This window comes from Mobula birostris, chromosome 3 (genome assembly GCF_030028105.1).
Source record: "Mobula birostris isolate sMobBir1 chromosome 3, sMobBir1.hap1, whole genome shotgun sequence".
NCBI classification, from domain to species: Eukaryota; Metazoa; Chordata; class Chondrichthyes; order Myliobatiformes; family Myliobatidae; genus Mobula; species Mobula birostris.
In genome coordinates this window covers 185,005,736-185,294,093 of record NC_092372.1, presented here as the reverse complement: position 1 = coordinate 185,294,093, position 288,358 = coordinate 185,005,736, and the positions used below count along the sequence as shown (strand labels likewise).

The window sequence follows — 288,358 nt, the reverse complement described above, 5'->3', positions numbered from 1 at the left end:
ATCGAGGCCACAGGAATGGGAATGGGAATGGGAATTAAAATGTTTCACCACTGTGAAGTTCCACTTTTGGCGGATGGAGTGAAGGCGCTCAATGAAGTGGTCCCCTGATTTTTAATGGGTCTCATCAATGTAGAGGAGGCTGATTGGGAGCACTGGCTACAATAGACAATGCCAGCAGATTCACAGGTGAAGTTATCCCTTACCTGGAATGACTGTTTTGGGCCCTGAATGGAGGTGAGGAAGGAGGTGAATGGGCAGGTGTAGCACTTTGGCTGCTTGTAAGTGCCAGGAGGGAAATTGGTGAGGAGGGACAAATGGATAAGGGAATCACGGAGGGAAAGATAACATTTCTTATATAGTCTGCTCTGCCTGGCTCCAGAATATGTTGATAAATAGATAGATAGATACTTTATTGATCCCAAAGGAAATTACAGAGTCACAGTAGCTATACAAGTGCATGGATACACAAATATTAGAAGAGAAGTAAGAAAGAATGAAAAAAATAAGTTACCTTAAATATAAAATGTACAAGATTACAAGTCAAAGATTAAAAGAATACAAGAAAGGAATCTGATGCAATTTGATGTAAGAATCTACAGTGAAAACACACTGTGAACTCCTCATATAGGCTACCTTTGCTTACCTGATTTTTCCAGTCCTTATGTTGAATTAAAATCTCCCATGGTTATAAATTAAAAGAGTTTGGCAATTCTTTATGACAATTTTATAAAATAAGAACATAGAGACTTAAACCAGCTTTTTGGCCATTTTTGAATCACAAACGAGAAAATCCTTAGAAGATGGGAATCAGAGTAATACACACAAAATGCTGGAGGAACTCAGTAGGTTAGGTGGCGTATATGGAAAACAGTAAGCAGCCCAAGATGTAGACTATTGACTCTATTTCATAGATGCTGCCGGCCTGCTGAGTTCCTTCAGCATTTTCCGTATATTACTATGTCCATTTTTGACTCTGGTTCATCACAATGCTTGCATGTTTACCAATTCTGATATGTTAGGTTAGCTTTTGTTTTCTTTTTCTTTTTTCTTTGTATTTTCCTGTTTACTATCATTTGTTTGCCGGGGTTCCTCCATAACCTTATAGTCTTTTTGATCAAGTTTAAAATTGGTTCTGTTCTGCTAACATGTGGGAACCCAGAAGTGTTTGTTTAGGCATATAATTATTAAAAGGATAGTGCATGAGGAAGTGAGGCCTATTAAGGACAATTATGGGAATTTGTACATGCATGCTGTGGGCAGTGTGAAGGTATAAAACGATTATTTTGTATGTTTCACTCAGGAAGAGAGTGCTTCCAAAGTAATTGCAAAGAAGGATTTACTGACTATGTCAATATTGTTGGTATGGAGGTATTTTTAAAAATGGCTGAATTTGAAGTACGTATGTTACCTCTGCTGTTTGGGATGCATCTGGGATATAGGAGAACATGAGGAGGAGCTTCTTCACTCGGAGGGTGCTGAGAGTGTGGAGTGAGCTGCCAGTGTAAATGGTGAGTACGGGTTTGATTTCAACAAGCTTAGGTAAGTATGCGATGGGAGGCATATGAAGGGCTATGGTCTAGGTGCAGGTCGATGGGAATAGGCAGCATAATAGTTTGGCATGGACCAGATGGGCCAAAGGGCCTGTTTCTGGGCTGTAGTGCTCTATGACTTTATGACTCTATTCTAGGATTTTGAGCGAAGTGCAGGAGAAGATCATGGGGGCACTGACCATAATGTTTTTATGCTCTTTGGATACAGATGGTTCTCCAAGACTAGACAGCAGCATATATTAGTCCAGTGTCAAAACCTGGCAAGTACAGTGTGGTCAGTTTAACCTCTGGTCTGAAGACTTGTAGAAACATTGATCCAACACAGAATTAATAGTCATCCAGAGAAAATGGATTTATTAAGGCAAATTAACTTAGATTTATAGAGGACAAATTTTGTTGAAACATCTTGATAGAATATTTGCTGAGATAATTGACAGAGTTTTTGAGAGTAATACAGTTGATGTGGCGTACTGCAGATTATAAAAGGCTCTCAATAAGGTGCTGGATAACAGGCTCATCAGCAAAGTTGAAGAACAAGGCACAGAAGTGACATTGATAGCATACATATGACAACGGGGACCTCAGTGAATGGTTATTTTTTGGATTCAAGAAGGAGAATAGTTGTGGACTGCAGGATTAATGTAGGACCCATTGCTTTTTTTGGTCCACGTTAATGACCTAAGCTTAGGTGTGCCAGCTGCAATTTCCAAAACTGCAGATGACAAAAGATTTGTCAGCACTGTGAACTATGAATAGGATAGTGATAGATTGCAACAGGATATAAACAGGTCAGTAGGATGGCCAGACATATGGCAGAAGATATTTTGTGCAGAGGACTGAAAAGACCCAACACAGAATAAAGGAAACTTTTCTAAAAGGGGTACAGGATTACAAAGATCTATGGGTATGTTTGCAGAAATAATTATAACTGAAAGGATAAGCTGAGAAAACAATTAAAATACATTCACAGTTCTGGGTTATATCAATAGAGGCCTAAAGTATAAAAGCAGGGATGTTATGTTGGTCCATTATAAAACATCGAACTGGTCTCAAGAAGATAGTTATGTCATTTTTGGTCTGATAGGGAGGATATTGTTGAGGATCCAGAAAAGATTTACAAGAATGCTTCCTGGGATGAGGGATAGATTAGAGAGACAGGGACTGCTTTTCATTTTCTGAGAAAATAAAAGCTGAAGTGAGAATGGGTATTGTGAGGCTGATCCTGATGGTAGTGTGGTTGAGGACTGGAGGACACAGGTAAAGGGGAAGAGAATTAAGAAACATGAGGAAAGTCTTTTGTAAACAGCAAATGGCTGAAATCTGGAATTTATAGCCAGAGATGTGGCGGAGGCATGTCCCACTGCAGCTTTCAAGAGGGAAATGTATACAGGGGAGAAACATTTGCATTTCTACAGAGAAAGGGCCAGTAGCTGCAACTAGGGAATTGCCCTGGGAGAGAGCCAGGGCTCCTTTTGTGCTGTGCCAATTCTCTGAACTTGATGCGGGGAGATCTTCATTAATTTTAAGGATCTAATGTGAGGGTTCACTGTCAATATTGCTTACAGCTAAGCAAAATATCGGATTGGCGATGAACCTTCTCAAGTCATAGAATATAGAGGAAAAGTTTCACTGCAGTAGGTGTTAGCACCATAGTCAAATAAAACAGAATAGCATGCGGGCATCTTTGAACTCACACAAAACAATGCAATCTCATGCAAACTGAATGGACTAGTTAGTAGATAAGCAAGTTCATATTTACTGTTGTACATGAGATCTAATTATCCCTAGGTACTTTAAGTTTCAAAAGTTCAGATGAAATGACAAATGTGGATCTATGTTTGCTCTTGATAATAAAGATGTCAACAGAGAGGAACAACCTTGGCTCAGGAGATTAGGCAACAGAATCTAACTGTGGGACTAGTTTTTAGTACCTCTGCTATCAGCTTCACTCTTGGGCAGAGAATTAAATAAGAATAAGAAGTTCCATTAAAGGCCACTCTTATTTCTAATGCTCTAATAACTTGAGGGGCTTTAATATTTATATAAATAGAACAAATCAAATTGGCAAAAGTAGGTTTTGGGGCCATTCTTGGAAAGTATTCAAGGTGGTTTCCTAGAGCAATTATTCATGTAATTATGAAAGGTAGGTTTATTGGCTTGAGGTGATTCAACACAGGTTCAGAAAATTCCCATAATGAGGGGAACATCTTATTAGAAGAGATTGATTCAGTCTTCTGAATTTAGAATATAAGAGGTTAGAAATGACAGAGATTACAGATATAAATTGTGAGAAGATTTGACAAAATAGATGTTGAAATGTTGCTATTTTTGTCTGATGAACCTAGAACAGTATTTCAGACCAAATAATGGGCTATTTCAGACTGAGTCAGAGAAACATCTTCACTCAAGGTATCATGAAGCTTCAGAACTACTTATTCCAGAGGACTGGATTTCTTGGCCATTGATTAAATTCAATGTTGAGGCTAATTTTTGTACACTAAGTGAATCAAGGAAAATTGAGATTGAGTACATACAGTAGGCTCAAAGGGCTGTGGGGCCTTCTCCTACTCTAATTCTTATTTTCTTATACTAAGTAGATATTAACTAAACTAGAAATCTTTGCATGTGTACAATGCATGTGGGGCTTCTTTCATTGGTAGCATATAATTAGGAATGAAATTTTCATGCATACTTAAGAATTTTGTTCTATTAATAGACATTTGAAATGTTAACTTTAAATATGCACAGTATTGCCATTACATTACAATTTTTTAAGCTTAAAAGTGCATGATGGATGCCAAAATAAGGTTTTCATCCCAACCATTACATAGTAGTTCACAAGATCTATAAACCTTTAATGAAAATTAAAATGCAAGGAGTCATCTCGGCCTGAAATGTCAACTGTACCTCTTCCTAGAGATGCTGCCTGGCCTACTGCGTTCACCAGCAACTTTTATGTATGTTGCTTGAAATTCCAGCATCTGCAGATTTCCTCGTGTTTGAGGAGTTAAATTTTATGTGCTTTCATAATGGTTGGGACATTACATGGAGCTTAACAGCACCTGTTTGTTAAGAGCATGAAAGCAAAAGCAAAGTAACCCTAGTGGAAAAAAAGGCAGATATAACCCCAAAAGTAGGGATTGTGTGCTTCGAGAGAGTTTATTTGGTTTCTTCTGATTTTTTTATCTTTTTTTCCCCTCTCTCAAGTGAAGCAATGGAAAGCTGCTAAAGTCAAACAATTTTATGTTCAGTGCAGGCCTATCTGAAAATGGAGCATGTCAGGCAGCATCCGTGGAAACGATCAGGACTGAAGAGGGAAGGGGCAGAGGCCCTATAAAGAAGGTGGGGGGAGGGTGGGAAGGAGAAGGCTGGTAGGTTCCAGGTGAAAAACCAGTAAGGGGAAAGATAAAGGGGTGGGGAAGGGGAAGCAGGGAGGTGATAGGCAGGAAAGGTGAAGAAGGCATAGGGGAAAACACGATGGGTAGTAAAAGGAGGCGGAACCATGAGGGAGGTAATAGGCAGCTGGGGAGGGGGCAGAGTGAAATAGGGATAGAGGGAGGGAATTACCGAAAGTTGGAGAATTCAATGTTCATACCGAGGTCCTGACCCTTTCCAGACCAGGACCGCTCTTACTGCCGCTGGGTCCTACTGCCCATCTTATTCCCCCACTACCCTCTTCCCTCCCCGCGACTCCCAACCTTCCCTCTACCCCTCATTGCCCCTCCATTCCTCTGATCCCTCATCCACCCCAACCCTACTCTCCCTGAATATCCCAACCCCCTCTCCCTCCTGAGACCTCCCACTCTTTACCCTCCTCTGACCCCAGGCCCAACCCTTGCCGTGTCTTCACCATCCCCTCTGACCTTCCCCTCTCTGAGGCAAAACTATCCCTATTTCACTCTGCCACCTCCCCCAGCTGCCTATCACCTCCCTCATGGTTCCGCCTCCTTCTACTACCCATTGTGCTTTCCCCTATTCCTTCTTCACCTTTCCTGCCTATCCCCTCCCTGCTTCCCGTCCCCCACCCCTTTATCTTTCCCCTTACTGGTTTTTCACCTGGAACCTACCAGCCTTCTCTTTCCCACCCTCCCCCCACCTTCCTTATAGGGCCTCTGCCCCTTCCCTCTTCAGTCCTGACAAAGGGTTCCGGCCCGAAACGTTGACTGATCATTTCCATGGATGCTGCCTGACCTGCTGAGTTCCTCCAGCGTGTTGTGAGTGTTGCTTTGACCCCAGCATCTGCAGAGTATTTTGTGAAAATGGAGCATGTCATAAATTCTTAAATAAAGGGGGCTATCAAAACGTTTTATTTTGAAGAGGTAGATTATAAATTGTCTCATTCAATTCATCATAGGAACAGCATACTGGGAGCAATAGTTTGCCTCAAAACGTCAGAGCTTGGGAGGGAGAAATTCACCCAGGCTGGACATTTTGCTGCCTCTGGATTCTACCGTCCCAGACTCACTTTTTCTGGAAGGTGAGAGATGGATGAGATATTCTCTCATCCAGGTAGAGATTTAGTGAGAGACATTTAGAAAATTTGAAGAACAATTCAAACTTTAAAATGAACAAATTAAAATAATTTCATTGCACTTACAAATAGTTAAAAACTTCATAGTAAGATATTGTTCTTCTAGATATCCACATCTTTTCTCTCCACTCTCTGTCCTGATGCAGGGTTTTGATCTGAAATGTAAGCAATCCCACCCCTGCCCCCACCCCCTCAATGCACTCAATCCATTGAGATCCTCCAGCAGATTGCTTTATTTTTAACCCTGATTGCAGTATCTGCAATCTCTTGTGTCTTCAAGAAAAATACCTTGCATTTGCTTTTTGCTTTTCCACTGTCCACTCCATTCAAAAAATTCAATATACCATTCATGGGTCATTCCTCCCTGACTTCAAGCTGAAAGCATTGCATCTGGATCTTCTCCTCCACTTGTTTCCGCTGAGTCCAGCATCCCTATGCACAGGATGGCAGAGAGTTAAAGGCACAAGGCAAGGCCCATCACAAAACGAATTGACTACAAAAAGAAAGACTTCACTGGCATTTCAGCTGCTATTCATTCTAGTTTTAAAATGTAAATGTAAGGGTGAGCATCTTTTAGTTTCATGGTGTCAACATCTCAGACTATTTTTCTGGGCTCAATCCATTGAAGCAATTGTGAAGAAGGCACACCAGTGGTTCTATTTCATTAGGAACTTGAGAAGATTCATTATGTCACCAAATACTCTTACAGATTTCTGTAGCTGTGTGGGTGGGCGCATTCTGACTGGTTGCATCATAACCTGGTGTGGAGGCTCCAATGCAAGAGACGGCAGACAGCTGTAGACTCTGCCAGCGCCATCAAACGTACAATGCTCTCCAGCATCGAGGACATCTACAAGAGGTGGTACCTCAAGAAGGGGGCATCCATCACTCAGGATCAACACCATCCAGGACATGCTCTTTTCTCATTAGTGTCAGCGGGGATGAGATGTAGGAGCCTGAAGACTCACACTCAACGACTCACTCAGAAGCAGCATTTCCCCCTCTGCCATCAGATTTCTGAATGGTCCATGAACTCATGAAAACTACTTCATTTTTCATTTTTGCACTATTTCTTCCCTTTTGTAATTTATGCTAATTTTATGATTTGATATTGTATTGTTTCTGTAAAGCAACACATTTATTATCACATAGGTCAGCGATAATAAATCTGATTCTGATTCTGATCCCCCAACTAGTCTTTGAGTTTCATGTTTATCCAAGCCTACAGGGTAGCCCAAAGCTTGGAGAGGTCTGAATGATTGACAGAACCCTTGGGTATCAATCATTCTGATCCAGCCCAATTGCTGTACTGCACTGCTTACAATGGTGAAGCATGCTTTGAAATGTTTTTTGAGTTCTGAAAGAACCAATCATGGCATCACATTTGGAAGGAGATTCAACAAAAATGATGGTGACCTTTTGCCTCATTGGTTAGCCAGTTGGTCACAGTCATTGAATAATATAGCACTGAAACTGGCTGTTTAGTCCAACTTGTCCATGTTGACCAAGATGCCCACTTAAGGTGGTCCACATTGCTCACATATGAAGCATGTTCCTCTAAACTAGCGGTTCCCTACCTGGGGCTCGCAGACCCCTCGCTTAATGGTGTTGGTCCATGGCATTAAAAAAGTTGCGAACCACAGCTCTAATCCTTTCCTATACTGTACAAATGTCTTTTAGATGTTGTTATTGTACCTGCCCCATCCCTTTCTCTGGCAGCTTGTTCTATATATGTACAGCACTCCGTGTTGAAAAAGTTGCTCCAGAAGTTTTTATAAAATCTTTTCCCACTCACATTAAACTTATGTCCTGTAGTTCTTGTTTTCCCAGCGCTGGGGGACAATTATCTGTATATATTCACCCAATCTATGCCCCTCATGATTTTATTCCTCTGTAAGATCACCTCTCAGTCTCCTATGCTCCATGGAATAAAGTTCTAGCCTGCCCATCTCTCCCTATAACACCATACTTTTAGTCCTGACAACATCCATAAATCTTTTCTACTTCCTTTCCAGCTAATGGCAACTTTCCCACAACCAGTTGAGAAATAACAACTTATAAAGATTCTCAATTTTGATCACTAGCCTGTACTTCTGGAATTGATTTTGATGGATTAGGAAACAGCAGTTTCCCTAAGAGAGGGTAGGAGCTGGGAACAGGTAATTGCCAATCAACAGTCACATTTATTGTTACTTGGCTAAAGTGTGAGAAGAGTTACCAAGCTTAAGGAACTGTATCATAAAAAAAATATATTTTGGAAAGAGAAATAAGGCACAAGTAAAAAGAAAAGGAAATTGTTAAATAGAATCATGCATGAGCTGGTGCAGAGAATATCACCTTGGTTTCATAAGAACAAGAAATAAAAGGCTGTTTGGTCCTTATAGCCATCTTTGGTTCAGTGAAATCAAGAATGCGTTACACAATTACCATCTTCCTTGGTTCTTTTAATATTCAAATAGTTCAAAACTCTTGTTGAATACAAAGACTGAACAGGCCACAGCCCTCTGTCTGTCTAGGTACCATATCTGACGTGGACTTTGGTGACCATGGTTTTCCATATAGTGCCCTCTAGCATCAGAAAATTCCAAAGAGTAACAGCCATTTCAGTGAAAATGTTATTTGCATCTCGGTTTGAAATGGTGATCTTTTATTCCAAAACTGTAGGCCCAAGTTCTAGCTATAGACAATATCCTTATAACATATACCATGACAAACTCCTTAAAATCTATATGTTTTTAATTAGATCACTGTTCATAATTTTATATGGTGGGGAATATAGATAAAGTCTACTCACTGATGAATATCCTCATCATTATTATGCTCCCTCTTTAAGTATGGTAACCAAATCTGATGTAAGGATATTCACCTGAAATGCTGACTCAGTTTCTCACTCCATCCACATTCATTGCTTGCTGAAACTAAATTTTAGTGTTTCAATATTCATGTTCAAGGCCATTGAGGCCCCTCAGCAAACATTTTCCAATGTACCTTGTCTTTAAAAAGATACTTTCACTGGCCACTTTATTAGGTCTGGAGGTAGCTAATGAAGTGGCCATTGAGTGCATTTCTGTGTGTTTATGGTCTTCTGCTGGTGTAGCCCATCCACTTAAATATTCAATAGGTTGTGTGTTCAGAGATGTCTTTCTGCACACCTCTGTTGTAATACATGTGTATTTGAATTAATATGACCTCGTCAGCTTAAACTAGTCTGGCCATTCTCCTCTAACCTCTCCCACTAACAAGGTATTTTTGCCTACAGAGCTGCTGCTGCTCGCTGGATTTTTTTTTGTTTTTTGTTTTTTTTTGCACCATTCTCTGTAAACACTAGGGACTGTGGTGTGTGAAATTCCCAGGAGATCAGCAGTTTCTGAGATGCACAAACCAACCCATTGGGCACCAGCAATCATTCCATGATCAAAGTCACTTTGATCACATGTCTAAGTTTTCAGTCTGAACAGCAACTCAACCTCATAATCACATCTACATGCTTTTACGTATTGAGTTGCTGCCACATGATTGGTTGATTAGATAATTGCATTAATGAGCAGGTGTACAGGTGTACCTAATAAAGTGGCCACTGAATGTACGTTTCCATTTGTCTTATCAATGATCTTATTTTGCAAGATTCTCTAATTGATACCTTACTTAATATACATTTATCTTATTGCCTCACATCCCACAAATTTTGTATAATCAGCAAACTTGGATGCTTTAGTCTTAGCCACTTCATCCAAGTTATTGACATATATTTCAATTGCATGGATAGTTGAGGCCTAATTGTTCATCCATTTTCTACCCTTAATCAATCTGAAAGCAACCTATTTTTCTATTCATTAACCAGCTAAAATATTATACCCAATCGCATAAATACTAATGTAATAGATTAACTTAATTCTTATGTGAGACTTTATCAAATAAATTTTTAAAATCACAATAAACTACTTTCACTGGTTTTCCTTATTGTTTTTATTAGTTACTGTGTATCTTCTGAGTGTTCTAATAGTTTTGCTAAACACAAATTTTCTTGCATAAATCAGTCCAAAATCTTCTAATCATATTATAATTTTCTAAATACCCTGTAACCATGTCCTTATTAGTGGATACAATATTTCTACAACCGTAATTGATTTCAGCATTTCTGTACCAGAATTTCACATCACCCTAAGTATGTACAGAATTCAAGTAACTAGTGGCAGGGTAACAGCACCATTAATAATTACCAGAAAATAGCGATCAGCAAATAAACTACCTTTAAATAAATTGCAATTTTAAAAAATTATACGTTTAAAATGTAATAACCCTTAGCTTTATAAACAGAAATACTTCTCAAAGACCAGAATACACAGTGCTATCTTCTGATTTTATCAATCGAAGTCATTGTATCAAATTGGCGACCCTTTCAAAGCCTTCCCAGTAGCCCGTTCTTCTGAACTATCAGAATTAGTTTTTGGCCATCAATTATTATTTGGACCCTGATCAAAGTTTTCCAAGTTCAAATCAATCTTCAGGAACAATACACTTTGGACCCAAAGACTCGTGCTTGAATCTATTGGAATTGTGTAGAACATTCTTTAAAATGTTGGCCAAATTACCTTCAAAGAGTGTTTGTTCAATTGAAGCATTTATCGACAGGTATAAATCAAAACCGCTATTCACAGATTTCTATAGTTCTTCCACTTCAGGAAATCCCAAGGATCACTACAGTTAATTGAAGTATGATTAATATTGTAATTTAGGAAATGCAGTGAAAATTTGTACAAATATTGTCACACTGATGGCAATATGATCATGATTACATCATCTGCAGCTAGTTATATGGACACTTTGGATAAGTCTTTTGCTAAACATTTGATCCAGTTTCCCTAACATTTTGCAATATCTTATATTTGTGTGCCATTATATTTTACACTGTCTTCATAAATGTCTTAAATTGTCAGAGATAAAAACAGCAGGGACCCATAGCTTATAATATTAGGAGAATAATATTTTAATATTAAACTGATATTAAGAGTTTGTGAAAATTGATGCCATAATTTCCAATTTGTTGATATTAATTTCTTCAACACATAAGCATATTATTCTCTAACAATTCATTATTTCAAAACATCAAACCCTGGAATAACTTATCTGCATTGTAAAAAGTTTTATTAGTTGTAGTTCTGACATTGAAAAAATATGTGACCTGAATTAACAATTTCTCAGCTAAATGTCTAAATAGAAAAATATTGATGCAAAGAAATCTAGATAAATGCAGTACATACTTTAAGATGTATACTACTGCTCAAGTTCCTGAAAACACAAAAGTTTCTGTGACAAAAATAATATGATTTTTATAAGGTGGCCAGAGATTGAAATATACAATTGACTTGATGATGTAAATTGGAAGGCTTTCTGGGTTATTTGCAGTTTGTCAGTCATTTATGTAATTTTCACCTTGCCTTTAGTGTTTTGCTCTGGTTTTGAATAAGACAGCCTTTTTTGTTCCATATCTATTACTCACATATATATTTTTTTAAGAAAGCGCAACAAAATTATTAACTTTATCAGCAAAATGTAAGTTAATTTGGAAAAAAGTAATTAGGTATATTTTGCAAAGTATGTATTTATCAAAGGTCAGGTAAGCCGAGTGAGAAAGGATGATAAATGCATTTTATGAACCCTTTAAAGAGACTACAAGAATCTTGTGATCTTTTAATTATTTCACAAAATTTACTTGACAGTATATAATAAATCTTTGCTATGTTAGATCAAATTTAACTTAGCCTTCTTTACTACATTAAGTAAAAATTATATACTCCATTTACATGATGAGTGAAGAATTAATACTCTGCCAAATCAAATTCCTTTCTGCTGAATGTTGCCAAGTACTTACATATGGTAACTTAGAACTTGAAAAATGCTGCTAAAATGATCTTGGATAATCCAAATCTTACCCGCATAGAAGCAGGTGACACACACAAAATGCTGGTGGAATGCAGCAGGCCAGGCAGCATCTATAGGAAGAAGTACAGTCGATGTTTCAGGCCGCGATCCTTCGTCAGGTGATACACTTTTCCTTGACATGTTCTACTTCTTCTTGTTCTTAAGCCCATCACCCCTTCTGGGCCATAGGTTGCCGACAGCAGATCACCAGGGTCCTCAATCCTGGGCTGAAGGTTCATTAGTCCTGTGGCTTCCGCTTTCACCACATGACTTCATATGTCTTTGAGCTGAAGATCTTTCCCCTCCCAGGGATGAGGTCTTAGGAGCTTCTTTTGGCATTTCTGTAGCTCTGGGTTTTTGTTGGATGGGGTTTCTAGCCCCATGCCCAACCCTCCTCCTTTTGCACCTGGGTTTAGGACCATGCAAGGCGGAGTTTTAAAATGTTCTGAAGAAAACTAAATAGCTTGTACGCTGTTCCTTTCTGCAGCAAAAATGCACCATAAAAAGCAATTAACAATGCAAACAAATTCAATAGATGTTTACTAAAGACTCATGGCAGGAAGATAGTATAATTCAAATATTCTCATGCAGCTGGGACAAATAGTTTGACTCTTCAGCATCTATTGGCTGTGAAGAGAAACTTTAATTGAACCATGTATCCTTTAACATGTCAAGTAACCACCTTAGCATTACCTATAAGACAATGGTCAAGTTAATAGTGTTGTGAAGTCATAATAAGTAATTGCTGCTGTATAAATTGTTATTGATCAAAATTTATTCCTAAACAGAGATAAACATTAGACAACGTCAACTTACAACCACACATTTTATTTGCTTTATCATGGGAGTTGAAGGTATGAATTTGAAACAGTTTATTTTTGAGAAGTTAATTTGATTATTTAATTATTTGATTCGCAGTTGAAGTATCAAATACGTTTGTATATCAGATTTTATTTGAATATGACACAAAATTGAATTTTCTCTTGTAAAAAATGTTCATAATATCATATGTTTTGTAATTAATTTATTTAGTGAATAAAGTCTATTCAGACCTCAGATTCCAATTGGATTTGAAGCTTCTTCTCTTTCTTATTTTATAAGAACATACAACATAAATTGTTCACATTCCATACTGAAAGAGGCCTAATATGCAACTTGGCTTGATGTTACAAGAAGTTTTGTTGTTAATGTAAAAAAAAGACTTTGTTGAAAAGAAAAACAAGGTGTAAAATACAAATAAAAATGAAACATTTAATTTTTTAAATATTTGAATTAATTGCTTCCTTCAAGATGTACTAGATCAATGTACTTTGTAAAATTTTCCAGCTTTAATGACTGATTTGCACATTGTTATAAATTATGGTTGTACGACTATAATAGTAAAATTATACATAATCGATGTAATACATTACATATTTTACAATTTATCATTCAATAACCAAGTAGTGGCTACAAATTATATTGAGTATATTTTGTATTTTTGGAAGAAAACTTGAAATTTCATATACTGTTCTGAAAAGCCTAAGAATGCTTGTACCTTCTGAGTTATATACATTCTGAAATTTAAATGCTGTGATAATTCTTAGTATTAATAGCAGATTTTGGTCAACATTGTTAAATTCTAACAAGAGTGAAGTTCTGTTCGGCCTGATAGTAGATTACTGAACCAATGTAAGTAAAATACATCAGATATACACCTCAAATATGATAAACAATAAAACTGAATGCGTCTTTCAAATTGCTCAAGTTTTGCAAGTAATTGCTAAGCTATTTCATAAAGATAATGTGCCTGTAGGTTTCAAAATATGACTTTAATTGTACAGGACACAGTGAAATCTCACTAGATTAAAGTCCTTGGAGAGACTATACAAAAGAATACTGACTCAAATGAGCTTCATTTTCAATGTTGAGAGATTTTAAAATAGACACAAGATTAATGAGAATTCATTATACAAAATTCCCTTTTATCTCTTTATTTAGTTAACATTATGCTGTACTTTGTAGAAACATGTTTAGTTTAAACTCTTCTTTCATAGATTAATTTTCTTATGTTACAATATGTTTTAAAAATCTATTTTCATTAGTTAAATGTAGGCAAAACATTAAATTAGAAACTGACTTTAAGATGCCAAATTGACTGCAAAACACTAAGCTTAATTTCCTTTGAGTATTATTTATATAAATGGAATTGCTAATAAATGCATTTAATCAATGTCATTAGTTTCTTTATGTACATTTGAAATGTTACATGTGTCTCTCTACCATTACTAAACTATTACTGTATTATTTCTTGTTTACTCAAATATATTACAAAAAAATAGAAATGCTTAATACACTTATAGCCTTTATACATTTTGTAAGCATTGCCCCTCAACATTAACATGTGAGAGGTTTGTATCAGCCACATGTGGTTAATTCGAAGGAGTTCTGTGCAGTATGAAAGCAGGCCAGCTGTAATTCAACTGATTTGCATTGATTCTAATGGTTGGACAAGCTTCCCAGATACTCAGCCATGTCTAAAAACTATTGTGTTGTAGGAGAAATAATAATTGTATAAACAATAGAGAAAGACTAAATATGTTACAGAGGAAATGTACCTTTATATGGCTTTATAGACTTCCTCAACTTAGCTGTTCTCATGTAATGTTTTGTTATTTTCAACATGTTTTTATACAAGGCCTTTATTCTAAAATGCTTGATTTATTCATTTAATTGTATACATAAGATGATAAGCTTATTTTTCCCTGAATGAGACACAATTCTACCAACTTTTTAAACATCTTTTAATCAGTTTTTGTTGCAGTCAGCCAGCATTGCTTTTGCAGAGCTGGTAGATGTTTCAAAATAGATTTAAAAACTGCAGGTACCTAAGTGCTACCTATGCTCATATACTACTAAATTTAATTTTTCATTTGTCATGTTGCTTTCGAATATATGTAATGCACTCAATCATGCAGCATTCGATGATTATTCTATTTTGAATTATCCTGCTTACCATGATTATGAGGTCCAGAAAATTGTATTGTGTTGTTGATTTGTCATCTGGTCTGTAGCTCAGATAAGACTACAAGACATCAGAGCAAGGGCGAAAAAGACAAAATTAAATGTATTGCAGAGATACCTTGGTGTATATTGAATCCAAAAAAAAACGCTGCAAAGTGTTGAAACATGAGTCAATAATACATGAACGATATATTATTGATAAGACCTTGATAAGATTATTTTTGAAAAGGGTAGAGGCGATTGTATTTATTTTCCTCTGTCACAAATAATACGAGTTATCAAAATAGAGCATCTCTGTTGGTGCATGAGTCGTCACCGCAGAATAATAATGTACCCATACAAATCGTAGGTTTAAGGTAGAATCATAAAATCTGTCACTTTTTATTGATGGAGTTGATTAGAATTTGATGGTTTAGTTTATAAGCACAACTGGTGAATATTTTAAACCTCTACCGTCTCCCGCACCAGCAACAAAACGCGAATTTCAACGTACCAACTGACAGTACTGGCTCTTGAAATTTCAGGTGCTGGTGCCGTCAATGGTTATTTTGGATATCGTTTTCCGATCTCACTCTCTGTCCTACTGAGCAGCGCACACAAAATGCTGGAGGAACTCAGTAAATCAGACAACTATAGAGGGGAATAAACATCGACTGTTCTGGGCCGAGACCTTTCTGATCATAAACATAACATTCTGCAGATGCTTGAAATCCAGAGCAGAGCAACACACAAAAGAAAATGCCGGAGGAACTCAGTAGGTCAGACAACATCTATGGAAACGAATAAATTGTCTCGACACAAAACGTCGACTGTTTATTCATTCAGATGCTGCCTGACCTGCCGAGTTATTCCAGCATTTTGTGTTATCCCTCTTATACTGATTTTCGGTGCGAAGTCTGTGTTTTGTTAGCAGCTTACACATCAGTCCTTAGCTTCTTTCTGAATTTAAAACTCCCTATTTGTCTGCGAACACACACACTATTAAAGTTATTTAAATTTCTATAGCTTTGAAAAAATATTTGATGCCGTGAAAGAACGGAAGCGTCCGTTTATGTGAAAATTGTATTCACGACCGTGACGATTAATCAACACAATGCAAAAGAGAAGTGCGGACTAAAACCATCTCGGAACTTTTCTAATTTCGGTAATCACGTTTAAAATATTTTACTGATGAATCAGAGTCCCCTTTTTAACCTTTGATTAGCCTAATACAAAAATTGTTCTGTATTAATACCAGCGAATGTGGTTTTATTTCAAAGCGGCCCTTAATAAACTGTCAAATAGATTGGTTAAGCGTATTATTTAAATTGGTTAATTTCAACGTCTTCAAAAATCCTGGTGAGAACAGCGATTGATTGTGAATCTATCGGTGCACAATCACTCCGTGATTTACCAGCCCGAACGTAATATTTACAGTGTTAATTGTCAATTTGCCATCCGTACCGTCTTCGATTCTAAATAATTAAATGCGATTGTGTTTTTTTTTTGCACGGAGTAAAACTGATGAATCAATGGTGATAGGAGAATTCCCGAGGGAATCAGTCGGAGGATGCCAGTGATCGATGGTGCGGGAGCTTTGGCGCAGCTCCAGCGTGACGGGACAGCGCGGCCGGACGAGGCGCTGCCGACCAGATCACTCAGCGCTCAACGCGTGGCGGCTGATTCCGCCCCGGGACCCACTCGGTCAGCAGGTGCCGCTCTATCACCTACGGCACCCAGCAAATCAAATCAACCAGAATGGAGGCCGATGTTTCCGATTAGCGTCACTTCGAAAAGCAAACTCGCATTTCCGATACGTGACTGAACAACACCCCTCCTCGATACACACACTTCCCCCTCCCTTTCCCGTGACTCTGCCAGCAAAGCTAACCTTTGCCCAGATGTAATTAACTGCAGACACGCTGGAGATTTAGTCTTCTGTATCAATAGTCCGGTGACATTGTAAAAGCCGACCCGTTTCGAACGTACATAAATCGTTGTAGGAGGAATGCTTTTAGGAGATCAACAAAAGGAAAAAGAATGGACGTGGTATCTCATTTCTATGTATTATGTTATATAGTTTCCTTTCAACAGCAACGTAACATGTCTCTGTGGCGCAATCGGTTAGCGCGTTCGGCTGTTAACCGAAAGGTTGGTGGTTCGAGCCCACCCAGGGACGACACTTTTGTTATCAGCGATATCACCTTATGCAATGTTGTTCAAGAGTAATTAAAACAATAATTAATGACCCGTTACTAATGTTCTACATAATCGCTGATAAGGCAGGGTTAAATTCTGTTTTTGTGAAGTATCCGATATAAAACAGTTGACCACTCCACTTCTTACGTAAAAATAATATAAAAACACGTTGAAATAACTAATAGCTGAAATAAGACTTAATTTTGGTTATTTCAATAATGATGAACAAGATCAATTAATGAAATTAAAATCACAATAAAATCAACTCGTGTCTATGACGACACAAGCAGTATAAAGACTAGCTGCCTCCATATAAATGTTGCGTTGTTGCCTGAGAGAGGAAAAAGCTAATTGCCCTTCCTTGCAGCTTGTCATACGTGACAAAGTACTGTACTGCCAATTATTCCCCCCATTGGTTCACTGTTGCATAAAGAGACGTAAAATCTTGCGGTGAAAATAATGAGTCTCTCGCTAATATAGAGCTTTGGAATTCTGTGTCTATTATCGGTACAACCTTGGAGTCGCAATTGCTCTTCTGTAACAAGTAGAGTATACGAAAGTGTAACATATGTCAAGCAAGCTGGGTATATTTTGATTTTCTCACGATATAAACAAAAACAAGAAATAAAAATTGCTAAGAAATATTCTTCAAGTATTTTCATCTCTGCTGAAAATGCATAAAGATATCATGATTGTGCGATGTTTAGAGCTATTTGTTTTAGAATCGTTCATTTTAAAATCTATTGGTTTTATTATGTTGTTAAGTTTTCAGGCAGCCATAATGAGCTCAAGATATAATAAACTAAATTAAGATTACATTAAAAAGAAGGTATATGTGAAAAGAGCCAATTACGATTTCTTAGCACCGTTCATTATAGAATTAGAAGGAAAGGTATTTATTTCCCCCAATCCTTCCTCTGCCGAATTTAGAGAATATGCAAAAAGGACATCAAACTCGTACATTTTCAATAAACAGAAATCCTACTAAATCCTTGTAGGTTTCACTAGCTGCAATCTCTTTCTTTCTCACTGTTTATTTGTTTACTGTCAAAATAACAAATCTACTTTAAATATATGCTTGGAAAATCCTTGCAAAAGTTAATCTTCTCCCCTTAGCACTTGAGTTTGTTATACTTTCTCACAAATGTCAGAATTTTTTATCGTTTCATTTTTGAGTTTTACTTAAATATCATTTCATTTTACAAGCCACATTGCCACAATCTTAACCAAACAATATTTATGATAAGCAGTATAATTAACCAATTACGGTAAGTACATTATACTTCCTGAACTGCAATACATCCAGAGCTTGTGATAGACGCTAAGTACAGGTCGTATTGCTAAGCGCTTGTCTTTGTGGCGTATTTAATGGCACTTGAATTTTATCAGTAAACTTCAAAATCTGAAATAATGTAATCCTCATTGAAAGTGGCAGTTATGACATGAAAGTTCATAGTTCAGCCCTAAATTTAGGAGCAGAAAAGTTTACATTTGTATCTGCATTGCCATTCTGTACGCTTCATTTACAAAAGGCATTGCTGTATTTCCTGACCTGTAGGTTTTTATATACAAAGTTTATATGGGAGAAATAAAAAAAATACCGAAGTAGTTGTTGCTTATTTAAATAACATTATATCCCTGTAAGTGTAGAAGCATTTATTAATGGAAAATAAATCTAAAGTACCTTATTAATAATGAACAGAAGAGATTCCGCAGACTCCGGAAATCCAGTTTATTTGTCTCATTAGCCTTCATGGACGACAATACCTTTCATTTAAAGGGTAATTTTTTTTTAAAATCTGACCTTTAAAAGTATGTAACAAATAGAAGCAAGACCAAGCCTTATCCCTGCTTGAACCTCCTCTGCCATCTAGTTGGATTATCGCTGATCTGTTGTCTCAAACCTTTTCGCATGATAGCTTATGTATTGATAACTAGGGTTTTCCAGGTGGAGCAGAACCTTTGCAATACCGGTGTTAGAAACAAGGGGCGCACACGTTAGTATTTATTACACCCAAAACCAGTCACTCCAATTCAAACAGGTTCTTGATTTTCAAACAAGGAAGCGGCATAAAGCATCTCATATGAAGTACCACAACACAGCAAACTTTCCAGATATCTTTTCTCTGGCTACAATTGATAGTCTTTAGTGATCTATTTAATAACTCTATAGTCTAAAGCACTAAACCCTAGATTAAACCAAAATGAAATATACACTTTAAAACGAATTGGTGGTAGAAGGAATCCTTTTCTGCTGTACCAGCATTTATCAAAAACAAGAATTTATGCGAGTTACCTTCTTTATCAATATCATTCCTGCTGTAGAATTTTACTCGCAGATAATTGAAAAAAACAAGTCAGATATACTTACTTTACCAGAGAGGATGGATTAAAATTGCAGCATTTATTTAGGTTAGCTATAAAATGCAGTAATAATTCTAATAAATTCTAGGAAACTAATCCATTCTAGGTAAGTTTCATTTTAATTCTGTATTGCATTTGAGGCATATAACAAGCCTCTGCGCGCCGAAATGGAACCATTTAAATCCCTAAATCTAGTCCAAAAAATATTTATTAGTTCTGGTGAGTACAGCTGAGCCCTAAGTGTGCAGTTTCGAGAGGAGGAGTTCGCATAATTAGCATAAGAATTGAAATGAAACCTTCACAATATAATCACTGTGAAATAAGTTGATCCCTTTCAACTAACTAATGCTGCAGAGAACGAGAGATTCTGGTTATGTCGTCCAATTTAGAGAACATTGCGATGTCATAAATTACACGCTGACATGTCCATGAAATATTTGTGTAAATTGATAAAGGTAAAATCGGATGACTATCAGCAACACACGCACAATGCTGAAGGAACTCAGCAGGTCAGGCAGCATCTATAGAAGTGAATAGATCGTCGACGTTCCGGGCCAGACCCTTTACCCAATCCAGATCTCAGTCCTGGTGAACGACCTCGGCCCAAAACGTCAACTAATATTTTCATTTCCATAGATGCTGCCTACCCTGCTGAGTTTCTCCAGCATTTTGTGTGTGGTGCTCTGGATTTCCAGCATCTTCCGATTATTTCCAGATTGTCTTATGTTTAATACTATCAACCAACCTGCTCATCTGATAACACTGGAGTAAGTAAATGTGGAAAAGAAAGAATATATCTTCTTTAAACTGCAGTTGTTTTGAGAAAACAGCATCAACCTCACGATATTAAATTAAGTGTTTATGAGAAAGTTTCTTGAAGTACTTCAATGTGCCTGTTCTTTGGACTAGTTAATGCTTGATTGATCTTAGAATTCCTTTCAAAGTTTGAGGCACAACATTAATCAAAACTGGAACTTGCCGGCCGTAATTTTATCAGCCTCTACCACATCAGATACGCAAAACTGTGACAAAGTCCTGGAAGAATTATCATTTATATTCTACACTTGAATACGTTTCCGACGCAATTTAAAAAAAAACGATACTGGCATAGAATGGAAAATGTTGGGGGGGGGGCTTATTTTTTTGCATTTAAATAAAAACACAATCGAACTCATTGCGTAAGTTATAACCAACGTTAAAATATTGTGACAGATTTAATGCTGCGTTCTGATCAAGGACCGTACTCCAAACAGTCATCTGTATTTTTGCTTCAGGCCCCGAGACCCCTGCGATGGATTTCCAAGATCTACTGGATACTTAAAAAAAGATTCCAGCATTATTGTTCTTTGAGAACATGTTCTCAAACAATGCCATTTCGTGTTTTCCTGCCGTTTACGATACACATTGATACATCTAACAATAAACCAGTAGGAATTGGCAATAGTTAGGGTTTCAGAGATAACTTTCAATCAAGTAATTGGAGGAGACGTTAAGTGGGACTTGAGTTATTGTTGGAATGTAACGTCATTGTTTCTTGTTTATTCATTGGATAGATACTTCGTTTTTCAATTAGTTTTAGCGAATACCATCTGGTATTTCAGTTAGAGACAAACATAAATGAATAATAGAATTTCACATTCTAATGTAAATAAATACTTCTAAAATATTTTCTACAATTAAGACCGCAAGTTTTGAAGTTGACTTTTTTCAATCTATAAATCCATGAGATTATAAGACATAGGAGCAGAATTGTTGCTTCAATCTATTTATTTGTACATTAGCTGAACTTCTCAATTCAATATTTAAGATGAGCCAGTGGGATATTTAGAAACGTCCCAAGTATTCAAAAGAACAAAAGATGAAAGCTAAATTAACTTTTTTTACTCTCCCAGAATTTCTGTAGAATGCTTGTTTCTGCAGAATACGTTTGTTCTCTAAGCATTCAATTTATTTCAAATCCCCTTTTAATCAACATAAACTATCAAAGAGATGTTTCTCGTCCGTGAACAAATCTTGCGTTCCCACCTTTTCCCTGAAATCTGATTTCGCATTGCTTGATTCCAAATTGCAAGTGTCCCCAGTGGCCAAAAGTATTTTATTTCGGATTGGGATAAGAAATAAAAACAATTATTGGCGTAAATGATGCAATCTATAACTTTGAGTGAAGCTATGCTTTCATTACAAAGCAGGAATCCGGAAAAGTCAGTTAATCTCTGTTCACATATAATAAATCCGAGGATTTCCAGTTCACTGCGTGTGTGTGTGTGTGTGTGTGTGTGTGTGTGAGAGAGAGAGAGAGAGAGAGAGAGAGAGAGAGTGAGAGAGAGGAGAGAGGAGAAAGAGAGGAGAGAGAGAGAGAGAGGAGAGAGGGGGAGGGGGAGAGAGAGAGAAGGAGGGAGGGAAAGAGAGCGAGCGAGCGAGAAAGCGAGATTAGAGATAGAGGGGCAGGGAAACAAAGTTGCATATGTGTGAATGAATCAATCACGACTTTGTCTGTCCAATCATCATCAGCCTAACTGTAGATTATAATATGTTACCTTTAAAGAGAAAACTGTGTTAGGGCTGTCTCGCGACATGGATAGCAAAGAGAAAAAGTGAAATGCAACATGAACCGAGGTTGAGCATGCCGTACTTTTCACCTCCCAGACAGTATTTCCGGTAATGAACTGCCCTGAGACGCGGCGTTCCAGATGCGTATTTTATCATTCTGATAGGCGAGGAAATGATTTGGCGAAAACTCTCAGGTACAACTAAAGGGGCCGTACATAATGATTACAGAACAGTTAAATCGTTCGACGTTTTAACGATTATGATTACGAACCTAACGTAGAGGCAAGGAAAGAAATTAAAAAAAGCTTCCATTCCTTACAACGTAAATACTTAACTATTTGAGAGGAAAGGCATCTTCAATGATTTAAATATGTTGAACCTACAGGGAATTAAAACACTTGAGCAGATAGTTATCAAATAAAGTAGAAGTATAATATCCGATAATGATTTTTAAACTATAAATATAATTTACAATGAGAACTAATTTGATCAATCAGATGATTTGTGTGGCCGTATTTTACTTGAAACACAAAGTCACCAGTCAGACGCATTTCCGAGATTTATTGGCAACAACTGTTTGACACTGTCAGATCACAGTATCGCACAAATAGAGCCTCTAGGGCTAGCCTGAATTAGATCACGCTGAGAAATTCTATCTTTAAAGCTAACTTTATAGCAAGAACGCTCTTATTTTGGGGGAGTGATGGATGCGAACAAAGGACAGAGAACTTTCACATAGTATAACGCCCTTTCCCCATCAGCTTCGCAGTCAATGAATTCGGAAGTAAATCTAGTTATCAATCAGCGAACCTCATGATTCAGTTGAAAGGTATTTCATTATCACCGACAATTGTAACTAAGGCATTTAACATTCTTGTTTCATATGTTATTGGTAAACAATACAGATCTGGCCACGCAGATTTTACACTGAGGGGCATAACACTTAAAGGACAGAAAGAATCTGTGGGTAGAGGGAAAAAAGTAGTATTAGTATTCCAAAATGTGTATTCTTAAGATGATCTTCCACCTTTGTTAATCGTCTACGTGAATTTGGCAGAAGATTCGTTTTCTTTTCAGGATCGTTTTCTCCCCAACAATTGGGACTGGTGGATTTTCATTACATTTCGCTCTTTGTTGTGTGCATTCTTTGAAGCATCCATTTGAAAGGGACGAGGAAATCAAAGCAGTTCCTAGGAATTTCAAATGAAGGTTTTAACACGTCTGCTGTATTTCTATTTAAATATTCATATTAATGTATATTTGATCATTAAACAGCCCGAACCTTATGCACGATTTTCAAGGCTGATGTAGTTTGATGCCGAATCCACATAGTATTTTAAGATAACACGAGAGTTCTCCTGCTTGTAAACTTCATCGATCGGCCGCGCCTGAGCTTGCTTGGTAAATAATTTTACAATACGTACTTAATCTATACAGAGTATATAGTCACCGCTTCTCCGGATCATTCTGTTTTAATGGAACAAGTTGTTGTTGCTCCAAAGGCGTTAAGTTGTTCATAGCCATTACTTATAATTCTACCTGCAATTATCAATACTCGAAGGAAGTTAACAGCATTAAGACTATTTAATGCCAATTTGTCTTAGTCTCGGCATTTCAATCCACACGGTATCTATAATTCTATTCGCTTTAACAAGTAGCGTTTCATCGCACTTCGTATTCCAGCAATTGAAATTAGACTCTGTCCATTTCCAAAGTCATTTTATCTGTCGTTATTACCTTAGCAGCATCCCGCATTTATATCATTCATGCCTAAAAGACTATTTAGTTCTGACCCATATGCCGCTTTGTAGATTAGTAGTTAGGATCAAGAAGGCATCCATGTGATTCCACTGACAGACTGTCAGTATTTTTTCGGTGTAAGTAACATATCTGAGAGCTGTTAATTTCAGCAGAGAACACAGTGCACAGAACAGGAGGCTGCCGATGCAGTGACTGAATTACTTAATTTCATTTCTGATCTATTCTTAGCACTGAAAATATACATATGAACAGATGTAGCATAAATGTGCTTAGACATATTGCCCTTGAGCAACTACTTAAGCCGTCTGCATAAAATATGGATTTTAAGGGTTTTGAAAGAAAATTCTATAGTATATTTAGAATCAGTTTGATACAAACCCCCTTTGCAGTTCTATCTGTTCAGCTATCATTTAAAAAAAACATTTTTAAGTCAGCCAACATGAAAATGTAACAATTCTGTGTATCACTGAGTTCCACCATAGACACTATAACTACCAAAAACTAATTATTGTTAACTTTCCTATATCTTACTGATAAAGGTATTTTTTAATATTTAAATTGGGTTTAATTAGAACAGGAGGAAGTTATTTTGGGGAAATAACTTTTAATGACTATATGGTAGGACTGAATAAATGTCATCCAAATGTGTCAAGGATTGTTATTTTAACTTTGGATTAACTCATTTTAACTCATGCTATTTTTTTCATACTTGTAACACATTACTGAGGTCATCAGCGTTCACAGTCTAAACAAAAATTCTTTTGTCCATCATCCCAAAGTAGCATTTCACAGCAGTGAGAATTTAATTTGTGCAAGTACATGAAATATACCTATTTCCAGTGGAATTATAGAGAGCATTTAATTGCAATAAACAGTTTTCAAAAAGATTCTGATGTTACAGTAGACTTCCTCCATTTGGAAATATCCAAATCCAATGGAATTTTATAAGTATATTAAGGGAAAAAAGAATAACGAGAGGGAATAGGGCCCCTCAGAGCCAAAGAGGAGACCTTTGTGTGGAGCTGCAGGAGATGGGCAAGGTTGTTAATGAATTTTTCTCCTCTGGTTTTACCATGGAATAAGGCATGAATACTTTGGCACTAAAAGAAAATAAATGGGGAGGTTCTTAGCAATAGTCTGCATTACTGTAGAGGAGGTGCTGGATGTGTTAAAAGGTGTGAAGGGAAAGAAATCTCAAGGGCTTGACCAGGTTTATCCAAGAACAGGATGGAAGGCTAAAGAAGAAATTATGGGAACCCTGGCTGAGACTTCTGCATCATCATTAGCCAGAGACCGGAGCGGACAAACGTTACTTAAGAGGCAGCAAAGAAAAGCCTGGGACCAATAGCCCACTCAGCCTAACATACATGGTATGTAAGTTACTGGAGAGGATGCTGAGGGGTAAGGTATATGTACATCTGGAAAGACAAGTGTTGATCAGTGATAGTCAGCATGGCTTTGTGTATGGGAGATCGGGTCTTACCAGCTTGTCTGAGTTTTTTGATGAAGGTTGATGAAGCCAGGGAGGGCGACATGGCTCATATGAACTTTAGTCAGGCCTTTGAAGATGCTCCACAAGAAAGTTCTGAAAGGTGAGACCGCATGGGATCTAGGGAGAACAGGTTAATTGGATACACAGTTGGCTTGATGCAGAAAGCAGGAGGTGAAGGTAGAAGATCTTTTCTCGGACTGGAGGGCTGTGGCTAGTGGTGTTCCTCAAGAGTCGTTGCTAGGCCCATTGTTGTTTGCCACCTATACTAGCCATTTGAGTAAGAATGTACAAGGCATCTATGTTTGCAGATGATACTAAAATAGATGGTATAGTGGTCAGTAAAGAAGGTTATCAAAAGTTACAGGGAATCTTGATCATCTGAATAAGTGGGCAAATGGAGTTTAATTCAGATGAGTGTAAGGTGTTGCATTTTGTAAAGTCAAATCCAGGTATGAATTTCGCAGTAAATGGCGGGGCCCTAGGGTGTGTGATAGGACAGAGGGCCCATGGAGTACAAGCACATGGTTCCCTGAAAGTGGAATCACAGGTTGACAGGGTGGTGAAGACAGCTTTTGGTCCATTGGCTCTCATCAGTCAGGACACTGAGTATAAAAGTTGTGAGGTCAAAGTGTGATTGTACAGGACACTGGTGAGGCTGCACTTGCAATATTGTATTCAGGTTTGGTCGACAAACTGAAAGGAGTGCAGAAAAGGTTTACAAGGGTATTGCCAGGACTTGAGGGACTGACTTAAGGGGAGAGTTTGGACAAGCTAAAAGTAATTTATTATAGTACAGGAGGCAGAGAGATGATCTTATAGCAGTGTTAAAAAATCATGGGGAGTAAGAGTGAATGCACTGAGCTTTTTCCCCAGAGTTGTAGTATCAAGAACAAGAGGGCATAGGTTTAAGGTGAAATTGAAAAGATTTAAGAGGAATTTGAGAGACAACTTGTTTTCACAAAGTGTGGTATATGTGGAATGAGCTGCCAGAGGAAGTGATCAAGGCAGATACAATAATGAATTTCAAAGGACAGTTGGACAGGTAGATGGATTGGAAAGGTTTAGAAGGTTATTGATCAAATATTGGCAAAGGCTTGGTCTGGGCTTTCTGGTCAGCATGGACCAGTTGGGCTAAATGGCTTGTTCCATGCTACATGACTCTATGACTCTATAACTATAAATATCTTTCAGCAGAAAGCAGCTATTAAAGCTTCTTATATTCAAAATATGAATTTTTTGCAGCAACAGTAATTTGGATTTCACATAGCTAAGAATTCACACAAATATTAATAGAAAAAGACAATGATGTGTGGAAAACAACACGAGGTTTTTAAGATTTTACTTGATCTTACAATCTACTTTGTTATGATCTTGCATTTTATTGTTTACTGTACTACACTTTCTGAAGCTGTTACACTTTATTCTGCATTGTTGCTGTTTGCCTCAATGCACTGTGTAATTTGACGTATGAACAGTATGCAACTCAGGCTTTTCACTGTATCTTGATACATGTGAACTAATACCGATACTATATGTGTACATACAGACTTTGTATAATACTTTTGCTCAAAGAATTAATTGCTCCCTTGTATCAGAGAAGAATTTAAAAAGTAAATTGTAGAACTTAAACTCTGCAAAAGGTATGAGTTCAGGCAGTGAAGAACTTTCTTACAGACTGCCAGTGATTTCATTTTTATAGAGATCCTTGTGCCACATAGTTGAAATGCTGCCCTGATGGCAAGCATATTCATTCCCAGTTCACCACTGGAATTTTTGTGTTCATATTTGGCTCAGAACCTTAATGAATTCAGGAGCCAAGTGCTCTCGAAGAACCTAATCTGTGCATCTGTGTGAATGCTACTGTTACTTGTCATTTAATGAAGCTCTTCATGATTCCTGACATCATTTTGTGATGGTTGAGAATAGTTTCAGATGAGCAATTAGACAGATTTGATTTGGCCTTTCTTATTACCATGAGCATGGATGATTGTACACATTGCTGGGTTGATGCCATTGATGCATGGGATTAGAAGGTTGGAGGTGTGATTAGTTATGGAGCACACAAATGAATAAGTTAGGGTCTCTTTATTCCTTTCCATAGATGCTGCCTAACCTGCTGAGCTCCTCCAGTATTTAACCACAACCATATAACCATATAACAATTACAGCACGGAAACAGGCCATCTTGGCCCTTCTAGTCTGTGCCGAACTCTTACTCTCACCTGGTCCCATCTACCTGGACTCAGCCCATAACCCTCCATTCCTTTAGGATGTTCTACAAGTCTGTGGTGGCCAGTGCTATCACGTTTGCTGTTGTGTGCAGGGGCAGCAGGCTGAGGGTAGCAGACACCAACAGAATCAACAAACTCATTCATAAGGCCAGTGATGTTGTGGGGATGGAACCTGGACTCTCTGACAGTGGTGTCTGAAAAGAGGATGCATGCAAAGTTGCATGCCATCTTGGACAATGTCTCCCATCCACTACATAATGTACATTCAGCCAGAGACTCATTCCACCGAGATGCAACACAGAGCGTCATAGGAAGTCTTTCCTGCCTGTGGCCATCAAACTTTACAACTCCTCCCTTGGAGGGTCAGACACCCTGAGCCTATAGGCTGGCCCTGAACTTATTTCCTGGCATAATTTACATATTACTATTTAATTATTTATGGTTTTATTACTATTTAATTATTTATGGTGCAACTGTAATGAAAACCAATTTCCCCCGGGATCAATAATGACTATGACTATGACTACTACCTTTCGCAGCACCTGTAGAATCTCGTGTTTATTGGTTAGTGTCTATTGACTTTATCGTTTCCATTACAATTAGCCATTTCCTGGTATCATGTGGAATCAATCCAATTGTTTGAAGACTGTACCATGTGAATGGACCTCAAGGAGAGGCCCAGAAGAATAATTATATGCCAGGCTCTGTCATCACTGTAGATCAGAGGCATTCATAGTGAAATGGGGTAGGAATAGGTGGGAGGGGACAAACAAGGACACAGGTTCATCACCCCTACTTCCCCAGTAATTATTACAAAATTCTTGAAGATACAGTTGGGCACATTCCTTCAAATCAAGGATGCACAGGTATGTCCCTGATAAACTTAAATACCCGTGCCTGCCACTGGTGAAGGTAATACCATGAGCCAAGCCTTTCTTCTCTCATTGTTTTCTAAATTGTTCACCAGCATCCAAAAACTGATATGGTAAGATGAAGAACTTACCATAAGCACCCGGAGGAAACCCATGCGGTCACGGGGAGAACGTACAAACTCCTTACAGAGAGCAGCAGTGAATGAACAGGGGTCGCTGGTACTGTAAAGCATTGTGCAAAGAACAGTAGAAAGAAACGATCAGTGAAATGGCATGGCTTTAAGGTGTAAAAACAGACAATAAAGGTGAAGATTAGCTGAGAAAGATCAGCTTTATTTATTCACATAGACAACAAAACACCAATCCTATGAGAAGTAATGGATACGGCCCAGTCCATCATGGGTAAAGCCGTGACAATTTTTATCAATGTATGAAAGAAAGCATTATGTCTGGATGCATAACAATTTGGTATGGCAACTGCTCTGCACACGATAGCAACAAGATGCAGTGAGTTGTGGACGCAGCTCAGCATATCACAGTAACCAGCCTGCTCTCTACAGACTCTGCCTATACATCTCACTGCCTCTGTAACCCAACTGCCTCAGCCAGCATAATCAAAGACCCCACTCACTCTGGGCATTCTCTCTTCTCCCTTCTCCCATCGGGCAGAAGATACAAAAGCCTGAAAGCATGGACAGCTTCTATCCCACTGTTATCAGAATCTTGAACCAATCTCTTGTATGATAAGATGGACTTTTTGCCTCTAAGTCTATCTCATTATGGCCCTGAACTTCATCGTTTACCTGCACTGCACTATTTTTGGTAGCTTTTTCACTTTATTCTGTATTCTTATTGTTTTACCTTATTCTATCTCAGTACACTGTGTAATGGTTTGATTAGTATAAACAGTATGCAAAGGCAAGCTTTTCCTTGTATCTTAGTATATGTGACAACAATAAGCCAATACCAATACGCCGCTGATCACAATCTTCCTATCACAAAAAAAACTACACTGGACCAATACCAAAATACCAGTTCAATAATCTGTTTGAAGTTGGGTTACTTGGCTGTGTTTGTCATATGCTGCTTCCATTGTTTAGCAGGTACATAGCACCATGGTGCAGCTTCAACAATTTGTCAGTTCATGCTCAAATAGACAGTTTGTTTTACAGGTACATAGATTACAGAGAACATTATTGCAGAGAACTGGCCCTTTGGCCCACAATGTTGTGCCAACCTCTTAACCTACTTTAAGATCAATCTAACTCTTCTCTCCTTCATAGCCCTCCATTTTTCAACCATCCATGTGCTTACCTAAGAGGTTCTTAAATATCCCTAATGTATTTTTCCCTACCACCACTCCTGGTAGGGTGTTCCTTGCACCCACAATTTTCTGTGTAAAGAACTTACCTCTGACGTTTCCCTATACTTACGTCCAATTACCTTAAAATTATGCCCCTTGATTTCTCCATTTCTGTACTGGGAAAAAGTCTCTGGGTATCCACTCGATCTACGCCTATTGTTATCTTGTACAACTCTGTCAAGTCACCTTTTATCCTCCTTCACCCCAGCGAGAAAAGCCCTAGCTTGCTCAACCTATCTTCATAAGACATGCCCTATAGACAAGTCAGCGTTCTGGTAAATCTCTTCTGCACCTGTTCTAAAGCTTGCACATCCCTTCCTATAACGAGGTGACCAGAAGTGAACACAATATTCCAAGTGTGATCTAATCAGGATTTTATAGAGGTGCAACATTACCTTGTGGCTCTTAAACTCATGTTGTTTCCCAAGCCTGGCTTTTCTCATCAAACCAAGTTCAATTGGCTCAAACAACAGGAATTCTGCAGATGCTGGAAATTCAAGCAACACACATCAAAGTTGCTGGTGAACGCAGCAGGCCAGGCAGGATCTGTAGGAAGAGGTGCAGTCGACGTTTCAGGCCGAGACCCTTCGTCAGGACTAACTGAAGGAAGAGTGAGTAAGGGATTTGAAAGTTGGAATAGGGTTCCCCTTATTTACCCCTCGATCGTGACCCCACTAAGGAGCACCAGGCCATTGTCTCCCACACCATCACCGACTTTATCCGCTCAGGGGATCTCCCATCCACTGCTACCAACCTTATAGTTCCCACACCCCGCACTTCCCGTTTCTACCTCCTACCCAAAATCCACAAACCTGCCTGTCCTGGCCGACCTATTGTCTCAGCTTGCTCCTGCCCCACCGAACTCATTTCTGCATACCTCAACACTGTTCTATCACCCCTTGTTCAATCCCTTCCGACCTAGGTTCGTGACACTTCTCACGCTCTTAAACTTTTCGATGATTTTAAGTTCCCTGGCCCTCACCGCTTTATTTTCACATGGATGTCCAGTCCTTATATACTTCCATCCCCCATCAGGAAGGTCTCAAAGCTCTACGCTTCTTTTTGGACTCCAGACCTAATCAGTTCCCCTCTACCACCACTCTGCTCCGTCTAGCGGAATTAGTCCTTACTCTTAATAATTTCTCCTTTGGCTCCTCCCACTTCCTCCAAACTAAAGGTGTAGCTATGGGCACCCGTATGGGTCCTAGCTATGCCTGCCTTTTTGTTGGGTTTGTGGAACAATCTATGTTCCGTGCCTATTCTGGTAGCTGTCCCCCACTTTTCCTTCGCTACATCGATGACTGCATTGGCGCTGCTTCCTGCACGCATGCAGAACTCGTTGACTTTATTAACTTTGCCTCCAACTTTCACCCTGCCCTCAAGTTTACCTGGTCCATTTCCGACACTTCCCTCCCCTTTCTAGATCTTTCTGTCTCTGTCTCTGGAGACAGCTTATCCACTGATGTCTACTATAAGCCTACTGACTCTCACAGCTATCTGGACTATTCCTCTTCTCACCCTGTCTCTTGCAAAAACGCCATCCCCTTCTCGCAATTCCTCCGTCTCCGCCGCATCTGCTCTCAGGATGAGGCTTTTCATTCTAGGACGAGGGAGATGTCTTCATTTTTTAAAGAAAGGGGCTTCCCTTCCTCCAGTATCAACTCTGCTCTTAAACGCATCTCCCCCATTTCACGTACATCTGCTTTCACTCCATCCTCCCGCCACCCCACTAGGAATAGGGTTCCCCTGGTCCTCACCTACCACCCCACCAGCCTCCGGGTCCAACATATTATTCTCTGTAACTTCCGCCACCTCCAACGGGATCCCACCACTAAGCACATCTTTCCCTCCCCCCCTCTCTCTGCATTCCGCAGGGATCACTCCCTACACAACTCCCTTGTCCATTCGTCCCCCCCATCCCTCCCCACTTATCCCCCTCCTGACACTTATCCGTGTAAGCGGAACAAGTGCTACACATGCCCTTACACTTCCTCCCTTACCACCATTCAGGGCCCCAAACAGTCCTTCCAGGTGAGGCAACACTTCACCTATGAGTCGACTGGGGTGATATACTGCGTCCGGTGCTCCCGATGTGGCCTTTTATATATTGGCGAGACCCGACGCAGACTGGGAGACCGCTTTGCTGAACATCTACGCTCTGTCCGCCAGAGAAAGCAGGATCTCCCAGTGGCCACACATTTTAATTCCACATCCCATTCCCGTTCTGACATGTCTATCCACGGCCTCCTCTACTGTAAAGATGAAGCCACACTCAGGTTGGAGGAACAACACCTTATATTCCGTCTGGGTAGCCTCCAACCTGATGGCATGAACATCAACTTCTCTAACTTCCGCTAGGCCCCACCTCCCCCTCGTACCCCATCTGTTACTTATTTTTGTGCACACATTCTTTCTCTCACTCTCCTTTTTCTCCCTCTGTCCCTCTGAATATACCACTTGCCCATCCTCTGGGTCCCCCCCCCCCATCTTTCTTCTCGGACCTCCTGCCCCATGATCCTCTCGTATCCCCTTTTGCCAATCACCTGTCCAGCTCTTGGCTCCATCCCTCCCCCTCCTGTCTTCTCCTATCATTTTGGATCTCCCCCTCCCCCTCCAACTTTCAAATCCCTTACTCACTCTTCCTTCAGTTAGTCCTGACGAAGGGTCTCGGCCTGAAACGTCGACTGCATCTCTTGCTACAGATGCTGCCTGGCCTGCTGCATTCACCAGCAACTTTGATGTAAGTTAAATTGGCTTGTCAATTTAGGTATAGCCATACCTAAATTGTGGGGCAGTCATCGAGGAATTGGAGCTCAGTTGCAGACAACACAGACAAAATTGTGGTTAAGTAATACTGAAGTTTTACTGACAGTACTCACTTACATAGATCAGTTGGCATGTTTTTTTGTTGTGGGAAAAACACCATAAATACTTTTTAAGACTTTCTTTATTCCTGCCAGTAATGGCATTGTCTTATGTCTCTGGAACAGCTTCTTCCACCAGGCCTTCAGACTGCTTAATTCATGCTGACACAACTGTATTTCTATGTTATATTGATTATCCTGTTGCTGTCCTTCCCTAGTCATCATTCTTCAGGATGGTGCTTGGAATGATTGTCTTGGAGTGGATGGAGGCTGCTGAGGCATGTCATCTGCCATTGTGTCCAGCCTGATCCAGCCACGGGAGCAAATCTCACTGGCCTGCTAGCTCCCTCAAACCAGCAGGATGGACTGTCCCATGAAGACCTGTGTTGGCTGTCTATCACTCCCATCATTCTTCCTTCTCTCTAATTGTCACTGACCCCAGAGATAGGCTTGTCCATGATGTCCCATTCCCCCCCACCACCCCAAACTGTCTCTGTGCCACTTCTTTACTTCCAATTCCAACTGGACAGAGTTAGTGTGTGCAAGGAAGCCAGTGAGTGTTGAGGGAAGGAGCAGACCAGGTAAAGATGCCAGATGTCCTTCCCTGAAGAAAATCAATAAACCAAATATAATTTTTTGAAAATCTGATGTGTTTTTTTTTCAATCATCATTGTTATTAAGGCCAATTGTCATGGTCCCGACCGTTAATTCCCCATTTTCTCCTAATTCCCTTTGATAGCGACACACCTGGTTCTCATCAAGACCTGCAGCATAAAAACCCCGGCTTTGCATCCACTTGTTGCCAGATCGTTGTTTAGCCAGTGTGTTAATTAACGTTCCCGGTCGCTTAGGATTGTGTATTCCAAGTTTTACTTCAGTACCGAGGTTTACATGGGTAACTCTGTCCCTCCATGTCAAGATAAGGATTCTAAGTTTTACTTCAGTGCCGAGGATTACCTGTGTAACTCTGTCTGTCCGTGTCAAGAAAAGTATTGTCTACCACTTGCCTTTCTACGCTTCATGTCAAGATAAGGGTTGCCTGCCGCCTACCTTTCCATTTGCCGTTCAACTCCAGCAATGCTTCATGTCAGGTTCCAGCTATGCTCTCGCCCTGGTCTGCATCCTAACCCTTCCTCCGTGCCAGTGCTCTGCACTTGGGTTCGCCCCGTTCCTTGCAACACCAGTTACTTTAGTCCACATCATGAACTGAATTTAACAGCTGAATGGGAGGATTTGAACTCACTCTTTGGATTAGTTTTGGCCTCTGGATGACTCAGTTAACTCATGCACTATCACTGTGCCCATGTGGGCCATTTCCTCATGATGAACATCACCTTCCCTGAACACATTGAAGAACCAGATGGAAATTTACCGCAGTTCAATGATTTAATGAATATCATTGCTGATACATTTTGCTCTTTATCCCAAATCTGTTGGTTCAGTTTAAACAAAGAGAGCACACTGAGGAAAATGTAACAAATTCTTATTACTTCTCTGAAAGCTCTTTAATCCGTAAGCATTCACTGAAGCAGTTCTTTGTCCTGACATTATGAAGCTAAATTATTTGTACCTTGAAGCATGCCCCTAATGTAAACTTGCAGAGAGCACAATAGAGGGAATCGAGATTAGGTGGAACTCCATGAGACTGATCATCTCCCAGGTGGAAATTCCATCGACCCAACCATGTCCCCTGGCTTCAGAAGTGAAAGTGGCTTTGGAGGATAGAAGGTGAGATAGAGTAGAGATCCCTCATCAGAATTGCCTTGCCTCCTCTTATTAACTGTCCTGGAATTTAACAGTTGTGATGAAACCAATGATTGCTATGGGAGAGGAGATTATATGAAGTTATTTTGCTTGTTTGGGGAGTTTAGGTGGGTATAGATGTTCGATATTGATCTTTAAATTAAACAAAGCATAGAATAAGCTGGGAAAGTTATCACAAGGGTCCTTCCCAACTGCCTGTGGCAGAGGAGCTCCTCCCAATTTTCTTGACCTTACAAAAGTCTTTGTTTCCTTTAGTCCAGCGGGAGTATGGAGAACCCTTGCCAATTTGTATTACTGATCAGAGCCTCGTTGCTAGGAATGTTGACCTGGGAGAGGACATTGATTAGTACCTTGGAGGCCCACAACTAAAGCATACAGGAGGTTTGCCTGTGTCCAGTACCATTATAAATCTGTTACACAATAACCGGCAGGCAGTGACTTTGACAAGGAATCTGCTAATGGAGAATTCAGTCAAACAAGGCTGCATCTTCACACTCACATTTGCTTTTGAAATACAAAATGGTGGATAATTCCTTGGAGACTGATCAAGAATGTGCTGGGAAGCAAGTGAGAAGTTTGCTGTGGCCCTGGCAGTGATCTTTGTCTTCATTAGCCACATGCAAGGAACCAGAAGACTCTGGAGGATAGCTAATGTCATGCCATTATTTAAGAAGGGCATTGAGGATAAGCCAGTGAACTATGGGCCTCTGAGCCTTTCATCAGCAGTGAGGAAATTACTGGAAAAGATTCTAAGAGATTAGATTTATATGCATTTTGAAAGCCCAGCACTGACTAGGAATAGTCAGCATGATTTTGTGTGTGGGAAATCATGTCTCACAAATTCAATTCAGTTTTTTTTAAAATGTGTTTAAGAGGATTGACAAGGGCAGGGGAGTAGACGTTGTCTCTAAGACTTTAGAAAGGCTTTTGACTAAGTCTCATATGGTAGGCTGGTCCGGAGATTAGATTACATAGAATGTCAGGTGAGCCAGCCAATTGGATTAAAAATTGGCTTAGTGGAAGGTGTCAGAGAGTGGTAATGGGAGGTCGTTTTTCAGATCGGAGGTCTGTGACCAGTGGTGTACCACAGGGGTCAATGCTGGGTCCTCTGTTGTTTGTCGTCTATATCAATGATTTGGATGAGAATGTAGGTAGCATGGTTAATAAATTGCAGATTACATCAAAATAGGGTTGCAAAGGACAGTGAAGAAGTTGTCTAAGATTACAACTGGATTTAGACATCTGGTAAAGTGGAAAGGGGAATGGTAAATGGAATTTAATTCCAACAAGAGCAAAGTGATGCACTTTGGGAAGTTAAACTAGAGGAGGAAATACACAAGCGAAGGGTTGGGGTGCTGGGCTATGCTGGTGAAGAAGGCATGTGGTGTTCTTGGGTTTATTCACCAAGGCGCTGAGTACAAGAGTTAGGACATCTTATCACAGTTGTACAAAATGTTGGTTGGACTGCTTGGAGCACTGTATGCAGGCCTGGTTACCAAGCTATAGGACAGATATGATTAAACTAGAGAGAGAGAGAGAGAGAGAGAGCAGGAAAAAGATTCACAAGGATATTGCCTGGATGGAAGGGCTTAAGTTATAAGGACAGTCTGGCTCTGTTTTTCCTGGAGCAAAGGGGGCTGAGAGGTGACGTGACAGAGATATATAAAATTATGGGAGACATTGATTGATCTGTTTCCCATGGCACAGGGTGGGGGGGCAGGAAGTGGGGGTAAAGCTAGAAACCATAAATATAAAATGAGAGGAAGGAGTTTGAAAAGAGACGTAGGAGACTGCAGATGCTAGATGCTAGATAGGAATTCTAAAGGGGTAGGGTGAGCAGCCAGAAGTCTTGGCACGTACTGGCACCAATGACATAGTTAGGAAAGGTGAGGAGGTTCTGAAGAGATATTCTAGAGAGCTAGATAGAAAGCTGAAAAGCAGGGCCTCCAGGGAAGTAATCTCTGGTTTGCTGTCTGTGCCATGAGCCAGTGAGGGTAAGAGTAGGATGATTTGGCAGATGAATACATCTGAGGAACTGGTGCAGGTGGCGGGGTTCAGATTTCTGGATCATTGGGATCTCTTCTGGGGAAGGTGTGACCCGTACAAAAGGGAGTTGGGTACACCTGAGGTGAACCCATATCCTTGCGGGCAGGTTCGCTAGAACTGTTCAGGAGGGTTTAAACTAATTTGGCAGGTGAATGGGAGCTGGTTTACAAATAGAGGCAATGTGTAATGAGATTGCTAGCAAGGGCAGGCTGATGATAGGGCAACATTTCATGTCAATGGAATGAGTTGCAATGTAAAAAGAGGATAAAATCGAAAAGGGTGAAATCAGAACTGTAGGTGTATATCTGAATACATGCAGTATATGGTATAAGGCAGATGAACTTGTAGTACATTAACAGATTGGCGTATATGATGTTGTGGGCATCCTGGAATTGTGGCTGAAGGATTATAGTTGGGAGCTTAACATCTAAAGATGGACATTGTATCAAAAGGATAGGCAGGTAGGCTGAGGCGCTGGGGTGGCTCTGTTGGTAAAAAATAAAATCAAATCATTAGAAAGAGATGACATAGGATCAGAAAGTGTTGAGTTGTTGTGGGTAGAGCTAAGAAACTGCAAGGGTAAAATGACCCTGATGTGAGTTATATACAGACCTCCAAACAGTAGCAAAGATATGGTCTACAAATTACAACAGGAGAAAAATGCATGTCAAGAAGGCAATGTTATGATAGTCATGGGGGAATTCTATATGGGAAAATCAGGTTGGTACTGGATCCCAAGAGGGGGAATTTCTAGAATGCCTATGAGATAGCTTTTTAAAGTAGCTCATGGTTGAGCACACTAGGGAACAAGGTATTCCAGACTGGGTGTTGTGCAATGAACTGGAATTGATAGAAGGCTTAAGGTAAAAGAACCCTTAGGGGAAAAGTGATCATAATATGATTAAGTTCACCCTGAAATTTGAGGAGAAGCTAAAGTCAGATGAATGAGTATTACAGTGGAGTAAAGGGGATTACAGAGGCATGAGAGAGGAGATGGCCAGGAAGGGACGACAGCAGAACAGCAATGGCTGGAGTTTCTGGGAGCAATTTGGAAGGCACAGGATAGATACATCTCAAAGAAGAAGAGGTATTCTAAAGCCAGGATGATGCAACTATGGCTAACAAGAGAAGTCAAAGCCAACTTAAAAGCCAGAGAGGGCATATAACAGAGCAAAAATTAGTAGAAAATTAGAGGATTGGGAAGCTTTTAAAAAACAACAGAGGCAACTAAAAAATCAAAAAGAAGGTAAAGATTGTATATGAAGATAATATTAAAGAAGAGACCAAAAGTTTCTTCAGATATATAAAGTGTAAAAGAGAGTCAAGAGTAGATATCGGACGATTGGAAAATGATGCTGGAGAGGAAGCGATGGGGGTCAAGGAAATGGCAGACAAACTGAATAAGTATTTTGCATCAGTCTTCACTGTGGAAGACACTGCCGGTATGCCGGAAGATTGGGATTGTCAGGGGACAGAAGTAAGTGAAATTGTCATTATGTGGGAGAAGGTGCTTATGAAAGTGAAAGATCTGAAGGTAGATAAGTCACCTGGACCTGATAGGCTACACCCCAAGGTTCTGAGAGAGGTGGCTGACAAGATTGTGAGGCATTTATAATGATCTTTTAGGGATCAATAGATTCAGGCATGGTTCCGGAGGACTAGAAGATTGCAAATGTTATTCCACTTTGCAAGAAGGGAGAAAGGCAGAAGAAAAGAAATTATAGACCAATCGGTCTGACCTCAGTGGTTGGGAAAATGTTGGAGTCGATTTGTTGAGGAACTGGTTTTGGGGTACTTGGAGGCACATGATAAAGTAGGCTGAAGTCAGCATGATTTCCTTAGCGGAAAATCTTGCTTGTCAAATCTGTTGGAATTCTTTGCAGAAATAACAAGCAGGATAGACAAAGGAGAATCAGTTGATGTTGTGTACTTGGGTTTTCAGAAGGCTCTTCATGACGTGCCACACATGAGGCTGCTTAAGAAGTTAAGAGCCCATGATATTACAGGACAGATATTAGCGTGGATAGAGCATTGGCTGATTGGCAAGAGGCAATGAATGGGAATAAAGAGAGCCTTTTCTGATTCGCTGCCAGTGTCTAGAGGTGTTCCTCAGGTGTCTGTGTTGTGATTGCTTCTTTTTACATTTTATGTCATTGATTTGGATGACGGAATTGATGGCTCAGTGGCCAAGTTTGTGGACGATATGAAGATAGGCCGAGGGGCAGGTGGTTTTGAAGAACCAGGAGAGGCTACAGAAGGACTTAGACAGAGTAGGAGAATGGGAAAAGAAATGACAGATGGAATATAGTGTTGGGAAGTGTATGGTCATGCACTTTGGTAGAAGAAATAAAAGCTTAGACTATTTTTTGAATGGAGAGAAATTTCAAAAATCTGAGTTGCAAAGGGACTCTGGAGCCCTCATGAAGAATTCTTTAAAGGTTACTTTGCAGGTTGAGTCAGTGGTGAGGAAGACAAGTGCAATGTTAGCATTCATTTTGAGAGGACAAGAATATAAAAGCAAGGGTGTAATGTTGAGGCTTTATAAGATACTGGTGAGGGCTCACGAGGAGTATTGGGAGCAGTTTTGTGACCCTTATCTAAGATAGGATGTGTTGACTTTAGAAAGGGTTCAAAGGAGTTTCACGAAAATGATTCCAGGATTGAGAGGCTTGTCATATGAGGAGCGTTTGATGGCTTTTGGCCTGTACTCACTGGAATTCAGAAAAATGGGTTGGGGATCTAACTGAAACCTATTGAATGTTGAAAGGCCTTGATAGAATGGACATGAAGAGAATGTTTCCAATGGTGGGGAAGTCTGAGACTAGAGAAATGTCCATTTAGAATGGAGATGGGGAGGAATTTCTTTAGCCAGAGAGTGGTGAATCTGTTGTCTGAGGTGGTTGTGGAAGCCAAGTTATTGGATGTGGAGGCCAAGGCAGAGGTTGATAGATTGTTGATTAGTCAGGGCATGAAGGGATACAGGGAGAAGGCAGGAAATTGGGGCTGAGAGGGAAATTGATCAGCAATGATGAAATGGCAAAGCAGACTCAATGGGCCAAATGGCCTAATTCTGCTCCTATGTTTTATGGTCTTAAGTTCTTATATCTGGAGTAAAACACAAAGGAGCTGGAAGAGTTCAACAGGTCAGGCAACATCTATCTTGGGAAATGAACTGCTGAAATTTAGGGTCAAGACCCTTTTTATGTTGCTTGAGGCAAAAAAGAGAATTGAAAGGTAAAATTTTCATTTGAGAATTAGTTGGTTTTTAGAATGAGCTGCCAGAGGAGATCATGGAAGTAGGAACAGTAATTGAAGTTAAGGGGCATCAGGACAGTACCCTACTGTTAATTCTCAACACAAAATGCTAAAATGTAACATTTCATTATTCTTGGAACTACAACACTTTTACAAAGGCAATCTCACTGTGCATTAACACCCCATACAAACCAAAATCTACTTTAAACAATAGGTTCTGCAGATGCTGGAAATCCAGAGCAACACACACCCTGAGAGTGGCCTCATCATTCAATACTTCACCTGCAAATCTGTTGGTGGTTGTCTATTGTATCCCATACTCCCGATGAGGCCTCCTCTACATTGGTGAGATTGGACATAAATTGGTGGACTGCTTTGTCCAGCACCACCACTCTATTGACTGAAAGCAGAATTTCTCGGGAGCCAAACATTATAATTCCTATTCTCATTCCTGTTCTGACATGTCAGTCCATGGCCTCCTCTTTTGCCACGATGAGGCCACTCTCAGGGTTCAGGAGCAACAGCACATATTCCATCTGGTTAGCCTCTAACCCGGTGACATGAACGTCGATTTCACCTTTTGGTAATCTTCTTTTCCCCTCCCCCTCCACTGTTCTTCTATTTCCCACTCAGGCCTCTTACCACTTCTCATCTGGCTGTCACTTCCCTGGTGCACCTCCTTCTTCCTCCTTCTTCCTTTTCTCCTCTCCAATAGATCCCTTCACCTCCAGCACTTCACCTTTCCCAACCACCTGGCTTCACCTATCGTGTTCTAGCTTGTCCACCCTTCCCCTCCCCCACCTTTGTATTCTGGCATCTTCTCCTTTCCTTTACAGTCCTGAGGAAGGGTCTTGGCCCAAAATGTCGATGTTTTATTCACTTCCACGGACACTGCCTGACATGCTGATCTCCTCGAGCAGCTTGTGTGTGGAAATCTATTTTATATGTTTTAGGATGACTCAGTGGGATGTACTGCTGAGCATGGTTACCAAGGAACGTTGCCACTGAATCTCATCTGTCAACTAGATACTCCAGTGGTAATCATTCCAAAAGATATCTCAATCTGATTCACTGCAGAGGAATATTATCTTGTGAATGATTCACAGATATTAACTGCCCCTTCTGCCAACTAATACAATGTCCAAAGTTCAGTAAATGCAATGCAGAAGTAACATTAGGGGAAGTGTAAGATAAAAAGCACAGTCTACATCCAACAGCACAGCTAAAACCAGAATTTCATGTGCAGAAGTGGAAGAGCAATACTAAATCTACCCTTTATCCCACCTCCTGTTTAGTAAAGAATATTAGAACACTATAGATTCTATCCTCCATCAATAAAAGTATTCAACTTCCAACTGTTTCTTGCAAAAAACAAATTATAATACTATATATAAACAAACAGATATATTTAATGCCTGAACATTTTTTTCTGCTTCTCCAAGCCCTTTGCAATGCCCAACTTGAAAAGTTTCTTTCTATCTGCAGCATAGTTGGGGTTAATTTGAAAATGAAACATTCAAGCATCGTCACATCACCTGCTTCAATGCTCATTTCCAATATCTTGACCATTTACTGATGGTTGAATCTCTGTCTTCTACTTTCCATTTGTTTGGTACATTTGCCTTCAGTGGCTGAGGCAGTGCGTATAGGAGTTGGTGCAATTCTACAAATCATGGAGGAGTCTAAAATTAGAGGGCTTAGGCTTAAAGTGAGAATAGAACTATTTAAAGGAGATCAGAGGGGCAAGTTTTTCATGAATAGTCATCGTCATACTTTATTGATCCCAGGGGGAAATTGGTTTTCGTTACAGTTGCACTATAAATAATAAATAGTCATAGAACCATAAATAGTTAAATAGTAATATGTAAATTATCCCAGTAAATTATGAAATAAGTCCAGGACCAGCCTATTGGCTCAGGGTGTCTGAGCCTCCAAGGGAGGAGTTGTAAAGTTTGATGGCCACAGGCAGGAATGACTTCCTATGACGCTCTGTGCTGCATCTCGGTGGAATGAGCCTCTGGCTGAATGTACTCCTGTGCCCACCCAGTACATTATGTAGTGGATGGGAGACACTGACCAAGATGGCATGCAGCTTAGACAGCAACCTCTTTTCAGACACCATCCTCTTTTCAGACACCACCGTGAGAGAGTCCAGTTCCATCCCCACAACATCACTGGCCTTATGAATAAGTTTGTTGATTCTGTTGGTGTCTGCTACCCTCAGCCTGCTGCCCCCAGCACACAACAGCAAACATGATAGCACTGGCCACCACAGACTCATAGAACATCCTCAGCATTGTCCGGCAGATGTTAAAGGACCTCAGTCTCCTCAGGAAGTAGAGATGGCTCTGACCCTTCTTGTAGACAGCCTCAGTGTTCTTTGACCAGTCCAGTTTATTGTCAGTTCGTATCCCCAGGTATTTGTAATCCTCCACCATGTCCACACTGACCCCCTGGATGGAAACAGGGGTCACCAGTACCTTAGCTCTCCTCAGGTCTACCACCAGCTCCTTAGCCTCTTTCACATTAAGCTGCAGATAATTCTGCTCACACTATGTGACAAAGGTTCCTACAGTAGCCCTGTACTCAACCTCATCTCCCTTGCTGATGCATCCACCTATGGCTGAGTCATCCGAAAACTTCTGAAGATGACAAGACTCTGTTCAGTAGTTGAAGTTCGAGGTGTAAATGGTGAAGAGAAAGGGAGACAAGACAATCCCCTGTGGAGCCCAAGTGCTGCTGATCACTCTGTCGGACACACAGTGTTGCAAGCACACATACTGTGGTCTGCCATGAAGAGGACAGTGGGTATAAGCTACAGGAGGAAGTACAATTACAACAGTTAAAAGACATTTGAAAAGGTACATGGATAGGAAATGTTCAGAGGGATATTGGCCAAATGCAAGCAAAGACATCAGATATTTGGAAAGGAGGGTGGAAGAAAGAAAGCAAAAGAAAAGTTTTAAAAATGAATGAAAGATTCATTCAGCCACGATAGCAAAGGAATCTGAAAGAAGTTTAGAAAATGTTGGAAACATTCAATAGGTCAAGCAATATCTGGGAGAAGAGACCAAAATGCAGAGCAGTGGAGATATTTACCACTGAGTGATCACTTCAATAATAAACTGCAAAATAACAAGCCACAAGGGGCCACAAAACAAGGGAGAATGGATACTGAACATGGTAAGACAACAAGATAACTGAAGGCTAGGAGCAACTGATTGATGCTGGCTGGTTCGATGAGTGAACAAAGGCTGGGTTGAAATAGGCTGCAGATGATGAATCGGAAACAAGTGGCAAATGATTCCTGGCAAATGACTGAGAGGTGCCTGCCTGTGCATGCCAGACAGGACCCCCCTCCCCAACTTTACACGGGCGCAACCTGATTGGCCAGGACAAAAGGACAATCTAGACTGGTTCAGTGGAGCTCCTTGATATGTGGTAGATCCAAGATGAAACTGGATAGCACCCAAGACCTCTTCCCAGTACCCTTCCCAGTCGATCAGGTACTGCAAATCTCATCCATGAGGATGTGATTCTATTGTCCAGTGAACCGTGTACACTGGACCACATTTCACCATCCGAGGTTCTGGAGGCTCAGGCTCAGGTGGGTTCAATGATCCATGGACAACAGACTTGAGGTAGGTTATGTGCAAGGTAGGTGTGATTCTGAGGGACAGTGGCAGCTGGAAACTGTAAGTGATGGGGCTGATGCAATGGGTGAACTGGGATGAAAGCTTGCGGGAGATAGTGCGCAGGGATAGATCTCTAGTGAATAGCCAGACACTGTCTCCAGGCTGGAGTGGTTTGGTTGGACGACGACAGCAGTCAGCCTGGTGGCAGGAGACATGGTTGGTAACTAGGATGTGCCTTATTCCAAGAATTCTGACATTGGCAAACCAGGGCCCTTGTGGACGGGACCTCTACCATTGGCTCCTCCGTGGGGAGCAATTAGGGTTGATAACCATGAAGTACTTCAAATGGTGACATACCTGTGGCAGGGGAGGTGTGTAGATTGTGGGGTAGTTCAGCCTAGAACAGACACTTCTTGAATGTGGAAGGGTAAAGGCATGAAGCATCACAGAAACTTCTCCACTGGGTGATTGGCTCTTTCTGATTGACCATTGGTCTACGGATGATTGCCAGAGGAGACACTCACTGAGGTGCAGAAGAGTCATAGAGTCATAGAAAAGTAGAGCACAGAAACAAGCCCTTTGTCCCATGTAGTCCATGAAAAAACCATTTGAACTGCCTACTCCCATTGACCTGCTCTGGGACCATAGCCCTCCATAACCCTATTGTCCACGTACATATCCAAACCTCAATTAAACTTTGAGATCACGCTCGCATGTACCACTTGTGCTGTCAGCTCATTCTACACTATCACAACCTTCTGAGTGAAGAAGCTTCCCTTCAAGTTCCCCTTAAACTTTTCACCTTTCACCTTTAGCCCATGACCTCTGGCTGTAGTCCTACCCAGCATCAGCGGAAAAGCCTGCTTGCATTTACTCTATCTATACCCCTCTATCAAATCTCCTCTCAATCTTCCACTTTGCAAAGAATAATGTTCTAACCTATTCAGTCTTTCCTTATAACTCTGGTCCTCCAAACCCAGAAACATCCTTGTAAATTTTCTCTGTACTCTTTCAGCCTTATTTGCATCTTTCCTGTAGATCAGTGACCAAAATTGCACTCATTTTTCCAAACTAGGCCTCACCAATGTCTCATACAACTTCAATATAACTTCCCGTCTGCTGTACTCAATACTTTGATTTATGAAGGCAATGTGCTAAAAGCTTTCTTTCTGACCCTATCTACCTGTGATGCCACTCCCAGATCCCTTTGTTCTACCACACTCCTCAGTGCCCCACTATTCACTGTGTAAGACCTACTATGGTTGGTCCTATTGAAGTGAAACACTTCTCACTTGTCTCTATTAAATTCAATTTGCCATCTTTCAGCCCATTTTTCCAGCTGATACAGATCCCTCTGCAAGCCATGATAGCCTTCCTTGCTGTCCACTACACCACCAATCCTCACGTCATCTGAAAATTTGCAGACCCAGTTAACCACATTATCATCCAGATTATTGATAGAGATGACAAACAACAAAGGACCCAGCACCTTGCAGCACACCATTATTCAAAGAACTTCAGTCAGAGAGGCAGCCATCTACTACCATGCTCTGGCTTCTCCCACAAAGCCAATATCTAATCCAATTTACTACTTCATCTTGAATGCTGGGCGACTGAACCTTCTTGACCAACCTCCCACGCAGGACTTTGTTGAATGCCTTGCTAAGGTCCATGTAGACAACATCTACTGCCTTGTTTTCATTTACTTTCCTGGTAACTACCTCAAAAACTCTATAGGATTGGTTAGACATGATCTACCATGCATGAAACCATGCTGACTGTCATTAATCAGTCTGTGTCTATCCAAATAGTTATATATCCTGTCCCTTAGAATACCTTCCTATAACTTTCCCACAACTGATGTCAGACTCACTGGCCTATAATTTCCTGGTTTATGGTTAGAGCCTTTTTTAAACAGCAGACAGCATTGTCTGTCCTCCAATCCTCTGCTAGCTCTTGCTGTCACTAAGAATGTTTTAAATATCTCTGTAAGCCCCCAGCATTTCCTGCACTTCCCTCCTGTTAGATCCAAAGGAACACCTTGTCAGGCCCTGGGGTTTATTTATCTTGATATGCCTCAGGGCAGCAAGTGTAATCTGTAATCTGTATAGAGTCCATGAAGATGATGCTGCTTACCTCATTCCTTTAAATTCTGTGTCTGTTTCCTGAGTAGGTACAGAAGCAAAAGAATTGTTTAGGATCTCCCCCATCTGTTTTGGCTCCATTCTGATCTTCCAGAGGACCAATTGTGTCCTTTGCAATCCTTTTGTTCTTAACATATCTGTAGAATCCCTTAAGATTCTCCTTCACCTTGTATGCTAGGGCAACTTCATGCCTTCTTTAAGCCCTCCAGATTTCTTTCTTAAGTGTTCTCTGGCATTTTTATACTCCATAAGCACCTCATTTGTTCCCTTCTCTATACCTGCTATGCACCTCTTTTTTCTCTTAACCAGAGCCTCAATATCTCTTGAAAACCAAGGTTCCCTAGTATTGTTACCTTTACCCTTTAATCAGATAGGCACATACAAGCTGTGTACTCTCACATTTTCACTTTTGCAGGCCTCCCACTTACCGAGTACACCTTTGCCAGAAAACACCCTGTCCCAATCCACAATTATCAGATCATTTTTGATAACGTCACTATTGGCCTTTCTCCAATTTAGAATCTCAACCCGCAGATCAGACCTATCTTTTCTCATTTTTACTTTGAAATTAACAGCATTGTGATCACTAGATGCACAGTGTTCCTCTACACAAACTTCTGTCACTTGCCCTGTCTCATTTCCTATAGCAGATCAAATATTGCACACTCTCTCATTGGGACTCATATGTACTGATTAAGAAAACTTTGCAGAGTACATTTGACAAACACTATCCCATCTAGTCCTCTTACAGTACAGTACCCGGTTCCCAGTCAATGTGTAGAAAGTTAAAATCACCTACTGCAACAACTTTATGTGTCTTGTAACGGTCTGTGATCTCTCCACAAATTTGACACTCTAAATCCTTGGACTGCTGGGTGGTCTATTATATAGGCCCGTTAAGGTGGTCATACATTTCTTATTTCTCAGTTCCACCCATTGCCCCTCACTAGACAAGTTCTCCAGTCTGTCCTGAAGGGGCATTGCCGTGACATTTTCCCTGACTGGTTATGTCACTCTTCCTCCTTAATCCCTCCAGCTCAGTCATGTCTAAAACAATGAAATCTGGAATACTGAGCTGCCAGTCCTGCTCCTCCTGCAATCAAGTCTCACTAACAGCTACAATGTCATAATTCCATGCCCTGAGCTCATGCACCTTTCCTATGATACTTCATGCATTGAAATATACGCAGGTCAGGACACAAGTCGCACCATGCTCAACCTTTTGATTCCTTACTTTGTCTAAGGCCTTACCAACATCTGTCTCCACAATCTCTCCACTAACTGTTCTGGTAATCTGGTTTCCATCCACCTGCAATTCTAGTTTAAACCCTACCATGCAGCACTTGCAAATCTTCCTGCAGTTCTGGTGCATGCTGTCTCTTCTGTACAAGTCCCACCTTCTCTGGAAGAGAGCCCAATGATCCAAAAATCTTATGCCCTCCCTCCTACCCCAACTTTTTAGCCACGTATAATTTCTAACCTCATTAGCATGTGGCATGGGTAGCGATCCTGAGATAACAACCCTGGAGTTGCTGTCCTTTAACTTAGCACCTAACTTCCTGAACCACCTTTGCAGGAATTCAAGGGACCAGAAGTGGGAGAGAAGTTGTTGGCCCCTGTCTGACACAAGGTCCTGAGGGAATGCATGGAAGCAAACCATATGTTAAAGAAACAAGTCCATCCACTGTCTCAGTAGCTGACGGAAGGGCAATGAACTGGCCCTGTTGGAAGGTGGCCTGCCTGTGATCCAATCCATGCTGATGTGGGACTACCAAGAGCCGCAAGAGCCGCAAGAGCCCAGGGCAGCTGGGTGGAGGAATTGGATTGTGCACTTTGAGGGCAGGCCGGTAATGAACTAACATACATCTGCGATCATGGAGGGCCACCAGAACCGGTGTCACAGAAAATCCAGTGTCTGGCATGTGCCTGGATGGCCAGAGAAGGGTGAGGAATGAGCCCACTGGAGTGCTTCAGAGCGTACGGTCGCTGGTATCTATGCATGGTTGTCAGGTACATCGGCTGGAGGAGTCTCATGCTGTAGGGCCTGGTGTATCTAGATTTCAAGATCCTAGATGATCGGGGCGAGGATTAACAGTGATGGAATGATGGGCTGAGGGGTGATCTCCATTTCAGCCGGGTCAAGTGTCCACCTTTGTGTTCTCGGAGCAAGGTCAGTAGGAAATGGTGACGCTGAATTGCACGAAGAGGAGAACCCAATGAGCCTGACATGGGTTGAGTTGGTGAGTCTGTTGAATGGATATGAGTTTCAGTCCAGATCAGGAATGGCTTGGTGTTTTCCTATCAGCCAATGCCTCCATTCCTCCAAGACTCATTTAACGGTGAGAAGCTCCTGTCTCCTATTCCATAACAGTGCTGTGTAGAGTTGAACTTGCAGGACAAGAAGTCCTCACTGGGAGAGGATGGCCCTCGTGCATCCACCTCTACCACAAAACATCCGGAGAGGTTTGGATGGCAGAGAATGGGAGCGGTAGTGGAGCATCTCTTGACCTCCTCAGGAGTGTGGTCTGTGACAGCAGAACAGGTTATTCATGAGACAGGTGATTTGGTGAGGGAGGTGAGAGGAGCAGTGATTTGGCTGTAGTTCTTGATGAAATAGCAGTAGACACTGGAGAACCCAAGAAGCACTGTGGCTGTTTGAGCGAGCAGTCAAGGTCCATTCAATGACAGCGTGCTCCTTCTCTGGGGCCATGGTTATGCCTTGGGGTGAAAGGGTGTAACCCAGGAAGGAAATGACTGGGGTGTGGAACTGGCATTTTTCTAACTTGCAGTACGAGCAGATGCTGAACAGACATGACAGAGAGGGGGTCCTTGGAGAAAATGAGGATGTCGTTGAGGTAGACCAACCCATACCTGCGGCATGTTTTGAAGGATCTCGTTGATGAAAGCTTGGGAAATGGCTGGGCTGTTGGAAAGTCTGAAAGGCATCAGCAAGTACTCATAATGGCCAGAAAGTATTATTACACCATCTTTCACTCAACCTCCAATGGATGCCGACCAGGTTGTACACGCTCCGGCGATCCAGTTTGACGAAGATCTGGGACCCTTAGATTTTTTCAAATGCACTATCCATCAAGGGGAGCAGGCGGTGGTACTTAATGGAGATTTTGTTATGTCCATGGTAGTCGATGCAGGGTCAAAGAACCCCATCTTTCTTTTAGACAAAGAAGATTCCTGCACCAGCAGTGACTGTGATGGTTGAATGAGGCTGTGCTGTTGCGCTTTGGGGATGCAATCATTTGCGGCTTCAGTCTCGGAGGGGACAAGGAGAACAGGTGACCTCAGTGATGGGTGGTGCCCGGGAGGATGTTGGTCGCACAGTCATGTGGTGTGTGAGACAGCAGGGTGCCGGCTTCCATTTTACTGAAGGCAATGGCATTCCTGTGGGAGTTTGGTGAGGCGAAGAGTTCTCCTCCGTCTCCACAGATTTACGGGGTGAAGTCAGCTGAGGTTGCAGGCAGGTTGTTTGGCAGGTCAGTCCCCGGCTCAGCAGTGAATCAGATGACCAGGAAAAGTGAGGGTCATGAGTAGAAAACCAGGAGCACCTCAAGATAAGAGGAGTGTTGGGTGAGTCAATAAGAAGGAATTGAATGGACCTGTGGTGCTCTCCGATGCTCACACGCCCTGGCTGTTTGCACACTCTGACCATCCCCGACCCCAAAGGGCATCCGTCAGTGGCCAATATGCAGAAGAGGTGACAGATAGGCTTGGTAGGGAGTCCAAGCGTTCACATAGTGTTCGGTCCACAAAGTTGCCTACTACGCCGGAATACTCAGACAGCCCTATATGCATAGAGCCACTGGAGTGTGGAGGAGAACACCAGAATCCGTGGCTTTGAGGCAGGAGGTTGATTGGTGCGGTGTTGCTGCATCATGACAAAGAGCTGGTCAAGAGTGGTGAGCAGATAGTCAATGGCGTCCTGCTGCCTCTGAAATGTGTGCTCCTGTCGACGGATGACTTTCTTTGGCTGAGCATACTCTGGGTCAATTGTTGGTTAATTCGTCCTCTCAGGAAATGCAGATCATCTAGCAGTGAGCAATCTTTTTAATAATAAACTGCAAAATAACAAGCAACTAGGGGCCACAAAACAAGAGGGAATGGATAATTAACATAAGACTAGGAGTGACTGATTGAGGCTGGCTGGTTTGATGAGCAAACAAGGGCTGTAGATCAGAGCTGAGTTTAAATAGGTTGCTGGTGATGAGTTGGAATAAAGTGGCAGGTGACTCTTGTTGGCTGGGTGGAGTCTGGGAGGTGCCTGCCTGTGTAGGCCTGACAGAAATAGAGAAGAACAAGCTGGATCACTGTTTTGTAGAACCAGTATGTATTTAAATGAACCAATGGTCTCCTTCAAAATCTCTGATTCTCGAAGCAAGTGTGGTTTAAATGGAGGTCATAGTTCCCTAAAGGTCCCTGGTTCAATCCGGGGTTTCGGCACTGGGGCTTATTTATTTCCATCTGGCATAGTTTGCATTTTGTTGTTTGATTGTTTTTGGTTTTTGTATTGCTATATTTATGCTCTGTTCTTGGTTGGTGCAGCTATAACGAAACCCAATTTCCCTCGGGATCTTTTAGGAAGCACAAAGACAGCATAGCAAGCAGCTAAAGTAATTGGACAGGAAATTTACTGAGCATCACAACAAAATATTTTGGAGTCTTCCCCAACCAGAAGCTTTGGATGAATCATGAGATCTGTAATCTGCTGAGGGCAAAATCAGAGGCAATCAAGTCTGGCAACTAATAAGGTCACAAGAGGTCTAGGTACGATCTCCAGAAAGCCACCTCACGGGCAAAATGGCAATTCCAGACTAAACCTGAATCAATGAAGGATGTTCAACAGGGCTTGAATGCTATCAGCTCTTACACAGTACAATCAAGGGTAACGGCAACAACAGGGCTTTGCCCCCAGATGAGCTCAATGCATTACTTGCTGGCTTTGACTGTCAAATCATGGAGGAACCATCTCAAGCTCCTACAGCCCCGATGAGCCTGAAATTTCAGTCTCTGAGGCCGACATGCAACTATCCTTAAGGAGAGTGAACCCACAAAAAGCACCCGGCCCAGATGGGGTACCTGGCCAAATAATAAAGATATTGCTGATCAGCTGGCTGGAGTGTTCACTGAGATCTGTAACCTCCCACTTCGGCAGTCTGAGGTACCCAGCTGCTTCAAGCAGCCCACACTTGTACCGGTACCTAAGAAGAATGTGGTAACTTGCCTCAATGTCTGTCATCCAGAAGCACTTACATCCACAGTGGTGAAGTGTTTTAAGAAGTTGGTGATGTAACACATCAACATCTGCCTGAGAAATGACTTGGAGCCACTCCAATTTGCCTATCAATGTGACAGGTCCACAGAAGATGCCATTTCATTGGCTCTTCATTCAATTCTGGACCATATGGTTAGCAAAGAAGTATATGTAAGGATGCTCTTTATTGACTACAGCTTGGCATTCAATACTAGCATACCCTCAAAACTAATCAATAAGCTTTAAGGCCTTGGCCTGAAAACAAACTTGTGCAATTCGCTCTTCAATTTTCTCACTTGCAGACCCCAGTCAGTTCAGACTGGCAACAACATCTCCTCCACAATCACCATCAGCACAGATACACCACAAGGCTGTGTACTTAGCCCCTTGGACTACTCATTTTACACTTATGACTGTGTGGTTAAGTGCAGATCCAATGCCATTTTCAGGTTTGCTGATGACACCACTGTCATAGGCCGAGTCAAAGGTGGTGAAGAATCAGCATATAGGAGGGAGATTGAAAATCTGGCTGCATGCGGTCATAACAACAACCTCTTACTCAATGTCAGCAAGACCAAGGAGCTGATTATTGACTTCAGGAGAAGGAGACCAGAGGTGCACGAGCCAGTCCTCATCAGAAGATCAGAGATGGAGCAGATCAGCAACCTTAACTTCCTTGGTGTTATCATTTCAGAGGACCGGTCCTTGGCCTAGTACATGTGCCATTACAAGAAAGCATGGCAGTGCCTCTACTTGAGGAGTTTGTGAAGATTGAGCATAACATCTAAAACTTTGATAAATTCCTATAGATGTGTGCTGGAGAGTATATTAACTGGCTGCATCACAGGTTGGTATGGAAGGACCAAAGCCCTTGAGCAGAAATTCCTACAACAGGTTGTGGATACAGTCCAGTCTATCACCACCAAAGCCTTAAATATAGGAGCAGAATTAGGCCATTTGGCCTATAATGTTTGCTCTGCCATTTCATCATGCTGCCATCTCACATAACCCTTCATGCCCTGACTAATCAAGAATCAATCAATCTCTGTCTTAAATATACTCTATGACTTGGCCCCCACAGCTGTCTGTGGCAAAGAATTTCACAGATTCACCACTCTCTGGCTAAAGAAATTCTCTTCATCTCCATTCTAAGTGAACAACCCTCTATTCAGAGGTTGTGTTCTCTAGTCCTAGACTCTCCCACCAGAGGAAACATCGTCTCTAAATCTACTCTGTTGAAGCTTTCAACGTTCAACAGGTTTCAATGACATTACCCCTCATTCCTCTGATTTCCAGCAAGTACAGTCCCACAGCCATCAAACGCTCTTCATATGACAAGCCTTTCAATGCTGGAATCGTTTTTGTGAACCTCCTTTGAGCCCTCTCTAATGTCAGCACATTATTTTCCTATAATGGGCCCAAAACTGCTCATAGTACTCCAAGTGAGGCCTCAGCAGTGCCCTGTAAAGCTTCAACAATACATCCTTTCTTTTATATTCTAGTCCTCTCAAGATGAATGCTAACATTGCATTCCTCATCACTGGCATAACCTGCAAATTAACCTTCAGGGAATCCTGCACAAGTTCTTTGTGTCTCGGATTTTTGAACTTTCTCTCTCTTAGAAAATAGTCAACCCTTTTATTTCTTCTACCAAAGCGCATGACCATACATTTCCTGACACTGTATTTCATATGCCATTTCTTTGCCCATTCTCCTAATCTGTCTAATTCCTTCTGTAGCCTCTCTACTTCCTCAAAACAACCTGCCCTTCTGCCTATCTTTTTATCATCTGCAGACTTCGCAACAAAGCCATCAATTCCTTCAGCCAAATCATTGACATATAACGTAAAAAGAATTGCTTCCAGCATAGATCTCTGTAGAACACCATTCGTTACTGGCAGCCAACCAGAAAAGGTTCCTTTTATTCCTGCTCTTTGCCTCCTGCCAGTCAGCCACTGCTCTATCCATGCTAGAATCTTTCCTGTAATACCATGAGCTCATAGCCTGTTAAGCAGCCTCTTGTCAAAGGCCTCTGAAAACCTAAGTACACAACATCAACTGATTCTCCTTTGTCTATCCTGCTTGTTATTTCCTCATGTGATTCCAGAAGATTTGTCAGGCAAGCTTTTTCCCTGAGGAAACCATACTGACTCTGCTCTATTTTTTCATGTGCCTCCAAGTACCTCCAAAGCACATAATTAACAATCAACTCCAACATTTTCCCAACCACTGAGTTCAGACTAACTGGCGTAAAATTTCCTTTCTTTTGCCTCTCTTCCTTCTTGAAGAGTGAAGTGACATTTGCAATTTTTCCATTCTTCCTGAACCATTCCATAATCTAGTGATTCTTGAAAAATCATTACTATTGCCTCCACAGTCTCTTCAGACACCTGTTTCAGAACCCTCAGGGAGAACACCATCTAGTCCAAGTGACTTAGCTACCTTCAGACCTTTCAGTTTCCCAAGAACCTTCTCTCTAGTAATGGTAACTTTGCTTACTTCATGCCCCTGACACCTGGAACTTTCACCATACTGTTAGTGTCTTTCACAGTGAAGGTTGATGCAAAATACTGAATCAGTTCATCCACTATCTCCTTATCCCCCATTACTACCTGTCCAGCATTGTTTTGCAGTAGTCTGATATTCACCTTTACCTCTCTTTCACACTTTATGTACTGCATATGGAGAAAGTTTTTGGTATGTTCTATAATATTATTGGCTAGCTTACTTTTGTATTCTATCTTTACCTTCATAATGGCTTTTTTATTTGTCTTCAGTTGGTATTTATAACCTTCCTAACCCCCTAACTTCCCACTAATTTTTTCTCTATTATATGCCCTCTTTTTGGCTTTTATGTTGTCTTTGACTTCCCTTGTTAGCTATGCTTCTGTCATCTTGCCTTTAGAATACTTCTTCCTCTTTGGGTTGTATATATCCTGTGCCTTCTGAATTTCTTCCAAAAATTCCAGCCATTGCTGCTCTGCAGTCATCCCTGCTAGTATCCCCTTCCAATCAATTTTGGCCAGCCCCTGTCTCATGCCTCTGTAATTCCCTTTACTCCACTGTAATGTTGATACATCTGACTTAAGCTTCTCCCTCTCAAATTGCACAGTGATCATACTATGATCACTGTGTCCGAAGGGTTCTTTTATCTTAAGCTCTCTTATCAATTCCAGTTCATAGCTCAGCAGACAGTCCAGAATAGCTGATCCCCTAGTAGGCTCAACCACAAGCAACTGTAGAAAGTCATCTTGTAAGCATTCTGCAAATTGCCCCCTAGGGATCCAGCACCAACCCTGATTTTCCCAATCTAACTGAACATTGAAATCTCCCATGTCTATTGTAACATTGCCGTTTTGACATGCATTTTCTATCTCCCCTTGTAATTTGTAGCCTAAATCTTTGCTACTGTTTAGAGGTCTGTATATAACTCCCATCTGGATCTTCTTACCCTTGCAGTTTCTTAACTCCACCCACAACAATTCTGCACCTTCCGATCCTACGTCACCGCTTTCTAATGATTTCATTTTATTTTTTTACCAACAGAGCCACCCCATCCCCTCTGCAACTTGACTGTCCTTTCGATACAATGTTTATCAAAACAAAAACCTCGAATTTACCAGTCAGAGGAATGGAATTCATGCAAGCATTTAAAGCTGTGATTATGATGTGCACTAATGAGACCTATGCCCTGTTTTAATGACTTGTGGAGAGAGAAGCAGAGGCAGACTCTGCAGTTGTCTGTCTCATTTGGGTAATTTCAAACTTCAATTATTCTGCTAAGTTTTATTATTAATAAAAAGATAGAAGCAAGCTGAACTTTGCAATAAGCTAATGAGCTATTTAGTTCTCCATAGTATGAAGCCAACTTTAACATGGGTAGGATATATGTAGCATATAATTATTGTCATTGTACTTGTGCAATAAGATGTTACAAGAATAGCTGAATAGTTTTGTGTAGCACAATTTGCATTAAATAGAAATGTGAAGAAATTACACAGAAGCTTTCTAGACTGAGGTGAACATTAAATGACGGCTTTGCCAGTGACACGCAATTCCAAACAGAAATGCTAAAAGCATGTTAGGATGCATTATCTCCTCTTACATCTTTCAGAAAAAAAACACTACATTTACTTCTACAACGAGGGGTTGTGGATTAAGGAGAGATTAAGCGGAATGAGTCTTCACCCTTTGGAGTTCAAAAGAATGGGAGTTCATCACAATGAAGCTTGAAATATTCTGAGGGACTTTGACAGGGTAGGTGCCTAATATATTTCCTCAGTCAGGGGAGTTGAGAACCAGGAGTATAGGCACAGGATAAGGTGTTCTCACTTCAGAATGAGTTGAGCAAAAATTTCTTTTATGATGTTACTGAATCTTATGTAGCATATACAGCTTAGGTTACAGAGTCATTACGTATTTTCAAGGGCTGAGATAGATGCCTGGGCAACAGCCCTTTCAAGGGAAGGCATTAAAACTGAACTAAGGTTAGCAAACTGATTAGCCATGAGCGTACTGAGTGGCAGAATATTCAAGGAAACAAATTGCTTGATTCCTTTTTTCTTATTTATTATGTATTAGACTAATTATTACATAAATATATAAACAATCAATTAATTCAAGTTTGGTGATAATGGTTGGCGCAAAATTGTTACCTGCATAGGTCTCTTCCTGTTTTTTAAACAGTCCAATGCAATTCTTCAGGTCCATCTGCATTACAGTTAGGATTTTGGCAATGAACATATACTCCAAGGATCATGCTATTTAAAATTCAATGTTTGCATAATACTGCTATATTGGGTAACTTTCACAAGCTCAAGTCTTGGCCATTTTACTTATTCATCAATTTAGATACAATGGCAGGCCCATCAGTAATGCCTTGAAGATGGTGGTGAGCCTCAATTTTTCAACCATTGCAGTGCTTCTGATGAAGGTGCTCCAGAAAGCTGTTGCAGGGGAGTTTCAGGATTTAGACCCAGTAGCGATGATGGATTAATAACATATTTCTAACTCAGGATGGTGTGTGACTTGAAGAGGAATCTGGAGTCGTGTTGGCATTCTTGGGTGTTTGAGATCCTCAGGCTTGGGAGATTCTGTCAGAGTAGCCCAGCTAAGCAACTGGACTGCATTCCCTAGTTGACCACTGCAAACATGCACAAAGCAGAGGAAGAAGTGAATGTTTGGAGTGGACAAGCGTCATCAAGAGTCATAAAGCAATAGAGTTATACAGTATGGAAACAGGCCCCTTTGGTCACACAACAACCATGATGACCAAGATGTTTCTCTGAGCTAATCCCATTCCTCAACCTAATATCTCTAAAACTTTTCTATTCATGTCAAATATGCAAGAAAAAGCTTGGTGTCAAACATCAAGCATTGCAGGTTCTGTACTAATCCAGGTACATAACAAGTACTCTATTGCACCCTTGAGCTGCCATGTAGACATTCGAAAAGCTTTGGTGTGTCAGGAGGAGTGCTATTTATTTCAGAATGCACTGCCTCTGAATTGTTCTTGTAGTCACAGCATAGCTGGTCACTGGTGATCCCCAAGATATTGGTGACAGTTATGTTATCAAATATAAGTGGTTAATATTGAAGCTTCATCCTCATCCCCTTGCTTTATTCCCTATACAATCAACTGTGTAGCCAGATTTTGCTCTAACTCCATCTATAAATTGACCCAGGAGTCCTGTGTCACTCTCATGATAATCAGATTTTTCATTAACAGCATGCAAATCAGTGCTCTTTTTGGAACTGCAACTTGACTTTTTATCTTTTTCTCTTCCCTGTGCAGTCCACTTATTTTTGTCTGCCCAATGTGCTCTTTGTGCAATATGTGTCCTACTTTGTGACATTTTCTGTAAGTTTTACCTTTAAACTTGCATTGGATTGGTATGTGAGCTCCTCCCACAACAGTAACACAATTTGTTTGGGCAACCAAGCAGGTTTCTGTTTAGATGTTGTAATTTTGTTCACATTCACCTTCATTCCTGACTGCAATGTAATTGTGTCTCTGGCTGCTGTTTCCATTGATACTGCAATTTTAAATGCTCCTTTAAATGTGAGTTTTACTTCAGTTAGAAGTCATTTTTGAATGTGTTCTTGTAAGATTTCACAAACTAAGCAAACTCTGGCAGGGTCTGCAAGACATCACTTCCTACAAAGCGAAACCCAACAGTATGAATGGCAGCAATATTTCATTACCAGATGAACTCAGCACCTTCTAAGCCCGCTTTGAAAGGGAGAACACAACTACAGCTGTGAAGATCCCTGCTGCACCTGGTGACCCTGTGATCCCCGTCACAGAGGCCAATGTTAGGCTATCTTTAAAGAGAGTGAACCCTTGCAAGGCGGAATGTCCCGATGGAGTACCTGGTAAGGCTCTGAAAACCTGTGCCAACCAACTAGCGGGAGTATTCAAGAAGATTTTCAACCTCTCACTGCTACGGGCAGAAGTTCCCATTTGCTTCAAAAAGGCAACAATTATACCAGTGCCTAAGAAGAATAATCTGGGCTGCCTTAATGACTATCACCCGGTAGCACTCATATTGACAGTGATGAAATGCTTTGAGAGGTTGTTCATGACTAGACTGAACTCCTGCCTCAGCAAGGTCCTGGACCCATTGCAATTTTCCTATCGCCACAATAGGTCAAGGGCAGACGCAATCTCACATGGCTCTAGACCACCTGGACAACATAAACACCTACGTCAGAATGCTGTTCATCGACTATAGCTCAGCATTTAATACCATCATTCCCACAATCCTGATTGAGAAGTTGCAGAACCCAGGCCTCTGTACCTCCCTCTGCAATTGGATCCTCAGCTTCCTAACCGGAAGACCACAATCCGTGTGGATTGGTGATAACATATCCTCCTCACTGATGATCAACACTGGCACACCTCAGGGGTGTGTGCTTAGCCCACTGCTCTACTTTCTATATACACATGACTGTGTGGCTAGGCATAGCTCAAATACCATCTATAAATTTGCTGACAATACAGCCATTGTTGGTAGAATCTCAGGTGGTGACGAGAGGGCGTCCAGGAGTGAGATATGCCAACTAGTGGATTGATGCTGCAGCAACAACTTGGCATTCAATGTCAGTAAGACGAAAGAGCTGATTGTGGACTGCAGGGAGGGAAAGACAAAGGAACACATACCAATCCTCATAGAGGGATCAGAAGTGGAGAGAGTGAGCAGCTTCAAGTTCCTGGGTGTCAAGATCTCTGAGGATCTAACCAGGTCCCAACACATTGATGTAGTCATAAAGAAGGCCAGACAGCGACTATACTTTGTTAGGAGTTTGAAGAAATTTGGCATGTCAACAAATACACTCTAAAGCCTCTATAGATGTACTGTAGAGAGCATTCTGACAGGCTGCATCACTGTCTGGTATGGAGGGGCTACTGCACAGGACCGAAAGAAGCTGCAGAAGATTGTAAATCTAGTCAGCTCCATCGTGGACACTAGCCTACAAAGTACCCAGGACATCTTTAGGGAGCAATGTCTCAGAAAGGCAGCGTCCATTATTAAGGACCTCCAGCACCCAGGGCATGCCCTTTTCGCACTGTTACCATCAGGTAGGAGGTACAGAAGCCTGAAGGCAAACACTCAGCGATTTAGGAACAGCTTCTTCCCCTCTGCCATCTGATTCCTAACTAGACATTGAATCTTTGTACACTACCTCACTTTTTTTTAAATATACAGTTTTTCTGTTTTTTGCACGTTTTTTAATCTATTCAATATATGCAATTGATTTACTTGTTTATTTATTATTATTTTTTAAAAAATAATTTATTATTTTTTTCTCTCTGTTGAATTTGCCCAATTTCCCTCGGGATCAATAAAGTATGTCTATCTATCTATCTATTATGTATTGCATTGAACTGCTGCTGCTAAGTTAACAAATTTCATGTCACATGCCAGTGACAATAAACCTGATTCTGATTCTGAAAAAAAAAACTCCCAGTGCATCATTAAGCCCATCACTGAACTGACAATGCTTGGACAATTTATTCAATTCAGCCACGTGAGCTGAAATAGAATCCCTTTCCTTTGGATTCTGCTTATGAAACCTAAAGCATTCTGTAATCAACAATTGTTTCATTTCAAAATTTCCCTGTGTTACTTTCATGATATCAACAAAGTTCATTTCATCTAGTTTGTTTGGAGCTATTAAACTTCTAAGCAAACTATGCCCTTAGATCTAATATACTCAACAAAACTGGTACTTGTTTCTCATTGGTTATTCCATTTGCTTTAAAATATTATTCTATCTATTCAGTATACAAAATCTAGTTACCTCTTGTGCAATCAAATATGTCAATCTTTCCAATGTAGTCAGACATTTCTTCTTTTTTTAAATTTTTTATTGTTTCACCCAGTACTCACTGTTTATGAACCCATGAATTTGCCTGTTTCCTGTATATTTTTAAACTCAATCATGTTCTCTCTCTCCCTTCCAAAGAAACACATACATTGCTTTTTTTTATTTGACCCTTACTTGCTGCGCTTTTTTTAAAAGTCAAAAATCTTGCTGCACTTCAACAGTTAGGTAGTCATCTTGGGTTTCTTTTAAAAAATACCTTTATGCGAAGCGCGCACGTATGACGTGGTAGCACCATGAAATGTGCAATTCACTTAATTTCATGTATAATCCATAATAAATTATTTAAATGAACAAGAATGCTTAATCAAGCAACATATTTACAATATTACTCAAATACTACTGAAATATTAAATACACAACACTGGACATTGCACACACTCCAGTTTACATCAATGGTGCTGACATTGAGTGGTTTGAGAGCCTCAGGTTCCTAGGAGTGAACATCACCAAGGGCCTATGCTGGTTCAAGCAGCCAAAAAGTGCACCATTACCTCTTCTTCCTCAAGAAGATGAAGAAATTTGGCCTGCCTTCTTTAACCCTCACCAGTTTTTATATTTGTGCCATAGAAAGCATCCTATCCAGAGGCATCGCAGTTTGATGTGGCAACTGCTCTGCCTGTAATCATAAGAATCTGCAGAGACAGCACAGTCTTCTTTCCTTGGACTCTGTCTATATTTCTCGCTGCTTAAGTACAGAAGTCAAAATAATCAAGGACCTTATCCATCTATGATATTCTTTCTTTTACCTCTTCCATTGGGCAGAAGATATAGAAGATATAGATGTATCACTAGGCTTGAGGACAGCTTTGATCCCACTGCTATGAGACTATTGAACAATAAGATAGAGGCAGAGTCATAGAGCAATACTGCACAGATGTGGTTCCTTAAGCCCAATGAGTCCACACTGACCAGAGTGCCTGCCAAGCTAATCCCAATTTCCTGTGCTCGGCCCACATCTCTCCGAGCCCCGCCCCTCCATGTACAGTACCTAAGCAACACTACTTAAATGACACTATTGTACCAGACTTAACTAATTCCTCTGGCACTTTGATCTATATACTCATCACTGTCTGCATGAAAAAGTTGCTTAACTCTTTTCCCTCTCACATTAAATGAGACCTGGGTGTCATTATACACCAGTCATTGAAAGTGGGCATGCAGGCACAGCAGGCAGTGAAAAAGGCGAATGGTATGCTGGCATTCATAGCAAGAGGATTCAAGTACAGGAGCAGGGAGGTACTACTGCAGTTGTACAAGGCCTTGGTGAGACCACACCTGGAGTATTGTGTGCAGTTTTGGTCCTCTAATCTGAGGAAAGACATTCTTGCCATAGAGGGAATACAAAGAAGGTTCACCAGATTGATTCCAGGGATGGCAGGACTTTCATATGAGGAAAGACTGGATCGACTAGGCTTGTACTCGTTGGAATTTAGAAGATTGAGAGGGGATCTTATTGAAACGTATAACATCCTAAAGGGATTGGATAGGCTAGATGCAGGAAGATTGTTCCCGAAGTTGGGGAAGTCCAGAACGAGGGGTCACAGTTTGAGGATAAAGGGGAAGCCTTTTAGGAACGAGATGAGGAAAAACTTCTTCACACAGAGAGTGGTGAATCTGTGGAATTCTCTGCCACAGGAAACAGTTCAGGCCAGTTCATTGGCTATATCTAAGAGGGAGTTAGATATGGCCCTTGTGGCTAAAGGGATCAGGGGGTATGGAGGGAAGGCTGGTACAGGGTTCTGAGTTGGGTGATCAGCCATGATCATACTGAATGGCAGTGCAGGCTCGAAGGGCCGAATGGCCTACTCCTGCACCTATTTTCTATGTTTCTATTAAATCTATGCCCCCCCCCTATTTTGCACTCCCCTTCCTTTGGGAAAAAACTGTTACATCCAACTTATCTACGCCTCTCTTAGTTTTAAACATTTCTACAAGGTTGCCCCATATTTTTGTATGTTCTAAAGAATAAAGACCTATCTTGGCCAATCTCTCCCTATAATTCAGGCTCTCTAGTCCTGGCAACATCCTTGTAAATCTTTTCAGTACTCTATAGTTAAATTACATCTTTCCTGTAACAGGTGTCCAAAACAGTACACAGTACTCCAAGTGCAGACTTATCAATGAGTTATACAACTGCAGCATAACGTGCCAACTTCCATACTCAATGACCTGACTGATAAAGGTCAGTTGATTTCAATGAAATATGCAGTTGTACTCCAAAGTCCCTCTGTTCCAATACACTCCGAGTACCTTGCCGTTAACAGTATAAGCCCTATACTGGTTTGACTTTTCAAAATGCATCACCTCACACTTCTCCGTATGACAAACTACTTGCCACTCCTCTGTCTACTTCTCTAGTTGATTAAGATCCTCTTGAAATCTATGATAACCTTCCTCACTATTAACACCTCCTAATTTAGACCATAAGACATTGGAGAAGAATTAGGCCGTTCAAAAACAGCTGATCCTTTTCTCCCCTCCTCAGCCCCATTCCCTGGCCTTCTCCCCATAACCTTTGATGTTGTATCAATCTCTGCCTTAATTACACCCAACGGCCTAGCTTTCACGGTTGCCTGTGGTAACAAATTCCACAAATTCACCACCCTTTGGCTAAAGAAATTTCTCCACATCTCTGTTTTAAATCATCACCCCTCTGCCCTGAGGCTGAGACCTCTTGTCCTAGACTCCCCCACCATGGGAAGCATCCTTTCCATGTCTACTCAGCCTTCCAACATTCAAAAGGTTTCAATAAGATCCCCCCTCATCCTTCTGAATTCTAGCGAGTACAGACCCAGAGCCATTAAGCGTGCGTGGAGTGGGCTGCCAGTGACGGTGGTGGAGGCGGATTGGATAGGGTCTTTTAAGAGATTCCTGGATAGGTACATGGAGCTTAGAAAAATAGAAGGTTATGGGTAACCCTAGGTAATTTCTAAAGTAGGGACATGTTTGGCACAGCTTTGTGGGCCGAAGGGCCTGTATTGTGCTGTAGGTTTTCTATGTTTCTATATTTCTTGAAATGAATGCTAACATTGCATTTGCCTTCCTCACCACCGACTCAAACTGTAATTTAACCTTCTGGGTGTTCTGTACAAGGACTTCCAAGTCCCTTTACATCTCAGATTCTTGGATTTTCCCCCCATTTAGAAAATAATCTGCACATTTATTTCTACTATCAAAGTGCATGAACATGCATTTTACAACATTGTATTTCATTTGCCACTTTTTTGCCCATTCTCCTAATCTGTCTAAGGTCTTCTGCAGCCTATCTGTTTCCTCAATACTATCTGTCCCTCCAACAATCTTCATATCATCTGAAAACTTAGCAACAAAGCCATCTGTTCCATCATGTATATCATTAATAGCCGGCTGGTGGCGCAGTGACATCAGCGCCGGACTCTGGTGTGAAGGTTCTCAAGTTCAAATTCAGTCGGGTCGCACCTGAGCATGCTTTCCATCCGTTCTGGGTTGAGTGTCGAGCTTGCAACTTGACCTCGTCAAAAAAAACTGCGCTGTGAGAAGGACGTGGGGGACCACTCACAGAATCTTTCCTCCAAGACAACCACTTGAAAAAAGTGGTCACCGATGCTCTGGCAGAGTGTGGCACACAAAAAAAAAAAATCATTGATATACAGCATAAAAAGAAGTGGTCTCAACACCGACCCCTGCAGAACACCAATAGTCACTGGCAGCCAACCAGAAAAGGAACTTTATATTCACACTCGCTACCTCCTACCAATCAGCCAATGTTCTAACCACGTCAATATCTTCCCTGTAACACCATGCAACTTGGTAAGCAGCCTCATGAGCGGTACCTTGTCAAAGGCCTTCTGAAAGTCCAAATGTTCAACATCCACTGCATCCCCTTTGTCTATTCTACTTGTAATCTCCTCAAAGAATTCCAACAGGTTCATCAGGCAAGATTTTCCTTTGAGGAAACCATGCTGACTGTGTCCTACCTTGTCCTGTGTCACCAAGTGCTGCATAACCTCATCCTTAACAATTTATGCCAACATCTTCCCAACCACTGAGGTCAGGCTAACTATAATTTCTTTTCTGCTGCCTTCCTCCTTTCCTAAAGAGTGGAGTGACTTTTGCAGTTCTACAGTCCTCTGGCACCATGCCAGAGTCCAATGAATTTTGAATACTCATGCCTCCACAATCTCTACCGCTACCTCTTTCTGAACCCTAGAGTCTGGATGTCTTATGTACTTTTAGGTCTTTCCACTTTTTGAACACCTTCTCCCTTGTAGCAGTAACTGCACTCACTTCTCTTTGCTCGCACCCTTCAAAATCTGGCACAATGAAGACTGATGCAAAATACTTATTTAGTTCATCTGCCATCTCCTTGTCCCCCGATATTATTTCTCCGGCCTCATTTTCTAGCAGTCCTATACCTATATCTCATCTCTCTTTTATTTTTTACATACTTGAAAGAACTTTTACTATCCACTTTGATATTGTTTGCTAGCTTGCTTTCATATTTCATCTTTTCCCTCCTAATGATTCCTTTATTTGCTCTCTGTAGGTTTTTAAATACATCCCAATCCTCTATCTTCCCGCTAATTTTTGCTTTGTTGTATGCTGCCTCTTTTGCTTTTACATTAGCTTTGACTTCCCTTGTCAGCCATGGTTGTACTATTTTGTCACTTGAGTATTTCTTTATTTTTGGAATGCATCTATCCTACACCTTCCTTATTTTTCCCAGAAACTCAAGCCATTGCTGCTCTGCTGACATCCCTGCCAGCATCTCCTTCCAATTTACTTTGTCCAACTCCTCTCTCATACCTCTGTACTTTCCTTTATTCTACTGAAACACGGCTACATCAGACTTTACTTTCTCCCTATCAAAATTCAAGTTGAACTCAATCATATTGTGATCACTGCCTCCTCAAGGTTCTTTTACTTTAAGCTCCTTAATCACCCCAGTTCATTACATAACACCCAATTCAGTACTGCGGATCCCCTAGTAGGCTCAACAACAAATTGCTCTAAAAAGCCATCTCAACAAACTCACCCTCTTGAGATCCATTACCAACTTGATTTTCCCAATTGAATTGCATGTTGAAATCTCTCATGACTATTGTGTCATGGATGAATTTCATGTCATCCACAAATTTACTGATCAAACTTTATGTATTTGTATCAAAATCATTTATATAAATAATAAATAACACAGGTCCCAACATCGACCCTTGTGCCACACCACTAGTCACTGATCTCCATTCTGAGAAACAACCTTTAACCACCAACCAATAAATTGATCTGTATGGATGGCAAGAAAATCAAAGTCTTCCACTGTATCATGGTATGTCATACAGGAGAAAGATAGATCAGCTGCTTGAGTGGTGTTGCAGCAACAACCTTAAACTTAACATCAGCGAGAAGTCAGGAGTGCACTACCAGTATTCATTGCGGGGTCAGCTGTGTAAAGGGTGAGCAATTTTAAGTTACTGGGTACCCACATCTTAGAGGATCTGTCCTGAGCCCAACACATTGATGTTGTTCCTCTCTGTGTCTTGTGGTGCATTGGCTGGCAACCTTACCATTTCATTTGTCTTATTTTTATGAGGACGAGTTGCTAGTTCGATGCTTAACCCTGCACAGATGGAAAGCATGCAAGGAGTCAGCCAGATTCAAACTCAGGACCATTCTCCTTGAAGTCCGGTGCAGATGCAACTACACTACCAGCTGACTAACATTTTGATGTCATCATAAAGAATGTATGTTAGTTGCTCTATGTTATTCGATGTTTGAGGAGATGTGGTGTGTCACCAAAAGCTCTTTCAAGTGTTCCGTAGATGTATGGTGGAGGGCATTCTGATTGATTGCATCACATCCTTGCGCGGAGGCTCATAGGCTGATTACGATGATCAAGTAGTGGTGTCTTAAGAAGGCAGCATCCATCATTAACAAAACACATTGATGAAGGTAGAGCAGTGGATGTAGTGTATATGGATTTCAGTAAGGCATTTGATAAGGTTCCCCATGCAAGGCTCATTCAGAAAGTATTGAGGCATAGGATCCAAGGAGACCTTGCTTTGTGGATCCAGAATTGGCTTGCCCACGGAAGGTGAAAGGTGGTTGTAGATGGTTTGTATTCTGCATGGAAGTCAGTGACTAATGTTGTTCCACGGGGATCTGTTCTGGGACCCCTCCTCTTTGTGATTTTTATAAATGACCTGGATGAAGAAGTAGAAGGGTGGGTTAGTAAGTTTGCTGATGATACAAAAATTGGAGGTGTTGTGGATAGTCTGAAGGATTGCCAGAGGTTACAACAGGACATCGATATGATGCAGAACTGGGCTGAGAACTGGCAGATTGAGTTCAACCCAGATAAATGTGAAATGATTCATTTTGGTAGGACAAATTTGAAGACAGAATATAATATAAATGGTAAGACTCTTGGCAGTGTGGAGGATCAGTGAGTACTTGGGGTCTGTGTCCATAGGACATGCAAAGCTGCTGCTAAGGTTGGCAGTGTTGTTATGAAGGCGTATGATGTTTTGGCATTTATCAACTGTGGGACTGAGTTCAAGGGCCATGAGGTAATGTTACAGCTATATAAGACTTTGGTCAGACCCCACTAGGAGTACTGTGTTCAGTTCTGGTCACCTCACTACAAGAATGATATGGATATCATGGAAAGAGTACAGAGGAGATTTACAAGGATGTTGCTTGGATTGGAGTGCATGCCTTATGAGAATAGGTAGAGTAAACTTGGCCTTTTCTCCATGGAGTGACAGAGAATGAGAGGTGACCTGGTAGAGGTATATGAGATGATGAGAGGCATTGATCATGTGGATAACCAGTGGCTTTTCCACAGGGCTGAAATGGTTAACATGAGGGGGCATGGTTTTAAGGTGCTTGGAAGTAAGTACAGAGGGGTAAGTTTTTCACACAGAGAGTGGTGGGTGCGCAGAATGCCCTGCTGGCAAGAGTGGTGGAGGCAGATACAATAGGGTCTTTTAAGAGACTGTTAGGTACATGGAACTTAGATATATAGAGGGCTATGCAGTAGGGAAATTCTAGGCAGTTTCTAGAGTAGGTTACAGGGTCAGCACAACATTGTGGGCCAAAGGGCCTGTAATGTGCTACATTCTATTAAGGACTCTTACCATCTAGGGCATGCCCTCTTCTTGCTACTGTCATCAGGGAGGAGGCACAGGAGTTTTAAGATCCACACTCAATGATTCAAAAACAGTTTCTGGCTCTCTTCTATCAGAATTCTTTATGAACACTATCTCATTATTCCTTTATTTGCACTGTATTTACTTCTTAATTTACAGTAACTTTGTGTCTTTGATATTTCACATCATAATAGACAGTGTTAATTAACCTGATTCTGATTCTGAGGTGGCAGTAATAAACCAATTAACCCACTTTTACCGATTTAATCTCTTGTTTGAGGTGGTCACTGTCCGGCCATCATGCATTTTGAATTTTGTTGTGTCTGCCTGTGCTTGAATATGGTTCAGATCTTTCTGCTGGTAGGCATCAACTGCTTCTTTTTCTGAGGAGGATTGTGTTGGAGGAACCTGGCATTTTGAAATACAAGATATTTCAGGTTGACTAGTCCAAGTGACAGCTCTCCCAATTTAGTCACTAGTTGATGGAAATTTGTGAGGAGGACTTGGCAAAATGGAATGACTGGGAAGTTATTTTGTCTTGACTGAATTTGATCCCCAAGTTGATGCTGGTTGTCTGTCTGGTTGTGATTTTATACGACTGAATGGCTTGCTCTGTCATTTCAGAGGGCATTAAATCAACTACATTGTTATCTGTCTGGAGTCACAAACAGAAAGGCAGACTTCCTGGCCCGAAGGATATTGCTGAACAAGAATGTTATTTATGATAGTCCTGTTATTTCAGTGTCACCATTACTGAAACTAGTTTTTTGAAACATATGTATTATTTTATATGAATTCAAATTCCAAAGCTGCATTATACAAGGAGCTGAATAAAGGACCCTTCTTCCTACGTTCCTCCCTGTAATCTTCTGATAGCAATATCCTGGCACACATATGAGTTATGGCATCAGATATCTAACAATGCTGTGAACTTTTACACTAACAAAGGTTAACACATTCATAGCAAGATGGGGAAAACCTCAGGAAAAAGATTGCTGCAGACTTAACCCAACAAATTAAGCAATTCAATTGAAGATTTAGATTCTAAGATGTGAGCAAGCTCAAATTTTATGAAAAAATGTAACTGAAGTTTAACATTCTTCAATTTTCATCTTGGTGGTAATTGTACACATTAATTCATTGAACATTCACCTGTTTAATTAATATTTACAATAATTGGAGGTGCATGTTTGCGTGCCATTTGTTGGAATGATTCTGGGGAGGAAACATCAGCTTTAATAAATAAATATTGTTATATCCAACACAGATTAGGATACCAGAAATAGGGAAGATTATTATACAGTACCTTGCAAAAATCTTAGGCCCCCTAGATCTTTTTATATGGTTTCAGATGGTATGGACTCCACAGAGCCCTGATCTCAACATCACTGAAGCTGTCTGGGATTACCTGAAGAGACAGAAATAAGTGAGACAGCCAATATATGCAGGTACGCTGTGGCAAGTTATCCAAGATGCTTGGAACAAACCACCAGCTGATTTCTTATCAAACTACATGACAGTGTACCTAAGAGAATTGATGCAGTTCTAAAAGCAAAGGATGGCCACATCAAATACTGATTTGATTTAGTTTTTTACTGTTTACTGCTCTTTATAGTAGTTTTTTGATATTTAGAAACTTTACATTTCATTATTTTTGAAAGCAGCGTCATTTTGCAGAAATTTTATACATGTGCCTACGACTTTTGCACAGTGCTATGTTTCAATTCTGAGATTGATATCTATTTTACAAAATAATAAATGGATAGGAGGGTCTGACAAGCCAGTGATAGACCACTTTGAAATTAGTTGACCCCTGCTGCACCATGCCCCACTTTTTTAAACTTGAAGGGCAAATAGAGGTAAATTTACTAAGGGCTGAATGGAAAAGCCACATTATAAATATGGTTACGATTTTATAATTAATCGAACGGTTAAAAGAAATCTTGGTTTCAGGCTTCCTTTTAATTCACTATACAGAACTATCCAATGTATATTATTATCATGTCTCCTTCCCCTTCAAAAATATCAACAGGATTATCCTGTTATATGAAATTTCTTATGATTCTTATTCTTTGTGACTTGTTCGATACTAAACTTCATGGAATGTAAAATTGACATGAAGCCATTAGTCACATTGAGAAATAAATGCTAGGTAGTGTGGGAATAATTTAAAATTGGATACATTGCCATCAAAAAAATTATAGTGTTCCATTATTTTTTATAGATTGTAAGGAAATGGTTTAAAACTGGTATCAGGAAACTCCAAATTAGTTCATCATACATTTTACTCTAATCTCCTGAAAATGTAGTGAATTTTTGCAATGAGTAATAATCATAATCAAATAAAATCTTTACTATAATATTCGAATAATTACACAAATAGCATATAAATAAATAATTATGAAATATCTTGGATACTTTATAATTTATATTTAACTCATCACCAGAATTCAAAAATAGTTCCTAATTAATGTATTATTAATAGTGAGGTAAATATCAACACAGCTGAATACCATCCCTGGAAACAAATTGAAAATCAATACCTGAGTTTTACCAATACAATGATAGCAAAAATATTTGCGCTTGGTATCATTATACCATGAAAATGACAGCAACTGTGGAAATTCATAACATTATAAGTTAATTTGTATTGGAATAGAAAATTTGAAAATGTTTATTAGTAAAATTAGAAACTGCTCAGATGTTATTGACTAATCCATGAACAACTCTAGTCAATGTAAGTAATATAAGATCCTCGATTATTTAGAATTTCTGCATCTTTTTCTGATCTCATTTCAGTAAACATAATTCAAAGTAGAAATCATGAAGTTGTGATTAGAGATTTACTCCTATTCAATATTGTGGTATTTTGCAGCCTTCTTTTCCATTTTCAGGTGAAATCAATGACCTTATAAACATATTCGGCATTTAAAAGCTATTTGTCTTATAATTTGTCTCATAACATCAGAGTTTTTCGTTGTGTACAGGGATAAAACAACTGCCTCACAAAGCAGTGAGATATTAAAAGTTTATGTAAGTATTATAATTCCATTGGATAAATATTTCAAAATGTAATGAATTTTAAAATAACCTTTGTCTTATAGTTAGTGCTGCTGCTACACAGCTCCAGGATCCCTGGTTTCACAGCAAAGTTTTCATGTTCTCTCTGTGACTGTATGGGTTTCCTTTGGGTGCTCTGGTTTACTCCCACATCCAAGAGAAGTGCTCATAGGTTAAATGGCCACTGGAAATTACTCCTTACTGTAGTTTAATGACAAGAAGAATCAATAGATGCAAGGAGTGGGAATAAAGAGGGCCTTTTCTGGTTGGCTGCTGGTGGTTACTGACGTTTCACATGGGCTGGTGTGGGCACCATTTCTTTTACATTATATGTCAATGATTTGAATGATGGAATTGATGGCTTTGTGGCCAATTCTGCAAACGATATGAAGACAGGTGGAGAGGTAGGTAATGTTGAGGAAGCAGGGAAACTGCAGAAGGATTTAGACAGATTAGGAGAGTGGACAAAGAAGTGGCAGATTGAATGTAATGTAAGGAAGTGTATGGTCATGCACTTTGGGAGAAAATTCAAAAACCAGGGTACAAATGGAGTCCTCATCCATGATTCACCTAAAGACTAACTTGCAGTTTGAGTCGGTGGTAAGAAAGGCAAATGCATTGTTAGCATTCATTTTGAGAGGACTGGAGTATAAAAACAAGGATGTAATGCTAAGGCTTTTTAAGACATTGGATAGACTGCACATGTGGTATTATGAGTATTTTGAGCCCGTTATCTAAGAAAAAATGTGCTGACATTGGAGAGGGTCCAAGGAGGTTCACAAGAATGATTCCAGGGATGTAAGGGTTAATGTCTGAGAAGCATTTAATGACCTTGGACTTGTACCCACTGGAGTTTAGAAAAATTGGGGAAATCTCATTGAAACCTATTCAAATACTGAAAGGCTAAGATGGAGTGGATGTGAAGAGGATGTTTTCAATAGCGGGGAAGTCTAAGACCAGAGGGCACAGCCTCAGAATAGAGGGACATCCCTTTAAAACAGAAATGAGGAGTAATTTCTTTAAACAGAGGGTGATGAATCTGGAATTCGTTGCCACAGATGACAGTTGAGGCCAAGTTATTGGGTATACTTAAAGCGGAGATTAATACGTTCTTGATTAGTAAGGACATCAAAGGTTACAGGTAGAAGGCAGGAGAATGGAGTTGAGAGGGATATTTCCTGATGGAATGGCGGAGAAGACTAGATGGGCTGAATGGTCTGTCTTATGGTCCTATGGTCTATGGAAGCTGCTGGACACTTGTGAAGAGAGAATTTTGCTGGGATAGAGGGAGATATGGAGAGGGAAGTTATTCATCTGGAAGCTGGCATGAACAGATGGGCTAAAAGCCCTCCATCAGTATCATATCCAAATACATATTTAGATAGATAGATAGATAGATAAGTAGATAGATATACTTTATTGATCCGGAGGGAAATTGGTTTCGTTACAGCCACACCAACCAAGAACAGAGCATAAATATAGCAATACAAAAACCACGAACAATCAAACAACAAAATGCAAACTATGCCAGATGGAAAAAAGTCCAGGACCACTCTATTAGCTCATGGTGTCTGACCCTCCACAGGAGGAGCTGCAAGTTCGATGGCCACAGGCAGGAACGACCTCCCGTGCCACCCAGTGTTGTATCTCGGTGGAATGTGGCAGAAGTCCAACAGTAAGAAGTTCAATATCCGGTCTACAAACACGTTCCTCGATCGTAATATGACCCTGCTTGCACCATCTGTTGTTAACCAGAACAGTAAGCACCCAACTCCTTTACGCTTACCACTCTCAGTGCACTTCCGGTCAGCCGGAATGGTCTGGAGGCCGTCCATGGAGAAGTTTTGATCGGATATGTCCTCGTGCAACCCCGTTCCAGTGAAACACATAACACTGCACTCCCGAAATGTTCTCTGACGCCTGGCAAGCGCCGTCAACTCAACCATTTTATTACCCACCGAACTCCTCTTCTCCATAAGTCTCTGTTGTCTCGACCCAGTCCTCTTTCCTCGACTTTGTGATCCGCGTCTGCATCCTCTGTGTGTTTTCCTCCAGATTTCAGCAGGGGTGTCCGCCGCTCTGCTCGCTAAACTGGCCGGCATTAGCGCAAGCTGGTCCCTGGAATGAACAATGTGACCATGCTTCTGTCCCGCATGTCGGGATGTAACTATTTCCAGCGCTAATGCGCTTGAAATTTAATTGAAATAGTTCAGATAACATTATGTTATATATGTTCTATTTTCATTTAGAGGTCGGTAAAATGTTTAAAATACCAACTGAAAATTATACCTCTCCTCCCTAGATTGAAACTTTTGCTATTCATATACAAACGTTTGTAATAAATAGGAGCAGGATAGACCATTTGGTCTTAGAGCCAGATCTGGCATTCTCTCTGATTGTCCATCTGCAGTCAACACTTCCTCTCTCTCCCCATACCCCTTGATACCCTTTGTATCTAGAAATCTCTCTATTGCTAGCATCAGAGATTCTTTCTAACTGATGCCTGACAGCAAGCTCTACTGGAAATGGCACAAAGTGTACCTTAGGTCAGTAGAGAGCATCTTTGTTTTGCTGCTGTTGTTAATTTTTATCATAGTATTTTAAGTTAGTTTGTAGTGGAATAATACATGAAGTGCATGTGAGCAATAAATACTTTCATTAGTTAACATCTGAAGGGCACTCTTTGATGTTAAATCAGAAACTGTACACCCTGTATATATTGCTGTTTTGGTATTTGAAATGTAAACACAGAGACGGAGGATTTTTCTTTAGTATGTTTATGTTCTGGATTGTTCAGTACATGGAAGATATTGTTGGAGCCCTTTCCAGAATGACGATGGCCATAATTTAACATGAGCATCAAATTGCCACTTCATTCCTCAGTGTTGCTGCCATCTCAGAAGCACTCAAGAACGAATGGAAATTTGGAGGGAACCATGATGTTTCTAAAGTAAATTGTGGCCAACTATCACCGCAAACAATGAAGAAGCAAGTGGAGGCGAAGCTGATTTGAGGGATGATCCAGAGTGGTGTATCACAAAGCTGGAACGTAATGTATTCAAGACATGGCCACAGACGGAGTTTGTGTCACTGTCACTGTTGGAGTGAACAATTTGGAGAGGAATCGATGTGGCAGAGTTTCAATGCCTGTCCGCCTAACCCAGTGTGATGTTAGATCGCTCCAAGTGTGGAGCTGATTTGGTGAGATTGAGAATGGCTTCGGGTTGTGCAGCCTCGGTGTGTTGCTACACTAGGGTCTGGGCAGTAGAGCGAGGTGCTATGTGGTGAGTAGATAATTCAAATGCCAGCCCAGATAGACTGGAAAGCCCGAGTCTGGAGGCAAGGGTCGGACTGAGTTTGCTTGCTCTCCCACGATGTTCATTCCTCTCTCTGCTGGCTGTCATCTCTGCCATGTTTTGCCATTTTTTGTCCCACTAATTGATGAACTGAGATTGAGGCTTGGGCCTACTACTCTGGCTGATCCAGAGAACAGATCTAAGGATTCAATCTCGTTCAGAATTCTGCCGTTCACATCTATTGTTTGCATGATGTGTGTTCTTTTTCCTCTTTCTCTGCACAGTGGTTATGGTCTTACTTTTATTAAATTAGGTTCTTTGGGCTTCTTGCATTGTGGCTGCCTGTAGGCAAACAGATCTCAAGGTGTATAATTTATACATTCTTTGATAATAAATGTACTTTGATGACTTTGATATTTGAATGGCAACTAAACTATGTGTGGTATCCTTTGAACAATGCAGATAAAGTTTGATCTGCAATTTTAACACTTGCAGCAGTTAAAATTGAAATAGATGCAATTAAGCTAACATGTTCTAATGAAATTGAAGGTTTTAAGGAGAAATATTCTGTCATATATGTATACTAATGCTGTACAAAAAAAATAATTTAGCATTGGATGTGCTCTGTAGCATGGGCTTTGCAAGGATTTCTATTTGTGTGACTTGTACACCAAAAAAGTCACATTCAGTAATGCTTACTGTAGTCTTGGAAATTGCTTTCTAACGAAGGCTGATGACCTTCATTGACATGGAGAGAGTAGAAAGTACATGCTTTGACAAGAGTAGGGTGAAGATGAGTTTATCTTCACAACAGGCTTTACCAAGAGTTTCTATGCTATACTTCATTACTTTTATAGGTAATAATGTTTTGAAGGATCATCCTAATTCACTAATTAATGAACATGCCAATAATTAATCATCATAAGATTAGTGGGGAGAATGATAATCCACGTTGTGAACAAGAGCAACAGAGTATAAACAATCACCATTCATCATTAAACTAAATGTCAAATCAGGAAATCTCATTAAATGGTTCAGGAAACATAGGGTCAAATAACAAGAATAGGTATCAAACAAGTAAGCAAAGGTGCAATCTTTTTACCTTTTTTTACATATTATAATAGATGGACAACTAAACACTCTGCCACAGAGGAGTAGAAGGAGAGAGGGTAAGGTGGTAAAGGCAAAGCAACCCAGAGACTTTCTTAGCAACACACACAAAATGCTGGAGGAACTCAGAAGGTCAGGCAGAATCTATGGCAACGTTTCAACAATCAATATTTCAGACCAAGACCCTTCTTCAAGACTGGGAAGGTCCTGAAACATTCCCTGTTTTTCATTTCCATAGATGCTGCCTGACCTGCTGAGTTCCTTCAGTGTTTATGTGTGTTGCTCTGGATTTCCAGCAGTTGCAAAATCTCTTGTGTTTATGGTGTCCAGAGAGTTCCTTGGTGTCTGGGCTCTCCATGAACAATTTTATTAATAGAAATATAGTGCAAGCTCTGATTATCATTTTTCATCTTCCTTAGCTACAAACATAGTGCATGAAGACAGCAAAATTGCTGAAGTGAGACTATTACAAACTGGTAAGACCATGAGACCATAAGACACATGAGCAGAATTAGGCCATTCAGCCCATCAAGTCTGCTCTGCCATTCCAACATGATTGATTTATTATCCCTCTCAATCTCATTCTCGTGCCTTCTCCCCATAACCTTTGACACCCTTACTAAGCAAGAACCTATCCACTGTGACTTTAAATATACCCAATGACTCAACTTCCACAACCATCTGTGGCAATGAGTTCCACAGAGCCATGCTCCCTGGCTTAAGACATTCCTCCTCATCTTTGATCTAAAGGGATGCCTTTGTATTCTGAAGCTGTGCCCTTGGTCCTAGATTCCCCCACTATAGGCAACATCCCCTCCACATCCACTTTATCTAGGATTTTCAATATTTGATGTTTTCATGAGATCTTCCCTCATTCTTCTGAACTCCAGTGAGTACAGGCCCAGAGCCACCAAACAAACTTCATACATTAACCCTTTCATCTTCAAGATCATTCTAGTGAACTCCGCTGGACCCTCTCCAGTGCTAGCACACCTTTAGATAAGGGGCCCAAAACTGCTCACAATACTCCAAGTGTAGTCTGAGCAATGCCATAGAAAGCCTTAGCATTAAAACCTTGAACTTGTGTTCTAGTTATCTCGAAATGAAGGCTAACATCGCATTTGCATTCCTGAAATGGAATGCTGGAAATACTCAGCGGTTCAGGCAGCATCTGTGGAGAAAAAGAGTTAACATCAGCTGAAAGTCTCTGACTTGAAGCTTGACTTTTGGATACAGAAAAGTAATGAGACAACAAAACAGAGAAATGGAATTCACTCTAACAAAGTGTAGGATAATGTCTTTGGGGAGGACGAAAAGGTTAGTGAATAATGATCAAAGGTTGGATTCTGGGAGGTGCAGGGGAACAGAAAGACTTTGAAGTGCATGTCCACAGATCTCTAGAGGCAGTAAGACAAGCACATAAAAAATTAAGAAATCAGACGAGATATTTGTCTTTATAATTTTATAAGTTCAGCCCCTCAGCCTCCTTGTCTCCAGGAAATGAGTCGCAACCTATCCAGTCTCACTTACACCACTAGTCATGCTCCATCCTTGTGAATCTTTACTGCTCCCTCTCTGGCTTAATCATAACCTTCCTACAGCATGGTGACCACAACTGCAAACAATACTACAAGTGTGGTAATATAACATCCCACTTCTTGTACTCAGTGCCCTGTCCAATGAAGGCATATATGCCGCACTGCTGCCTCCATTTTCAGGGAATTCTGTACTTTTACTCCAAGTTCTCTTGGTTCTAAACACTCCTTGCTTGTGTTTGTCCCATCCTGGCTTGAGTTCCTAAAAAGCATTATTTGGTGCTAGTCTGTGTTAAATTCCACCAGCCATTCCTTTGCCTAATTTCCCAGTTGAACTTGATCCTTTTGTGACTTTAGGCAACCTTCTTTACTGAATGCTACACCATCAATTTTGGTGTCATCCATAGACCTAACAACCATCCCATCTGAATTCTCATCCAAATTGTTTACATCATACACGTTCAAGCTTATTGCTTTCGGCATCCAGGGTATACATGTCATTAAAATTCATATTTTGCAGAACAACAGAGTATACATGTCATTAAAATTCATATTTTACAGAACAACAGAGTACATTTAAAATATGACAAGCATAAATTAGAGTCACGGAGTCATAGAGAAGAATAACAGTGAAGCAAGCCATTCATCCCTTCTAGTCCATGCTGAGCCATTTAAACTGCCTATCCTATCAACCCAGACCATGGCCTCCATACCGTTCCCATCCGGGTAGCTATCCAAACTTCTCTTAACGTTGAAATCGAGTTCACATTCACTACTTGCGCTGGCAGCGTTTCTTATTCTCACCACCCTCTGAATGAAGAAGTTTCCCCTCATGTTCTCCTTAAACATTTCGCCTTTCACCCTTAACCCTTGACCTCTGCTTGTAGTCCCACCCAACCTCAGTGAAAAAAAGCCTACTTGCATTTATCTTATCTATAGCCCTCATAATTTTGTACACCTCTATCAAATCTCCACTCAGTCTTCTATATTCCAAGGAATAAATTCCTAACCTATCCAATTTTCCATATAACTCAGGTCCTTCAGACCCAGCAACATCCTTGTAAATTTGCTCTGTACTTTTTCAACCTTACTTACACACTTCCTGTAGGTAGGTGACCAAAACTACACACAATACTCCGAAAAAACTTAAGTTAGCATAAATTATATATAATTTACATGACAAACTAGCATCATGACAGGAGTGCAATTTGAGAGAGAGAAAGCGGGAGAATGAAATATAGTACAAGCGAGTGTTTACAGCTCAGTTTAAGACCCAAATGGCAATGGCAAATAAGCTATTGTTGAACTTGAGCTGAGTGTCTTCAGGATCCTGTACCTTCTGCATGATGGTAGCATCGGGAAGAGGGCATGGCATGGATGGTGGAGGACCCTAAGGATGGATGTCGCCCTCGCCCCCTGCGGTATCATCTTCGGTAGCTGTCCTCAACGGCAGGGCAAGTTGTACCGACGACGGAGCCAGCTGGGTCCACCACTCTCAGTAGCCTTTTGTATTCCTGTGCTTTGGAATTTCCATCCCAGGCTACGACACAACCAGTCAGAATTCTTTCCACTATCCATCTGTAGAAGTTGGCCAGAGTCTTCAATGATATGCCAAATCTCCTTAGACAACATATATGATGAACAATAGGGCACCCATCACTGATTCCTGTAGCACACTGATCACAGGACTCTATTCTGAACTACAACACTCTAAGTCCAATCATCAAACCTATTTTGCATCTGATTAGCTAGCTCATCCGTGTAATATAACCTTCCAGATGGGTCTAACCTACTGGATTTGTTAACAGTCTTAGTATGCAAATGATATTTGAGTTTATGTTTCAAGAAATGGTATTTGAAGATCAAAACCTCATATCTGGAGAAGAATTGATGGTGCACTGAGCATCAGTGTGTTTCTGAGACACGGACTTACACTGGGAGAGCTTCAAGGGGTCTGTGGTGTCGTTTCATTTATTCCTCAGCACATCCTTGAAGCTTTTTCACTGACCACCTTGTAATCTTTTCTCATGAAAGAGCTCAGAATTATGTGTCCATTTTGGGAGTCTGGCATTAGACATCCTGCCCAATATAACACATTGAGTGTAACTTCGGTCTCAATGCAGAGATTGCTGGTCTGAGAGAGGTCACTGATATCGGTTGGCATCCTTTCTGTGAACAAAGGGTTTTGTAGAGATGACAATAGTGGCATTAAACTGTGGAGGAACATAGCAGGTCAGGGAGTACCTGTGGAGGCAAAGGAGTGGGCGATGTTTGGAGTTGAGACCCTGCATTAGGAGTGAGAATGGAGAAGGAGTATAGCCAATATAAAAAAGCAAGAGGGAGGAGTAAAGCAGGGGCTGGTAGGTGATTGGTAGACCTAGGTGGAGTGAGGGGTGATGGGCAGACAGAACCTGGTGGGGAGAGGAAGGGTTGAAGTTGGGAGAGAGCGAGAGACCATTTGGGCAGGGTATTATTTTAAAAGAAAGAACCACCAACTTAGGGTGGAATTGAGGCAAAATCTTTTCTTATGGGACACTTGAGCCTTGGAAACTTTATCCTTCAAAGGGTAGTGGGAGTGAAGTCCTTGAATGTTTGTTTAAGAGGTAGTAAATGGAATCTGAATAGGCAAGGAGGTAGATGGCACTGGAGAGATGTAATTACAAGCAAATCTGCTGAATTTATTAGATGAGAGATCAAGCACAAGGGACTGAGTAACCTGCTTCTCTTATTTTGTATGGATATTGGTATACAATATTTCCTTTTCTGTTGATATCACATCATCCTGTTCCGCCCTCCAAAGATGTCCGATTTGCTGAGTATCTCCAGAATTCAAGGCATTTTGCTTAGTACATTATTTTGAGAAAGTGTCAGAACAAGTTTAGTATGGCACTGGAATGGTTATTGCACAACTAAGCTGTGGCATAGATGAATTTCTGGATCTTGTCATCTGTATTTTTTAATGTATTGGTCTTGGAATTTCTCTCTAATAGATATCCAAAGACTTAAACTAATAAGATAAAGGTACTTTATTTATAAAATAATGTAAATTATTCAAAGCAATGTTTTTGTCTATTAAGACAAATAGTATCTGTCAGCTTTTACAGAGGTAGACCAACATTCTGGTAGCCTCTATGCTGAAACAATGTTTTAACAATATGAGGAAGAGTCGGTCATATTTTACAATTCTTAAAGAAGAACCTGCTATTATAATGTATGTTACAATCAATATCCCAATGTCAGTAAAATCCATATCTATATCACATGTCATAATACCAAATCTGTCATATTTTATCAAGATCTTCTTTGTACCTTTGGTGACATCCTGCAATTCCAAAATCTGGCCAGCAGGTGCCTCTGAAGAGCAGTACTTTCCTCAAAGAGCCCATATTTGTTTTTACAATCCTGTGCTAATAGGTTGGTTTTTAGGCGCCCAGGGCAATAAATAGTAGGTGTCAAGCTTCTGTAACCAATAACCATCTGTGACTATCATTGTTACAGACTCAACATAGCATGCTGCAGATGACTAGATCCTGATGCAGGGTTTCAAGGAATAATTCTTTTCCTCTTGCAGATGCTGCTGAAGCCACTGGGTTCCTCCAGCAAATTGCTTGTTGCTCCAGGTTCTAGCTTCTGCAGTCTGCCCTGTGTCCACAGCTATAGGGGAACTGCATGACAATGACAGAGGGTGGTCAGCCCCTTTACCTGAGCAAAAGACTCAGGCAAGGAGGTGAAGAAAAAGAATAGAACTTAAAAAGGTGAAGGAAGAGAATAGTACTTAAAAAAAAACTGGTTAGATGTAGAAAAGGCAAAGATGTGCGACCAAAACGGCCTCTGGATGCTGAGAGCCATTTTGTATCATTGGAACATAAGATAATTTCATGCTAACTCTTTTTTTCCTTCAGACCCTAAAGTCCTCCAACGTCCCAGCATTCCTTGATTTCTAGCCCTGTGTTCATTTGATCACTTGGTTTATTGTAGCTCGGTGTCAAATTCTGTTGATAATGTACTTGTGACTCACTTTAGGTACTTAAATATGCCATATATATATATAATCTATAGCTGCCTTTTTTGTTATTCAAAACAAAACTTGAAGATATTGGTAATACTTGGGAAAGTATCCAACAGTAAACATTTTGGCAAAGGGGAAACCTGTTTGAAAAAATGCAACGTTCAATTATTATTTTACACTGAATCTCACGTTGCAAAAACTAATTGCCCTTGTACTTATATCATCTATCAACTTAGAAAAGCTCTATTTAGTTCCAAGTCTTCATCAGGACAAAATTAATGCACTAGCAGAAGTGTTTTCAATTTCGGCTGTTGCCTTTTTATTCTGCAGAATATCATTGCTAACAAGTGACCTAGGGCTATTTGTAGCGAACTGATCTTGTCGCAACTTGCCTTGAGAGTTTAAGATGCAGGAACAAATAAATGGACACATTTAATTCTTCCTAAATTATTTCAGTTTATCTACTTCTTAAAATAAATAGTGTACTTCTACGTAAAACATACTAAAGGTAAACACAGCTGACAATTAAAATATCTTTAATTACAGTCCATGGTAATAAAATGAATTCATGCCATGGTAATAAAATTAACTTACTTAGATTAAGGAAGAGATTATATTGACTTTCACCTATGTTGCAAGTATTGTTATATTAAATAGTATTGCTATTTTCCTATGTTACTGGATCCATCTAATATCCACAGACAGCTCTGTGGACCAGAACAAGAAAGCAATACCCAATTAATAATATCATAAGTGACAATTTTAGCAGTTGTTTAGGGCTTCTGTTTCTTTTAAAGGGAGCCAACAGACTCTCGAGGAATTCACTTCATGTTAAGTTGGTGAATTGTTGCCAGGACCTCAGCTCCATAAAGGAATAAAATTGGAACAGCCAGGCAGCATCTGTGGGAAAAAAAGTCCACAGAAAAGCAAGGGCTGGTTAGGGATTGTCACCTTTGATTTGTGCATGGGAAATCATGTCTCACAAATTTGATAGGGTATTTTGAAGAGTTGCAAAGAGGATTGATGAAGATAGGATGGTGGACAATGTCTGCATGGATTTTGGCAAGGACTTTGATGAGGTCCCACCTGGTAGGCTAGTCTGGAAGATTAGATCATATGGGATCCTATGTGAAATAGCCAAACCACTTAAAATTGATTTGGCAGAGGCAGTCAGAGGGTGATAGTGGAGGGTTGTTTTTCAGATCGCTCGTAGGTGGTAAGAGTGGGCTCCCTCACCTCTGCCCCTCAACACAGGTGCCCCGCAAGGCTGTGTACTAGGCCCCCTCCTTTACTCTCTGTATATCCATGTCTGTGACCCCACCTACAGCTCCAATCTGCTAATTAAATTTTCTGATGAGACTAATCTCAGATAATAGTGAGGCAGCCTACAGAGAGGAAGTCATCAGCCTGACACAGTGATGTCAAGAAAACAATCTCTCCCTCAATGTCGCAAAAACAAAGGAGCTGGTTGTGGACTACAGGAGGATTGGAGACAGGCTAACCCCTATTGACATCAATAGATCTGGGGTTGAGAGGGTGAACAGCTTTAAGTTCCTCAGCACTGAGGATCTCATGTGGTCTGTGTACACCAGCTGTGTGGTGAAAAAGGCACAACAGCTCCTCTTTCACCTCAGACGGTTGAAGAAATTTGGTATGACCCCTCAACTTCTAAGAACTTTCTACAGGCATGATTGAGAGCATCCTGACTGGCTGCATCACTGCCTGGTATGGGAATGTACTTCCCTCAATCGCAGGACTCTGCATAGAGTGGTGTGGACAGCCTAGCGCATCTGTAGATGTGAACTTCCCACTACTCAGGACATTTACAAAGACAGGTGTGTAAAAAGGGCCCCAAAAGTCATTGGAGACCCGAGCCACCCCAACCACAAATTGTTCCATGCGGGAAACGGTACTGCAGCATAAATGCCAGGACCAGCAGGCTCTGAGACAGCTTCTTCCACCAGGCCATCAGACTGATAATTCATGCTGACACAACTATATTTCTATGTTATATTGACTACCCTGTTGTACCTAATATTTATTATAAATTGCTATAATTGCACATTTGAATGGAAACATAACGTAAAGATTTTTACTCTTCATGTATATGAAAGATGTAAGTAATAAAGTCAATTCAGACTAGAGTTCTGTGAACAGTGTGCTGCACAGATCAGTACCAGGTGCATTCATATTAATGATCTGGATGAGAATTTAGATAGCATAGCTAATAAGTTTGCAAATGGCACCAAGATCAGTGTACTGTGTACAGTGAAAAATGTTAAGGTTACAACAGGATCTAGATCAAATAGGAAAGCAGGCAAAGGAATGGCCTACTATGAAGTGATGTATTTAGGGAAGTTAAGCCAGGGCAGGACATAAACAATGAACGGCAGGGCTTTGAGACGGAGGTTGCACAGAAAGATCTAAAGATACAAGTACTGTGTTTGCCGAAAGTGATAACACAGGTAAACAGGCAGTGAAGAAGGCTTAGGTTTAAGGTGAGAGGGGAAAGATTTTAAAGGGATATGACAAGTAATTCTTTTCACACAAAGAGTAGTTTGTGTCTGGAAGGAGTTGCCAAAAGAGGTGATAGAGGGTGGAACAGTATCATTTAAGAGACATTTGAACAGGTACCTGGACGAGTGAGGCAAAGAGGGATATGGAACTAATGCATGCCAGTGTGATTAGTATAGATAGGCATGATGGCCAACATTGACATAGTGATCAGAAGGGCCTACTATGCCATTCCATTCTATGACTTGAAGGTAGTTCTACACAATATTGGGAAAGTTAAAATCTCTCACTGCTACAAGTCTACACAATCAACCAGAAGTGTGGACTTCCAGTCAGAATGGTGCAGGTGTACAATGCTCCTTTAGTTGACATCTCCTGGATAGACCATGAAACCATATATTTCACTTCTTTTATGTCTTTTACATTTGTTTTTCATCTTCAAAGGTTTCAAAGGTACATTTAGTGTCAGAGAAATGTATACAATATATATCCTGAAATTCTCTTTCCTTGCAACCATCTACAAAAACAGAAGAGTGCCCCAAAGAATGAATGACAGTTAAATGTTAGAACCCCAAGGTCCCCCCAGCTCCCCCCTCCCACATGTAAGCAGCAGCAAAGCAATGATCTCTCTCCCCCACCAGCAATAAAAAGCATCGGCACCCCTCATCGAGCACTCAAGCGTGCATCAATAAAAATACAGACTTGCAGTACCCCAAAGACCACTTGTTACTTGGTATTCAACATACCACAGGCTCTCTCTCTCCCCCTAATAAGGGAAAAAGAGGTCTCCCCATTTCACGGCGAGAAGGGAGACATAACAAACAACTTGCTGATTTCTGATGTTAAAAGTCTGTTGTTTACTTTTTCTGAGCTCTGTACCCGAAGAACTCGGGTCTCTGGGCACACAGCCAGAGATCTTCTGTCGCCCATAACACACTGATCTCCTGCAGAGGCACCGACCTCGAGTCTGCCCGCTTCCAGAGCCACAAAATCCCAAAATTCTGAAGGTGAGCTAATCTTCTGGGACGTGTCCTCGGTATATCGGATAACGGCCAATCGTGAGACCCTGACTGCAGGTCCCATTCCCGCCAAGAACCAAAGTCAGCATGTAACTCCAGGTCAGGGTCTTTAAAAGAACCCTGAAAGGGAAAAATAGAGATATTAAAAATGGAAATAGAGCTGTTTCCGAAGATGCTGGCAAAGGAGTCGCCATTAGGATGTGATCCTGGAACTGTTGGAGTCTGTGGTTTGCTGTTTGGAGGTAGTTTGGGTGTTCCAGCACTCTACAGTCTCCAAGAGGATTCTGGAAGGCAGAGGTAGCGTGCGGGAACATCATGGCTGCGAGCCGGTGTTCGTCTCCATTTTGCTGATTAAAGCTTCCATTGTTTGCCGATTAAAGTGAGGAGGGAGATTGAAACATTGAGGTGAATGCGGAAGCATGGAGATTGTTTGAGTGCTTCAATGCTCTGCAGTCTCCAAGAGGATTTCGGGAGACAGAGACAGTGTGCAAACTTCATGGCGAGAAAGCTGCAGGACAGGGCTTAAACAGTTGTTCGACTGCATTTCGTTGATCAAAGTGTCCATTATTTACCATTAAAGGCAACAAGAGAGATTGAAGCACTGAGGGTGAGTGCTGGCTGCTTGTCTTTTGATGGCTCTGCTACGGAGAGGGAAAGGGCTGCGGCTGGGCCTGGAGGATGCTGCCCAGATTTTCTGCATTTTGGATATGGACTTGGACTGCAGACTCTTTTCAGTCTTATAGTTATTTATATTCTGTGTATCCCGCAGGATCTTTCTTGTTTTTTTGTGCAGGGAGGTGGATTTGGGGGTTGATGTGCCTGTTCCATTTTTTGTGTGGGAGGAAGGATTGGGGGCTGATGTGCTTGTCCTGTTTTGTTAAGATTTTTGTGCAGGCGGATGGATTTTGGGGGTTGATGTGTCTGTTCCGTTTCTGTTTGCTTTTTGTGCAGGGAGGGGGTTTAGGAGGTTGTTGATCGTGCTGCCTTTCCTTTCTTTCTTGGTTTCACAGCTACCCAGAGAAGAAGAATTTCAAGTTGTACACTTTGATAACAAAATGAAACTTTGAGACTTTGAACCCAATGTTTTACACTATACTGTGCTTAGTCTTCCTATCTGCTCTTCTGGTTCTGGGCAACTCTTGAGGCCGAAAATATAACCCCATCAAAGTGATCACCTTTTCTCATTTCTAAGTTATATCCATATGCTCATCAGTTGATCCTTCCAGGATATCCTCCCTGGGTACTACAGAAATACACCTCCTGATCAGCAGTGCAACATCCTCTCACATCTTGCAATGCCCACCCCATCATGTCTGAAGCGTCTGTAACCCCCTAGCTCCGGGGTTAGATTGAACCTAAGTACCCATGTAGCACGGAGGTTAGATTGAACCCGGGTACCCCAGTACACTGGGGTTAGATTGAACCCAGGTACCCCCGTACACTGGGGTTAGATTCAACCTGGGTACCCTGTACACTGGGGTCAGATTGAACCCGAGTGCCCCTGTACACTGGGGTTAGATTGAACCTCGGTACCCCTGTACAGTGGGGTTAGATTGAACCCAGGTACCCCTGTACACTGGGGTTAGATTGAACCCGGGTACCCCAGTACAGTGGGGTTAGATTGAACCTGGGTACCCCAGTACAGTGGGGTTAGATTGAACCCGGGTACCCTGTACACTGGAGTTAGATTGCACTCAGGTTGCTGGCAGTCTGAGGCAGAAGCTCTGCTCATTTCCCAATGTGCTACAAGCTGGAGGAAATTTCTGTGGACTTAGAATGAGAGGTCATTTCACCCTTTGCCTAAAATAATGTACTTTCTATGTGATAGAAAAGAGCAGCAGAGGGGAATACAGAGACACTTCGGGGTTCATTATATGTAAATCATTGCAACATCTTGGGCTTGCGCAGAAAATAATGAAAATAACTTTTATGGTGCCAGTCAATATATCTGGAGAACCAGGCCACTCATAGAGTCATAGAATTCTACATCACAAAAGCAGAACTTTCGACTCATCTAGTCTTAACCAAACTGTGATTCAGCTACTTCCAATGACCCTTACCTGGACGTAGCCCTCCATACACATATTATCCAAATTTATCATCAATGGTGAAATCAAACCAACATTCACCACTTCCACTGGCAGCTCATTCCACACTTGTACCACCCTCTGAGTGAAGAAATTCCTCCTCAAGTTCCCTTTAAATATTTCACCTTTGACCCTTAACCTATGACTGGATTGATATGATCCAGCTCTGTTGAGGCTAAGATAGACAACTCTTCTTTCAAGACTGCAGTGTGTGACAGAATTAATGGCTTTGTGGCTAAGTTTGCAAATGATACAAATAAAGGTGAAGGGATGGGGAGTCTGTAGAAGGACTTAGATTGGAAAAATAGACAAAGAAATAGCAGATGGAAAATGGTGTAAGGAAGTATATGGTCATCCACATTGGTACAAGGAATAAGGTGTATACTATTTTCTAAACAGAGAGAAAATTCAGAAATCAGAGGTGCAAAGGGATTTGGGAGTCATGTAGGATTCCCTAAAGGTTAACTTACAGAAGGAGTCAGTGGTAAGGAAGGCAAATGCAATATTAGCATTCATTTTGAGAGTACTAAAATATGAAAGTAAGGATGTAATGCTGAGACTTGAAAAGGTATTGGCCAGATTCCACTTGCAGTATTGTGAGCAGTTTTGTGCTCCCTTTTCTAAGAAAATATGTACTGGCATTGGACAGGGTCAAGAGGAGGTTCACGAGAACGATTCCGCAATTGAAAGGGTTAATATATGTGGAGCGCTTGATACTTTTGGGCCTGTATTCGCTGGAGTTTAGAAGAATGAGGTGTGGATCTCATTGAAACCTTCTGAATATTGAAACGCCTTGATAGGGTGGATGTAGAGAGGATGTTTCCTATAGTGGGGGAGTCTAGGGCCAAAGGGCACAGCCCCAGAATAGAGGTTCGTCCATTTAGAACTGAGATGAGGGGAAATTCCTTTAGTCAGACGGAAGTGAATCTGTAGAATTCGTTGCTACAGATGGCTGTAGAGGCCAAGTCATTGGATATATTTAAAGCATATGGTTGATAGGCTCTTGATTAGTCAGCGTATCAAAGGTTACAGGGAGAAGGCAGGAGAATGGGTTGAGAGGGACAATAAACCAGCCATGATGAAATTGTGGAGTGGACTTGAGGGGCCAAATGGCCTAATTCTGCTCCCCTGTCTATGATCTTAACCCTTGGGGTACTGTGAGGTCTATGCTTTGAGGAAGATACTTTGGTCTTCTTAGAAGTGCAAAACATTTTTGCCAAAATTAGTATCTGAGCTCTAAGGGTTAAACTATAAACCAGGGATGTTTCCCATAGAATTTAGAAACTGATTTGATTGAAGTATAACAATGGGAAATGATACAGTGACTAAAGTAGCTTTGCTGGTTGGAGTGTCCAGAAGCTGGTGGATAATGGTTGGGCCATTCAGAAGTGAAGTTAGGAAACATTCCTTTATCAAAAAAATGATGTAAGTTTGAACTCTTTTCCACAAAAAGGAACTGACATTAGTCAGTTCCTCAATTTATGTCTGTAACTGATCAATTGCTGTTGAGATATAGGGCAGGTGTGGATAGGTGAAGTTTTGTCACAGTTTGCAGATGAAGTTATTGAATACCATAACAGGTTCAAATGGCCAGCTCTAATTTATATCTTTATATCTTCATAAGTGGACAGATGTGGAATTTGCACTCACCTGCTCAGTCTGGTATATGCAGTACTGTATTTCTTGGGCCAGTGTCATTTAAACAATGCAGACATACTGTACTTCCCATGTGAAAAAAGCCTGTGATTCTCGGGCTGACCTCAGTGAACAGGAAATTGCTTTCTACTGCAGAATATGAAGCATTGCAGCAGCTTAAGGTATCAGTTTGGTCAATTTAAGACAAAGTAAAGATGTTCAAAAATCGTTGTCTGTAGAGAGTACAGGAAACCACAGGGTACCCTGCTTCCTTACTCAGAGCAACAGAAGCTTATGGAGAGGAAATAAGACAGAGCTGAAAAAGCGCAGTTGAGATGGGAGGGACTCCAAGGAAGAGATCTATCAGAGAAAAATAATCTTTCAACATTCTGTATTCTTGGAAGCAAATAGTATAAAGAATTATATCGGCAATGGATAACAAGATCCTCAACAAACCTCCAAATTTGATTATTATATAAATGAGTTCCTGAATGATTATGCAAATCAGCAGATGCACTTTGCCTCATGTCCCTTTATCTTTTTCTCTTTCAACAAAATGACCCACAAATACGTAGCTCACGTTGTCAAAGTACTTCAAGCCTTACTATGAACATCCATCATGCAGCATAATGCATTTTTCACTTACATCCACCTGGTACTGTACTTTCAATCACATCATTCCAACCAAAGTCATATGTTCATGTCACGGGATGCACGGAGGACTTGGTTTTAATTCATCTTTTCTTGACACAACCACTTATCACTTTCTCTTCTGCAAACAATTCTGTTTGCAAGGAAAGAACATCTGAGAGAGAGAGAAAGAGACTAAAAGGTACTTTATTCTCTCAGAGGTACAATATTGCAATCATAATATTAGGTTATTAAATTGAAAGGTATAACTGCTCAAAAAGTGCAACACTGTAGCTTGTCTTCCTCTTTGAATGTCAAGTACAACTGCATTGCCAATTATTTCAATGATATTCAAGAGATTCCAATATAGTCACTTGAGGTTTACTTATTATACAGAGCAATAAATTAATTCTTTCCCAATTTATAACTGGTTCCAGTTTATTTATTTCTGCCAGTTCTAGGAAGGAATACATCTACGTGCGAAACAAAGCTACTCTGTTGCTAAATATATGAATTAATTCTTCCTCTGCCTATTTTGTCAAGTTCATCCCATATTTGTAATGGGTGAAGTGCTAACACTATTGCATTTCAGAGCCGAAGCTGTCAAAAAAGAAATTGCCGAAAATTTATGGCAACTTGGATGGAAAATTTCAAAGATATTGCATGCTGCGTATTTGGCTTGTACTGTCTTGCTGAAATTTGAAGAAAAATTGGCAACTTACACGCTATACTCTGCCCTCACTATCTCCATTATCATAAGACTTACTTCATTCAAAATCCCATTTTATAGGTGATACTTTGAAGTCTGTAAGGATGATATGCAGAAGAACTGATAGAGGCTCAGGAAGTAAAATATCTGAACGTGCAGAAGGCTTATTTTTTATGTTACTGTTCCCATAAAAGGCAGTAACCTAAGAAAAATCATCAGTAGCTGAGATAAGAGAACAGTTACGGGAAATTCAGATTCATCATGGAGATTCTGACAGTGCTGTGACTCCACGGAGCTTCAGTAGGACAAAATGTGCCTTTGCAATGACTGCTGCCCTCATCATTTTTATTCAACTCCACTTAATGGGTTTGTTGGAGAAATTAGCAATAACAATGTGAGCAAGTAGTTTTATGGTTTCTATCGACATCAATGAGCAACAGATTTACAGATTGCAGGTTCCCAGAAATCAGTAGTAGCTTTCATTTGGCATACATATATTTCATACTGGCTCTCCCTCAGCATTGGACCACCTGGACAAGAGCAATGCCTACACCAGGCTGCTGTGTATAGATACCAACTCAGCATTCAACATCATCATCCCCTCAGTACTAATCAACAAGCTTCAAAACCTAGGCCTTTGTACCTCGCTCTGCAACTGGATCCTTGACTTCCTCATTGGGAGACCTTAGTCAGTGCGCATTGGAAATATGATCCCTCTTTGCTGACAATCAATATTAACACACCTTGAGGATGCGTGCTTAGCCCACTGCTCAACTCCCTCTACATCCATGACTGTGTGGCTAGGCACAGCATAAATACCATCTGTAAATTTGCCAATGACACAACTGCTGTCAGCAGGATCTCAGATGGTGATGAAGAGGTGTACAAGACTGAGATAAATCAGCTGGTTATGCAGTGTTGCAACACCTTGCACTCAACATCAGTAAACCCAAGGAATTGGTTATGGACTTCAGGAAGGGGAGGGCAAGGGGACACACACTAGTCCTCATCAAGGGATCCTGGGCCCAACATACTGATAAAGACATATCACCAAAGACAGTCAAATTTTGACTGATGTACTGTGGAGACCATTCTAACTGGTTGCATCACTGGTATGGGGGGAGCACTGCACATGATCTGATTCTGATATATCTACACACACACACACACACACACACACACACATACCATACAGACATCCACAGCACAATAAATTTTAAATCGTCCCATTCAGGCCTAAAGATTTAATCACTGTGGAGGATTTCTTACTCTTGTGGGCTAATGTCTTTCCTGACCAGGAGCTGGTGGTGGCGTGGGTTGGGGGGGTGGGGTCACTCTGCTTCACAGTTGAGACCTGTGGCTGTGAAACAATCTCAGGTTCTGGGGCGTCCTCCACGATGATTGCAGGAGTTGACTCTGGGACAGCAGAAATTAATTCTGACAGCTCTGGACACTTTTATTCTCTAACAATTGAGTCTGCTCTCCTCAAATGATTGATGTGTTGTTTCAGATGACATCAGATGCGATCTCCACTGTGTAGGAGAGTGGTCTAGTTCTGCCCTTAATCATTCCAAGTGCGCACTTTTGATCATGTCTATAGTCCCTTGCCCAGACTGTTTGTCCAAGAGTAAAACATCAAACCTCCTTGTTTGAGGAGCCCTCAATTCAGTCTGAGGAGATCCAAACGTGAGTGCAAAGGACCACATGGCTGGTGAGTTGATGGCTGTGAAGTATGCTGCATTGCAATTTATTTCCTTTTCCAAGGGTAAACTGGACAACTCATCAGCATTTCCATGATTAGTTGTGCTCTTGAATTTGAACTTGTAATTGTGTCCTCCGAGAAACAGAGCCCTTGTGCTGCTGCTCTTAGTGGAACCTCCTTCTGAGGATTGAAAACAGACACTAGTGAGTGATGATCAGTACCGATGGTAAACTCTCTCCCATACAAGTACCAGTTCAAATGTTTTACATCACACACCAGACTCAAGGCCTCTTTGTCAACCTGTGCGCAATTTTTCTGGGCAGCGGTAAGGGAATGTGATGCAAAGGCCATGAGGCATTCAGTTCCATCAGTCAGGACATGTGACATGACTGTTCCTATATCATAAGGTGAGGTGTTACAGGAAAGCTTCACTCAATGATGTGGATTATAACGTGCGAGTACGTGTCTGACATTACCACTTCCTTTGCTTTTTGGAAAATCACCCCACGCTGCTTTGTCCATTGCCTCTTCTTCCTGGTCTGTCATAATGAATTTGAGGGGTGAAGTACAGTAGCCAGGTTTAGCAGGAACCTGGTATAGTAATTGGCAAATCCTAAAATCGGCTGCAACTGTGACATGTCCTTTGGCCTTGGGGCATCCACCACTGCTTGAATTTTCTCAGCACACTTGTGTAAAACCTTTTGCGTCAATCATGTGACCACGGTAAGTAATGCTTGGTTCAAAGAATTCACACTTACTGCAACATGCTCTGAGCCCATTATCTTCTAATCTTTTTAACATCGTCTTGAGATTTTGGAGATGTTCCTTGTCATCCTCACCAGTAACAATGATGTTATCCAAGTAGAGTGCCTGGGCAGCCTTGCAGAATCTGGTCTACAGCTTTGAGTGCAGGTGCAGATGCTACTCCAAAAATAAGCCTAATATAGCAGTAAATCCCTTTGTGAGTGTTTATGGTGAGAAAAACTTTGGACTCTTCTTCCATCTTCATCTGCAGGTAGGCCTCATCTAAGTGTTTCCCTCCAGAAAGATTTACAAAGATATCCTCTATCCAGCCAGAATATATTGATCTACTTTCAGTACTGGATTGATGGTGATCTTAAAATCACCATCCTGACAGACCCATTCTTCTTGAGGTTGTCCATGGGCTCCACTCAATCTTGGAAAGGATTCCTTCTGTCTCCATATGGTCTAGCTCACTGACTATTTTATCATGGATGGTATAAGGAACTGGACGGGCTTTGTAGAACTTGGGTATGGCTTTTTCATTTAACATTAGTTTACCTTTGATATGTTTGAGTTTTCCAATGTCATCCTTGAGTACTGCTGTGGCATCATCCAGTACCTTTCTTAATTCACTTTCAGTTGACACATCCTCTTCATTCAGGGGATGTGGCATGCAATTAGTGGATAGATCTTTAATAAAGTTATATTTGTCTCAGCCTCTCATGGCCCCACAATGCTGGCCTTCCTATTTTTACTACATACAAGGCCAATGTGGCGTGTTGGCTATTGTATTTCACTGTTACAAATGTCATTCCCACAGCTTTTAGCTTTTCTCTAGTATGAGTTCTTAATGGTATATCAGCAGGCTTCAGTTTTTGAAATGCCATTCAAACTCATTTTGTGTAATGCCTGAAACAGCCGAGTCAGTGTAAAATTCTACTTTAATGAATTTGCCGTTCACTTCTGCTGTAAGCCATATTGCTTGTCTCATTAGTTTTCACATTGTAAAGCTTAAATCTATCCAGTCCCGTGTCACTCTCATCATTATCAGATTTTTGATCAACGGCATCCAGATTAGTGCTCTTTTTGAATCTGCAACTTGACTTTTTAGCTTCTTCCCTTCCCTGTGCAGTCCATTTATTTTTGTCTGCATGACATGCTCTTTGTATGTTGTGGCATTTTCCGTAAGTTTCATCTTTAGATCTGCATTGGTCTGGAGTGTGAGTCCCTGCCACAATAGTAAACACAATTTGTTCAGCCAAGCCGTTTTCTGTTTAGAGATTGCAATTTTGTGTATGTACACTTTCATTCCTGACTGCAATTTAATGTCATCTCTGGATGCTATTTTCATTGCTACAGCAATTTCAACTGCTCTTTTAAATGTGAGTTGTGCTTCAGTTAGGAGCCATTTTTGAATGCTTTTTTGTAAGATTCCACAAACTAAACAATCCCTCAGTGCATCATTATGCCCATCACTGAACTGACAATTTCTTCAATTCAGCCATGTTAACTGAATTGGGCTCCCTTTCCTTTTGATTCTGCTTATGAAACCTAAAGTGTTCTGCAATCAACAATGGTTTTGGCTCTAAATGTTCCTAGTTTACATTCACAAGATCAGCAAAGCTCATTTTATGCTTTTCCACCTAATACACTCAGCAAAGCTGGTACTTGCTTTTCATTGGCTATTTCATTTGCTTCAAAATACTGTTCAATTCATTCAGTGTACATCATCCAGTTATCCATTGTGTAATTGAATGCATCTATATTTCTGATGTAGCCAGCCATTTCTGCCTTTTAAAAATTATTATTATTATTATTATCACCTGGTACTCACTGTTTATGAATCAGTGAGTTTCTTTTGTTTACTGTCTTTTTTTAAAGTTGAGTTTCTCTCTCAATTTCCAAAGTAAAAAAAAGTGAAGCCCTTCAACAGTTAGGTAGTCATCTTAGATTTGTTTTAAGTCTTCTTCATCCCAATGGTTATGTTTTGTAACTCCATAAACAAATTGAAAGAAAAACACAGGAGTCAGTGATACAGGTCTACATAATTATCATTTGGTGATGCACTCTCATATGATGTGGTGGCATAATAACATATGCCATTCATGTGCTTTTTACATATAACCCAAAATGAATTAATTAAACAAACAAAGAATGCTTAATCAAACAATAGTACTCAAAAATTCCCTAAATATTCAATCCTTGGTTCTCTTAATATTCAAAAATCAATCATTCAATCTCTGTTTTGAAAATACACGGTGATTAAACCCCCTGAATTCTTGTGGAAAAAAATGTCAAAGATTCATTATGTCGTGGATTTAAAGTTTCACCTCATCTCAATTTTGAGACTGTGACCTCTGGTGCTTGAAATACCAGTGAAGGGAGACTTCACCCTTGCATCTTGCCTGAAGAATTGACCTCTCATTCTTCTAAATTTAATAGAGTATGGATGGCTATTGGAATTAGTTCATTCCTGCTTTTTTTTGTCTTCCCTATAAATTTTCACTCTTCTGGGCATTTCCTCATTTGCAAATTAACATCCATTAAAAAGCTTCATAGTATCAGTTACAGAGCAGAATGGAAACACTATGGAATACACATAGCCATTGCACCCAGGTTTTCAATCTAACTTTACTAATGTAGTGACAACATGGACAGATTTCATACTTTTTTTTCATTTTGATGCACCATGGATCAACCTACAAGTGCTAAACTACATGAATGTAACCAGTTTACTGAGTGTTAAACCTTTTATCAGTTAATCTCCACCATTTCATCAAAATAGCCACTGGCAGAGATTTAAATTCAGCCATATTCCTGAACTATATTTTTGACTGCATATACTTGTGTGTTTGCAGAAGACTAGTCATTTCTGAATCCCTCTAAGTTAACTGTTTTGGACTGTTGTGAAAATGGAAACTTGTTTCTTTAGTTGAAGCATTGCACAGACAGTATGAGATATCCATGATATCAGTTCAGCAAAGGATAATGACAGAAAGATGAGTGCAAAGTTTACATCAATTGGGAGGAATCCATTTCAGATCATTCTGATCAAATTGGTGCATTTTTGTAAACATTTTGGCCAGGTTAGCTTTTTCTAAAAAAGATGAATAGGGATATAGATAGAGAGAATACACTCTGTATTTTTCCCCTGTCAAGAGAAGTAAAAGCTAGGGGAAATAGATTTAAGGTAAGAAGTGAAAAATTTTAAAGGGACCCAAGGGGCAACTTCCTTATGCAGAAAGTGGCATGTATATTGAAAGAGCTGCCAGAGAAAGTGATTAAGGTAGGTACAATAACAAAACTTAGAAGTTATTTAGACAAGCACATGGATAGTAATGGTTCAGAGGGATATAGAGAAAATGGGTGTAAGTTGGAGGGAACTACAGTCAGCATGGATTCAATGATCTAGCGGGTCTGCCTCCATTCTGCATTACCCTATGACTCTATGCTTGCTCATAGTTCACAGAATTGTATTGAAGTCAAATGAAGTATAAAATATTTATATTCAAGTTAATACTTCAGGCTGATGATTTATTTTACCAAAACTTTTCATCTCTCAATGATGCATATCATACCTGAGCTCCTACCCCTGTTTGCCCTGCTAAATTTCATGGCCCCAAAAGAGTCAAATAGTGCTGCAGCTAATAGAGATTCAGCCCCACAGCTTCAGTGATCCGGATGCAATCCTGAGCTTGGTGCAGTCTGTGTGGAATCTGTATGTTTTTCCTGTGACTTGTGTGGGCTTTCCTGCTTGCTTAATTTTCCTCCCATCTCTCAAAGGCATGAGTGTAGGAAAACCGATGGCACTATAAATTACCTTTAACGTGTAGTTGAATGGTAGAATCTGGGGGTAGTTGATGGGAATATGGGGAGAAGAAAATGGGAACGATGTAGGATTAAGCTGAACAAGCACTTAATTTATCAGCTAGACTCTGGGCCACAGGCTGTTTCCATGGTGTACGAATCTCTTTAATAGATCATTAACCTGAAATGCTAACTCTTTTTCTGATAGAGGCAAATGAGCTGAGAAGTTGATCCAGTCCCCTGGCAGTTTCAGTTCTCCATAGTGATAGTGAGGAATTATCCAGTAAAGATAACAACTCATATTTGCATGGGAGTATTCGCACATCTAGGGCTGTGTCATTTAATTTTCCTATTCTCTTACTCCTATTTATGCTTCTCATAAATCCATTTTTATTTCTTTACATTTTACTAAAATTCCCTTTCTCCCTGAGGAAAATTTCTTCAATGTAATTTTGGAGACTAGGATTTGTCTATATACCAAATGCAGGAAAGAATCTGGTATGAAGCATAAGATGCCCTTTTGTGTTGCTATACAATGTTGATGTGAACAAAACCCCATCCCTGTGCTGTATTGTCACTGAAGGCATTTACCATTTCATTTGGGATCCAGAGTGGAACATTTCCTCAAGGATCTGATGTACAAATTTTGATTAAAACAGGGGAAATATGTACCTAGCTTGGCCTTCAGTGATGTTTAGGGGCGAAAAGTAATGTTACTTTGACATAATGTAAATGCTGGCATGGCATTTTGGGCCAGCTAGTAGATCTGCTGCCTCGCAGCATCAGGTCCCTGGAATAAATGCTGAACTTGCACAATGTCTGTGGCGAGTTTGCACATTCTTGTTATGACTACTTGGGTTTCTTCCAAGCATCCATGTTTCCTCCCACATACCAAAGACACTGAACGTAGAACAGCACAGATGGGACAAGCCATTCAGTCCTTGATATATTGTGCCAATCTTCAGGCCAATTTGTACTAAATGTCTCCTATGTATCACCCATATCCCACCAACACTTCATTTTCATATGTCTATCTAAAAGCCTCTTAAACTCCACCAAACTGCTGGCTTCCCCTACTTCCCCTGATAACCTATTTCAGGTACCAGCCATTCTCTGTGTCAAAAAAATACTTGCCCCTCACATCAACTTTAAATTTCTCCCCACTAGCATTAAAAGCATGTCCTTTGGTGTTCGACATTTCTGTACAGGGGAAAGGATTCTGGTCAAGATAGTGCTTGCTTTCAATGCTCCCTCGGTCGACATCTTCTGGATAGACCAGAAAATTGTTTATTTCACTTCTTTAAAAATTTTTTTTCATCTTAAGTGTGTTCCTGGAACTGTTGGAGCCTGTGATTTACAGATTGGAGATCAATTGAGTGATCCAGCACTTTGCTGTCTCCGAGAAGATTCAGAAAGCATGGAAGGCAAGCCATGAGATGAAGAAAATACGAGACGTGGCATGAGCCGACGTTCAACTCCATTTCACCAATTAATGCTTCCATTATTCACCAATTAAAGTGACGAGGAAGATGGAAATATCGAGGTGATTGCGGAAGGCAAGTACCGACTACCTGCCTTTTATTCACTCATGGGATCTGGAGAGAGAGACTGTGTAGCCTGTCACTGCCCTGAGGGTAGGCCTCAGCATTTGGGCAGTATCTCTTTCTTTCGATGATGTTGGAGGATGTTACCGAGGTTCTGCGTTTATAGATTTCGACTGTGGACTACGGACTTTTTCAGTCTTAAAAGTTTTTATATTCTGTGTTGTTGCCTGTTCTTTCTCATTGTCTTTTTTGTGTGAGGAGGGGGTGTCTGGGGGTTGATGACCTTGTTGCGTTTCATGTGGGGGGAGAGGGATTTGGGGGAATTGATGATTGTGTTGTCATCCCATTCATATTTTGTGCGGGTGGGGGTGTGGATTTGCTGTTTCTCTTTGAAATGACTTCCATGGTATTTCTTTGTTTCATGGCTATCTGGAATTGTGAGTCTCAGAGTTGCATACTACATACATACCTTGATAATAAATAAACCTTGGAACTGTAGATTCTGACTGTCTACCATATCTATGACCCTCACAATTTTAAAAATCAATGTCAGGTTTCCTTCAGCCTCCAACACCCTAGGTAGAACAATCCAATTTTTTCCTATCTATCCTTATAGCTAATACCCTCTAATTCAGGCAGTATCTTGTAAACAATTCTGCACCCTTTCCACTGTCTCTACACCCTTCCAATAATGAGGAGATCAAATAGCAGGCAATACTCCACCTTTGATTTGCCTGAAGTTTTATGTCTTTCTTAGTCCTATACTCAGTAGCTTATTTACCAACTTATCCGCATGTGTAGCCACTCCTGGTGAACTATGGACCTAGACTTCAAATATATCAGTACCTCAATGCTCTTGAGTGACCTACCATTAACAGTATGTTTTCTCCTTTCATTTGACCCGCCAAAGACAACATCTCACACTTAACAAGAGAAAATCTGCAGATGCTGGAAATCCAAGCAACATACACAAAATGAAGGAGGAACTCAGCAGGCCAGGCAGTGCCTATGGAAATGAGTACAGCTCACTCTTTCCTAGATTAAACTCCATCTGGCACGTCTCTGCCTATATCTATATTCCTCTGTATTCTTTTATAGTTCTTTATTTAGACTGTCCACAACTCCACCAATCTTGGTGTCATCTGCAAATCTGCTAATCCACCCATATACATTTGCACCCAAATATTTGATAAATATCTCAGAGGTGCCAGCACTGATGCTTACAGAACACCTCTGATCACGGACCTCCAGCCAGAATAACTGCCTTCCACCCTTACTCTTTGTCTTCTATGGGAACTTAGAATAGTACAGCACAGTACAGGCCCTTCGGCCCACAATGTTGTGCCGACCCTCAAACCCTGCCTCCCATATAACCCCCACCTTAAATTCCTCCATATAACTGTCTAGTAGTCTCTTAAACTTCACTAGTGTATCTGCCTCCACCACTGACTCAGGCAGTGTATTCCATGCACCAACCACTCTCGCAGTAAAAAATCTTCCTCTACTATCCCCCTTGAACTTCCCACCCCTTACCTTAAAGCCATGTCCTCTTGTATTGAGCAGTGGTGCCCTGGGGAAGAGGCGCTGGCTATCCACTCTATCTATTCCTCTTATTATCTTGTACACCTCTATCACATCTCCTCTCATCCTCTTTCTCTCTGAAGAGTAAAGCCCTAGCTCCCTTAATCTCTGATCATAATGCATACTCTCTAAACCAGGCAGCATCCTGGTAAATCTCCTCTGTACCCTTTCCAATACTTCCACATCCTTCCTATAGTGAGGCGACCAGAACTGGACACAGTACTCCAAGTGTGGCCCAACCAGAGTTTTATAGAGCTGCATCAATACATCGCGACTCTTAAACTCTATCCCTCGACTTATGAAAGCTAACGCCCCATAAGTTTTCTTAACTACCCTATCCACCTGTGAGGCAACTTTCAGGGATCTGTGAACATGTACCCCCAGATCCCTCTGCTCCTCCACACTACCAAGTATCCTGCCATTTACTTTGTACTCTGCCTTGGAGTTTGTCCTTCCAAAGTGTACCACCTCACACTTCTCCGGGTTGGACTCCATCTGCCACTTCTCAGCCCACTTCTGCATCCTATCAATGTCTCTCTGCAATCTTTGACAAACCTCTACACTATGTACAACACCACCAACCTTCGTGTCTTCTGCAAACTTGCTAACCCACTCTTCTACCCCAACATCCAGGTCGTTAATAAAAATCACGAAAAGTAGAGGTCCCAGAACAGATCCTTGTGGGACACCACTAGTCACAATCCTCCAATCTGAATGTACTCCCTCCACCACGACCCTCTGCTTCCTGCAGGCAAGCCAATTCTGAATCCACCTGGCCAAACTTCCCTGGATCCCATGCCTTCTGACTTTCTGAATAAGCCTACCATGTGGAACCTTGTCAATTGCCTTACTAAAATCCATATAGATCACATCCACTGCACTACCCTCATCTATATGCCTGGCACCTCCTCAAAGAACTCTATCAGGCTTGTTAGACACAATCTGCCCTTCACAAAGCCATGCTGACTGTCCCTGATCAGACCATGATTCTCTAAATGACCATAGATCCTATCTCTAAGAATCTTTTCCAACAGCTTTCCCACCACAGACGTAAGGCTCACTGGTCTATAATTACCCGGACTATCTCTACTACCTTTTTTGAACAAGGGGACAACATTCGCCTCCTTCCAATCCTCCGGTACCATTCCCGTGGACAACGAGGACATAAGGATCCTAGCCAGAGGCTCAGCAATCTCTTCCCTCGCCTCATGGAGCAGCCTGGGGAATATTCCGTCAGGCCCCGGGGACTTGTCCATCCTAATGTATCTTAACAACTCCAACACCTCCTCTCCCTTAATATCAACATGCTCCAGAACATCAGCTTCACTCATATCGTCCTCACCATCATCAAGTTCCCTCTCATTGGTGAATACCGAAGAGAAGTATTCATTGAGGACCTCGCTCACTTCCACAGCCTCCAGGCACATCCTCCCACCTTCATCTCTAATCAGTCCTACCTTCACTCCTGTCATCCTTTTTTTCTTCACATAATTGAAGAATGCCTTGGGGTTTTCCTTTACCCTACTCGCCAAGGCCTTCTCATGCCCCCTTCTTGCTCTTCTCAGCCCCTTCTTAAGCTCCTTTCTTGCTTCCCTATATTCCTCAATAGACCCATCTGATCCTTGCTTCCTAAACCTCATGTATGCTGGTTCTGAATCTAAACTTGTATTTTACTCTGGATACCACGCACTTTTATCTTCTGAATCAACCTACTGTGAGGCACTTTATCAAATGTCTTGCTAAGTTCCAGGTAGATAAATGTTCACCACCTTATCCTCATCAAACCTGATTGTCACCTCCTCAAAAGATACAAACATACTTGTAAGGCATAACCTACCCTGCACAAAGCCATGCTGACTGTTCCTATTTGGGCCATGCCTTTTCAAATGTGCAAAAATCCTATCCCTCAGCAGATGAGCTGAGGGATGGATCAACACATGGAATTATGATATTGTAGCCATTAGAGAGACTTGGTTGCAGGAGGGGCAGAAATTGCAGTTCTGTATTCTGGGGTTCCATTGCTTTAGACACAACAGAGCAAGAGGAATGAAAGGGTAACATTACAAGTCAGGGAAAATGTCACAGCAGAGCTCAGTCAGGACAGACAGGAGAACTCATCTAGTGAGGCTATATGGGTGGAACTGAAAAATAAGAAAGGTATGTTCATGTTAATGGGTCTATATTATAGACCACCCAACAGGATTTAGAGGAACCAATTTCTAGAGGGATCACTGACTGTTGCCAGGAACCTCAGGTTGTTATAGTAGGTGATTTTAACTTTACACATATGGACTGGGACTCCCATACTGTCAAAGGACTAGATGGGATGGAGTTGGCCAGTCATGTTCAGGAAAGTTTCCTTAATCAGTACATAGATGTCCCAACGAGACAGAGTGCAATACTTGATATGTTATTAGGGAATGAGACAGGGCAGGTGGCAGAAGATTGTGTAGGGAACACTTTGCATATTTTGACATTAGTTTCAAAATAAATATGAAAAAAGATAGGCCTGGTCCTTGAGTTGAGATTCTAAATTGGAGACAGGCCAATATTGATGTTATCAAAAACGATCTGGCAAATGTGAACTGAGACAGGCTGTTTTCTAGCAAAGGCGTACATGTCGAGTGGGAAGCCTTCTAAAGTGAAATTTTGAGAAGACAACGCTTGTATGTACCTGTCAGAATAAAAGGTAGAGATAGCACATTTAAGGAACCTTAGTTTTCAAGAGATATTTGAGGCCCATATCTCCTTAAAAAAAAGGAGGTTTATATCAGGTATAGGCAGGTAGGGACAAATCAGGTGTATATGGAGTATCAGAAATGCAAGAGAACAGTGAAGAAAGAAATCAGAAGGGATAAAAGAAGGCGTGAAGTTGCCCTAGCAGACAAAGTGAAGGAGAGTCCCCAGTGATTGTACAGATATGTTAAGAGCAAAAGGATTTCAATGGACAAAATTAGTTCACTGGAAGATCAGAATGGTAATCTATCCTTGGGGACAAAGGAAATAGGGGATATCTTTAAAGGATTCTTTGCATCTGTATTTACTCAGGAGACAGTCACAGAGTCGATAGAAGTAAGGCAAAGCAGCAGTGAGGTCATGGACCATATGCAGATTTCAGAGGAGGAGATGTTTGCCATCTTGAGGAAAATTAGGGTGGATAAATCCCAAGGCCTGACAAGGTCTTCCCTTGGATCTTGTGGGAGGCAATTGCAGAAATTGTAGGGGCCCTAGCGGAGATTGGAGGATAGCTAATGTTATTCTGCTGTTTAAGAAAGGCTCTAAAAATGAATCAGGAAATTGTAGGCCAGTGATCCTGACACCAGTAGTGGGAAAGTTATTGGAAGGTATTCTAAGGGGCTGGATCTATACGTATTTGGATAGACGTGGACTGATAATGGATTGTGAGCATGACTTTGTGCATAGTAGGTCATGTCTCACCAATCTTATGGATTTTATTGAGGAAGTTACCAGGCTGTTGTCTACATGGACTTTAGCAAGGCATTTGATAAAGTCCCATGTGGGAGGTTAATCAAGAAGGTTCAGTCACTCGGCGTTCAAGATCAGGTAGTAAATTGGATTAGACATTGGCTTTGTCAGAGAAGCCAGAGAGGGTTAGTAGATGGTTGCCTCTCTGACTGGAGGCCTGTGACTAGTGGAGTGCCACAGGGACTGGTGTTGGGTCCGTTGCTGTCATCATCTATATCAATGATTTTGATGATAATGTGGTTAACTGGATCAGCAAATTTGCAGGTGACAGCAAGGTTGGAGGATGTAATGGACAAGAAGGAAGACCATTAGAGCTTTCAGCAGGATCTGGTCCAGATGGAATAATGGAACTTAATGCAGACAAGTGCGAGGCTTAACACTTCAATAAGGACAACCAGAGTAGGTCTTACACAGTGAATGGTAGAGTACTGAGAAGTGTGGTAAAACAAAGGGATCCTGGAACACAGGTCCATAATTCATTGAGAGTGGCATCATATGTAGAAAAGGTCATAAAGAAAGCTTTTGGCACATTGGCCTTATAAATCTAAGTATTGAGTGTGGGAGGTGGGATGTTATGTTGATGTTGTGTAAGATGCTAGTGAGACCAAACGGAGTGTTTTTTGCAGTTTTGGTGACGTACCTATAGGAAAGATGAAAATAGGATTGAAAAAGTACTGAGAAAATTTACAAGGATGTTGCCAGGATTGGGGGACCTGAGTTATAAGGAAAGATTGAATAGGTTAGGACTTTATTCCTTGAAACATAGAAGACTGAGGGGAGATTTGATAGAGGTATACAAAATTATGAGGAGTATCGGTATGGTAAGTGCAAGCAAGCGTTTTCCACTGAGTTTGGGTGGGACCATAACTAGAGTTACAACTAGGTTAAGGTGAAAGGTGTAATGTTTAAGGGGAACATGAGGGGAAACTTCTTACTCAGGAATGAGCTGCCAGTGCAAGTGGATGTGCAAGCTTAATTTCAATGTTTAAGAGAAGTTTGGATAGGCATGTGGATGGTCAGGGTACGGAGGGCTATGGCAGGGTGCAGGTTGATGGAAATAGACAGTTTACATGGTTTGGCACTCACTAGATGGGCTGAAGGGCCTGTTTATACATTTTTCTATAACCTTATGTCTTTATAACACAGTATCTTCTTGTTAGCACTGGCGTGAGGCTCATTGGCCTACAATTTTCCTCCTTGAACAAGGCACCACATTGGCTACTCACAGTCCTCTGGGGCTTCGCCTGTTGTTAGTGAGGACACAAAGATCTTTGTCAAAGCTTCAGCAATCTCCTGGAATCATGCCCAACTTAAAGCTTTTCAGAAGATTGAGCACTAACTTCTCCTTAATTCCAGAACATCCCAGCATTGTGGCATGTTCCACTCTGTTTTCACTATCTTCCAAATCCTTTTGTTCAGTAAATACCAATGCAAAGTACTGTTTTAGTTCCCCTAGTCTCATACTCCGTCTCTACGCACAAATTTCTTCCTTTATCCTTGAGTGGACCTATCCTCTCCTGAGTTATCTTCTTTCTATTTAATAGAAGTATAAAACGCCTTGGGACTTTCCTTGATCCAGCTCACCAAGGGTATTTAGTGGCTCCTTTTTGCCTTCCTAATCACTTACTTCAGCACTTTGCTGCCCAGACTAATTTTGGCTTCCAAAATATTATGTATGCTTCCTTTTTCTCCCTGACTAAATTAGGACCTCTCGGGTCATCCAAAGTTCTCATACGTTATCATCCTTGTCCGTACTCTTTACCTGAACTTGCCAATCCTGCACTCTGATCAGCAAAAACAATTCCCATGTGTCAGGCATGGACGAGTCCAGCAGCAGCTGCTCCCAATCAATGCCCCTTAGCTGCTGTCTCATCCTGCTATAATTTACTCTCCCCCAGTTTTGTCCCTTTGTGCGAGATACATTTATATCCTTTTCTCAAAACATAATTGTTATGCTTTATAACTTAAAAACATTAAACTAATTCAAAGGAAGACACAGGAGTCTGGGAATGTGGATCAAACTTCGTGTTTACTTTAAGCGAAGCACACTTGTATCATGTGGCAGTGTGATGACGTATGCAGTTCACGTATTTTCACATATAACCCGTAATTAATTATTTAAACAAACAGGAATGTGTAATCAAACAATATATATACAAGATTACTTAAATATTACTGAAATATTAAATACACAACAATAATGAGTTGTGGTCACTGTTCTCATTCCTAGAATGTTCACCCTCTATCACCTGGCCCGGCTCAGTTTTCAAAACTAAGTCCAGTATGTTCTCTCCTCTAACTGGACTCTACACATACTGTTTCCAGAACATCTGGTGAATGCACTGAAGAAATCTCACTCCATCTAAGCCTCTTCCATTAAGGAAGTTCCAATCAATAATGGAAATGTTAAAGTCGCAACCACTATGACAACCCTGTTGCTTCCGCAGCTTTCCATAATTTGTCTACATATCTGTTCCTCCATTTCTTAGAGGCTATTGGGGAGGGGGGACCTACAGTATAATTCCATCAGTGTAGCTGCACCTTTCTTATTTCTGAGGTCCACCCCAAATTGCCTCTGTAGATGAGCTTTCCAGTATGTCCGCTCTGAGAACGACTGTGACATTTTTTTTCCTTATTAGTAACACAACCCCTTCACCTCCTTTACTATACTCATTATCCTGATAAAAGTTCTTTGACTCTGCTTGTTTCTGAGGGTGGTGTCTGACCCAATGAACATTTCCTACATTTCCTGTTTTATTAAACACCGACAGCATAGTTTTGTGAGAAGTGTCAAAAAATTAGCAAGGTCCAATGAAATTGTGTGAGTGGGCCAGTGTTAGAGTGCAGGGCTCAGGCTTTGGCTCAAAGCCTAAAGATTTTTATTGTCCCTTTTTTTTCTGCGAGTGGGGAGTTGGGGATTGCTATTGTCACTGTTTTTTTTCTATGGGGGAGTTGTTGTTACTGTCGCTGTCTTTTTCTATGTGAGTGAGGGGGTCAGGGAATGTTATTGTTGCTGTTTTTTTCTGTGGGGGAAGAGGCAGAAATGTAATGTTACTGTCACTGCTTTTTCTGCAAGTTGGGGAGCTGGAGATTGCTATTGTCACTGTTTTTTTCTGTGAGGGATGTGTTGCTTTCGTTGCCGTCTTTTCTTCTGCAAATGAGAGTGTCAGGGATTGTATTGTTGGTGTTTTTTTCTGCAAGTGAGGGGGTCGGGATAGTTATTGTCACTGTTTCTTTCTATAAGTGAGAGGGTCAGTGAATGTACTGTCACTGTTTTATTTCTGTGAGTGAGGGGGTAGGGGATTGTTATTGGTGCTGCATTTTTTCTGCAGGGAGGGGGTGGAGATTTGTTGCTATTGTCACTTTTTTCTGCGGGGAGAGGTGGGGGATTTTGGGGTCTGCAAGTTTTGTTCGGCTTTCTTTTTTGTGCAGGAGTAGTTGATGTATGGTCTTTCTGTACTTCATGGCTATCTGGAGAAGACAATATCAGATTGGTATTGTACATGCATACTTTGACAATAAAATTAACTTTTGAACCTTTGATAGAGGCTTTGGCGAGCAGAGGTGGAAGCAGTAGGTAGATTTTTTTGTTTAAGTTTTCTTTTTTCTTTCGGATTGTACAGTTAAAACAGCCAGTGCAGGGTATCCCTGTGGCCATTCCTCTCAACAACAGGTATACCATTTTGGATACCATTGTGGGGGATGACCTAGCAGAGGAAAGTCACAGCAGTCAGATCTTTGCACAAGGTCTGGCTCTGTGGCTCAGAAGGGGAGGGGAGAAAAGATGAGTACAGTAGTGATAGGGGATTCCAGAGTTAGAGGAGCAGACAGCAGATTCTGTGGACGTGAAAGAGACACCCAGAGGTATGTTTCCTCCCAGGGCCCAGGGTTAGGGATGCCTCAGATTGGATTCACTGCATCCTAAGGAGGGAGAGTGAGCATCTGGAAGTCGTGGTATATGTTGGTACCATCGAGGAAGGGATAGGGAGGAGGTCCTAAAGAGAGAATATAGGGAGTTTGGTAGAAAGTTGAAAAGTAGAACCTCTAGGGTAGTAATCTCTGCCTGTGGCACGTGCCAGTGAGTGTAAGAATAAGATGATATGGGATATGAATGTGTGGCTGAGGAACTGGTGCAGGGATCTGGATTTCAGATTCTGGATCATTGGGATCTCTTCAGGGGAATGTATGACCTGTACAAAAAGGGTGGGCTACATCTGAATCTGAAGGGGTGCAATATCCTTGTGGGCAGTGTTGCTACATCTGTTGGAGAGGATTTAAACTAATTTGGCAGGGGGGTGGAAACCAGAATGAGGGGACTTAGCGTGGGACTTAGAGTAGCAACATTCGTACCAACATCAATGTGTAGTGAGGCTGTGAGGAAGGACAAGCAGATGTACAAAGTAAATGGCAGGATACTTGGTAGTGTGGAGGAGCAGAGGGATCTGGGGGTGCACATCCACAGGTCTCTGAAAGATGCCTCACGGGTAGATAGGGTAGTTAAGAAAGCTTATGGAGTGTTAGCTTTCATAAGTCGAGAGATAGAGTTTAAGAGTCGCAGGGTAATGATGCAGCTCTATAAAACTCTGGTTAGGCCACACTTGGAGTATTGTGTCCAGTTCTGGTTGCCTCACTATAGGAAGGATATGGAAGCGTTGGAAAGGGTACAGAGGAGATTTACCAGGATGCTGCCTGGTTTAGAGGGTATGCATTATAATCAGAGATTAAGGGAGCTAGGGCTTTACTCTCTGGAGAGAAGGAGGATGAGAGGAGACATTATAGAGGTGTAGATTAAGAGGAATAGATAGTGGACAGCCAGCACCTCTTCCCCAGGGCACCACTGCTCAATACAAGAGGACATGGCTTTAAGGTAAGGGGTGGAAAGTTCAAGGGGGATATTAGAGGAAGGTTTTTTACTCAGAGAGTGGCTGGTGCGTGGAATGCACTGCCTGAGTCAGTGGTGGAGGCAGGTACACTAGTGAAGTTTAAGAGACAGCTAGACAGGTACATGGAGGAATTTAAGGTGGGGGGTTAAATGAGAGGCAGGGTTTGAGGATTGGCACAACATTGTGGGCCGAAGGGCCTGTACTGTGCTGTGCTATTCTATGTTCTATTCTATGTCCTATGTTCTGTAGAGCAAAATTGCAGTCAGTGGGATGAGTTGAAGTACAACATGGGAGCAAAATTGAAAAGGGTGATGAATACAGGACCGAAGGTGTTATATTTGAATGCATATAGTATACAGAATGAAGTAGATCATCTTGTAGCACAGTTAGTGACTGGCAGGAATGACGTTGTGGCCATCTCTGAGTTATGGTTGAAAGAAGAACATTGGTTGGTTGTCTGTCTTATCCAAAAATGATAGGAGACCTGTGCGGGAGAGTTTTAAAATAGAAAGGGCATTGCACTGGAGCAGTTCACTCTCTCGACCTCGGAAGTCGAGGTCAAGTGGTACGCATTGTTGTTACAAACTGGGTGGGGTCTTCCTTGATTGCAGTAGAAGACCATGACTTTTGCTGTGACTGGTTGTGCCCTGTGCTCTTCATAAGGCACTGCAGAACCACCTTCCTGGCCACTGGATCTCATGGCTGATCTCATCTTTCCAGCCAACTGGAGCTGACTTTACGTATTAGGACAGACATGTGCCTATCTCACTGAGGTCTGAGGCCCGCCGGCTACCCTCACCAGCTTTAGACTGCTCGTCGTAATGGTGTACAGGGGTGTGGCCAATGTCACCTGCAAACAGCTACTTGGAGTCCTGAGTTGTGGAGCCCAACAATGATTGAGCTGCCCAGTATGGAGTTGACAAGCCCCTTCTCCAGAGGTATTACCCTCCCTGGACACCCCATACACCCTAAAGATCATAGTTGGGAACGTAACATCCTAGGAAGCACATTGTATTGAAAAGACAGGCAGAAAGGCAGAGGGAGTAGGGTGGCTCTGTTGGAAAGAAATGAAATCAAAGAGATGACATAGGATTGGAAGGTGTGGGTAGAGTTTAGAAACCGCAATGGCAAAAAGGCCTCGGTGGGAGTTATATACAGGCCTCTGAACAGCAGCTAGGATGTGAGTACAAATTTACAATGGGTGATAGAAAAGTCATGTAAAAAGAGGAATGTTAGGATAGTCATGGAGGACTTCAATATGCAGGTAGATCAGGAAAAATCAGATTTGTGCTGGATAACATGAGATGGAATTTGTAGAATGCCTACAAGATGGTTTTTTTAGAGCAGCTTGTGGTTGAACCCACTAGGACAGAGGCAACTTTGGAATGGCTGTTGTGTAATGAACCAGATCTGATAAGGGAGTTTAAGGTAGAGGAACCCTTTGGACGCAGTGATCATATGATAGAATTTATCGTGAAGTTCAAGAGGGTGAAGCTGGCAGGAGGGAAGGAATGGGAATAAGAGGGCCCTTTCTGGTTGTCTGTCAGTGACTAGTGGTGATCTGTTGGGGTCTGCGTTGGGACCACTTCTTTTCACATTATATGTCAATTACTTGGATGAGAGAATTGATGGCTTTGCAGCCAAGTCTGCGGACAAAATGAAGATAGGTGAGGGGCAGGTAGAGTCAGGAAGCAGGGATTCTGAAGAAGGACTTAGACAGATTAGAAGAGTGGGAAAAGAAATAGCAGATGGAATATAATGTAGGGAAGTGTATGGTCATGCACTTTTAGAGAAGGAATAAAAGCGCTGACCATTTTTTAAATGGGGAGAAAATTCAAAAATCTGAGGTGTAAAGGGATTTGGGAGTTCTCGTGCAGGATTCCCTAAAGATTAACTTACAGTTTGAGTTGGGGTAAGGCAGGCTAAAGCAATGTCAGCATTCATTTTGAGAGGACTGGAATATAAATGCAAATATGTAATGCTGAAGCTTTATAAATCATTACTCAGACCACACTTGGAGTATTATGAGCAGTTTCCAGCCCCTTATCTAAGAAAAGAAATGCTGACATTGGATAGGGTCCAGAGGATGTTCATGAGAATGATTCTTTGAATGAAAAGGTTAATGTACGAGTGTTCGATGGCTGTGGGCCTGTACTCGCTGGAGTTTAGAAGAACAAAGGCGGGAGGGGGATCTCATTAAAACCTATCAAATATTGAAATGCCAAGATAGGGTGGATGGAGAGGATGTTTCCTATAGTGGGGGTGTCTAAGACAGAGGCTACAAACTCAGAATAGAGGGATGTCCAGTTAGAACAGAGATGAAGAGGAATTTCTTTCGGCAGAGGGTAGTGAATCTATGCAGTTCATGGGCACAGACTGCTTTAGAAGCCAAGTTAATGGGTATATTTAAAGCAGAGGTTGTTAGGTTCTTGATTTGTCAGGGTGTCAAACGTTATGAGAGAAAGAGGGAGAATGATGTTGAGAGGGATAATAATTCAGCCATAATGAAATGGTTAAGTAGACTCGATGGACTGAATGGCCATTTCTGCTCCGGAGTCTTATGTTTTTATGGTCTTGTAGAATTTCTGTACTGAAAATATATTGCTAGTGCTCTTGTCACCCCTTTCCAGTAGACAATCAAGTGTCCTCCTCACTATAACATGACCTTGCTCTTCTTTTGCTGCCTTTACTGCCTCAAGGTTCAATTTTGCTAATCACTTCAGGCTAACAACTTCATCTTCACTCCTTGTAAATTATTACTCAACTTGTCAGCCTTGTCCCAATGGTAACAATATCACATCTGAGCCAGAAGTTTGTCCGTTCAAATCCTGTTCTGCAACACACAATCTAATGCTGATATTTTAGTGTAGAATTGAAGGGGGATCTGCAATGTTGGAGGTGCCACCTTTCAGATAAGACGTTAAAAATGAGGTTTCATGTGATGAGACATCTGTTCCCATTCAAGGTAGAGCAAGGGGGAGTTTTCCTGGTGTTCTGGTCAGTATCTGTCAACATCACAAAACAGATTATCAAATCATCATCCCATTTCTGTCTGTGGATTTTTGTTTGCAAATTAGTATCTATGTTTCCCAGCATCACAAAAGTGACTGCCCTTCAGAGGCAGTTAATTAGCTTGTGTGTTTTAGGATGCCCTGAGGTGGTAAAGATATAGTATGAATGATGTAATCCTTTGTACACACCAGTGGTTTCAATCTGCATTGTAACCTGCTCAATAGCATGCTTCCTACGTCACCTACTTCTCTCCAAATACCTACTGCAATATTAATATGAATTATGCTTCCTCAGACTAATTTCAAAGTAAATCTATGTCTCAATATCAAATCTACTCGTGTTCCCATAGTACCCCACTGTGTTCCACCACAATAATTTTCCCATACCCCATCCTGACTTCAATTCTGCATCAAAATCCCAGGGAAGTACTCTGAAATTACAACACAAAGGCAGGCTGTCAGCATTGGTATCTACCCTCCGTATGCATTGTTATCATAGCTCCACAAATCTGTCCTGCTCCTTTTGCACTGCTCCCTTTCCTTTAATTATCCATTTAACCTATCCTCAATGGCCCCAGTAGAGGTCAGCACCATCAGGAAAGTCAGAAATTTGGGAAATGAAGAGTAAGGTATTTCAGTTTCTGTATCCACTCCTTCAGCCACTAAAGCCTGGCATATTAACATGACTTTCTCAAATTCCTTTCCATTTCCACATTCTTTTCTGTAAATCTTAGGATTCAACTTGCAATTTTCTCAACTACCTTTGAACTCCAAACTCAAGAGCCTTCCCCTGTTCCTTCCATTCTCCACCACACTAGACTATTCAATTCCCTTTCATGCCACGCCTCTCATCACTGACATCATCAAAACTATCATTATCATTTTCTTCTTCAAAATCTCTGCCCTCAGATTCCAAAGTTCTTATAAGTATTCCACCTCCAATGTCCTGATCTACTTCTGTTTCTAACCTTACTGAACATCTATGGAAATTCATCCTTACTTGGTTTGCTGTGTTGACAACATCATTAAGCATAATATAGGAAGAAAGCGGGATGAGGTCCTACAAACTGAATTTAGGGAGCTAGGAGATAAATTAAAGAGCAGGACCTCAAAGGTAATAATCTCAGGATTATTACCGGTACCACAAACTAGCCAGAGTTGGAATAGCAGGATAGCTAGAATGAATATGTGGCTTGAGCAGTGGTGCAGGAGGGAAGGTTTCAGATTCTCGGGGCATTGGAACCGCTTCTGGGGGAGATGGGACCAGTACCATCCGGACGGTCTACATCTGGGCAGGGCCGGGATGAATGTCCTAGGGAGAGTGTTTGCTAGTGCTGTTGGGGAGGTTTTAAACTAATATGGCAGGGGGATGGGAACTCACACAGAAAAGAAGAGGGAAGTGATGCAGAGACCAAAGCCAGAGTTAGTGAAGAAAAAAGTAAGAGTAGTGTGCATAAAAGTAAAAAAGCAAAAATCGCATAGGTCACTAGATTCTAAAAGGACAATGAGTATAAGGGCACTTTATCTAAATGCCCGTAGTATCAGAAACAAGGTTAGTGAACTTGTGGCACAGAGCAGTACCAAGGCATATGATTTAGTGGCCATTACAGAAACCTGGTTGCAAGGTGGAGATGACTGGAAATTAAGTATCCAAGGGTATCAGGTAATACGGAAAGATAGGCAGGAAGGCAAAGGAGGTGGGGTGGCACTCTTAATTAAGGATGAAATCAGGGCGATTGTGAGGAATGATATAAGAATGTTGAGTCCATCTGGGTAGAGATTAAGAATAGTAAAGGGAAAAAAATCACTGGTGGGAGTTGTCTGCCTACCACCTACTAAAAATATTGCACTGGCAGAGGCGATTAACCAAGAAGGCCTGTAAGAATGGAACGGCAGTTGTTAACCATAACCATATAACCATATAACAAGTACAGCATGGAAACAGACCATCTCGGCCCTTCTAGTCCGTGCTGAACTCTTACTCTATCCTATTCCCACCGACCTGCACTCAGCCCATTAACCTCCATACCTTTCCTGTCCATATATCTCTCCAATTTAACTTTAAATGACAACATAGAACCTGCCTCAACCACTTCTGCTGGAAGCTCGTTCCACACAGCTACCACTCTCTGAGTAAAGAAGTTCCCCCTCATCTTACCCCTAAACTTTTGTCCTCTAATTCTCAACCCATGCCCTCTTGTTTGAATCTCCCCCACTCTCAATGGAAAAAGTCTAACCACGTCAACTCTATCAAACCCCTCATAATTTTAAACACCTCTATCAAGTCTCCTCTCAACCTTCTAAGCTCCAAAGAATAAAGACCTAACTTGTTCAACCTTTCTCTGTAACTTAGAAGATGAAACCCAGGCAACATTTTAGTAAATCTTCTCTGTACTCTCTCAATTTTATTGACATCTTTTCTATAACTCGGGGACCAGAACTGTACACAATACTCCAGATTGGCCTTACCAATGCCTTATACAAATTCAACATTACATCCCAACTCCTATACTCAATGTTCTGAATAATAAAGGCCAGCAAACCAAAAGCTTTCTTCACCACCCTATCCACATGAGATTCCATCTTCAGGGAACTTTGCACCATTATTCCTAGATCCCTCTGTTCTAAAGCATTCTTTAATGCCCTACCATTTACCATGTATGTCCTATTTTGACTAGTTCTACCAAAATGTAGCACCTCACATTTTTCAGCATTAAACTCTATCTGCCAGCTTTCAGCCCACTTTTCTAACTGTCCTAAATCTCTGCATGTTTTGAAAACCTACTTCACCATCCACAACACCACCTATCTTAGTATCATCTGCATACTTACTAACCCAATTTACCACCCCATCATCCAGATCATTAATATATATTACAAACAACATTGGACCCAGTACAGATCCTTGAGACACACCGCTACACACAGTCCTCCAATCTGACACACAGTTTTCTACCACTACTCTCTGGTGTCTCCCATCTAGCTACTGCTGAATCCATTTTACTACTTCCATATTAATGCCTAACAATTGAACCTTCCTAACTAACCTTCTGTGTGGAACCTTGTCAAAGACCTTACTGAAGTCCACATTGACAACATCCACTATTTTACCCTCGTCAACTTTCTTTACTTTGCTTTACTTTCTTAGTAACCCTAGTAACCTCATCAAAAAATTGTTATGGGGGATTTTAACTTCCACATAGATTGGGTAGGCTATTTGGTAGGACAGTTGAGAAACAGTGGAATACTTTCAAAGAGATTTTTCACAGTGCTCAACAAAAGTATATTTCAGTCAAAAGTAAGGACAGTAAGTGTGGGGAGAGCCAGCCTTGGATAACTAAGGAAATAAAAGATAGTATCAAATTAAAAGCTCATGTGCACAAAGTCGTAAAGAGTAGTGGGAGACTGGAGGTTTGGGAAAACTTTAAAAAGCAACAAAGGAAAACTAAACAAGAAATAAGGGAAGATAGAGTATGAAAGTAAATCAGCACAAAATATAAAAACGGGTAGCAAAAGTTTTTATAAATATATAAGGCGGAAGAGGGTGGCTAAAGTCAATGTAGGTCCCTTGGAAGATGAGAAGGGGATATTGATATTGGGTGATAAAGAAATGGCTGAGGTATTGAACGACTATTTTGTGTCTGTCTTCACAGTGGAGGACACGTCTAATATGCCAAAGAATGATGTTATGAATGAAATGAGAGGTGAGGACCTCAATAAAATCACAGTCACTAAAGAGATAGTGAGGAGCAAACTAGAGGGCCTGAAGGTAGATAAGTCCCCTGGTCCTGATGGGATGCATCTCAGGGTGCTGAGGGAATTGTAGTAGATGTGTTGGTAATCATTTATCAAAACTCTCTAGAATGTGGGCAGGTTCCAGCAGATTGGAAGACAGCAAATGCCACACCACATTTCAAAAAAGGATGTAGGCAGAATACAGGCAACTATAGGCCAGTTAGCTTAACATCTGTAGTCAGGAAAATGCTTGAAGCTGTCATTAAGGAAGAAATAGCGAAACATTTAGAAAGGAGTGGTTCCATTAGACAGATGCAGCATGGATTCAGAAAGAGCAGGTCCTGTTTGACAAACTTACTGGAGTTCTCTGAGGACATAATGAATGCAGTGGATAGAGGGGAACAGGTGGATGTCGTATACTTGGATTTCCAGAAGGCATTCAATAAGGTGCCGCACAAGAGACTTATAAATAAGATACGGATGCATGGAGTCTGAGGAAGTGTATTGGCATGGATAGTGGGTTGGTTAACCAATTGCAGCATAGTTGCAGATTAGCTGGTATGATGTTATAGGCATTACTGAGTCAAGGCTTAAGGATTATAGCTGGGAGCTCAATGTCCAAGGATACACATTGTATCAAAAGGACAGACGAGAAGGCAGAGGGGGCGGTATTGCTCTGTTGGTAAAAAAATGACATCAAATCATTAGAAAGTGGTGACATAGGGTCGGAAGGTGTTGAATCATTGTGGATAGAGCTAAGGAACTGAAAGAGTAAACAGACCCTGATGGGAGTTGTATACAGACCCCCAAACAGTAGTAAGAATGTGGTCTACAAACCACAATGGGAAATAGCAAATGCATGCCAAAAAGGCAAAGTTATAATAGTCATGGGGAATTTCAATATGCAGGTAGATTGGGAAAATCAGGTTCGTGCTGGATTACAGAAGGGGGAATTTCTAGAATGCCTATGAGATGGCTTTTTAGAGGAGCTCGTGGTTGAGCCTACTAGGTGACCAGCTATTCTGGACTAGGTGTTGTGCAATGAACCAGAATTGATTAGAGAGCTTAAAGTAAGAGAACCCTTAGGGGCAAGTGATCATAATACAGTCAAATTCACCCTGAAATTTGAGAAGGAGAAGCCAGATGTATCAGTATTATAGTGGAGTGAAGGGAATTTTGGAGCCATGAGAGAGGAATTGGCCAGAATTGATTGGAAAAGAACACTGGCAGGAATGTCAGCAGAGCAGCAATGCCTGGAGTTTCTGGAAGCAATCCAAAGAGCAAAGGATATATCCATCCCAAAGAGGAAGAAGTACTCTAAAGGAAAGATGACACAACCATGGCTAACAAGAGAAGTCAAAGCTAACATAAAAGCCAAAGGAAGGGCATATAACGGAGCAAAAACTAATGGGAAGTTAAAGGGTCAGGACGCTTTTTTAAAAACCAACAGAAGGCAACCCAAAAAAAGTCATTAAGAAATTAAAGATGGAAAACGAAAGTAAGCTAGCCAATCATATTAAAGAGGATACCAAAAGTTTCTTCAGGTACATAAAGTGTAAAAGAGAGGTGAGGGCATTCCTTATGTTGAAAAAGAGGTCTCCTACCTTTACTGTTTTATCTGTACTACATGTTCCTCTAATTTTCTGATTTGTACCTATTATTTGGAGACAAAAGGGAATACAGATGCTGGAATTTGGTTCATCAAACAAAATGCTTGGGGAAGTCAGCAGGTCAGGCAGCACCTGTGAAGGGAAATGGACAGTTAATGTTTTGGGTTGTCCCTTCATCTGGACAAATGGATTTCCAAGAGATTTTTCTCAACAGATGCAGCCTGGTTCACTGAGTTCCACCAGCATCTTGATTCTTGTATACCAATTATTTAATAGCGGTACAAATCTCTCTAACCAGTATTTTCTGCCCGTTATTCTTAGTTCAACTCCTACATCATGATCTGCCAAGCCAACCTGTTTGTACTGTTTAACGGCTTTGCCCTTTTTTTCCTTTTTTAAACCTACGTTTAAGCTCGTTTATCAAATTCAACCCCAGCACAGAACACTACAAACAAAGCTTACATGAACTTAGACAAGCATAAATTATACGGTTGTTCAAACTCTTGGGCGAGTTTGACTAAATGTGTGCGGCGCCTTTAAGGAGCGGTTGAGTGAAGGAGCCACGTCTTCCCGGCTGCTGCCTGGTGAATGAGTTAGGCGGCGGTTGGCTGTCGGTGGTTCAGTTAGGTAGGCAGCCGGCCCGGCGATGCTGACGCCGGTTGTTGGGGCATGGCTGGCGGCCTGGGTTCTTCTGTTCGGCTGCGTGCCCTGCTGCTTGAGCTGGGACACGGCCGAGATGGAGCTCTTCGACCTGGTGGAGGAAGTGCAGGAGAACTTTTACCGCTTCCTTGGAGTGGAGCAGGTGAGGGCCGGCTCTTGACTCTCGTTTTTCCCATGGCCGCGCTCTCCGTGTCCGGCTTACTCAGACCCAATGGCGGTGCAGAACGCCAGGCTACCGAGGCCTAGCGCGGGGCTGCGGCTCCCATTTCCTTCAAAGTTGTGAGGATGAGCTGATGAGCCCCGTTTCTAAGCCCCTTTCCCCATCCGAGAAAACTATCCTCCGCCATTGCCAATGTTTAGTGTTCAGTAAAATGAACTTTTAAAATATCTCTATTAAACTAGGCGGAGAATGTCCGGTGAATGAACCATTGTTACTTTAAATATACATTTCTCACGGTCTGTTCTTTAAATGAGTTTTAAGAGGCTGTTTTGCATTCTCGTTTCCGTGCCGGCTGATGGATTTTCGCGACTGTATACAAGTTGTCAGAATAGGCGCGGCCTGTTGATGTGTTACTTTTAGCCTTAATTTTGAAAGATACTTGCGTACAGATTGAAGAGCTATTTGTAAGACTTAAGACCTTTCTTTAAAGTGAATAATTCTGCATTTAACTGTATTTTTATATTGATATTTTTCCTCTTTAACTAGCAATTTTCAGTTGGGAAATGTTTAAAAATGAGTTGTGTTCAGGATCTTGACCGAAGCTTGTCTTATTGAAATGACAGGAAACCTACAGAAAATTTGCAAGTGAATGATTCTATATTATTTCCCCCCTTCTCTGTAGAAAAGTGTCCAATTCTGTTTTGCAGCTTTTTAAGATGGCATACTAATGTTTGATGTTCACCTCAAACTTTGTTACACTTCAAAAGTAAATACACCCTTCATTGAGGTCTTGTAAGCATTTATCTTGAACTGGATTTGATGATATTTTCCTCTTGTAAATTTAAATGCTGACATAACATGACACATTGTTATCATTGCCTTTGTGCATACAGAACAGTAAATACCAAGCGCATCCCATGATATTCAAAACTGAAAGGTACGGATACATGTCGGCTGTATGGTTCGTTATGTGTTCTCCACTATGCAATCAGATTGCTTATCTGAACTTGGGTTAAGTTCTACTCACCTTTTCCTCATAAATCCTGACTGTCATATTAACATGTCAGCCATGAATATATTCAAGGTAAATTGGCATTCTGTGAATCTTTGCACTTCTCTGTCCCAGTCTTCTTATTGAATAAATTTACTAAGGACTAAACCAACCCAAAAATACCATTGCAAGAAAAAGTCAATATTACGCTTGATTACCTTTTGTACTTGCATGCTAATTTTGTATTTCATGAATGATGACACACATCTCTATGGCATTTTTTTTACTCCCTCTTGATTTAAAGAATGTTGTTTTTCTCTTGTTCCTATCAAAGTGGATAACCTCATTTCCCTGTGTTAAACTATTTGCCAACTTGCTACCTGTACAATTTTGTTGATTGTATGTATCCTTCCTACAATTTGCTTTCTCACTGATCTTTATATGGTAGCAAATTTATCTGCGATACATCTGGTCATTAGATTGTGTGTAGTTGTGGCTGCAGCCCTGATATCTGTGATAGCCCACAGTTATAGCTTGCTGTACTGAAAATTACTTGTCTTAACTCTGCATTGATAGGAAACAATCTATGCTAATATATTATTCCCCAGTGCTATGGGTTCTTGCCATGTGCAGCAATTTTGTGTGTGTTGCTTGAATTTCCAGCATCTGCAGATTTTCTCGTGGTTGCGCATTTCTTCCTATAGATGCTGCCTGGCCTGCTGCGTTTCACCAGCATTTTGTGTGTGTTTTTTTTGTTACGTGCTTGAATGGCATTCGGAAATCCAGATATGGCATGTCTTTCGGTTACCATTTATCTATCCGACTACTTATAACCTCCCAAGAACTCAAATCTTGCTTTCCAAACTTTTTCCTTTTAAGATTGTACCTTATTAACATGGTTTGAGTTGAGGGAGAATACCGTAGGCTGTTTATTTGTTTGAATTTAAAATGAAAATGACAGGATTTCTATACATTCTGTAATTCAATGCTATCCTTTGCCTTTGAACTGTAAAATAAGAACCCATTGGATTGAATGCTTTACATTCTTAACCCAATCAGTAGTTTGATGTTGCAATAAATTGCGAAGTAATCATTAATGTAGCATGTGACAAACTTTCACTTTGTTACTTGCTCTTATTGCTGTTGGAGTCAGTAGTAGTAGAAGTATTGGAGTGGGTAACCTGATCAGGTGAGATGGAATGTTGTGCATGTATAAGCTCATGTCTGGAGCTTTAGTGTTGGCCACTAATTCCCAATAATATGGCTGTGATCATGAACTTGCGCTACTGGATCTGTGGTCGTGATTATATAGAATGTAGAACATTGAACAGTCCAGCAAAGGAACAGGTCCTTTGGCCCCCTGTATCTTTCACTTCAAAACTTGGTTCCAGTTTGTCAAGACATAAACAATTTTTTTTAAACAGACAGACAGCACTGAATTACTCAGACCTCCTGCTGCTTCTCTGCCTGGTAAGATTAAGCTGCTGAGTTGATCAGTAGCATCTTGGTTTGTTTTTGATCCCTGTACAACAGTAGCTGACTTGCAAGTCTAAATTTGCCCGAAGTTCCTATTCTTTGGAGGTGTGGTAAATTGTGCCCTATTTAGATAACACAAGATTGGACTCTTGTTATACCTTGCACAGGGAACTAGCTTGAATATATTTGCTAGTTTGGGCAAGAAATCTTTCTTGTGTGTCTGGCGATTCCATTTATTACTGAATCTGCCTTTTGAAATACGGATCTTATTTAGTATCTTAAGGTCTTAATTCTTAGTGGGGATTATATTTATCCTCAATTGAACTTTATTAAGTGGGCCAATGACTTATTAAAATTCATTTTTATAATGAAAGTATTGGTAGATTGTTTTTCTTCTCCCTGAAAATCATGAAGCTGCTGTTTATTGAATACCCAAAGTGGTGGGATTCTAATTTTTATTAACCAAGTATTTTGTGTCCAATTAAATTGTTTTAACTTGTTAGTGTGTGCTTTTTAATGAATATTAAGTAATTTAGTGTTTAATAATAATGGTGAGCTTGGAGATGTGTCTCACCAAAGGAGGTGTAAAGCATTCCTTCCCTCTGCTAGCCTGTAGGTCACCCCAAGGCAAGGTGAGGCACTCATTTATCCCCCCTAATCGAGGTCCCATGGAGCCATGGGAGCAGGTGCTGGATGGTCATATGAGCAGCTGGTGTATATCACAAGTTCTGGTTTTGCGACCACTGACACCGGGCAGACAACCTCTGAAGGGTGTTGATAATGGCTGGGTCACCTGCCTTGTAAAGACACTGCCCAGAAGAAGACAATAGCAAACCACTTCTGAAGGAAAATTTGTCAAGAACAATCATGGTCGTGAGACCATAATCAACTATGTCATACAACGCGGCACATGATGATGGATAATACTTGAATGCACAAGAAAAGGTTTAGTAAATGATCTAGTGCAGTCATATTAACTTATTTTAGAACAAAGTTGAATTAGAATAAACCTGCAGAATCTCTCGTTTAAAAACAAGCCATTAATACCTTTATCACGTGGAGTGCAAACAAATGATCTTTTACCTTTGCATTATTTAAGAAGTGGTTATTGTATTTTTCACTGGAAAATCTTATGTTGTAAAATAATTACAAAATATCACAAGTTGTTACAACGAGAGCATAGTGTTATCTATTTGTCTGTTGTTAACAGTAATACATTATGCCCGTGGACCTTAAATGATCACTAATGAACCCAGAAAGGGAATCAAAGTGGTGAGAATGTAGGGTAATCATCCGCATTGGGAAAGATGAATATTGTGTATTTAAATGGAAGTCACATAAGTCAATATGGGAGAAAGAAATAGAATGAAATGAAGTAGGCAGCAGCTTGTGTAGTACATAAACCCCATGTAAGGTTAGATTATCTCATGTGCTGCGATATCTTTTGCCTTTCCAGACTTCTTTGTAAAGCTGATTTGTTTAGGTGCAGTTGAATTGTATTAAGGTAGAGGATTTCTGAAGAAATCTGCACTAATATCAAGGATGTTTGACTGTGTTTTCTCTGAATAATCTACCCAAGTGCTATCAAGGAGTGACTCCTTGAATGATGTTGGGGATGGCTGCCAGCTGTTATGTAACAGAGATACCAGCCCCACTACTTGTGGAGATGTCATCATATGACCAACTGTCACAGCCCATCTCTTTGATCCCTGATGCTTCAGTCCACAAGTCAGCTGATTTGTTCAAATTCTTTCTCTCCAGAAGTTATTCTCTGCAGAGCATGGTTTTACTCTATGCAATTCTAGTAACAGTGAAATGGGCGTATAACATTCCCTTAGTTCTTCCAGATTTGCTGTCTGGATATTGAAAAATTGAATATTTTATTCTGAGAGACTTCAGGACAACTGGGAAAGCTAACAATACAACCTTGATTTTGCTGCAGGAACCAAAGGTAGAATAAAGTAGAAACTGAGGGAAGGAATATTGTTAAGATGGGAACTTTTTATGTCGAACGTCAGCAGTAGTGCATTATCCCCAGGGTACAAAATGTAAACTGTCACTAATAGAAACATCACTTTGGGGTAGGAGTTAGCCACTTGGCTCTTAAGCATGCTGTGCTGTTTAATCAGATGACCTCAGCTCTGCCTTCCTGTCTACTCACGGTAACTTTTCAGCCCCCTTTGTTTTTAAACAGCGACTTCTGGTTTTGGATCCTACCAGAAAAGAAAGTATACTCCATTTGTTAGATTAGTTCAATATACTTAAGCGTCTAACAGTTTTGTGCATTTTAAGTACCTTTAAATTGTGGAAGTTTTATTTTGTTACTATTTGTGGGAATTGCCATGCTCTGTTTCATGCATTATAGGGAACTGCATTTTAAAAGGTATCTTGATGAAAGCACATCTTTCTTGTTCAGCTTTAATGTAAAATATTCTGAAGATTGTCATAGTGCCAAATAATGTGCAAACACCGTAAGCTGATGCATTCTGTTAGGTGAAAATACTATCAATGCAAATTAGTTGGGAGTTCCGGGATTTTGATTCAATAATGATGAAAATGTGCCAATTACAGTTCCAAAGTTGACACGTGGAGAGGGGTATCATGCAATATTCAGTATGCCTATTTCCATACTGAAATGATGTGTACCAATTTTAACAAATTAATTGCAGATGTTTCATTGAAAAACAAAGTAAGGTAGATGCTTGAAGTTTAATATAAACAAAAATGTTGCTGTGTACATGCATCTGTTGATGCTTCTGGACACATCTTCAGTGATGTTCCTGGAATCATCGGGTGTTTCGGGTCTTTCAACATCATACAACCTCCTCCAGGTGACCCAGCCGGGGCTGATCAGACCCCAGCTTGTGTCCAGATGGCTAGCTACTTATGACTCCATGGCTCCCCTCTTTTGAGCCGCAGCCATCTTGAGGCCCTCTCTGCCGCATCGGTGGTACTGCGGATCGCTCTCCTCTTCTTCTCTCCTTCATCAAACTGCTTCCACAGTGAAGTCATGTTAGCTGCAGGCCATTTGATCCGCCTGCTGTTAGACTTCATGTTAGAGGGATTAGTTTGCAACACTTGGAGGTTCTGGGCACTATGGGGTGACTCCGGGCCTGGCCCCTCCTTAGTCTCACCAGGTTGGACGCCTGTACGTTGTGCTGCTCCTGCTCCCGCCAAACACTTCATCCTCGCTTGGTGGATCTTCAAGCCGCGATCGTTCTTGCAGATTTTGCCACATGCACACTGCTTCCTCATCGTTGTTTGTTCATTGCCTGGGTCTGATGTCGTTGTGTCCATCCGACTGGGGTGAAGATATTCAATAGGCCAGTTAGAATTTGTGTAGATAGTGTAAATAGATTGCAATTAGTAACTTCTGATGAAAGGTAATCAACTTAAAAATTAGCTGTTTTTCACTTTCAACAGATTTGTCTAACTGCTGGTTGGTTCCAGAATTTTCTGCTTTTATTGCTGGAGTTGGATGATTATCCTGAGAAGTAGTGAATTCACTGCACTTGATAGGCATGCTTGCTGTGAAAGGTTTCTTGTACTGGAAAGTATGCTTGCATTGGCATTATGGGATGGAGGCATTAGCTCTGTGTAATTTCCAATTTTGGGCTTGCATTTCTAACTGAAGACTCATTTAACAATATTAATGTGGAAACTAGCTAATTCAAGTTCAGTTTTAATGTCTTGGTGACTAATTATTTTACATTTTTATTATATCGAGTGTCTTTTCTGCCCTTGCAAAAATAAAAAAAACCTTGATCACAATATAATTAAGAGAAAATGACCTAGGCTTTGTAATCAATAGTGAAAGCAAAGTGCTAATTTCTAATATTGAAAGAAGCCAGCTAAACAGACTCAGGGACATCTTTTGCTGGATTGCTTTTAATGCATTTTTGTTCTTTGGATCATCAAATGAGCCAGACAGAAGAATTCTCATAACAAACTTAGTAAATCCACTGTCAACACAGCCACAAATTCTAGACAATTATGATAAATTCTTATTTTAGCAAGCAAGATTTTTTTGTTAATATAGCAGACATTTATTTCAAACATTTCGACTTGAGTAATTTGGGAAACGATGAGTAAGAGGTAATTTATACTAATATCAGCCAGAGGTAATATGCCTTACTGAGATGAATGAAATGGCAGAGCAAAAGAAATAATTGGACAGCAGAGCAAAAATAGAAGATAAAGTTAGAATATGTTTATGATTAATTCTACTCTTGATTTTAAATCTGTTGATTTTTCTAAAAATTTTGTTTATATATAGTTCTGTTTTTAAAACCAACAATCCCAATGAAACAAAATCCTTTTAGAAAGAATCTTGAGTAACAAACATCAAATTTAAGAAGGAATGCAAGAGATCTTCACAAGAATTGTATGTATGAATTATTCAATTATTGAAGTGACAATTAAAACCAGCATGCCTAAACTGAGAGCAAATGGCAACTTTGTGTAGATTGCCCAAACCTTGTAGTAAACTAATAGACACGAGATTTAATAACCAAGCTCTGAATTTTTGGAAAGTACAAACATCACAAAATTGATGCTGCGCCTGAGGGAAGAGGTCACCAGTGAGAAAGTCCACTTTTCATTCTGATTAAGGGCTCATGGAGAATGCTGTTTAAGTCTTCAAAGGCTACTTTGGTGACATTTTTTCTTCTTTGAGGGCTCCAATCGAATCTCCATGTTTCTGCCATTGTCATTTATCCTGTCAATGCTAATGCTTTTGATATACTTTTTACCCCTCCGCTGCGGTTGATGGAGTTCTTAAATGTGCAAATTTATTTCCTGCATTTCTCTTGTCTCCTCCACAAGGATGAGATTCTCATTGTCCTCACCTTCCACCTTACTGATCTGTACATTTAACAGATCAACCGCTATATTTTGGTAACTGACATAATATTACCACGCGATGCATCTTCACCTCTCCATTCCGATGGGATTAGTCTTTGAGAAGTATTTTGTTTATTTTTCTATCTCCATCAATATCTTTCTGTTCTTCCTACTGTTCAGGGTTCCAAGCACATTTTCTGGAAAAAGTCCTGATTTACTTAGAATTCACAAAGGAGAAGAAACAATACAGGATATGGATAGGAATAGGCCACACAGTCAGTGAAGTCTGTTTTTCTTAACTGGATACTAGCTAATCTTCATGTGAATGATACTCATCTGCATAAGATGATACCCTTGATATCCTTGAGTAACAAAATACAGTTGATACAAGGTGATGTCAGTTGACTGACCTAGCATTCATAGTTAATGTTAAAAGTTGATAATCAGTTTTCAGAACGATTTAGTTTTCGTACAAATGGAAAATGGTGATTTGAAGCTTGAACTCAGTCTTGTCCTGAGGGCTGAAACGGGAAAACAACACACTTTTTTAGTTTCTTTTCAAAGTTCAAAGTAAATTTATTGTCAAAGTACATATACTTGTATACCATATACAACCCTGAGATTGATTTCTTGCAGGCAATCACAGTAAATTAAAAGTAGATTAACAATATGGGTGACCAGTGAAGGGGAAAGTACAGTAAACATAGCTGTGGAAGTCTGTGGACTTAAAAAGGATATCGCCAGATCTCACCAACAGGCACCAAGACCTCGCCTGGCTGGCGGTGAGAGGGGCCCTCCCAGTCAGAGCCCTCCTGTACGCCCGGAACGTCGTCTACGCACCCCACTGCCCACGGGAGGACTGCAGTGAGGAGGAGTCTGTGACCCACTTCTTTGTACACTGTCAGTTCGCAAAGAGGGTGTGGAGGAGGATGGACGGGCTAGTGTCACATTTCATCCCCAGCAGCTGCGTAACAGATCTATGGGCAGTTCCCAGGGACGCACACGGAGACCAACATCCGGTGCTGCTGGCAGATCATCAACTCGGTGAAAGACGCTCTTTGGTCGGCCTGAAACTTCATGATCTACCAGCACATGGAGATGTCCGTGGGAGAATGCTGCCGACTGGCACATTCTCGGAGTATACCCCTCAACAATGATGTGGTAAGGTGAACAACTGGAGTGCCACGTGGGTGGCCATAAGTATGGATATGTACCGAGTATAATGGGAACGTATGTAAAGGATGGAAAGTTATTGAATGGTTTATTGTATATAATTTTATTTTTGAATAAAGTATATTTTGAAATTTAAAAAAAATTGGGCCTATTCAAGTTCTTATCCCTGGCCCCAGCTTCCCTTCCGTCTCTTGCTGAGGGCTATGGCCCATATTCCAGATTCAGGTTCCGGCAGCATATCTGACCCTTGATTTTCCCAACCATGGCTCTGGATGCACACTGTATATTTTTTTATCTGTCAATGTGAAGCATCAAATGAGCATATTTAATGGCAAACAGGATTCACTAGATAACATAAGAGAGGCATCTGTAGAGGCACACTTTATTTTCCCTGTAACATGAGGATCTGTGGATAATGAGTCAGTTTGATAATGAGGATGTAGCTAACAAATTGGGTCCTGTCCCCACGATGTCTTGTTATTTTCAGAGTCTGTTCATAAAAGCTTTTGAGCTGTTCTTCACTCTCTCTAATAGACACTTCAAAACTATCCCAAGGCACTTAAATAATTAAACAAATGAAATTACTAAAATTAAAAGCCATTTAAAATCTTAAATAAATAAAGTAGAATAGTTTAAACACTTGGGACAATGACCGTTTTCCACGTTGACTCCATTCAGATGAATGAGTTTTATTTTAAAACTAACTTTCTTGGTGTGAAGCTGAAGAGGAATGTAGTGCCTTCAGCCCTCTGCTTAAGCATTTCCGTGTTCTGTTGCTGGGATAAACTGATGCTAGCTGTAGTTTCCAGATTATTTAATTTACTGATTTTTTTTAAATGCCCCAGCTACCACAGCACAAGAAAATGTATGAAAATTAGGATCAGGAGTAGGCCCTTTTGCCCTTTAAATCTGGCCTGCTATTCAGTTGGATCATGGCTGATCTATGTTGACTTCCAACCCCTCCAGGATTCAAATTTATATTCCTTAGATTAGTTAGTCCAGGTCTCACCAGTTACCAGTACAGTGACTTGATCACCAGTTTATCTTTTTCTCCTGCTCCCAATAATCACAACCATTTGCTTTTGTTTTGTTGTGAATGGAACTATTTTGTTTGAACATGAGGTGAGCAATGGTGGTGAGCTGGTGTCATTGGTAGTTTTGGTAGTAATTTCCATTGCTCAAGTGATTTGATTCATCATGAAGTTAATAGTTTTATTATTGTATTTATCTTAAAGCATAATTTGACAAAGTTTTCTCATTGGGTGCCTTGCATGTAAAGTGAATGCTGCTTAAATCTTAGTTTTCCGAGCAGACCCCATTACCTGCAGCCGAAGCACTGAATCAATCTTGTTTATGTAGAATAAGTGCAATTTTGTGGACAAGAAACCTGAAGGATTGGTGATGTCAGGAGGCCAAATAGGATTGTCCAGTTTGCCCTTCTGGCTGATAAAGTGATGTGGATTAAATGCTTCCAGAATGCTTGGGAAATTTCCTCATCCTTTGGCCTGGTGGACCATCCCCATTGTGTTGAGGCTTTCAAAGGGTAGTATGTTCATTGTGGTACCATTTTGGTTCGGTTTTGATCAGATATGAACAGTTCATCTGACTTGGATATCTCTATATGAAAAGCAATTTGCAGGATTGTGTTGGCTGAGTTTACTACATGCTTCCTCAGTTCCTGATTGATTCTCTTTTGCTTCTTTTAAAGCCTTTAAAGTTTTTTCTTAACTTCAGGATTCGAGTCTTACTGAAAAACTTATTTTGGATTTGATACTTCAACTGGAACTGAGATTCTTTTATTTGATTGAACATTGCTCATTTTAGTACATGGTGCACAGAACTGGTTGATGCAGTTCAGATAATTTAATGACATATTTTGTTTTAGCTTTTAGTTGTTTATGTTTGGCATGTTTGAAAATTATTTGAAGAAAAATGTACCCTTTTAAAATTCTTCTTTAAATTAATCTCTATCTTGGGGATGTACCTGTGGGAGTGGTTGGGTTGAGAGAACTCATTTAAGCACTTACAAGATATTTAATGAGTTAAGTTATTAAATCTGTATTTGCTCATACAAATATTGTGAATAAAAGGAAATACTGGTTGAATTGTAATTGCACACAAAATGCTGAGGAACTCAGCAGATTAGGCAGCATCTATGGAAATGAATAAAAAGTTGACATTTCAGGCTGAGGCATTTTATCAGGACTGGCAAGGAAGGGGAAAGATGCCAAATAACAAGATGGGGGGAGAGGAAGAAGGGCAAGTTAGAAGGTGATAGGTGAAGCCAGATTGTGAGAGGGAGGGGTATGAAGTAAGAATCTGGGAGATGATGGGTGGAAAAGGTAAAGTGCTAGAGAAGAAGGAATCTGATCAGAGAGGAGAGTGGACCATGGAAGAAAGAGAAGGAGGGGCACCAGAGAGAGGTGGTAGGCAGGTAAACCGAAGAGGTAAGAGGCCAGAGTAGGGAATAGAAGAAGAGGAAAGGGAGAAAGGACAATTTCTGGAAATTAGAGCTCCCTCGCTTCCATTCAGTGCCCCAAATGGTCCTTTCAGGTGTGGCAACACTTCACCGGTGAATCTGTTGGGGTTGTCTACTGTATCCAGTGCTCTAGATGTGGTTTCCTTTACATTGATTAGACCCGATGTAGGTTGGGGAACCATTTTGTCAAGCATCTCCATTCCTTCCACAAAAAGCAGAATTTCATGGTGATCAGCCATTTTAATTCCTATACCCAATTCCATTCTGACATCGGTCCATGACCACCTCTTCTGCCACGATGTAGCCACTCTTGCGTTGGAGGAGCAATGCCTCACATTTCGTCTAAGTAGCTTCCAAGCTGATGCTATGAACATCAATTTCTCCAACTTCTGGTAATTTTTCCCCTCCCCTTCTCTCCAATTCCCCATTCTAGCCTCTTGCCTCTTCTCACCTGCTTGTCACCTCTCCCTGGTGCCCCTCCTTCCCTTTCTCCCATAGTCCACTCTCCTGTCCTATCAGATCCCTCCTTCTCCAGCCCTTAAGTTTTTAGTAAGTTATTCACAAGTTTTGAAATTATTCTTTTGAATAATTCTTTTTCCACCTATCACCTCCCAGCTTCTTTCATTCTCCCTCCCCTACTCACCTGGTTTTACGTATAGCCTTCTAGCTTGTTGTCCTTCCCCTCTCCCCACCACCTTATTGTGGCCTCTTTCCCCTTTCTTTCTGTTCCTGATGTAAGGTCTCGGCCAGAAACATTGACTGTTTATTCATTTCCATAGATGCTGCCTGACCTGCTGAGCTGCTCCAGCATTTTGCATGTGTTGCTCTTGATTTCTAACATCTGTAGAATCTAAACGCAAACAACAGGAATTCTGCAGATGCTGGAAATTCAAGCAACACACATCAAAGTTGCTGGTGAACGCAGCAGGCCAGGCAGCATCTGTAGGAAGAGGTGCAGTCGACGTTTCAGGCCGAGACCCTTCGTCAGGATCTGTAGAATCTCCTGTGTTTATGAATGGAATTCTTTTTTTAAAGTTTGGATGTGATATAGAGTGATAGCTTTGATCCAAATATTGGGGTTCTGGGCATCCAGCATTGTATCCTTTTGATTTTCTTTCCTCTGCCCTTCAGTTGAAAAGCTCAGCCAAGTTGCTGAAAGTACAAGCTGATAATGATGAAGGCAACAGGGTGGCTGGAACTCTGCTGTATGACTGAACCAATAATTGTCCCCTTTACTAAATTTAGTATTTTAAGAAAGAGAATTGAAGGAGAATGAAATGATGAATTAAAAGTCAAATAAGTTGCAAAAAGAACCGGTGGAAAGAAACAAAAATAAACTTGAAACAGTTTGGTATTTGGAAGGAGATTCCGTGGTTTAAGTTTTTTGGGGGGATTACAAGGATGAATGGCATGGGAGGGATTTAAATTTCCTCATTAAAATTTACAGTGCCTTGAAAAAAGTATTCAGCCCCCACAACTATTTTCACATTTTACTGTCTCATTTTCTAAATTTAAAATATATTGAAGTAGTATTTTTGAGCTAATTGACTAAACATTGTGCAGCATGTCAAATCAAAAGAATAATTTCAAAACCTGTCAACAATTTACTAAAAACTTAAAAAAAACAAAATTGAAAAAGTATTCATCGCCTTTGTAATTATTATGCTAATTATCCTCTGGTGCAATAGACTATTACTTTATCAACTCACCTAATTTGTTGATGTGGAAAATTGGAGGATCACCTGTTTACAATGAATTCATAAGAATGAATACCTCCCTCACTGTAAGATCCAACAGTATGGTAGATATTCAACAGACCAAACCAAAATGAAGACACAAGAGCATTCAAGACAAGTCCGGGAAATTATAATAGAGGGGCACAAATCTGGGGAAGGGTACAAGACCATCTCATAGGCTCTAAACATACGTCAGAGCTTAGTGCAGTCCACTGTGAAATAGTGGAAAAAATATGAAACCACAGCCACACTGCCTCTATCAGGTTGCCTCTCTAAACTTACTTGCCAGAGAAAAATGGTACTTGTAAGAGGGACTCGTGTGATGCCAACAGTTATTCTGAGTAAGCTGCAGGAGTCAGTGGCTGCGGATGGAGATGAAGTTCATGGCTCCACAATCTCTAAGGCCTTGCACAAACGGGTATTTATGGAAGAGTGGCAAGGAAGAAGCCTTGGCTTTAAAAAAAAAAGCATATCCTTGCCTGTAAAGATTTTGCAAAATGCCACTTAAAATTCAAAATTTATTTATTATCAAAGTATGTATACATTACACAAACTTGAGGTTCATCTCTTTATAGGCAGCTACAAATCAAAGACTCAAAAGAACCCATTAAAAAAAAAAGACCACCAAACATCCAATGTGCAGAGAGAAAAAAAAATCATGCAAACAGTAAAAGTAAACAGCTAGCATTCAGAATGAAAGATTTTGAGTCCACATATTCAAAGCCCAGAGCAGCTGGAGCAGGCCGTAGCCTCAGTTCAGAGCAGAGCCAAGTGAATGTCATGGAGCGGTGAGCAGAACCGGCCTGAGTCTTAGAAGATACTGTAAAGATGTTTCAAAGGTACATTTAATGTCAGAGAAATGTATACAATATACATCCTGAAATGCCTTTTCTTCGCAACCACCCACGAAAACAGAGGAGTGCCCCAAAGAATGAATGACAGTTAACTGTTAGAGCCCCCAAAGCCCTCCCCACACTTAAGCAGCAGCAAAGCAACGATCCCCCTCCCCCACCAGCACAAAATCATTGGTGCCCTCATCGAGCACTTAAGCGTGCAGCAAAGCATCAATTAAGACACAGACTTGCAGTACCCCAAAGTCTACTCATTCACCCGTAATTCAACATACCACGGGCTGTCTCTCTCTCCCTAATAAGGGAAAAGGAGGTGTCTCCATTTCACAGCAAGAGGGGAAACATAACAAACAACTCGCTGATTTATGATGTTAAAAGTCCGTTGTGATGCTTTTTCTGAGCTCTGTGTCCAAAGAGCTTGGTTCTTGGGCACACAATCGGAGGCCAGCTGGCTGTTTTCGACTTTCTGACTCCCACGACACACCGATTCCCTGCAGAGGCAATGACCACGTGTACGTCCACCTCCAGAGCCGCAATATCCCAGAACTCCGAAGGTGAGCTAATCTTCTAGGCCGCGACCTTGGTACTGTATATTGAATAATGGCCAGTCGTGAGACCTCGAGAGCAGGTCCCATTCCGGCAAAGAACCAAAGTCAGCGTGTAACTCTGGCTCAGGGTCTTCAAAAGAACCCTGAAAGGGAAAAATAGAGATATTAAAGATAGAAATAGAGCTGTTTCTGAAGATGCAAGCAAAGGAGTTGCCGTTAGGTGCCATTGTCTCCTTAGCTCCACCCACAGATGTGGAAAAAAAGGTCTCGTGGTTAGATGAGATGAAAGTGGAACATGGCCTCAGCACTGACTGGTATGTATGGTATAGATCTAGTACTGAGCATCAGCCGTGAAACACTCAACCTACTATAAAGTATGGTGGAGGTAGCATCATGCTATGGGGCGGGGCTGTTTTTCTGCAGCAGGGACTGGAAATCTGGTTATGATTGAAGGGAAGATGAATGCTGCTAAATACAGAGAGATCCTGGATAATAACCTGCAAGCCTCTGCCAGAAAGCTTAAACTGGGGAGGAAGTTCATCTTTCAGTAGGACAACGACCCAAAGCACACAGCCAGAGCAACCATGGAGTGGCTTCAAATGAAGAAAATTGATGTCCTTGAGTGGCCCATTCAGAGTCCTGACCTTAATCTGATCGAACATCTATGGCAAGACCTCAAGATTGCTGTCCATTGCTGCTCCCCAACTCACCTGGCAGTTTTGCAAGAAGGAATTGGCATATCTTGCTCAATCACGTTGTACAAAGCTAATAGGGGCATATCCAAAGAGACCTCTGGAGGTCATTTAAGTACTGAGCAAAGGGGGATGAATACTTTTGAATTGCGGACATTTCAGGTTTGGAACTTTTACTTTTTCACGCTTTATAATTTTCCCCATTTTTTTAGGGTCTACTGTTGAAAAGGAGTGTGATTCCCAAAAAAGTCTCTTAAATTGATCAAAATCCCTGGTTTTAATACCATTAATGTGATCAAAGGGTTGGGGCTGAATACTTTTACAAGACACTGTACCTGCATATTTAAATGTCCTGCAGTGAGCTTAATTACGCAGCAACTTCATGAAGCTTGTGGGAAAGTTTAAGGAAGGTAGCTGCTTATACACGGTGTAGTTGAGCAGCACAAATTGTCTAGAAGTGTGGAGATTTGCAGTTCCCAAACTGTCCCCTCCAGTTACTGGATGGTGAGCTCTGTTGAACATTAATCTATCAGCACAGTTTTGGCCATTGTGTGGTGTGGAAATGATTGCCATTTTACTTGCCCGGTAACCAAGATTACATGAACGTCTATCATAAGCTAATGTGTTCATCATCCTTCGTCACAGCCCTTTGCTGTTTGTCATATTGCAGCTTTATATAGAAAATTATATCTGCCTTTGTGCAATGGAGAGTGGGAGAGGAAAGTGGTTTTTATTATAACTGGGACTAATTGAATCCACATTTTGTAACAGACAATTTTAGAAAGATTTAAGGCTTTTTTTGTTTTGCAGTGGGTAGGATGCCTAACAATAACTTTGAAAGGTTATCCTCAATTATTTCTAGTCCTTATTCAGCAAAGACCTTCACTGCAGGATTCTAGGATTTAGAAACATAGAAAACCTCCAGTACAATACAGACCCTTTGACCCACAGAGTTGTGCCGAACATGTCCCTACCTTAGAAATTATTAAGCTTACCTGTAACCCTCTATTTTACTAAGCTCCATGTATCTATCTAAAAGTCTCTTAAAAGACCCTATCGTATCCACCTCCACCACCGTTGCCGGCAGCCCATTCCATGCACTCACCACTCTCTGAGTAATAAAACTTACCCCTGACATCTCCTCCGTACCTACTGCCCAGCACCTTAAACCTGTGTCCTCTTGTGGCAACCATTTCAGCCCTGAGAAAAAGCCTCTGACTATCCACACGATCAATACCTCTCATCATCTTATAAACTTCTATCAGGTCACCTCCCATCCTCCGTCGCTCCAAGGAGAAAAGACCGAGTTCACTCAACCTATTCTCATAAGGCATGCTCCCCAATCCAGGCAATATCCTTGTAAATCTCCTCCGCGTCCTTCCTGTGGCTTCCCTGTCCTTTCTATGGCTTCCGCGTCAATGCACCGTGCGCCTTCTTAACCACAGAGTCAACCTGCGCAGCTCCTTTGAGTGTCCTATGGACTCAGACCCCAAGATCTCTCTGATCCTCCACACTGCAAAGAGTCTTACCATTAATACTATATTCTGCATATTTGACCTACCAAAATGAACCACTTCACACTTATCTGGGTTGAACTGCATCTGCCACTTCTCAGCTCAGTTTTGCATCCTATCAATGTCCTGCTGTAACCTCTTGACAGCCCTCCACACTATCTACAACACCTCCAACCTTTGTGACATCAGCAAACTAACTAACCCATCCCTCCACTTCCTCATCTAGGTCATTTATAAAAGTCACGAAGAGTAAGAGTCCCAGAACAGATCCCTGAGGCACTCCACTGGTCACTGATCTCCATGCAGAATGTGACCTGTCTACAAAACATTCTTTGCCTTCTCGGGGCAAGCCAGTTCTGGATCCACAAAGCAATGTCCCCTTGGATCCCATGCCTCCTTACTTTCTCAATAAGCCTTGCATGGGGTACCTTATCAAATGCCTTGCTGAAATCCATATACACTACATCTGCTCTTCCTTCATCAATATGTTTAGCCACATCCTCAAAATATTCAATCAGGCTCTTAAGGCATGACCTACTCTTGACAAAGCCATGCTGGCTCCTCCTAATCATATTATACCTCTCCAAATGTTCATAAATCCTGCATCTCTGGATCTTCTCCATCAAATTACCAACCACTGAGGTAAGACTCACTGGTATATAATTTCCTGGGCTATCTCTACTCCCTTTCTCGAATAAAGGAACAACATCCACAACCCTCCAATCCTCCGGAACCTCTCCTGTCCCCATTGATGATGCAAAGATCATTGCCAAAGGCTCAGCAATCTCCTCCCTCGCCTCCCACAGTAGCCTGGGGTGCATCTCATCCAATTCCGACGACTTGCTTTTCACCAACTTGATGCTTTCCAAAAGCTCCAGCACATCCTCTTTCTTAATATCTACATGCTCAAGCTTTTCAGTCTGCTGCAAGTCATCACTACAATCACCAAGGTCCTTTTCCATAGTGAACACTGAAATAAAGTATTCATTATGTACCTCTGCTATTTCCTGTGGTTCCATACACACTTTCCCACTGTCACACTTGATAGGTCCTATTCTCTCATGTCTTTTCCTCTTGCTTTTCACATACTTGTAGAATGCCTTGGGGTTTAACTTAATCCTGCCCGCCAAGGCCTTCTCATGGCCCCTTCTGGCTCTCCTAATTTCCTTCTTAAACTCCTTGTTAGCCTTATAATCTTCTTGATCTCTAACATTACCTAGCTCTTTGAACCTTTTGTAAGCTTTTCTTCTTGACTTTGTTTGTTTGTATTCGCTGACAACGAGGCTTTGGTTCAAGATGAGTTCGTTGTCTTATGTGCTTGCTTTGACTGTTATGGAGGAACTATCACAAACTCCCGCAGCCCCTGATAATCCTTTGATTATCAGCCTCTGAGCCTGACGTGCGAGCAGCCTTCAGAGGGTCAACCCACAAAAAGCATCTGGCACAGATAGGGTATCTGGCTAGTCAAGACTTGTGCTGATCAACTGGCTGGAGTGTTTACTGAGATCTTTAACCTCTCGCTTCAGTAGTCTGAGGTACCCATCTGCCTCAAGCACGCTTCAGTTATAGTGTGTTGAGAAGTTGGTGATGAAACATATCAACTCCTGCCTGAGAGGTGACTTAGATCTGCTCCAATTTGCCTACCAGAGCAACACGTCCACAGCAGATGCCATCTCATTGGCTCTTTATTCAACCTGGGAACATCTGGACAGCAAATATACAGACATCAGGATGTTCTTTATCGACTACAGTCCAGCATTCAATACTAATCAATAAGCTCAAGATCTCCTTGTGCAATTGAATCCACGATTTCCTGACTTGAAGATCCCAGTAAGTTCGGATGGGCAACAAGATATCCTTCACAATCTCCATCAGCTTGGGTACACCACAAGGCTGTGTGCTTAGCCCCTGATCTAATCACTTATGACTGTGTGGCTAAGCACAGCTCCAATGCCATATTCAAGTTTACTGACGACACCACTGTTGATGGCTGAGTCAAAAGTGACTAATCAGCATTCAGGAGGGAGATTGAAAATCTGACTGAGTGATGCCACACCACAACTTCTTGCACAATGTCAGCAGGACCAAAGAGCTGATTATTGACTTCAAGGGGAGGAAACCAGAGATCCATAAGCCAGTCCTCATCAGTGATTCAGAAGTGGAGAGGGACAGCAATTTTAAATTCCTTGATGTTATCATTTCAAAGGACCTGTCCTCGACCCAATACACAAGTGCAATTAGGAAGAAAGCACGACAGTACCTCTACTTCCTTAGGAGTTTGCGAAGATTTGTCATGACATCTAAAACTTTGACAAACTTCTATAGATGTGTGGTGGTGAATATATTGAAAGTCCTACAAAGAGTAGCGGATATGGCCCAGTTCATCACATGTAAAGCCCTCCCCACCTTTGAACATACCTACATGAAGCAGGAAATCAGCACCCATCATCAGCGATCCCCACTACCCAGGTCAAATTCTCTTTTTGTTGTTGCTATAAGGAAGAAGGTACAGGATCCTCAGGACTCACCATCTGGCTCAGGCCAAGATATTGCCTCTGAACCATTAGTCTCTTGAATGAAAGGGGATTTAATTGCCCATCATTGAGATGTTCCCATAACCTATAAACTCACTTTCAAAGACTCTTCATCTCATGTTCTAAATATTTATTGCTTATTTATTATTATTTCTTTATTTTTGTTTAAAGAAATATTTTCAATTTGTTTTCTTTTGCACGCTGGCTGAACACCCAAGTTGGCACGGTGTTTTCAGTAATTCTATTACGATTATTCTATTATGGATTTATTGAGTAGCCCATTAGAAAATGAATTTCAGTTATATATGGTAACACACATCTACTTTGATAATAAGTTTACTTTGAACTTCGTGTCTCTTTAAGAAGATTGGTAAAAGTTGTGTCCATTGCATTCACCCGCAACCATGCAACAAGATTTAGCATATGCAGTCTTTCTTGTCTTTGCAACAAGATCCATAATGATTTTGTATTTTGACCACATTGTATGGCTGCTGTACCCCTCTCTCCTGTCTCCCTTCCTCATGTTTGACATTGATATTGAAAGCTGGTGCCTAAAGCTGTAAATCTGATACCTGTACTGGGTAGTAATGAAGGAAAAGGCTACCATGGCCATATAGTGTCAGATAAATGATGAAAATTGAGAGTGCAAAATTTTATTGCTAATAAAAGCACATGTGTTGCTTGTCAGTAGTTAAGCTAGGTGTTTAATGGCCTTTGTTGCAGAACCATATCTTTCGGAAAACTTGCTGCTGTAGCCTTTCAAATTAAATTCTGAAAATTGGCAAAAATGAAGATCTTAGTTTTGTTGCAGTATTTGATAATGTGTTGCTTTTTCATAAATTGCCTTATTTTTTAAATGCTCAGAAAAGTGAATAAAATTACACTTGTATAAATTAATTTAACGTTTTTAAGTTCATAGCCATCAGGGATATGTCAATGCTGAGGGGAAAATGCATCTTTGTTCCAGGTGTGTAGTGCCCAAGTCAAGTATTTTGACTTGCAGCAGCGTGGCCATATAATGGTAATTGATTTGGTTCCAGCAGTGTGCATTGACCTGAACTTCATGAGGTCAACATATCTGCAACAGAGGAACATGCAGGAAAGTGGAGCTATGGCCAAGATCAGATCAGCCAGAATCTTGTTCATTGGCAGAGTAGACTTCAGGAGCCATATGGGCTTGCTGTTTATGTTGTTATTTACCAAGATATATTTTCCTAGTTTATACTTCAGTTCTTTGACTTTGTAATTGCAAAGTTACCATGAATTTTGGCATATTTCTGGTGTGCTTACAAGGATCCAATTCTCTAACTTCATTTACATAGGATTTTCTTGCAGCCAACAAAAGCAGCAATTCAAATCCATCCATTTTAGATTCAAGGTGCTGTTTTGGCTGCAAAGCAAGTGTGTTGCAGCATTATGCCATTTGCGGCTCTGTCTATTATGCAGCTATGGTATATGTTTGTATCATATTGAAAGCAAAAGCAAAACTGGAATCAAGTTAATAATAAAATGAAAACTGGTCTAAAAACTTGAGGGATTATGAGAAGGAAATATGAGGTTCTAAGAGGGAGTCTGGGGGGCAGGGAAAGTGGCAACATAAAAGGGAATGCAAAAATCTTTTGATAGACTGTAAACAGCAAACTGACAGAAAGTTGAGCCATTCAAGGCCAAGGTTGTTATGTAATAGGATAGGCTGTTTAGACTGAAGCTGGTAATCAGGGTGGGCATAGCTACTCACAGGTAAATCTGCATCTGACATGTAGGAGTATTCTCAAAGTGAAATAGTAAGAGTTCAGAGGTAACATGTTGCCATTAGGGTGAAAGGTTAAAGCAGTAAGTTTAGAGAATCTGAGTATCAAAGAATGTTGAGTGGTTTTTGTTTGCAAAGAAAGCATATGATGGGTATTGCTTATTAAAAATGGAGGCTAGATAATGAGTATAGGTAAATCCTTAACAAAAATTTCAGGCAAAAAGGGGCCATGGAATATCGCTGACAGATAAAATTAAGACTAATTCCAAGGCACTTTATATTAAGAACAAGGAGATGAGGGAAGAGGGGGAATGAGTAACAAGAAATGGGCAAGGTTTTGAATACATTTATATTCACTAACAAAGGGGACATCATTGCTGGAGATTCAGAGATGGAGATGGTGATATTCTAAAATGTGTATCCTAAGAAGGATGAGATATTAGGAAGGGGTAGATTTCAATTCCAGCGTCATCTGCCCTGTGGAGCGCATGGATTTTTCCCCAGATATTCCTGTTTCCTCCTATAGTACTGAGTAAGGTAATTGGTCGTTGTAAATTATCGCATGATTAGGTTAGGGTTAAATTGGGGTTGCTGGGGTGATGCTGCTTAAAGGTCTGGAAGGGTCTACTCCACACTGTATCACTAAATGAGTAAGTAGGTACTCCCTTCCTCCCTCGGGCTGATGTATCCCGGACTGCTGTGGCAAGCAAGGCTGCAGATAGCTAAGGCACTGATGTTTAAATCTTTATTGGCCATTATAAATTGCCAGTAGACTAAAAGATCCTAAATGTGGTTTATTTATTAAAGAAAGGTCACAAGGATAAATTGGGAAGTAGAACCGTAAGGGTGTTATGTTGGTTATAGTGAAGTTACTGGAACAAATGGTAAAGGACAGGATTAATTTACGGTTAGGCATGGATTGATCAGGGATAATTACTATGGCTTTAGTGGAAGATACTGATTTGATTGAGTTTTTGAAGATGTAACTAAGAGCAGCACAGTTATAACCTACATTGACTTTAGTGAAGTATTTGAAAGTCCTCACATAAAAGACTTGTCCCAAAATTAAAACTCATTGGATCATAGCCAAATTCGATCCAAAACTGGTTTGATAATTGGACATGGGTGATAATGTAAGATTGCTTTTGTGATCGGAAATCTGTGATAAGGGGTGTACCATGGAATAGTAGTGGAATCTTTATTGTTTGTTATATACATTAATAGTTTGGATGTAGAAGGTATGATTAGCAAGTTTGCAGAAATGTGAAAACAATAGTGCTGTAGATTGTGAGGAATGTAGCCTTGGGTTTAACAAAATGAGATTAGCTCACAAGCTGGGTAGAGCAGTAGCAAGTGGAATTCAATCTTGATAAGTGTGAGGTGATGTATTCTGGGAGGCCAAATATGAGTAGGACATGATACTTCTCAGGTATTGTGCATTAAGAAACAGAGGGAATTTGCTGTACAAAGCCCAAGCAGCTAAAGTGTTACATCTGCCCATTCATCTTTTCCATTCAGGAATCCGAACAGTCCTTCTAGGGGAAGCAACACTTCACCTGTGAATCTTCTGGGGTCATCTATTGCAGGGGTCCCCAACCTTTTTTGCACCGCGGACCGGTTTAATATTCTTGCGGACCAGCCAACCCGGGGGGAGGGGGGGGTGTTAATCACGACTGGAATATAGGTGATAAGTCAACTATAAGTCACTTCTAAGTGGCAAATACACTCAATTAATTTCTAAAAGGGTTTATCTAACAAATTTAATATTAAACACAGCGCATATTTTCCTTGCATGAATATAGTGCTAAGTCAATTATAACAGTGGTTCCCAACCTCCGGGCCGCGGACCGATACATCGCCGCGAAGCATGCAGCGGTGGCCGGAACGCACCCAGGACATCTTTAAGAAAAAAAGCCGAAATAAGCTAATTAACTAGGTGCAGACATTTACGTGTCAGGGGACACCTAATTAATTAGCTTGTTTATTTCGGCTTTTTTCTAAAAGATGTGCTGGGTACGTTCCGGCCACCGCTGCATTCTTCGCAGCGATGTATCGGTCGGCGGCCCGAAGGTTGAGGACTACTGAATTATAAGTCACTTAAGCCAATAGCATCATAACATTTTAAGTAACGTTTGGATATTAAACTCACAGCACATATTTTCCCCGTATGAACATATAAAATCATTGCAACACACCAATATCGCTGAATCAGTGGGAGCCCTGGGCTTGTTTTCCTGCAACAAGACGGTCCCATCGAGGGGTGATGGGAGACAGTGATACTCGAAGGGGGTTCCTTGTGTCCAGTCTATTCTGCAATTTAGTTTTTGTTGCATTCACTGTAGAAAATTCCACTTCGCAGCGATATGATATTGGAAATGGAAGCAACATTTTCAGTGCTTTCATGGCTATCTCAAGATATTCAGCCTTGACTTTGATCCAGAATGCCGGCAGAGATGTTATGTCAAACATACTTTTCAGCCCACCGTCATTTGCAAGCTTGAGGAGTTGATCTTTTTCCCGCGCTGACATGGATGAGTCACCGGGGGACATTCACAAATGGGTCACGGACCCATTCCTTTGCACGTCCTGGGTCACTGATGACCTCGCGTGCGTAATGGCTCAATAGTGGGTGTGACAGGGAATGAGGAAAGGTGCAGCTGACTCATATTGCCAAATCATATCGTTTCCTCGCGGCCTGGTAGCACATGCTTTGCGGCCCGGTGGTTGGGGACCACTGATCTATTGTGGCTGGTAGTCCCGATGCAGCCTCCTCTACATTGGTGAAAGCGATTGTAAATTGTGAGACCACTTTGTTGAGTACCTCCATTCCATCTGCCAAAAGCAGAACTTCCTGTTGGCCAAACATTCCTGTTCTGACAAAATATAAGGTGTTGCTGTCCACTCTGAGGGGTGCTACAATGAGGCTACCATCTGGGTGGAGGAGCAACAGCTTATATTCTATTTGGGTAGCCTCCAACTTGACGGAATGAATATCAATTTCTCCTTCCAGTAAAAAAAAACACTATCTCTCCCCTCTTCTGTTTCCCATTCTGGCCTCTTGCCCCTTCTCCTCACCTGGCTGTCAACTTCCTGGAGTCCCCTCCTCTTTCTCTTTCTCCGATGGTCCATTCTTTTCTCCTATCAGATTCCTGCCTCTCCAGCACTTTACCTTTCCCAACAGCCAGACATCACCTAGTTATTCTCCTTCTTCTTTCTCCCCCCCCCCCCCCACTTTTTATTCTGGCATCTTCCCCCTTTCTTCCAGTACAGAAGAAGGGTTTTGGAGTGAAACGTTGACTATTCATTTCTGTGGCTGCTGCCTGACCTGCTGAGTTCATCTAGCATTTTACGTATGTTGTCTTGGATATCCAACATCTGCAGAATTTCTTGTCTTATCGCTGAAAGTAGCTATGAGTGTAGATGCTAGATGCTAGCCTTCATCAGCTGAGTCATGGAATATAACAGCAGGGAAGTTATGATATGGCTTCGTAAAACGTTATTAGTGAAGTCACTTCCGGAATCTGTTTGCCATTTTCTTCACAAATGGCCAGATAAAGATCTACATGTGGAAACAGGCTATTGTCGACAGTGCCTTCTTCCTTGGTAGAGGAACCTGAAATGCCTGCATGTTGGAAGAATGAGAAATATCTCATGGAAGCATATAAAGTTCTGAGTTTATCATGAAAGATGCCTGCATGTTGTTACTTCTGGCTATAGAGTCTAGAATTTGAAATTCTGTCTTAGTTGATTGAAAATGCTCTGCGTATTGCGTTCACTTGGGTTTTTGGATGGGGGAAGGGGAATGTAGGAATATGGAAATAGTGTGGAGCAATTGTGTTATTAGCATGATTGTATTCAGCCATATAACACTACAAAAGACATTTCATTTTTCTTTTCATTCTTTTCATTTTTGTACTGTTGTTATGTGACTGAAGTCTTCTTACTGACCCACCTCTACTCTTGCCTTTTAGAAGCTTCCTTTCTTTTGGAAGTACTTTGTCTTTGGGTCAACTACCTTTTTAATTTTGAAATAATTTGTTAACTTGCACTTTAACAAGGCAAAAAAAACTTTTGTTGACTTTTATGAATTCAACACCGATTTTTTTTTGGAGGGGGACTCTTTTATCTTGTTAGCATGTTCACTGAACAGTAATGTTCCTTTTTACGATTCATTGGTTATGACATTCCTTTGTTCTTCATTCAACTTTTTATTTTTGGTTTCTTGTACTATGTTAAAATTCAACTGACACAAAATTGCAATGTCTGTGGTATTTCTTAAAGCTCATTGTATTTTATTTGTTAACGTTATTACCCTCAACCTCCCTTCTTTTGGTCAATATCCTGATTCAGATTTTGGTTTGGAGAAAGGACTTGTAATTATATAGTATGACACATAATATATTAAGATGAGTTTATAATGTTTAGAAATATATATAACATCCATTCATTAACCTTGGCTGCATTTTTGTCATCTTTTTATCAAATTACAATGAATCATCCTTATTAAATCAAATCTATTTCTAAATCAGCCCTCAGACTTTTAAAATGTAGTGAATAGCTTAAAGTGGAAAGAGTCACTGCATTTCTTAGTTTGATTTTGCAACATTAGCAATTGCTGCATTTTTATGCAAGTTAAACAGAGGTTCTTTTTTATATCATTTAGAATTTTCAAGATTAGACAAAATTACATTTTACAGACTGATAATTGGTCAGTGGTAATTGACTACTGATATAAAGTAAAATGTATATCAAATATGGATATTATAAATCTTATCTACTTTTGAATAATTTATGTTAATTTTGCTTTTGGTCTGTTAAGAGTGACATTGTGACTGTTGTGTCTCAGAATGTCAGGTGCAAGTTGAGGAAACTACAGCTCAGCTTTTAGGCTGGTACCAAACCTCAAATTTGGGCCCTTGACACCAGTGACGGATGATTCACAACTGGCTTTTGCTTTTGAGAGTGACACAGATGTTGCTTGGAAGCATTTCAAATGGCTCATCTTGCTGGAGGCTACGCTTGTTGCTGTCATGGAGCAAGCTAAGCTCTTTGTGGCTCTAGTCTCCAAGTAGTAGTCTGTGTACTGCCGTGGTGACTTGAGATGTAGCAGTGGCTCTTTCCACCTGGAGCTATTTGCTACATTTTTAAAAAGTTTATTCAAGGGCTGAAATAGAAATGGATTGGATTTTGTTTCCCTGAATAGTAAGAATAAGGTAAATCAAGATTTATTCAAATATAGTAACCTGCTGAGCCCAACTGTCATACTGGAGTGCTGTGAATGAAATCTTATGGTAACTAGTTTATTTTGGAAATTATTGGTGATGGGTGTATTGCATTTGTGCATTAATAATCTTCATCTAAGAAGCAAAAGGGATGCAAAGATTTGATACTAATTTTAAAAAAAAAACAAAAAATTCCAGCAAGAGCTGGAATAAAACCATGTCAGAGCATCAGCTGTGACATCCTGACTAACCACATGATGGCAGTGCTGTGGAGCTTGCCATTTTATAATTGTTACAAGAAGGAAACTGATTACTTACAAATGAATCAGAAGACCTACATATTCTACCCATCATTTTAAGGTAATTAATGAATGTATACACATAGCCTTAGTATTGATTGCCATGAAAGTCAGCAGGTGTTACTGAGTAGCCATGATAAAGTGTATTTTATAACTTTTAGAATGCAAAATTTTTGAAATTAATCTTCCTTTTTCATTTTCATCCCTGTTTCTTAGGGTGTGGTGTAGGAGTGGTGTTGCAGGAACAGTGTGAACTTAAATTTAAAATGTATAAATTTTAACACCAGCAATTGTTTCAAATTCTTAAGCATTTATGCATAAGGTTGAAAAAAATCAAACTTGTGTATCAGTGCGAGTTTGATCGTAGAAAATTCTCCAAAAAGTTGAAAATAATTGAGAAAATATGTACCTTTTTAAATTTTCCAGAAATACTGTAAGGCATTTATGAGCAGTCCACTACAAATTACTGCAATACTACAACTAGAATAATAGGCTTTCATAGGAACCTGGAAAAAACAAGTAATATTAAAGTCTTGAAGTTTTCTACTTTTTGCTTTACTGAGATTTTACTATAAACAAGCACCAATCATGTATGGATGCACAAAATTATTCAAGTACAGATCAAAAGAAATGGTTAACAGTATGTGGAGAATTCCTTTTAACATTTGCATTAATTGCCGTCTTTTTACAATTTTTGCTTTTCCCCAATTGTATATCAGTTTTATTCTAGCCTCTTTCTTGGGCTTCAGGATTATAAGACCTTTTTGAGGAACTCCTACAATAGAAATTCCTAGTTTCTGCAGCTGACCAGTACAAATTTATACATGTGCAGTTTCAGTAAATCGTTAATGATCCTGTGGGAAAGAACAATATAGTTATAAACAATTTAAAATTGTACACCAGGACACAGATGTCTGTGCTGTCAAATGTCATTCTTGGGAGGTCATTAAAGACATAGTTGCAAACATAACTTTTATTTTTGTGATGGATATGGCACTTATTTTGGAAATTTTGAAGCTCCTCGACTTTTGTTTTCTCACAAGCTCGTGCAATTGTTTTCCTTTCCACCCACACTGGTCTATTTTTTTTGTTGTATTCCTTTCTTTGTACATCTGATTTTAACATCTGTTTTATTTCATGTTATTAGCAAATTAAAATGAAATTCCTAAATGCAATTTGTAAATCTAATCTATTTTTATTGTGATATAAAGAGAACTTCCTTTACTTCGGATGAATTTCTTTCAATGTGACTTTGCATGTTAAAGAAATGGAGTTGAATTGAAAATATTGCCCATATCCTGAAACTCATTTTCTATAGTTATACTCCATCCAGTGTAATGCTGTAGTTTTAGTTTGTTTAGTAATGTTTCCAGTCGAGAACATGTAAATTGTGAGTGTGAGAGAATGATTATATATAAAGTGTTGCCTTGTTGGGTGTTTTAAGGATGATTTGAGAAATAGCTCTAGACCTCTTTATTAACATTTTGCTAAAAGTATATGGCCTAATATACAGTGGCATATAATGAGAAACCCATTAAAATTAAGCTCATGAATCTATAGGGAAGATGATGTATTAATTGCACTTAGCAGCATTTGAAGAAATGTGTGATCAGATTATAGCAAACTAGCTAATTGCAAACAATTGGATCCTAAATTTGGTTGCTTGGTTTTAGCCTAATAGTAATCATTGTGGTAGTAATCTTCATTCTCAAGGTTTGGCTGTTTTAGTCAACCTAGTAGAAAGAGATAAATAACATCTCTGTCTCTCTCTGTCTCTCTCTCTCTCTCTCTCTCTCTCTTCTCCCCCCCTCTCCCTCCCAACCCCTAACTACATGCCGTTCCTTTTCCAAGCACACAATCGTGCTCACTTGCCCTCTTGCATACTTTATTGCGTTCCATGTGTCTCTAGATTTATCTGTTTGCTATTCACATGGTCTCAAATGTTCACAGCAATTGTATTTCCGAGTTCCTCTCTACCAAAGGGGATATTTATCTGAGGCATGTGCACAGTGGCTCAATTGAATTATCTAACTCTTAACTCCTGAGTGCAAATCCTTCTGAATCTCTCTTTCATGTTGGTTGTACAACTCGATGCAGCACTGATTTTTGCTCCCATATATGTCCCTGTTAGACAGAGAGGTTAAACATTGCAACTCTTAATTAATTGAGATAATCTCCACAATTTGAAAAAAACACATGTATATCTTTTTGTTCTGCCCAGCATCACTGTCAAGGGATTACCTACTGCCTCCAATATATATTTTACATTAAGGGAAAGACGTATTCAAATATTATTCTCACTGCCAGCCTGAATAATGATTGAAAATTGGCAAGCAACCATTGTGTACCATGTGATTTTATTTGAGTTTTTTTTTTAATTTAGTGAAGGCGAGTTCTTAATTAAAAACTGATGGAGATGGGGGAGGGGTGTATGTGGCATCCCTGAGCTAATTTGTGCGTTAATGCAGTTTGGACTTTATTCACATCAGGGAGATGTAACTTATTGACTTTAACTATTCTCCTGCTTCATTATTGAAACTGTTTATGTGCTGGGTTATGGAATATAATTTTTATACTAATGGTACTAAATTTCTTGTCTGCATTTATCTGTGTCAAATTATCTAGTAGATTGTAATTTATATTTTGTGCTCTTCTATATATCTTGTTAAAAATATTGTTTGAGTGCTTAATGAAATCTGTAAATGCAGCTGCTTTTAAAATAAAACAAGTTTCCTAGTATTTTTTTCCTCCTTGTCCCTATTTTTTATAAATATTATAATGGCTCACGATGACCAGAAAATGTGCAATTATCATAGGTTGGTAGAAATAAAGGTTCTTTCTGCTGTAATCTTCCTGGAATAATTCATTATTTGCATCTTTTTTATTCAGTTAACATAGTTAAGCATCATCACAGTAATACATTTGTATGTACAAATACACTGGAGATAAAAATGTTACTGGTAGCACTCCTGACAGTTTTGGTCTTTGCCTTGCTAACTTTATTGCAGAATTCTTTCCAGGGTCAAGCATAGATTATATTTCAAGTAAATAAAAACAAGTTTGACTGGGAGCATGCATTTCACACACTTGTATGATTCTTCTACCAATTTACCAATTACATTTTTAAAAAAAAACAAGGCTGTTCCTGTGCAAACAAAATACCATTCTAATGAAAGTTGTTTTTGATCTTCATAATCACTGTTTGGAGCTACAAACCAAGAGCTGGAAGACCAAATAAGGTAGAAGATGGAGAACTCATCATTTAACATGTTCCTTTGATTGAAAGTATGCAATATCATTCTTAAAAGGGTAGACTTTTTTGGCTACTCTTTTAAAGCCCATTTCTGCTGGATATCTATTTGATTGGTAATCTTGATGACTTAATTGAGAGATCTAGGTAACTGTGAAGTGGCAAACAGGTTAACATAAAACATATTGCTTACTTTCACCTTGTGTACTATGGGGAATTTGTATAAATTCATCATTTTTGTTCTGCATAGCCCTGTGGTGTAACTGAGTTGAATTTATGTTTCAAAAGTGGAACTAGAAACAACAAATTTATTATTGTAAATTTTATTGAATGAAAATAATTACTATTTTTGTATTTGATTGGGATTCAGAGAAAGTGTTGATAATAGTTGTGAAAAAATAATGTGGAATACAGGCCAATGAGTAGTTAACCTGGTAATCTTAAATTCATTCTCAGCATTTCTAAAGTCAAATGTTCACAGTAATGGAGACAAAAAACTGTGACTGTCATTTATTTATTAACTGCTGTAGTTCCAGAAGTAGTTCCTAACTCCTAAATCAATGATTTGAAATTGTTCTGGTTTGATTTCTGGTCAGTGATCTCAGACCAGTGTTAAAGGGCTTAGTAGAAGTGGGGGCAGGGAGGTAAGATATTTAGGGATTTAAAAAAAAATGTGGAGAAAAATTGCACGTCCTATTCCAGATTTGTATCTTATGACCTTGTGGCATGTGTGGGTGCATGTGAGGCTAGCACTAGGCTTGTCTATGAACAGCTGAGCTTTAGATTGATGCTTGACTGTGAGCAAGAATGGAACTTGTGGTGTGAACTATATAATTGGCTGTACTCCACTGTGAAGTAAGTATTATAAATCCAAATAAATCACTGAACATATTGCTAGTATAATGTTGGGGTTAATATGTAAAATAGTGAATTGCTTCAAGCAGGACCTCCCCCACTGCTCCACTAAAGTAGTCTAAATTCCTGATTCACTTGTGATTTTTATATTCACATGTCAGGAGCTATTACTCCAGAGGTGATATAATTGTAGGATTTTTTTTAAATCATAAAGATCAGATTCATTCCAGTTATAATTTCTAAGTGCATATTTTAACACACCGATTTTACCAGGTACATTATTTTAATTCTCCAAAATTTGAGATCTGTGACTATTGTAATCCTTGAAATCAAGCACTAGAAATCAATGAAATTTGCAAACTAATTTAGTTATGTTGTTGCTCTCATCCTGTGATGAAAAGTGCTTACTAACTTGTGTTTGGATTTACACAAGGGATGACGTAGCATCGGTATTTGTAGATATGCGTAACTATGGCTTCTTCCTCTATTGTAAGTGTGGAGCAGTGACTGAGCATTTTGTGAGCTGGGCCAGTGCCTTTGCTTTACACTTGGCTTTATCCTCATTCAAAATGTATGTACAGCAAAAACATTGAATTTTCACAATTTAAAAATGAGAAAAGTTGAATTGCTGCAGCAGATTTAGAAGAAATAAGGCATGTTTTCTAAATAGTGATTCTTTGAAGGATTTCTGAATAAAGGTGCCCATCAATATTGCATACATTTTGAGATGATGTGAAATGATATTTTAGCCTGTTAGTATTTTTATTTGATTCTGCATATTCACTTTTAAACTGCTGATTATTTAATCTACAGTAGTTGTATTCTTTCTCCAAACTTGTTCCTAAAATATAAGGAATACATTATATGAACAGCTAAAATAATCTTGTAATATTTATTGATAATGCATTAGACATGTTTTAGTAATGAAAATGAGGATTAGTTTGGAGATATTGTGAATAAGATAAGATGAACTTTATTTGTCACCTATGTGTTATTTGATGTACAGTGGTTTTAACATAAGTGAACAAATTTGGTAGAGCAAAAATTTAAAACAAGTCGCAAAGATTACATTCAAACTGTGAAATATATTTGTATTATGCAGCAGATTGATATCTTTTTCAAACTTTGGTATCTATTTTATTGGCATGCTCAGTAACTGACAATAAAATTGAGCCCTAGGTGGATGATTTCTTTGCATCCATTTTCACTTCTGTAGTGCTAACAAAGTGGGAATAATTTTCTAAAATGTTATCTACAAAAATAAATAAAAAGTTAGGGAGAATATATTTACTTTGAATTAGCAGTATGAATTAAAAAATCAGATTGTGGGTAGTTTCCATTACATTTTAACAATTAATTAAAATTATTTTTCAACTTTAATATGCTTTAGAACCTCAATAAATCACATTAGTTCAAAGTATTCTAACTATTCTGTTTCAAGACTGATTTGAAATTAAAATATAATCTGCATATTTTAGATATTTAGGTATTGCCTATTTTCTAAACAAACCAAGATATATAAAAATATCTTTATATAGAACTTGTTTATATGGATCCTTAATTGCATAAATTGTAAACAAAACATGCTGGAAACAGTTATTGAATATAACTAAGTATTCAGATTATGATTTTTTATTTATATATATAATGTGTGTGTGTGTGTATATGTGTGTGTATATGTATATATTTATTTATATATATTTATATATTATGTGTGTATGTATAATACTCCTATTTGTTTATGTCCAATTGTTTCAAAAAGCAAATCTTAGATTAAAACTAGGTACGTTGGCAAGGTTGCCACTAATTAACTTTGAAGTTTTTCAGTGCATCATTTTTGTTTTGGTAAATATCTGTCATTCTCTCTGATTAATTTGAATTGGAAATTCTGCCTCGTTCAGTGAGAAAACAAAGGACAGGCTAGTAGTTACTGAATTATGCTGTAAAATGGCATTGGAAGCTTCTAAACTTGTTTTCCCGTACCTTTTTGAGAATTGTTAGAGTATCTTGTTTGGAAAATTGAAGTGATTGATTATAAAATAAAATGCAAATTTTCTTTGTTTATAGAAACTTTTATTTTCAAGGGGGAGATGATTAAAGTTATTGACCTATAAAATGTTCAATCAGTTTAAAAAGAGAGATTTAAAATATGCAACTTGAGTTGATAGTGGAGAAGTTTTGATTGCATTTTAAGATAATGCAGCAAGACTAATTAGCTATAGTTTTGTGTAACTTGTGCTACTTTCCCATAAGTTTTAAATTGTGAGCATTTTGTGCAGTATATAATTTTGGAATTGTAAAATTTAAGCCTTGATTTGTTTTATGTTGTGCAGATGCAGTATAGAGATCTTCCAATGACTACTTTGTTTTAAAAGCTTCGGCAACAGTCACAATCATATATAAAAGTGTTTCTCTGATCAAAGAGAAAAAATATTGCTGGTAGTATAAAGTTTTCTTAAAATTCAGTGTAGGAAAGCTTGAATAAACAGTTTGTCTCAAAGGAAGCAGGTGCCTCTCTTGTTAGGCAGTATCATGTTATTAACCTGGTGTATTCCTCTCACTACTTCTTTGCTTCTCTATTGAACAGGGTCTTTATGCTTTCTTTAAAACCTTCTGGATACTGACTTTTTTGTGTTGCAGTCGTTCAGAGAAGTGAAAAAGAAAAGGAAGTAAGACACTGTGACTGTTTAGTCATGTGCAGCTGAGTGCACAACATGGCTTTTGCTCAAATTACATTGCCTGAGGAGTTGCATTGGGTTTGCTGTCTTCCTCGCTTATAAAACTATATTGAGATTTTGGAGTTTTTGACAAAGTCCACTTTGTTTTTTTTTGCAGGATGCTTCATCTGCAGACATTAGGAAAGCTTATCGGAAAATGTCTTTGATCTTGCACCCCGACAAGAACAAAGAAGAAAATGCGGAAATTCAATTTAGACAGGTAAGGCAGACTTCTGGTTCATTTTATCATACCATTGTTGTATTTTTTGATGAAACATTTTTATACTAATCTTTTTGTGTTCTCAGTTAGTGGCTATCTATGAAGTTCTGAAAGATGAAGAGAAAAGACAAAGGTATGATTTATTAAGGCCATTAACTATGTGTTATTTTGGGAGCTGCTTATCTATAACTCTGAATTGAAAGATAAAAGATGAGCAAACTTGATTTTATTTTTCTCCAGGTTGTTTTTGTTCACTGGTTAAATATGTTCTTGAAATTAGTTTGTCAATAAAACTGTATACTTTGATTTATGGTGAATAATGAAGCTGATGTTTGCTGTTTGGCTGGTTTTCAATGCATTTGCCCAATACTGTGGTATACTGTAAACCATTGATATTATTTTTGTTCAACTAGACCCTTGTTATTAATGATACTAATTTTCATGTCTGTGTGTTTGAAAGCTTTTGAGCTATGCCCTTTCTTCCCCTGACTCTTGAGCTATAAATCTGCCTTATTCTGACATCTTATGGCAAATACAGCATTTATAAACTGCTATATAGAATTAGTGGTATGGTTTTTCTCCAGTAGCAATTGGTAAAACATAATAGTTTTATATTGATTCAGTGTTAAATATTTATTTACCTTTTTTTGCCTGAATGAAGTATCAGTAGCTGGAGGCTGGGCAAACATGAGAATGTGGTAGTTAATCCCTTCTTAAGATCTCTAGTGTTCACGTGACCCTCAGTAAGCAGTATTCCTTATTAAAATGTTAACTTTACAAATACATCAAACTTGCTACTTCCTACAATTTAGTAATTTACTTGTAAGTTAAGGGTATGCAGAAAATGGTTGAGGTTGTTCATGTAATTGGGGACAGCTTTTTAGCAAACTTTTGAAGATTTGAGTTCAGGTCTATTTTTCTCATTGTTTCAGTGAATGAGGACCTCCATGAACCTGCGCCAGGTTACATAACCTTACAACTATTAAGATTTACAGATTCTGGATAACTTGAATAACTCCTAATATTTAGGAGCCACGTCTCGGTCAGGCAGACATTAATAATGAACTTCACCAGCAAGTTCACTGCCCCAGCATTTCATTTGGCTTTAGAAAGGAAAGAGTGTTGTAAAGACCAAGATATCAAATCTGGTAATTTGCTAAATACCAGATCTCCTAAGTCTGGTACATTTCTGAGATTTGATCTGCTGTAGATCTGCACTTCAAAGCTCTGTAGAGGTAACACTAATGTTGTGTTCACAAAATCTTCCTCAGCCACTGGTAGTATAAGTAAACCAATATCAACATCCTCTCTTAGGCCAATTGTTGGGGCCCTAATTACCCTCAGTTCAAAGGTTAGAGATTCAAAGTACATTTATTATTAAAGTGCATATGCAGTATACAATCCCGAAATTTATCTTCCCTGCACAGTCATGAAACAAAGAACAACCATGGAACCAACCTGCTCAAAGAAAAACATCAAACATCAAGTGCCTCTCCTACCCCCATGTGCTAAAAAATGCTGAAACACTTTTTGAAAAGGGAGCACTATTCCAAGCTCCATAGTGGTAAGAGCTCACCAGGTGGAAAGAGGATAGGATTCAAGAGGGTTACTAAATATCTTGAAAAATTGTTATATGTCAGCAACTTTTCCAGTCAGTCCTTGGCTCAAGCTCACTCAAGATGAAGGGCATTTGAAATGGCATTGAGAATCTTAAGACAACAGATGCTCAACTGAAGCAACAGAGTGAGCACACTGCTTCCCAAAATACTCGGTCATCCATCCCATCTGTTCCATCTGTGATGGAGCCTGAAGATCTACATTTTCCTCATCAGCTGCCTTAAAACCCACATAACTATGGTAGAAGCAAACCATTCTTGATCCTGGGGTACTGCTTAAGGCAACTTCATACAATTGCATTCCAGTGGATATCGGTCATTTTATAATGCATCTTCTTTAGATCAGATGACATGAGCTGGTCTTAAATGTTAGTGTTGCTGAATGTAGTGTTTTGCTCTAATCCTGGTGATACTGCAAAAGACTGCAGATGCTGCAAATCTGGAACAACACGCAAACTAACTGGAGGAACTCAGTGGGTCAGGCAGAATCTAAGGAAGGAAATGGACAAATAACATTTCAGGTTGAGACCCTTTGGAAAGATCTCAAGATGAAGGGTCTTGACTGAAATATTGACTTGAAAAATGTCACTTCGTAAGCATTGCTTGACCTGTTGGGTTTCCTTAGCTACTTTGTTGTTCTAACTCTGGTGTAGATTTGTAATCTGTTCAGTTGTGCAAATCTCAGAGTAAGGGAATCCTTGGATCTGGGAAGATTGTCAGGGAAGCAAAGGTACAATGCAGCAGGAGCCATTGGGCCCAAAAGGCTCATGCCATCTCCTAAGGGAACAGTCCTTTTAGCTGTATAAATGTAGCTCTCTTAAGTACCCATCAACTCCCCTTTGATCAATGAATATTAAACAGCAATGTACCAGTTAACTCACCACCATGTCTTTGGGATTTTGTAGGAAATCCATGAAGAGAACATAACATTAAACAGTCAACACCCATGGTCAGGTTTGAGCCCTGCAATGGAAAATACGGCTTTGAAAAGTCAGTTTAAAATTGCTTGATTATTACCTCTAAGTTTTGCCATAACCATATATACTTCAGTGCTCAAATTTGGAACGCAACTATGATAAGGTAGCTCTATTAAAGCTATTACATTGAGAAATGAGCAACATAGAAACATAGAAAATAGGTGCAGGAGTAGGCCATTCGGCCCTTCGAGCCTGCACCGCCATTTATTAAACAGTTTGCACACTTTCTTTTCTCAGCTTCATCTTTGGACACACCTCCCCCCCATCTCTCTGAATGCTGATAAAACTTTAAATTATAGCCCTGCGCAAAGGAAAAATCTGAATAAAATTTATGAAAAGAAACATTTTGGAAATTCGCAAACACGGAAATTCCTCTCCTCTTAATTAATCCAGCCCGATAATCTCCAGGAAACCAGAGTAACTTGGGAGTTTTATTGATGGCAGCTAACTTTTTGTTGACTTGTTCGTGGGACGTGGCCATTGCAAGCAAGATTAGTATTTACTACATGTCCCTTATTGTCTTGGGCTGAGTAGCTTGCTAGGTTATTTCAGGGGATAATTGGGAATGAACTACATTGATAGGTCTGAATAAATATTGATGTTAACAAATTATGAGCCTTTACAACTGTCCAGTAGTTTCATGGACACCATTATTGACATCAGTTTTCTAATTATTTATTCAATTCAGTGTTTAATTTCTAGCAGTAGTTGTGTGATTTGTAATTTGGGATATAAACTATGAAATGCTGTCTTTGAGCAAAATGTACAGCTTCATTTAAACATTTTTTTAAGAGAATCTATGTGTACTGAAAGCTCGCCATAATCCATTGCAAAGGTCAGTTTACTCTCTGGAAATAATTACTTTGAATTTGACTATTTTGTTAATATATTTACATGTCCGTTTGTCTTCCTCAAATAACCTACCTAATTTGATAGTGTTCTTTCCACTGTAAGTACCACAGCAATGAAAACGATGTGCATATCCCTCTTGTAGAGCGATCTGAGAATATTGGTTTGTTTTACATGAGTTAATTTTAGAAATTTTTATGTCTTTTAAAAGTATTCTAGGTAGAATTTATGCTTTGTATTATTTAGTATAAAGTAGTAGTATTGTTGGTTGTGTTAAACACAGTATAATACTGATAGACTAAACTGAATTTAAAAAGACAGCATTCTCTTTTTGTATTTAAAAACACTAAAAGGATGGGGTAGGGGGCTGAGAGGAACTTTTCAATACAACAGAAATTGTATTCCATCACCAGGAGGCAGTGTGCAATATAAAATTGACAGCAACACGAAAGGGTAATGAAATGAATTTGAATCATCATTTTGTAAAGTATATCCTTGTTATGCATGTTAATGAAGTAGTTAATGCTTTTGCTTCAAACAGCTTTTGTGTTCATTCTGACTATATAGTTTGTTTAGAAAACACATCTTACAACTTTTTCTTAAAATTTCATGCTGCAATAGCCTTTCTTTCCAACTTGTGTTATGACATTTATGTACACTGAGATGAAGCTGGAGTGAGGCACCTTGCATGGTGTAGTGTTAGATACTTTATGTTCTGTCGTTTTGTTTGAGTTTTTAGTTTTTTTTTCTTCCATAACTTTGCTGAAAGAGCACCCGCAATCACAGATCAAGAGCAGTGGAGACCCAGAATGCTAGCACAAACTAAACAAAGTTGCTGGAAGGCTAAAGGGTTCTATTGTTGTGCATTTATTTAAGAAGAGCTGCAAAGAAAAACCTGAGAATTTAAGACAAGTAAGCCTAATGTGATAAATTATTAGCTGAAATTCTAAGGGATAAGATGCACAAGCATTTGGAAATGTGAGTTGATTAGGGATAATCTTTATGGCTCTGTGCATGGAAGCTTGTGCCTCATAAATTTGAGTGTTTTGAAGAAAACTAAGGAAGTCGATTAGGATAGGGCAATAGACTTCAGTAAAGCCTTTGATAAGGTTCCATGTAAGAGGCTACTACAGAAAGTTAGATCTTAATGGGATCCATTGAGAGCTAGCTAATTGACACTATGGTAGGAAACAAAAGTGATGGTGGCAAGTTATTTTTCAGACTGGAGGCCCATGACTAGTGATGTTCCCCAGTGGTCTTTTCTAGGTTCGTTGCTGTGGTCTTCTGCATATATGATTTGCATGACAATGTACAAGACATATTTAGTAAGTTTCCAGATGACACTAGAGTAGGTGGTGTTGACAATGAGGATGGTCATCAGGATTTACAGAGGGTTCTTGATCAGCTGAATAAGTGGACTGAACAATGGTAAATTCAGCTTAATTCGGAAAAGTGCAAGAAAAAACAAATTTGAGATTTTGAAATCAGAGATTTTGGGAAGACAAATAAAGATAGGACATACAGTCAACAGTTGGGTCATGGGGAGTGTTGTAGAACTGAGATCAAGGTGTACAGGTACATGATTTTCTGAAAATGTTATCTTGGGTAGACAGTAGCGTAAAAGGCTTTTGACATGGTGACCTTCAGTCGGCATTGGGTATAGATGTTGGAATATTGTATTGCATTGTTCACAAAGTTTGTGAGGCCACATGGGATATTATAAACATGAAATTCTGCAGGTACTGGAAATCCAGGGTGATGCACACAAGATGCTAGAGGAACTCATCAGGTCAGACAGCATTATGGAGAGGAATAAGCAGTCAACGTTTAGGATCAAGGCCCTTCATGAAGACCTCATGAGACCTTTGAGTCCTGATGAAAGGTCTCGGACAGAAACATTGACTCTTTATTCCTCCCCATAGGTACCTTGTATGTTGACTCTTCTAGTATTTTATATAGGATATTGTGTTAAGGTTTGGTCACTCTGCTACAGGAAAGATGTCATTATGCTAGAAAGAGTACAGAGAAGATTTATGAGGATGTTGTTGGGACTTGAGGGGTTGGACAGATTAGGGCTGTTTTGATTGGAGTGTAGGAAATTGGGGGGTGAACTTAGAGGTGTATTAAATCTTGTTGAGCATAGGTAGGTCAACGTGCAGTTGTTTTCCCCTGGTTAGCGAAGCAAGAACTAGAGGCTAAAGGTTAAAGGTGAGAGGGGAAACATTTAATCGGACCTTGGACAACATTTTCATCCAGAGAGTGGTCAGGGTATGGAATGTACTGCCGGAGGAAGTGTCATGACTTCATGGCCAGATACTGCATTTAATCTGCAATTTTAAGATGGTACCACCATAATGAATCATATGTCAAATAGTGAATACAGGAAGGAGATAGAGAGCTTAGTAATATATTATGACAACAACCTTTCCCTCTGTCAGCAAAACAAAAGAGCTGGCAATTGACATGCTCAATCTATGTCAATGGTGCTGAGGTTGAGAACTCCAAGTTCCTAGGAGTCAACATCACCAGTAGCCCATCGTACTCCAACCCATAGATATCACGACCAAGAAAGCTCATCAATGCGTCTACTTCCTCAGGGGATGAAGGGATTTGGCATGCTGCAGTTGACCCTTACCTATTTTCCAAATTTACCTTATCTGGATTCATCACAGCTTGGTATGGCAACTGTTCAATGTGTGACTTCATGAAACTGCAGAGTTGTGCACACAGTTTGGCATTTCACAGAAGCCAGATTCCCCTCTATGGACTCCATCTATAGCTTTTGCTGCTTCAGTAAAGGGGGCAACATAATCAAATACACCATGGACATTCTCTCTTTTCCCCCCTCTCCCACTGGGCAGAAGATGTAAACATCTGAAACATGTAGCATCAGACTCGAGGACAGCTTCCACCTCACTGTTATAACACTATTAATTATTTCCCTTGTGCAATAAATTGGGGCCTTGCCCTCACAATCTATGTTGTTATGATCTTGCACCTTATTGCTTACTTGCATTGAACTTTCTCCATAGCTGTTAAACTTTGTTCTGCATTGTTACGCTTTTTCCTCTGTCATGCAATTACTTTATCTGATTAAACAGTTTGCAAAAGAAGTCTTTTTGCTTTATCTCATATATGTGGCAATAATATCCCAATTGAGTCAGGTACATTAACAGCATTTAAAAGGTACTTGGATAGGTACATTGATAGGGAAGGATTAGAAGGATATGGGCTAAACATGAGCAATGGGACTAGCTAGATGGGTATCCTGGTTAGCATTCACCAGTTGGACTTAAAGGCCTGTTATGCTGCACATCTAAGACCCTTTTCTTTTTTCAAAAGGAATTTTTGATTCTTTTTAAAAAATTTTTAAGAAGAATAGTTCTTAGCTTATTCCTGCCTTTTAATCATGATCTTAGATGCCAAAAGAGAACACTACCTTTTAAAATCTGTTCAGTCTATCAGCATTGTGCAGTACAGGCAGTCCCTGGGTTATTAACAAGATCCGTTCCTAAGTCTGTCTTTTAGTTGAATTTGTAGGTAAGTCGGAACAGGTACATACGGTTCTTAATTAGCGTCAGTTAGTCAAATGTTTGTCTTAGTATATAGTGTATATATTTTACCTTTCTATGGATATAAGATACTTAAGAAACACTTCCAAGTACACTAAAACACCTTAAACATAATAAACATAAATGGTTCAAGAACCAATCTTCAAAGATGGCAATTGTAACCCAAGCCTTTGCATTTGCCTTCCAAATAACGGGAAGAGATGCTTTAATGATACGGCGAAGCGCCCTCTGATTTAGGGAGCAAACAAAGGCTTGAGCTTGAAATCCCCGGATGTGTTACCTCCAAGCAATAACGTTAGTCTATCTTTTGATGCCTTATGCCCTGGTGCACTTTCTTCCTCTTTTGAAATGTAGGTCCTTTCAGGCGTTTTTTTCCAAAATAAACCAGTCTCGTCTACACTAAATATTTGGTCTGGCAAATAACCTCCCTCCTGATAATTTTTTTCAACATTTCAGGAAAATCACTCGCAGCACTTACATCGGCACTTGCTGCTTCACCTTGCACTTTAATATTATATAAATTTGCCCTCACTTTGAAACGATTGAACCAACTCCTACTCGCAGCAAGTTCTTCATCACAGTCACCTTCACTTGCTGCATGTGCAGCTTTTAAGTCATTGAAAAAGCTTTGAGCCTTGCACTAAAGTAAGGCTAATAGGCATATTACGCTGATTTTGATCGTCTAACCAAATTATCAATAGCCTTTCCATTTCAATAATTAAACAACTGTGTTGCTTAGTAATAATTGTAGCTTTCATTGGGGCAGGGCTTTTCACATGCTCCATTATTCTCACTTTATCCTTTAAAATTGTTCTGATCGTTGATCAACTATAGCCTAACGCTTTTCAATGACCGATGGCATTTCACCTCTTTCCGATTGCTTTATTATTTCCACTTTATTTTCAATCGTGATCGTTTTCTTTTACTTTGATGCGTCACCAGCACTTGTATCGAATTTACGCTTTGGGGGCATGGTTACAAGGGTAAATAAGAGAAAAATTTAAACCAAATACATAGTTACACACTCAACACAGTGTTAACGGCAACGTGATCCGACTTAAAATGGCGGACGACGTTCTCCTTCCTCAAGCCAACGAACTGCTGAAGCCGCGCAATGTTTTCAAATTTTTAATATACCCGTGTCCCCCACTTTTTGAACGTTTGCTTTACGACACCTCGCTGTTACAAAAAACCTACATTAGTTACCTGTTTTCGCTAACAGAAGGTGTTTTCACTGTTACGAAAAAGGGCAGCGCGCGATAAAATGTAGTGTGCGCCCTGAGCAGCCAAGCTCCTCGCCGAGCAGCCAAGCTCCTCCCCCGGAACTGCATTCTAGCCGGCATTGCTAAACACATGCCTGTGAGCATCTGTGCTTTATGTCGATTTATTTTGAGCATCCGTTAGCAAGATGAGTTCTAAGGTATCAGAAAAGCCTAAAAGAGCTCGTAAGGGTGTTACACTTAGCGTAAAACTATTCAATCGTGGTGAACGAAGTAAGGACAAAGCGAGTTTGGCTTGTGGAAGTTGACAAAGATGATGTTGAAGAGATTTGGCATCCCATGACCGAGAACTGATAAATGAAGAGCTGATGCAATTGGAAGAGGAAGGGATAACAATCGAAACGGAATGCAGTAGCGAACGGACTGAAAGTGAGGTTGTGCAGGAACTGAATGTGAAGCAACTGCGTGAGATTTTCGCTGCAATGATTGCAGAAAAGTACAACTTTAATTTTGAAAGTGTACGTAGGCTTAGGGCATATTTGCAGGATGGTTTGAGTGCTTACAAAGAACTGTATGATAGAAAAATGCACAAGGCTAAGCAGTCAAGCATACTGTCGTTTTTCAAACCTTCCACATCAGCCACAGCAGACGATGAACCTTGACCTTTGACATCGAGGCAGGCAGAGATAGAAGAAGATGACCTGCCTGCCCTGATGGAAACAGACAACGATGAGATGACACCTCAGTGTCCCACCACCCCAGTGGTCCCAACCTCCGGGCCGCAGACTGATACATTGCCACGAAGCGTGCAGCGGTAACCGGGACCGGGCGGCACCTAATTAATTAGCTTGTTTATTTTGGTTTTTTTCTTAAAGATGTGCTGGGTGCGTCCTGGCTACCGCTGCACCACTGCATGCTTCGTAGATCAGTATCGGTCGGCAGCCCGGAGGTTGGGGATCACTGCACCACCCCAGCCTCCAACGACTCAGCCTAACACACCATCATCAGTGTGCTCGGTGCTGTCTTCCCGATTCCGGTAAGTGATACTACACTGTACATACATTATTTCTACTTGTGTATTTTTGTGTGTTATTTGGCAGCTTCATAGCTTAAAGGTTACTGCAGAGAGTGTTTCTGCCGAGAGTGCTTGCGTGAGATTTTCGCTACGGTGGACAGTGCGGCAATGATTGTAGAAAAGTATTTCTACTTTATATAGGGTGTGTATTTATCATATCATTCCTGCTTTTACTATATGTTACCGTTATTTTAGGTTTTATGTGTTATTTGGCATGATTTGGTAGGTTATTTTTTCAGTCTGCGAACGCTCACAAATTTTCCTCAAATAAATAAATAGTAATTGCTTCTTGACTTTACGACATTCCGGCTTACGAACCGTTTCATAGGAATGCTCTGCCTTCGGATGGCGGGGGAAACCTGTAATAGGCTTTATGGCAGTCCATTCGTAAGTACGAGTTGTCCGTAAGTCGGACTTTCTTAACCCGGGGACTTACTGTATTTATAACAACCTACAATACTGTTACTTCACACTGGAATAGTACAAAGCATAATTTCTAGCTATAATAGAATACTTTAAAAAGTTCTCAAAATTGCTAAAATAATGAAGTAAAGAAGAACAAAATGAGTAAAATTAAAAATAATGACAGAATCAATTAATAAAGCAAGGTTGTCAAGAATCTCACTCTACTAAACTGATATGCAAATAGTTCACATTACTGCTGTATTTAAAATGGAATGACCATTCTATCCATTTGGTATGTTTTTTGAGGAAGACAGATGTGGGAACTATGGAACATTTAAAGTGTATTAACAAAATTATTTACAAAATTATGGCTTCTGTGAAGTGCTAAACTGTGTGCACAACTCTCTGCAGTTTCTTGTAGTCACACGTTGAGCAGTTACCATACCAAGTTGTAATGAATCCGGGGGTTTGGGGGGGTGTGAAGAATGAAAATAAATGAAGTTTCCTTACATAAAAGTAATATACTTTAGAGAAAGCACAGGAAAGATTCATAGACTGGATCTTCAGATGATGAATCTATCATATGACATGCTAAGCCATTCTTGTAAGTTTGATGAATGAAACACACATTTCTTATGAAGTCTTGAGAGGCTAGATGCAGGGAGAAAATTAATTTCCTATTCTTAAACTTTACAGTTGTGCTAGAAAGTTTGTGCTAGAAATTTTCTATTTCTGCATAATTATGACCTAAAATGAGATCAGGTTTTATGTAAGTCATAAACTAGATATAGAGAACCCAATTAAATAAATAACACAAAAAATTATACTTGTTCATTTATTTATTGAGCAAAATGATCGAATATTATATTTATTTGTTGGAAAAAGTATATGAACCTTTGCTTTCAGTAACTGATGTGACCCCCTTGTACGGTAATAACTTCAACCAAATGTTTCTGGTAACTGTTGATCAGTCCTGCATCATTGGCTTCAGGTGACATACTGCGACCCTGATGTTCTCCTGTAAAATGTCTTTTTACAATTGTTCCCTGAGGAAGCAAAGCAGCGCTAAACCATGATGCTCCTTCCACTGTGCTTCACAGTTGGGGTGAAGTTTTGGTGTTGGTGTGCAGTGCCCTTTTTTTCTCCAACCATTGTCATATATATTTCTGCCAAAAAGCTCAACTTCTGTCTTTCCTGTGCAGAGAACATTGTCCCAGAAGCATTGTAGAACATCCAGGTGGTCTTCTGCAAACTTGAGATGTGCAGTGGTGCTTTTTTTTTTGGAGAGCGGTTGTTTCCTCTGTGGTGTCCGTCCATGAGCACCATCCTTGTTCAGTTTTTTTTGAGTAGTGGACACATGAACATAGAGTCCTAGAGATGTCTGCGGATCTTTTGCTGTTACCCTTGGGTTCTTTTTCACCTCTTTCAGCATTGCATCTTATGCTCTTTGTGTGATCTTTGCAGGATGCTCACTCCTAGGATGAGTAGCAACAGTACTGAGTTTCCTCCATTTGTAGGCAGTTTCTCTTGCTGCGGACTGATGACCACTTCGGTCTTTAGAAGTGCTTTTGTAGCCTTTTCCAACTTCATGCATCCCTACAATTCTTCTTCTAAGGTCCTCTGAAAGTTTGATCGAGGTATGGTGCACATAAACAGATCTTTCTCAAGAAGAGCAGGCTGTCTGTAACCTGACTTTGCCTTTTTTTTTATATAGGGCAGGGCACCTCTACAACCCATATCTCCAATCTCATCTCAATGATTGGAATACCTGACTCTAAATACCTTTGTAGAAGGCATTACCCTAGGAGGTTCACATACTTTTTCTAACAAATACCTGTAATAATTGGATCATTTTTCTCAATTAATGAAAAAGTATAACTTTATTTGTTACTTATTTAATTGGGTTTTCTTTATCTAGTTTTAGGACTTGTGAAGATCTGATCATATTTTAAGTCATATTTATGGAAAAACAGAAAATTCTACAGGGTTCAGAAACTTTCTAGCACATACTGTGACTCCATCCCAGTAAAGGCCAAAGGGTCATTTTATGCCTTAGCTACTTGTTGGACCTACCTGTTAATTTGTGACTCATGTAAAAGAATACCTCGATCCCGCTGAACGTCACTCAATTTTCAGTGTCCCCCTTCAGATAATCTGCCTTTAGATTCTTTTTACTGAAGTGCATGATCCCACTCTTCTCATTAAACTCCATTTGCTGGGATTTCACCCTAGCACTGCATCTATCTTTATCACAATGTCATTATTACAACAAGTGTTTCCATCTACTTTTGTATTGTCAGCAAATTTGGAAACCTTCTATTTTGTCCCCCCAGGTCATTAATATGAATGGAAAATAATTGAAGGCCATTAGCCCTTTGGTACTCCTTCCAGCCTTCCAACCTGAAAAAGACTCATTTATTCCAGCTCTTTGTTTTCCATTTGCAGCCAGTTTTCAATGCATGCTTACGTGTTTCCTCTGATACCTTGGGCTTTTAATTTATGCACCAATCACTTATGTGGCACCTTGTCAAAGAATTTGTGCAAATTTATTAATCAAGATGTACTTTTCACTAAACCATGTTGACTTTGTTTCATTATATTCATCTCTACTAAATATTTAGCTATTTTCTCTTTGATTACTAACTCCTGCATTTGCATTTGCCAACAACATTCTGGCACCTTCCCCCTTCTCGTCAAGACTGGAAAGAGCCGTCGATTGTTTATTCATTTCCATAGATGCTGCTTGGCCTGTTGAGTTTCTCCAGTGTGTGTTGCTCTGGACTTTCAGCATCCGCAGAATCTTGTGTTTATTTTTATCAATGGGTTTACTATCTCATTAGTCACTTCCTTTAAATACCCGAAGGATATTTTTATTTTTATTTCAGAGATACAGTGCGGAATAGGCCCTTCTGGGTTTCTGTGCTGTGCTGCCCAGCAACCCTTAACAATCCTGATTTAACCCTAACCTAATCACAGGACAATTTGCAATGATCAGTTAACCTATCTAGTACATATTTGGACTGTTGGCGGAAACTGAAGCCCCTGCAGAAAACCCACGCATTCCATGGGGAGGACATAACAGAGGCTCCTTACAGACGATGCCAGGATTGAACTTTGAACTTGGCCCCAAGATGTAATAATGTCTTGCTAACTGCTATGCTCCCATGGCGTTTTGTGATTTGTACACCTTTTAGCTCCGATTCTCTAATACTTTATCACTTGTGATTGGGACTTTATTCAAGTTCTTCACTTTTTGAAATTAGCCCATCTATTATCTTGGGGATATTTGCAGTTTCTGTTACAGTGAAGAAGTATATCTGCCATGTGCTTGGAGATTAGAGAAATGAGGGGTGACTTTATTCAAACATGCTAAAAGAGCAAGAAACTGCAGGGTCACTAGTTGAGTCATCTATAATGAGAAATTTTACAAGTTATTATTACAGGAGTAATAATAGGGCCCTTTGAAAACTTCAAGGTAACGTGGTTTTATGACACAGGTTGCTTGTGCATGAATTACAAAAGGTTGGTTTGCAGCTGCTGCAGAAGGCTATCAAGAAGGCCAATGGAATATTGGTCTTTGCTGCTAGAGGGATTGAGTTTAAGAGGAGGGAGGTTATGCTGCAACTGTACAGGGTATTGTTGAGGCTGCACCTCGAGTGCTGAATGCAGGTCTCTTGAAGGATATACTGGCTTTGGAGGTGGTGCAGAGGAGGTTCACTAGGTTGATTCCAGAGATGAGAGGGTTAAACCAATGAGGAGAGATTGAGTAACCTGGGACTGTACTTGCTGGAATTCAGAAGAATGAGAGGAGATCTTTGAAACACTTCTGAAGATGCTGAAGATATGAATGTTGATCACGCAAAAATAGGGTGAAAAATTTTGAAGAGGATATATGGAGTCTAAAAAGTTTTATCTGCAGATTTATTAAGTGGGCAAAGATCTGGCAACTGGGTTATGTTATTGCTGTTTTGTATGGCAGGTGTTTTTTCTCTTCATGCTTCTAATTGGCTTTTGTTAAGCCAGTCCTCCAGCTTGTGACCACATTGATGGACTGTGGCAAAGCGGTCTGTTTGTAGAATCTAGAATACTTCAAACATGGCGGACCTTGAGCACTGTGAATGAGGACTTCTTTATTCTGGGCGACGACTGAACCAGTATAAGTTGTTGTATAAGATGATGAGGGGCATTGATCGTGTGGATAGTCAAGAGGCTTTTTCCCAGGGCTGAAATGGCTAACACGGGAGAGCAGAGTTTTAAGGTGCTTGGAAGTTGGTACAGAGGGGATGTCAGGGGTAAGTTTTTTTTTACACAGAGAGTCGTGAGTGCGTGGAATGGGCTGCCGGCAACTGTGGTGGAGGCAGATACAATAGGGTCTTTTAAGAGACTTCTGGATAGGTAGACCATAAGACAAAGGAGCAAAAGTTGGCCATTCGGCCCATCGGGTCTGCTCTGCCATTTTATCATGAGCTGATCCATTCTCCCGTTTTAGTCCCACTCCCCTGCCTTTTCACCATAACCTTTGATGCCCTCACCCAATGACATGGCCTCCACTGCTGCCTGTGGCAACAAATTCCATAGATTCACCACCCTCTGGCTAAAAAAATTTCTTCACATTTCTGTTCTGAGTGGGCGCCCTTCAATCCTTAAGTCATGGCCTCTCGTACTAGACTGCCCCAACTTTACCACATCCACTCTGTCCATGCCTTTCAACATTCGAAATGTTTCTATAAGGTCTCCCCTCATTCTTCGAAACTCCAAGGAATACAGTCCAAGAGCGGACAAACGTTCCTCATATGTTAACCCTCTCATTCCCGGAATCATTCTAGTGACTCTTCTCTGTACCCTGTCCAATGTCAGCACATCCTTTCTTAAATAAGGAAACAAAACTGCCCACAGTACTCCAAGGGAGGTCTCACCAGTGCCTTATAGAGCCTCAACATCACATCCCTGCTCCTATACTCTATTCCTCTAGAAATGAATGCCAACATTGCATTCGCCTTCTTCACTACCGACTCAACCTGGAGGTTAACCTTAAGGGTATCCTGTACAAGGACTCCCAAGTCCCGTTGCATCTGAGAACTTTGAATTCTTTCTCTATTTAAATAATAGTCTGCCAGTTTATTAGGTACATGGAGCTTAGAAAAATAGAGGGCAATGAGAAACCCTAGGAAATTTCTAAGTACATGTTTGGCACAGCATTGTGGGCAGAAGGGCCTGTATTGTGCTGTAGGTTTTCTATATATATATAGAAAAGTTGGTTTGATTCATAATGAAGTGTGGCCCAGGAGGGGCAGATGCGAGTCTGTCGTTTGGGAGCTGAGGTTGGATCAATCTTTGTCTAGCATCTTGTCCACGCCCATTCCAACCTGGGTGGTCCTGAGTTGGCGTCACCTGATGGAGTCCTTGAAGTATGTAAGTCTCCACATGATGTTAATCCAGGTCATGGAGGAACTGGGATATAAAATGGGGGAATATGAAATGGTCCAGTTTGAAAGTGGGGTGAGGGAAGCATGTTATCTAATTTTGTAGAATTGCACTCTAGTAAATATAGGGTCTTGTTTTACTAAAATGTAACGTTAAGTTTCCCAGTATTAAATTTCCTCTATTACCTTTCTATTTACTTTGCTATATTTTCTTGAGGTATATTCACCATGCCTCAAAGTTTTATCATCTGGAATTTGTGTCCCCTGCACCTTAGTCCAAGTCAGTATGACACAGTTGGAAAAAGAGTGACTTTTATATTGACCCTTGAGGTAAGTCCATCCATTCTTGAAGGGAGGTGGGGAGAGGAAACTTTTACTACTGTTGTGCCTAATTAAATTGGAATCTATAATCCATGCTGTTATTATCCCCTTATCAAATTCTAATAAAACACCTATTTGGAAGAACCTTATCAAATGCTCTTTGGAAATCATTTACCACATCAAAAAAAGTTTTTCCTGATCAGACTCTTTCCTCCCTCCCCCCCCCCGCCCAACACTGTTACAGAATCAATAAACTAAATTAGACATTTACCTTGAACAAATCCATGCTATCTTTTTCAAATCAATGCATGCTTGTTAAAGTAACTGCTGTTATTGTTCCTGATGAAAATCGAGAGATTTCGCCAGTGCTAGTGTTAATCTACTGTGGACATGTTAGTGAGATAAGGTATAATTTTACTGGAAATGACCCACTCCTCCTTCACCTTTGTTCATATCTCTGGGTGTTCACTTTTTTCTGGCAGCAGGCCAGGCAGCATCTCTAGGAAGAGGTATAGTCGACGTTTCAGGCCGACACCCTTCGTCAGGACTAACTGAAGGAAAAGTTAGTAAGAGATTTGAAAGTGGAAGGGGGAGGGGGAGATCCAAAATGATAGGAGAGGACAGGAGGAGGAGGGATGGAGCCAAGAGCTGGACAGGTGATTGGCAAAGGGGATATGAGAGGATCATGGGACAGGAGGCCCGGGGAGAAAGACATGGGGGGTGGGAAACCCAGAGGATGGGCAAGGGGTATAGTTAGAGGGACAGAGGGAGAAAAAGGAGAGTGAGAGAAAGAAGGTGTGTATAAAAATAAATAACGGATGGGGTACGAGGGGGAGGTGGGGTATTAACGGAAGTTAGAGAAGTCGATGTTCATGCCATCAGGTTAGAGGCTACCCAGACAGAATATAAGGTGTTGTTCCTCCAACCTGAGTGTAGCCATACTCAGTAAATTGCAGTTACTGGGATGAGTTGAAATGTTACATAGGGACAAAATCAAAAAGGGTGACAAATACAGTACGGAAGATGTTATATTTGATTACATGCAGTATATAGAATAAGGTAGTTGATCTTGTAGTGCACTTAGAGATTGGCAGATATGACATTGTGGGCATCACTGAGTCGTGGCTGAAAGAAGATTATAGTTTAGCAGCTTAACAGCCAAAGATACACATTGTATTAAAAGGACAGACGGAGGCCGGAGATGGTGTGGCTGTGCTGAAGTGAAAGTGAAATCAAATCCTTAGAGAGAAGTGACATAGGATCAAAGTGCGTAGAATCCTTGTGGGTAGAGTTAAGAACTGCAAGGGTTAAAAAAACTGATGGGAGTTGTATAGGTTTCCAGACAGTAGCTAGCATGTAGGCTACAAATTACAACGGAAGATAGAAAAGGCATATAAAAAGGACAATGTTACAATAGTCACGGGGAGTTTCAATATGCAGATAGACTAGGAAAATCAGGTTGGTGCTAGATTCCAAGAGAGAATTTTTAGAATGCCCTTGAGATTTTTTTTTAAAGAGCAACTTGTGGCTGAGTTCACCAGGGTATGAGCTAGATCTGATTCAAGAGCTTAAGGTGAAGGAACCCTAAAGAGACCGTGATCATAATATGATAGAATTCACTCCGAATTTGAAAGGTAGAAGCTGAAGTCAAATGTATCAGTATTACAATGGAGTAAAGGGAATTACAAAGGCGTGAGAGAGGAGCTGAATGGAAGGGGACACTGACAGGAATGACAGCAGAGTAGCAATGGCTGGAGTTTCTGGGAGTAATTCAGAAGGCACAGGATAGATATATCTCAAAAATGAAGGTATTTTAAAGGTAGGATGATGCAACTATGGCTGACAATGGAGGTCAAATGCAGCACGAAAGCAAAAGAGAGGGCATATTATAGAGGAAAAATGAGCGGGAAGTTAGAGGATTGGGAAGCTTTTAAAAACCAACAGAAAGTAGCTAAAAGAAAGCCATGAAGAGGGAAAAGATGAAACATGAAGTAAGCTAGCCAATAATATCAAAGGAGATACCAGAAGTTTTTTTTCCAGATATTACAAGTAAAAGAGATGATAGTAGATATAGGACTGCTGGACAATGATGCTGGAGAAGTAGAAATGGGGGGGGGGGCAAGGAAATGGTGAACAAACGGAGTATCAGTTTGCATCAGTCTTCACTGTGGAATACACTGGCACTATGCTGGAAGTTCAAGTTTCAGGGTGCAGAAGTGAGTGCAGTTGCTATTACTATGGGGAAGGTGCTTGGGAAGCAGAAAGGTTTGAAGGTAGATAAGTCACATCTACCAGATGGACTACACTCCAGGGTTCTGAAAGTGGTAGTTGAAGAGATTGTGGAGACATTAGAAATGATCTTTTAATAATCACTAGATTCTGGCATGGTTTTGGGGGACTGGAAAATTGCAAATTTCACTCCACTTTTCAAGAAGGAAGAGGGGCAGAAGAAAGGAAATTATAGGCCACTTAGTCTGAACTCTGGTTGGGAAGATGTTGGAGTTGATTATTAAAAGATGAAGTTTCGGGGTACTTGGTGGCACATATTAAAGTAGGCTAAAATCAGCATGGTTTCCTTGAGGGGAAATCTTACCTGACAAATCTGTTGCGATTCTTTGAGGAAATAACAAACAGGATAGACAAAGGAGTCATTTTCAAAAGGCCTTTGACAAGGTGTTGCACAAAGGGCTGCTTGGCAAGATAACCCATAGTATTACAGGGCACATACTAGCATGAATAGAACATTGGCTGAAAGGCAGGAGGCAGAGTAGGAATAAAGGGAACCCTTTCTTATTGGCTACTGGTGACTAATGTTCCATAGGGGTCAGTGTTGGGACAGCTTCTTTGTATGAAAGTAATTTGGATGATGGAATTGATGGCTTTGTGACAAGTTTGTGGACAATATGGAGATAGGTGAAGGGGCAGATAGTTTTGAAGAAGCAGGGAGGCTGGAGAAGGTCTTAGGCGGATTAGGAGAATCAGCAAAGAATTAGCAGATCAATAGTGTCGGGAAGTGTACGATCATGCACTTTGGTAGAAGGAATAAAAGCTTAGATTATTTTCTAAACAGGGAGAAAATTCAAAAATCGTAGGCAGAAATTAACTTGGGAGTCCTTGTGAAAGATCTCCTAAAGATTAACTTGAAGGTTGAGTTAGTGATGAGGAAGGCAAGTGCTATGTTAGCATTTGTTTCTAGAGGACTGGAATATAAAAGCAAGATGTAATGCCGAGGCTTTATGAGGCATTAGTGAGACCTGACGGAGTATTGTGAGCTTTTTTGCTTCTTACCTCAGAAAGGATAAGCTGACAATGGAGCGGGCTGAAAGAAAGTTCATAAGAATGAGTCCAGGGATAAAGGGTTATCATATGAGGTGTGTTTGATGGCTCTGGCCCTGGACTCACTGGAATTTGGAGGGGGGGATTTCATTGAAACCTATTGAATGGTGAAAGGTCTTGATAGATTGGATGTGGAGAGAATGTTTCCTATGGTGGAGTGTCTGAGACCAAAGGACACAGTCTCAGAGTAGAGGGGCGTCCTTTTAGAATGGAGATGAGAAATTTCTTTCACCAGAGAGTGGTGAATCTGTGGAATTCATTGCCGGAGGCATTTGTGGAAGGCAAGTCTTCATGTATATTTAAGACAGAGGTTGATTCTTGATTGATCAGGGTATGAAGGGATGGGGGGGGGGGGCGGGGTGGTGGTGGAAGGTAGGATATTGATCTGAGAAGAAATATGGATCAGCCATGATGAAATGATGGAGCAGACTTGGTGGGCCAAATGGCCAAATTCTACTACTAGATCAATGTCTTATGGTCTTAAAATCAGCTGGTTATTGACTATAGGAAGAAGAAATTGAGGGTCTAAAGCCAGTTGTCAGGGGATTGGAGATGGAGGGGATCAGTAACGTTCAATTCCTCTGACTTTGTCATTTCAAAGAATCTGTTTTGGGAGCAGCAAAGAAGGCACAGCAGCACCTCTACTTTCTTCGAAGTTTGCACTGATTCCACAAGTCCATAAGACCATAAGTCATCTAAAATGTTTTCCAAGTGCAGAGTATCCTAACTGGTTGTTTCAGGGCCTGGTGTGGAAATACCAATGCCCGCCAAAGACAATAATAATAAATAAATAAGCAATAAATATCAAGAACATGAGATGAGTCCTGGAAAGTGAGTCCATATCTGTTGGGAACAGTTCAGTGATGGAGCAAGTGAAGATGAGTGAAGTTATCTCCTCTGGTTCAAGAACCTGATGGTTGAGGGGTTTAAAAACTGTTCTTGATAAACCTAGTGGTGTAAGTCCTGAGGCTCCTATACTACCTTCCTGGTGGCAGCAGTGAGAAGAGAGCATGACCTGGGTGGTGGGGGTCCCTGGTGATGGATGCTCCTTTCCTGCAACAATGCTCCATATACATATTCTCAGTGGTGGGGAGGGCTTTACCCGTGATGTATCCACTAATTTTTGTAGGATTTTCCATTCAAAGGTATTGGTGTTCCTGTGATGCAGTCAGTTAATATGCACTCCACCACACATCTATGGAAACTTGTCAACGTTTTAGATTTCATGCTGAATCTTCTCAAACTGCTAAGGAAATAGCGGTGCTGCTGTGCTTTCTTTGTAATTGCACTTGCCTGCTGGACTCGGGACAGGTCCTTTGAAATGATAATACCGAGGAAATTAAAGTTGCTGACCACTCTCCACCTCTGATTCCCTGATGAAGACTGGCTTGTGGATCTACAGTTTTCTCCCTATGAAGTCAATGTATCAGCTCATTGGTCTTGCTGACATTGAGTTAAAGGTTGTTTTTGTGGCACCACTCAGCCAGATTTTCAATCTCCCTCAGACGCTGATTCGTCACCACCTTTGATTTGATCCACATCAGACTCCTGAACCAGCATGGATAACTTCACTCAATTCGACACTAAACTGATTCCATAACCTGTGGACTCACTTTCAACTCTATGACGTGTTCTCAGCAATATTTATTTATTTATTTATTTATTTATTTATTTATTATTATTATTATTTGTTTTTCATTGTATTTGGACAGTTTCTTTTACACATTGTTCAGTTTCTTTTGCACATTGCTTGCAGTTTTTCATTCATTCTGTTGTATTTCTTTGTCCCACTGTGAATGCCTGCAAGAAGATCAATCTCAGTAGCATATGATGACATATCTACACTTTTTGGTAATAAGTTTATTTTGAACTTTGAAATTTGAGAAGGGTGTTCCACTAATTTAGTCAAAGGTTCTAGTTGGGTTGAAGAAGGTTAGTTATTCTGACTGGAGTTGCTTCCTGTATTTTTCCTGGAATTCTCCAGATGGTTGTATGTGGCCAAGGTCAGAGAATTGTTCAGTGTGTACTTGAAACTAAGGATTGGGAATGTGGTTATGTACACAGCCAAGTTCAGGAACTTGGTTAAGTGTGCATCCGGAGCCAGGAACCAGAAACATAGTTAGGCATGCAGTCTGTGGCAGGAACTGGGAATGCGGTTAGTATGTGGCTGCCGACAGGAATTGTTAATAAGGGTGAGTAGGAGGTGCTTTTCTACAGTTGTAGACTGGAACCATTGAGTGGTGTAAAAAGGGTAATAGGCAAGAACTCCTGCACCTGTGTGTTCATATTTAAAACAAAAATTTGGGTACCCTGGAATTAACGACAATTGACTTGTCTTGCCTCTTTAATTGGCATTTGTGCCAAGTAAGTAACGTACATGATAAACAGAAAAGAATCTACCGATGCTGGAAATCCAGCGTAATGCACACAAAATGCTGGAGGAACTCAGCATGCTAGGCAGCATCTCCATCTTTTAAAAAAATAAAAAAAGTATGTTTAAGGCTGAGGTCTGATGAAGGGTCTGGTCTGAAAAGTTAAAACAACATTTTGTGGTTATATTACAAGAGAGCTGTTGGTCTCTCCATATATGTCTACAGTAAGCTCTGGCCATTCCATTACAATAAAAATTTTGTCCACCAATGATCTCTTCCAATATTGCGCTTACTCCTGTCTTATCTCCAGTGGCTTCACCACTGTCTTCTAGTGGAATCTTTATTTGGTTTGAACTATATGATTTGACACCCAACAGTATGGTAGTCTCTTGACTACCCTCTATAATGGCCTAGTAATTTGGGTAATTCAGTGGTCCAAGTGCAAATTAATGTGGACCACATAAACAATGAACACAAAGGGGATGCAACCACAAGATGAGTTTTATTTTGTGTACATGCTTTGTGTTGCAGGACGTTGTCTTGCAACTGTCTTGTACTAGTAGAATTGTAATAGTCAAATTGACCTTGGGGAGGAAAAAGGTTATGAATCATTTGGTCATGATACTTTTTGTCTCAACTTTTTAAGAGTTGGTAGAAACAACTTTGTCTCCTCTAGAGTTATGGACAAATGTATAAATAGGACTACCCTAGGTAATGCATGGACTTAGGTTATATACTCACTTAAAAATTTGCGTTCATTAATTACACATTTCATGCTATCAAGTACTGACACAAATTTTGTCATTCACTGAAGTAGCTTGCTTGTGCTTTGGTTTGAGTTAAGACTATTCTGTATTTAATGTATTCCATGTGCCTAGCAAATAGAGCTGTATTTAGTTTGTTCCTCCTTTTGATATGCTTGTAATGTTGCAGAATAAAATGAAGAACAATAAATAGGACTCTGGAATAACTTGGTGAATCAAGTAATATCGACGGAGCCACAGTAGAAGTTATCATTTTGAGTTAACCCAAAATGTCGACTACTTCAGCTTTTGGCTCTACGGTTGCTGCTTGACCCACTGAGTTCATCTAACATTCTGTTTGTTGATTTCAATTGCAACATTTGCAGTCTCATTTGAATTCTGAAAATAAAGCAAGAATATATCTGTTTCCTATTGTTTGCCACGTGTGCAGTTAATGTGATAATTTAAAATATAAAATGCAAATCACAATATACATCTTAAAAGCAAAATATTACTGCAATTAGTATTTTTAATGGTTTGAAGAGGAGGTGTGGAGTAACCTCTTTTTTATGATGTTCTATATCATAGGTGATGGCATACGGTATACATTTTAATGTGTCAAATACAAGAATTAAGAAATTATAATGAACTGCAAAATAGACTTCAAGAAGAGTTTTTAAAATACGATTTTTGCAACTATTTTGTGTTTCGATTGTATTATATTTATTTCTTTCAGGTATAATGAGATTTTAGAGAAAGGATTGCCAGATTGGCGACAACCTGTTTTCTACTATCGGAGAGTAAGGAAGATGAGTAATGTGGAACTTTCATTGCTGCTTTTCATTATTCTGACTGTCGGCCATTATGCTGTGGTTTGGTCAATTTACTTTGAGAAACAATTGGTAAGTTGACATCAACAGAGGCAGATCATGATGTTGTAAAAATTTTAAACATTTTACTCACCGTTAGTAATCTGAAAATAGACCTGTGTCCGTAAAGCTTTACCCAACAAAGTTGGGATATTTTCCCATTTTCAGAAGTCCATACAAAAGGGTACTGTATTGGTAATGTTGTATATTGAATGCTGTTAAGGAATATAAATACTTTTATTTTGAGGTTGCCTTCAGAATATCATATGCCATTGAATTCTAACAATTTTTAATAGGAATATACGTGTATTTGGAGGGATGAGGGACACTTGGGTACCTCAACATTCCACCACATCTAGTATCTCACTGGTTTTTAAGAATAAAATCTTGCTTTTCTGATTTGTTTTAAAGTGAGTAACATTTTCACACCTTAATCGAGCCCATTAATTTAAATGGCCTTTGTGAACTCTTCACACTTTCTTGCAACTGTTTTGATATTTTCCACACAGCTTTATTAATTGTATTCAGTCTTCTCACCAAGATTATTTATAACCCATATCAGTAAGCAGAATCCAGCAAGAGATTAAAACTTGACCCAACCATAACCAACATGAACTTACGTAAAGCTTAAGTAGTTTTCCACATCTGACCCATTCTGATTCTCATTGTAAAAATAATAGTCTTGGATATGCTATTGATTTGTTTGAAAAAGAATGATCAATATTTTCAGTGCCAGAGATTTCTACAATAATTGTTACAAATCATCCTTGCCTGGACAAGTGATGCTACAAGTTTAGCAAAAGAGAAAAAGGAAGTGTATGTAAAGATTTAAAAAGCTGAGAATTGGGTAGGCTTCTTGAGGAATAGAAAGCAAGCAGGAAAGGACAGGGAGAGAGGAGAGCTAAAAGGGGCCACGAATTGTCCTTAGCTAGTAGAATGGAGGAGAATAGCAAGAAATTTTATTTGTGCATTAAAACTAGGGTAGCTGGGAAAGGGGTAGGACCATTTGAGGACAAAGGAGGGAATTTATGCCAGGAGCCAGAGGAAGCAGGTGAGATACTAAATAAGTACCTTGCATTGATATTCACCAGGGTTAAGGACATGTAGAACAGTGATATCATAGAGGGGCATGCTGATATTCTGGGGCATATTGAAATTAGAAATAAGTGGCATTGGATCTCCTAAAGAACATTAGGGTGGATATGCTCTCAGGGGCTGATGGGATTTGTCATAGGTTATTGAGAAAGGCAAGAGAGGAAATTGATCAACCTTATTGTTGGGATAGAATTAATACGACTTGGGAACCAAACTAGACCATCCGGCCCATCGGGTCCACTTCGCCTTTCAATCATGGCTGATACTTTATTTTTTTTTTCTCTCTTCAGCCCCATTTCCCCAGCCTTCTCCCTGTAACCTTTCATGCTATATCCAATCAAGAACCTATCAAGCTCTGCTGTAAATACACCTAATGACCTGGCCTCCATAGCTGCCTGTGGTAATAAATTCTACAAATTCACCACCCTCTGGCTAAAGAAACTTTTCTGCATCTCTGTTTTAAATGGACACCCCTCTATCCTGAGGCCGTACCATCTTGTCCTAGACTCCCCCATCATAGGAAACATCCTTTCCACATCTACACTGTTAGGGCTTTCAACATTCAAAAGGTTTTAATGAGATCCGCCCTCATCCTTCTAAATTCTAGCAAGTACAGACCCAGAGCTATCAAACGTTCCTTGTATGGTATGCCTATCAATCCTGGAATCATCCTTATAAACCTCTTCTCCAATGTCATCAAATCTTTTCTTAGATGAGGAACCCAGAACTGTTCACAATACTCAAGGTGAGGCCTCACCAGTGCCTTATAAAGTCTCAGCATTACATCCCTGCTTGTGTTCTAAACCTCTTGAAATGAATGCTAGCATTGTATTTGTATTCCTCACCACCGACTCCACCTGCAAGTTAACCTTTAGGCTACCTTAATGGCTTTGTGGTCAAGTTTGTGGATGGTACAAAGATAGATGGAGGGGCAGTTAGTGTTGAGGAAGCAGGAAGTCTGCAGAAAGTCTTGGACAGATTAGGGAATGGGCAAAGTAATGGCAGATGGAGTGGAGTGCATGGATATACACTTTGGTAGAAGGAATAAAGGGACAGACTATTTTCCAAACAGGGAACAATTGAGAAATAAGAGATGCAAAGGGGGGGGGGGTGGTGGGAGTAACTAAAGGTGTGACAAAGATAAAGCTGGGTGCTTGGTAGCAAGGAGGCAGCTGAGGGAAATGAATTATTTATGTATTTGAACCGCAGTTACAATGATCATGTAATCACCTCATCTCTTGCTAACCCACCCTTCTCTTAGGGTTTGCTCGAAGTGTGTTACAGTTGTTGAAAAGCAATGTGACACTTCTCAATTTGGTGTATTATGAGAAATCTGGACTAAAGACATTGTGTTATTTCCGGGCCCAGCCATTGTCATTGGCTACTGTACTACAGTGTTAATTAGTGCATTTCACATACTCTAATCAGGCATTGATGCAATTCCTGTGAATTAGTGTATCATGTTCAATGGGGTAAAGTTCAGAATCTGCCCTTTCGAATGGTCTTGACTGCATCTCTCTAGCCCATGCCCCAACCAAGATATTTCTGCCCTGCTTTATGTACCTTCAGGCAGAGAGTCAGGTTTTGCCTGAGCTATCATAACATCATAACTTTCCCCTTTATTAGTTGCAATGCTTGAGTTTGGACTTAAACAATCAGTGATTGACCATAGTTGTTAATGCATAATGAAAATTTCAGATACAGACCAAATGAAAAGGAAGTGTAGACAATATAGCGTGGAGTATCTGAAATACAGATTTATACCAGCGCTAAGCAACCAACAGCAACCGAAGTGTCTGCTGTTGGAAAAAGTTCTTTCAAATAAGGCAATGAAACCTGTTGTGCATTTAATATTTCAGTAGGTTTTGAATAATATTGTAAATGTATTATTTGATTAAGCATTCTTGTTCATTTAAATAATTCATTATGGGCTATATGTAAAATAAGTGAATTGCGTACATCATGACACCACCATGTAATAGGTGCATGCCTTACTTAAAGTCAAAACCAAAGTTTGACTTGTATTTCTGGCTCTCTTGGTTTCCTTTTTGATTAGTTTATTGTTTTGGAGTTGCAAAACACAACAGTGATGATGAAGTATTTTCAAAACTAACCCAAGATGGCTACTGTTCTGTTGGGGCACAGCGAGACGATCGAGATTTTTTTTATATAAAGCAGTGACAAAGAGAAAGTGAAAGAGCAATGCAACATGTGCAGAGACAATTGAGTTTAAAACAAAAAGGCAGAAAACAGAAGAATTCATGAGTTCGTAAGCAGTGAGTACCAGGTGATGATAATCATTTAAAAGATAGAGCAGAAATGGCTGGTTACATTGGGAAGATTGACAAGTTTGGTCAGGTGTCAGGTCTCTCAGTGGGAGAGCATTTTGGAGATAGTGATCGCAATTCCATCTCCTTTACCATAGCATTGGAGAGGGATAGGAACAGATAAGTTAGGAAAGCATTCAGTTGGAGTAGGGAGAAATATGAAGCTATCAGGCAGGAACTTGGAAGCATAAATTGGGAACAGATGTTCTCAGGGAAATGTATGGCAGAAATGTGGCAAATGTTCAGGGGATATTTGCGTGGAGTTCTGCATAGGTAAGTACCAAATGAGACAGAGAAAGAATGGTAAGGTACAGGAAGCATGGTGTACAAAGGCTGTTGAAAATCTAGTCAAGAAGAAAAGAAAAGCTTATGAAAGGTTCAAAAAAACTAGGTAATGATAGAGATCTAGAAAATTAAAAGGCTAGCAGAAGGAGCTTAACAATGAAATTAAGAGAGCCAGAAGGGGGCATGAGAAGGCCTTGGTGAGCAGGATCACCAAGAAAAACCCCAAGGCATTCTATAAGTGTGTGAGGAGCAAGAGGATAACACGTGAGAGAATAGGACCAATCAAGTGTGACAGTGGAAAAGTGTGTATGGAACCGGAGGAGATAGCGGAGGTACATAATGAATATGTTGCTTCAGTATTCACTACGGAAGAGGACCTTGCCGATTGTAGGGATGACTTACAGCGGACTAAAAACCTTGAGCATATAGACATTAAGAAAGAGGATGTGCTGGAGCTTTTGGAAAGCATCAAGTTGGATAAGTCACCGGGACCAGACAAGATGTTCCCCAGGCTACTGTGGGAGGCAAGGGAGGATATTGCTGAGCCTCTGGCAATGATCTTTGCATCATCAGTGGGGACAGGAAAGGTTCTGGAGGATTGGAGGGTTGTGGGTGTTGTTCCCTTATTCAAGAAAGGGAGTAGAGATAGCCCAGGAAATTATAAACCAGTGAGTCTTGCTTCGGTGGTTGGTAAGTCGATGGAGAAGGTCCTGAGAGGCAAGATTTATGAGCATTTGGAGAGGCAGAATCTGATCAGGAATAGTCAGCATGGCTTTGTCAAAGGCAGGTTGTGCCTTACAAGCCTGATTGAATTTTTTGAGGATGTGACTAAACACATTGATGAAAGTAGAGAAGTAGTTGTAGTGTATATGGATTTCAGCAAGGCATTTGATAAGGTACCCCTTGCCAGGCTTATTGAGAAAGTAAGGAGGCATGGGATCCAAGGGGACCTTGCTTTGTGGATGCAGAATTGGCTTGCCCTCAGAAGGCAAAGAATGGTTGTAGGCAAGTCATATTCTGCATGGAAATGGGTGACCAATGGTGTGCCTCAGGGATCTATTCTGAGACCCCTTCTGTTTGTGATTTTTATAAATGACCTGGATGAGGAAGTGGAGGGATGGGTTAGTAAATTTGCTGATGACACAAAGGTTGGAGGTGTTGTGGATAGTGTGGAGGGCTGTCAGAGGTTACAGCGGGACATTGATAGGATGCAAAACTGGACTGAGAAGTGGCAGATGGAGTTCAACCCAGATAAGTGTGAGGTGGTTCATTTTGGTAGATCAAATATGATGGCAGAATATAGTATTAATGGTAAAAATCTTGGCAGTGTGGAGGATCAGAGGGATCTTGGAGTTCAAGTCCATAGGACACTCAAAGCTGCTGCATAGGTTGACTCTGTGGTTAAGAAGGCATATGGTGGATTTACCTTCATCAACTGAGGGATTTAGTTCAAGAGCCAAGAGGTAATGTTACAGCTATATAGAACCCTGGTCAGACCCCACTTGGAGTATTGTGCTCAGTTCTGTCACCGCACTACAGGAAGGATGTGGAAACTATAGAAAAGGTGCAGAGGAGATTTAGAAGCATGTTGCCTGGATTGGGGAGCATGCCTTATGAGGATAGGTTGAGTGAACTTAGCCTATTCTCCTTGGAGCGACGGAGGATGAGAGGTGACCTGATAGAGGTGTATAAAATGATGAGAGGCATTGATTGCGTAGATAGTCAGAGGCTTTTTCCCAGGGCTGAAATGGCTAGCACAGGAGGGCACAGTTTTAAGGTGCTTGGAAGTAGGTACAGAGGAGATATCAGGGGTAAGTTTTTTAAGCAGAGAGTGGTGAGTGCGTGGAATGGGCTGCCGGCGACAGTAGTGGAGGCAGATACAAATAGGGTCTTTTAAGAGGCTCCTGGATGGCTACATGAAGCTTAGAAAAATAGAGGGCTATGGTAACCTGAGGTAATTTCTAAAGTAAGTGCGTGTTTAGCACAGCATTGTGGGCTGAAGGGCCTGTATTGTGTTGTAGGTTTTCTGTGTTTCTAAGTTTGTAACTGGATTTTGTATACTGAACGGATTGAGTGGCAGTACCCATTAAGATTGCGTGTGTGTATGGGCACACATCTTTTGCTACTAGCTCACAAAGGAATCTGAATTGCGTAGATTTTCCGTATGGACTGAATGGCTGATTTAGAAAAGGTAAAAGGTGTGTGTTTCATGATAAAGTCTTGGTGGAGCTCGGATGTAGTGGTTTTGTCTAACGTGTTCCCCCCACCTTGAAGATCTAATGATCAAATGTCGTCCGTTCTATTTACCAAGAGAGTTCTCCATAGTCCTGACCGTAGTTTACATACCACCAGCAACCAACTATAATCAAGCACTTGAGATATTGCCTGATGCTGTCTCCAAACAAGAAACATCTATTCCAACAAGTTTCAAATCATATTTGGGAAGGGTAGAGTTGAATACTATTGAATTCCATTAATTTCACCCTTATCTGCTTTATTAATAAGACTTTTTCCCCTGGAGTGGAAAAGTCAAATATGAGAAGGTATAGTTTGAAAATGGGTGGAAGATTAAAGGAGATTTATGAGGCATGTTTCTTTTACCCAGAGAGTGGTAGGTGTTGGAAAATGCTGCCAATGGAGTAATACAATTGTTACCTTTCAAAGGCATTTGGACAGGCAGGGGATGGGGAAAGCAGAACATGTACCATTCTGAACAAATGAGTCTGTTCCTGTGCTGTACTTTGCTGTTTTCCATGGATAAAGTATAGTTTAAAAACTTGGTGGCATACCATTTTGCAATCTAATATCTTCTGGAAATCAGCATTTCAGAAATATCATTTTTTTGAAACTGTTTTCCATGTTGGAGCTCTGCAAAGTTCTAGAGCCAGCATGGCCAACTTGACCTGAGTTTGAATGTTTTATTAGAATAGCACCCAATGCAATCTCGACCTTGACCATTCACTTAGCAAGGTTCTATGCCTGAGCACTGATCTTTAAGCTGCTTTTTTTTTTGTGGCCTACCAGCTTGAAAATATTAATTTCCCATCCAGCCATCTTAATGCTTTGGAGAAATCCCACAATCTGAAGTGTTTGCTAATCTGTTCTTTGACACTTTAAATTGGGTTTATTATTGTCGCATGTACTGAAGTACAGTGAAAGAAACTCTACAGATCATTTTATTACAGTGGTGTGTTGAGTTAGTACAAGGGAAAACAATAACAGAATGCACAATAAAGTGCTACAGAGAGGGCGCAGTTCAGGCAGACAATAAGGTGCAAGATCATGACTGTAGATTGTAAGGTTAAGAGTCCACCTTGTCATATTAGGGGACTATTCAGTAGTTCTTGAGCCTTGTGTTCATGCTTTCAGGCTTTTTATATCTTCTGTCTTAATGGGGTGGTTAGAGAAGAGGCAACATGCAGATTCGGTGGGGTTTTTAATTATGCTGTTTATATAACATAGAATAGTACAGCACAGTACAGGACCTTCGACCCACAATGTTGTGCTGACCCTTAAACCCTGCCTCCCATATAACCCCGCCACTTTAAATTCCTCTATATACCTGTCTAGGAGTCTCTTAAATTTCACTAGTGTATCTGCCTCCACCACTGACTCAGGCAGTGCATTCCACGCACCAGCCGCTCTCTGAGTAAAAAAAAACTTCCCTCTAATATCCCCCTTGAACTTCCCACCCCTTACTTTAAAGCCATGTCCTCTTGTAGTGAGCAGTGATGCCCTGGGGAAGAGGCGCTGGCTGTCCACTCTATCCATTCCTCTTCATATCTTGTATACCTCTATCATGTCTCCTCTCATCCTCCTTATCTCCGGAGAGTAAAGCCCTAGCTCCCTTAATCTCTGATCATAATGCATACTCTCTAAACCAGGCAGCATCCTGGTAAATCTCCTCTGCACTCTTTCCAATGCTTCCACATCCTTCCTATAGTGAGGCGACCAGAACTAGACACAGTACTCCAAGTGTGGCCTAACCAGAGTTTTATAGAGCTGCATCATTACCTCGCGACTCTTAAACTCTATCCCTTGACTTATGAAAGATAACACCCCATAAGCTTTCTTAACTACCCTATCTACCTGTGAGGCAACGTTCAGGGATCTGTGGACATGTACCCCCAGATCCCTCTGCTCCTCCACACTACCAAGTATCCTGCCATTTACTTTGTACTCTGCCTTGGAGTTTGTCCTTCCAAAGTGTACCGCCTCACACTGCTCCGGGTTGAACTCCATCTGTCACTTCTCAGCCCACTTCTGCATCCTATCAATGTCTCTCTGCAATCTTCGACAATCCTCTACAATATCCACAACACCACCAATCTTTGTGTGGTCTGCAAACTTGCCAACTCAACCTTCTACTCCCACATCCAGGTTGTTAATAAAAATCACGAAAAGTAGAGGTCCCAGAACCATCCTTGTGGAACACCACTAGTTACAACCCTCCAATCCGAATGTACTCCCTCCACCACGACCCTCTGCTTCCTGCAGACAAGCCAATTCTGAATCCACCTGGCCAAATTTCCCTGGATCCCATGCCTTCTGACTTTCTGAATAAGCCTACCGTGTGGAACCTTGTCAAATGCCTTACTAAAATCCATATAGATCACATCCACTGCACTACCCTGATCTATATGCCTGGTCACCTCCTCAAAGAACTCTATCAGGCTTGTTAGACACTATCTGCCCTTCACAAAGCCATGCTGACTGTTCCTGATCCGACCATGATTCTCTAAATGCCCATAGATCCTATCTCTAAGAATCTTTTCCAACAGCTTTCCCACCATAGACGTAAGGCTCACTGGTCTATTATTAGTACATCGTTAGTACATTGTACAATTATTAGTACATTGATATACAGCATTCTGGACTGGTGGTTCACATCTTCTTTCAGAACTATATGGGAAATTTAAATATATTAGGAGCACTAAGACAGTCACTATTATCTTTTAGAAAAGACAGTAAGACATGGGAGCAGGGTTTGGCCATTTGGCCCATCGAGTCTGCTCTACCATTCAAATCATGGCTGACACGAGGAGATCTGCAGATGCTGGAATATCAAGCAGCACACATAAAAAGTGCTGGTGAATGCAGCAGGCCAGGCAGCATCTATAGGCTCGGCCCGAAATGTTGACTGTGCCTCTTCCTATAGATGCTGCCTGGCCTGCTGCGTTCACCAGCATTTTTAAAATCATGGCTGATTTGTTTTCTCTCTCAGCCGCATTCTTGTAAACCTGTGAACCCTCTCCATTACCACCACGTCCTTTTCTTAGATATAGGGCTCAAAACTGCTCACAATTCTCACAAGCATTACATCCTGGCTTTTATACGTTAGTCTTCTTGAAGTGAATGCCTTCCTTATTACTGACTTAACCTTCAAGATAATTGTTCGGTCTTAACCTTCAGTCCTGCATTAGGACTCTGAAGTCCCTTTGCATCTCAGATTTTTGAATTTGAACAAGTTTAGAAAATAATCTACACCTTTATTCCTTCTACCAAAGTGTATGATCACACACTTCCCTATGCTGTATTCCATCTGCTACTTTTTGTTTATTCTCCTGATCCATGCAACTCCTTCCGCAGCTTCCCTAATTCCTCAATGCTGCCTGCCCCTTCACCTATCTTTGTGTTGCTCGCAAATCTGACCACAAAGTCATCAATTCTGTCATCCTGATCATTAGTATTTAATGTGAAATGTAGTGGACGCAACTCTCTTCCTGGCAGTGAACCAGAAAAGGCCCCCCATTATTCCGACTCTTTGCCTCCTGCCGGTCAGCCAATCTTCTGTTTATGCTAATAGCTTTCCTATATAATACTGTGGGTTCTGATCGTGTTCAGCATCTCACGTGTGGCACCTTGTCAATAGCTTTCTGAAAATCCTTGTAAACAATGTTCACTGATTCTCCTCCATCTACCCTACATGTTATTTCATTAAAGAATTCTAACAGATTTGTAAGGCAAGGTTTCCTCTTAAGGAAACCATGGTGACTTCAGCTGATTTTTATTATGTGCTTCCAAGTACTGTGAAGCCTCGTCCTTAATAATGGACTCTTAACAACTTGCCAACCATTGAAGTCAGGCTAACTGGCCTATAATTTCCTATCCTTTGCCTCCTTACCTTATTAAAGAGTGTAGTGACATTTGCCATTTTGCAGTCCTCTGGAAGCATCCCAGAATCTATTGATTTTTGAAAGGTCACAATTCATGCCTCCACAATCTCTTTCAGCTATTTATTTTGGAACTCTGTGGCATCATGCATCTGGTCCATGTGACATTTCTACCTTCAGACCTTTCAGCTTCCTAAGTACCTTGTCCTTAGTAATAGTGACTACACTCATTTCTGCCCCTGACACTATTGGATTGCTTTGTTGTAATTGAAGAACCATGATCCCTTTGGATAGCCGTTGATGTCCAAATGAAGATAACTCAGTTGATTTTCTAATTGTCTAATGGTAGTAAGTATCATGAATATTAAATAATTTAATTGATGTTTTATGTTGTATTAGTCCTTTTCTGAATGGAACAGTTTCAGTTAAGCTATTTTTAATTGTGGTGACCATTTTTGAATTGATCATCAAAGTGTAGCCCCAGGAATATTTATTTGTCACCCCATGGATTATTTTCCTGTTCTCTTGCAAAATAAAATCATAAATTAATCATCTTCCCAGCTGCAAAATTACAACTTTTCATGTTTTACAAACATTATTTAATATTTTACTGTGATGATACTGGTGACTACTAAAAATGAAGAAATTGTGGTGGAGGTGGTTGTAGTGGTTTTGAGGAAACTGAGCTGAATAATTTTAACTTATGGCTAACTTTGCTGTGGAAATACACATTGTCTCCAGAGTTGGTCCTTCATTATAACCCAGAAATGAATTTGATATAACAACAAACAATGTTAGATTTTCTTCAGTGCAAAATCTCATATATTTGCAAAGAAGTTGTTGATATTTTTAATTCAGATTCATAAAGTAGTTTGCAAATGAGATTTTAGTTTCTTGTGATTTTATTTTTCTTTTTCCTTTCAGGATGACCTTCTTAGCAAAAAGAAGAGGGAGAAAAAGAAAAAAACAGGCAGTAAAACAGCAGATGAAGGGAAAGCTGGTGTTCCTGATAAAAATGATAGGTAACTTGATATACTTTATTTGTAAGAGTCTTGACTACTTTAAATGACAATTGAAATTAAAGGTTAAAATAAATATGTATTTGAACATTTTGTGGGTGTTCTGATCTCCTTTTAGGAGAGCTGGAGCTAAAGTTGTTCTGGGTAATTTTATAGTTAAATTACCTTGATAAACTAGGGTAGTTACAGATAAAAATCCTTCTGGTTAGTATCATTTTCACCTAATCTTTTTTGGTGTTGTGACCTCCCCTTGTCACATTCCTCTTCATGTTGTAATGTTTCCTTGCCTTCCATGTTAGATGTTCTGTTTCCATGCATCCTGTCTTCTGTCCCATAGTTCATAGCCCACTGATTGTATTTGCAAATATATCTGGTTGTTCTCATAAGCTATTTTTGCTGTGTCATTTCATCTTAATAACTAAAGTCTAAAGTAAACTGACAAAAATTGGTAAATAGCCCTAGCAGGAAATAAATAAATAAATGAGTAAACAACGTGCGAACCAAAATAAGTGGTTATAATTAAGATAGGAAGATATAAAGCACAAAGCTTGTAAAATTAGAAATGTGTATGAAGTGGTACAGTCCTGCTTAGTGCCACTTCACTGAGTGCTTATTTGTTCTAGCAGTCTCCGTCCTGGAGTTTGAGAACACACAGGCGTGTGCTCTCCATACTTCAGAAAGGTCATTCATGTAGGTTATGCTGGGAGCCTAACAGGGACCACTGCACTCTGTTGATGCTTCCACAACAATGAAGCGGTGAACACTTTGCTTGAGTACACTAAGACATGTAGCAATGTGCAGAGGTACCTGTGAAAGCAAGCAATCTGGGCATAGCATATAGGTGCAAGGCTCAGGAGCATGCTGACAGCAGTGAGTATGGGTAATTGTGTGGAGGCTGCTCCATGTATCGGAGGAACACTCAGATCCCATTGGCTATCTCATCACATCTTTGATGTGATGGAAGATGCTAACTTCCCCTCTTTCTTGCTCTACCACTGTGCATTTAGGACTCCTTGGCCTGGCATCTGTGTGCTGAACAGCCATACCACTTGCCCCATGCTGCCCAACACCAACTCTCAGAGGCAGCCATTGCAAATTGCCTCAGTGGTTCTTTTCATACTGAGTCATGCAGCAATGAGAATTTTAACATTTTCATTGCTATGCAACTCCAGTGGTAGGCTGAGCCCTCAAGTAGATGCCTGGCACAGCAATGCTGCCAGTAAAGGAACTTTATATATCATCCCTTAATGACCTCTTTTTGTGCTGATTCTACTAACATGCTCATTCCTGGAGAAGCATGTTGTGTATAATGTAAGGTACCTGTGTATGGAAATCTTAAAGTCAAACATGGAGAAGTGCTTACATTGCTTTCCAGTGTGTAAGCTGTTATTTATTGTCCATTCCAAATGACCTAGGGAATGAGATGGTTAGTCACACCCGCAAACTAATGCAATTTTTATTGTACTGATACTCCCAATGTGTTATATTAGTAATAGGAGCAGGAATCAGCCATTTGGCCTTTTGAACCTGTTCTACCTATCTCAAAGGTCGTGGCTGGTTGTTCTTCTTGATGCCATTTTTCTCTGTTGTCTCCATATCCCTTGAGTCAATTAATGTTCACAAATCTTTCAATGTGTTTTGAGTGAAATTCGTATCGAAGTTTCCATAGCATGTCAAGGAACTGGTGGCACAGTCCTCAGAATAAAAGGATGAAAGGATGTCCCTTTAAAACTGAGATGATGGGGATTTCTTTCAGTTGAAGGATGTTGAATCTGTGGAATTCATTATTACAGAGTCTTGTGTGGGCCAAGTCATTGGGTGTATTTAAGGCAAGGAATTCTATGTTCTTGATTGATGAGGAGGTTATGGGGAGAAAGCAAGAGAATGGAGTTTAACAAAAAATCAACCATAATTGAATGGCAGAACAGAGTCAATGGGCTGAGTAGCCTAATTCTGCTCCTGTATCTTATGGTCTTATCAACACTGAATAATTCCCATTGTTCCCTTAAAATAAAGTGAGCTATGAGTCAAATGTTTATACTGGGAAACTTAATTGAAAGCTTGGTCAAATAGGTAGAACTAAGGGAAGGAATTCTTGAGTGTGGTTTCTGGCTAGTAGTGGGATAAAGAAATGGCATCTTTGAGACCATGCAGAATCTAGGGATTTCCACTGGACAGAAATAAATATTTCAGTACCTGGAGAAATCCATTCTTCAGTTTGATGGCCTTTAAGATAAGTTTTTTTTTGTCTCAGACCTTGACACCAGCTACTTGCTTAATAAAATGAACTTTGGGAGATCTGGGGTTCTACACTTGGTCTCATTATCCTGTCGCTCAGGAAAGAAGAAACAGTCCGAGTCAAATTTAGTTTCGTCTTTTGAAGTCCTTGTCTGTGGATTTGGACCAAGGACAGAATTGGGCTTGGGAATGATACTGCTTGCATTAAATGTCGTGTTAGCCATAGCTTCAAGGGCTTTCTACAAATCATGGTGCTGGTGCCAAACTGATTCTCATGATCAGTGAAGAAAATTGATGTAATGATTTATATACAAGATTAAAGGAAAATGCAACCTGATTTTAATCCAGAAGTATTTTCTGTTGAATGTAATCAGTCTTTGCAAAATTAAAATCCGTTCCCTCTTCTTGTATGCTTATTTATGGTTATTGTCAAAGTAACCAGTTTGTAAAATGTGCAATATTTTAACATTGTAAAATGTAGAATTGTTTGAAATTTGCTTGATGCAGCCACATTAAATTCAGTGTTGATCGTTGGTTCTTCCTATCTATCATCCATGCTGTCAGGGTCAGACCTGTGCAGGTCTCTGAAGAAAAGTTGGCCATGTGACCTATTGCAAAGTAGAAAATGCAGAGTGAGCAGCTGTCTTGATGGCTGATGTTTTCCTCCTGATGAAAACTACATAGGATTTCTTTATTTTTTCTCATAAAAACATGTTAAATTTAAAGATCACTATTCCCAAAATACCGAAGTGCTTGGCAATAGGAAATTTGAAATCAGTTTTGATTAGAAAAAGTGCAAATTGATCATTGTTTTGGAGGATAGCACTGTGTTTATGTTGCTTTTATATCAGAGTGCTTAAAAGCAGATTTCTTAAATTTTAAAACAATTCCTAATCTGGGTATAGGAACTGAGATTAGAACCTATTGTGGATGAGTGTGGGATTTGCTGATACATGTGTATATGTATATTGTAAGAAGCTTGTAATGAAAATGGAAAATATGTTTGCACATTATTGAAGGAAAAACAGTGTTATAGAACTCATGCGATCCAATTTACTAGCACTCGCCATTCCATTACTCAGATCTGCACTATTTATTTCCCGTGCCCAAACACTGCCTATACCTTCATGGTCCTGGTACATACCTTGTTTCTCTACTCCACTTTTGTTTGCCCCACCCCCAACCTACATTGTGGGGCCTTGGCTATAACACACAGCTCATTTGACCACCTTCTCCCCTGTCCCTCTCCCACACCATCAATCTCCCTTACTGAGAATGTGAGAGCTGTTGTCTTGTTACTAATCTGTCCTGCCCCTTCTTGGTGGGTTTTGCAGTTCTCTCTCTCTATCTCTCTCTCTGTCTCCCTCTTGTGCATTCACACACTCTTCTTGTTTGCTGTTGCCCCCACCCCAGCTTGCCCTCCCTCACCCTTCTACCCCCTGCCACCTTGCTGCCTGTATTTTTTCTGCTCCTCTTCCTCCACTTGCCAGAGAACAAATAAAAAAAACCTTTGCTTGCTGAATGTCTCTATTTTGAAAAATAACGCGCTGTCACTCAATGGTTCTCGTGGTCTTTGAGGTGGTAAGAACGCATTAATTTCTGTTGTGAGGTCTTTTATGCAAGACTAATGCATCATATTTGTACTTAATAGGCCAGCAAAATGGAGCCACCTCTCCCTGTCCCAAAATGAATAAAATCAAAATCTTGCATTGAAATTTCACTTGGTTTATAATGCAAGAATCTGTGTTTTATTTTTATATCCTTATAACTCTCCCTTGCAGATCTATCGAGAAGCCTCATTGGCAGGACCTGTTGCCTTGCAAGATAGGAATCTGCTTTTATTTTGTACTGAAGTCATTACCGCAGTGCTGTCAGGTAAGTCAGGAAACTCCATAAAGCTGTTTATTTAAACTTTCATCTGGTTGAAAGAAGCATTGTTGTTTTCTTATGCAAGATACAGTTTCTAAAATAGCATAGCCTTAAAAAAAAATTAACTTTCAAACCTATAACATCAGTTTCCAATAAAATTTATTCTTCACTCAATATGAATGTCTTATTTATTGTGTGATATTCTATTAAGTAGCAATTTTCTATATATTTTAGTGTTTTTACATCATAAATTGAAAAAAGCTCATTAAGAAATCAGTCTTAATTTTTCAGATAAACTGAATTAACTCATGTCTACCAGAGTAGCAGGAAAAAAATCTATAATTGGCTTCAACATTTGAGTGATGTGTGTGTAGTATCATGCCTAAATACATACTTGGCTATGACTATCCTCATCAAATAGCTTTTTATCATCTTTCAGACTAGCACTTCGTATTTGAATGGTCTCTTTGGCAATGTAGGAAGACTGCTGGCAGCTGTGGGATTATAAGTTGGCTGAACCACTGAGGGAAGGATAAATAATAAGGGCTGGCTATTAAAAACAGGGTAAATCTTGTGATCAGGAAAATATTTGTTCTTTATTAAAGCCCTGTTCATTTGCACAGTGAGCAGCTGGGGGCGGTGGGGTTCAAGCTTGCTTCAGACCCATTCGATTGGGATTTGTCCAAAGGACTACTGAGCACAAGGAAGTTGCACAGTAAAATTGGTTTGTTTAATGGAGATCATGTAACCAAATGAACCCCCTTAAAAACAGCAAATAATATTGGAATAATCATGAATTGAATGCTTGTGATGCATGTTGTTCCGTGGGATCAGCCTCTAGTTAAAACCAATTTAGAATGAGCTTGACAGTTAAGTTTAGTTTGTGGATCAGAGATGGTTGAAATTCCTTCTCAATATTCTATGATCCTTAATGTCCTTAATGGAATCTATAAGATTCCTATAAGCATCTGTAAGTAATTTGGAAGTACATATCATTTAAAAAAACATTTTGTTTTAAAGTTTTCACCATTGTTGAAGACATACTTCTGGTAAGCAAATTCATTGCACTGGCTGTTGTAATAAGTTCTCCAGATTTATATATTATAATTCATTACTTTCCCTATAGCAGAACATTTTTTCCCTTCAAAAATCTATATGGTTAATTCCCTTCCCCTTGTCCGACATACTTATTTGTAACTTTCTCTAGTTATACAATCCTCTGATAGCACTGCTCCACCAGTCCGATCTTTAGTGCTTGTTACATACACCTGTTAGGGTGCATTCTCCAGTTACCTTATAAGATAACCGTAGCCTTCAGCCAGGAGCAGATGTCATCAGCTGGTTCCCAACCTTCACAGAGTGTTTCAACCCTCAACCACGACACTCTCCAGCTGGTGGGCCGGCAGTGGTGGCCAAATCACTGCCCATCTGCCCCTGGCTTCCAGCTCCCCTCCTCTCGCCTACTCCAAATCCAACTAGAGGCTCGTTCTGCCTCTTCCCCCGTCCTACGAGCTGCTTGGTTTTTGCTCCTGACAACAACTGCCATGCTGATTTGACTGGGAAACCTCTGCAGCCGATCTCCACAGGAAACAACCATGCCTGCCGTCCCTTGTCTTTACACTCCTGCACTAAGGGCTGGTACTTCAAGGCCTTTCTCTCGTGGGCCTCTTCCCATCCCTCCTCTCACGGCACAGTCAGCTCAAGCAGAATTATTTTCTTGTCTTCGGTTGACCACAGTACAATGTCCGGGCATAGGGTTGTGTGCACCACATCCGGGAACTGCAACCTCCTTCCCACATCGACCCTCATCTCCCAGGACCTGGCCGCTAGCGGCAGATTGGGCTTTGGTTGTTTGGTTACCAAAGGCCTGGCTCCCTCTTTGATGAAGGTGATGGCCTCAAATCTATGCTAGCCATCCTCTTCTTGCATCCCTCCCACTCTAGTGTATCAGCAAGAGCCAGTAGCACCTTATCATGGCGCCACCTATACCGTTCTTGAGTTAGAGCTGTTTTACAGAGGGACAGTATATGAGCCAATGTCCCCTTTTGACCCCAGAGCTTACAGTTTGGGTCCTGTCTCGTCCCCCATGTGTACAGATGTAATGGAGAAGGGTGAAGTACCAGTGCTTTCTGCAACTTAAGCCCTAATCTCTGAAATTCTCTTCAGAAATCAGTCTGCTTCTTTCTTACTCAAGTGCTTGTTAAAACCTGGCCACCTTCAGAATTTAATCATCTGAGTATGCAATTTGATGTTTCGTATGGAAATCATCCTGTTAGGACTTTTAGGATCGCCTCTTAGCCTACTGATTCACATCACCAAAATGTTCTGACATGGGTGGCTTATCTTGCTCTATGTTCAGAGGATATCTACATTCATTCCTGGAGATAAATCCATCATCCTTCCTATTTTAGTTCAGTTAAACTGACCGTACAGGTTGTTGTTTGAACCTTGGACCACTCAATTGACAGGGTTGTCGCATTTCCATAGCCACCTCCAGCCATGCGAACCAAGAAAAAATGGTTTAGTCAGCTTTGACAATGATTTGTATGACCAAAAGTCTAGAATTCCCTCTTTACATTGTCCCAACCTCTTGGGGTTCCTTGTGCCTACCCTCTTCCTATGTATTCCACCTCTCTATTAAATCTAACTTGATTATATTTCTTGACACTTTATTTTTAATTATTTTAGCTCCATGAAGTGTCTAAGAGAAGATATTGGTATCATAAAAATATAGCAGTTTTCAATAAATCAGATTTTGAATTTTTGTGGATTCTGACATGTTTGCAAATAACTAAGTAGTCAATTAAAGCTTCACTTTAATCACTGATTTTTGAGGTCTGCTTATTTGTACCTGGTTCTGCTATTTTTAGTTTTAAAATTTGAGTAGTTCTGTGGGGTGCCACTGTAGTGTAGCTGTAAGTACGACGCTATTGCAGCTCAGTGACTTCAAAGTTTGGGGTTCAATTCCAGTGGCGTCTGTAAGAATTTTTTGCATTCTGGCTGGAAGGACCTCTTCTGTGCTGTATTTCTGAATAAAAGATAATAAATCAATATTTTGTGATGAGAACTGAGTATTATGAATTTTAGTACTGAAATTTACTCTATTATGCCTGATAGTACCACCTGTCCTAAAATATGCCATGCAGTTAGTTTATCACTGACCTTCAAAGGCTCTTTTGCCACCTGTTCAGAAACCCAAATCTTGTACATCTGGCAGCAGCCTAATACAAGCTAAACCTGTCATTGAGATGACTATCTTTTTAAAAACAGTTCTCGTGGCATATGGTCATGATTGATTTAGCAAATATCTGGCAGGTGTATGAAATTCACCTGTCAGGATTGAAGACAAAATGACTATTTAAAGCCAGCTTACAACCACTCTTCTGCCTAAGTTTTACTTTTCTTTAATGAGAAATCTTATTTCTATTTTAAAAGCAAAAGCTGTGGATGCTATCAGTCTAACATACTTGGGCCAGACAGCATCAGTGGAGGGAGAATATTTCAGGTTGATGACCTTTGTTTTTTTTAAAACATGGTCATTTTTGTCTCAGTTCTTGTATTTCATGCAGTTGCCAAGGAAGGAAGGAAGGAAATTGCCTTTTAAACTCATGAGAGAGCATAGGCCATCAACTTTTTGCTGTTGATGTTTCTGTAGCAGGCAATTTCTTTTTTTACGGGGTCGAATTGCTAGCTCGGCACTCAACCCAGCACAGATGGAAAGCGTGCCAGGGGAGCCTGCTGGGTTCAAACTGGGGAGCCTTCTCTCCGAAGTCCAGCACTGATGCCACTACGCCACCAGCTGGCAGCTGTCATGTAATTTGTTGAATTTGATCATGGTGAACTGCAAGGAAGATACCTTTCAAAACAGGTATTCTCAATGACATCTTAAGCCTGCATTAATATGTTTCATTAGATGAAAGGTCATTGGGCTAAAACATTAGCTTTTTCTTTTCACAGGTATTAATTGACTTTTGGAATTTTTAGAGTATCTCTGATTTATCTTTTTTGATTAATGCCCAAAAATGGAATGCATCATTCTTTTTATTAAACAAAAGTTTATCACTCTGATTTCTTTTAGTTAGTGTAAGGAAAAGAACCTTTGTTCACGTGACCAAACCACATCTCTGAAAATCATGATCAAACTATATAATCCTGTAGTCACATAGCAGCTTAGGACAACTGACAGCTCTCTAGGCTTCTCAGATACGGATTGCAGAGCTTTAGAACTTTAATGGAGATAATCATGGAAGTGCAAGATGGTTAATGTTTTATGAAGTGTCAATACACAAAATTATTTGCCAGGTTCCATGTGTCAATGCTAGTTGTACTACTTTGAATTATCAGTAGATGCTTTTGACCCCCCAGGACAAGAGAAGACAAGGAACTTCTGTTTTAATAATACTTTTATATGCTGTAAAGAAGAAGCATTGAAATAGATTAAATAATATCAGTTTTATGGCTCCATCATTTGCAATAAGGTTGGGAACCTCTGAGTTAGGAAGTGGTAGGTGAAGCCAGTTGAGTGGAAAAGGTAAAGGGCTGAACAAGAAGGAATCTGATAGAAGAGGAGAGTGGACCAAGGGAGGAAGGAGAGACACTAATGAGGAGCTGATAGCTAGGTGAGGAGAAGAGGTAAGAGGCCAGAGAGGGGAATAGAGAAAGTGGGAAACGGGGAGGGGAAAAGGGGAAAAAAAAGAGTAAAATAAAAATAAATGACTGGAATGGGAAATTAATGTTCATGTAATCAGGTTGGAGGATTCCCGGACGGAATGTGATGTGTTGCTCCTTCACCCAAAGAATGGCCACATCGTGGCTGAAGAGGAGGGCATGGAACGGGAAAGGGGTTAGGAATTAAAATGGTTGGCCACTGTGAAGTTCCACTTTTGGAGGATGGAACAGAGGTGCTCAATAAAGTGGTTACTCCAGTTTATGGCGGGTCTCATTAATGTAGAGGAGGCCACAGGCCGCATCGGGAGCACTGAGTACAGTAGACGATCCTAATAGATTTGCAGGTGAAGTGTTGCCTCACCTGGAAAGACTGATCAAAGCCCTGATAAAGGTGAGGGAGTAGATGAAGGGCAGGTGTAGCATTTCTCTTGTTTGCAGGGATATGTGCCACAGTGGGAAATGAAAGGAACGGGGAGGGGAAAAGAAGAAAAAAAAATTTTTTAAAAAACCAGAAGGAGGAAGGAATCAAGTTGGAGGCTAACAAGTCATCTGGACCTAAATGCTGCTATAGTATATGATGGTGATAAATATTAAGAACTAGATGTGAATGTAAGAAGTACGATTATTAACTATGCGGATAACAGAAAAGTTGGCAGAGTTGCATATAGCGAGAAAGGTTGGAGTAGGTGCAGCAGGATATAGATCAGATGGAAAGTTAGATGATGGATTGACATGTGGGATTTAATTCTATCAAACTCAAGAGGATGAATTTTGGGAAGTCAGATAGGTTAGGATTAGTACAGTAAATGGCAGGGCACTAAGGAATGTTGATGAAACGGAGACCTAGGATTCCTAATCCACCTATACAAAATGCTGGAGGAACTCAATAGTCCCGGGAAAGAGTAAATAGTCGATGTTTTGGGCCAAGACCCTTCATTAGGACTCATGAAAGACTTCTTGATGAAGGGTCTTGGTTCAAAACGTCGACTTTTTACTCTTTTCCATAGATGCTCCCTGGGCTGCTGAGTTCCTACAGTATTTTGTGTGTGTTGCTTGGACTTCCAGTGTCTGCAGATTTTCTCTGGTTTGTGATCGGATTCCTAATCCACAGATCCGTGAAAGTAGAAACACTGGTTGATAAAGTGGTGAAGAAGACGTACTGTGGTTGCCTTCAGAGGTTGAGGCCCAGAATATAAGGGTTGTGATTTTACATTGCACTGTGATCAACACTTGGAATATTGTGCACAGTGCTGATACCACACTATAGGAAGGATGCAATTAACTGGAGAGAGTGCAGTGAAGATTCAGTAAGATGTTTGGATTGGAGGACTTCAAATATGAGGAGAGATTGAATAGAGTGAATTTGGTTTCCTTGGAGGGGCAAAGACAGGGTTATTAAAGTTATATCAGATTATGAGAACCATATATAGGTTAGATTGTCAAAATTAAAGTACAAAATAAATTTATTATCAAAGTACATGAATGTCACCATATGCTAGCCTGAGATTCATTTTCTCGCAGGCATTCACAGTAGAACTAAGAATTATGAAAGAAATAATGAAAAACTGCACGCAAAGACTGACAAGCAGCCAATGTGCTAAAAAGAAAAACTGTGCAAATATAAAACAAATCTTTTTCTATACTAGTGGTATCATTTAAAAGAAGAGTGTAGGTTTAAGATGAGAGGAAGAAGTTTTGAAAGCGATTTTTTGAAAAATATACTGTGCTTGATATCAGGATCACAAGGCCTGATGAGGTAGTGGAGTCAGATACAATCACAAGTATGCAAGATATAGGAGGATACAGACCATGAGTGGCCAAATGGGGGAGAAGATCAATGTGGACATGAGGGACTGAAGGGCTCTTTTTTCTATGCAATGCAACTCTTGATTCTGACTGTATGGGAAGCATTGTCTATGAATTTTCAAATTTCCTTCAATTCTGAAAAGGTCTCAGCAGATTGGGGGAAAATGCAAAATATATGTATTTATGAAAGAAACCAGGAATCTGCATGCAGTTTCTGCACTTTATGCTTTAACTGGAGAAACCAGAAACATCTAAATCTCTGTTATTGAAGAATTTGTAGCAAGACATCTGGAACATCAAAATAGAATTAGTGTAACATAGTTTTATGAAACCAAAATCAGATTTGATTTGGGATGCAGGTTTGTAAGAATAGTGGATTTGCATTTCCAAGCGATATTCAGTAGTGTTTATTAATAGTTACTCCTTAAAGCCAGAGTTTGTGGCATTAGCATGCTTTAAAGATTAGCTAACCAAAGAAAGCAGACTTGAGATGTATGGGTGATTTTCATGTTGGCTAGCTGTAATTGGTAGGGCTCTACTGAGAAGAGTGCTGGTGGAACGGCAGATGCAATCTCAATGGCTCTCTACATGGCTTTACACCACCTAGACAACACAAACACCTACATCAGGATGCTGTTCATGGACTATAGCTCAGCATTTAATACCATCATTCCCACAATCCTGATTGAGAAGCGCAGAACCTGGGCCTCTGTACCTCCCTCTGCAAAAGGATTCTCAACTTCCTAACCGGGACACCACAGTCTGTGCGGATTGGTGATAACATATCCTCTTCACTGACGATTAACACTGGCGCACCTCAGGGGTGTGTGCTTAGCCCACTGCTCTACTCTAGATACATGTGACTGTGTGTCTAGGCATAGCTCAAATACTATCTATAAATTTGCTAGTGATACAACCATTGTTGGTAGAATCTCAGATGGAGACGAGAGGGCATACAGGAGTGAGATATGCCAATTAGTGGAGTGGTGCTGCAGCAACAACCTGGCACTCAGCTCTTTCGTCTTACTGATGTTTATTGGACTTCAAGAAGGGCAAGACGAAGGAACATGTACCAATCCTCATAGAGGGATCAGAAGTGGAGAGAGTGAGCAGTTTCAAGTTTCTGGGTGTCAAGATCTCTGAGGACCTAATCTGGTCCCAGCACATTGATGCAGCTATAAAGAAGGCAAGACAGCAACTATACTTCATTAGGACTTTGAAGAGATTTGGCATGTCAACAAATACACTCAAAAACTTCTATAGATGTACCGTGGTGAGCATTCTGACAGCCTGCATCACTGTCTGGTATGGTGGGGATGGTGAGGGCTACTGCACGGGACTAGAAGAAGCTGCAGAGGGTTGTAAATTTTGTCGGCTCCATCTTGGGTACTAGCCTACAAAGTACCCAGGACATCTTCATGGAGCGGTGTCTCAGAAAGGCAGTGTCTGTTATTAAAGACCTCCAGCACCCAAGGCATGTTCTTTTCGCAGGTAGGAGGTACAGAAGCCTTAAGACACTCAGCAGTTCAGGAACTATTTCTTCCCCTCTCCGATTCCTAAATGGACGTTGAACCCTTGAATACTACCTCACTTTTTAATATATAGTTCTGTTTTTACACGACTTTTAATCTATTCAGTATACATATACTGTAATTGATTTATTTTTTATTATTTTATTTATATATTTTCTTCTATATTATGTATTGCATTTAACTGCTGCTGCTAAGTCAACAAATTTCACGACACATGCTGGTGATAATAAACCTAATTCTGATTCTGTTTCAACGAAGTCTGTGTTAATTGCTAAGGAGAAAAAGAACAAAGTGCATTGTAGCCAGATCTATTAGTTGATATTGAGGGAGGTGGGTTGGCACATTGTGAGAAGACTACAAAGAGTCTGCAGAGAGATACAGAAATATTCAGTGAGTAGAAACTGGCAGGTGGATGGAATGGATGGTGTCCAGTTTAGGAGCAGGACCAGTTGAAATAGCAGGATGTATCAGAGTACAAGGATTTGAGTGTCCTACATGTAATAAAGGTTAGCATTTAGGTATGAAAAGTGATTCAGAGGGACCATTTGGGCTTATTACAGGGCAGATGAGTGTCAAATTAGGGATAGCTTGTGACAAGTGTGCAGGGTATGCTGTGCTGTGTATTGTTTTGGTTCCTTGTTTTTGTCCCCCTACTTAAGGACTGGTATACTTGTAAGGTTCATTGTTTGGTTCTTGAGACATAAATGCACCATGCTGTTTCTTCTCTGACTCCTTATAAGTTCCCTTGCACAGTGAAACAGAAGAAATTACATTGGGCAGTAATGAAAGGCAGAAAACTACATAAGTTCTTTGTGTCTTTCTTCACAGAAGAAAGCATGGAAATCATAGAAATATTGTAGGGCTTCAAGATTAAATGATGGGCTTGGAGAAATTGGTGTTAGTTTAAAAAAATACAGTAGTATTATGAAAAGGATAATAAGCTGTTCACATCCCCAGGATCTAAAGATCTGCACCTCAGAGCTGTGATTGAAATATAGTATCTCCAGGTTTGCAGGTAACACAAAAGTAGATGGGTGCGTGATCTTTAAAGATGATTTAGAGGGAGTGGACAAATGTTTGTCAGATGCAGTTTCATGTGGATAATGGAAGGTTATCCACTTTAGTGCTGTCCTTCCTGCTATTGTCAACTTTGGCCAGTTCCCCTCTCATGCCATTGTAATTTCTTTTATTCCACTGAAATACAGACACATTGGAATTTAGTTTCTCTTTCTCAAATTTCAAAGTGAATTCTATCATATTCTATCACTGTTCCCTAAGGGTTCCTTAACCTTAAGCTTTCTTAAGGGGAGGAGAAGATGGTGGTGCGACGCAGCGCGCATGGCCGCTCCGAAATGATATCGTATTTGTTAAGTAGGGGTCGTGCACAATCCTGATTTGATGGACACAGATGTGAGAAGCACGGAGGAACACCTAGAGAAACTTCTGAAATGCCTGCTTCGCTGCCGTTGCTACTGCGCGATCAAGAATCTCCGGAGGGGAAGGCCCCAAATTCTCGGCTTTGCCTATTACCCGTTGCCAGGGCTAGGGTCGAAGCGCTCGGTGGAGATGGTGCTCGGTGTCGGAGGGCTGGTTGGAGGCTCGAAGTTTTCGGACGGACTCAAGAGTTGGCTGTGGTCTGGTGCTTCCAGGGTGCTGCATCAGCAAGTTTGCAGCGCTGGAGGATAATGGCAGGGAGAGTTCTTTTTCTTCCTTCTACCGTCTGCGTGAGATGATGGGACTTTCGAGAGACTTTGAGACTTTTTTTTACTGTGCCCATGATCTGTTCTTTATCAAATTACGGTATTGCTTTGCACTGTTGTAACTATATATAATTATGTGGTTTTTGTCAGTTTTCAGTCTTGATTTGTCTTGTGTTTCTGTGATATCATACTGGAGGAACATTGTATCATTTCTTAATGCATGCATTACTAAATGACAATAAAAGAGGACTGCGTGTCCTCATAATCTAATCTTATCACCTCCAGATCATTGCACAACACCCAATCCAGCACAGCTGATCCCCTAGTGGACTCAATAACAAGCTGTTCTAAAAGGCCATCCCTTAGATATTCTACAAATTCTCTCTCAAGATCCAGTACTGGCCTGGTTTTCCCAATCTACTCATGTTAAAATCCCCAACGATTATCATGGCATTGCCTTTCTGACACACCTTTTCTATCTCCTGCTGTAACTTGTAATTGTTACGTGTCCACAGTTTTGTTTTACTGGGAGTTCACAGTTTCGTTTCTGTGAGCGTTACCATATGATATATGCTGACGGTATAAAAGAAATGTGGACAGTGCTGAAAAGGAGTCGAAGGAAAGAGAGAAAAGACTGCACTTCGAGCTATCAGGGAACAGCTCACAATCGAGAAGGGTAAAGCCTAATGCTTACCTATACCCAAAGGATTGGGTTAATCAGTGGCACACTGTGCATTGTGGAGTCGTTTCTGTCCTTCGTATGATCCATGGGTGTGGATTTCGTGACAGTCACTTTGTGAAATCGCTCTTCGTGAACTTCAGAACAGTATTCCTCGGCTGGGATCTTCGGTAACTCTTTCTTCGTTTGCTAGCTGTGGAATCTTTGGAATTCGTTGTGATCACCTCGTCGCTGCATTGTGAATCCACAAGTCTCTCCTCTCACCTATTTCGTGAATTACTGGGACTCACTGAACTGCCACATAAAGACTGTGCTTGAGTAAGATTTGTTAAGAACGGGTTCTAAGGTTGACTAAGGGAGCTATAGACGCGTAACACTGTTTACTTCTGTTTAAGAAAGTAGTTTATTTAATTTTCTATATTTTTGAGTAGATGTAAATATAGTGGTTTTAATATTAAAACACAACTCAATTTGTCATCTCTTGCCGCTAGTACATTACAAAATCGTGACAGTAATCCAGATCTTGGCTGCTGTTTGGAGGCCTGTATACAACTACATTAGAGTCCTTCTACCTTTGCCATTTCTTAACTCAACCCAGAGAGACTCTACACCTTCTGATCCTGTGTCATCCCTTTTTAATGATTTAATATTATTTCTTATACATGGCCACACCACCCCTTCTGCCTACTAACCTATATTTCCAATATTGGACGTTCAGCTCCCAACAGCAGCCATCCATTAGCCAAATTTCAAAAACAACAGGAATTCTGCAGATGCTGGAAATTCAAGCAACACACATCAAAGTTGCTGGTGAATGCAGCAGGCCAGGCAGCATCTGTAGGAAGAGGTGCAGTCGACGTTTCAGGCCGAGACCCTTCGTCAGGACTAACTGAAGGAAGAGTGAGTAAGGGATTTGAAAGTTGGAGGGGGAGGGGGAGATCCAAAATGATAGGAGAAGACAGGAGGGGGAGGGATGGAGCCAAGAGCTGGACAGGTGATTGGCAAAAGGGGATACGAGAGGATCATGGGACAGGAGGTCCGGGAAGAAAGACAAGGGGGGGGGGACCCAGAGGATGGGCAAGAGGTATATTCAGAGGGAGAAAAAAGAGAGAGAGAAAGAATGTGTGCATAAAAATAAGTAACAGATGGGATACGAGGGGGAGGTGGGGCCTTAGCGGAAGTTAGAGAAGCCGATGTTCATGCCATCAGGTTGGAGGCTACCCAGACGGAATATAAGGTGTTGTTCCTCCAACCTGAGTGTGGCTTCATCTTTACAGTAGAGGAGGCCGTGGATGGACATGTCAGAATGGGAATGGGATGTGGAATTAAAATGTGTGGCCACTGGGAGATCCTGCTTTCTCTGGCGGACAGAGCGTAGATGTTCAGCAAAGCGGTCTCACAGTCTGCGTCGGGTCTCGCCAATATATAAAGGCCACATCGGGAGCACCAGATGCAGTATATCACCCCAGTCGACTCACAGGTGAAGTGTTGCCTCACCTGGAAGGACTGTTTGGGGCCCTGAATGGTGGTAAGGGAGGAAGTGTAAGGGCATGTGTAGCACTTGTTCCACTTACACGGATAAGTGCCAGGAGGGAGATCAGTGGGGAGGGATGGGGGGGACGAATGGACAAGGGAGTTGTGTAGGGAGCGATCCCTGCGGAATGCAGAGAGAGGGGGGAGGGAAAGATGTGCTTAGTGGTGGGATCCCGTTGGAGGTGGCGGAAGTTACGGAGAATAATATGTTGGACCCGGAGGCTGGTGGGGTGGTAGGTGAGGACCAGGGGAACCCTATTCCTAGTGGGGTGGTGAGAGGGTGGAGTGAGAGCAGATGTGCGTGAAATGGGGGAGATGCGTTTAAGAGCAGAGTTGATCGTGGAGGAAGAGAAGCCCCTTTCTTTAAAAAAGGAAGACGTCTCCCTCGTCCTAGAATGAAAAGCCTCATCCTGAGAGCAGATGCGGCGGAGACGGAGGAATTGCGAGAAGGGGATGGCGTTTTTGCAAGAGACAGGGTGAGAAGAGGAATAGTCCAGATAGCTGTGAGAGTCAGTAGGCTTATAGTAGACATCAGTGGATAAGCTGTCTCCAGAAACAGAGACAGAAAGATCTAGAAAGGGGAGGGAGGTGTCGGAAATGGACCAGGTAAACTTGAGGGCAGGGTGAAAGTTGGAGGCAAAGTTAATAAAGTCAACGAGTTCTGCATGCGTGCAGGAAGCAGCGCCAATGCAGTCGTCGATGTAGCGAAGGAAAAGTGGGGGACAGATACCAGAATAGGCACGGAACATAGATTGTTCCACAAACCCAACAAAAAGGCAGGCATAGCTAGGACCCATACGGGTGCCCGTAGCTACACCTTTAGTTTGGAAGAAGTGGGAGGAGCCAAAGGAGAAATTATTAAGAGTAAGGACTAATTCCGCTAGACGGAGCAGAGTGGTGGTAGAGGGGAACTGATTAGGTCTGGAATCCAAAAAGAAGTGTAGAGCTTTAAGACCTTCCTGATGGGGGATGGAAGTATATAAGGACTGGACATCCATGGTGAAAATAAAGCGGTGGGAGCCAGGGAACTTAAAATCATCAAAAAGTTTAAGAGCGTGAGAAGTGTCACGAACATAAGTTGGAAGGGATTGAACCCGAAGGGGACCAATATCCTGGCGGGAAGGTTTAATAGAGCTGTTAGGGAGGGTTTAAACTAATTTGGCAGGGGATTGGGAACCGGAATGATAGAGCGGAGGAAGGGCAAAACAGAGATAAACCTAAGACAGTGAGCAGTAAAGATGTTAGGAAAGACAGGCAGGTGATGGGGCAAATTTGCAGCCATTGGGATGAGTTGCAGTGAAATCAGAGCGAAAAGTACCAAATATTGGTCTTAAGGTGTTATACTTAAATGCACGCAGCATAAGGAATAAGGTGGATGATATTGCCGTACAGCTACAGATTGGCAGGTACAATATTGTGGCCATCACTGAGACGTGGCTAAAGGATGCATGTCTCTTGGAGTTGAACGTCCAAGGATACACAGTATATTGGAAGGATAGGAAGGTAGGCAGAGGGGGAGATGTGGCTTTATTGATAAGAAATTAGATCATTAGAAAGAGGTGATATAGATTTGGAAGGTACAGAATCTTTATGGGTTGAGCTAAGAAATCGCAGGGGTAAAAGGACCCTGATGACAGTTATTTATAGGCCTCCAAACAGCTGCAGGGATGTGGACTACAAATTACAACTGGAGATAGAAAAGGCTTGTCAGAAGGGCAATGTTATAATTGTGGGGGATTTTATCATGCGAGTGGATTGGGAAAATCAGGTCGGCACTGGATCTCAAGGGAGAGAATTTGTAGAATGTCTGTGAGATGGCTTTTTAGAACAGCTTGTTGTGGAGCCCACTAGGGGATCGGCTGTACTGGATTGGGTTTTGTGTAATGAACCGGAGGTGATTAGAGAGATTGAGGTGAAGGAACCCTTTGGAGGCAGTGATCATAACATGATTGAGTTCACTGTGAAATTTGAAAAAGAGAAGCCGAAATCTGATGTGTGGGTATTTCAGTGGAGTAAAGGAAATTACAGTGGCATGAGAGAGGAACTGGCCAGAGTTGACTGGAAAGGGACACTGGCGGGAAAGACGGCAGAGCAGCAGTGGCTGGAGTTTATGCGAGAAGTGAGGAAGGTGCAAGACAGGTGTATTCCAAAAAAGAAGAAATTTTCAAATGGAAAAAGGATGCAACCGTGGCTGACAAGAGAAGTCAAAGCCAAGGTTAAAGCAAAGGAGAGGGCATACAAGGAAGCAAAAATTAGTGGGAAGACAGAGGATTGGGAAGTTTTTAAAAGCTTACAAAAGGAAACTAAGAAGGTCATTAAGAGCAAAAAGATGAACTATGAAAGGAAGCTAGCAAATAATATCAAAGAGGATACTAAAACCTCTTTCAAGTATATGAAGAGTAAAAGACAGGTGAGAGTAGATATAGGACTGATAGAAAATGATGCTGGAGAAATTGTAATGGGAGATGAGGAGATGGCGGAGGAACTGAATGAGTATTTTGCATCAGTCTTCACTGAGGAAGACAGCAGTATACCAGACACTCAAGGGTTGCAGGGAAGAGAAGTGTGCGCAGTCACAATTACGACAGAGAAAGTACTCGGGAAGCCGAATAGTCTAAAGGTAGATAAATCTCCTGGACCAGATGGAATGCACTCTCGTGTTCTGAAGGAAGTAGCTGTGGAGATTGCGGAGGCATTAGTGATGATCTTTCAAAAGTCGATGGATTCTGGCATGGTTCTGGAGGACTGGAATATTGCAAATGTCACTCTGCTATTGAAGAAGGGGACAAGGAAGCAAAAAGCAAATTATGGACCTGTTAGCTTGACATCGGTGGTTGGGAAGTTGTTGGAGTTGATTGTCAAGGATGAAGTTACAGAGTACCTGGAGGCATATGACAAGATAGGCAGAACTCAGCATGGATTCCTTAAAGGAAAATCCTGCCTGACAAACCTATTACAATTTTTTGAGGAAATTACAAGTAAGCTAGACAAGGGAGATGTAGTGGATGTTGTATATTTGGATTTTCAGAAGGCCTTTGACAAGGTGCCACACATGAGGCTACTTAACAAGGTAAGAGCCCATGGAATTACGGGGAAGTTACATTCTTGGATAGAGCGTTGGCTGATTGGCAGGAAACAGAGTGGGAATAAAGGGATCTTATTCTGGTTGGCTGCCGGTTACCAGTGGAATTACACAGGGATCAGTGTTGGGGCTGCTTTTTACATTATACATCAACGATTTGGATTATGGAATAGATGGCTTTGTGGCTAAGTTTGCTGACGATACGAAGATAGGTAGAGGGGCTGGTAGTGCTGAGGAAACAGAGTCTGCAGAGAGACTTGGATAGATTGGAAGAATGGGCAAAGAAGTGGCAAATGAAATACAATGTTGGAAAGTGTATGGTTATGTACTTCGGCAGAAGAAATAAACGGGCAGACTATTATTTAAATGGGGAGAGAATTCAAAGTTCTGAGATGCAACGGGACTTGGGAGTCCTCGTACAGGTTAACCTCCAGGTTGAGTCAGTGGTGAAGAAGGCGAATGCAATGTTGGCATTCATTTCTAGAGGAATAGAGTATAGGAGCAGGGATGTGATGTTGAGGCTGTATAAGGCGCTGGTGAGACCTCACTTGGAGTACTGTGGGCAGTTTTGGTCTCCTTATTTAAGAAAGGATGTGCTGACGTTGGAGAGGGTATGGAGAAGATTCATTAGAATGACTCTGGGAATGAGAGGGTAAACATATGAGGAACGTTTTTCTGCTCTTGGACTGTATTCCTTGGAGTTGAGGAGAATGAGGTGGAGACCTCATAGAAACACTTCAAATGTTGAAAGGCATGTAAAGAGTGGATGTGGCAAAGTTGTTTCCCATGATGGGAGAGTCTAGTACAAGAGGGCATGACTTAAGGATTGAAGGGCGCCCGTTCAGAACAGAAATGCAAAGAAATTTTTTAGCCAGAGGATGGTGAATCTATGGAATTTGTTGCCATGGGTGGCAGTGGAGGCTATGTCATTGGGTGTATTTAAGGCAGAGATTGATAGGTATTTGAGTAGTCAGGGCATCAAAGGCTATGGTGAGAAGGCGGGGGAGTGGGACTAAATGGGAGAATGCATCAGCTGATGATAAAATGGCGGAGCAGACTCAATAGGCCAACTTCTGCTCCTTTGTCTTATGGTCTTAAAACTGATTAAAGTGGCATGATTAAAAAATAGATCTAAATAATTAGCATTATCAATTATTCTGAAGAGCGTATCAAAATTAATGAGAAAAATGACAGTAATAAGAAAATAAGGCCAATAAAGAGTGACACTTTTCCAGGAATAGACTCTGGCCCAGTGTTTTAAAGGAAGATGAAGATAACTGCTTGTTTCACAAACAAAAAAAATTGTGGAAATGATGCCTCAGAGTTAGGAGAGGGAAATCAGGGAATTATAAAACTGCATCCTCTGTCAAGAAATTACTGTCAATGATTAAGAATACTCGGAATCAAAGAGTCTGCATGTATTTGTGATGGGTAGATTATGTATGATGAACATTCTTAACTTATTTTGTGAAGAGCTGATTAAAGTAAAAGAGATCAAAAAAACACTTCAATCATTGTTGATTGAAGCACAATTGTTATCACTAAAGAGGCAGTGATGAGCAATCTAATGTGCCTAAAGATAGACAAATCCCCCTGGACCTGATGAGGTGCATCACAGGGTACTGAAAAGAAGGGCAGACGTTATAGTGGACACATTTCTAATAATTTACCAAAATTCTCTGCATTCTCGGCAGGTCCTGGTGGTTTGGAAGACAACAAATGTCATATCACTATTGTAAAAAAGATGCAAGGAAAAGAAGGGTAACTATAGACCAGTTAGCTTAATATCTGTAGTCATAAAAAAAAAGTCCCGCTTGGTGGCGCAATAATATCAGCGCTGGACTCCGGAGCGAAGGTTCCCGAGTTTGAATCCAAGTTGGGTTGAGCGTCGAGCTAGCAACTCGGCCTCGTAAAAACAAGAATAGCTTGCTACGGAAACACTGTCAAAAGACGGTGCCCCGATAACTCCACTGCCGAGTTAAGGGCTACTCTTCTTCTTCTACTCATTAAAAAATGTTTGAGCTGTCATTAATTATGAAGTAACGAGATATCTGAATAGAAGTGGTTTCATCAAGCAGACAGTGTGCATTCATGAAAGACGGGTCCTATTTGACAAACTTACTGAAGTTGTTAGGGGATATAATGAGTACAATGGATAGAGGGGAAGATGTGAATATTATATACCTGGCTTTCTAGAAGGCATTTGATAAGGTGCTGCATAAAAGACTTGTCCATAAGAAAAGGATTGAACGATTGAAAGGCTTGTCGTATGAAGAGTGTTTGATGGCTCTGGGCCTGTATTCACTAGAATTGTGACCTCATTGAAACCTATTGAATGATGAAAGGCCTTGAGAGAGTGGACGTTGAGAGGATGTTTCCTATGATGGGAGAGTCTAAGACCAGAGAACACAGCCTCAGAATAGAGGGGTGTCCTTTTAGAACAGAGATGAGGAAGAATTTCTTTAGCCAGAGATTGGTGAATCTGTGGAATTCTTTGCTTCAGGCAGCTATAGCAGCCAAATCTTTATGTATATTTAAGGCAGAGATTGATAGATTCTTGTTTGGTCATGGCATGAAGGGATATGGGGAGAGGACAGGAGATTGGAGCTGGGAGGAAAAGCGGATCAACTATGATGAAATAGTGGAGTGGACTCAATGGGCTACTACTACGTCGACTCAGGCCAAGTGGGCCAGCGTCGGGCACGATAACGGACTGTCCACTTCTCCCTCTCCCTCATCAGTGCGTTCAGTTCATCTACATTAGCCGCGCTGCTGTCTTCTAGGAGCGTGTTGACCATAGTCTTGGGAGGGCGCCCAGGGTTCATCCTCCGGTGCTTGGGCTCCCATATGATAACTCGGCTGGCAGGTAGCTCGGGGTGGCATAGACAGTGCCCCACTAGTTGCAGTCTTCTTGCCTCGATTTTAGTGGAGAGCATCGGTAGGTTGTTAATAGAGCTCAACGTTCATCATGTGCTGTTGCCAACTCACATCAAGAGCCATCCGGAGCATTCGTGTATAGCGACCATCTAGAGACTTCACATCGTCTTGGTGAGTGTCCACATCTCACATCCGTACGTGAGAATGGACTCTATGACTGCTATGAAAATCTTCTTTTTAAGTCCCCTGGTCAGGTTGGACTTCCAGATTGCCTTCATGTCGTTCATAGCCCTCCACACCAGTGCCTTCCTTATCCTAGTGTCCTTCTCCAAACTCATCATTCTTGACCCGAGGTACTTGTAGTCAAAGACTTTCTTAATGGTATCATTCTCTACAGTCTTGAGAGTACCTTCGTCGCAGTTAAACGCCATGTACTCTGTCTTTTTAGCGTTCAGGTGAAGTCCAACTTTATTGCATTCTATTTCCACTTTTGTCAGTAGCTGCTGTGCTTCCTCCATCTGGTCAGAGAGCAGGACTATGTCATCTGCAAAATCGAGATCTGTGAGTGTAACTGATCTAACCCTTTTGGTTTGCCCTGGTTTTATGGTAAAACCAAGCTTGTCATGATGTTTGGTAGCTTGACGCAGAGCGTAATCAAAGATGATTATAAAGATGTAGGGTGCCAGAGTGTCTCCTTGCAGCACACCAGCTAGGAGCTCGAACACTGCTGTTTCTCCATCTGGTGATACAACTTTCGCCATGGTTTTGGTATAGCTGGACTCTCTTGCTCTCAGTAGTTGGTCTGACACTCCATAAGCTTTCAGGATCTTCATTATTTTACTTCAGTGAATGGAGTCAAAAGCTTTGCAAAAATTGATGTAAGTAAGCACGGCTGGTAGGTTGTTCTTCTTGACTTCCTCGATGATCCTACGGAGAGCAAGTATTTGCATTACTGTTGTGCGCTTCTGCCGAAAACTATTCTGATTAAATCTTAGCTTAGGGTCAATGACGGTGCGAATCCTGTTCAAGATCATCCGATTGTATAACTTTGCTAAGATGCAGGTCAAGCTGATACTGTTGCCCCTGGGACAAGAGGTGCAGGTAGACCTAAAGCCCGACTTGGAGTCTACACCTAGTACGAGGACTCTGCCGAAGTGCGGGGCAACGGAAGAGCCCACCACGAAAGAGCCTGGGCCAGGCCCAGCCCTGGAAAGGGATGCTGATTCGAATGAGTGGTACTTGCTACCGTTCGCTAACTTCCTCGTGATGGAGGAAGAAACTCCAGGCCCTTCTCCCACTGCGTCAGGTGAGGTGAGGGGGGCTATTGGTGGGCAATAGGGAGTGCAGCAGGACTTGGGAGGAGAGAAAGTGGGCCCGAACCCAAGACGGGGGCTCGGAATTGCAGAGGGTTTGAGGGACAGATGGCAGGAGGTTTCACCAGGTAGCCCCAAAGTGTCTCCTGTAGTGTCTGAGACGGAGGACTCAGAAGAGGGGGTACGGAGGTCTCAGGATTAGGAACCTCCCCTCCCCCGGAGAGGTTGGCCTGTGTGGCGCCTGGGGAGCAGGGTGTGATCTCTGCTGTTTTAGGGAGTTAAGTCACTGCTTTCTGCACTTGGATTGGGCTCTGTGTTTTGCAGGAAAGGGTGGCGAATTATCTGAATGTCATGAGGGCATGACTAAATTCAGTGGGGGAAGAATGTAGGGTTCTCAGTAATATTAACTGTAATGGTAACTGTTAACTGCTAATAATAAAATGGCTTCTCTGTAGTGCTATAATGAAATGACTTCTCTGTAACTGATGAGGTAATGTTCTTTGTAGCTGAAATGTTTGGGTCATAGTTATAGATAATGGGGAACTAACCAATGGAAGTCATGTTATTCTCTCTGTTTGTGTGAGAACCTTGGTGAGTGCGCGGGAGATCGGCGAGGAGAGGCAAAGAGGAGGGACGTGCAGGACGCGCGCTGGTAGACCACCGTGGTTGGTCCCAGTTCGAGGGTCGTGGGGTTCAGCGGAAATCGAATGGTGGATTGAGGACATTGCGTGGGCTCCAACATTGTGCAAGAACTCTATAATCCCCATTTTTGGCGCCTTTTTATTTTATATTTTTGTTTATCTACTAACCCCATAGTCACAGTAAAATTTATAAAGTGCAATCATTTAAACATACATTGTGTACTGCCTGATATTTTACGTTGTGGGTTGTACCGGAGTACATTTCACAGCATCTACGCAAACATGAGACGCAGTTTGGCGGGCTGACGGTGGTTTCCCCTAGACAAACGTGGGTTGGTAGAGCTGAGTGTTACATAAGATACAAGGTTGTGTATCATGGAAGCTTTCTCACAAAAGATGGTGGAAATAGTCTAAGACAGCAAGCTATATAATAACCAAGAAGTTGAAAAGTTCCTGGAGATAGACAGGATTGTAGCATTGAGATTACAATCAAATCAATTGTTGTCTTTTTATATAGTGGAGAGAGCTCAGAAGAGAGTGGGCCTATTGTAATTATATTTTAATATTTTTATTATGATGGGAATTTAGAAGTTAAGATAATGGGAATGAAGAAGTTAAAAATATTTAAGATAAAATATTAGAGTTAACATTGTAAATCCTTGTACCTGTCAGGTTACATTTTAGATTTTTAAAAAAACTGAAAGCAAAGCATGAGGATTTGTTGGTTTTAGTCTTTGGATTTTACCACTGACCCTATGGATTAAAAGGCAATCAAGAAATCATTAGTCTGAAATAGAATTTAGGTTTTTCTTTGCTACTCGAGGACAAAAAAGTCAGACCCATTACAGTTTCTTAATAAGGTCGTCATTTTTGGCAGTAGAGACAGGACCAAGTTTAACGGGAAACCACTAGATTATCAGAAGATCAAAAATATACATTTGTGCAACTGAGTTATACAAACTTTCTGAAATAAAAAAAAGATGGAAGCACTCAGCAGAAGCTATGTATGAGAAAAGAGATAAGGTTTTAAGTCAACCCACACAAAATGCTGGAGGAACTCAGCAGGGCAGGCAGCATCTAGGAAAAGAGTACAGTCGATGTTTCGGGCTGAAGCTCTTCAGCAGGATGGTTTTAGATCAGGGAAAGAAATTTTTAAAAAGTTTGAAGCTAACATGTATATCCTGATTAATAATACTCTATTTTCTGGACAAATGGCAGACATATGGATCAGTAATTGGTTGTCTGTGACTTGCTATCTTTAAAATTGATTTGGATGAGATCTTTAAGTTTAATGCAATTTTAGGTAAGTAGTATATCTTATAGATGGGGAAATAAAGGATGCAGAATTATTAAAAGGTGTGACAGTGTAGATGCTGAGATGTTTTTTTTCTCTGGAACTGGAATAAGAAACAGTGCCAGAAGGAAAGAGTCTGTCATCTAGTAATGAAATGATCAGAAATTTCAAAACTTTTTACCCCACAGAGCAATGGTTTAGTCACTCAATATACCTAATCTTGAGATTCATATATCTTTTGAACTATGATGTCTATAGACTGACAAAATAGAGGTGATTTAAAATCTAAGCTGTGATCACAATGAAACAAGATCAGGGAAATTTTTGGCATGCTCTGTTCCTACTGAATATTTTTGAATTTTAGTGCGAAAATTGAGAATGCTGACAACATTTGGACAAAGGGATGAAATTTCAAGGTAGCTTTGATAATAAACACAATTGAAACGGCTTGTAAGAATTAGCTAAATTTCAGTAACTTGCCATTTGATTATTTGGAAATATATGGTTTGACATTCAGCTCATTACAGCATTACCTTTAAACTCACTGGCTCAGCTGAAAAAATTATACTACTGCGAGGCATTTTTAAGATAAAAATGAATGTAAAGTAAAGGTACACTGAGATATTCTGTGGAATAACATCCAATACTTAATAGAATCTTCCAGTACAGTACTATCAAAGTCCTGGACATACTGGATTAACAGAATTTTATTGTAGATGAGAGTGTAGTTGAATCGTAATGATGATTCTTTCACAGAATCAAGGCCAGATTTATTGTCTGATCTTTAGTTACCCCTTCCAGCCCATTTGAGTGAATAATTAACAATCACCCGTGGGTTTGGAATTATTCCCAAAAGCCTCTAATGAATGACCGAAAGGATCTCACTGGCCAAGGTAGACTTTTATGACTATCCATATTACTAACTCGGCTGCCATGGTAGATCCGAATTTGTCTCTAGATTATTAGTCCAGGTTTCTGATGCTAGGCTAGTAACTTAAACATTGGTCTATCCGAACTGAAAGAAAAAATGGGAAATTCTTAAGTCACCCACCGTCACTGGAGAGAGGAAGAAATTTTCATGTTGCTGATCTGTCATTCAAATCTCACCAGTCATTGTATGTACTGTGACGGGGTCCTGAATTGCCCCTATGAGCTGTGCTTTTGGAAAGGGAGAGAGAGAGAGAGAGAGGTGTCCAACACAGACACCTTGTTAAAAGAGAGAGAAAGAAGGAGAGAGAGGAGTGAAGACTGCTTTGAGATGGTGTTATGGTTTTTCGGCAGCATGTTTACACTTTTGCAAGGACACTAGCCCCTTCCGAGTTCTTACAAAGAGAGAAGGGAGGAGCTGCTTGATGGACAGCTGGTGTTCAGCACGGTGAGATAAATAGAAGGTTAGCTGTTAGACCTACAGACACATGGTTTTGGACACTGAATGAGCTTTGTTGTGCCCACAGAAAAGGTGGGTTTTGGAGGATCAATCAGTGGCTCTTGCAGTGTGAAAAAGGTGTGACTGGTGGGGAGTTATTCGTGTGGCCAACCCTCACCTGGGTTGATAATTCCACCACAGAAGAATGGTCCCCTTTGTTGTGGTCACAGTCAATGACTTCTAAAGGATTTCGGAGGACAACGGGAAGATCGACAGTGTCAGCTCACCTGAAGACTCAAATCTCTCTCCCCCTCTCCCCCTCACTACTCAACTCAATACCACAAACTGAACTTTATTCATCATTGTAAGACTATCCATTTACCCCTAGACTTGAAGCTTGGTTTTCATATATTTCCACACTTATATATAATCATTGCTAACCTGTTTGATATATCTGCATTTATATTACTGTATTGTGTAGTTACTAATAAATACCATTAGTCAATAGCAATACTAGACTCCAAAATGTTTTCCATTTCTGCTGGTTCTTTAACCCGTCACGGGGTATGTGGCAGTACATTTTGATATTGGAAAATTATTGTAAGTATTTATGTAATGTTAACATAAATTAGATTGCACCAATCCAGAAGCCTGAACTGAAAATACTGTATGAATTAAAATCCCATGTAGTTGTGGAATTTAAGTTCAATCAAGTAAGGTATTACAGAGGATTCTTAGGGACAGAACTTGTGTACATTTGGAAAAACTTGTCCCAATTAGGCACAATCAACATGACTTTCTGTGGGGCAGGCAGTGCCTTACAAACTTGAGTATTTTGAGGAGGTAACAAAAATTATTGTTGAGCTTAAGGCAGTGCATGTGGACTTTAAAGCATTGGACATGATTCTTCATGGTGGACAGATTCAGAAAATTCAGCTGTGTGACATTCACAGTGACTTGGTAGGTTGGATTCAGAATAGGCTTCCTCATAGTATACAGAGAGTAGGGAGGGGTGGCTGCTATTTTGGCTCATAGTCTATGACCAGTGGATCAGGATCACTGTGATATTTTGAGTTTGAGAAGGAGGTCACTAAACAAACCGTTATCCATTATGGACAATCTGGCAGATCCTCTCCATGACCTACTAAATAAGCAGCAGAGCACCTTTTCAAACAGATTCATTCAGCTCCACTGTCACGAGGATCATTACAGAAAATCTTTCCTACCAAGTGCAACAAGCATATGCAACAATTCATATCTGTGCAACAAGAGAACACACATCATAGTACAATAGTCTCTGTTTTATTATTTTGTACATTATTGCACATTGGTACATTAGTATATTGTATATTATTATGCTGTATTATTATTATTATTAGTTAAATCTGCACACTGCTGAGTGTGTTTTTAAATGTTGTTGCTGTATCAAAAGAATTGCCCAGTCAGGGTCAATAAAGTTGGAGAAATGTCAAATGATTTTTTTAAAATCTGGGCAAGTGTGAGATGTTGAACTTTGGGACGGCAAATATAAGGGAATCTAGACGGTCACTGATGTCCAGAGGGATCTTGGGGTCCAAGTCTATACAGTACCTCTATAAAAATGAATATGCATGTACACATATGGTGGTAAAGAAGGTGTATAGTATGTTTGCTTTCACTAATTAGAACATTCATATAAGAGGTCATGTAGGTTTATAAAACTTCGGTTAGGCCACACTTGAAATATTGTGTGCCACTTTGGTTGCCCCAGGCTTTGGAGAGGTACAGAAGAGGCTTACCAAGATGCTGCCTGGATTAGAGGGTGTGAGCTATAAGAAGAGTTTGAACAAACTTGGGTAGTTTTCTCTGGAGTGTCAGAAGCTGAGGGGACTCCTGATAGACAGTTAAAATGATGAGAGTCATGGTCAGAATCTTTTTCTAGGCTAGAAATGTCAAATACTAGAGGAAACATTTAAGTTGAGAGGGGAAGAATTTAAAGGAGATATGCAAAGACCAGTTTGTTTTTACACAGAGGGGTAAGTGCTTAGAGCTGCTAAAGTAGTGATGGAAGCAGATATGATAGTGGCCTTTTAAGGCTTTTAGATATGCTCATATGCAGAGAGATATGGATCATGTGTAGGCTGAAGAAATTTAGCTTCATTTGGCATTGTGTTCAGCACAGACATTTGTGACCTGAAGGCACTGTTCTTGTGCTCTACTATTGTATGTTCTAACATGGAGTGGAAATCAGATATCTTTAATGGGAATCAAAAAACTCCAGTTTCTTCCCACATTCCAAAGACATACTAGCTATTAGGTCAATTAGTCATATGAGTGTAATTGGGCAGCACCAGCTTGTAGGGCTGGAAGGACCTTTAACCCTGCTGTATCGCTAAATAAAATAAAATATATAAATAAAGTGTAGGTTGCCCAGTTCTTGACAAGACAAATTCCTATTTGGTCAAGATTCTTCAATCCTGTCGTATTGAGTTGCCAGTGGTGGTGTACAATTAAATAACAAACTTGAGGTGGTGCCTTCATAATCATTGCCACCCCCATTGGCTGGGTCCAGCAGCTGAGTCCAAGAAACAGTGCTGCAGTATAGGTAGCCGTGTTCAACTGGATATCCCAAATGCCTGATGGCACCATCACAGGTGCTATGTGATATCAAGAAATTGCTCATTTAACCAATTATTGCAAAGGCTCTGGGCACTAACAGCATTCTGCTGCAATGTTGAAACCTTGTTCTCCAAAGATAGTTGTGCTACATGATATTCCAGTGCAGCTCTAGTGGAGAATTGTGCAGTTATGTCTTGTTTACATGCAGCAGCCAAATTAATCCAAGTTACTACTTCAGTCTCAATAATTAGCTAAGTGATAGTCGATGCCATTGACAATGCTGTCAAGGGGCACTTAACACTAAGATGTCACTGATGAAAATTTAAAATAAAATATTGGAAGTGTTGGAAACCTGAAATAAGAGCAGAAAATTTAAGAAACACTTGTCAGGATATGAAAGAAAAACTACTTTAGTATTTAAGGTTAAAGACCCTTCATTGAAAATGAGAGAGGGAATAAATCAATAGTTTTAAGTCACAGTTGAAGGAGGATGTTGGATAGAACAAAGGGAATATTTCCTATCCAGTTGATGCCGTGGTTACAATGTGGAAGAGCGGCAATGAAGTCATCCAATACATTAATGAGTGCAGTTAGAAAGAGTGTACCACAGATGCCCGTAGAATGCAGAACAATAGGAAATACTCAGGTCAGCAAATACTAATGGAGGAAAACTGAACTAATGTTATCAAGGTATTTCTTGCAAAGGAACTGGACAGTTCTAACATAGAGTAAGCTAGTTCAGTGATTAGAAGTCAATATTGAGTCCAAATGGCTGCAATGTAGCCAGACAGAAGATTAAGTGCTGTTCCACAACTTACAGCAGTGCAGGAGGCTACATACAGGTCAGAGAAAATGGAATTTGGGATTAAAGTGGCAGGTAACAAGAAGTTCAGAATTATCCTTGCAGACTAAATGCATACATTGAAGTACATACTTGCAGTTTCCACCAATTTTTCCACTTTCGGTTTAATTCCACTAACAGGCTATCTTAGCTTCTTCCCTTTCAGCGTTTGATGAGGCCATTTCCTTTTTGACACCCTGGTTATCATCTCCACCAAACAATCCCCTTCTTGTGCATCTTCTGCAGTTCTTGTCCAGCCACATGAGATGTAACACGTCATTCTACTTCCAAACATTTGAGGTCCAAGTAATTCTTGTAGTTGAAGAAGCAATTCACTTGTACTTCCAGTGTAGTGCACTGTTAAAGTGTTCACAGTGTTGCCTCCTTTAGATATGAGAAACCAAACACAGATTCTGCATCATCTTCATATGGTTTTACTCTTCTGTCTCACTTTCACACTGACATATCCAAATGTGGTATCCTGCACTGTTTCAACAAGAAACAACATAAGCTTGAAGAACTTCTACCTGGGCATATTACAGCCTTCTGGACTCCATATTGAATTTCACATCTTCAAGTTTACTCTCTGTGTCAAAGCTGCTCTGTTCTGGTGCAGGCCAACCATCTTAACATATTAGTGCTGTCAGATTTTCTATCCATGACCTGCTGTGCAGTTCCTGTGGTTCTGCATTTAACAATTCCAGTATTCCTTTGTTTGTGATCTATCCTTCTGCTCTCACTTCATAACTTTTATAGAAAATGAAGAGCACAAAGTTTCTTGCTATATACATAATGGACAGTCTAACTTGGGGCCGCAACACCTCATTAGTCAAGAAGGCATAGCAGCGTCTGCACTTTCTGCGGAGATTGAGGTGTGTATGGTTTCCAGCCCCCAATCTTAGCAACATTCTACAGGAGCACCATCAAGAGAGTCCTATCTGGCTGCCTCATTGTGTGGTACAGAAACTACAAGGGATCAGACCGCATTGACTTTACAGGGGATAATAAAAACTGCCAAGAGGATCACCAAAGTCTCCCTCCCTGCTAGTTGTTACATCCACCAGGAGCATTGTTTACCCAAACATTGTTGAGCATCCTTATCACCCATCCCACAACCTTTTTGATTCGCTGCCATCAGGAAGGGGGTACGGGACCATAAGGATTATGAATGCCGTACTGTGCAATAGCTTCTTCCCCACAGACCAAAACTAATGAATACCCTACCACCACCAAGGTCTCATCACTAAGGTAGCAAGTTGTTTACTGTACTGTTTATACGTACTACACACTTAACATAAAATATAATTTTGAATTATATTTTATTAACTTAATTGTAGTAATATTTTGTCTATATGCTGTGTGTGATATATTTATTGTGGGTGCACTGTGTTCCGGAGAAGCATTATTTGGTTGTTTATATTTACAGTCAGATGACAATAAAGCTGAACATTTGTTCTTTCTATCATTTTGTTTTTCTAACAGACCTCATTACCCTGTCACCAGATGATTTTGTTTATTCTTTATTTCCACAGCAACCATGCCCCTGCCCTATTAGAGATCCTTTCGTTCTATCTATCCCTCCATCACTCTCTGCAACTTGATGTAATTAGTTATTTCTCTTGTATAAAGTAAGGGGAGCCAATGATGGAATTAAGGAGCATATATAACAGATGCATTTAAATGTTCAACCATTACCTCTTTTGTTTCGCCTGACTCTTCTGTATGCCTTTAAAAATATTTTAATTATTTTAGGATTTATTTTTAAGATCTGGTTAGATCCAACTTTAATGATCTTGGTTCTGAATTTACCATTGATCAATCACAGTTTTTAATTATTATTCTCCAGGTATTAATTAGCATCATAGGCAATTTTGCAGCTTGGCAGCAGTGATAGTATATGCATACAGTTTCAACACTTGTATGGAAGAATATGTTCTCTTGATTCACTGCAAGGGTATTTTAAAAGCTCACTTTTCTCAACATCTTGATGCCAGTTTTAATTCACACCACTAAAATTTCAGGGGTATTTGTCAATTTATAGTATTAACTGAAATAAATTTTTAAGAAGCTTTTGTAGTTGTTGGGAAAAATCTTAAAGAAATGTGAGATGTTTGCATCTGTGTAAACTCTGTGCATTTTCCAAGAATTAGTATGTCCTCAATCCTTTGCTACTGTGTAATCAGGCTCTGTGCACTGTCATACTTTTTTTTGAATATGAAAACACTACGCATAACGAGATAGTATGTTAGAAAAGTTCTTCCTAAACAGTGTGCTAACTTATGAATGCATACAGGTTTTAATTTCATAATGAAAGCATAGGATAAACAGTTCACATGTTTTTCTTGTAGGCTATTAAAGATTTTTATCTGGAATGGAAAACACTGAAAGTAAAGGAACAAGAAGAGGCAGAGACCCAAGCTCAGTTTGAAGCTATGCAGAGTAAGAAACATCTGTACTGTGTAAATAGTGTTGTTTTTGTCACTGGAGAGAGAGACCAGTCACCCAATAATGAACAAGTATTGTAGAAGACTTGACCTTTCTTCTTAGCAGAACAGTATTTTACCATAGCCTGTGGGCTGAGTGAGCCATTCATCAAGTATTACCAAAGTATTTCAGAAGCCTCATTATTGTGTCTGTCAGACAAATTTGCTGTGTAAATCCATTTTATAGCAAGATCTGTTTTAAGATGATTGTCTTTATTCAGATTGTAGAATAAAGGCTCCTTTGCATTTTCTAATATTTCATCTTTAATACTGAGAACATTCACACTTAAATAAATAATTTGGACCTAAGAAATAAGAGATGTGGCTTAAGTGCCTGTGCAGTCATTCAGTAAGATCAGAACTAATCTGATTTTGTCATTAACTTCATTTTTCTATCCGCACCTTGTAACCTTTGACTCCTTTACAATCTCAGCAACAGCCCTAAATATATTCAGTGATTCCTCCACAGCTCTACTGGAGTAAATAACTGAAACGGATTCATTATCCATTGAACAAATTCCCCATCTCCTTATTTCTGCCTTAATAGGCGACCCCCTTCATCCAAAGTGAAGGGAAGCATTCTCTTAAACTCCTATCTTGTCAAGTTCCCGCAATCTGATTTTTCAATAAGATCATAGAGCTCTCTTCTAAACTCCTGTGAGTATGGGTTCAATCTGCTCACCCTTTTCTCTTTAGGAATTTAGAATCATGAAGTTCCAGTCCTCTGAATTATTCACTTATGAGAACATTTTTGAAGGGTCTTGTTAGTTTTCTGATTAATGTGTTTAAAAGACAGCCTGAAGGCTTGAACATGATGGGATTTGAATACTGTGTCAGACAGTGAACATGGGATATTAAATTTGTAAAATGCTATCTATGAGTATCATATTTTATGGTAACAATGCATTTGTTTCAATCTGCATTACTTTATTGTGAAGGATTATGAAAGAAATAGCAACAATACTGATTTTCTGAACTCCCTTATCAATGTCCTTTATGTCTGCAGAAGAAATTTCAGTATAGGTTAATTCTTCAGTCAATTAATATTAATTAATGTGCAGTACAGTGCTGAATTAATTGAGTTTCCTGAATGTATGAATCAGAACTGGAGAATTTCCTGAACTCTTCTACAGTTAACAGGACTTTTACTACTTTATTCTCAGTATGACTACTTTCAAGCACTGTCCCAAATGAGAAATAATGCTGTAAGATAAATAAAATTGTTAATATACCCCTAGCATCTTGAAATAAATGGGAGATGCTATACATCTCATAGCTGTTTGTTGTTTTCTTAATGTGGTGGATCATAGTTGGGAAGCACAGTTAATGGTGGTATTAACATCTTTTTGAGAGGGTAAATGCAGATCTTCTGGATTGGCATGGAGCTGTGTTATTCTGCCTGTTTTTCATGACCTAATTGCTAATCTGTCTGCATGTCTATCTGCTTTAAAACGGAGACTGTGTGCACTGTCCTCTAGGGACAGAAGTAGTACAGTGGTCGGGAATTCGAGGCAATTTGCAAATTGAGGGAATGCAACATGGGGTCTCATTAAAGCAATGTGTTGCAGCAGAAGACAAGAGGTGTGAATAGATAATCTGCTGATTCTAAATATTATCCTACTGGGTGAATCTTTGCACAGACATTGTGAGCTATGATGTTATGTCTGCAGTTTTCTGAGATTTGCTGGCAGTTATCCATTTCTTTGTTGAGAGGAAATTTAAAAATGAGAAGGCCCCTTTATCTGAGAGCAATTCACATTTTCTCTATATTGCAGCTTTTGAAATTGTGCTTTATTACTAAAGATAAAACACCACTTCATAGGTATGTTGTGTTGTCATCTAAGTATATGTGCAAACTTGAATTTTTGTCAGTTTAAACAATGCAAAAAAGCTTCTCTATTGATCTTTCAACAGAATATTTTTTAAGCTGAAAAGCCATTTTATACCTTGCAGAAGAAAAAAGGCCAAAAGTAAAGAAACCAAAATCTGAGTTCCCAGTGTATACAGCCACTAATTCTGGAGGTATTGCCTATGTACCATTACATGAGGAAGCTTCTACTATTGAGGAGATTGAGGAGCAAATGGCTGACTGGCTGGATAGCAGACCCAGAGCGCAGAAAAAGGTAAGCCATTATAGAAAAATATATGTATTTAAGATATATTGTTGAGAAATAACTAGCTTTAGAATTATTGCAAACTAAGTGACGTGTTGCTGAAATTTAAAATATTAGAAAAACACTGCAGGCACATGACTCTTGTACCTGTATTTTGTCAAGGTACTTGGATTTCTCCAATTCACTTTTAACTAATATTTATACATGTTGCATGATTGTTATGCAAGATAACTGATGGTATCAATGCAAATGTTAAAAATAGTGTATTTGATGGTATACAAATACACTACTTTTAACATTTGCATTGATGAATTATTTTAGTTGAACATTATGGTATTGATATCAATAACTTTTACTGCCTGTCAAGCTTCACATTTTTAAATGTTACATAATACAAAACATCAAAGAAGAAACTAGTTAATGTTAGCTTTATTTCCAGATAAATAGATAAATTCAATTCTTTCATGAAAACTTGCAGAAGTTATAACTTGAAGAATTATATTCACCTATCATCTTCTAGCTTGTCTTCCTTTCCTCCCCCCACCACCTTTTTATTCTGGTGTCTTCCCTCTTCCTTTACAGTCCTGAAGGAGGGTCTCGACTTGAAACTTCCTTTGACTGTTTATTCATTTTCATAGATCCTGCCTGACTTGAGTTCTTCGAGCATTTTGTGTATGTTGCTTTGGATTTCCAGCATCTGTAGAATTTCTTGTGTTTCTGACAACCAAGTCCAGCTCCTGGCCTTCACGTGTGGCTTAGCTACTAAGCCCAGCAGAGCTGTTTCTACTGACAGGAGAAGTGGCAAAGGCAGGTTATGGCACCTTAAAACCAGGCGCTTTGAGCAGATTGGGTTCATCAGCAGTGGTTGGCAGCTCATCTAGAAGAAGGAAAACTCTGATCTCAAACCTCCACTGCCTTGCAGCTATACCCACTCATATGGAAGGCTTTGGGAGTAAACCCTGAGGGAAAAATCCGTAGCTGGAATCCCTAAAGCAGTCCTACATTGATTTCAACATTGACTGGCATTCCATGATGCACCTGGTGCTAAACTGTATTGGTCTCTGCTGTTCCTTTGGGTTTTATCAGCTGTGTTGAGAGGGAGAGCCTGCTGCATAGACAACAGCTTGCACCCCTTGTCATACTGCCCTGCAGATCATGTAGACACCTGGGACGCAAAATCCATGGTTGACCCTGACCAGCGGAAGACTTGAGCAATGTGAGCATGATTGTTTTAAGCCAGTATGTTTCCTTCTGATTGATCATCATACTCAGATATTCAAATTCTGTAATGTATTGTAGCATAAAACAACATATTGGGTTAAAAACTGCCTGCTTTACCTTAAGTCGCCATGTCAATGTAGCGTCATCGAATACAGGTCCACAATCCCTATCGGAAATCCTTGGGGCCAGTTGCATTTCGGAATTCAGAATTTTTCGGATTTCAGAATCTCTCCTTATTGGTTCAGGGACCACCCCCCCCCCCACCCCCACCCCGACCCCGTGGCTACCAAAACACACGTATGCTCAAGTCCCTTATTTAACCTGTCTCAGTGCGGTGGACTTTAGGACCCAGCAGAACTCCGGACCTACGCACATCCTCCTGTATGCTTTAAATCATCTTCAGATTACTTATAATACCTAATACAATGTAAATGATATGTAAATAGTTGTTATACTCTATTGTTTAGGGAATAATGACAAGAAAAAATATTCAATAAAACATAAAAAAATACAGCTTCAAACAAACCGAATCAAACACATGGTAAATGACTTATTGGAATAAATGTAGAATGTCACTGTCACTATAAAACTTCAGTAACTTGTCTTTCTGTTTACTTAAATCATATACAGTGGTAGTTCCGACACCATATTCTTCAGTAAGACACCGCACAGACACACCGTGATCAAGCTTCTACAATAACTCCACTTACTGCGTTATTGATAATGATAGATGCTTCCTTCTCTTTTTCTCATTGTTACCCATAGGGATATCTGCAGCTCTTTTTGACATTTTCACAGTGAAATTAAACACAAAGTCAACAGTAAACACAAAATATCAGCGAACAGCAAATGCACGTGTAGCCAGTACGAGCGCTGAGCCACAACTGACCTCTGGCAGCCTCTTTTAGTGCTGCCACGTCACATCTGAGCAACGTCAGCTGTTGGCAAAAAAAACTGGTTTTCGGAGTTTTTTGGATTTTAGCATTTCAGATAAGGGATTGTGAACCTGTAGTAAGAGGATAGTCATTGGATCAACCAGATACATGAATGAGTGATGCAACTAGTTCATTTCCTTTGCCCTTTCCTAAAAACTCTGCAAAATATTTTTAAGTCTTCTGTAATTGTTAATAAAATTACTTTATAACATCAACTACCAGTCTGTTCTCCATGGTGGCCTTATTGACAAAAGTAAGGATAATCAAGTTCAGAAGCATGCAAGGATTTTATACAAAATAAAATGTTGTAGTATGTTTTAAGGGCACCTCAGATGACTCTACATTCTGTCTTTTGATATTGGTGCATGTAAAATATTGCTAGCATTAAAAGTTGGGTACCTCCATAGTTTAGTATCTCAGCACATGTATCTACCAAAAGTATAATGATATATAACTGCATTTAAAATTCTGATCATTTAGAATGCTTTGCACTGAAATGTTTGATTGAAGTGCACCAGATTTATTTTGTAAAACATGTCGACAGTTTCAAAGAGATGGAGAGCAAGTAAGTTAAGAATCCTAAAGAAGATTGGTCAAAGCAAATCTGGTATCCTTAAGCATGGGGTAGTACCACCATAATATGGTGAAAACTTTCAGACTGGAGGCATGTGACTGTGGTGCTTCCCAGGTCTTGGTGCTATGTCAGTACGATATGTCATCTATTTCAGTGATTTAGATGAGCGTATACAAGACATGATTAGTAACTTTATAGATGACACTAAAATAAAGGAAAAGTAAAGTAAATTTATTATCAAAGTACATGTACATCACCATATTCAACTCTGAGATTCATTTTCTTGTGGGCATACTGAATAAATCCATAATCGAATAATAAACATAATAGAATTGATGAAAGACTGCACCAACTTGGGCATTGAACCAATGTGCAAAGGACAATTAACTACGGAAATACAAAAAAGAAAGACATAATAATAAATAAACAATAAATATCGAGAACATGAGATGAGTCCTTGAAAGTGAGTCCATAGTTGTGGAAACATTTCAATGATGTGTGTCATTAACATTGAAGATGGTTATCAGGATTTACAGAGCGATCTTGATCAGCTGAGTTGAGGCCAAGGAATGACAAGTGAGTTTAATCTGGATACGTGTGAAGTGTTGCATTTTAGGAATACAAATAATGCTAAGACTTGCTCAGTGAAGGATCCAGAGGAGCTTTGTAAAACAGAGGGACCAATGAATAAGTTCATTGTTCCCTGAAAGTGACAGGATGATGATGATTTTTGACACGTTAGCCTTCATCAGTAGGACACGAGTCTAAAAGTTGGATGTTATGTTACAGTTGTATGAGTTATTGGTGAGGCCACATTTAGAGTATTTATGAAGAACAGTGCATGTTCCAAGCCTTTTCCAGTAATACTTCCAAAATCCTCCTCTGCCACATTGACAACTGCATTGTTGCTGCTTCATGCACCCATGCTGAATTTGTCAATTTCATCAGCTTTGCCTGTAATTTCCACTCTGCCTTTAAATTCACTTGGTCAATTTCTGACACCTCTTTCCCCTTTCTCGATCTGTCTTCAGCTCTGGAGACAAACTGTTGACTGACATCTTTTATAAGTCTACCTATTCCCACAGTTATCTTGGCTATACTTCTTCCCGCTCTCTGTCCATTAAAATGTTATTCCCTTTTCTCAGTTCCTTCATGTCTGCCACATCTGTTCAGGTTGCAGCTTTCTTTACCAGGACCTTTAAGACGTCCTCCTTCTTCAAAGAATACTTTCTGTCCTCCACCATTGATGCTGCCGTCACTCACATCTCATTCATTTCCCGAACATCTACACTCACCCCATCTTCCCGCAGTCTTAACAGAAATAGAGATCCTCTTGTCCTTACCTTCCACCCTATCAGCCTGCACATCCAACACATCACCCTCCACAATTTCCACCATCTCCAGAGGGATTCTACCACCCAACATGTCTTTACCTCTACCCCTTCCGCTTTCTACATGGATCGCTCCCTCTGAGATTCCATTGTCCATACAACCCACCCGACTAATCTCCCTCCCAACACATCCCTGCAAGCAGTCAAGGTACTGTATGTGCCTACTCACCTCCCCTCTGATCTCCATTCAGCGCCCCAAACAGTCCTTCCAGGTGAGGCAACACTCACCTGCTAATCTGTCGGTATCATTTACTGTGTCCAATGCTTCCAATATAGCCGCCACTACATTGGTGATACCCACTGTAAGCTGGGGGACCACTTTGCAGAACACCTCCACTCCTATCACCAAAAGTGGAATTTCCTTGTGGTCTAACATTTTAATTGCAATTCCCATTCCTGTTCCAATATATCGGTCTGTCACGTGATCGGCAACAATGAATATCAGTTGAGTCAGGTTTTATAAAAACAATCAAACATTTATTAAACTCTGCTCAATATTAAAAAAGTAAACAAATGAAGGTCTTAACCGGAAGTAAACTGCTATGCGGCCATTTAATAAACCGCCACCCAGTACTAGTTCTTAAAGCGATAAATGCGAAAACAATTCTTAAAGTGGTGAATTCAAAAACAGTTCTTAGAATAGTAAATTCGTAAGTCCAAGAGATTTATACAGTCAATTAGGAGAGACTTTCCTGAAGTAAAGAATTCCTCGAGGACACGACGTCACTGCCGATCCCAGCCGGAGCCTGCCTTGTCCGCAGGATTCACGACGACGGAAGTAAAACGGTTTAAAGGCACTGACCTGTCCTTCTGGATACTAGATACTGCACAGCCTTTTCTGCTGCTTTTAGCAGAGGCTATCTCATGCAGATCATTCTTTCTTGAACGAATTCAATAATGGTCGATCCTATCCAAAACCGCCGAGCGACTCTTTCAGGTTCCTGTCTTCACTCTCCAATACTACTGAAAAGATACATCAACAAACCTGGCAGCAATTGGTTAAACTGCCGGCTCAACACTTTTGTACCTTGCAATAGAAGGTAAAACTCTGTTTTAAATCAAAAGTGCGTCATAAGGCAAATACGCAGCGGAGCGGAGTCTCTGGCTGACGTTCTAACTGGAAAACTAACTGCGTCACCCCAGGGGTCTCCTTTTATACCCGTAGTGAACATGTCATCATGTGACCTCACATCGGCGGGAAAGTTACATCAGGTGACCTCCAAAAGACCATTACATCATGGTCATAAGACAGTCACAAGATATCCATGAGGTATGTAACAGGTCCATGGCCTATTCATGTGCCAAGACGAGGCCACCCTCAGTGTGGAGGAGCAGCAGCTTATATTCTATCTGGGTAGTCTCCAACCTGATGGCATGAATATTAATTTTTTTCACTGGTAAAATTTGATTGCTCCCCCTGCCCTCTTCTTCTATTCCCCACTCTGGTCTCTTACCTCTTCTCACCAGCCTATCACTTCCCCTGTGTCCTCTTCTCCCTCCCTTTCTCCTATGGTCCATTCTCCTCTCCCATCAGAATCCTTCCTCTCCAGCCATTTATCTTTTCTATCCACCTGGCTTCACCTTTCACTTTCTAGCTCCCTCCACCTTTTTATTCTGGCGTCTTACCCCTTCCTTTCCAGTCCTGAAGAAGGGTCTTGGCCCAAAACATCGATCATTTCTATAGATGCTGCCTGACCTGCTGAGTTCTTCCAGCATTCTGTGTGTGCTGCTCGGCATATTGTATTCATTTTTAGTAATACTGCCATGGGAAAGCTGGAACAAGTGCAGAGGTGATTTATAAGGGTGTTGCCAGGATTTGAGAAGACTGAGTTGCAGAGAGGTTGAATAGTTGGGACTTTATTCATTGGAGCATAAATTGATTTATTATTGTCACATACTGAGGTATGGTGAAAGCATGCTATCCATACAAATCATTTCATTTACAACAGTGCATCAGGATACTGCAAGGCAAAACAATACAGAATGTGGAATAAAATGAATAATTCTTAGACTGACTTTGGATTTAATAGAAGGTAATAGACCGATTATAATAGAAATAATGGGGAGATCTGGAGAGAGCAGTTTACAATGAGTCACCACGCTCCGATGCCATCTTGTGAAATAACCTGTAGGAGAATGAAGGAAGATCTTAGAGTGGCATAAAAAGGGTGAACATGCACAGTCTCTTTCTCAGGTTTGGGGAATTGAGAACTAGAAGCCATAGGTTTAAGGTGAAGGAGGAGAAATTTAATAGGAACCTGAAGAACAACTTTTACAACCAGAAGGTAATCAGTATATGAAATGAACTGCCAGAGGATGTGGTTGAAGCAAGTACATGAAGAATTATAGGGAATTTGAACAGGTATGTAGAGAGGAAAGGTTTAGGGAGACAAAATGCTGGAGGAACTCAGCAGGTGTTGCAGCATCTATGGAAATGAATCAACAGCTGACATTTTAGGCCGAGGCTCTTCATCAGGACTGCAAAGGAAGGGGGAAGATGCCAGAATAGGAAGGTGGCGGGAGGGGAAGGAGGACAAAATAGAATGTGATATGTGAAGCCAGGATCCCTCCCACACATCCCACAATCTCTTTGACAGGCAGGAGGTACCAGAGCATTAGGACAAGTACTGCTGGAAAGGTGAAGTGTTTCTTCCCCCAGGCCGTGAGACTACTGAACTCCCTGGCACCCAAGTCTCCTCACATGTGAAGTGCCAATAACGTTATGCTGTTTACTTTTTAAACTTGTGTCGTATACGCTCCTTATGCTAAATGTCAATCTTCTGTAATGTATTTTATTATTTGTCAATTTATTTGTGGTAACATTATTTTGTGTGTGAGTCATTTGTACAGTAGATTCCCGTTCACTGGGCCATTGGTTAATCAGGGGCAGTCGTTAATTTGGGATAACTCTTGGAGAACAAAAGCTATTTGAGGAAGTAGCCAGCATACCCTTTGTTTATTTGGGTCACTATGCTAAATAATTGGGACGGGACTGTTTTCTAACTAGCATCAAACGCATGCACTTGTTTGACTTGTTAGGGTATTAGACATTACACCATGCTTAGTGTGAATAGTTTTTAAATAGCAACATACACAAAATGCTGGAAGAACTCAGCAGACCTGACAGCATCAGTGCAAAAGAGTAAACAGTTGATGTTTCAGGCTGAGACTCTTCATCATTCCTTGGCCAGAAATGTCAACTGTGCACTCTTTTCCATTGATACTGCCTGGCCTGCTGAGCTCCTCCAGTATTTTGTGTGTGTTCACAGATAAGAGAAAATCTGCAGGTGCTGGAAATCCAAGCAGCACACACAAAATGCTGGAGGAACTTGGGTCCTGATGAAGGGTTGCAGCCTGAAATTCGACTGTACTCTTTTCCATAGGTGCTGCCTAGCCTGCTGCGTTTCTCCAGCGTTTTGTGTGTTGCTCGAGTTTTAAATAACATCAGTTGCTTGTGTTTGTGTTCAAAACATAGTAATTTTGTCACTAATATTTGGTGAGAAATAAGCAAATACAATTCAGAACTGTTTTGCTTACCGCGGTTTCAAGCATTCAGATTTGCAAATGTCAGAAGCAGCCAGGAGTTAAAATGAAACAATTTACTACTTCAGCATGTAAGGAACTATGAAGAATTTGAAGGTATTGACAATCATCTTGAATGTTGTAATGAAAGTGAAGATTTAGAGGATGCAATCGTCAAAAGTATTGTTTGAAGGCATTCTATTATCTGCACTAGATGTCTACACTGATTTTGTTTATTTACAGTCAATCAAAACACAGCAACGTGCATTGGATAAATTCATCTATAGATAACTATTAGAAATGAATACCGTTTTATAGTTCTATAGAGATATTGGTAATGTTCTAATTTGTTTCACATTTCATTTAAATACATAGTTACTCAGTTAAATAATTGTGTGTGTCTCTTTTATAATCTTTTTAACCATGAAAGTCTGGCTTGTTGGGGCAGCCGCTTAATTGGGCCAAAATATACTGATTCTGATGTGTTCTAATTAACAGGAATCCACAGTACTGTGTTGTGCGCCTTGGTCAGGAGGAATGTTGTTTCGTTTGGGAGCATACATGTTATGCGGTTGAATGGCAATAAACTTGAACTTGTATACTCAGTGACATGACTGATGCAGGACAGTATGCCAGGCCCTTTTACTTCACTACCCTGTCCATCTGTGATATCCTTCAGCAGGTTGGATCTTGTGGTTTTATGGTCTTATCAGGACTGGAAAACGAGGGCTCAGAAAATAGTATAGGAAATTAGGAGGGAAAGGAGTACATGCTGACAGGTTGATACGTGAGACCAGGTCGGAGGGAAGGTGTGTGTGTGGATGGGAGGTGATGGGTGGAAGAGGTAAAGAGCATTTTTCATGTGTTGCTCAACATTTCCATCACCTGCACAATCTCTTTTGTTTTTTACTTTTACTTACCAGCCCATGAATATAATTAAAACCAGAACAGGTCCCTTATAAGAAAGGACCCGGACCTGCTGCAATTTGCCTATAGCCACAGCAGGTATACAGCAGATGCTGACTCTCTCCTCCTCTGATTTCCTCATGGGAACTGATTCATGGACCTCTGGTTTCCTCCTCCTGAAGTCAATAAGCAATACCTTGGTCTTGCTGACATTGAGAAAGAGGTTATTGTTGTGGAACCACAAAGCCAGATTTTCAATCTCTCTCCACAGATGTGCTTTTATTCAGGAAGAGCAGCGGGCATAAGCCCCATACTTCAAAGCAGTTTAGTCTAGCATCAGTGATAGGCAAGTTATCAGGAAAAAATCCGAAGGACAGGATTAATCTGCACAAGGATGAATTGGGATTAATCAGAGGTATGTTTTGTTTGAGGGAGAACCAATCTGATTAATTTGAACTTTTCAGAAAGGCAGTGATGGTGCCGGTGCAGTTGATGCAGTCAACATGAATGTTGATGGAGGGTTTTTCTGATTGGAAGTCTGTGACCATCAGGTACCACGGTTATCATTGCTGGGGCTCTTTCCTGTGGTATGTATTAACAATGTTATTTAAATGTTGGAGCGATGATAAGTAAATTGCAAATGACAAAAAATCAGCAGTGTTGTTGTAACACACACAAAATGCTAGAGGATCCAACCAGGCCAGGCAGCATCTGTGGAGGGGAATAAACAATCGATGTTTTGGGCCGAGACCCTTTATCGGTACTGGAAAGGAAGAGGGAAGAAGCCAGAATATGAAGGTGGGGGCAGAGGAAGGAGTACAAGCTGGCAGGTGATGGGCAAAGTGAGGTGAGTAGTGTTGGTTTTACAAAAGATAGTCATAGGTTAGAGGATGCTACAGGTCAGTAGGTAAAGAGGACAGATCAATAGCACAGAATTTAATCCTGAAGTGAGGCACTTTGGGAGGATTGATAAGGCTAGGACTTGTACAGTAAATGATAGATTCTAGAAGAACAGAGGAATGTTAATCCATAGATCCCTAAAGCGGCAGTACATGTAGATAAAGTGGTAAAGAAGGCATATGGAATATTTGTCTTAATTAGTCAGTGTACAGACTATAAAGGATGCACCATGAAAGGCAGGGTCCTGAGGAGTGCTGTTGAACAGAGAGACCTAGGGGTGCAAATACATGGTTCCCTCAAAGTGGTGATGCAGGTAAACAGGGTGGTCAAGAAGATGTATGATGTGCTTTATGTCAGTGACATTGAACTTGATTCTGATTCTGTCTGTAACATCTTGCATGACTCTAAACCCTTACCCTAAACTTAACAATGGCAGTTCAGCAGCAATGAGAAGGTATCTCTGAGATGGTGAGGGACGTTAAAAGAGAGCAAACACTGGGAGTCAACAGGACAGACAAGCTAAAATTAATCCTTGGGTACCATTTATTCACAATTTGGTTGGGGGGGAGCACAGTGTCATATTTCTAAGTTTGTTGATACTGTCTGTGGATTTGTGATTAGAGAGGAGAATGCAAAGAGTATTCAAGGATTTTGGATGAGCTGAGTAAATGGGTAAATTCTGGTTGTCAGTAGTATTCATCCCCCCCCCCCTTTGCTCAATACTTAGTTGAACCAGCTATTGCAGCCAGTACTCTTTTTAGGTAAGTCAGTATTAACTTTGTACAATGTGATGGAGCAAGATTTGCAGTTCCTCCTTGCACAATTGCTCAAGCTGTGCCAGGTTAGTTGGGGAACAGTGGTGGACAGCAGTCTTGAGGTCTTGACAGAGATGTTCAATCAGGTTAAGGTCAGGGTTCTGATTGGGCCACACAAGGACATCAATTTCCTTCATTTGAAACCACTCCATGGTTGTTCTGGTAGTGTGCTTTGGGTCATCGTCCTACTGAAAAACAAGCTTCCTCCCCAGTTTAAGCTTTCACGCAGAGGCTAGCAGACTTATATTCAGGATGTCTCTGTATTTAATAGCATTCATCTTCCCATCAATCCTAACCAGATTTCCAGACCCTGCTGCTAAAAGGCATCCCCATAGCATGATGCTACCTCCACCACAGTTTACCATAGAGAAGATGTAACCTGATTGATGTGTAGTATTAGATTTATGGCAAAGGTACCATTTAGTGTTGAGGCCAAAAAGCTTTACTTTAATTTTATCTATACACAAGATCTTCTTCCACATCTTTACATTAGCTTTGCAAAGACTTTGCAGGCAGGAATATGTTTTTTTTTCCCAAGCCAGGGCTTCTTCCTTGCCACTTTTCCATAAATATCATTCCAGGACATCAGAGGTGGCCTTGAAAGAATGGGGTTTCCCTCCCTCTACTATTGATGCAACCCTCACCTGCATCCTCTCCATTTCCCATACACCTGCGCTCACCACATCTTCCCGTTGCCATTACAGTGATAAGTTTCTCTTGTCTTTGCCTACTACCCCAACAGCCTCCACATCCAACACATTATCCTGTGCCATCTCCAACGGGATCGTATCACTAAACATATCTTTGTCTACCCCCCTCTCCTCCCCCCCCCCCTTTCTGCAGGGACGACTCCCTCTGCAGTTCCCTTGCCCATGAATCTCCCTCCCAGCACTTATCCCTGCAACTGGACAAAGTGCTACACCTGCCAATAAACCACCTCCCTCACCTCCATACAGGGCCCCAGGCAATCCTTCGTGGTGAGGCAGCCGTTCCCCTGCAAATCTGTTGGGATCACCTTTTGTGTCTGATGCCTCCCCTACATTTGTGAGACCCAGAGTAACTTGGGCTGTCACTTCATCAAGCACCTCTGTACTATCCACCACAAATGGGACTTTCCAGTGGCCAAACATTTTAATTCCCGTTCCCATTCTGACATCTGTAAGACAATAAGAATTAGGCCATTCAGTCTATCAAGTCTGCTCTGCCATTCCATCTTGACTGATCCCCGATCCCACTCAACCCCATATACCTGCCTTCTTGTCATATCCTTTGATGCCCTGACCAATCAGGAAACTACCAACTTCCGCTTTAAATATACCCACACAGACTTGACCTCCACCGCAGTCTCTGGCAGAGTATTCCACAGGTTCACTACTCTGGCTAAAATAATTCCTCCTTGCCTCTTTTTAGTATCCTGCTTTACATTACTGGCTAGACTGACATATTTCATCTTTTCCTTTCTATAGCTTTTTTTAAAAAAAAGCTTTCTAATTATCCAACTTCCCCTCACTTTTGTTACATTATATGCCCTTTTCTTGGCTTTTATGTAGACCTCAAATCCCCTTGTCAGCCACAGTTGCCTACCTTTGCCATTACAGAACAACTTCTGTGGGACATATCTATCTTGTGCCTTGTGAACTATTCCCAAAAACTTCAGCCACCTCTGCTCTGCCGTCATCCCCACCAGTATCCTCCTCCAATCCACCTGGGCAAGCTCCTCATAGACCATAAGACAAAGGAGCAGAAGTCGGCCATTTGGCCCAATGAGTCTGCTCCGCCATTTTATCATGAGCTGATCCATTCTCCCATTTAGTCCCACTCCCCCGCCTTCTCACCATAACCTTTGATGCCCTGGCTACTCAGATACCTATCAATCTCTGCCTTGAATACGCCCAATGACTTGGCCTCCACTGCTGCCCATGGCAACAAATTTCATAGATTCACCACCCTCTGGCTAAAAAAATTTCTTTGCATTTTTGTTCTGAATGGGCGCCCTTCAATCCGTAAGTCATGCCGTCTTGTACTAGTCTCCCCCACCATGGGAAACAACTTTGCCACATCCAGTCTGTCCATGCTTTTCAACATTTGAAATGTTTCTATGAGGTCCCCCCTCATTTTTCTAAACTCCAAGGAGTACAGTCCAAGGGCAGTCAAACGTTCCTCATATGTTGACCTTCTCATTCCCGGAATCATTTTAGTGAATCTTCTCTGAACCCTCTCCAACATCAGCACATTCTTTCTTAAATAAGGAGCCCAAAACTGCACACAGTACTCCAAGTGAGGTCTTACCAGCGCCTTATAGAGCCTCAACATCACATCCCTGCTCCTATAGTCTATTCCTCTAGAAATGAATGCCAACATTGCATACGCCTTCTTCACCACCGACTCAACCTGGAGGTTAACCTTAAGAGTATCCTGCACGAGGACTCCCAAGTCCCGTTGCATCTCATAACTTTGAATTCTCTCCCTATTTAAATAATAATCCGCCCGTTTATTTCTTCTACCAAAGTGCATAACCATACACTTTCCAACATTGTATTTCATTTGCCACTTCTTTGCCCATTCTTCCAATCTATCCAAATCTCTCTGCAGACTCTGTTTCCTCAGCACTACCGGCCCCTCCACCTATCTTTGTATCATCAGCAAACTTAGCCACAAAGCCAACTATTCCATAATCCAAGTGGTTGATGTACAACTTAAAAAGAAGTGGCCCCAACACGGACCCCTGTGGAACACCACTGGTAACTGCAGCCAACCAGAATGGGATCCCTTTATCCCTCCTGCCAATCAGCCAACACTCTATCCATGTATGTAACTTTCCTGTAATTCCACGGACTCTTATCTTGTTTAGGAGCCTCATGTGTGGCACCTTGTCAAAGGCCTTCTGAAAATCCAAATACACAACATCCACTGCATCTCCCTTGTCTAGCCTACTTGTAATTTCCTCAAAAAATTGCAATAGGTTTGTCAGGCAGATTTTCCTTTAAGGAAACCATGCTGAGTTCTGCCTATCTTGTCATATGCCTCCAGGTACTCTGTAATCTCATCCTTGACAATCGACTCCAACAACTTCCCAACCACCAATGTCAAGCTAACGGGACAAAAATTTCCTTTTTGCTTCCTTGCCCCCTTCTTAAATAGCAGAGTGACATTTGCAATCTTCCAGTCCTCTGGAACCATGACAGAATCTATTGATTTTTAGACATAGACATACTTTATTGATCCCGAGGGAAATTGAGTTTCATTACAGCTGCACCAACCAAGAATAGAGCATAGATATAGAAATACAAAAACCACAAACAATCAAACAACAATATGCAAACTATGCTAGATGGAAATAAGTCCAGGACCAGCCTATTGGCTCAGGGTGTCTGACCCTCCATGGGAGGAGCTGCAAAGTTCGATGGCCACAGGCAGGAACAACCTCCCATGCCACCCAGTGTTGTATCTCAGTGGAATATGGCCGGAGTCCAACAGCAAAAATTTCAATATCCGGTCTACAAACACGTTCCTCGATCGTAATATGACCAGGATTGCACCATCCGTTGTTAACCAGAACAGCAAGCCCCCAACTCCTTTACGCTTACCGCTCTCAGTACACTTCCGGTCAGCCCACAATTATCATTTGAATGATCATCGCTAATGCCTCTGCAATCTCCACAGCTACTTCCTTCAGAACACGAGGGTGCATTCCACCTGGTCCAGGAGATTTATCTACCCTTAGACTATTCAGCTTCCTGAGTACTTTCTCTGTCATAATTGTGACTGCGCACACTTCTCTTCCCTGACACCCTTGAGTGTCCGGTATACTGCTGATGTCTTCCTCAGTGAAGACTGATGCAAAATACTCGTTCAGTTCCTCCGCCACCTCCTTATCTCCCATTACAATTTCTCCAACATCATTTTCTATCGGTCCTATATCTACTCTCGCCTGTCTTTTACTCTTTACATACTTGAAAAAGCTTTTATTATCCTCTTTGATATTATTTGCTAGCTTCCTTTCATAGTTCATCTTTTCCCTCTTAATGACCTTCTTAGTTTCCTTTCTGTCTTGCACCTTCCTCACTTCTTGCATAAACTCTAACCACTGCTACTCTGCCGTCCTTCCCACTAGTGTCCCTTTCCAGTCAACTTTGGCCAGTTCCTCTCTCATGCTACTATAATTTCCTTTACTCCACTGAAATACCAACACATTGGATTTCAGCTTCTCTTTCTCAAATTTCACAGTGAACTCAATCATGTTATGATCACTGTCTCCTAAGGGTTCCTCAACCTCAGCCTCTCTAATCACCTCTGGTTCATTACACAATACCCAATCTAGTACAGCTGATCCCCTGGTGGGCTCAACAACAAGCTGTTCTAAAAAGCCACCTTGCAGACATTCTAAAAATTCTCTCTTGAGATCCAGTGCCGACCTGATTTTCCCAATCCACTCACATGTTAAAATCCCCCACAATTATCATAACACTGCCCTTCTGACAAGCCTTTTCTATTTCCTGGTGTAATTTGTAGTCCACATCACTGGAGCTGTTAGGAGGCCTATAAATAACTGCCATCAGGGTCCTTTTACCCCTGCGATTTCTTAGCTCAATCCATAAAGATTCTGTACCTTCCAATCCTTTGTCACCTCTTTCTAATGATTTAATATCATTTCTTACCAATAAAGCCATGCCACCCGCTCTGCCTACCTGCCTGTCCTTCCGATACACTGTGTATCCTTGGATGTTCAGCTCCTAGAGACATGCCACGTCTCAGTGATGGCCACAATATCATACCTGCCAATCTGTAGCTGTATGACAAGATCATCCGCCTTATTCCTTATGCTGCGTGCATTTAAGTATAACACCTTAAGTCCAATATTTGGTACTTTTTGCTTTGATTGCACTGCAACTCTATTGCACTGCAACTCATCCCAATGGCTGCAAATTTCTCCCACATAAATTGCAGTATGAACTCAATCATATTATGATCACTGCCTCCTAAGAGTTCCTTTACATGAAGCTCCCTAATAAGATCTGGGTTATTACACAACACCCAATCTAAGATAGCATTTCCCCGCGTAGGCTCAAGCATAAGCTGCTCTAAAAAGCCATCTCATAGGCATTCAACAAATTCCCTTTATTGTGATCGGACACAAACCTGATTTTCCCAATCCCCTTGCGTATTGAAGTCCACCATCACAATTGTGACATAACCCTTATTACATGCCTTTTCCAACTCCCTTTGCAATCTCAGCTCCACATCTTGGCTATTATTTGGAGGCCTATATATGATTCCCATATGTTTTTTTTTTACCCTTGCTGTTTTTTATCTCCACCCACAGATTCAACATTCTCTGACCCTATGTCACCTCTTTCTAAAAATGTAGTTCCATCTCTTACCAACAGAGCCACACCACTGTCTGTGCCTTCCTGCCTGTCTTTCTGATACAAAATATACCTTTTGATGTTAAGCTCCCAACTATGGCCGTCTTTCAGCCACGACTCAGTGATGTCCACAATATCATATCAACCCAATCTCTAATTGTGCCACGAGATCGGCTACTATATTCCGAATGCTACACGCGTTTAAATACAGCACTTTCAGTCTTGCATTCTTTACCTTTTTGATTTTTGCCTCTGTAGTACAATTTAACTCTTAGCTCTGTTTGCATTTGTACCCAATCATCGGCTTGTCCTACCTTGCATTCATGTTACACCAATCATGTACTTGGAAACCGCTGGCTCATCCTCAACCCTATCATGCTGGTTCCCATTCCCCTGCCATATTAGTTTGAACCACTCCCAGCAGCTCTCGTAAACCTGCCCGCAAGAATATTGATCCCTCTTGGATACAAGTGCATACAGTCCCTTTTGTACAGATTACACCTGTCCCAGAAGAGGGCCCAATTATCCAGAAATCTGAATCCCTGCCTCCTGCTCCAATTCTTCAGCCATGCATTTATCTGCCAACTCATTCTATTCCTATCCTCACTGCTGCATGGCGCAGGCAGCAATCCTGAGATTACTACCCTTGAAGTCCTGCTTCTCAGCTTCCTTCCTCACTCCCTGTATTCTGTTTGCAGGACCTCCTCCCTTTTACTACCTATGTCGTTGGTACCAATATATACCACAACTTCTGGCTGCCCACCCTCCCTTTTCAGGATATTGTGCCAAGATGAGACTACCCTCAGAGTGGTGAGTGACACCTGATATTCCGTCTGGCTATCCTCCTACCTGATGGAATGAATATAGATTTCTCCTTCCTGTAATCAAATTAAACAACTACAACCCCCCACCGCCTTCCCCGCTTTGACCTTTTACCTCCCCTGGGTTCCTTCTCCTTCCCTTTCTACTATGATCCATTCTTCTCTCCTATCAGATTACTTTTTCTTTTACCCCTGATCTTTCCCACCTACCTGGCTTTACCTATTACCTTCCAGCTAGCCTCCTCCCCTCTCCCCACCTTTGTATTCTGGCACTTTAAAGGGAAATTACCAATCTGCAGTTTTTGGGCTTGTGGGAGGAAAACAGTGTACATGAAGCCCACCATTCACAGGGAGAAAGTGCAAAATTTCAGTATTTAAGGTGAGGATTGAACCCAGGTCTTTCATGCTACTCTGCTGTCTAATACATCTGCCCTACCTGGTAATTGCTCCCCAGGCTATTGTACCGGCCTCCCTCCCCGCCCCCCCCCCCCCCCCAGCCCATGAACTTTACAACCAAGAAGGATAAGAGCAACAACTACATGGGGACCACTTCCAATAAAGTTCAAGTTTATTGTCATCTACCCGTACATATATACAACCAAGCAAAACCTCTGACCACAGTGCACCTACAAAACTTATGACATACACTGCATATAAAACAAAATATTGCAATAAACAATTTACTAAGATATAATTCAAAATGCATGCAGCACTGGTAAACAGTACACACTGATTTGGTGGCGAGACTTCAGTGGTGACCTCTGTGATGTCCTGAAAAGGAAAGCCTCATCCTGGGAACAGGCAAAGGAACCAAGAAAAGTAAATGTCATTTTTACAGGAGACAGGATGGGAAGGGGTATAGTCAAGATAACCATGGTAATCAGTAGGCCGATAAAAGATGTTGGTCCACCGTTTGTCTCCAGAGATGGAGACAGAGAGATCATGAAATGGACCAAGTAAATTTAAGGGCAGGGTTGAAGTTGGTGGGAAAGTTAATGAAATTAGTGAGCTCAGCATGGATGCATGAAGCAGCAACAATGCAGTCGTAATTGTAACAGAGGAGGAGTTGGGGAGCATGACTGAACAAGGCTTGGAATGTGAACTGTTCTCAGTAACCAATAAAAACATGGGCATGTGGGTGCCCATATCTACCTCTTGAAGCAGAAGGAAGTGGAAGGAGCTGAAGGAAAAGTTGTTGAGGGTGAGAACCAGTTCTGCCTGATGAAGGAGGATGGTGGTGGAGGGGAACTGGTTGGTTCTTTATTGAAATAGAAATGGAGAGCCTTAAGGCATTCTTGATGGGGGATGGAAGTGTATAGGGACTGGACACCCATGGTGACAATGTGGCGATCAGGGCCAGGGAATTGAAAGTCAATGAGGAAATTGAGAGCATGGAAAGTGTCGCAGATGTAGGTGGGAAGGGACTGAACAGGGGGATAGAATGCAGTTAAGGTATAAGGACTCTAATTCAATGGGGCAGGAGCAGGTTGAGACAATGGGTCTTCCTGAACAGTCGGGTTTGTGGAACTTGGGGTAAGGGAACAGAGTTTGATGGCATTGAGTGGGAGCTCTTCAAAGTTGAGGAGGTCATGATGGTGTCAGAGACAGTTTTCTGATTGTCCAGGGTGGGATCCTCTTCAAGAGGTAGATATGAGGAAGTGTCTGAGTGCCACCTGGTCTCAGCAAGCTAGTACAGCACACCCTTTGTCTGCGGATTTGATGGTGAGGTTGGCAATGGTGCAAAGAGAGTGGATAGCAGTGCATTCAGAGGGGGTAAGGGTCAAGGAGGAGAGAGAAGTGCTGAAGTCAAGCCGGTTGATGTCCTCTTGGTAATTCGAGATGAAAAGATCCAGAGCAGGCAGAGAACCAGAACGGAGTGTCCAAGAAGAGGAGGAATGTCAGGGACAGGCGGAGTGTTTGGTGCAGGATGTAGAATTCTTGCCAGAGAAATGGGCTTGGTGACAGAGCTGACGGTAGATGAGTTGGTGTTGTGGCAGGCATGGAACTCGCTGAGGTGTGGGTGAAGGGAGACGAATGAACATTCCTTGCTGAGGACAGAACATTCAACCTCAGGAGAAATTGGTGGGAATGGTGAAGACATGACAAGAATTAGAACTGGGATTAAAGGGTGGTGCTAGAGGAGAGGAGAAGGGAGGGTTGGGGTGTTCAGGGAAGGTTGGGTGGAGGAAGATGGAGGCTCCGAAGATCCATTCAAGAGGTGATGGTGGAGCCTGAGAGACACAGGGTTGGAGAGTGTTGGTGGGGGAAGGGATGCCCAGGGTCCCAGAAGCAGTCAGGAAAGTCTCGGTCTGGAGGTGCAGCCTAAACTGCTAGGTCAGATGAAACATACTGTATTGTAGATACTGATAACAAAGCACAAAATTCCACAGGGTCTGACCATCATTTTTCTGCCTTCCCTCCATACAGAACTGCTGTTGGAAAATTGGATGGCTGGTATTAATATAATGTATAGTAGGAGTGGGAGAAACAGTTAATTAAATGCCAGTACATTCAACTTTACTGGTGGAAAAATTATTGGAATTGATTCTTAAGACCAATATAGAATAGAGGAGGGCAGATTAATCAACGACAGTCATCCTTGGATTTGCTAATGGAAGGTCATGTCTGGTTAACTTAATTCACAAAATTCAGTGAAGGCTGTGCCTTTAATGTAGCCTACATGAATTTCAGGAGGCTTTTGACAAGGCGGTTCAGTGAAAGGTTTTGACATCATAGGCTGATGGTGGAAAGAAAAGAAAGGCACATGGCACCAAGAGAGAACAGTGGATGGAATGCAGAATTAACTGAGTGGCAGTAAATATATGAATAATCATTGGATGTTTTTATGCATATTTGTTGTAGAATTCTTCAAAGCTCAGTCACTTTATATTACTGATTTTAGATTTATATGTAGATCGTATGATGAAGCTTGTAGATGATTTTAAAGAAAGTCTTGTGGTTGACAGGCAAATGGAAGCTTTCAACTTTAAGATGATTGTAGATTGGCTGAACAACAAGGTGGAAAAAATGGCAAATGGAATTTAAACCAGACAGTTTAAATAATACATTTAAAGAGAGGCAATGAACTAGGAGATGTCCAATAAGTAGGATAAGAAGTGAACAGAAGGGAAATCTCAAATAGTGCCTATCTGCTAAGGTAACAGGAGACTAAATGAACACAAAGACTATTTATAAAAGTTAACAGCGAACTTGTATCTACTGTGACATTTTCTTCACGTTGTTGGCTTAGCAAAACTTTAACTTCGTCACTCCACAAAACATTGTCTCCCAGATACTGCTTTCTTATCTTCTTAATTTTGCCTCACGTAAAATGAAGTGAATCAATCGGTGTCAGGCCACTCTTTTGCAGAATCTTGCACAGTGCAGCCAGTTCATCAAAGACATCACTTAAAATCTGTAAAGCTACTTTGTACGTGATATTTATCAATTTCTTGTGACAGTATTTAGCCACAGGGTCATTTGATCTTTTTCAATAAAAACTTAGTAAGCTATCTACAGCATTTGAAACAGATGATATGAACACTGTCCGCCAAAGATGGCTGCCTCCGTGATGCAGCTGTACAAACCGGAACAGGAAAGGTGAGGTGACGTAAATTAGTGACGTGCATTGTGGTATTTGAAAACCGACTAACTAGTTAACAGAAACATTTAGCTAAAAGATTATTTTCAATAAGTATAATTATTAATTACTACATTATTTTAGGTAATTAACCTTTTGTGCGCACATTGATTTCCTTTGTGCGCTGGTTGAAAAACGTGTATGCGCGCTCACATGCACACAGCTTAGAGGAAACATAGCAGGAGAGGTGGGTAAATTAGTTAGAAGGTATAAAGGTTCCTTTGTGAACCTGGCCATAGGCTTGAGTATTTTATACACTTCTGGTCATGATCCTGTACCATCATACCTTTTATTGTAGAGTGTATGGAAAAGATTTGCAAGGATGTTGCCAGATCTGGAAAGTTTTTGTTATTGGGAAGTACTTATCTGAAATGAAAAGATTGAGGAGAGACTGATTGAGACAGATCTGTATGAAATTATACAAGGTGTGGATAGGATAAATTTCTTTTAGCACAAAGGGTCATGAAGGAGAAATCCTAGTTTTAAAGAACTGAAGAGGAAATGAGGATTTTTTTTTTCTCTCTGCTAGGTTCAGGAATTTAGAATAGCTGTGCCACAGTCAAAATACTGATTTTCAAGAATCAAGGTTGTTGAATATCATTTCCAATATATAAGCACAAAATAATTGTTACTCTGGATCTGATGCAGCACAAAAAAACACAATAAGATCACACAATGATATGAAAAAGTCACAATAAATCTAAATATATACGATAGCTTATATACGTAAATTTATGCCAATCAAGTGACACTAGGCACAGGAGTGTCTGTACATAAGGTGACTGACTGACAGGAAATGATGAAGTAGTGGTGATCGGGGTTGTAGAAGGTGGGATATTGGTTTGAGGTGCTGATAAGAGCATAAGTCTATAAGATATAGGTGCAGAGTTAGGCCATTGGGCCCATTGCCTGCTCCACCAAAACATCATGGCCGATCCAATTTTCTGCTCAGCCCCGATCTCCTGCCTTTTCCCCATATCACTTCATGCCCTGACTAATCAAGATTCTATCAACTTCTACCTTAAGTATACATGAAGGCTTGGCCTCCACAGCTGCCTGTGGCAAAGAATTCCACAGGTTCACCACTCTGGCTAAACAAATTCCTCCTCACCTCTGTTCTAAAAGGACACACCACTATTCTGGGGCTCTGTCCTCTGTTCTTAGACACTCCCGCCGAAGGAAGCATCCTCTCCACATCCACTCTATTAAGGTCTTTGACCATTCGATAGGTTTCAATGAGGTCACCCTTCATTCTTCTAAATTCTGGTGAATGCAGGCCCAGAGCCATCAAACGCTCTTTATATGACAAGCTATTCAATGTTGGAACCTCCTTTGGAACCCTCTCCAGTTTCAATGCGATCGCGCCTCGTTTTTCTAAACTTCAGCGAGTAAAGGCCCAGAGCCAAACATTCCTCAACCGTTAACCCTTTCATTCCCGGAATCGTTCTCAAGAACCTCCTCTGGAAACTCTCCAATGTCAACGCATCCTTTCTAAGATAAAGGGCCCAAAACATTTCACAATACTCCAAGCAAGGCCTCACCAGTGCTTTATAAATTCTCAACATTACATCCTTTTATATTCTAGTCCTCTTAAAATGAATGCTAACATTGCATTTGCCTTCCTCACCTCAGACTTGACCTGCAAATTAGCCTTTAGGGAATCCTGCACAAGGACTCTCAAGTCCCTTTGTGCCTCAGTTTTTTGTATTTTCTCTCCAATTAGAAAATATTCAATCCTTTCATTTCTTCTACCAAAGAGCATGACCATACACTTCCCGACAATGTGTTCCATCTGCTATTTCATTGCTCATTCACCTGAATCCTTCTGTAGCCTCTCTACTTCCTCAAAACTTCCTACCCCTCTACCTATCTTCATATTGTCTGCAAGCTTTACAACAAAGCCATCTATTCCATCATCCAAATCACTGATATATAATGTAAAAAGATTCAGTCCCAACTCAGATCCCTGTGGAACACCACTGGTTATTGGCAACCAACCAGAAAAGGTTCCCTTTTTTCCACACTGCCTACTGCGGAGTCCATGCTAGAATCTTTCCTGTAATACCATGGGCTTGTAATTTGTCAAGCAGCTTCATGTACCTCGTCAAAGACCTTCTGAAAATTGAAGTGCACAATATCAACCGATTTTGTCATTGTCTATCCTGCTTGTTATTTCTTCAAAGAATCCCAACAGATTTATCGGGCAAGATTTACCTTTAATCATGTGCCTGCAAGTAACCTGAGACCTCATCCTTGACAATCAACTCCAACATCTTCCCAATTACTGAGGTCAGACTAACTGGGCTACAGTTTCCTTTCTTCTGCCTCTCTCCCTTCTTGAAGAGTAGAATGACATTTGCAAGTTTTCAGTCATCTGGAACCATTACAGAATTTAGTGATTTTTTGAAAGATCATTTCTAATCCCTCCGCAATCTCTTCAGCCACCTCTTTCAGAACCCTTAAGTTCTCTAATCAATTCTGATTCATTGCACAACACCCAATCCAGAATAGATGATCCCCTAGTTGGTTGAACCTACAAGCTGCTCTAAAAAGCCATCTTGTAGGCACTCTAGAAATTCCTCCTCTTGGAATCCAGCACCAACCTTATTTTTCCAACCTACCTGAATATTGACATCCCCCATGACTTGTAACATTGCCATTTTGACATGCATTTTCTATCTCTTCTCTGTAGGCAGTCTCATCATTGTTAGTGATGAGCCCTGCTACTGTTGTGTAATGGACAATGTGATTACTGGGACGTTTGGCCATGCTATCATGTGTGAACAGAGTGTACAGCAATGGGGTCAGCACACAGCCCTGGCAGGCACCCATATTGAGAATGATGGGGAAGGTGGAGCAATCCTGACTATCTGAGCTTTGTTGGTTAAGAAGTCCATTATCCAAATGCACTGTACTGTATTTAGACTGAGGAGTAGGAGTTTGTCCGCCAGGGTCTGTGGGACAATAGTATTGAATGCCAAACTGAAATCCAGAAATAGCATTCTTACGTAAGTGTCCTTTTTTTTTTAGGTGTGTCAGGACCAGGTGCATGACAGATGCTATGGCATCTGTCATAAAGTGATTCTGTCAGTAGGTGTAATGGTGAGTGTCCAGTATAGCAGGAATGGAGTTTTTGATATAACCCGTAACCAGCAGTTCAAAATACTTCATGGTGATTGCCTCTGTGCCACTGGGTGGTAGTTGTTTAGTTCTTAAGGTGTGTAGTTCTTTGGTACAAGAATGATGGTGGCTGATTTGAAGTATCTGAGGACAGCAGCCTGGATGAATCGTGTTAAGGATGGCCGTAAAAACATCCAGTGAGCTGGCGTGCAGACTCTGATTATTGTTACAGACAGTGGCTGCTCACATTGGAGACGATTAGCTTTCATGACCAGCATGTTGCATGCCTCGAAGCGTGCCTAAAAGTTGTTTAGAGCAGTAGGGAGGGAAGTGTTACTGGTACACTTCCCTCCCTGATAGAGACACAATCTCAGTGGGTCTCCACATGGCTTTAGAACACCTAGACAACACAAACACCTATGTCAGGATGCTGTTCATCGACTATAGCTCAGTATTTAATACCATCATTCCCACAATCCTGATTGAGAAGTTGCAGAACCTGGCCCTCTGTACCTCCATCTGCAAAAGGATTCTCGACTTCCTAACCGAAACACCACAGTCTGTGTGGATTGGTGATAACATATCCTCGCTGACGATCAACACTGGCGCACCTCAGGAGTGTATGCTTAGCCCACTGCTCTACCCTCTCTATATGCACATGACTATGTGGTTAGGCATAGCTCAAATACCATCAATAAATTTGCTGATGATACAGCCATTGTTGGTAGAATCTCAGGTGGTGACAAGAGGGTGTACAGGAGGTGAGATATGCCAACCAGTGGAGTGGTGCCGCAGCAACAACCTCAACCTCAGTAAGATGAAAGAGCTGATTGTGGACTTCAGGAAGGGTAAGATGAAGGAACACATACCAATCCTCATAGAGGGATCAGAAGTGCAGAGAGTGAGCAGCTTCAAGTTCCTGGGTGTCAAGATCTCTGAGGACCTAACCTGGTCCCAACATATTGATGTAGTTGTAAAGAAGGCAAGACAGCAGCTATACTTTATTAGGAGTTTGAAGAGATTTGGCATGTCAACAAATACACTCAAAAACTTCTATAGTTGTACCGTGGAGAGCATTCTGACAGGCTGCATCACTGTCTGGTGTGGAGGGGCTACTGCACGGGACAGAAAGAAGCCGCAGAGGGTTGTAAATCTAGTCAGCTCCATCTTGGGCACTAGCCTACAAACTACCCAGGATATCTTTCGGGACCGGTGTCTCAGAAAAGCAGCGTCCATTATTAAGGACCTCCAGCACCCAGGGCATGCCCTTTTCTCACTGTTACCATCAGGTAGGAAATGCAGAAGCCTGAAGGCACACACTCAGCGATTCAGGAACAGCTTCTTCCCCTCTGCCATCTGATTCCTAAATGGGCATTGAAGCTTTGGGCACTACCTCACTTTTTTTTAATATACAGTATTTCTGATTTTGCACATTTTAAAAAATCTATTCAATATATGTAATTGATTTATTATTTTTTGTTTTATTTATTCTTTTTTTCTCTCTCTCTACTAGATTATGTATTGCATTGAACTGCTGTTGCTAAGTTAACAAATTTCGTAGCACATGCCAGTGATAATAAATCTGATCCTGATTATAGTCAGCGGTGTTTTTCTTTGCGTAGTCAGTAATGCCCTAGATGCAGAGCCACATATGCTGGGGATCGTTATCAGACTGTTGTTCCTGAATATGTTGCGTGTAAGCTGTCTTAGCTCTCTTGATCCCCAAGGTGAGGTTTCTCCTGGCTGCCCTGAGAGCTTTATGTCACTAGACCTGAAGGTAATGTTATAGCCTTTTAGTAGGTAGTGTACCTCAGTGTTCAGCCAGGGCTTCAGGTTGGGTTGTGAGAAGATGAAGTGCTGTGAGCTGCAGAGCCATGTATCAAGTCTGAAAAGGCAGGGTTACATTGGGTAGTTCTATTTTGACTGCAATGGACGGATGGGTTAAATGGCCAGTTTTTGTGTCATTAATTGCTCATGTTCTGTGACTTAACATAGGCCATATCAGTCATGTTCTGAAGAAGGGATTTTAATCTGGAATGTAAATTCTGTCTTCCTCTCTATAGGTACTGCCTCAGCAGACAGTAATATGTCATTCAGCTCTTTGCGTCTTTTCCATTCAATTACGAAGAAAATTTAACTTGAATCCATTTTGCCACCTTACTTAATAATTTTGCTTGACAGTCTCTCTATTTCTGTTTGGAAATTTTCAGTTGATTAATCTTCACTGCCTTTGTGAAGAGCTGCATTATGACATCACCACTAATTAGCCAAAACCTTGTATGAAGTTATGATCCCTGATCTAGACTCTCCAGTAAAATCGTTAGTCAATATTTCTTCTTATGTCTACCCAATCATCATTCAATTGTCTTTGAAAAGCTCAATTATATCATGCTTTGATCTTCTAAATTTCAAGGGATGATGTCTGATCTGCAGAACATTTATCATTGTCATTCATGCCTCAACTCCAAAACTCTAAATTTAGTATTTGCTGCCTGAGGTGCAGTGACCAGAATTAAGTGCATTACTTCAGATGAATTTAGCTAGAGCTTTGTACATCTATAACATCCACCTTGTTGTGTTCCATTCTCTATGAGATGAAAGCTCATCTCCTTTAGGCTTTTAATAAATGTTTTCATGTATTTGTCCCTGATTACTGTGAATAGAACCATGGTTTGTGATTTTCCTCATTTACAAAATATGTTTTTGAGGGCAAAATGAATACTTTTCCTTTCTGGAACTTCATCTGTTATGATCTTGTCAATATCTGTTTGGAGTTTTTAGACCTATCTGTAAGTTATCCCTAACTTTTTAACACTTGAATTACTGAGCTGAAATTAGAAAATAAAACTTGCTTTTGTTCGATGTTCCTTGCAAAATAATCTAGAAATCATTGGGGAAATGAAATATTTGAAATGTATCATAAACAGTGTTCGGGTTGTTGTAGATATTTTCCCTTCTATGAATCTCTGTTGATTTTATTTTATTGTAGTGAAAAGCTGTGAGGACTTTACAAAGGCAAAATTTCCTTTTTGATCCGTTGCTTGATTTAAAGCAAATACATGTGACACCATCAATCCTACGGCCCTGATCAGAAAGCTACAGAACCTAGGCCTCCGTACCTCCCTCTGCAACTGGATCCTTGACTTCCTAACCAGACAACCACAATCTGTGTGGATTGGAAATAACATCTCCACCTTACTGACAGTCAACACTGGCGCACCACAGGGGTGTGTGCTTAGCCCACTGGTCTAATGCCATCTGTAAATTTGCTGATGAATACAACCATTGTTGGCAGAATCTCAGATGGTGATGGGAGGCCATACAGTCGTGAGATTTATCATTTAGTTGAGTGGTGTCATAGCAACAACCTTCTACTCAACATCAGTAAGACCAAAGAACTGATTGTGAACTTCAGAAAGGGTCGAATGAGAGAACACAAACCAATTCTCATAGGGGGATCAGAAGTAGAGAAAGTCACCAATTTGAAGTTCCTGGGTGTCACTATCTCTGAAGACCTAACCTAGACGCAAGTAACTGTATTTCATTCAAAGTGCAAGAAGATTTGGTTTGTCAAATAAAACACTTAAACTTCTACAAATGTACTGTGGAGAGCATTCTAACTGACTGCATCCCCGTCTGGTGTAGGGAGTGGGGGGTGGGGTGGCTACTGCACAAGATGAAAGTACTGTAAGTTCCAGAAACTTGTAAAATTAATCAGGTCTATCATGGGTATTAGCCTCCATAGTATCCAAGACATCTTCAAGGAGCAGTACCTCAGAAGATAACGTTCGTCATTAAGAACCCCCACCACCCAGGACAGGGCACTCTTAGACCATAAGGTATAGGAGCAGAATTAGGCCATTTGGCCCATAGATTCTGCTCTGCCATTTCATCATGGCTGATCCAATTTCCCTCTCAACCCCAATCTCCTGCCACTCCCATTCCTGTATCCCCTCGTGCCCTGTCCAATCAAGAACCTATCAACCTCTGCCTTAAATATTAGTAAAGACTTGGCCTCCACAGCTGCCTGTGGCAACGAATTCACCACTCTTTGTTACTGTCGGGAAGGAGGTACAGAAGCCTGAAGGCATACACTCAGTGCTATAAGAACAGCTTCTTCCCCTCTGTCATCCGATTTCTAAATTGAATCTATGAACACTACCTCACTTTTTTTAATTTCTATTTTTCTTTGCACTGCTTATTTTTAATTTACTATTTTATATATGCTGTAATTCAGTTTTAAATCTGATCATGTAAAATAGAAAATATTGGGCCATTTCCCTATATCCAGTAAGTTGAAGCATTTCTCAGTAAGTTATAATTCAAGATGTGTCTGGACCCTATTATCAAGGTAGCAGTCACACAAGGAAGAGTTTAATGGATGGATAAAATAAATGAGTGAAAATTGCTACTCTGCTTACATGAATTTATCTTTCATGCGTTTTAAATTGATACTCATGAATGATAGATTAATTCACAAAAACCTGACAGGAGTTGCAATTAATTTCCTAATTAAAGAACATAAACCAGAGTGGCAGTGGATACAGTATGTCACAAGCTTAAAAAGCACAACTATACTAAGGAATTCTGTTTTATATTTAGTTATCAAAGTATTAGTATTCTTAGATGTAGTCAGAGTTATACAATAAGGAATAGACCTTTCATCCCAACTTGTCCACACCAGCCAAAAGGTCTATTTGAGCTAGTCCCAGTTTTCTATCCCTGTACCTGTCCAAGTATCTTTTAAATATTGTAATTACGCACACCTCTAATGCTTCCTTTGACAGTTCATTCCACATATCTAACATCCTCTGTGTGAAAAAGGTACCCCTCATATTCCTTTTAAATTGTTCCCCTCTCACCTTAAACCTATGCCCTCTAGACTCCCCTACCCTTGGAAAAATGTTATGATGTGCGCTGCTCGTGATTTTGTATGTCTTTGTAAGGTCACCTTCAACCTCTTACATTCATGGAAAAATATGACAGAATTCACCCTAGGGTATGAGAGGGAGAATCTAAAGTGAGATCATGTCAGCATTACAGTGAAGTAAAGCGAATTACAGAGGCAAGGGGGAGGAGCTGGCCGAAGTTGATTGGAAGAGGACGCTAGCAAAAATGAAGATGGAACAGTTGACAATGAAGTTTTTGGGAGTAATTCAGAAGGCGCAGGATAAATATCACAAAGAAGTTTTTTTAAAAAGAGGATGATACAACCATGGCTGACAATGGAAGTTAAAGAAGCATAAAAAGAAAGGAGATGGCACATAACATAGCAAAACAGTGGCAAGTTAGAGGACTGGGAACCTTTTAAAAACCAACAGGAAGCAACTAAAAAAGCCATAAGGAGAGAAGATGAAATATGAAGCTAAGGTAGCCAATAATATAAAAGAGAATACAAAGCTTTTTTCAGATATATAAAGAGTAAAAGAGATGCGAATGTGGATATTGGACTGCCAGAAAATGACGCTGGAGAGGTAGCAATGGAGTACAAAGAAATGGTGGATGAATTTAAGTATTTTGGGCCAGTCTTCACTGTGGAAGACACTAGCAGTATGCCAGAAATTCGAGTGTGTGGGGGGGTGGGGCAGAAATGAATGTAGTTGCTATTACTAAGGATCAGGTGCTTGAAAGATCTGAAGGTAGGTGCCACCTTGACCAGCTGGACCTGCACCCCAGCATTCTGAAAGAGATTGTGGAGGTATTAATCATGATCTTTCAAGAATCACTAGGTTCTGGAATAGCTCCGAAGGACTACAAAATTATAAATGTCGATCCACTCTAAGGAGGGAGGGAGGCAGGAATAAAGGAAATTGTAGGTCAGTTAGCCTGACTTTAATGGTTGGGAAGGTATTGGAGTCCATTACTAAGGATGAGCTTTCAGGGTACTTGGGGGCACGTGATAAAATAGGCCATAGTCAGCATGGTTTCCTTCAGAGGAAATCTTGCCTGACAAATCTGTTGAACAGGAAGGATAGACAAGGAGAGTCAGTGGATGTTGTTTACTTGGATTTTCAGAAGGCCTTTGACAAGGTGCCTCACATGAGGCTGCTTAACAAGATATTATGGAAAAGATTGGGAGACTGGTAGGAGGCAAAGAATGGGAATAAAGGGTGTCTTTCCTGGTTAGTTGCTGGTGACTAGTGGTGTTCCTGAAGTGTTGGTGTTCCTCAGGCACTTCTTTTCACATTATATTGTGTGTTAATGATTTAGATATCAGATTTGCTGGTCTTGTGGCCAAGTTTACGGATGATACTAAGATAGGTGGAGGGGCAGGTAGTGCAAAGGTAGCAGGACATCTGCAGAAAGATTTAGGTAAGGAGAATGGAATATAGTGTAGGAAAGTGATGGTCATCCACTTTGGTAGAAGGGATAAAGGTGTAGACTGTTTTCTAAATGGAGAACATTCATAAATCTGAGGTGCAAAGGGACTTGGGAGCCCTCATGTAGGATTCCCTTAAGGTTAACGCAGGCTGATCCAGTAATAAGGAAGGTAAATGCAATGTTAACATTCATTTTGAGAAGACTAGAATGTAAAAGGAAGAATGCAGTGCTGAGGCTTTTTAAGACATTGGTTAGACTGCACTTGGAGTATTGTGAGCATTTCTGGGCCCTTTATCTAAGAAAATATGTGCTGACATCGGACAGGATCCAGAGGAGTTTCATGAGAATGATTCCAGGAATGAAAGGGTTAATGTTTGAGGCATGTTTAGCTCTGGGCCTGTACTCGCTGAACTTTAGAAGAATGAGGGGACGTCCCATTGGAACCTATCAATTATTGAGAGGCTTAGACAGAATGGATCGGAGAGGATATTGCCTATAATGGAGTATAGGACTAGAGGGCAGCACCTTATAATAGAGGGAGGTCCATCTAGAACAGTGATAAGGAGGCACTTCTTTAGTCTGAAGGTGGTGAATCTATGGAATTCATTGCCACAGATGACTGTGGAGGCAAAGACATTTGATATATTTAAAGTGGAGGTTGATTGGTTCATGATTAATCAGGGCATCAAAGGCTACAGGGAGAAACTATGAAAATAGGTTGAGAGGGATAATAAATCAGCCATGGCAGAGCAGACCTGATGGGCCAAATGGCCCAATTCTGCTCCTTTGTCTTATGGTCTAAAAAGATCGTCAGCCTATCGAGCCTGTCATTGATATTTAAGCCCTTCAAATCCAGTATCAATCCTTGTGAATCTGCAGCTTAATGACATATTTCCCATAGAACATCAAATGGTACAAAATAGGACAGATACTTTGCCCCACAATGTCTGTGCTGAACATGATGCTGAATTAAACTAATTCTCTTCTCTACCTGGGTGACCAGGACTGCAATTCTCCAAGGGTTGTCTCACCACCAGCTTTTACGGTGCAACATAATGTGTCACTTCCTGTACTTGTGCTGTGATTGATGAAGTCAAGTGTATTAGATGCCACCACCACCACCCTGCCTACCTCAATCATCACTTTCAGGAAGCCTGAGCCCTATGTCTTGCTTTTCTACAGTACTCTGGGACCCTAAGTCCTGCTCTGGTTTAATAGACCAAAATGCATAACGTTACACTTATGAGTTAAATTACATCTGCCATTCTTTGGTCCGCTTCTCCAGTTCATCAAAATCCTATTGTAATCCAAAACAGCCTACCCCTATCCACAACCAATTCTACCTGGCTGGCAGACCACAGTTTGTGTGACTTCAGAGCTGTGTGTCAGACATGGCTATAAACAGCACTGAGGCCCCACGGGGGACTGTATTGACTCCCTTCCAGTTTACCCTGTATATCTCAGACTTTAGATACAACATTGAGTCATATCTGCAGAAATTCTCTGATGACTCAGCAATAGTTGGTTGTATAAAGGGAGGACAGGAGGATGTATACAGGGCCGTGGTGGAGAACTTTGTTGAATGGTGCAAGCTGAATCATCTACAAACAAGAGAGAATGCAGATATTGGAAATCCATACAACACACACAAAATGCTGGAGGAACTCAGCAGGCCAGGCAGCATCAATGGAAAAGAGTACGGTTGACGTTTCAGGCCGGGACCCTTTCCTCGCCCCGGAACCCTTTCCTCGCCCTAAGCCCTCCCCACCCCCCCCCCCCACCCTGCCCCAGCTCCCCGTCCAATATCTTTACACGCTTGCCTCTCCTTTACACTTTATGTACTGTATCTGGAGAAACTTTTGGTATCCTTTTTAATATTATTGGCTAGCTTACTTTCGTATTCAATCTTTCCCCTTGACTTTTTTAATTGTCTTCTGTTGTTTTTTAAAAGCTTCCCAATCTTCTAATTTCCCACTAATTTTTGCTCTATTATATGTCCTCCCTTTGGTGCTTATGTTAGCTTTGATTTCTCTTGTTAGCCACAGTTGTCATCTTTCTTTTAGAATACTTCTTCCTCTTTGGGATGTGTATATCCTGTGCCTTCCGAATTGCTTCCAAATTGCTGCTCTGCCGTCATCCCTGTCAGTGTCCTTTTTTAATCAATTCTGGCCAACTCCTCTCTCATGTCTCTGTAATTCCCTTTAATCCACTGCAGAACTGATATATCTGCCTTTGGCGGCTTCTTCTCAAATTTCAGGGTGAATTAAACCATATTATGATCACTTTTCCCTTAGGGTTCCTTTACTTTAAGCTCTTTAATCAATTCTGATCCACTGCACAACACTCAATCCAGAATAGCTGATCCCCTAGTGTGCTCAACCACGAGCTGCTCTAAAAAGCTATCTCATAGGCACTCTAGAAATTCTTCTTCCTGGAATCCAGCACCAAACTGATTTTCCCAATCTACTTGCATACTGAAGTCCCCCATGACTATTGTAACATTGCCCTTTTGACATGTATTTTCTATCTCCCATTGTAAATTGTATGCCACATCCTTATTATTGTTTGGGGGTCTGTATACAACTCCCATCAGGGTCCTTTTACCCTTGCAGTTCCTTAGCTCTATCCATAATGATTCAGCACCTTCTGACCCTATTAGAACAGGCATAAGCTATTCAGTCTTTCTGTTTACAAAAAAACACTATAAATACATAATCTGTATCTTAAGTTACCCTCCTTGCGGAAGTGTCTTGAATCATTAAGCCCTTTACCTAACAACTAACTTGTTAATTTAGTAAGCAAACTGGCAATCCTGATTAAGGGTCTCAACCTGAAACTTTGACTGTTTATTCACCTCTATATATGCTTCTGACCTGCTGAGTTCCTCTGGCATTTTTTGTATGTTACTTAGGAATTAGTGGGTACCGCAAGGCTCAGTGCTGGGACCCCAGTTGTTTACAATATATATTAATGACTTGGATGAGGGAATTAAATGCAGCATCTCCAAGTTTGCGGATGACACGAAGCTGGGCGGCAGTGTTAGCTGTGAGGAGGATGCTAAGAGGATGCAGGGTGACCTGGATAGGTTGGGTGAGTGGGCAAATTCATGGCAGATGCAATTTAATGTGGATAAATGTGAAGTTATCCACTTTGGTGGCAAAAATAGGAAAACAGATTATTATCTGAATGGTGGCCGATTAGGAAAAGGGGAGGTGCAACGAGACCTAGGTGTCATTATACACCAGTCATTGAAAGTGGGCATGCAGGTACAGCAGGCGGTGAAAAAGGCGAATGGTATGCTGGCATTTATAGCGAGAGGATTCGAGTACAGGAGCAGGGAGGTCCTACTGCAGTTGTACAAGGCCTTGGTGAGACCACACCTGGAGTATTGTGTGCAGTTTTGGTCCCCTAATCTGAGGAAAGACATCCTTGCCATAGAGGGAGTACAAAGAAGGTTCACCAGATTGATTCCTGGGATGGCAGGACTTTCGTATGAAGAAAGACTGGATGAACTAGGCTTGTACTCGTTGGAATTTAGAAGATTGAGGGGGAATCTGATTGAAACGTATAAAATCCTAAAGGGATTGGACAGGCTAGATGCAGGAAGATTGTTCCCGATGTTGGGGAAGTCCAGAACGAGGGGTCACAGTTTGAGGATAAGGGGGAAGCCTTTTAGGACTGAGATTAGGAAAAACTTCTTCACACAGAGAGTGGTGAATCTGTGGAATTCTCTGCCACAGGAAACAGTTGAGGCCAGTTCATTGGCTATATTTAAGAGGGAGTTAGATATGGCCCTTGTGGCTACGGGATTCAGGGGGTATGGAGGGAAGGCTGGTGCAGGATTCTGAGTTGGATGATCAGCCATGATCATAATAAATGGCGGTGCAGGCTCAAAGGGCGGAATGGCCTACTCCTGCACCTATTTTCTATGTTTCTGTTTCAGTATCTACAGAATCTCTTGTATTAATATAAGCTTGAAGTTTTGCAATTAAGCCAAAATGAGTAGAAATTTTTGTGCAGTGTAGTGGTGAAGTTTTTGTGGATGTTTGATCATTCAAATTATCCTGTGTATGAAGTAGTGCTTCTGTACATCTTCTTGAAACACGTTCTTTTAAGATTGTTTTCTTATTCACTCCTTCTGTGTCAACATCTCTCTATTCAACAAGTTTCCCTTATGTAAGATTGTAACTGAAAACTGAGAGTCTTGAAGTCAACATGAAACTCCTGGCACATTACACCCTGTAAAATATTTAGATGCGCTGATATACCAAACATTTTTTCTCTTCAAGTAGCAGTCTGAATGTTTTGTACTTGGGCACAAGATGAGTGAACTGAATCCTATCATGTGAGTAGCGTCAGGAGTAGTGACAGGTTTCCTTTCTGATCTTTCGAATCCAGAAACAATACTCTTTGTTGAGGCATTATGTTTTCTTCTGTGTGCATCTAGTGAGCACAGGGGCAGATGGTACCGGATAGAGTCGGTATGGTTTCAGCTAGAATAAGGATCAGTAATCATTCTGCAATATTATGTACTCTTTCAAATGACCCTATTGTTGAAATGATTAGCAATCGCCTACAATGAAATCTGAGTGGATGCAGTCTATATTTCGTGCACCTAATGAATTTGTGCTCAAATTGAATGCATCATTGCTGCTTAGTTTGGGGTTTACAGTTGGCACAAGCATGTTATAATGATTTTTTTCTGTTAATCCTTTAATGATTATCATTTTTGTCTCAGTCATTTTTAAGCCCATTGGGACCCCCTAGGGCGGCAGTCTTTACAGACTCTTTGGGATCATGATTTTTATTAAGTAAAATGAATCCTTTGAGTCACAAATTTAATTTAAAACTCTTAAGAGCCAAATATGCCTGGTCAACTTTTAAAAGAGGAGAAAATATTTGCATTGTTTAAAAAAAAATTAAGCCTGCTGTACTCAATATTGTGTAGTTAAAATCCAATTTAAATATTTCTTCTTGTCTCAGTGTCCTACTCAGAAAATGAAACAGCGTCAAAATAAATTAATTAAATTAGAAAGTAATTTTCCTAATAGGGGTACCGGTACCTTATGTAAGCATAGCCATCCCCAAAATGTTTTAAATAGAGGAGGGGTAACAGATTTGTGCAGTACATAAAACAAGACCCTGCTGGTTTAATGAATTGGTTGTTTTATTTTAAATTGCCTAAATGTAGTAAATAATATGGCTGAGGCATTTGTACTGAATGTAAATCTAGTCTCCCATCAGTGCAGAGATTGTGTTCTGGAAACATTTAATTGGGTTGAGGTCACATATCTGAGCAGGCTACTGTCGCATTAGAATGCAAGCGTAATAATGACAGCTGTCTCCTCACCATGTGGCATCTGCCATTACTTTGATGTACTGCAGGGATGGATTTTTGGGTCTTGGTTCCAAAGAAATTGTGAGGCGCAAGGCTTTCAACAACAAAACAGCATGCTTGGGTTCCAGTTGACTGTAATAGCTATGTTTGGTTCAGTGTTAAACCAGGAAGAAACTGCTCATGCAATTAGCACCTTGAAAACTTATTTAACTCCTGATTATAAGGAGTTTGTGCTGCAGTATTCATTCTGTCTGGAGACACAGTTGGCTGTTTCTGTGGAATTTTTAATTAATCACTTAGGATGGATTGCAGCCATTACAGTGCAGCAGTGCCATTGTGTGTGTCCTTGGTTAACTTTTTACTTGTTAGTTGTGATTTTTTAAAAAAAACAGTGAACATGACACAACATTCTGGTTAAATTTTAGCTCACTTGAAATAATTGTTCCTTTTTAAATAGGGTGATAGAATTATTTTGTGAGAATGAAGTATTTTCTAAAATGACTTTTAAATTAAATTGTGTTCATAATCCATTCTCAGTATATAACTCAAGTATTGCTTTTACTAAGCTAATTAAAGGATGTCAATACAAATTAAAATTAAAGATATCCAGCATCTATTTTGATGAAATGCAAATACAGTTTGAGAAACTGAAAGCTTTTACAACTTAGCCATATTACTGGGATTATGTTTGATACAAAAAAATAATATTTCTGAAATGTCATTCTTGAGCTGGAATCTTTTAATTATGTATAATATTGCAGAAAGTAATGCCTGGCCTGCTTGTAGAAAACTCATTTAATATGTTATCAACTATTGTAAAAGAAAACAGTGGAGTGTTGTAAATGTACCTAAAATGAGAATTTATTATTATTTTGTTAATTAAAATTAACCTGCTATTAGTATAAACTACTCAGGCTGTCGGGGAATGTGAAGCATACTATTTTGATTAAAATATATTGAGCTAAATGTACAAGACCAGTGGTCAGTAACAATGGTCCAGTTATGATTGCTGAATATTGTCAACCAATTTATGTTTGACATTCACACAAAGAATATTGGTCTGAAATTATTTAATAGCTTTATCACTGCAGCAATCTGAAAACGGCTAATAGAAATTGTTAGATTATAATTTACATGGTTCAACTAAATATTCATGTGCTCTTCTTTGATTTGCAACAGAAACTCCAATTCAGTTCTTGTCTAAAGCTGTCTGCAATGTGAAACTTGAAATTCAGCTATTAAAAACATGTCTTCTTTGAATCCCTGCTTCATTCTGGCCCCACTGCATTGAGCACGTGCACTGGAGTGTAATATGATACTGTGAGATATGACCTGGTTTAGGGCAAAGGTGCAGTGTAAACATTAGAGCCCTACAAAGACTTTTAAGGAATTGTAACTTATTCAAAATATCACCAAACAGCTGCAGAATGGCTTGAACCTTTCAAGGAACTTGGTGTCAAAATTCTGTTAAAGTGAGATTGCTGCAGTTTTGCAATGACTTTAAGAGTGATAGACTTTTTTTTGCACAAATATTAGTAATTTGCTTTGTTTTTGAAGTATAAGAAGTGATGTTTGATCACCATAGGCATAACTGTGAACTGTTCGAAACTAATAAAGCAATCTACATCTTAAAAAGAGGTTCATCAGCTTTTTGGGTGGTGGATTGTTTGGGATTGTTTCTTTCATAGTCAATTGATCTTTGAATGTTTAAAATTAAAGTGTGAATAGACTCCCAAATTGCATAAATTTGGTAAATTAATGATCAAATACTGTGGTGATTGTATCCGGAAAGTTCATCAAGAACTTTACTTTCAATTCACATGTAAATTATTAACTGAATTTAAAGTAAGGCTTTTATGTGATTAAGAAGCTATGTTGGCATTAAAATATCTTCTGCTTACTTCCCTCAACATGGGATGTTAACGGATTTTTTTCCCAAATGGTTTTACTTGCACTTAATTTAATTGAAGGCACAGTTACAAATATTCTAAAAATGGCAGTTGCCTTTATACCAAATTCAGATGGTAAGGACTCGTGTAGGAAGTAATGAAAATACAGAGAGATAATCTTATTTGGGTAATGACTTGAAATTTATGCTCAGTTATCAATTTCTGTGTGGTGGTAAAACAAAAGCCTGAATAACATAGTCCATTCTGCAAATTAATGCAAATGACTAGGCCTGTCGAGAAACACTTTATAGGATACTGTGCTTTTATTATGACTGAAGTTGCCATTTGGACACGGTGAAAGGAGCATGTTTGAACCATCGATTAGGGCAGCAGTGAAAAGTCAAGAAGGCCCTGTTAAGCTCACAGTGCAGCAGGCGGATGTCAGTGTGGTTTGAGCACAGTGGGAGAATGACAGGGAGGATTAGTGTCAGCAAGAGGCTTTGTGGTCGCTGTGGAGATGGTCCCTGGGGTCACTCACCTCTGTGACTGCACTCTGCGCTGACGGCTTAGTAATACAAACCCCATGATACATGGTTGTTCATTACTAGGGTCAGAGATTATTATATATAAAGTATTTATATCTTAAGGGATTAATTTTTTAACATTCAATTTGTGGTGTTTCATGAGGGTATTTTCTAAAAAAAATCTTTGTTTCTGTGCTGATTTTTCATCTTAAGGATATTCTTGTATACTATTCATCAATGATGGTACTTTTGCATGGGGTTATTTTCTCTAAATAGAGGTATTCTTTCAAAGTGGCTGCTACATAAATATGTCATTCATTTCAATATTTTTAATGTTCTAAATGAAGCGATATCACTAACTGCCAGAGTGCATGTGTGAATTTAATTCATTTTATGTGACTTTTTCTCCTTGTTATTTTGAACATTATTACAGGCACCTCAGTGGACAGAAGAGGACCTCAGCCAGCTGACAAGAAGTATGGTTAAGTTCCCAGGGGGTACTCCAGGTCGATGGGAAAAGATTGCTCACGAATTGGGTCGATCAGTGGCAGATGTGAGTCACTTGGATTTGCATTGTACATTGAGTGACAAACTGATCGAGACAGGCAGTGTAGAGGCAACATAGCTATAGTTAGGCACTGTCTGGTGAAAGAAAACTGCGGTTCTTTTAGGACCTGGAAGTGAACCATTAACTAAGCAAGAAGCAGATGTGGAGAAGTTTCAGTCACTAAATCAACAGCTGTAATTGATCAGTTGTACAAGGATTCTGGTACTTAGAGATTTGGACTACCATAATGTGATCACAAGAGGATGATACCACAGTACAAAACTATGCCATTTTGAGCTGTGGAAGGGTATTGTTAGGCTAGTTTGAGACAATAGTTAATTTTTTTTTAAGATACCCAGGCAATGTAATATAATTACAGATTGAATGCCAAGATTTTTCCAGATGTTTTAGATTATGTACTTTAAAAATTATTAATGATGCCCAGTGTTGAAAGTGTAATTTAAAAATAACATATATTATGCAGCAATCACATAAAAAGCTAATTGCCAGAATTTGTTTCATATGTTATCATTTTGAAGGTTTTAAAAATTCCGCAAGCTGAAGGTTCAAATTGATTATGCTTTTATATTGAATTACAGCAGAAACTGGGCCTTCAATAACTGTAAAATAAGTATTCTCAGATGAATAAAAGATGATGTTGGTCTTAAACTAAGCTTTTGTAAAGCATCTATGAAAATGTATCACTTTATTGAAGCTTTTAATGCACAAAATTGAGCAATGTATTTAATTGTTAAAGCTTTTTGTCCTGGTCCTTACTTGTGCTTATCATGCCTGTGCTCATTGGCTTATGTTACATCCTGGTTACAAACACAGAGTTTAAAATTTGTATTGCTGCTTTCAAAAGCTACCTTTCCACCCCCATCAACACAGTCTCCATCATTTTTGAGATTTCTCCACTTCAGTTCTGTTTTCTTATTTTACTTTTGTTGTTTTACATGCGGTCCTTTGATGTGCAAGGCCTGAAGCCTGGAATTCTCTCTCTAAGCTCCTCTCCCAAACTATCTCGCTTAGCATGCCCTAAAACATGCCTTAATAACCAAAATTTTTATCATTTGCCTTTTAAATGTTGGATATTAAACCTCTGATACACCATGTGATGTTGTATTAGATTAACTGCACTATATTTAAGGACCAATTATTGTTACAGAAACAAAAGTTAACTTCTGATAATGTAAAATTAAGCACACCCAAATGTGAAAGGCTGATGCTGGCAGTTAATTGTTTTTTGCTATTTTCCAGAACTTAGATAATTATATTTATTTTTCTTAAAAAGATCTCGTAAGGCACCAGCTTAAAAGGTAATTTAGACAGATGTGGTCCCAAAGAGGTGATGTGTGGTAAGGAGAGGTCTCCAGATTATAGTAGGAAATTTTGAGTCAGTGGCTCAGGAGAGGGGCATCAGTACATGATGATGTCATCAGTGGAAGATCCAAAACTGGATACAAAGGACGGTGGAATCAGGGTAATAGCTTGACACAGAATTTTCTTGTATGAGCCGAAGGTCATTCAGCTGCAGCTCCCTCAAGACTGTGTTAAGGAACTAGAACTACAACTGGATGACCTTTGGCTCATGTGGGAGACTGAGTAAGTGATAGAGGCTGCAGGGAGGTAGTCACTCCTAAGTTGCAGGAGGCAGGTATTTGGGTGAGTGCCAGGAGAGGGAAAGAAAATGGGCAGCCAGTGCACAGTATCCCTGTGGCCATTTCCCTCAGTAATAAGTATACCACTTTGGATACTGATGAAGCAGGAGCCACAGGAACTGGGTCTTTGACACTGACTCCGGAGCTGTGGCTCAGAAGAGAAGGGGAGGAAGAGGACTGCACTAGTGATAGGGAATACCATAGAGGAGTAGATGTGAAATTCTGTGGACGTGAAAGTAGGCCCAGATGGTATGTTGCCTCCCAGTTGCTAGGGTTAGGGATGTCTTGGATCGGATCCACACCATTCTAAAGGGGGAAGGTGAACAGCCAGAAGTCGTAGTATATTTTGGTACTAATGACAGAGGTAGGAAAAGGGAGGAGGTCCTGAAGAGAGAATGTAGGGAGTTGGGTAGAAAGCTGGGGATAAAAGGACCTCCAGAGTAGTAATCTCTGGATTGCTGCCTATGCCATGTGCCAGTGAGGATAAGAATAGGATGACTTGTAGATGAATATGTGGCTGAAGAATTGGTGCAGGGGGACATGGTTTCAGATTTCTAGATATTGCAATCTGTCCTGGGGAAGGTATGACATGCACAAAGAAGGACAGGTTACACCTGAACCTGAGTGTTGGAGAGGGTTTAAATTAATTTGGCAGGGGGTTGGGAACCAGAGTGACAGGGCTGAGGATGGGGCAGTTGGTATACAACTCAATGTAGTGTGTGGTGACAAGTAGATGATGGGGCAAAATTGCAGTCAGTGGGATGAGTTGAAGTATAACATGGGAGCGAGATGAATACAGGCTGGGTGTTATACTTGAATGCATGCAGTATCAGAATCGGACATGTGTCGTGAAATTTGGAATGAGGTAATATTATAGCAGTTAGAGATTAGCAGGTATGATGTTGTGGGCATCGCTGAGCTGTGGCTGAAGGAAGTTCATTGGAGCTTGACGTTCTAGGATACACATTGTATTGAAAGGATAGGCAGCTAGCCCTGCTGGTAAAATATGAAACCAAATCCTTAGAGAGAAAGACGTGACATAGACTTAGAAGATGTAGCATCCTTGTAGGTAGAGTTAAGAAACTGCAAAGGTAAAAAGTTCCTAATGGGAATTATATATAGACCACTGAACAGTAGCAAAGATGTGGGCTACAATTTACAGCAGGAGATAGAAAAGGCATGTAAAAAAGGCAATGTTGTGATAACCATGAGAGATTTCAATATGCAGGTAGATTGGGAAAAATTAGGGTGGTGCTGAATCCCAAGAGATGGGATTTGTGGAATGCCTACAAGATGGCTTTTTAGAGCAGCTTTGGTTGAGCCCACTAGGAGAATGGCAATTTTGGATTGGGGATTGTGTGATGAACCAGATTTGATTAGGGAGCTAGTGGTAAAGGAACCCTTAGGAGGCAGTGATCATAATATGATAAAATTCACCCTGCAGTTTTGAGAGGGAGTAGCAAAGATCAAATGTATCAGTATTTCAGTGGAGTAAAGGGAATTACAGAGGCAAGAAACAGGAACTGGCCAAAGTTGATTGGTAGGGGACACTGGCAGGGATGATGACAGAACTGCAATAGTTGGTATTTCAGGGGAAAGTTCAGAAAGCGCAGGGAAGGTGCAGCCCAGAAATGAAGAAGTATTCTAAAGGGAGGATGAGGCAAATGTGACTGACAAGAGAAGTCAAAGACAGGATAAAAGCAGAAGGGAGGGCATATAATAGAGCAAAAATTAGTGGGATGGTAGAGAATTGGAAAGTTTTTCAAAACGAACAGATGGCAACTAAAAAAACCCTAAAGAGAGAAAAGATGAAATCTGAAGGTAAGCCAGCTAATAATACAAATGAGGATACAAGAAGTTCTTTTTAGCTATACAGAGTAAAAGAGAGACGAAAGTGCATATTGGACCACTGGAAAATGACGCTGGACAGGTAGTAATGGGGAAGAAAAAGATTGCAGATGAACTTAATAAATATTTTGTGCCAGTCTTCACTGTGGAAGACACCAGCAGTATTCCAGAAACGTGAGTGTGTCAGGGGGCAGAATTGAGTGCTTTTGCTATTAAAAAGGAGGTGCTTGGGAAGCTGAATGGTCTCAAGCTAGATAAGTCACCTGGTCTAGATGGTCTCTCCAGAGTTCTGTAAGAGGTAGCTGAAGAGATTGTGGAGGGATTAGTAATGATCTTTTAAGAACCACTAAATTCTGGAATAGTTCCAGAGAACTGTAAATTGCAAATGTCACTCCACACATTAAGAAGTGGGGGAGGCAGAAGAAAGGAAATTGTAGGCCAGTTAGCCTGACTTCAGCGATTGGGAAAATGTTGGAGTCCATTACTAAGGATGAGGTTTTAGGTACTTGGAGGTACATGAAAAGTTGGCCAAAGTCAGCATGGTTTCCTTAAGGGGAAATCTTGCTTGACATATCTTTGGAATTCTTTGAAGAAATAACAGGCAGGATTGAATTGAATTGAATGATCTTTATTGTCATTATACATAGGTACAATGAAACTCTGTTTGGCTTCCTCTCAGGCAGTTAAATAAAGCGGTAGATAAAAACAAGACAGTAATAAAAAAAGTATTAAATAGATAAGTAGCAGAAAATAAGTTGCAGCAGCACCAGAATATCACAGTAATGCACAAAGTGCCATTAGTGCAAGCATTTGAGCCCTTGTGTGTGCTCACAGTTTCAGTCATAGACTAAGGAGTGTCATTGGATGTTGTTTACTTGGGATTTCAAAAGCCACACTTTTTCAAGACCCTACCAAATTAACAGGTGCCACACTTGAGGCTGCTTAACAAGATAACAGTATTGATAGAAGATTGACTGGCAGCAGGCAAAGAGTGAGAATAAAGGGGGCTTTTTCTGGTTGGCTTCCAGTAACTAGTGATGTTCTGCAGAGGTCGGTGCTGCGACCCCTTCTTTTCACATTATATGTCAGTGTTTTGGCTGAAGGAATTTATGGCTTTGTGGACAATACAAGGATAAGTGGGGGGAGCAGGTAGTGATGAGGAAGCAGGATGTCTGCAGAAGGACTTGGGCAATTGGGAGAATGGGCGAAGTGACAGATGGAATATAATGTGGGAAAGTGTATGGTCATGCACTTCATAAGGAGGAATAGAAGTGTGGACTTTTTTCTAGATAGAAAATTTTAAAAATCAAAAAATCAGAGGTTCAAATTGACTTGGGAGCCCTTGTTGAGTTGGCAAATGCAACTTTAGCATTCATTTCGAAACTAGAATACCAAAGCATGGATATAATATTGAAGCTTTATAAGGAATGGGGTTGCGAGAGATAATAAATCTGCCATGATGGAATGGCAGAGCAAACTCGGTATGCTTAATTCTGTTGTTACCTTTTATTGTCTCAAGGTTGAGAATCCTGAAAATGATATAAGAGGGAGAGAGGTATCTGGCCCATTGAGTCCATGGAATCCAGCCGATCCTGCTCCTCTGCTTTATGTCTATAGCCCTAGAGAACTTTTCCAGTTCTCTTCAGAACAATATAAATGTATTTTCTTCTTTGATCATTAAGAACAACTTTCTCAATCTTCTATTTCCAATCTAAAATTTAGCAAACTACCAAATAAAGTGTTTTTTAAATTAAAAATACAATCTTATGAGCTACAGGTAACCTCTACTTTTAGTAGATCAGTTAAGCAGAAAGGCATATACTTTGCAATGCTATGCACATTTCTTTACATTCACAAGCATTGATTTGTGCGTGAGGGTGTTAGAGTTGATGCATGCCTATGTTGTTATTGTATTAAGTGAAAAGGAAATATAGTACAGGGTACAGAATACCTGTTCCTGATATTTGACAATGGCTCTGAAGACCACACTTGGGCAATTCAAAAAAATGTACAAAAAACAAGGAGCCCTGATGAAGGATCTTGGCCTGAAACATGGACTCTTTATTTCTCTCCATTGATGCTGCTTGACTTGCTGAGTTGCTCCAGCATTTTATGTGCTTTATTCTGGATTAGCAACATTTGTAGTATCTATTGTTTACATCAAAAAAACAAGTGTGCTTTTTTTCAAAAACTTGGCTGTTCACCCATTTCATGCTCCTCCAAGTCAAGATGCTGGATATATTTTCTCTCTGTCCACTTTCAAAACCTCATCCACAGCCTCAACTTGGCTCTGCAATTCCTCAAGTTCACATGATGAAAAATATCTGTGATTCAGACTGAGGCAAGGGTGATAATTTCAGGAATCTTGCAGCTCAAAATCAAGTTTATTGTCAAATGCACAAGTGCATGTATTCATAGGTGCAATGAAAAACTTGATACAGAGCATTCACAAGAGAAGCATAAATTAAACATAGAGTATACACGACTTTTTACAAGAAATAACATAATTAGAACGAGCAAAATCAATATAGTGCAAAGTGGTCATGTGTTGCTATACTGAGGTAGTGATTAGGGTTGTGCAGGTTGGTTCATGAACTGAGTGGTTGAACTCATTGTTACAAGGCTTGATAGAGTTCTTTAGAATTGCAGCTAGTAAGATACCTACTCTATCTAGCCTTGGCATTATGTGCACTGAAGACTAGATAGCCAGCAATGAAAGTGCAATTCTTGGATCACATTTTCAGTTGCAGCTTCCCCAGTATTGGTAACCACGGTGATAGCATCAACTAGTTGCTCCTTTAAAGGATCTGTGGCTGTCTAGAAGATTTCCTGCCCAGCTTTCACAACTTCTAGGTTGGAGAATCCTTCTACATTACAGGATGTGGATGCAGACAATCTTTTCTCGCTCAGTCAGTGTCAATACCTGCATATAGACGTTAAAGTGCTACATGGCACTCTGATGTCTAACCTATAGTTGATCTCAGTTTTCTTGGTTCCAAGGAGAACCACTTCAACTTAAGGGAAGGGAAAAAGACTAGAGCAAATGGGAAAGGTAAATGGTGCAAACATAGAAGAATTCAGCCCCCACAAATATTTTCACATTTTACTGTCTCATTTTTAAAGTTAAATATATTGGGGTAAGAGTTTTGAGTTAATCTGCAAAGCATTGTGCATCATGTCAAAGCAAAAGAAAAATTCCAAAATCTGTCAACGATTCACTAAAAATTAAAAACCAAGATCATGGGACTGTAAAAGTATTCATCCCCTTTAATAACTGAGCTCACTTTCTTCAGGTACAATTTGTATAAAAATTGGAGGATCACTTGCTTTCAATGAATTCATGAGAATAAATACCCCATCTCTCTGTAGGATCCACAATATGGTAGATTTTCAACAGACCAAACCAAAATGAAGACAAATGAGCATTCAGGACGAGTCAGGGAAATGATAATAGAGAAGAACATATCTGTGGAAGGACACAAGACCATCTCAAAGGTACTGAACATACCTCAGAGCTCGGTGCAGTCCATCGTGAAAAAGTGGAAAAAATATGAACCACAGCCACACTGCCGAGGTCAAGCTGCCCCTCTGAACTTAGACGATGTAAAAGAATTGCATTTGTAAGACAGGCTACTGTGAGGCCAGCCATCACTGAGTGAGCCGCAGAAGTCAGTGGCTGTGATTGGAGATGAAGTTCATGGCTCCACAATCTCGAAGGCCTTGTGTAAAAATGGTATTTATGGAAGAGTGGCAAGGAAGAAGCACTGGCTTTAAAAAAAAAGTATTTCTTTGCCCATCAAGATTTTGCAAAGTGTCACTTAGAAGATACTGTAAAGACGTGGAAGAAGGTCTTGTGGACAGGTGAGACTATAAAGTGGAACTTTTTGACCTCAACATAAAATGGTATGTGTATATATGCACTTCAGCCAGGTAACACCATCCTAATGTAAAGTATGGTGGAGGTGGCATCATGCTATGGAGGATGCTTTTCAGCAGCAGGGACTGGAAATCTGGTCAGGATTGATGGAAAATGGAAGATGCTAAATACACAGAGATCCTGGATAAAAACTCGCTAGCCTCTGCCAGAAAGCTTAAACTAAGGAGAAAGTTTGTCTTTCAGCAGGACAGCGATCCAAAGCACACTACCAGAGCAACCTTGAAGTGGCTTCAAATGAAGAAAATTGATGTCTTTGAGTGGCCCAGTCAGAGTCCTGACCTTAAACTGATCAATCATCTCTGGCAAGACTTCAAGATGCTGTTCACTGCTGTTCCCCAACTAACCTGACACAACATGAGCAATTGTGCAAGGAGGAATGGCAAATCTTGCTCCATCACATTGTACAAAGTTAATTGTGACTTATCTAAACAGCTGTTATTAGCTGTGAGAGGTGGTTCAACTAAGAACTGAGCAAAGGGGGATGAATACTTTTCAACTGCCAACTTCTCAGTTTCGGAATCTTTAGTTTTTCCATTCTTTACAATTTTCCCTTATTTTGGGCTCTACTGTGTAAAAAGGAGCATGTGGTTCAAAATAAAAATTCAGTTTTATTTATCAAAATCTCTGTTTGTAATACTCATTTCTATGAACAAAGGGCTGGGGGCCAAATATTTTTACAAGGCACCATATGAAGAGACTAACAGATGAAAACGTGGGTTTTTGTAACAAGTATATTATGGACTGCTAGCATGAGTAATGAGGAAGGTAGATGTAGTATGACACTAGATATTTAAAAGAGTTTTCAGGGTGGGAAAAATGGTGTTGAGAATTGTGTTGACATGTTTTATTTATTTATTTATAATATATTGCTGGAAATGCTCAGTCGATCAGTTCACAAAGGTGGAAAAGGAAAATCTGTGTTGGGTGACTGAAGTATTCTGTAAAGCAATCATTTTACAAGGATAAGGCTGGGATTTGAATTGGTTTATTAATGTCACATACAGTGAAAAACTTGTATACTTGTATACTGATCATTTCATTACAACAAAGATTAGCTTTGTCACATGTACTTAGAAACATATACTAAAATGTGTCGTTTGCGTCAATGACCAGCACAATCCAAGGATGTGTTGGGGGCAACCTGCAAGTGTTGCCATGCTTCCGGCACCAACAAAACTTGTGCCCACGACTCACTAACCGTTACCCATTCGTCTTTGTAATGTGGGAGGAAACCCATGTGGTCATGGGGAGAAAGTACAAATTGTTTATAGACAGTGACGGAAATTGAATCCTGATCCTCTAATCACTGATGTCGTAACACATTATGCCTGCCACTACACTACTGTGTCACTCAGTACATTAAATGGTAGAGGAAGTCCAGTGCAAGTCCATCAGTGAGATAGGTTGAGGTCCAGAGTTATATCACATTATATCGTTGAAGAGCTCCATGGAGGGGGTAGTTGGTTTTTGTGATGTACTGAGTAGTGTCTACAACTCTGCAGTTTCTTGTGGTCATGTTCACAGCAGTTGCCACATTGCGATGCATCCGGATAGGGTGCCTTCTAAGGTGAATTGATAAACATTAATGCGGGTCAAAGGTGACATGGCAAATTTCTTTAGCCTCCTTAGGAAGTCGAGCTACTGATGAGCTTTCTCGGCTATGGTATCCAAATGATTGGACCAGGACAGGCTACTGGTGATAGTACACTTAAGAACCTTTTAATTCTAATGAAGGGTCAACACCCTGAATGATTAATTTTGTTTCTTTCTCCATGGATACCACATGACCTGCTGAGTATCTGCAGCTGTTTCTTTTTTTATTTCAGATTCTGGAAATATCAGTACTGTGTTTTCAGTGAAATATTGGTACTCGTTTAGTTTATCTGGTTGTGTATAATCTGGAATTTTTTTAATTTATTGCTGTCTATTCTGTTTAATGCAAATAGTTTGATATTTACAGTTTTTAACCAGCTCAATTGTGCAAACTATTGCTAAAGAATTAGTTCTAAGGCATTAAGTTTTAAAAAGAAATGCCAAAAAAAATGAATTGTTTTATGTGGCTTTGCCTTGTAGTATTTATTTGATTATTTCATCAGATTTTCACTTAAACCAATTTGCTTTGCTTTCAATTGGAACTCAGTTGTTGACTAATTACCTGTACTAACGTTCTCTTTGTGACTTCTAACATCTGTTCTTTGACCCATTTTCAGATTTGCATTGTAGCTTCAGGCTTAATCCTCATTCCTATCCTACTATTCCTGGTACTGTGATTGTGTGACAAACATCTGACCTGTTATTCTTCAGTTTATTTTTTGACAAAGGACATGAATTTAATAGTCTGCCAGGCTGACCAGACTGCAATGTGATTATTAACTACCCGTGTGCTAAATTAGAGGCAGGGACAGCTTGAATGACTTAGTTGTAAAGTAATATCATATTTTCAACTCTGAGCATGTAAACTGATTCCGTTTCCCTTTGCGGTCATTAATCTCCTGTATTCAGACCTTGATAGCAAGCTGATGGGATTTGCTGTCCATGCAGATAAGAGAGTCGGGAAGGAAACAAAACAACAAACAGGTGGGCTGATGCTAGCAGACCTTTCTAATTAGTGTAAAGCTTGACACTGTGTGGCAAAAAGGATTTGAGTTGGATAGGCTGTCCCACATGTCCTTTAAAACAATAAGAATGAGGGTATGATTAACAGCTTTTGTCCTAAACAAATTGGAAAATGCTGTCACTATATATGGAAAAAAATTACTTTTTAGAAATTTATCATTGAACTATTTTCTGGGGAACAATCTTTGGGATCACTTCTGGGGAAGTTATGATAGGTTATACCTGAACCCGAGGAGGACCTCAGTTTTTAAACTAAGTTGACGGGGGATGTGAGGTGGAGTGATGGGGCTGAGGATGGGACCATTGATATACAAGTGGATGCAGTGTGTAATGAGACTGTGAGGAAGGACAGGCAGATGATAGGACAGAATCACAGTCAGTGGGATGAGTTAAAGTGCAAGAGGGCCAAAATCAAGAAGGATGATGACTACAGGAACAAATATGTGATATTTTAATGCACGCACCATAAGGAATAAGGCAGATGATCTTGTAGTGCAGGTATGACGTAGGCATCACCTAGTCATGGCCGAAAGAAGATCATGGTTGGGAGCTTAACCTCCAAGGAATCACATTCTATTGCAAGGACAAGCAGGAAGGCAGAGGGGTTGGAGTGGCTGTGTTGGTAAAAATAATGAAATCAAATCCTTAGACGTGATATAGGATCAGAAGATGTAGAAGCCTTATAGGTAGAGTTAAGGAACTGTGAGGATATAAAGACCTTGGTGGGAGTTATATACAGATCCCCAAACAGTAGCCAGTATGTGGGATATACATTTCAACAGGAAATACAAAAGGCATGTAATGAGGGCAATGTTAGCATTGTCATGGGTGAATTCAGTTTGCAGGTAGATTGGGAAAATCAGGTTGGTACTGAATTCCAAGATTATAGAGTACCTATGACATGGCTTTTTGGAGCAACTTGTGGCTGAGGCTGGTAGGGGAAAAGCAATTCTAGATTGTGTCTAGTGTAATAAACCAGATTTAATTAGAGAGCTTAAGATAAAGGAAATCCTGGGAAGTAGTGATCATAATAGGATAGAATTCACCCTGCAGTTTGAGATGGAGAAGATAAAGTCAGATGTATCAGTATTATAGTAAAGGGAATTACAGGGGCATGAGAGCGGACCTGACTAAAGTTAATTGGAAGGAGACACTAGCAAGGATAATGGCAGAACAACAATGGCCCGAGTTTCTGGGGGCAGTTCAAAAAGTGCAGGATAGATACATCCCGAGATAAAGTAGTAATCTAAAGGGAGGATGAGGCAAACCCAACCATGGCTGACAAGGGAAGTCAAATACACCATATATCAAAAGAGAGGGCATAGAATGCAAATATTAGTGAGGAGTTAGAGGATTGGGAAGCATTTGAAAGCTACCAGAAGGCAACTAAAAAAAGCCCTAATGAGAGAAAAGATTAAAAAGAATGAAGGTAAAGGAGGATGTCAACAGTTTTGTCAGATATATAAAGAGTAAAAGAGAGGCAAGAGTGGATATTGGATAACTGGGGAATGACATTGAAGAGGTAGTAATGGGGGAGCAAAGAAATGGCAGATGAACCTAATAAGTATTTTATGCCGGTCTTCACTGTGGAAGAAACTAGTTGTATACTAGAAATTCAGATATCAGGGGACAAAAGTGAGTGTAGTTGCTAATACTAAGGAGAAGATGCTTGAGAAGCTGAAAGGTCTGAAGGTAGTTAAGTCACCAGGACCAGATAGATTACTCACCAGAGTTCTGAAAGAGGTAGCTGAAGAGATTGTGGAGGGATTAGCAGTGATCTTTCATGGTCACTGGATTATCAAATAGTTTCACAGGATTGGAAAATTGCAAATGTCACTCCACGCTTTAAGAAGGCAGGGAGGCAGAAGGAAGGAAATTATAGGCCAGTTAGTCTGACTTCACTGTTAGATTGCCTGTTAAGGATAAGGATTCAGGATACTTGGAGACCCATGACAAAGTAGGCTGAAGTCAGCATGGTTTCCTAAGGGGAAATCTTGCCTGACAAATGTGTTAGAGTTCTTTAAGGAAGTAACAGGCAGGATTGATGAAGGAGAATCAGTGAATGTTGTTTACTCGAATTTTCAGAAGGCCTTTGACAAGATGGCGCATGAGACTTTGTAACAAGATAAGAGCCTTTGGTAATACAGGAAAGATACTAGCATGGTTAGAAAATTGGCTGAATAGCAGTAGGCAAAGAGTGGGAATAAAGGGAGTCTTTCCTGGTTGGCTGCTGGTGACTACAGGTGTTCTGCAGGGGTCAGTATTCAGACTGCTTCTTTTCACTTTACGTGTCAGTATTTTTTTGGATGAAGGAATTGATGGCTTTCTCCCAAGTTTGAGGATGATACAAAGATAGGTGGATGGACAGGTTGTGTTATGGAAGCAGGGGGACTACAGAAGGACTTGTACAGATTTAAAGAAAGGGCAAAGAAGTGGCAGATGGAATATAGTGCAAGAGGTGTATGGTCGTGCACTGTGGTGGAAGGAATAAAAGCATAGAGGGATCAGAAGTGGAGAGAGTGAGCAGTTTCAAGTTCCTGGGTGTCAAGATCTCTGAGGATATAACCTGGTCCCAACATATTGATGTAGTCATAAAGAAGGCAAGACAGCGGCTATACTTTATTAGGAGTTTGAAGTGATTTGGCATGTCAACAAGTACACTCAAAAACTTCTATAGTTGTACAGTGGAGAGCATTCTGACAGGCTGCATCACTGTCTGGTATGGAGGGGCTACTGCACAGGACCGAAAGAAGCTGCAGAAGGTTGTAAATCTAGTCAGCTCCATCTTGGGCACTAGCCTGCAAAGTACCCAGGACATCTTTAGGGAGTGGTGTCTCAGAAAAGCAACATTCATTATTAAAGACCTCCAGCACCCAGGGCATGCCCTTTTAGAAACATAGAAAACCTACAGCACAATACAGGCCTTTTGGCCCACAAAGTTGTGCCAAACATGACCCTACCTTAGAAATGACTAGGCTTACCTATAGCCCTCTATCTTACTAAGCTCCATGTACCTATCTGAAAGCCTCTTAAAAGACCCTATTGTATCCACCTCCACCACTGTTGCTGGCAGCCCATTCTACGCACTCACCACTCTCTGAGTAAAAAGCTTACCCCTGACATCTCCTCTGTGCCTACTCCCCAGAACCTTAAACCTGTGTCCTCTTGTGGCAACCATTTCAGCCCTAGGAAAAAGCCTCTGACTATCCACACGATCAATGCCTCTCATCATCTTATACACCCCTATCAGGTCACCTCTCATCCTCCTTCGCTCCAAGGAGAAAAGGCTGAGTTCACTCAATCTGTTTTCATAAGGCATGCTCCCCAATCTAGACAACATTCTTGTAAATATGGCTTCCACATCCTTCCTGTAGTGAGGCGACCAGAACTGAGCACTGTACTCCAAGTGGGGTCTGACCAGGGTCCTATATAGCTTCAACATTACCTCTTGGCTTCTAAATTCAATTCCACGACTGATGAAGGCTAATACACTGTATGCCTTCTTAACAACAGAGTCAACCTGCGCAGCTGCTTTGAGTGTCAGATGGACTCGGACTCCAAGATCCCTCTGATCCTCCACACTGCCAAGAGTCTTGCCATTAATACTATATTCTGCCAACATATCTGACCTACCAAAATGAACCACTTCACACTTATCTGGGTTGAACTCCATCTGCCACTTCTCAGCCCAGTTTTGCATCCTATCAATGTCCTGCTGTAACCTCTGACAGCCCTCCACACTATCCACAACACCTCCAATCTTTGTGTCATCAGCAAACTTACTAACCTATCCCTCCACTTCCTCATCCAGGTCATTTATAAAAATCACGTAGAGTAAAGGTCCCAGAACAGATCCCTGAGGCACTCCACTGGTGACCGACCTCCATGCAGAATATGACCCGTCTACAACCACTCTTTGCCTTCTGTGGGCAAGCCAGTTCTGGATCCACAAAGCAATGTCCCTTTGGATCCCATGCCTCCTTACTTTCTCAATAAGCCTTGCAGTGGGGTACCTTATCAAATGCCTTGCTGAAATCCATATGCACTACATCTACTGCTCTTCCTTCATCAATGTGTTTAGTCACATCCTCAAAGAATTCAATCAGGCTCGTAAGGCACGACCTGCCCTTGACAAAGCCATGCTGACTACTACTAATCATATTGTATCTATCCAAATATACATAAATCCTGCCTCTCAGGATCTTCTCCATCAACTTACCAACCACTGAGGTAAGACTCACTGGTCTATAATTTCCTGGGCTATCGCTACTCCCTTTCTTGAATAAAGGAACAACATCCGCAATCCTCCAATCCTCCAGAACCTCTCCCGTCCCCATTGATGATGCAAAGATCATCGCCAGAGGCTCAGCAATCTCCTCCCTCGCCTCCCACAGTAGCCTGGGGTACATTTTGTCTGGTCCCGATATCTCATCCAACTTGACGCTTTCTAAAAACTCCAGCACATCCTGTTTCTTAATATTTACATGCTCAAGCTTTTCAGTCTGCTGCAAGTCATCACTACAATCACCAAGATCCTTTTCCATAGTGAATACTGAAGTAAAGTATTCATTAAGTACCTCTGCTATTTCCTCTGGTTCCATACACACTTTCCCACTGTTACACTTGATAGGTCCTATTCTTTCATGTCTTATCCTCTTGCTCTTCACGTACTTGTAGAACGCCTTGGGGTTTTCCTTAATTCTGCCCACCAAGGCCTTCTCATGGCCCCTTCTGGCTCTCCTAATTTCCTTCTTAAGCTCCTTCCTCGTAGCCTTATAATCTTCTAGATCTCTAACGTTACCTAGCTCTCTGAACCTTTTGTAAGCTTTTCTTTTCTTCTTGACTAGATTTCTTACAGCCTTTGTACACCACAGTTCCTGTACTCTACCATAACTTCCCTGTCTCATCGGAACATACCTATACAGAACTCTACACAAATACCCCCCGAATATTTGCCATATTTCTTCCATACTTTTCCCTGAGATCACCTGTTTCCAATTTAAGCCTCCAAGTTCCTGCCTGATAGCCTCATAATTCCCCTTACTCCAATTAAACACTTTTCTAACTTGTCTGTTTCGATCTCTCTCCAATGCTATTGTAAAGGAGATAGAATTATGATCACTATCTCCAAAATGCTCTCCCACGGAGAGACCTGACACCTGACCAGGTTCATTTCCCAATACCAAATCAAGTACAGTCTCTCCTCTTGTAGGCTTATCTACATACTGTGTCAAGAAACCTTCCTGAACAACCTAACAAACTCCACCCCATCTAAACCCCTTACTCTAGGGAGATGCCAGTCAATATTTGGGAAATTAAAATCTCCCAAGACAATACTGTTATTATTACACTTTTCCAGGATCTGTTTCCCTATCTGCTCCTCGATATCCCTGTTACTATTGGGTGGCCTATATAAAAAAAACACGTAGTAAAGTTATTGACCCCTTCCTGTTCCTAACCTCCACCCACAGAGACTCCGTAGACAATCCCTCCATGGCGTCCACCTTTTCTGCAGCCGTGACACTAGCTCTGATCAACAGTGCCACGCCCCCATCTCTTTTACCTCCCTCCCTGTCCTTTCTGAAACATCTAAAACCCAGCATTTGAAGTAACCATTCCTGTCCCTGAGCCATCCAAGTCTCTGTAATGGCCACCACATCATATCCCCAAGTACTGATCCACGCTCTAAGCTCATCCACTTTGTTCACAACACTCCTCACGTTAAAATAGACACACCTCAAGCCTTCGGTCTGAGCGCGTCCCTTCTCTATCACCTGCCTATCCTCTCTCACACACTGTTTCTAAGCTTTCTCTATTTGTGAGCCAATTGCCTCTTCCCCAGTCTCTTCAGTTCGGTTCGCACCCCCCAACAATTCTAGTTTAAACTCTCCCCAGTAGCCTTAGCAAACATCCCTGCCAGGATATTGGTCCCCCTGGGATTCAAGTGCAACCCGGCCTTTTTGTACAGATCACACCTGCCCCAAAAGAGGTCCCAATGATCCAGAAGTCTGAATCCCTGTCCCCTGCTCCAATCTCTCAGCCATGCATTTATCCTCCACCTCATTCTATTCCTATTCTCACTGTCGCGTGGCACAGGCAGTAATCCTGAGATTACTTGCGGTCCTGCTTCTCAACTTCCTTCCTAACTCCCTGTACTCTCTTTTCAGGACCTCTTCCCTTTTCCTACCTATGTCATTGGTACCAATATGTACCACGACCTCTGGCTGTTCTCCCTCCCACTGCAGGATATCGTGGACATAAATTGAAACTCATCCCGGACCCTGGCACCTGGGAGGCAAACTGCCATCTGAGTTTCTTTCTTACGTCCACAGAATCACCTGTCTCACTCCTTAACTATAAAGTCCCCTATCACTACTGCCTTCCTCTTTCCTTCCCTACCCTTCTGAGCCACAGGGCCAGACTCTGTGCCAGAGGCACGGCCACTGTTGCTTCCCCCAGATAGGCTGTCCCCCCCCAATAGTACTCAAAAAGGAGTACTTATTGTCAAGGGGTACAATCACAGGGGTATTCTCTGGTACTTGACTCTTCCCCTTCTCTCTCCTGACTGTGACCCACGTCTGTCTCCCATGGCTCCGGTGTGACCACCTGCTTATAACTCCTTTCTATCACCTCCTCGCTCTCCCTGACCAGGCGAAGGTCATCGAGCTGTATCTCCATTTCCCTAACTCGGTCCCTCAGGAGCTGCAGCTCGACACACCGGGTGCAAATATGGCCGTTCGGGAGGCTGGGAGACTCCACTTTTCTCACTGTTACCATCAGGTTGGAGATACAGAAGCCTGAAGGCACACACTCAGCGATTTAGGAACAGCTTCTTCCCCTCTGCCATCCGATTCCTAAATGGACTTTGAAGCTTTGGACGCTATCTCACTTTTTTTTAATATGTGGTATTTCTGCCTTTGCACATTTTTAAAAAATCTATTCAATATACGTAACCTGGAGAAAATTCAAAAATCAGAGGTATCAAGGGATTTAAGAGTTCTTGTGCGGGATTCCTTAAAGATTAACTTGCAGGTTGAGTTTGTGGTAATGAAGGCAAGTGCAATGTTAGCATTCATTTTAAGAAGTCAAGAATATAAGAGCAAGGATATAATACTGAGGCTTTATAAGGCATTGGTCAGACTGCATTTGGAATATTATAAGCAGTTTTGGGCTCCTTATCTAAGAAAAGATGTGTTGGCATTGGAGCATGTTCAAAGGAAGTTCACGAAAATGATTCTGGATTGAAAGGCTGTCCAATATCCACTCTCTCCTCTCTTTAACTCTTTGTATATCTGAATTTTTTTGTATCTTCCTTTATTTTATTGGCTAGTTTACCTTCACGTTTCATCTTGACTTTCCTTATGGATTTTTAAATTGTCTTTTGGTTTTTAAAAACTTTCCAGTCCTCGAATTTCCCACTAAGTTTTGCTATACTGTAAGCCCTCTCTTTTGCTTTACCTCATTCCAATAGTCTGTCCTAGTCTAACCACGTTGATTTCATGGCCAAGAAAACTCACCAACACCTTTACTTCAAGCGACCAATCAAATTTGGCTATCCCTGTCGACTCTTCCTAGTTTTTATCAGTGCACCCTAGAAAGTATACTGTCTGGATGCATATTGACTTAGTATGGTAACTGCTCTACATGTGATAGCAAGAAACTGTTGGGGGTTGTGACACAGCTCAGCATATCACAGGAACCAGCCTTCCATCTATGGACTTTGTGTATACTTGCTGCCTCAGCGCAATCAACAACTCCACCCAAGCTGGACATTTGCTCTACTCCCCTCTCCCATCAGGTAGAAGATGCAAAAACCTGAAAGCACATACCAGCAAGTTTAAAAAGACAGCTTCCATCCAACTGTTACTTGATTCTGGGATGGACCTCTTATATGATAAGACAGCCTCACAATCTACCTTGTTATGATCTCACGTTTACTTGCACTGCACTTTTTGGTAGCTTTTACATTTTTTGTGCATTGTTATTGTTTTACCATATGACTGTGTAGCTCAGCACAGCTCCAATGCCATATACAGGTTTGCTGATGACACCATTCTCATCGGCTGAATCAAAGGTGGTGACGAATCAGCATATAGGAGAGAGATTGAAAATCTGGTTGAGTGGTACCATGACAGCAACCTGCCAGCCAATGCCAGCAAGACCAAGGAGCTGATTATTGACCTCAGGAGGACATCCATCATCAGGACCCACCCCCCCCACCACCACACAGGACGTGTTCTCTTCTCGCTGCTGCCATCAGGAAGAAGGTACAGGCGCCTCAGGACACTCACCACCAGATTCAGGAACAGTTATTACCCCTCAACCATCAGGCTCTTGAACCAAAGAGGATAACTTTACTTGCCCCATCTTTGAAATGTTTCCACATCCTATGAACTCACTTTCAAGGGCTCTTCTCATGGTCTCTCTTTATTGCTTATTTATCATTATTATTTCTTTCTTTTTGCATTTTGTTGTCTTCTGCACTCCGGTTGAATGCCCAAGTTGGTACAATAAATCATTGGTTCTTTTGTGGTTATTATTCAATTATAGATTTATTGAGTATGGCTGCAAGAAATGAATTTCAGGTTTGTATATGGTGACATATGAACTTTGATAATAGATTTACTTTGAACTTTATTCTCTCTCAATACACTGTGTAATGATTTGATCTGTATGAACAGTATGCACAACAAGCTTTGCACTGTATCTTGGTACATGTGACCATAATAAATCAATCCCAATGCCAAAAAGATATGTAAAGTTGCAGGCAAAGGGGATTAAATTACGTACCATGTAATGCAAACTATGTGCATGCATGTAGAAATAAAGAAATCCTGTAGAAGTAGAATGGATCAGAAAATATTTTAGGCACACTTAAGTCAGTCTTTTCATAATGAAAATTGAACTTTTGCACATTTATTTTTTTACATATAGTAGGTGATTAAATAGATCTGTACAATGTAAGAATTCAGATAAATGTGTATATTCATCAATGTCATATTGTAGTTTTACAGAGGGAGCACTCATTCAGAGTTAACCTGAGTATAGTCCTATGAGATTTTTAAATAACCTGTTTGACAGCTGTGAGGTTTGTAAATTTTTGAAGTTACTTCATTTTGCATCAGTATATGCAGTGTACTTTAATATATTTTAGTGTGGCTAAAAATGTTTGATCAGAAAGGTAATTGTGTATATTTTTATGTAAACCCTGTTCATCCCTAAATACTATCTTGTTTTAACCATTTATTGTCCTGTAAGAAAAAGCAAGCATATATTTGCAAAAAGGCCATTGGCAGAATGACCTTACTGCAAAGATATATAGTGCGTGTAATGTAGTGTAATTTTCTCTGTAGTGCAGATAGAAAATAACCTAGTCTAGTGTCTACTAATGCAGTTTCTGTAATAGTTAAGTAGAAAGCTATTTAAATCACACAGTTTGGTTCACTTACCAACTGGTTGCAAGCTCTCCCATTTCTAAGGCTGAGGCCTTTTGCAGCTCAGTCCAAGCTAGCCGTCAAGTACAATGTGTTTTAATTTCAAAATACAGAATATTAAAGCAAACATTTTCATTGTAAGCCATGTTGCTCCATTTACTTAACATTAACACCAGTTATCTTTTGTATACAACTACTGAGCAAATAGTACTTGGGATTTTAACACTGATTCTAGTCACTTAGCATGCAAAGGCAGGAAGGCTCCAGGCTGTAGCATTTGCCTGTAGAGCTTTTGCAGTGGCTGCAAGCATGTTCAATTTGGCTTGCAGCACATAGTGTTGGACCTTACAGCATTTCTGCATACATCACCTATTTATGGTGAAAATCATCTTTTGGAAAACAAGTGAGCTTTGCTCAATCTGAAGAATACCTTTCCCCAAGTTGGATGGTTCTTTGACAGTAGTTATCCTGGTCTTGGTGCCCATTTCTGGACACAGTATGTGCAGAATAGGTGATTGTGTTAGGTAGTTATTTGGGATAAACATTGCTAAATACCCTTCACAGTTCTTCCTGGCAAAGGAGTCTCCCATCTATTGCAGCTGTCAAAGACAGCAGGGATTGTCATTGATTTTTTTTTCTTTGCCCATTTGTGAAAAGTTCTCCAAGTACTTGGTGTTATGGAAGAGTTTTCTCCAGATGAAACATGAATCCCATAGACATCCTTAACTGTTTCAAATTGGTGGTGTAGGGTGCCTTCAGACTTGGTTGTCTTGTAGGAATTAATGTTTTTAACTCTTTTCTGTACCTTCTCCCTTTCTTACCCCCTCTTTCCCCCCTTGTTTATTCCCCTTTCCTCTCTGTCAGCCCCCTTTCACTGTCTATAATTTTCTTAGCTGCCACTACTTCCTGTCATTGTCTTTTGTTGGTCTTCAGGTCTCTGCATCACAAGCATCAACCATTTTGTAAGTCTCCTGAATTTTCGGGGGAGGGGGGAATAATGGATTTTAAATTGTTCAGTTAACTATATTTTAAAATGTTTCAACATATTTGATTTTGATTGCTTGATGAGTTGTAAATTAAGTTTTCTTTCAAAATAGGTTACAACAAAAGCTAAACAAGTCAAGGATTTTGTTTCAACCACACCAGGTATGTGTAATATGTTATATTTTAATAGAAGGGCTGTATTTAAAGCAACACACACAAAATATAGAGGACCTCAGCAGCAAATGAATAAACATTTGACCTTTTGGGCCGAGACCCTTAATCAGGACTGGAAAGGAAGGAGGAAGATGCCAGAATAGGAAGATAAGGTGGAGGTGAAGGTGATAGGTGAATGGGGAAGTGGGGGATGATGTAAGAAGCTGAGAGGTGATGCAAGTTGTTCATTTAAGCTTCTTCAGTATACTAGGATGTGCTAGCATTGGAGATGGTCCAAAGGAGGTTAACAAGGATGATTCGAGGAATGAAAGGGTTATCGTATGAGGAACGTTTGATGGCTCTGGGTCTGTACTCGCTGGAATTTAGAAGGATGAGGGGGGATCTTATTGAAACCTTTCGAATGTTGAAAGGACTAGACAGAGTAGATGTGGAAAGGATGCTTTCCATGGTGGGAGAGTCTAGGACAAGAGGTCACAGCCTCAGGATAAGAAGAGTATCCATTCAAAACAGCGATGTGGAGAAATGTCTTTAGTCAGAGGATGGTGAAGTTGTGGAATTTGTTGCCATTGCAGCTGTGAAGGCCAGGTCGTTGGGTGTATTTAAGGTAGAGATTGATAGGTTCTTGATTGGACATAGCATCAAAGGTTACGGGGAGAAGGCCAAGAAATGGGGTGGAGGAAGAGAAAAGAAAAGGGTCAGCCATGATTGAATGGTGGAGCAGACCTGATGGGCCAAATGGCCTAATTCTGCTCCTATGTCTTATGGTCTTATGGTCTGACACTCCTTTCTAAAATTCCTTCACATTGGTAAAATCCCTAGTCCTAACATGGTAGTTTATTTTTCTACACTTCAATGATTATGATTCTGGTTACTTGTATAGCATTTGTAATTGAAAAAGTAGGATATATTTCAGATTGCTTCTTGGAAGCATGAATTTGAAGTTTTTGTTTCTTTCCCATCATCTTACAGGCCAGCAGTTCCCTTTGAGGTATTCAGCCAGTCCCAGAGGAATTCTCTGACTTGCATAGACCTATGAACTTGCAGATGACAAAGTTTTCAGCACAGAATGAGGCTCATTAGGTCCATATGTCATGCAACTAAAACTTCATTCTATGCAGGTCCAACAGTAGAGCTGGTCATGCTGGGACTCGGCATTGCAATGTTTCTTTGTCAGTGTAATCTGGTGAAGAATTTAGAATCTCTGTTTCTCTGATTCCTAGATGAGTGACTATAAGGAAGAAGGAACTTTTTAAAAAGTGTTTCTTTTTAATGTTTTTAATTATTTCTTGGTGTTTTAACATCAAAGACTGGCTCACTTCTTATCCATAAATTTCATATCATGACAATTGTGATCCATTTGAGTACAAAATCTTTCCAATACTTATTAAAGCACAATTATGGTGAGCATATGTGTCCTGCTAATGCTTGTGTTTTTTTAAAATCAGGAACAGTGAAACTATTTGAACTGAAGTCTGCATCTCTGAATTTAAAGAGTACTAAGCGTGAAACAACTTTACCTGACCATATAATAACTAAAAGGGATGAGGAGACTGAAGAAGAACACAGTGAAAGGCTTGAAAATGAGGATGATCCAAGTAACTACGTTGACAGACTGACCATAGAAACCAAGCCTCGGAAACGGAAAAATACTAAAATACCTGAGCAAACTTATGTGATCCAAGAAGAAATTGAACAGAAACATAAAGGAAAGCGCCAGAGAGACTTTGACAATATAGATTTGGAAGATGATGAGAGTGATGAAGAGAAGAAAAGAAAAGGGCGAGCTCGAGCATCAGAAGAATCTACTGAAATGTGGAATCAAAATCAACAAAAATTGCTTGAACTAGCCTTACAGCAGTATCCAAAGGGGACTTCTGAACGCTGGGAGAAAATAGCGAAATGTGTTCCAGGAAAAACAAAGGTAATTTGTCTGTTATCATCAGAAAATCTGGTGCCACTGAAATTGGCTGACAACATCACTGTACGAAAGTGGCTTCTATTTGTTCTTGGTATCACCTAATAATTTGAAGTGTACAAGAGCATAAGTAATAGGGGCAGGATTAGATTCCCCAGCACTTCGCTGAGCCTGTTCTACCATTTGACTAGATCATGGTCAGTGTTCTATGTAAACACTATTTTCATTCTTTCCTTGTTACCTTTTGAATCCTTTAATATTCTAAAACATATTGATCTCTGTTTTGACTGAAACTGATAGCCTCTACAGCCCTCTGGGGTGTATCACCAGCCTTTCAGTGAAGAAATTTCTCCGTGTCTCGCATCCAGCTGGCCTAACCCTTATTTTGAAACTGGCAAGGGGAGCATTCACTTATCTTTCCATCAAACCTGCTAAGAATTATATACAATGAAAGGTCACCTCTCATTCTGCTAAACTCCAGCCTCCACTTGTTTGACATGCTCACTAGAGCTGAAACCAGTCTGCTAAATCTTTGTTTTACTTCCTCTCCAGCAAGTATATCCTTTTCTAGGAGAGACAGAAGCCTGCAGGTGCTGGAACATGGCACAAAAAAACAACAAGCTCCCGAAGGAACTCAGGAGGTCAGGCGACAACTATGGAGGGAAATGGGCAGTAACCTGAAACGCCGACTGTTCATATTCTTTTCTGGGCAAAAAAAGTAAATTGTACACAATCCTCCATGTGGGATCTCACCAAGACCCTGTATAATTGTGGTATGACATCTTTATTCTTTCACTCAAATCCCATTGCAGTATAGGCTATTTGCCTCTATTGCCTACAGCACCTGCATATTAGTTTTCAGTAAACTGAGTACCAGCTTACCCAGGTCTCTTTAAACAGCAGTATTTCCCACCAGTATTTCACCACTTAAAAAAAATTGAACATTCTTTTTCTACCAAAGTGATTAATCTTATACTTTTACATTATACTCCTACCAAAATTGTTGCTTGACTATATCCTCTTCAGAGTTCTTCACATCCTCATCACTCCTAATATTCCATCTGCATTTTATTTGATGCTGATTTTAATACACCTAATCAGTTGGAATTTGAACCCTCAGGAACTGAGGATTTTGAGGCAGGCAGAAAATGCAGCCAGGGCCAGGATCAGATCAGCCACGATCAGGATCAGATCAGCCACGATCTCACAAAATAGTGGGAGGGCTCTATAGTCTCTTTTTGATCCCCTTTCTTATGTTCTAAATTAACCTCCTCCAAAAGAAACACTTTTGTCACTGTACAACTGAATAATCGTTGCCAGCTTGGGAATGATGAATCTACCTCAATGTTTTTAATCTTTCATGACATAGTAAAGTATACGAGATCAATATGTGATACTGTGGGCTTATGGTTTAGTGATTAAATATTCCAGTATTGCTACATTAAAACCATTGTGTCCATTGCAATGGTCTTGCAAATTAATAAAATAAAAGAATAAAGTACCTTGGCATTCAGTGCCCAAATGATGTTTAGACAGGTTCTGCATTTAACAAATTGAAGTTTCTCCACTTCTTCACCAGAGAATTTTTCTTTAGCCAGCAGGATTACAGTAATTCAAGAAAGCAGCTCACTAACACCTTTTTGTGGACAGTTGGGGTCAGACAATAAATGTTGGTCTTGCTCTTTATGTCCAGATTCTGAAAACTAAATGACTAGCTTCTGGTCTTAAGAGCATTCTAATCTGTCAACATTAATTGTTCCTTCTCTGGCAACTGATGTTGGTATATCTTGATTAATTTTCTCTTGTTGGAATTGTGATTTACATTGTGGCCCTGTGTCCATTTTAAACTGGGTTGAGATTACCCAAATTCTTATCACCTCAATATCTGGATCATACTGATTTACTACTTCTGTCAGACCTTTTTAATTTGTGCTGTGCAAAGAGATGTTATAAACAAAGCGTTCTTCTGTCTTAGAAATTGCATTGCAGTACTTCAGTGTTAGAAATTTAGAGAAATCCTGAGTACTTTTCGTGAATATTCCACTGAAATAGTGTGGGAATCTGGGATCCTTTTCAGAACCATGGTATTGATCCCATGGGGTTACTGTGGCTCAAGAAGCTTAAATGTCTAGAACTTTAATATCGAAAAAGAAGCCATCTGTGGAATTTCTTCCTGACCAGAGTTCAGACTTACCAATATTTTTATGGTTTGTAAGAACATTGAACATAAATAGAAGCAGGGATGGACCGTGTAATCCTTGTGTTTACTCCACTGTTAATATCATGGCTGATATTATAAACTAACTCAGTACTTCTGTTCAGCAGCGCGCCGTTTCCTCTTTATTACTTAATATCCAATATTTTAACCTGAAACAGAAATATGGGATATGGCTTACCGGGCACATTTACATTGTCCTTTATGGGAGTTTGCTGTACATCAGCCTACACTGCAACAGATACTACACCATATAGTTGAATGGCCACAGTGCTCTTTATTACATAACACAAGAAATTCTGCAGATGCTTGAAATCTCAAGCAACAGACGAAATGCTGTAGGAACTCAGCAAGTCAGGCAGCATTTATGGAGGGGAATCAGCGGCTGATGTTTTGGGCTGAGATCCTTCATCAGGACTGGAAAGGAAGAAGGCAGAAGCCAGATTAAGATGATAGGGGGAGTGGAAGTAGTATAAGTTGGCATCTTGATGGATGAAACCAGATGAGGGTGAAGGTGGTTGGAGGGGAGTGAAGTAAGAAGCTTGAGGGAATGGATGAAAGAGATAAAGGGCTGAAGAAGAAGGAATCTGTAGGAGAGGACAGTTGGCCATGGAAGAAAAGGAAGGAGGAGAGACACCAGAGGTAGGTGATGGTCAGGTGAGAGGGTAACTAGAATAGGGAACAAAAAAAAGGAGGGAGGGGAAGAAATTACCAAAATTTGGAGAAATTGATGTTCATGCCATCAGATTGGAGGTTACCCATATTGAATATGAGGTGTAGCTCCTTCAGTCTAAGTTTGGTCGTATGATGGCCGTAGAGGAGACCATGGACAGACATGTCAAAATAGCCACTGGGAAACCCTGACTTTTACAGACAATAGAGTAAAGGTGCACAACAAAGTGCTCATCCAGTCTCACAAATGTAGTGAAGGCCACATTGTGAGCACTGGATACAGTAGATGACCCCAGCAGACTCACAGTTAAAGTATCTCCTTACCGAGAAGGACTTTCTGGGACCCTGAAGGGTGGGCCAGGTGTAGCATTTGTCACACTTGCAGGGATAAGTGCCAGGGAGGAGATCAGTGGGGAGCAATGAGTAGACAAGGGAGTCATGTAGAATGTGATCCCTATGGAAAATCAGGAGGGGTGGGAAAGAGATGCTTCGTGGTGGAGTCCCATTGGAGATGGTGGAAGTTGTGGAGAATAATGTGCTGGATACAGAATCTCGTGAGTGGTAGGTAAGGACAAGGGAAACCCTATCTCTGTTATGACAGCCAGAGGGAGCGGGTGAAGGCAGATATGCTGGAAATGGAGGAGATGCAGGTAAAAGCAGCATCCTGGAAGAGAAAAGAGGATATTTCAAATGTTCTAGAATAGAAAGTCATATCCTGGGAACAGATGCGGAGAGATGGATAAACTGAGAGAAGGGAATAGTATTTTTTTTAAGTGATAGTGTGGGAAGATGGATTGTCTAGATAACTGTGAGAATCAGTAGGTTTGTAAAAGATATCACTGGATGGAGACAGAAATCAATAAAGGGGAGAGAGGTGTCAGATGGACCAAGTAAGTCATCTAAGTAAAGATACTTGTGCGAATCCCTGCAGCATATGGTGACCCTGTGATCTCTGCCTGGGAAGATAACGTCAGAACATCTTTCAAGAGGATGAACCCTCGCAAGGTGTCAGGCCCTGATGGTATACGTGATGGGGTCTGAAAACCTGTGCCTATCAACTGATAAGAGTGTTCAAGGACATCTTTAATCTACCACTACTGCAATTGGAGATTTCCACTTGCTTCAAAAGGGCAGCAATCATACCAGTCAGTGTCCTAGAAGACCAGGTTGAGTTGCCTGAGTGACTATCCCCTAGTGGCACTCAGATCTACTGTGATGAAGTGTCTTGAGACGATGGTCATGGCTGGAGCCAACTCCTACCTAACTAAGGACCTGGACCTGCTGCAATTTGCCTATCGCCACAACAGATCTACAGCAGATGCAATCTAACTGGCTCTCTGATCAGCTTGGATAACCTAGACAAAAGCAGTACCTGTGTAGGCTACTGTTTATTCATTACAGCTCAGGGTTTAACATAATCATACCCTTAATTCTAATAATCAATCTTCAAAACTTGGGCCTCTGTACTTCCCTCTGCAACTGGATTCTTGACTTCCTCATGGAGAGACTGCAGTCAGTGAGGATAGGAAATAACATCTCCCTCTTGCTGACAGTCAACACTGATGCACCTCAAGGACATGTGCTTAGCCCTCTGCTCTATTCTTGCTACACACACAATTGTGTGGCTAGGCAAGCTTAAATGACATCTGTAAATTTGCCACCGACACAAATATTGTTGGCAGGATTTCACATGGTGACAAGGAGGTGTACAGGTGTCAGCAGGTTGAGTGGTGCTGCAGCAACAGCCTTGCGCTCAGTGTCAGTAAGACCGAGGAATTGATTGTGGATTTCAGGAAGGGGAAGGCGAGGGAACACACAACAGTACTAATTGAGGGATCAGCAGTAGAAAGGATGAGCAGTTTCAGGTTCCTTGTTTTCAACATCTCTGAAGATCTACCCTGGGCCCAAAATATTGATACAATTACAAAGAAGGGTTGACAATAGCTATATTTCATTAGACAATTGGCTTGCCACCAAAGATATTAGTAACTTTCTACAAATGTACTGTGGATAGCATTCTAACTGGTTGCATCACCCTCTGGTATGGAGGGACCACAGCACAGGATTGAAAAAGCTGTAGAAAGTTGTACACTCTGCCAGTTCCATCATGGATGCTAGCCTCCCAGCATCCAGGACACCTTCAAAAAGTGATGCCTCAAAAAGGCAGCATCCATCATTGAGGACCCCCTTCACCTGGTGGCAGAAGAGAGGAACAGATTTTTCCACACTGCCATTAGATCTCTGAATGGACAATGAACTCACGAACGTTATCACACTATTTTTTCACGCTCTTTTTCAATAATTTTTTTTATATATACTTACTGTAAATTGTTTTTTATATTTGCTGTAATACAATGTACTGCTGCCGCAAAACAACGATTTTTACAACATATGCCAGATTTTGAAATCTAAGGGCTGGGTGGAAGTTGGAGGCAAAGTTGATGAAACTAATGAGCTCAGCATCAGCGTAAGAAACAATACCAATGCAGTCGACAATATAGTGGAGGAAAAGTTGAGGGTAGGCTGTTTATTCGCCCCCATAGATGCTGCCTGACTTGCTGAGTTCCTCCAGTATTTTGTGTGTTGCAATTTGATATATAGCCAGCCGGTGGTGTCATCGCATCTGCACCAGACTTCAAGACCAGTCTGTCTCTTTCACCAATCAATTTCCCAGCTCTTTGCTTCATCCCTCCCCCTCCAAGTTTCACCTATCGCCTGGTGTTTCTCTCTCCCCTTTCCCCACCTTTCAAATCTGCTCCTCAGCTTTCTCCTCCAGTTCAGCCAAAAGGTTTCGGCCGGAAACATTGAGTGTAATTTTTTCCATGGCCTGCTGAGTTCCTCCAGTATTTTGTGTGTGTTGTTTCAAGGTGAGTGGTCCCAGGTTTGAATTCGGCCAGCCCTCCTCACACTCTTTCCATCGTGCTGTGTAGAGTGTTGAGCTAGCAGCTCGGCCTTGTAAAAAACAGACAAATACTAAAGGATTGGCAAGGTTGCTGCCCGATCTGCCACAGGGTGCAAAGGGGAACAACAATTTTGTATGATTTATGAAAATTGTTACGCATTACGTTCTTTTTCCCTCATTGTTGACACGTGTGTTAATACTCAATATTTTAATAATGGTTGCTTCTCACATGCTTTGCTCACTCCACTGGGTCTGACAACTATTCAGAATGATCTGGAGGAGAGGTGCTCTGCATTCTAACACAGTTAAGGTTTTGAAGCCATGCATATTTAACCCCCTGGTGCTTTCGAAGCCGCATGTGGCCCAGAAGCCTTTGAATGAATCAGTCCTCTTGAATGAATAGCTCAGATTTATTTATGAAAAGGAGATATCCATGATGTTACTAAAGAAGGGCTTCTCTGACACAAACATTCTAGGCATGGGAGTAGAGTCCATGTGATAACAGGTTTGTATCGCAGCTCACACTGTGTTGACGTAGGCATCTTGTGATGGGAAAGTGCTTTTTTTTTACAAGCAGCTGGAATACGTATAGGCTATAAAGACATCAACTCGCCTCCGGGCTCCCCAGGATAGGCACTTGGGAATTCACTATCTGCTTTCCAGTTCGGAATGCAATATGGTAAATATTTACCACGACTTGATAGGCTGCTGACATTTACTACTTATTTCTTTTGGTGGGGAGTGCAATTCTGGCAAACCCACATTTAGTGCTTATTCATGATTGTTCCTGAAAAGGTGGTATTTGAGAGGTCTTGAGAAGCCAGGCCTTGTAATCCAGTCTGTTCACAGTCACCTCATGATGCTGTCATCCTAGGCAGTAGAGGTCACTGTTTAAGAGGGCATCATCGAGGAAATTCACATGATTTGCTACACTTCACCTTGTAAATGGTGCAGAATGCAGCTACAAAATAGAATGAATGCCAAAGGTGACAGATTTGATGCATTAAAATGCTTTGTTCCAAGAGATGTTGAGCTGGGCTCTTGGTGGGGCAACAGTCATCAGGATTCATGGTCATTTATTTATCACATATTCAGTGAACCATACAGTGAAATGTGTTGTTTCAACAACCAACACAACCCAATGATTTGCTAGGGAAGCTTGCAAGTGTTGCCACACATTCTGGTGCCAACATAGTATGTCCACAATACTCAGCAGAACGACAGAGAACACAACAAGCAACAAAGCAGCAGCAAAATGAACCGCTTTCCTCGCTCCACAGGCTGCCTTCCAATACCAGCACAGGCCTCTAGTCTCAAGGCTTCAGCCATTGACCTTTGGCTTCAACCTTCAGTATTCATCCTCTGGGCTATCTCATGATGGGACCCCAAACTCCAGCCTCTCATTCCTGGGACAGCTTGGCATCCGTGGAAGTCCTTCATCACGTACCACGTTGCTGGCCTTCAAGTGCACAGTGGAGGCCTGAAATTTCAGCCTGACCTCTAGTTAACCACCTCCCTGTCCTTAATCCCTAATTTGACCTCTAACTCCCCAACATTCCCATTCCTAAACCTTAATTTGACCCTAACTCTCCTCTCTATTTCCAAAATCATCACTGCAGACTTTTAATAAAAAAGCAATTAAAGCTGAGCCATGATTTTCACAGAGACTGCAGCTCAGCGCCAACTTGACCAGCTTCTAGACTATTATTTGTAACACTTTAGCTTTGTACTTGTAGGCATGGGTTTTGGGAGTAAGGGAGTCCATAGCTGAGGTCTGCCCTGTCTTCGCCTGTTCAGCTGCCACACTGTGATTGGCCCAGTTTAGTTACTGGTTAATGGTGACCTCTAGGAATTTGACATGTTGCTGCTCAATAGCAAAGGGAATGGCTGGGGATTTTATCAGATGGTCTTTGCCTATCACTTGTGTTGAACTAACATTATTGGGCATTTATCAGCCTGAACCTGAATTGTCTTTGTCCAGCATTGTTTTTTATTTATTTGTTATTCAGGATCTGGCCTACACTGGTGGTGGCAGCTTTTATTATCCAGGCCAGTTCCTCATGAGAAGCTGTGATGAACTGCCATCTTTAACAGCTGCAGCCCTTTTGGTGAAGGTGTTCCCACATTGCTGTTTGGCGTGGGGTGGAGCTGGAATTCCAGAAATTGTGCTAGTGACGATGAATGACAGACTGTGTATTTCCATGTTGGGAGGATGTGTGGCTCACAGGGTAGCATGCAGGTGGTGGTGTTCCCATTTGTTTGCTAGGTGGTAGACCTTGCAAGTTTGGGTTGTGCTGACTAGGTGAGTAACTAAGATGGATTTTGTGGATGGTGCACGTTGCAGTCACTGTGCAGCAAATATACATTATCAGGCAAGAGAAGAATCTTCCATCACCCTCCTGATTTGTAATTGGCTCAAAAATGTGCACATGCTGGAAACTTGAAACAACAGTAGAAATTTCTACAAGCAAATAATGCTGCAGGGGACTGATCTGGTTAACATTTCAGGTCATAGGTTCTTTGTCAGGAAAAGAAATGTGAGAAAACAAATGTGGTGATTAGTTGCAGAGGAGGGGAGTCTGGAACAATGAGCCAGAATATATGTGGTAGGATGTAGACCAAAGCTGTCAAGATAACAATTATTTTAACACTAGCATTTAGAAACAGAAAAGAGGTAATTAAACTGAAGGGAGAAATGTATCTTTATTTGAAATTGTTAAATTCACTTTTAAGACTTAAGAGTTGCAAGATACTAGGATGAGCTGCAGATCTTTGAGTTCATGTTGGACAATCATTGAAACGTAGACAGGCAGTGGGAAGTTTGGGGTTGACTGGAGACTGAGTGGCAATGTTCTTCAAAGCAGTCACTCAGTCTAGTACTTGGTTTCTCCAGTGTTGAGGTGATCATACAGTGAACACTAAATGCAGTATGATAAATTGTAAGAAGCCTATGTGATTTGCTGCTTCACACAGGAAAGAGTGTTTAGGGCCCTGAATCATGGGAAAAGAAAAGATTTGACATTTGTATATTGGACTGTAAAAGGCCCTCGTATTTCCTTCATAAAGTTGGCAAGGTTTTCCATATAACTGAATTTTTTGTAAGTGTTCTTTTTCCTGTAAAAAGACTGGACAAATTTATTGTCAACTTTCTTATTTTCCTGCAGGAAGAATGCATAATCAGATACAAACTGTTGGCTGAACTTGTTATGAAGAGAAAACAAGCAAAAAGCTGACTGAAAACGAACACTGGTGTCTCTCCAGAAGCAGTAATTTGCTATGGACAAAACGTCTTATGTAAACCTGGACCCTGGTTGTATATGAATGGCTCACATTTTGTTTATGCTAATGTCATGTGCCTTTGTTTTAAAAAGAATCAATGTGCCACCATATCGTACAGAATATTTGGAACGTACTTGTAAATGTGTACAATGCATGTATACATGGATAGTTTTAAATTTTCTCAAAGTAATTTTCTATGCTCCGCCTTGTCATTTCCTTATATCAGCAATAAGTTTGCATTTCTTTCCTTTACAGATTGTCGATCGTCTGATTTCTCATGTTTTAATTGATTACTTTTTATGTAGTAAAGCAAACCAGTATGTTTCAAATCAAAGTAAAATTCAACTGTAAATTAAGATCTTAAAAAATTCATCTTGAAATGACTACATTTTGATTTTGTTGTCTTTTCATGTTATTCTGAAGAACATGTCAGCCTTCGCCATAGTGGTCAGCCTTTATATATGACCCAAGCCAAAGTGTTGTGTTTATCAAGGCTAAACCAGGGTAGGGCTTGTCCTTGGTTAATAGTGTACACAAATGCTTCTAACCCTTTGGGTTCAGCAAGGAGAGCAACATTAAAATTCTGACTGATTTCTTTCTTCATCTGAAAGTTGCTAATGCTAATATAGACACCGGTTCAGACTGATGATGTTGGAGATCTAACTTGAGTTCGCCAAAGCCAGAGTACTTGTTGTCCTTTCCTGCTCGGCTTTGTTCCATCGATTAGCTTTTACTCTTGAGCTTCCAAAGTTGAAGAGGATTTGTTGCAGAAGATAAGAATGCTGTATTACTTTCAGCAATCTGTACATTAATGATAAATTAATATATAGCAAAATCAGCATTAGTAGTAGGTGGAAATAAACCTGTGATGTGTGAATGGTGTAGAAACTTCTAATGGTAATTTTTTTCTGAAGTCCCAAGCATGTAGAAGATGTTGAGAAGACAATGTTGCAAATAAACCATGCAATATCATGTGGTTTTCGGCAACCATGTCCTTTAAAAGTCTGAAACCTCGTGTGTAATATGTGTTAACCCCAGTATGAAGTTTTGTTTGGACAGTAGTTGAAAGGTTTGAAGATCCATTTGATTTATCTATCACTTTCTTATAAATTAACTTATCATTCCTATCAATCTCTACAAATTCATTTACAACAGGCCAAGAGATGAAGTCATAGAGTTCTGCAGCTTGGAAGTGGGTTCTTTGGCCTAACCTGTTCATGCTGAGCAAGATGTCTCTCTACACTCATGTCATGTTCAACATGTTCTACATTTGGCCTATTCCTTTCCCATCCATGTACCTATCCAAATGCTTTATAAAAATGTTGATTGTACCTGCCTCTACTACCTCCTTTGGCATCTTGTTTTATATACACTTCACCCTCTGTGAGGGAAAAGCTTACCCCTCTTCTTGAAATATTTTCCCCTCACATTAATCCTATATCCTCCAGTTTTACACTTTCCTATTCTTTGGAAAAAATTGTGTTGCCTACTCCACCAAGTTTCCAGAACTACACACAGCATTCTAAGTATGACCTACCCATTGTCTTGTACATCTATAACATGGTGTACCAATTCTTACTGTCACTGCCCCTGTCCTTGAAGGCAAGAAGGCTAAATGTCTTCTTTGCTGCATTCTCAACCTTTGTTGCCATTTCAAGGAGGTATGAACTTGCATCAAAGAGCCCTCCTTAAAACATTGTATGTGCCTGGCCGATGTTAGATGACCCAAATGCATTACTTCATACTTAGCGAATTAAACTCCATCCGCTACAGTTCTGCCCAACTTTTCAGCTGGTCTATGTCTCCCTGTATCCTTAGGCAACCATGCTCACTATCTACATCTCCAAGTCTGGAAATGTCAGTGATGGAAAGTATTGGGAATTTGTGTAAAATAGTCTATTCATTCATTTGCAATATAAGGTCTTTAACTGGAACAGTCTACTCTTTTTCCTAGATTCTCTTTATGATTTTGCTTTTCAATATCTTTTCAGAGACCCTGAAAACAGTCCGTGATGAAGTATTCCATCTTCTGAACATAGTATTAAATGATACAGAATGAGACTATTTAACACATCACATCTATTCTGACACTTTGAAAGTTCTACTTTCATCTAAATTGTCTCTGCATTATTTTAGTAACAATCCTATGTTTATGTCACACTGACCAATGTTTACCTCATCAAAATGTTTACACTATTTTCAAAACTTCTATTAAATTATACATTTAACCTTTATTTCAATGAAAATATTACATTTCAAAACAATTGTGCAAGTATCTTTTCTCATTGTTCACTGGCACTAATTAGGACTGTAAAAGAATGACCTGTGCCAATAAGATGGGCTCCATCTAGATTGAAAAGGGACCAGTATCCTATCAGGAAAAGTGAGTACACAGCAAACTTTAGTAAATATGGTGAGTTAAATTGGGTGAGATGAGTGATTTGTGGAGATCGATAGTAAATGAAGCAAGAACAAGCTGGGGGAAAAATGAGAAAAACTACACTGACGGACTGCAGCATCAATACAACAAATTATTCCAGTTAATTCTACATTTTATTTCTCGGGTCAGTTGCTTTGTAAATTATACTTAAGAGGGAATGATTTGATGAGAATGGGGGTGTGGATTAACATGGGGTTAATATAGGGTTAGTGTAA

General features: G+C 40.5%; 1 protein-coding gene and 1 non-coding gene across 3 annotated transcripts; both read left to right on the top strand.

The window, feature by feature from the left end:
- The first annotated feature begins 17,090 nt into the window (after positions 1 to 17,090).
- Positions 17,091 to 17,164, top strand: trnan-guu (transfer RNA asparagine (anticodon GUU)). The gene has a single exon. It is a non-coding gene; the product is annotated as a tRNA-Asn (tRNA).
- A 97,408-nt stretch (positions 17,165 to 114,572) lies between these two features.
- On the top strand, positions 114,573 to 286,725 carry dnajc1 (DnaJ (Hsp40) homolog, subfamily C, member 1). 2 transcript variants are annotated; one of them, XM_072253818.1, is made up of 12 exons: positions 114,573 to 114,818; positions 147,884 to 147,985; positions 148,072 to 148,118; positions 170,631 to 170,796; positions 181,508 to 181,605; positions 185,622 to 185,715; positions 213,988 to 214,078; positions 216,076 to 216,245; positions 253,953 to 254,072; positions 274,660 to 274,708; positions 276,166 to 276,641; positions 285,589 to 286,721. In XM_072253818.1, exons 1-12 carry the CDS (start codon positions 114,663 to 114,665, stop codon positions 285,655 to 285,657), a joined length of 1,638 nt encoding a protein of 545 aa, XP_072109919.1. In that variant the 5' UTR covers positions 114,573 to 114,662; the 3' UTR covers positions 285,658 to 286,721. The 2 variants fall into 2 exon arrangements, with proteins under 2 accessions (XP_072109919.1, XP_072109920.1); XM_072253819.1 differs by lacking the exons at positions 114,573 to 114,818; positions 147,884 to 147,985 and adding an exon at positions 157,095 to 157,255 and having other exon boundaries at positions 148,073 to 148,118; positions 285,589 to 286,725.
- Positions 286,726 to 288,358: the final 1,633 nt, after the last annotated feature.

Excerpts from the sequence above, each read along its gene's own strand:
- dnajc1 (XM_072253818.1), top strand. The coding sequence starts at position 114,663 with ATGCTGACGCCGGTTGTTGGGGCATGGCTGGCGGCCTGGGTTCTTCTG. Across the intron at positions 114,819-147,883 it reads GCTTCCTTGGAGTGGAGCAG|GATGCTTCATCTGCAGACAT; the intron begins GTGAGGGCCGGC and ends TTTTTTTTGCAG. Across the intron at positions 147,986-148,071 it reads CGGAAATTCAATTTAGACAG|TTAGTGGCTATCTATGAAGT; the intron begins GTAAGGCAGACT and ends TTGTGTTCTCAG.